The following is a 249,842-nucleotide window of genomic DNA, read 5'->3' as shown; positions in this document are numbered from 1 at the left end:
AGGTGTGAGAGGGTACAAGTGCTGTGACTGGCGATGTTTGTCTCTAGCAGAGGGGCTCTGGCCAAGTGGGACAGGGTGGGAGAAATCGTTAAAGGCTTCTGGTGTCGGAGGGAGCCCCTCGCCCCGGGCGCTGCGGCGCCCGGCCGCTGGCGGGGGCTCGGTGCCGTTGTCTCGGGGAGTTTTGTCCGGTTCCGTGGGAGTTGAGGCTTGCAGGTGTTGGGAGGACCGCGTGGGATGCAGGTGGAGACCCTGGCCGGTGTAGTGGTTGCTGTTGGTTTTTTTCCCCAATACGGCTGGGTTTTCGGTTTGGTTTCTCTCTCTCTCTCTCCCTCCCAGCGACGCCTTTTCCTTTGCTTCTCCTCGCTTGCACCTGCACGTCACCCGCTTCTCGGGCGAACAGGCTCGCGTCACCCCGCTGCACCCCACCGCCGGGCTTTGGAGGGGAATCTGAGGATGGAAGGAGCGTTGTTCTCGCTCCGAAGGGCGCGGAGCCGGGAGCTCTTGGCATCGGCTCCCAGCAGCGTCCGCAGCGGAGGCAACGCACGCCGCAGCCGCCGGCGCATGGGGCTCGCCTCTGCCACCGCCTTGGGGCGGCCAGGCTCTCGCTTTTTAATCATTTGGAGTGTATTGCATGCAAAAAGTTTAAAAAAATATATAAAAAAATAGCTTTGTGCCCTTCTGTGAAGAAGGTTTGGGGAGGAGGAAGCGTTTCGCCTCTCGCTTACCCTCCAGACAGGCGCCTCGGGGGAATAGCCCAGTGTGAGTTCCTTGTTGGGGTTTGGTTTGAAAGCTGATGTCCCCAGGCTGCGGTGGCTTTGGTGGTGCAGACGCAGGATGGGACTCCTTAGAAATCCCCCGAGGTGAGCGTGAGCCTTTCCGCAGAGCCGGCTCCTCCCGAGGGCTCCGGGCGCGGTCGCTGCCGTCCGCGCTTGCTGCGGCTTCGCCCCGCGCAGGGGGACGCCGGGCGCCCGCGGGGGTGCTGCGGCCGAGGTGCTCCCGAGGGATGGGGACAGCGACGTCGAAGCCGAGTACAGCTTTTTTCTTTTTCTCTTTTAATTATGATTTTTACTGTGACTGAACAGCCTGCTTTAATGATCTCCGCAGCTTGTCCCTTACCGAGCTGGGGCCTGAACGAGCGCGGCGCGCCAGGCGTCGCGGTGAAGGCTGCCGTGGCCGTGCTGCTTCTTCTTTCCCGCTTCGGTTCCCGAATCCAGCCGGCGCTTTGCTCAGGGTTTTCTTCCTTCTTTGTACTTCCGTTGGGAAAGGGGGAGCGGGGGAGAGGAGAACCCAACTTTTGGCCATTTGTTTTGTTTCCTTTGATACTTGAAGCAGTTTTTTGCATCCTAGTAACAGAGCTCTCCGGCGCTTAGCCTGTTCCACCGCTCCTTGCCCTGAGGAGAAAAAAAAAAAAATCGGTGGTGGGATGGTTTCTGCCTCCCGTCTTGCACAGCTCTCGTTTTTTGGCACGGCTTGGCCTGGGCGAACTGCGACGCCCCGGACCGGGTGCGTGGCTGCCGGCAGTGTGAGGGGCCGGCGCGGGTGGCGGCGCGATGAGCCGGTGCGGAGGCGCACGGTGCTTCGGGGGAGCGGGGACGAGCGCGGCCGGGGGCTCTATTTGCACTTTACCCACATCAGCAAAGAAATCCCGTGCTCTTGCCGAAGCCTGGAGCCGGTGCGGCTCGGCCCCTGCCCGGCGGTGCCGTGGGACGGGGCTCCTTCCACGCGGTGGTGCCCGGCGGTGCTCACCCGTGCCAGAGGACAAACGCGAGCAGGGGATGTCCCGGGGTCCACCGGGCTGAGCTTGGGGTGGGCTTCTTCCCAAACATCCCCGAGGAGATGGAGCGGCCCAGTTCCTTGGCCCTGGGATGGCCCCGGCCCCAGGAGCGGCTGCTGGGCCGGCTCCTGGGCGGCTCGGCCGCGTTGGCGGGGCTCGGGGGGCCGGGTTGGGCTGAGGGACCCTCTCGATTTCCCCCATCGCCTCCCCGAAAAGTTTGGGTTTGCCAAAAGTTTGAGGCAAGCTGGGAGCGGAGCCGGGTGTCGGAGCCGGGAAGTCGTCCCTTCTGTGTGTGTCTGTGCACGTGTAGATGTGTTTCAAAGATCCTGCAAGGGGTTCCTCCTCCTTTTTGGCACCGGTGGGGTTTGGTGAGCCTGGCCGTAGGTGTTGATTCTGGACCAAACCCGCGCCCGGAGAGACGGCCCGGCCGGCGGGGCCGCGCGGGGGGCAGCAGCAGAAGTACTTGAACGGCTTAGGACAGAGTCTGAAGAGAGTCAAGTTGCACAGTGAAAATATATATTTTTATACCTAGCACAACTTCCTGTATATTTTTGGGGTTTTTTTTCTTTTTTTTTTCTTTTCTTTTTTTTTCTTTTTTTTTTTTTTGTTTATTTTATTAATTATTACTATTAGGAAGGCGAACTTCTAAAATGTGAAGGGCGTTGGGTTTTTTCCTTATCTGGTAGATGAGGGCAAGCATTTTGCACTAATGTTTCCTGTGTGTGGAGGATTAATGATATGTTTGAAAATGTTATATGGTAATGATTGTATTCTTCCAAAAAAAAAGACAAAAAAAAAAAAGTAATCCCTTGAAAATATTGAATGTAAGGTGAGAACAGAGCAGTCCATCGATTGTATGCGGCTTTCCTGAGTGCCTTAGAATTTTTTGATCATTTTTTCCAAGGAGAACAGATTTAAGACGATCAGATCGTAACGACTCCTTCCTCCTCTTTGTTTACGACACTATTTTAAATTATAGAATTTGGGGCTGCTTTATAATGTGAATAGGAAACTGCATTCATCTAGGTCTGGTAGTGTAAAATCAGAGCATCAGTATTTATGGTATGTCTGCACCTTTATTCCTATGCTTGACTATTAGCAATACGGCGTGTATACGATATAGCTAAAGCTGTACCAAGCACCTTTCAAGGAAGCGGAGCGTAAGCGTACGAGTTACCTGCAGCTGCCATTTAGCGTAGAAGCCGGCCCCTCGCCTCCTCGTTCGCGCCGCCGGCCGTCGCCGTCCCCGCTTCGCAGAAGGGCTGCGTGGCCTTCTGCCGCGCCCCGCCGGCCCAGCTTTGGCGGGGGGTCGTGGCGAACCCTCCCACCGGCCCACGGGCCCGGGGCCTTCCCGCGCCGCTTTGGCGATGGTGACGCCGGCGCAGGCGGGAGGGACGGTGCCGGCGTTGCCGCGTCACCGATAGAAGATGGGGAGCGGGGTCCTTTTTGCCACCGTGATGGTTTCGTTCTTCTAACTGTGGTTTCACCCTAAAAATTCCCACAAGGGGTGCGGGGCCGGCGGCGGGGAGCCCGCCCGTGGGTGGCACGCACCGGGTCCTCCAGCCGGGCGAGGGGTTCAACCCAACCCGCCACCCAAAACTGGAATGGCCCGTGGCTTCTCCGGCGTCGGAGGGAGCGGAGCATCCCAGCCGCGGCGCCGTGCAGGGGGCCGCCGCCGCCCCTCGGCCCTTTCCCCCGGGGTTTTTGCTCGGATCGCTTGTTTTTTCTGGAAATAACTCGCCGCAAACGGGAAACCGGGACGAGCCCTCGGCTGCCTCCCCAGCGGTAAATCCCCCACGTTGCCGGTCCGCACCCAACCGCTGTTCGCAGAATTCCTGCTGCCGGGATCGCTTTGGCGGCGCGCGGGGCGGGAGCGGGGGGCAAGCGGGGAGCCCCTGGCCCCGCCAGCCCCGGGGGTCCGACCTTGCCCACGCTCGCATTGGAAACCCCTCGACTCCTCCCGTGAGTTTCTTCCACTGTTAAGCGTTTTGCACACACACACAAAAAGAAAAAAAAAAAAAAAAAAAATTGTGATTTTTATGTCAAGATAAAAGCCAAAACTTGCAATACTATTTTTAGCAGACAAAAAAAAAAAAAAAAAAGAGAGAGATAGATAATAAATAAATAAAAAACAACTGAGTATAAATGTATAAATATTTTTGACTTGAACATTTGGATGGCACTTGATTCAAATAGAACATTAATCCTTTGGACAGAATGTTTGGGAAAAAAGGACTTAAAGTACAAGGTTGTTTTTAAAGCGTCTTCGTAGGGTATTAAGTAGTACTGTAATTCATGACTGTTAAAAATCCTTTCTGTGCTGTAAGGAAATCTCACAGTACCACTGAATTATGTTCCTCAGCTGTCTCAGCCACGAACGATGCTAGCTTCTTTCTTTTTTCGTTGTGGTTTTTTTTTTTTTATCGTGCATTATTCACTAGTATTTATGTGCTCTTACCCTGTATAGTTACGACTGTTATTTTGTAGCCATGGCTGACACGATATAGCAGTAACTAAAAAAAAAAAAAAGAGAGACAAGATTCAGACCCCCCCGAGCTGGAACCGTGCTCATAGCTGTTTTCATATGATGAAAAATCCATTAAAAAAAAAAAAAAACCAACAAAAACAACGAACCCGATGTGATCATTAATTGTAAAACGCTTTGTAAAATTCACATTTACAAAATAATAAAGTAAATGACGATTAAAAGCGTTTCCTTGCTCCGCCTTTGTTCTTTCTGGGTGGCGGGTGCTGCTGGTAACGGGGGCTGCACCTCCCGCGGGGGCTGGGCCGTGGGCAACTGACTGGTTTTGCCCCAGTTTTGGGGGTTTCGGAGGGTCCTGCCCTGGGCTCTCCCCCCGCCTCAGCTGAGCGGCATTGGGCATCTTTTGGCTTTTTTTTCCTGGCCGCATCGCACGCTCCCTCCCTCCTGCTCTTGCTTTATTTATTATTATTTATTTTTTTAAATTGACTTTTCAGCCCCCAAAAACTGATGCTCGGCCGCTTCTGCCTGCGCGTCATGGGAACAACCTCAGCCGCGCTCTGAGAACGGGCAGGTAAATCGTTGCCGCGGGGGCAGCTCCGCTGGCCGGCTCCCCCCCCGGGCCCGGCACCCAGCCCGCGGGACACCTGCGACGAGTTTGCCAGGCCTCGGGCGGCGCGGGGTGAAGGACGCTCCGTGAGACGCAGCGTTGCGGCTGCGGTCGCCAGCCCTGCTGCTGGGCGGGGTGGTGGCCGGGGGGGCTGATGTTGCCTTTGGGATGGGGAGGGAGGAAAAAGGGTTGGAAAACCCCCCGGCAAAGCCCAGGGGGCCGAGGTGTGGGGACCCCTCGAGCTGGCCGAGGCTCCCCAGGGAGGGCTGGGGGTGACGCGGGTGGGCTGCGAGGGTGGCAATTCTGCTCTCTGTAATTTTTGTCTCTCTCTTTTTTTTTTTTTTTCCTAACCCAATTGGCCATAAAATTGCTGAGAAGCTGCATTTCCCCTGCTTAGCAAAAAAAAAAAAAAGAGCCCCAAACCACTTGCATTTGGGGTTTCATTTAATCTCATCTCGCTGAAAGGAAAAACACAGAAACTTGGATGCTCGTGTTCGGCACATTCCGCCGTGTTATATAAACCATTTCAAACTGATTTATTCTAAATGAGCTGTTATAATCAGAATTTTCCTTACGAGCAGCTTTCTTGCAAACGTCAGTATTTCAGAAAAAAAAAAAAACAAACCCCATCATACGACCGCTCCGATATTTCAAACTGATTACTTATAAACACCATTTCTAAAATTAGGTCTGTGGCGCGCGGCATTGTCGGAGCGGGTGCGTTATGATCTGCGCGGAGCATGAGAAGATAAATGAGTTATTTAACCGAGTCAACGGCGTTGCCGTAGAAATGGGCAGGGGGGACGGCGGCGGGGGGGTGGACGGGACGGGACGGCGGGGTAACGCGCCTCGCGCTTCGGCAGCCCGGGGAAACCGGCGGAGCGAACGCGGGGCGGATGGAGCGAGGTTTCCTCTTCGTGTTGGTGGTGGTATTTTTATCGCTGTTGTTACAAAGCGGCCGGTCTCCCTCGGCCCGGCGCGGGGCCGTGTTTTCGGCAGCGCCCGGAGGTGGAGGAGGCTGAGCCGCGGGGCGATGGGTGCACCCGTGGGCGCTCTTCCCCGGGGCGTGAAAAACGGCGATTTCTTGGTGCTGAGTTGGGTCACAGCTGGTTTCTGGGAGGCAGCTCTGGGCTGTAAAGGCTCCACTTGTCTCCATCTGCTCAGGATCTGCTCCAGAGGGAGGGACGCCGGAGTGCCGCGCCCGCTCCAGCTCTCAGTCTGGCTCTTCACCTCCGCCCCGATGGTTTTTTGTCCCCTGGGCGTTACAGGGCTGCCCGGGGGGCTGGCTGACCCCACCGTGGGCTCCCAGGGACACGGCCAGGTGGGCGCCGGGATCGGGGACCACCGGCCCGGGGACAGCAGGGACACGGGGACCACCAGCCCAGGGACAGCAGGACGCCGCACCACCCTGCGTGGCCGGGGGAAATGCAGGCAGGGCTCTCGCAGTGCCCTGTGGCTCCCTGCTCCTCCAGGGAAAAAGCCCAGACGGAGTGAAAGCTGTTCCGCTTGCTGCAGTGCCCACTGGGCTGCAGATTTAGGCTACTTCTTGATTATTATTTTTTTTTTGGTAGTTTATCTTTTCCAGCGCTGCTCTGCACCGGCTCCTGATGACGTACAACCCCAGGAGGGCGAAGGGGAGCTCGTCACCCACCGCAGCAGAGAAGGTGAGGATGCAACCAGACACGGCCCAGCTGAAAGGGCCGGGACCTTGCTCCCGCATGCCTGGAGGGGTCCTGAAATGTGAGCTGCAGGTAGGGGAAAGCAGCGGGCTCTGGAAGGCAGCTGGCCAGGACCGTGTCCACGAGGGCCAGGGAGTGGCACCGCCCTAGGCAGACATACCCGTGACGGCCTTTGCAGGTGGCGTTGGTGCATTGCAGGTGGCATTGGCGCATTGCAGGTGGCGTTGGTGCATTGCAGGTGGCGTTGGTGCATTGCAGGTGGCATTGGCGCATTGCAGGTGGCGTTGGTGCATTGCAGGTGGCGTTGGCGCATTGCAGGAGGCGTTGGCGATTGCAGACGGCGTTGGCCATTGCAGATGGCGTTGGCCATTGCAGGTAGCGTTGGTACATTGCAGGAGGCGTTGGCCATTGCAGATGGCGTTGGCCATTGCAGGTAGCGTTGGTACATTGCAGGAGGCGTTGGCCATTGCAGATGGCGTTGGCCATTGCAGGTAGCGTTGGTGCATTGCAGGAGGCGTTGGCCATTGCAGGAGGCGTTGGCCATTGCAGGAGGCGTTGGTGCATTGCAGGTGGCGTTGGTGCATTGCAGGAGGCGTTGGCGATTGCAGACGGCGTTGGCCATTGCAGGTGGCGTTGGTGCATTGCAGGTGGCATTGGCCATTGCAGGTGGCGTTGGTGCATTGCAGGTGGCGTTGGTGCATTGCAGGAGGCGTTGGTGCATTGCAGGTGGCGTTGGCCATTGCAGGTGGCGTTGGTGCATTGCAGGTGGCGTTGGTGCATTGCAGGAGGCGTTGGTGCATTGCAGGAGGCGTTGGTGCATTGCAGGAGGCGTTGGTGCGTTGCAGGAGGCGTTGGCCATTGCAGGTGACGTTGGCCATTGCAGAAGGCCTTGGCCATTGCAGACGGCATTGGTCCTTGCCTTCGCAGCCAGGGAAGCCAGCGGGGGGCCAGCAGACGTGGTACCCCAGCACTGCACTGCTCTGCCAGCACCGAGCTCCCATGTGAGCCCGGCGCCATCCCTGCTCTCAGCCCCATGGGAAAGAGAAGGGCGCAAGAGCTGCGCCCAGCCAAAGCCCAGACACCGAGTACGGCTGCATCCGTCCCGGCTCGCGGCCCTTTCCCTGAGGTTACTGCCCAGGAGGGTGGCGCGGGGGGAGTAGCAGGGAGCCTGCCCGCCCGTGGGTGCCGGGGGTGCCGCCGCTCCCTCTCCCTAACTCCATACGTCGGCACGAAGTGCGAGATTTATGCCGGAGAGGCCCACCAAGCAGATGCCATAAATCACGGCCGCGAGTGCTCCCTGCTCCAGCGGCTGAGGAACACTTCACGGCGTCTCTTATTTATATGCATCTTTTGCACCGAGCCATTTTATAATAGACTGCGGAGCGGCACTCCAGCGCCGGCGACGGCTGATATATATCGTGCCGGACAGAAAATACAAATAAAGGGTGAAGGGTAGGAACTGCATCATTCCCAACGCGCGCCGCCGCGCCCGCCTCGCTCCGCGGTGCTGACTCGGGTGCGCCGGCGCTGAATGGAGATTGCCACCGGCGCGTAAATCAGCGCCGGCAAGCAGGGCTGCGGGCAGGGCGTTGGGCGTGGTGGTGGAGGGCAGTTTAAGAGTAATACAAACAGTAATGGGGGTGCCCTGGGTTTGGGGAGGGGGTGGCACGGATGGGCCGGAGGGTGAACGTGGCAGCAGGGTGGCACCAGGACGGCGACCGGCAGCGACGGTGGCAGCGGTACGGTGGCAATTATGGCGTTCCTGCCGCCGGCGTGCAGGTAATTAATGTGCGGCCGCTCCCCGAGCAGCCAATGGGGGATGCGCTGCGGGAGGGCTGAAGCGAGCCGGGCGCTTGATTTTTGGACCCGGCTGATGCCGGGGCTGGGACGGAGGCGACGACAGCGGGGCGGTACCCCAAATCCCCAGCCGTGGGGTGCTGCGGGGCCGGCAGCCCTCGCCCAGCCCTCGTCCCCCCCGGGGCTCTGCTCCCTCTGGGACAGGAATTAGATCAGTCTGATTCAATGCGAGGGCAAAAAGAGAGGAAAAAATGGAAGAAATGCCGAGTCACAAACCGAGACGACGGGTAAATTCAGGAGGGGAATGTAATCTCACTCGCTGGGCCCAGCCAGAAGTTACACCACATAAATTATCGTGCCTAAAAGCTTCTGTAATTCTGCTTCTATTTGATTCCCCATAAAGTGCCGCGATGCCCTCCGCATCTCCCCGTTAGATTATACATTTGTACCACGCCACAGCTTCTGCTTAAAATAACATTACTGGAATGGAGATGGACAAGAGAATTCATTTGAATGGAAATCAATTTGATTAGAAAAGTAAATTACCCAGAGTATATGAGCAGCGTATTGCGGTTCTGAATAATAACAATAAAAAAAATAACTCAGTGGCAGCACCGTGCACGGCCGAAGGGGACGCGCGTGGGTTTGCGTGGCTTTGTGGTTTTATGCACCCGGGGTGATGCTGGTCGGAACCAGCCATCGGCCGCCGGACTGGGAGTCATCGCTGCGACGCGGGCGTCACTCGGGAGAGCCAGCGCGCCGGCCTGGCTGGGGCGGGGGTGGCAGCGTCCCTCCGGAAAAAGATGCCAAGGAGGTGGAGAAGGTGGCAAGGAGCCGGGGAGGCCAGTGGCCGTGGGGGCCCGGTGGGAGCCCCAGTCGCTCCCCAAAGGTGCGCTTCCCCTGCGCCAGCTGCGCTGCGCTGGGGCGGCTGAGTCGCCGGCTTTGCTGAGCTGTGATATTTTACAAATAATCAATTGGTATTTAATTCCCGTGTGATAACTGTCTTATTAAATCTAAATTTAATGTGTATTTGGGAAACCCTGATTCAAAGCGTTACGGCACGCACCATCTGGTGTGCTCTCTAAATACAAATGCAATAACATAATTCAGAATTACATCATAAAAGTAAGTTATAAGAGATTAAAATGCACAACTCTGTTCTCCAGTCAAGGCAGCTTTTATGCTTTTCCTCCTGATTTAGACACAAATCACAGCCCAGCCGTCCCTACCCTGAGGAAGTGACTTTCTGCAGGGGTTTAGGGTTTGGGGAGGAAGGCTGGAGTGGATCAGGAGCCGGGCTCTGCTCCCATCAAAGGTGCTGGAGCTTTGGAAACCCTCTGCTCACTGGTGCCAGGGGTTTCGGGGCCCTGAGCGCGCCCCAGGGCAGGGGCGAGGGCTGGGGTCACCTCAGGCTCTGGGGTTTAATGGTGATGCCCTCAGAGCATCCCCGCGCAGTCCCCCACCAGCCAGGGCTGAGCGGGGCGCGGGAGGGATCTGGGGACCCACCCGGCTGCGTTTTGTTGGAAAACTGGGCCCAACACAACCCAGCGAGAGGCAGTAAATCTGATATCCTCACCGAGCCCCCTACTTTCTCTCTACGTTGAATGAATCATGAGATTCCTTAATAGAGAGGGAAATTAAAATCGAGTTTTATTGCAGTTCCTGTAACTGGTATCTAAGCTATTAATAATCAATCCATTCTTGCTTAAAAGCGAACATTTATCACACCGGTGCGACGCGCTGACGGGCACTGGGGGGCAAGCACAATTGACTGCAATTACACTTTGAAAAATATTATCTGTGACACTGACCATGGGGATAAATGATGAGGTTTCCTTTGGTTCTTCATGCTCCAGATTCTTTTTCCCAACTTTTTGGGGGTTGTTGGTTTTTTTTTTCCCCTCCCCTTTTGCCTACAGGTCGCCTCAACGCTGAGCTGCGCGAGGCAGTCGCGGTGCCAGAGCCGTGGGGATCCTCCCCACTGCGCCCCGGTCCCTCCGCTCCTGTCCGACCTGGGGCCAGCGCACCTTCCTCACCCTCACCTGGGGCCAGCGCACCTTCCTCACCCTCACCTGGGGACACTACACCTTCCTCATCCTCACCCGGGGACACCGCGCTGAGGGTGAGCAGTGGTTTCTGCGCAGGGGGGCCGGTGCTCACCCCGAAGGGCACCCATGGGTGCCCGCCGAGGCTGGGTGGCCCAGCTGGCCGGCGGCTGTCACGTCGCTGAGGTCCCTTCCCCTGATTCATCCCCCCGGCATTTTATCCCGTGGGAGAGAGGGGCTGCAAACTTCGGATCCGGCCCAAGCAGGGCGGTTGGGAGAGGGACTCTCGACCCGCCGTGCCCTGGGGCCACCAGATCTCTGTTAACGAAGAACGCCAGCACAAAAGTTTATCAGTTTTAGTTTTATCAGTTTTATTCCTGCGTTTTGCAGCGGGGAGGAAGAGGCTGGGGGAGGAATTGATTTGCCTGATTTACCGGTATTAACGAGAGAGCGGACCGCAGATCTCCTGCAGCAATGTTACACTCCCCGCGATAATTCTCCAGACTCCAAACTTTTCAAATGAGTTTTTGCAATTTAAAATTAATAATTGTTCCGTCTAGAACAAGGATAATTAAATGCCTGTTCATCCTCATTATTGTCAGCCTTGTGATTTGTTGTTTTCTCTGTAATAAAATTAACCGGTTTAACTAATGGGTGCCAAAACTTGATAATTAAAGCTGAGCAAATAATTTGCAACAAATAATTCACCCACTGGATTTGGCTGGTCTGCGGCTGACGGCGAGGGGCTGGGAGCCGGCGGCGATGCCCAGCCCCACGCGGGGCACCCAGGCAACCTCCTTTTTCTTACAATGGCCATTTTTAACATGAAAATTATTTCAATTTTTTTTTTTCTTTCTAAGAAAAGGAGTTCCCGTCACGGGCTTCGTCACGCGGCTGGAGCACGAGGCGGACGGTCCATCCGAGTTTTGTAGGGCCCTGCGTCGCTGAGGAGGTCCGTAAGAAGGAGCAGCTGCTCTGGGAAATCCCAGCGATGGGTAGGTGGTCGAAAAAACGGCAGCTCTCGGGGGGAGGAGATAAATTAAAATAATGAGCCAACAAAAGAAATTTGGTCAGAACTCGCAAGAACGGACTTTGAAATTACGGTTATTAGCAAGGCTTCGTTCCAGCAGCAGTTAAAGGAGCTTTAGAAGGTATCGCAATTAATTTGTAAGTTTATATTGCACATTACAACACGAGGGGCCGTTAACGAGGCGCTGACATTAAATTTCATGTACTTGGCCAAGGGGACAGTTTGTCTCTCCCTCCCGGGCGGATTCGCGGGTGGAGGTGGGGGTCCGGCCCTGCCGTGGTTCTCCCGGGGGGGCAGCGGTGCCGGGGACCCCGACGCTCCAGAGGGCACGGCCGGAGCTGGTGACACAGGGGCGTTTATCGCGGCCATGCCCCGCTGCGCCGCGGCCGTGCCGGATCCGGGCGGCACTGATGGGAAGGTTTGGCCCCGGCTCCGCGGAGCGGCCGAGGAGGCTCAGACGAACATAAGGAGAATAGGAAACGTCTCATACCTATAACTTTAAATTAAAAAAGCAATGCAGCGTTTATTGGTTCTTGCGCGCGTCTCCGGAGCGGCAGGCTCATAAAGATCATATTACAGTACAAGCCATTATGCAAAGAGTTTACTATATATACATTTCTAAATGCTTCAGCAAACAGCGGCCTCCTTACGAGCAGAGAAGGATAACTGGTTCGTTTGGGGTAACAAACGATCCTTGATTTGATTTTAAATGCAATGACAGCAAAATTTATTTCTTATTTAATCACTTGCCAGAGCTGTTGAGGACGGGATGGTATTAAACCGCACAATGCAGCATATGACTACTGAATCAGTTGAAATAGGCGTAGGAATATTTTATGTTTATAGGATAGAAAAAGATTGTACAGCAATGCATATAACTAGAATGGGTATTTTTGTCATTTATACAGTAGCTTATATCATTATTTCTTCCCGCTTCCAATTTTTCAGTAATAAAAATACAGGGGATGTGATTCTCTCTGCATTACAGATAAACCATCTTCATTCTTTATTAAATATTTTTATTAATCTGAAGTACTACAAAGCATTTGAGCAGATAAATCAGGCTCCGAATAGTCATTTCCTCTCTGCTATGGCTCTATAAAGTGGATTCATTTATGAGCGCGCAATGCCAGAAAAGAAGGTTTCCGTGTTCATTAATATGCTCCCTGACGGCCCTGGGTTTATACCCCGCCGCACCGCGCAGCAGGGCAGGCGCGAACCCGGTCCCCGAAACGGAACGGCTCAGGATAACCCGCCCTGGGACCCCCGCCCGGCTCTGCGTCCGATTTCGTCCGGTCTCACGGCTCGGGTGCCACCCGCCAGCCCCGGCGGGGAGGATGCCGGGGGTCACCAGCACCTTTGGGGTGATTCGGGGAGGGATCCAGCCCCACACGCCCTCGCTGCCAGGCCCAGCTGGGCGCCTTCGCCCATCGCCCCGGCTGCTCTGCCTCGAGGCAGCGGGGATCCCGCTATTCAGCGGAGCGACCGATGGGGGATTTGGGTCCCTCCCGCCCCTCGCTGCCCCTTGAACCCCACCACCCCACCCTCCCACCCCATGGAAAGCAGCCCTTTGGGGCCAGCCCCGCGCTTTCGGCCAAGGCCCCCTGCGCCCGGGGAAGCTCCCGGGGGAACCGGCGCGGGGGCGAGTTGCCGCCGGCGGCAGCGCTCGGCCTGCGACAGCTGACGAGGCGTTTACTCATCGGAGGGAGCTGCGAGAGGCGCGCAGGAATTCAACCTCTCTACAACGCAGCCAGGTGCGCAAACAAGTTTATCCTGTTGTAGCAGCTCGGGCGTGAATCGGGAGGGCTCCTGAAAGGTTACGGCAGCCGCGCGGTTATTTAGGGCTCCCTGGGAGATGTGACATTTAGCGCCCGCGTTTGCCGGGGCCGGGGGACTCGTCGGGACCCCCGGAGCCGTGGCCTTCGCCCCACGGAGCCCAGGGCGGCGTTTCCCTGCCCCGCGCCGCGGTCGGCCTCATCTTCCGCCTCGCGCCCGCCGCTGCCGGCACCCCGGGGGACTTGGCTTTGATTTCAAATTTTACTGCAGCAGCTGGCTAACATTTGTTTGCTGTTTGGAAACAGGAATTACGACGCTCAGTGAAAGGCGGGTTCCCTCCGGGGCCGCTGCCGGCAGCCGGCACAGCCCCAGCCCGGCGCCCCGGGGCTCCATCGCTCCAAAATGTTGCTCCTGCTACGGGTGGCCTTTCGCAGCCCAGCTGCGATCGCACGCCGGGAAGCGGGAGCCCGGCTGCGGGGGCGTTTATCCGCGCTTCCGCCCAGACCGCTGCTTCTTCCCGCTTTCGACCATCCCCACTCTTCCCAGGGCACCCTCACGCCCCACCGCCCGCCCGGTCCAGCTCACCCATCCAACCCCACCAGCACCGCAGGACGTGGATGAGGCTTTTTCCCACCTTCCCTGTTGATTTCGCCGGGCTAAGGCGACACAGGGGTTTGTCCCCACGGGGAAGGGCGGCGGGATGGCTGATTTCCTGGGTTTCATCCACAGGGCCGGAGCCGGTTCGGGGGCTGAGGAGCGGGGCTGTCACACCTCTCCAGACGCGCCGGGCTCCTTTCCTTGCTGGGAGCCACTGGGGCTGCACATAAATCCGCCGTCAGCCGCAACTGTGTCACAGATGTCCCAGGACATGAATTTTTTTCTCCGGTTTTAGTGCTGGCGTAAAGCTAAATTATGGTGGCTGTCAGCATTAGCAAAAACCATAATCTCCATCCTGCCCATAAACAGCCCGGCGGTGGGGCCCGGGGGCTGGAAGAGGCGGAGGAGAGGTGGGTCAGCTCCTGTTTTCTGGAAATTACATGGACCAGATTCCTGTGCTGGGGAGCTGGGAGCGGTGTTGGTGGGCCGGCTGTGGCCGAGGTCACCAGCGCCACGGCAAAAACCACAGCAGGGTGGCAGCGCGGGCGCCTCGGCCCCGGGAAGCTCTTCTCCATCCCACCACCTCCCTCCGCAACGCCGGCCAGGACCGGCAGCACGCTCAGAGCCCGCCGGCGGCCGGTCCGTCCCACGGCGAGGATGGCGGACGCTGCGCTCGCGCTAAATCCAACCCAGAAACCCTTACGGCCCGAGCAGGCCCACCTTGGGACGCGCTGGAGCTCCGCACCTCCGCTCGAAGTGCGGCACCGGCCCCTCGCTCCCGGGACGCAGGGATGCTGTTAAGTGGGTACGGTGGGAGCGGAAGAGTTTGACACCCTCGCAAACAATGCTCGAGAAGGAAACGAGCAGCCAGCAATTGTAATTGAGATGGATGAAAGGGTGGCCGGCTTCCCCCAGAGCCTTGCAGGCAACATACTTGAGAAGAATATGAAGTGCTGCTGCTCTCTAAAGATCGCCACGCTGCGGCTAAATTATTAATGACTAGGAATGATTTCATATTTAATCTAAAGACTATTAATTACACTGCAGAAGAGCAACACACCATCCTGAGAGCCCCTCTCACCAGCTGAATAATTTAGCGATGCCCCATATTTTACCTCAATGTCAAGGCGGGCGGCGACGTGCCTCCTGCGCGGGCGGCCCGGCGGCGTTTGGGGCAGACGTCGATGTCCCGAGGGGTGCGCGGGGCTGAGGACTAACCGCAGCCCCCCGGCCCGATGAAGGGCAGAGGGACGGGGTGTGGGGTTCCCGTGGGGCTGGGGGCACGGCCGTCCCCGCACCCCGGCCGGGCTCGGAGCCCAGCGGCAGCCCCAGATGTGGAAAGGCTGAAGACAGATGTTTATTTGTCCAGGATTATTTGCTGATCACCGTTACGGTGATCCAAGATGATCATTAAAAAGTGAAATGGGCTGTTTAATAATAATGCTCAGAGCACGCAGTGTGCCTCGCGTTATGAGGGTGTTTAAGCACGAGCCCAATTAAGTCCCTCGCATCCCTACAGAATTACCCCAGTTGTGCAAACTATTAGGCAAACTCCAGGCTCCTCGCGCTCGCAGGCGATCCTGGAGCCTGGCACTCTGCTAGAGACTCGTTTCTACCCTGAAGCTAAATTAAAATCCTATTGTGCTGGTGCTGCTAATATTTCCTGCTCTCGTTTCCAACAATTAAATTGTGACATTCTGCCAAAACGTACGAGGAGACTAGAAAATGCGATGCTCGTGATCAGCTGGGAAGAGGCGGCAAATCCTCCCACTGCCTCCTGCCACCCAGACGCAGCGGTGACGGCCGCGGGTACAACAGCACCTGACGGACGAGGCAGCGGTGGCAGACGTGGGTATTCAGCGTTCTCCGCCGACGTGCGCGGGAAGCGGGGACTTTAAATACGAAGTTGAAAAGATTTTCTTCTCCTTTTAGGAAAAAGAGATCTGTGGCCTGCATCCAGGCGGCACCAAAAAGCAAAACGCTGATTATGAGGAAGAACTCAAAGGACCATTGCCACCACTGCTGCTCCAGCACCGCCACTGGCCTGATTCTGCCGCCCTTCCCACAGGTACTGCCGCGTCCTTTTAAATACGTCCCCAGTTTCTAATTCTCTTTCCCGCCTTGTCTGGGCTGCTGCCCACCCCAGTGCTCCCCGGGGACAGCACGGGGGCTCCTCCGCCCCACACCACCTGCAAGCCCCCCAAGTGACCCCACCGTGGAGATGCTCCCGGGACAGCTGGGCTGGTCCTTGCGTGGGCTCACTGGGCGCCCCGACGGGCTGCTCAGTGCTGCAGCCACTCCTGGGGAAAACAGAGCTCGTGGGGAGCGGGAGGGTGGCGGGGGTCCCGCAGTGGGACGGGCTGGGATTGGCATCTGAGAGCTGCGGGTCCTGCGAAGCTGGAGAGAACTGCGAGGGAGGGAGAGGGGAAGGCTGTTTAAGAAAGAAATGACTATTCGGTCATGGCTTAGAAGTTGGTACTTAGAAATTCCATGAATTTTAAAATAAAGACATGGTGAGATTTGAACTTTCTTTCAAATACTCACAAACTGCGGTGCCTAATACCTTCCCCGGCCATAAAGGAGCTGCGCTGGAGAGCAGCGAGCGCCAAGCACGAGCTGATAGCGCAGTCAAACACCGTAATCGAATTGTGTTTGGAGAGGCTGCAGAGCCCGTACAGCGCCCATACATAAACAGGGCCATTACCAGCCGGCGTAAGCGGTGATAGAATTTCATGACTATCCCCGCAAAAAAAGCTTTGTATATTTATAACAACCTACAGAGTCGTTTGGAGCACAGTCAGGGGCCTTTCAGAGCGATTGCGGAGTTAAATTGTACAACGGATCTGCGCGCCGCCGCACTGGGGTAGCGGCCGCAGCGGCTGCTGGTGAAGCTGGACGGGGCAGAGGTGTCCACCACGGCCCCACGGCGCTGCAGGTCCTGAGCCAGCGCTGGCAATTACAGCCTTACCAATATTCCCTACAGGTGTTTCCAGTTTCCAGCTTAAGATGTTATTTTTGGAAGGTTTTTTTTTAAGATTATAAGGAAGAAATTCTTCCCTGTGAGGGCGGTGAGGCGCTGGCCCAGGTTGTCCAGAGGAGCTGTGCGTGCCCCATCCCTGGCAGTGCCCGAGGCCAGGTTGGACAGGGCTGTGAGTGACCTGGGCTGGTGGAAGGGGTCCCTGCCCAGGGCAGGGGGGTTGGAACAGGATGGTCTTTAAGCTCCCTTCCAACCCAAACCATTCCGTGATTCTGTGATCCTCTGTTTGCAGGGAAGGGGAAGCAGAGGGTGCTGCCTCCCCAGCTGGGGTGGAGAGAGGAGCAGGAGAAGTGCTTGCTCCTCCTCCATCTTGCTAAAGGGCAAGAGATGGAAGTTCCCATGTGTCAGAAAAAGAAAAAGAAATCTGGGATCCATTGGCCTCAAAGCATCAGGACGGGGCTCCCATCCTGGTCAGGACACGAGCCAGCACCCCAAGAAGCCTCTGCAAGAAATCTGCACTCTGAACCTCTGCAGCTTACTAACAGGAAAGCAACCTCTTGAGCATATTTATTGCTTTAATTTAAACCAACAGGGACTTCAAACTTACAAAAACTTCACTCTGCAACTCCAGCAAAACCTGAACCCGAGCGATAGGTACGCGGCTCGAGCACGAGCCGCAACAAAATGCTAATTGCAATTCATAAATTATATGGAGATGCCTGGGACTATTGAAGACCCTGGATGAAGTGTAGTGTTCAATTTATCCTGTGCACGTTGCCGACAGTGCTGCCAGCCTCCTTCTTGTCCCCCTGTGTTGTTTTGTCATCTCTGCACTATCACCAATTCATCACAAAGGCAAGAGAACTCTCCGATGTCCACCCACCGGGTGACTTTGTCTTCACTACTCTATGACTTCTAAATTAAATTGTCAAAACACATTACTGAGAAAAATATCGCGGAGGGAAAGTTCTTTACCCTTTTATCCCATCTTAAGAGAGAATCAGTTTGATTTGAAGAAAACATGTCGGCTTCATTATCCATCCCGCTATCATATTTCTTCTCTCAGCAGCGGCAGGAAAAGAGAGTCGATACCCAAGTCCTGGGTGACACGATGGAGCGTCCCACAGGACTTGTCTCAATAAATTCTGAGATTGCCCAGGAAAAGCTGGGAGGGGGGGGTCTGTGTCTGTGTAATTTTCACCCTCTTTTATTCCTCCCACTCTCAGATAATTTAAAAGAGATGTTGGGTTTGCCGGTGTGGATTTCTCTGAGCTGGATGTCCGCGTCCCTCCAGCACTGGTTGGTCTGGAACGAGCTCCTTGGGGTCCAGAAGAAACCAGCCCGGGAGAGGCACAGCCATAACGCGGGGCAGCCCCCAGGCCAACGCCCGCGATCAGCACATCGAGGGAGGTTTGCATCCCTCTTCCCTGGGGCTCGTATCACCCTGCGTAACGCGGGAGGTTCCTGCTGCTGGATGCGATCATGGAAAACGACTCACCCGGCGAGGAAAAACCAAAAGAGCCATTTCTCAAAGGAAAGGAGCCGATGATTTCCCCCTTTTCTCATTCACACACTGGTCTCCGGCCATAATGGATCAGTCATAAAAAGCAAGTAACACACTGTGCACTCATTCTTCTGGCTTTGGACAATATTAACATAAAACACACATATTGTTTATTTATTCTGCTACAGAGCGAGTAAAGGAGGCAGTGCCCGGCGTTTAAATGGGGTATTTTTAAATGCTCACATTTCCTTAGCCGTTATGATGCATTAGCCATCAGTAGTCAAATTGCCTTCTATTTGCAATTTTATGGGTACATTTTATCAAGCACACAGGAGCTGCATTCAAAGCACGAAAATAAAGTATTCCACTTGTGTTAGGCAAGAACCGTTTTGACGCAAGATACGGCCAGAAAGCAGAAATCTCCTTCTTTTTTTTTTTTCCTGCCTCAGTTCCAGATTGATCTCCAAATATCGCTTCTGCTTGCAGCAGCGACTGCTAAGAGCCCCCTTTATGGCTGCGTAACATCCACGCACCCGCCCCACGCTAAGAGCTCACAACTGAATTTAGCCTGCTGTGAAATCACCCGATGTTTCTCCGCCGGTTTAAAATATCTCCTAGCAAAACGTTATCGCTGCTTTGCCCCAGAAAGAGAGCGGCCGCCGGGGTCACCAACAGTCGCCTTCCCTAGTCAGCGTCCAGACTTTCAGCTCCCGTCTTGGAGCAGGAAAAGTTGCAGCGTGCAAATGACGCCGGTAATCAGCAGACAAGATGGGCCCACGCAGGGTGGCTTCGGAGGCCAGCGGCTGGCGGCCAGCGCTTGGCCTCCAGCAGCGGCCGGCTGGGGCCAGGGCTGGGGGTCACCCCACTGCTGCACCCTCCCCTCGTGTCAGGACACCTCCACGCCCGAGGAGAGGGGGGAATGCTCCCCAAAAGGAGCTGCTGGTGGCAGGGAATCTGCTGCGGGGGAATTTGCTCCCTCTCGTGGGCTGTGGGAGCTGGTGTCTGAGCCCCGGCACGCCAGCAACGGTTGCAGAAAGGGATGAGATGCCTTCGCATTTTGGAAAACGGGAAAGAAAAATCCCGCGTGCCCTAGGAGCTGCCGGCCCCGCGCGATATAAGGGGAACGACCCCCAGAGACGCGGGGTCAGGGCTCCGGCAGCACCAACTGCTTTTGTCGACACAAAACTACATCTGCTTTTGGATGGGATCAAGTTTTGGCTCCCCGGAGCTCTCAGCTCCTTCTCACATAACACTTTATTGCCTTTATTGCCTCTCAGACTGCTAATTCTGTCTGGATTTATTTCTTCCAGAAAGCTTTAGCTGCTGTTAAACCAACTCCAGACCGAGCGCGTAACGGGAATATTACAGCCCTCACTCTCGGAGATGAAACGATGACACATTCCTCATATCTTCTAGACAAGTACAGCTCCATTTAATGCATACATAAAACCCCAGCCGCTCTAGCTGCAGTGCCTTTTTTCCATTTCAAGCTCCCTTTAACAGTGTATTTAACGCCAAAAAAAAAAAACCAACCCATAGCCCGTCAGGCTGCAGCAATAATCCGGGAAGGGAAACCAAGCCAAAGCACAGCGTGTGCGCGGAAAGAGTGCGCCCAGCGTCCTGCTACGGATTGGTATGAAATTCCTCACTTGTTCCCTGGGAAATGAAGGCGGAGACGGGCGGCTAACTGCGGAGCTGGGCAGGCTGGGCCAGGACGGGCTCAGGACAGACAGACCAGGCCTGGACAGACAGACAGGCCGCGGTGCAGCCGCCGTTCTCTGCTCGGCTGGCAGCAGCAGCTCGTTCCGATCCTGCGGGCGCCTTTGGCCTCTCCCTCTCCCCCGGCACTGTCACCCCTCTGCCCGCCGGGGCTGGGCCCGGGCCCCCGCCGGCAGCCGGGACACGGCCCCTCCAGCAGCTCGCGGCCCCCCTCTAATGGCGGAAAGGAGAACGCCGTGTCTGCCGTGTCCTCCCCGCCCGGCCCGTCCCGCTGGGGCGCGGCGGGCAGGCTCCCGCCGGGGCGTCCCGGGGTGTCCCGGGGGCAGCCCGCAGCCTCAGCGCTCCCGGTCCGGCCGCAGCGGCCCTGGTCAGAGGCGAGGCCTCAGCGCCGAGGACTACAGCTCCCAGCATGCAGCGGGAGGGGAGGACTACACTTCCCACAGTGCTCCGGGGCGGCAGCGGGGGGGGCGATTCCCACAATGCACTGGGAAAAAGCCTTTTTTTTTAAAAAAAAATCTATTTCTTAAGCCGTGCTGCCTCAGAGCCGTTAATAAACTCAGAAAAACGTCCCCTGCGCACCAGGGGCAGAGGGTTCTATTCCCGTCCAGGGCCGTCGCGGCCTTCCCTTCCGGCGTAGCCATGGCGGCCTCCTCCGCACAAAACTACGACTCCCAGCATGCAGCGCGGTGCCTCGCACTTCCGGTTCCGGCCGCTGCGGGAGCGCCCCCGTCCCCTCGGAGGGACCGGCGGGCCCAGGCGGTGACAGGGGCGGCGGCGGGGCCGGGGCAGCGGCAGCGCTGTGGGCGGGCGGAGCGGCGCTGCCGGGCACCCACCGAGCTCCCCTTCTCCCAGCGCGGCCCGGTCGGGCTCGCCGCTCCCCTCGGGCCTGGCGAGGTCACCTTCATGGGCGGGCGGTAGCGCGGGGGCCCGGTGCACGGCGGTGCCCGGGGCCTGGTGAAGCGTCTCCGGGGCAGAACCGGGGACGGCGACGGGGCCCGGGGCGATGTTCGTGCAGGAGGAGAAGATCTTCGCGGGGAAGGTGCTGAGGCTCCATGTGTGCACCATGGAGGGCGCGGAGTGGCTGGAGGAGGTCCCCGAGGACACCACGGTGGAGAAGCTGAAGGAGCGGTGCCTGAAACACGTAAGGAGCGGGGGTCCCGTCCGGTCCCGCGGGGCCGCTGGCTCCCCCCGGCGGGGCCCGGTGTCCCCGGGAAACCCTGGGGTGCGCTGGCAGGGAGCGGCGGGCCCCGGGCGGGTGTGAGGCGTCGATAGCGCCGAAATCTCTGCTGTCTGCCATACGCGCCCGTGGGCTGGGCTGGGGCTGAAAATCACGGCAGGGAGGGAGGGCCGGGAAGTCTGTGTGAAGAAAACAGATTTTTCTGGCTCTCTGTAAACGTCCTTTTTTTTTTTTTTATTTTAATTAAAATACAAGCAGCTCGAGTAAACATGTTTCTGTGTTCTGGTTTGCCGAGTTTGAAACACCCCCCCAGATTATGTGAAACTCTTCCATCTGGGAAGAAAATGCCTGTTTTGAGAGTTCTGTAGGTTGGAAAAGGAGCATTTGGAGGGAAATTACTTTGTGACCTTTATGGTGTTCGGCGTGTGTTTTGCAGTAGCGTTAGAAATCACCAGCTCCAGCCTGCGCTTTATGAACCGGTGACTGTGCGTTGCAAGGGTCTGGTGAGCTGGCTTCTGATGTTTTCCCCTCAGAAATCATGGCCTGGTTTGTTTCTTGTTTATATTTCAGGACAGACGAGGAAAGTAGTGACTCTGGGGGAGAACTTCTCTTTTTTGAGGTCTTAGGAGAGCCTGGCCCGGCGTTGGCGCAGCAGCTGGTGGGATGTTCGCTGGGGAGGTGATAGGCTCTTCTGAAGCTTTCACTGGGCTCTGAGCTTTTCATGGCTGTGTCCAAAGGATGAATTGCTAATCGCTCTCCGGAAGAGAAAACGCGTAAAAACACACAGGCACCGTCTGTAGAAGTTGAGCTGGAGAAGGCAGGCGCTTTGTACACGCGCGCTCGGTTACCACCGGTGCGTTTGTGGGTGTGAAATGTTAAAACCGGCGGTTTCAAAACTGCTGGGCTGAATGTCAAAGATCTGCCATGGCAGGGTTTTACTTTAAAGCAAAAACATGATTGACAACGGCAGCGTGTAAGGTTGTGACCCGTGACCAGGGCTGTCCTAAAGTCTGTGTGGTTCTGGAACCAGCACGACGTGCGCTGGCAGCTGGAGCCGTAACCTGCTGGATTTCTCGCCGGGAGCTTTGCTGAGCCGTGTGACTTGTGAGCGGCAAAAGCAGGAGCCTCTGCTCCCGCCTCTGGCAGTGCAGTTCACTACACCGCATTTAATAGTGGCTTTTTGTCTTCAAAGTCTTGCAAAGACTTTTTTTTTTCACAGAACACAGCTGAATAGGAGCACACACCTGTAATATGTAATTATTGAACCCCCATTTGAAGGATAAATGGTTTTATTTTCTGAATGAGCACGCTGGGAAGGGCAGCCAGCAGCCCAGGGGCCCTCTGCCTCGAGCCTGCTAGCCGTTTGCTCTCAGCTCGAGCCCCTGGAAACCGCAGGGCACAGCACACGCTGGTTTTCTCGTCCCCTAGTCTCTGTAAGTGCTTTGGGATTTAGGGCCGAGAAGAGCCGTGTTTGGGTTTGCTCCGCCTGAGGTAGGTGTGGTTGTTCTCAGGGGAAAATGGGGGTGCCTTGCTGCAACGGGGGTGCAGGGCTCCCCACGCTGACACCTTCCTGGAAGAGGTCTAGTGCTCCCCGCTTGTCCCCCTTCAGCGCAGCTGAGTGGTGTGAAGACTTGCAAAACAGGGTGGGGTGATGATTATGTGCATAGCTGAAAGGCCTTTAATTATCAGGAAGCTTAATTGAATAGATGCTTGCATTGCAGTGGGGCCGGGGCAGAAGACAGTTGGTAACTTGGCCTGATGTTTGATTTCGCTCTCTCCGCTGCTTTGCAGTAATGGTGTGGATTTGCCTAGCTGTTATGGATAATGTATCGGTTTATGCGGGGAAAAACAGAAGTGGAAAAAAATCACGACTCCTCATCGTGGGAGTGAATCTTGATAGCACCTTGAGATAATTTATGCAGCTGTCTCTTGTAAGATGCTGATTATTATGTTCTGTCAAGTCTCTGAAATAATTATTTCAGAGGAAAATAGTATTTGTAAGAGATCTGGACTGGGAAGGTGACCACTTTTCCCTCTATAACATTAAAATGGATCTGATCTATGAAGTGTCACTCTTGATGTCTTTTTTTTTTTTTTTTTTTTTTTTTCCCCCCTGAATTTTATGTTGTGTGGTTTGGTTTGGGTTTTTTTGTGGTTTTTTTTTTTTTTTCTGTTACAGATAAAGCAAAAAAAACCCTCGCACCATTTTTCTCTTGACTTGTAATAGCTTAGTGGTGATAGTTGTTGAAGGGCTGCCTTTAGTAATGCTGCCTGTGTAGTCTGTGAACAAATATTTGATAATAAGTTGTTTCCCTTCCTCGTTTTTTTAACTCAAGTTTGATAAAGTGTTCTCTCGGAACAGTCACTTGGCCCTGTGCAAGGCCCCACGACCTCAAGGGGAGCAGGCTCTGAGCTCTCCTGTGGTTTCCTTAAAACACAACTGTTCGTTTCAGAACTGGAATTGAGAAGGGTCAGCTTAGCCGCAGAACCTCAAGCTTAACTTTTACGATCCCAGCGTTGACGGTCCCAAGTGCAGCGCTGAGTTGGCCAGCAGTGCTGTGGGGCAGCCCAGGTTCTGATCCTCTCATCACAAGAGACCATCACTGCTTCACTGAGGCTGAAATGCTGATGTCGACCTGTTATCATGCACCTGGGACGCACAAACGCGGGCTCTACGTGTACGTAAGCTCTGCCTGTGATTGTCCTGGCAGCGTGGGGCAGGCTTTTAGTGCTTCTGTGCGTCTGTTCCCCTTTTTCTTAAGCTGCCTCAGTGATACCCGCCTGGGTTGCAAGGTACGATAAGGAGTATCTGTGGAACAGAGGTGCAAGGTGCTGGTTCTCAAGAGTACCAAGATAAGGTAGGTTCATGCCCCTGGGCGTCTTTTGGATACTTTGAGGGATGCAGATGGTTTAAGCCACCCAAGCTTGGTAGTAGGGAGCGTCAGCACTGTTTTCAAATGTTTATGTTAATGAAAGCAAACAAAAAAAAAATGCTTTTTCTTATTCTAAAAACAGAAAGCCTTGTGCTTTATCAGGATTCCAGGCTCTGCAAATGGCATTTAGGATCACCAGGGCTTACAGTTTCAGCAGCTGCTCAGGCACCTGTGAACAAAGGTTTCTCTCCTGCCCGGCAAAGCAGCCTGCCGGAAGCTCCAGTGTTAAAAAGCAATGCAGGTATTTGTGCTGGAAGCGAAATCATGAAGCAGCAGATCCCCTCCTTACAATCCTTTTGTTACAAAAGGTGTGAGAGCTCCTCTTCCCCAGCGTGCTGCCCCTCTGCCGGGGGAGCCCAGCCCTGCATCGGAGTGCCCCGGGACAACAAGGTGCACTCCGATTTCTCCGCTTCCTTTCACCTGTGTGACAGAACTTGCTCTGCACTGCACAGGGAATTCCTCTTCCTGCGCATTACCAGTGCCCATCTCTCTCTGGGCAGCAAGGTGATTCCAGTTATGCTTTAAAGCATTGTAATTAATATAAAAACACTGTATTTGGGCAAACACTGGTTCTCATGAAGCAGGATTCCACAGTGAGCTCTGATGTTTAGTGGTGGTTGAGAGCTGGTGGAGGCATTGCCTGTAAGATGGCCTTTCTCTGTCCAGGGCGTGTTAAAATGTTAAGATAGCTAAGTATTTCACTGAGCAGTCTCTTTGATGCATGTCCTGTCTGTGTACGCCTTTTTGTTCTATGCAGATGTTAACAAAGTGGTTAGAGGAACAGGAAGAATAGGTGCCCACAGGACTTTTCTTTTAAAACAGCAACTTTCATTTTTTTCAACGTACGCTTTCACCTGGTTAGTAAATACTATGATTGCGCACACGCACACTCACCCCTTTGTGTGTGCTAGGGAAAAAATGGATAATAGATTTGTGTCGTGCCCCATCCCCTCCCCTCCATACGCACACCTCCCAGCTCTCCTTTTCCAGTTCTTCCTTGTGGGATCTGACTCTCGGGATCCCTAACAGTCATATTTTGAGCTCGTTCGGAGAGGAGATGTTCCACTGGTGTACTCTTATGCATTTTGGGTAACTTATTAGATCAGTTACAGGAGGCACTCCCAGCTGCTTCTGGGCTTTAATGCGTTCTTTGGCTGTTTTTCAGCGGTTAATATGCTGAAGGATTAGTGAGCAGCTACTGTTATGCAAAGCAGGAGTCAAACATTCTCGCCTCAGCCTTGTTGAGGCATCAGAGCCCTGCAGAGGTTCAGATGAGGAACTGAAGATCCGTGTTGAAAACAAGGGCGTGATGTTTGGGAAAAGAGCAAGCGGCTGAGTTTTCCAGCGGTTGCAGTCACAACAGAAAAGGTGGTGGTGGGCTGAAAGGATTCCTTTGGAGGAGGCTGGTGGTACGTATTATGACGAATGGGACTAAAGGCTGCACCAAAGTGAAGCACTGGTTTGAGTGGGGTTTCTGGAAATGGCTCCGTTCCGTGCAAGGTGAATGCACTCTTCTGCGGGCACGGCAGAAGTGGTTTGGTAGAAACGTGTGTTGAAAGAACTGTCAGTAAAAGCTGTTTTCTTTGAGCAGAGCAGGTGAGGTCAGTATTAAGTGTCCTGTGTTGTGGCCAGAACAGCAGCATCAATTTTGTGGGTTTGGTAGGTTATTTTTAATTTTGGCTTTCTGGAATTGCAACTTCTGTGCTTTCTTTTTCCACTCAAACACATTAGAAGCCTCTAGATGCTCTGATGTAATGCTCTTGAAATCCATCCCTGTGGATCTGGGAGGCACTCTGGTGTGAAGATGAGTCAGTTCAAAGCCTGTGTGTGGGCACGCTCTTTTTTTCAGGATTTGAGCTTTATTAGCTGGTGAAATAATTGACGTACAATTTAGAATTGTAATAAGGAATTGAGCACAACATTCTTGTATGAAAAAAAATCTCCTGTATGCTGATTATTTGTGGTTGGGAAGAAAGCTTGTGAGAGTAACTTTCGTTCAACGCTTTCAGCAGGAACCCAGGTTAGGGCTGCAGCAGCCAAGTCTGATGATTTCACCTGAAACAAGGTGCAGAAACTGCTATTTCCTTCCCAGTGTGAGGGCAGGTATACCAAAATCACTGCTGGCAGTGCTTGTTTAGTCTGACAGTGTGTGCAAATAATAGCTATTAGATGAAGCGGAGTGTCTTTCATCTGTTTTAACACTAGTTGCAAATGAGAAACATCCTGCGTTATTGTAGCCTTCCCTTCTGTAAAAACACTGGATGGTCGTTGCAGATTTGTGTTCTTAGTTCGTGACACTAATTGTTCCCCCCAGACTTCTCACGAAGAGCAAGTGACCTTAGCGATCTGTTGCAGAATTAACGTACTGGTGGGTCCTAGAGCATCCTTGCTTTGCTCCAAATCTCTGTAGGCCTGAGTACAGGACCAAGCACTCAGAATTAAGTGGGCTTATACATCACAGTATAAATCCATTGATATAGGCTGGTGCCCTTGAAGGGCTCATTTGGGATGATAGGGCTGTAATGTTAGGTCTCTGAAACTGGCTGTTTAAAGAAGAATTTTTTGAGCATCACAGCAAGTTAGAACTTAAATGTAGCTATTAATTTAACAGCATTGAAGTACAAAGAGTGGAATCCTTCCTTTTCTTGATTGTTCTTCCCAGCCAGGAGCTTGGATATGCAGGTGGAAACCTACCACAGTCAGTATCGTTACAGCGCGATTCAACCCTTGGTTTCTTTAACAAAATCCATTCTGTGCACTGGCCTCTAGCATGTTGCGCTGTTACTCAAGCTGTTAAGAAGCCAGTAAACAATGGCACAGTTTGTATGTGGAGAATCTGAAGTGCAAAGTGCAGTGATTCATGTGGTGGGCTTATTTCTGTCTTCTGATCTTCAATATTTATTATCTTCTGCAGTGTGTAGCTGGGAGCTTGGAGGACCCAAAAACCGTGACACATCATAAGCTGATACACGCTACCTCTGAGAAGGTGCTGACAGACACCAAAACAGTGCTGGAGGAAAACATTCAAGATAGAGGTAAGATTGTCTGGTTTTTAATCCTGTCAGCCTGGAAACATGTGATTGTGTTTAACTACTTGGCAAGTTCCAAACAGTAACCTTTTCAGTATCTACTCTCTGCTTTGACATAGGAAGCTAATAAGGTGACAAAAAAGGAGGAGGAAAACAGACTTGACTTCCCCCCCCTCGGAGAAAGCACCTTGAGCAGTTTGCTTTTCTCCATTCTTCCTTTTAAGACTTGAAAAGGAATTAGTGTTCATTAAGTCAATAAGTTAACCAGATTATTTTTATCTCCTTTTAAAGGAGTTTTTTTAACCTCTAGGGCAGCATTTATCCTTCAAAATGATTCAAAAATAGTTATCAAGGCTGAGTATTTCAAGACAGACAACGCAGTGCTTTGGGGGGCTTTCTTGAGGTCTCCAAGCAGAAGGATGGTTGCTGACGTGTATCTGAGTGTCTGCAGTTAGATTTCGTTCTGTTCTCTGCAAGCGTAACTCAGAATCCGTCACACTACAGTATCACTGACTACAGTAGAGTATGTGAGGTGTGTATTTGCTCCTGAACTTTAAAGATGTAAAGGATTAATGTGAAACAAAAGATCTAAAGATGAGAGCTGTTGGGATAGCTGGACTCAGTTTTTACTCGACTAATGGCCCCTTCTGGAGATAAAGGGCAGTGGTGCAGAAAGTGGGAGAAGCAGGGCGGCTGTAGGCTGAAATATTGTCTGAACCAGAAGCTCTGCAGGACTGGGGTTCTGGGTTTTTGCCCGAGTTCATGCAGGCTGGAGAACTGCTGCAGTGAACACGAGCAGTTTGGTCTCTGCTCCAAGGCAGTGTCACCTATCACCTTTAGAGCGGAGCAGGAGCTGAGCAGTGCCCTCCTGGGCAGAGGTGAAGGACAGCAGTTTTGCTGATGGGTGGTGTATTATTTCTAGGCGAGGCGCCGGCTCCTACGGAGTTTGGAATGGCAGTTTGCACCAGCTAAGCAGTATTAACTGTGCAATCATAGTAAGCTGTCATGCGAAAGCCTCCGCGCTCCTTTTCCCTCTGCAGCGTGCTCTACCTTTCCTGTGCCTGGCTTGTCAGGGAGACAAGATCGCAGCCAACAGCTGATGGCCACCGGCCGACTGCACAGGGCAGCCAAGAGTCAGCACGCGGGTCCTCTCGCGTTCTGGTCAGCTGGACAAACGAGGGTGAACAGCCTTCACCAGCTGTTGCTCTTGGCTGTTATGTGCTGAGCCAGACCAGGGAACTTGTTGTGCAAAGCACGCTTTGTTTGCTTTTTACCTGCTTAAACGAAAGGGACTGAAAACTACGCATTGGGCCATACCTGGCTGCTCTGCAGATGCTGCGCCGGCCCGTTTTGGGCTCTGAGCAGCGTATCTGCATCTCTCAGAATGCATGTGGTAGTAACAGATGGTAGAAACCTGTAAAGCTTCACGTGGTCTCTAGAAAAAGGTGCCTTGTAAGGGCAAAGTCTTAAAAGCCTGGAGCAAGCTCGTGCCAGGTGATGTGGGACGTAACAAGACTGAAGACTTGTTTGCCCTCGAGACTTGCCCTGGGCTACCGGTCATGCATCTCTGCTGCACGCCGTGAGTCGCTCTACTGCCATTCGCACACAGAGGTGAGCTTCAGCCTGCTACTGGAAGTTCTCTTTGAAGCTTGGTGCTTGCCTTGCTGCAGTTGGAGGAAGGCCCCACCTTAGACCCAGGACCATCCGTGGCCTCTTTCTACTGCTTTCTTCTCAGTAGAAGCAATGAAAGTGCTGATGCTTTCTTATTGATGTACTATTAACGTACAAGATAAATGGAGCCTGTAATATGCTTTCTTTAATGGTGGTGTGTGAGGAGAAGAAACTAGTAACAGCCAAAGTGTAGCTAATAGTGGACTGTGTTTTGAATTCACTGTGCGTAAGGAATTACAAACATTGTAGGGGAGTGTGTAAAGCCGTACAAGTTTTAAAGTGTGAAAAAGGCCTGATGCTACAGTGGAATTAATACAAAATTAATCTCCAGGAAAATTAGAATTTGTGACGTGTCTTACAAGAACTGTTTTCACGTTACTTTCTAACGTATTTCTGTATCGTTCTCTTTCTAGATGTTTTGCTTTTAATAAAGAAGCGTGCGCCACCTCCGCTCCCCAAAATGGCAGACGTGTCAGCAGAGGAGAAAGTGAGTTTGAAAGACTTCTTGATTTGCCTGCTTTGATTAACTGCTTTATTAATGAGGTGCAGAAGGATTACTGTGGTGTACTCTTTTTGTTTGTAGAGGCAAATGCTGCCAGTTAAATTCCAGGGAAATTATTTCATGTTTCTTCCAAACTTTGAGGAAGGTGATTTTCCGTTTTGAACTTGGATTGTGAGAACATTTACCTTAGTCTAAGACATGCAGAGGCACTCTGTGGAAGTGGTAGAGATTTGATCTTTCAACAAATGTCCAATAACTGTATAAGCACAGTTCAGCAAGTGCCTTGCTTTGTCTCTGTTTGAAAACCCAATAGAAATATGTTGATTTTCTGTCAGACTGTCCTCTGTCTTTATCTGTGTGTGGCTTGTCACCCTCTAACCAGATCTCTAGAGCTGAAGAGTTGGCCCCCTGCTAGTCTTTCTTTTATTTTATTGGAATGTGATTGTTGCTGAGGGCCAGTGATGCCCAGGATGGTGCTTATGCAGGAGCGTTACTGCAGCTGATGTTGTTGCATAAACACTTGGAGCAATGTTTGTACTTGACACTGTGAATTTCTAGGTCTCTCTACTTCGTCCTTGCACAGTTTTGTTTCTTCTTGCTTCCTGTAGGTATTGGTGTGTGTCTCTGTATCCCTTCCTGTAGGTATTGGTGTGTGTCTCTCTCTTCAATGCAGTCTTGCTGTGCAGAATGTCACTGTAAGAGCATAAGTTACAAGACTGGGAGATATTTATAGTCTGTACCCTGCTATGTTTTGTCCTGGACTATAAGCATGCACTGAAAATCCGAGGCACTGTATATCTCTGCATGATACTTGCAAGCAGCGAAGCACTTCCACTGCTAAGCAGTTAAGTGTTAGTCCTTGCACAGTGTTGGCGCGTCTCTCGACAAACCACGTGTCTGAAGAGAGTGTGCTGTGACAGACCACGTGGAGCAGAGTATGGTCCTGGGCACTGAGGCCTCTGAGTTCTCTGTTTGATGTATCACTTGCCCTCTTTACGCTGGAATTTCCCTGCGAGTTTAGATCACAGAAATAGGTATAAGGACTGAAAGTGGGGCAACCCAACAGGTCCAGTTTTGCTCTCTAATCACGAAAAATATCCCGGTGCTGCTAATCCATTGTGTTGCTAGACTGCTCTTTCTCTTAGTTGCAAGTTACAGAGCACTGCTTGATGCCTTGGGGAAGAATATGAAACTGCTCTCCGCTGTGCTGTGTTCTCTGTTCTGTGGATAATGGCTTATGAAACCTGATCATCTTTCCTATCCTTCAGAGGAAACAAGAGCAGAAAGCTCCTGATAAGGATGCTATTCTCAAAGCCACTGCAAATCTGCCCTCTCGCAATGCAGATCGCACTGTGGCCCATCACAACATGAGGGATGTAAGTATTACTTGACTTTACCTCCCACACTAACATCCCAATAGGCTTTTATCCACTATAACCTCTTCTCTTACATGTGAATGTGATTGTTTTCTCTAGAATAGAAATTCAGATGTATATAATGTGTGTTAAAGTAGATAGCTTCAGATTTACTCACAGGTCATGCTATTTAGTGTTAATAAAACACTCTGGGCTAAATTATTATTTTAAATGTCTTATTTGTCCATGGGAAAGCCTCAGTGAACATATTCAAGATCTGGAAAATGTGAAACTGGGATTTATATTTCTTCAGTCTTAAATAGTTCAGATGTTTGCAGTGGGGTGGGGGTTTTTTTTTGTTTGGTTTTTTTTTGTTGTTGTTTTTTTATGTTTTGTTTTTTTTTTTCCTCTTCCATGGTCTTGAAAAGAGAAATTAAGCATAAATTTTGACTTCAGTAATTGAATGCTCATAGTCTGTAATGCTTCTAACTCTGTCTTCAGCAGTGTGGGGACTACTTCTACCTTTGTGTAACAGCAGGGGTATGAAGCAGCAGATTTGCCTACATATTGCGTGCTGTCAGTGCCCTGGTAACCTGAAGGGGACAGCTGGCATTTAAGCTGTTTAATGGCCAACAGGACCTACTGAGCACGGCATTTTTAAAAACAAACGTCCGGCTGAAAGGAATTTGTGATGCTTCAGTTTAGAGAATAGCTTTGATCTATGTTGTTAAAATTTAGATTATTAGAAAACAAATGGTAGGCCGGGAAGGCTCGTTGGTTCACAGAAGCAGGTAGCGCTGGTACGGAGCTACTGTGACTGTCTTCTGACAACACTTGTGCAAGGTGGGAGAAAGTGTTTCTGTGAAGATTTACGTGTAGCTCTTCACAGGAAAGGCCCAGTGCTTCTCGAGAGACTAAACAATGAAAATAAAGCCTTAATAAAGCAACTTCCCATGCAGGGAGCCAGACTCCTGAGATACTAACAATAGATCTATTAAGATTTAATGATGCCTGCTAACTTCCTGTCTAAATGTTTTGACAGTTTCCTTTCTTGCAGTTCCAGACAGAGCTCCGGAAGATCTTAGTGTCTCTCATAGAAGTTGCACAGAAGTTGCTAGCACTGAACCCAGATGCGGTTGAACTGTTTAAGAAGGCAAATGGTATGAACGTATCTTCATGCTGATTCAGTTCTGGGAACTTGTTTGCTTCCATAACCGAAGAGTGGACTCGCAGAGTGAAGTCCAGACCTTGATGTAATAGTAAAGCTACTAGAAAACTTTATAGCAAAGATTTCACCTTGTGGGTGCAGTTTATATAAAACCCTTGAATTTATAAGGTCCCTTTGGGATGGATGAGAAGTTCCATTTGAAAAGAAAATCATTAGTAGTGAAAAAACTGGAAAACTTCACAGGAGTTGTGCTTTAGGGATGATAAAGAATAGTTGAAAATATACAAAGAGATAGTAAAATGAGGAGAAGTGGTAGCTGTAGAGTCAGTTTGTGGGAAATGCTTGCCCTTGAGATCTGCCACGACCAGATCCAACTTACGTTCTAGATAAATGATAAATAGATCTTCAGTGAATCTCCTGTATATTTACTTCTGTGGAAATACCATGGTCATGTGAGAGTTAGCTGTCTTTTTTTTGAGATCTTGAACACATCTGGACAAAGTCTTTGTCCTGGAAAAATCTATCTGAGCTGGACCAAGCTGAGTGCAGCAAATTAAATGATGAGATAGCAAATTCGGGGCAGAAACAAAAGAAGGGATGGAAGAGAAGAATGGGTTTGAACTTAACACATGCCATTCCATTGAGAAAGGGGTTTATTTTAGCTTGAAGTCAATCTGAACATTGTTTTGTTTGTGTATGTGTAGCCATGCTGGATGAGGATGAGGAAGACAGAGTGGATGAGATAGCTCTGCGACAGCTTACAGAAATGGGGTTTCCAGAAAGCAGAGCTGTCAAAGCCCTTCGATTAAATCAGTAAGTGTACTCAGCACACTGCCTGTAAATTACTTGGTATGGTTAAAAAAAAAAAATCGCATTTTTTTTTAAACTTTCCTTATGTGGGTCATCTAAAACTAGGTTGGAAAAAGCATTAGCTCAAAGAACAGTGCCGCCTCAGGCAGCACGCAGGTGCAGATGGCACAGGGAAGGGGAAATGGTGCTGTACTTGCTCTGGAAGGAATAGCTGGTCTGTGGTTCACAAGGCTGCCAGGCTGGCACTGTTTCCAAGTATTAATATCACATTTTCTTCTGCTTTAGAATTCAGATTTTACACAGAAAAATGCAAACCTAGCCCATCCATGTTGGTCTTTCAGCTGTAGAAAAATACTTTGTGCTGATCTCTTAAAAACATTCCAAGAATATTGTGAAGTCCAGATAGCAACTGTAGGAAAATAGGAGGTAATCTAGTTCTTCTCATGCCCTAAGAAAAATCAGCTGTACTGCCTCTCTCCTGAGAAGGGTTTGTTAGGCCATTCTCAAAGATTTGTAATGACAGAGAATCTGCAACATACTCCAGTCACTCTTTTCCAGTATCTCTCCAGTGTGGCTCAGGAAGACTTTCTCCCCCGATGTCCTCCATCTTTCATGTCATAACTGAAAAGCCAAGTAGGCAAAGGCTTTCCTGTTTATGAACACATAATAATTCCTGTATGTCAAATGAAATTTAATGTTCAGTTGCCCAACCGTTACCTTTGCTTCCTCTGTGTTCATTGAGAACCCTCAAGATCCCTTAGTGTGAGCGCTTACACTGCGTAGCAAGTGGCTGTGTTATGACGTGATGTTCTGTTCCCTTGGGCTGGCCTCTCGTTTGAGGGACCACAGATTTCCTCTTAAGCCAGAGTGGAGGAAGAACAGAATGGTACATGTCCAAGTGCAGATGCCTGTGTTGAATTTTGCTCCTGCTCAACATGTAATGTTTTTCACCCTCTTTTGTTTCTTGTGTTGTTAATGGCATTCCTTGATCACTGGATGGATGTCTGAGAGAGAGCTCCTTAAGGAGCAACAAAGCAGCTTGCATCTGAGATGTGGTTCCATGTAAATTTGGAACATGCTTTGTTTGCAGTTTTGTCAACAGTGCAAATAGTCGATGTTTCTCAGTTGTGAAATAAAGCAGATGATCTGGAGAATAAGGTGACTCCCTCAGAAATGCCTTTTAAAATCTGGGTTGCAGCTCCTCTGGCTTCAGAGAAGATTGTGGTGCCCTGAATGCACAGAGAATTAAGGTGCTCTGAGATTTCCTCCAAAACTTTGTTATTTACAATGTTTCTGATACTAACTAACCAGCAAGTCAGTATACCATGGGAATAAATGCAGAGACCAGTGTGAGTGGAACGCTACTGCACATCTGGAGTGTCTCTCACCCCTGTGTTTTGGCTTGCTTTGCAGTATGTCAGTGACGCAGGCCATGGAGTGGTTGATAGAACACGCGGATGACCCGACAGTGGATGCTCCGCTTCCAGGTCAGACTCCATCAGAAGCCACGACTGAAGCCGGTGCATCCTCTGCTGAAGCAACTGCGGGTCCCAGTTCAGAAGCAGGTGGAGAAGAGGCCAAGGATGAGCTGACAGAAATATTCAAGAAGATCCGGAGGAAAAGAGAGTTTCGTCCAGACCCACGAGTACGTGCTGTTTATCTCGCTGTGTAACTGTTAGGATTGGAAGGAACTGCGTGGGCACCATGGAATCCAAATCAATGTTGAGTTAATAAATGGGATGTCTAGGTAGATGTGTGTTATGCTGGCTTGACAGTATTGTAGTGGAAGTCTTTAGGGACTGTTTGAATTCGGGTTACTGAAAGGGATATTACCTAATGAACGCATTGCTGTCTCAAATAGCAGTACCTAAATTACTGACACTGTTATTTCTGCACCTGAAAATTAGCTGATGTGACTGAAATGAGCTGCTAGACTCTTGGCATTGCTTTTCATGACTGCTGTCTAGGAAGGAAGGGTTGCAGGACAGGAGTAGGTCCTTTTGCTGTAGAAAAGGACAAAAAAGCATTATTGTATTTAGGGGGGCAAGGAAAAGCATCCCCAGCAGATTTAAGTCTTGCAGCAAATGTGCAAGTTAACTTTTTTTAAGATCATAGTATTAACTGAAGTGAAAATATTTGTTCCTGCACTGTAAACTCACCAGGAGGTGCTCTTTATAATCTAGCACTTTGTTTTTACAACTAGCTGTTTCTTGAGATCTGGGTTAACAGCTGCAAATGTATTTGATGACCTGGGTACGATTTCTAAATGATTAAACATTCTCTTAACAATATCTAGGTACGCTTGTCTAAATACATAACACTCACTAGGAATGTAATAAATCCAGGAAGTGAAAATAAATTTAGTGACTAGAACTACAAATGCATGTGAAGCTTGATTTGTCAGTGAGATGTGAACAAAAGCTTCGTGACATGGGAGAAGTTCTAAAAAGGTGTTTGTGTCCTACTTTTCTCATTTCTACCCCAGGTACGCTTGCTCTTTGCCTTGCATTCAGCTTTCAGTGTTCAGGGTAGGAACTACCTTCACTCTTAAGATTTATTCTTCTTCCATAATAAAGCCACTTTTGATCTAGGGTGTTTGAAAACTTTGTACATAAGGTTACGTGGTGGTCTACAAATGGAAACAATGGGGGTTTTACCTCACAAAAAGCTCCTGCACGGAAGGTGAAAGGGTAGGATTGTTCTCATTTCTGTTTTAAATGTTGCATTTATTAAGCTGTGCAAATCTGATCTAGGCTGTCATTGCCCTAATGGAGATGGGATTTGATGAAAAAGAAGTGGTAGATGCACTCAGAGTGAACAACAACCAGCAAAATGCAGCCGTGAGTACAATGTCACTTCTGTTCCTTACTGCTGTAATAGTGTGTTCCACTGATGCTTTTCATCGTCGGCTTGGTTGGAGTTTTGATCTGTCATAAAGCCCGACTGTTACTGGAGATGACATGAGCCCTCTATATTCTGTGCCTCTTTTTCAAATTAGATACGCAACTCAAATACAAAGGTTTTAGACTTCTTAGAGGATCTCAGCATGCATGCAGTTGAGGCTAATCTGGTTGGGATAGCTTACGTAGATTTTTAAAAAGCTTTTGAGAAAGTCCCTTGCCAGAGTCTGCAAAAGAGATTGTGCTATTGTGGGAAAGGAAAAGGTATTCTCAATAATTAAGAACTGATTAAAGGACAGGAATAAACGATAAGACAAGAGATTCAAGCCATACAGTACGTAAATTGCCATTCCACAGTTTATAGAATCTAAAAATATGAAGATTTTCGAAGATTGTTTACTCCCCTGCTAGTGGATGGTATGTTAAGGAAAATGATGTGGACACAGCTGACAGCCAAGGAATCTTCTCTTCTTAAGCATCCAGTGCTGGCTGCTGTTAGAGAGAGGATACTGGGCTGCATGGTATTTCAGGCTGCTGCTTTGTAACCGTGATGCTGGGGTTCCTTTGAGGCAGGGTGTATGTAGGATAACACACGTCTTCCCTGGGCTTTGAAACATCCAGAGTTGGTGTAACTTGATTACCGTCCGAGGCACTGCTGCTGTTCCCATTGAAATAAAGGTTGATTTCTGTAGGAGCAACACACAAATGAATAGCAGTCTAGCCTGAAAAGAGGTGTATAGACCGATCTTTAGCTGTGAGAGGCAAAAAATCTTTTTAACGTCTGACATTGCTAAGGCTCTTGAGATGCTTTCATTCTAAGGGAACCGATCATGAAATCTTTGTGCCTGGTGATTTCTTTCAGTGTGAATGGCTGCTGGGAGACAGAAAGCCTTCTCCGGAGGACTTAGATAAGGGCATTGACACAAATAGCCCTCTCTTCCAAGCCATCTTAGAGAACCCAGTGGTACAGTTAGGGCTAACCAACCCTAAAACTCTACTAGGTAAGTCCTGCTTCCATTCCTGATACGTGTATACTGACTCTGTAGTTGCTTTCAAGTAAGAGTAGAGCCTGGATGATGACAGCACACTTTGTGGGATAGGTGCAGCTCTGTACCCCTTTCCTCCCTTTCAGCAGTTGTATTGTTTGTTTGCTTCATACTGCAACTCAGCTAAACCCAGAACAGAACTTGGGGCTGTCCCAGGAGTGATACTAATTCCCCAGGCTACTGGATTACACTTGCTGAACTCAGAACTTTAACAGCTGCTGGCTGCAATGCTTTTGTGGATTTAGGAGACCTTTTGTGTGCTCCCTTTGGCCAGGAGGGGAAAAATCAGGAATGTCTGTCTAGAACTCTGATTATTTCACAGAAAAAAACTGAGGCTGTCTGCTGCTGTACAACTTGCTGTGTGCTGAGGCCTGATCATTGAGACAGAAGATAACTTACAGAAGAGTAAGCAAACAAGAAGTCTGAGCTAAGGCCTTGCCTATCAAAGTTGAGATAACGTTTGTGAAAATACACTTCCCCTTGCTTGGGTTTCAGCTCCGTGGTAAAGTCTGTGGTCATGGTCAGAAAGGCTGTGAGCACAGCAAGTACCCAGCTGATGAGCCGGACAGTGAAACAAAAATCTCTGATTAATTGGTCTTTCTGACGCTGGAGGACAATACAGAAGAATGACACTGGCTCTGTGATGTATATAAAAAGTTTTGCACTTAGTCTGACTTCAAAATTTATTTGAAGCAATGCTTTTAAATAAAGCATGTATGTGCAGCTCTTCCAAGAAAGCTTTTTAAAAAAATGCCACTTTAAATGTAATTAGGAGAGTTTGCAAGCCTTTAAATAATTCAAGAGCAGAACATTCCCACCATGATTTCTGAACAAATGGTCTCTTCATTTCCAATGAGGGTTCCACACTGCAGCTCAGAACATAAATAGAAAATGAAATGCCATTATATGCGCTTGTAAAGCTTGGGTGATCATCAGAGAATATATTCCGAATGATACATCTGCAAATTGCTCGTGTCACAGATTTTAATAGTGAATGTTTGCATTTAATTAGATACCGACAGAATGTTGATAAGTCTTTTGTTATAAGCTTTTTGAGCCTGTGTAAAAGAATATAGTTGAAGTGGTGAAAGGTGAGCTCTGGACTTTATTCCAGGCTTTTCTGTAGGCATGCTGCATGACCTTGAGCAAGGTATTAACGATGAGCCTTTCGGAGGTGCTGGGTACTTACAGCTCCCACTAATGTCAGGTGGAGCTTTGTACACTAACACTCCTGGAAAAATAGACACATCGACCTTGGTGCTGGTCTGCCAGGCTCTTACAACACTGACGTTTTGTTGACTTCTGAATAGGTCAGATGTGCAACTACTTCTTTTTTTTGTTCTGTTCCATAATGACTGCTCCAAATGTCCAGTGGTCCAGCTCAGTGTCTGTCATGAGGCTTATAAATTATTACCTTGACCATTCTTCTGTCAAATTAGCAGCTTAGCTCTTGCAGTAGCTGTCTGGTCCCTTCAACTTAATAGGGGAGTGAAAACTAGTGTATTTTAAAAACAAACAAACAACAAAGCTTATTGTAAAGACAGCTGCTTATAGAAAGAAAAAGCTGCTCTTAAATATTTGGATTGCAGTCACTGTTCAGAAATGGAGGTGTTAGTTCTGCACAGACAGCCTTTGCCCTTCTGCCTGTGTCTAGGCAGGTGGAACTCGCTGCCTCCCTGACATCCTCTACTCTCCAGACATCAGGGAGGAGAAAGCACGTGCTGCTCAGAGGGAAGGTGCTGCTTCCCTTCTGGCTTCAGGGACCTCTCTGGAAAGATGAGAGCTCTGAGACTTAACAGGCTCAAGGGCCTGCACTCGTGCTGGCTCTGCTGCTCATTCCTGGGTAGCTTTTGGCATACCTGCTGCTTATTTTGCTGGTTTAGTTTTCTCTTCAGAGGTGTTATGAGAGAGCAGCTGTAGGACAACCAAAGTGCAGCACAGGAGAGCAAAGGTAACAGAGGCAAGGAGGTGACAGTGCCTTCTGTGAACTGCCTTGGTGATGTACCAGGGAGGAAAAGGGTAGTTGTACAAGAACTAGCCATTAAGAAATCTAGGCTGGGATGTGGAAAATCTTTGATCAGAAGAGAAGAGTTGCAGAAGAGTCTTCCCGTAGGACTATTGGCAGCCAATGGCCCAGTTCTAAGGTGGGCTTTCATAAATGGATGAATTGCACAGCATGTTTCCTGCTACTGCACGTAGACACTTGCTAAGGCTTTAGTGCTGCGAACCCATGTCCTTGAGGTTTTGTAAGATGGACTGTAATCCAGGCTGAGTATTTAATCACCCTCTCTCTGCAGTGAATTTATTGCTGAGGAGTGGGGCAAGTGTAGCAGCCTGTGGCATCCCAGTCTGTGGAGACTTAGGAGTGCAGATGGTAAATGTGTGATGTGTATTCCCACCATTTTTGGGCGATGCTTGCCCAGTGCCTTTGAGCTGTAGCTATTTCTAACTGTCCTGTTGTTGAAGCATCCTAAACTGGATGGAAGCCTTTGCTGACGTTGCAATTTCCATCTCTTGGCAGCCTTCGAGGATATGCTTGAAAACCCCTTGAACAGCACTCAGTGGATGAACGATCCGGAAACTGGGCCTGTCATGCTACAGATCTCTCGAATCTTCCAGACGCTGAATCGCACGTAGAGGGGAATGCCAGTCCACTGTGCCACTTTCTCCTGTCCCTCGCTTCACCTCCGCCTCGACGGGAGAGTGCATGGATTGTTTGGGGAGCGGGGCGGATGGAAGGGGAGGGGGGAGATCCTGTCTGAACGGGTCTCTCACGCGAGAGCTTATGTAGTTATGGCCAACTGAAGTTAATTGCCTTGTGGATCTAGTGTTAGTGGAAGAGGTTTGAAGACTTGTTTATGTTTTCAGGTATTAGATTTAAAAATAAAGTATATCCAAAAATAGGAAAAGGTTTTGTGAAAAAAATTCAGAATCTGATTGTTGGAAAGAAATATGATAAAGCTTGTTAAACAGGCCTGTGACAGTAGTTTTCTAGCCAGCTTTGCTAGCATCTGGCTAGTGTTTACAAAAGGTCACTGACCACTAGCATAGGATGTTAATCATCTCCATACAGTATTAATTTATGGCTATATCAAATTATAAAATGCTTTTTAAAATTGATTCTTAGGAAATGGTTTTTTTTAAAAGTCCAAATATTGGGAGAGCAAGCACATTTCTATCCAAACTTGTTTATCTTGCATTATAATTTAAACAGAATAACTCAGAGATGGAATTCTTTTAATAAATAGCATTACTTTTTCCTATTTATTTTCTGCGTTAGTGTTGTTGCAGTCCCACGGTGGTTATACTTGCAGGAGATTCTCTGTTGGCTACGTTAAAGGTGCAGTATCTCTTTCACGACAGAACTCGCTCCACCAAGATTTGGCTGCAGTTTGTGAGTTTGTGCTCTGCCATATCCTAGTGCAAGGAGGGATCTCTTCACGTTATAGGTTTTTTTCCATTTTTATGTGCACAGTTTTGGAAAGGGAGACTTGTGGGTTTTGACTTTGTTTCAAACTGTTTACAAAAAAGCCACTGATTTGCATGGGTTTTTCATTGGTGAGCTGTAAAGAAGCAGAACTGCTTAGGTTTTTATCTTGTTTAACATATTTAAAAGCACACTTGAAATTATTATCTTTTTTTGAGATAGAAGTGGTTTTTCTTTATGCTTATTTTTACCTTGGAAATACCAAGAATGTCAGGCTGTATCTTTCCTGTTTTGTTAGAAGACTGAGTTGAGATTTCAGACAGGAGTTGTGAGCTTTAAGAACAGAACTCACTGACCATCCAGCCAGGTTTTGTTATGATTGGGCTCTGCAGGTGTTACTTGTTTAACAGTCTGAAGAAAAATGGCTTTTATTTTCAAATTAGTGAAACACGATTGACATTTGTCCTGATCCCTGCTGTGTCTTGTGCTTCACAGCCCTTTTTTGGAAAGGTGGGCTAGGCAAGACTTGCCTCTCCAAAATGCAGAGTAACCAGACGGAGGCCCTGTCCTTAAGTAGCACAAAGGTGTCCTGTCAAACAGAGATCCTGAACAGCTCTGCAAGTCACCTTTTTAGGTGTGGGGTTTTTAAACAAAAACGCAGTAAGATGCAACCCGAAACCCTACAACAAGTTTTGGCCTGAACTTGGCATCTCATCTGTGCTGTAATGCAGTCAAGGCAGTGAAGTTGCCAATTTCACATAATTAATATGAAGGGTGGGGAAATCAAAGCAGCATGAGATTTTGTCATGGCTTACTATCCCAGGATTCTTTTGTGTTATTTGTGAGTTCATATTAAGCTTTACAGTTCACAACTGCTGAAATATTTACTTCTACATTTAGAAATTCCAAGCTTTATAGAGGTGATGCTTCTGTTCAAATTGGACAGTAAAACAGTTTTCCTGGATTCTTGCTAAGAACAGATTGACAATGTGATATTAAATTGTAACCTTGTCCTAGGACTGTAACAGCTGGGAACCTGATCCCGCAACCCAGTGAGCTAGAGCACAACTACTCCTAAGTAGTTGTTACTGAATGTTGAAGTGCTGTGAAAGGTTTTGATTATTTTGTCCATCTTTTTTCCTTACTCACTGAAGCTCTTTGCCTCTAATACTACCAGAAGACACTATTGAAGTTTGTTACAGGCATGTGTCCTCTGCCAATCAGGATTCTTGTAAATACTCATTTTAATGAGAGTTTTTAGAAGACAAAGCTGGGAAAAAACTACCCAGCAGTTTGGGTGCAGGGTGTTGGCTTCTGAATGACTAGCTACAGGTTCAGCCTTATCAGACGGATAGTTCGGTAGCAGTCGTGGTCTTTGAGAAAGGTAAAGGCATGCTGAAGTGCTTCTTTTGATTTCAGTAATGCACAGTCAGACTCTGGAGTGGCTGTACAGCTTCCAGACAGAGCAGGCAAGGATCATCTGTCAGCTTTAGAGTCACCTAAAAGCTTGGCGTCTGGTTTGCTGGCAGAACCTATGTTAGCAGCCGTACGGCGAGAGTGAGTAACCCATCTTGTCTGCACTGGCACAGGAGTAGCTCCTCCAGGACTGTCCGTTGCTCCTGCCAGGGCAATGTGGACGAAGAACTTCAACCAGCTCCTCAGTTTTTAGGAGGTTGAAGCTGGGGCATCCCTGACCTGCTTTGGAGGAGCAGAGGTGCACGCTTCAATGGGTAAAGGTTCTGCTGCTTGTGCATCTCTGCATCAACCCTACCGCAACGGGATCAGAGTGTGGTACTGCCAGGACCTGGTAGTGAACTGTGCCTGTTCTTCAGGTCGGTTTGATCAGGGTGACAGAAGTTACCAGAGCTGCCTCCCTTGGTGTGCCAGAACAGAATCGGTGCCACTCAACCTTTTATAAAGTGAGGGGGGAAAGCACCAGTTAAACAAATCCTGCTTATGTAATAGATGGAAGTAAGAATGCCGAGGTTCAACAGCATAACCTAACGTTGCAGCGGCATTTAGAGACCTTAGGGATAAAGGAATACTGCGTCTTTACAATGCTTGAAGGCTTGAGAATGTGGTTGTCTCTGGGTTTTGTTATTTCAGAGCTCAGCACTTACTGAAGTGTTAGAGGGTGTGTTCCTCCTGCTCTGCCAAACAGTCTTCTTGCTTGGTAGGCCTTTAACGTGGTCCTGCTTCTCTCTTGAGAACTTACGTTTCCAGTGGCCAATAGCTGAAGGAGGCCAGGATTTAGGAGGTGTGATGTTTGCGGTGAGGCATAGGAGTTGGTTTAAAGCAAACAAAAACTACCCTTGAGGTTAAACAAACACGTGAGGAATTGATGGAGGTATCAGTGGTGTTAGGGTGTGAGTTAGTAGCAGGCTGGGGAGCTGCGGGTCCCCGCGCGCCTGGGTGTATTGCTGCTTCATCGCAGTACACAGAGGGAGGAGTGAAGTCCTGCGCTTGCAAAGGCATCGATGATCCCAGTTTTTACAAAATCTGCGAAAAAAACTGATAGATTGCTGCTGTGTTGAGTCAGGATGTGCAGATGGGCCTCCAGGCAGGAGGAGTGTGTGTGGTAAGAGCTCTGCCTGGGGATCAGCTGTGGTGGCTGAAGGGTAGAGGACTGCTGGGTCTGGTCTGTAGGCCAGTGAGAGGTCCCTAAGCAGAGGGGAACAGAAGTTTTTGTGAGGATGGACTACTCACAGGAGTAAGGATTTGCAAGTTCAAGGCCTGTGCTTGTACCTCTGGTGGTCAAGTTGTAACTAGCGAAGACGTGTCCTGTTTCGGTGTCTCTTGACGTGGTCAAGGGGATCTTGGGAAGCCTGTGAAATCGAGGAGAAGTAATGAAATGGGGCGGTAGGTGGCTCATACAACGCGGTGACTGTTCCCTACGGCTCTAGCTCTATACCCCATCAGTTGATACAGACAATCTTCTCCCTTTTGATATTACATGAGTCTTGAAAGCTAGCTATTTATTTAAATATGTGACTTAGAAATTTGTCATCAAAACACTGATTTTTAAATGGAAATGTACTATATGGAAGTTTGTTCTCAGGGCTTCGTATTTATATTCTCTTTATAGGGGATGCATTTAAAGGGATGTATTTGGCAAAATTGTCGGTGGCCACTTTACAGCTTGGACCTTGATTGTCTTGAACCATGAGCCTGAGCTAGCGTAACTCTCCTGATGAACCTCTAGTGTCTGGTTCAGTCCAAAGAATCTGCCAGTCTTTCTCTCCTGGTGAGCAGTGACATGAGTCTTCCTTTAAGGCTGCTGCATCACCTGGTGGAAATGGTCACACAAGATTACCCAGCGGCTTCGCGGGTCGCTGATCTTTACGCCGTTTCAAGGACGCTTCTGTGCTCCATGCGGCTGGAAAATTAACTTGCACAGTTTCTAAAGCAGTCATCAGTGCACTCCCACTCTTCTGGGACGGTGCAAGGCTTGCGCCTGCAAGAACTCCGGTGAATTGCTTCTTTGGGGCTGCTTGCAGCCTCTGCCCAGATGTGCCCCAGAACCTTGACCCCGTTTCTTTCCTCACTCTCCTGGAACCAAACTTGTCTTTTGGAGATTGATCTTCATATCCAAGAAACACTTAAGTGGTTATTTAAATCCTTTTCAGTTAGGACTGTTACATTTTATTTTTGGTGTCGTGATTCATGGGCTGAGGGTCTTTTAATGTATTTTGGAAGTTGTTTGAACAAGCATTGCACCAAACGAATGTATAGTAACGCTGTCAGCAAATCCTGCCTGCAGAGGAGGTACAGAGGTTACTGTGATCTCTGCTTCAGTGGCAGTTTTACAGAAGCAGTGTGCGCAGGATGGCGAGTGCTTCATCCAAACTAAATGCCCTGGTTTTCTACTTTTAATAAATAACATTTTTATTAACGAGCAGAATAGTGGCACCTGCAGCCGGGTGTTTCCATCTGATCATAAGTCCTTGTGCGTTGGGGTGGGAGCAAACCGCTGGCTGTATCCTCCTCTCGGGGCCGGTGATTCTTCTGCAGGATTTGTCTTGGCTGCTGGCGGAGGTCGGACACTCGGTGAGCTCGGCCGGGCTGGCAGTCCCCGCGTTCCTGCAGAGGAGGCAGCAAGCAGCGTATGTTACGTCTCCGTGAATGTACTGTCGTGGTGGTGGTTCTCACCTGCATCCTGACGTCCAGGTATAATAGAAGGGGGTTTTTGAGGACCTCTTGCCCTAGATTTGAAGATCTTCAGTGCAGATCCTGTTTGCAGCGTGTGAATTCCGATAAATGCAAATGCGTTAAATTCTTACTGAATTTGGGTCTGGTTTTATATCGTGCTCTGGGGAGAGGGGAGAAATTGGATCACGTTTTAAACTAAGCCCCGCAAAACAAAGTGTCTTTGTTGCAGCAGGTAACAGAGGCCCGTAGAGATTTTTAATTTGCATATTTTTATCATAGTTTAATGAACTGTACAGGAATGTGATTTGCTACCCAGCACTTACCACAAGGCAGCACCGGTAAAATTATATCGCGAGGTACTGACTTAACATTTTTCATTTCACCTGTGTATAAAATAATTAGGTACAGTGTATGATGATTTTTATATGGCACTGACACTGACGTGTGGCATGCACAGCTGTTTGAGATGCAACGTTACTTTTATGAAGCTTAACTAGGGCGGACGTCGCTGATCCTGGGGAACTCGGGGTTCATTCTGGACGCGTTCGCGTGGGTTGCTGACCTCTCCCTGCGCGGGGAAACCAGCAGGCTTTGCTCCCGTACAGGTCAAAAAGCAAGAAATGCTAATAATTTGTTATCCGTGTGAGCAGTCACTGTTGTCTACTGAAATATATTCCCGGAAGTTCCCGAGGTTGCAAGCAAAGCCAGACCTGTTCAAATAGAAACAGTTGCGCACCTTTATTGTGCGGAGAAGTCGTGCCCACGAGCGAGACTAGAATGAATGCTGAGTCTTTAAACCTGCTCACACATACACACTGAAGAAACTGATGTTATGTGTGCTGTAAATTTATAATATATCTTAAAAATAAAGTTTTTTGATTTATTACAAGGTGTTCTGAAACCTCATTTCAGGAGCAGCAAAGGTTTATGAATGCACATCCTTCAGTCTTCCTTGTGACTGCGGACTGCTAGAAGTGTTTCTCAGAAAATGAGGTACTTCGATAGCTGGTCAAGAAACAAGATTTTGGCAGAAAATCCTGGTTCGATAGCTGGTTTTGCTCCTTGAGGTTATTTCTCTGTTTTCCAGGAAAAGTTGCATTGGTAAGATTGCAAGGGCTGCGTGAAACAAGATTTGGTGATCCCCTGGGATGGACTGATGCTGTTTAAGAGGGATTTATCTTGACAGTGGCTGACTGGTACCTTGGAAGCCTCTTCTTCCACGAGGGAACCCTCGGAAAGGAGAACAGCTCCAGCAAACAGCAGCTGGCGGTGCGGTGGGACGCAGCAGCTTGCACGTGAGGAAACCAAACGCCCTTCTCACCTCTGTGGTGCCAGGGCTGCCGCCGGTGGTGAGGCAATGAGCTGGGAAGCGCCTCCAAGCCTTGCCCACGTGTGTGTGGGTGCCCTGGAGGCAGCTGGTTAAGAGTGTAAATGCACGAGGCTCTTCCTCTGAAGAGCAGATCGGGTTATGAGCGTTTTCACACAGCGTTCAGGGCAAGGCAGGGCGCCTGCCCGCAGCCTGGTTATTTAGCGCACGTTACGGCAACTGGTGAGGAGTTCGGAGTAATTTTAATTGCGTCCCGTGAAAGATGGAGGATTAGTGTGAGAGACGTCTGAACGCTTGCTGTTCAGTGCAGGCTTTTCGATGTGGTGGTGTTAAATGCAGGGATCCTCTTGGTGCCAGGTGGCCCCTAGCTCAGATCTCCTTTAGTGCACGGATTGGCAGAAGGCTGCAGGACAGTCCAGAGGTCCAGCTCTCCACTAATTTAAAATGATGATAAAGCAAAAAAAACCCAAACAAACCCTAATCTTAAAGGAGCTTGTGGTGTGTCACTAGATAATGGTACTTCTGAACTGAAACTGGTACGGCAGGTCCAGGCAGAAATCCACACCTTAAAAACGAAAGAGCGCTGCTATCTGAGTGACAGGATGGGCTGCAATGGGTGCAGTGTTTGTCAGCTCCCGAGATGAGAGGTGCGCTTTCAGCACGGAGACGCCTTGCTGGCGTTCTCCAGCAGCAATGAGAGGCTCGCTGCTGCTTCGGCCCGAGAGCAGCCTCCCGCGGAGCCGAGCCCGTACTACGAAGGGCAGGGAGGGCGAGCGCGGGTTGCGCTTGGCTGTGAAAACGCAGCTTGGTGCTGGCAAGGTAAGACATCGCCAACAACACAAGCGGTGTGGCGGCGGAGGCGTTCCTGTTCCCTCAGTGCGTGGTTTGCTGTAGCCTCTCCCGGGACGCTGTGCAGTGGCCGGATTTTCTCCTTCCACGCGCTCACTCCTCTCGCGTGAATCGGAGGTCACTAGCTGCACCAACGCGTAAAAAGGAGCAGAATATTGTACGATCACCGGGCCGGCTCCTCTGACACATCTGCCTGGAGCTGGTTCCAGCAGAAACAGAAGGAAACGCAGGAGCTCCCAGGGGCAGCATCCGCCACCCTGGCAGCACGATGCGCCCGGGTCAAGGCTGCAGCCTCCGCTGTGACGATCCGATCACTTGCTCTGTGCTTGCTCATGCTATTTTATTTTTTAATAGTGATTTTACTGTAAGAGGAATCGGCCAAAAGAAGCAGCAGCTCCGGCAGCTGCTGGAGATGCTTTGCTATAGGGGAAGTGGCTTTGGGGCAGAATTATTGGAGCAAATTCTTTTCTCTCCCTACTCAGAAGCCTTCACGTCAAACGTGAGGCTTGCGTTTCTGAGCTGGACCATCACTCCAGGGGTTTGGTCCTGGAAAATGGCTTGAAAGTGGGCAGGTCTGTAGCGTACGTGTGTGAACAGCGTTGGTATGACTGCTGGTGAACGTGACCTGAGGAGGGACGGCAGCGCCCGAGCCCCCTGTATCCGGTGTCACCAGGAATCCCATCACTGGTGGAGCTGGGGGAGGAACATCAGTAACTCGAGATGTGCTGGACCAAAATAAACCTGGAGAGGTGACTAGGGTGTAAAGGAGATGCCTGGCCGAGGAGCTGGTGCCCAAATAAAAGGCCTGAGTTCAGAGCCTGCGAGTGCCTGGAGCCCCGGGGTGTCGCTGGCGGCTCTGGGTGCCGGGCTGCGGGCGGCTGATGCGGCAGCTGGGCAGACGCAAACCCGGCGTCTCGGGGTCCCGCACAGATCCCGCACCCCAGGCTGCAGAAGTGCCGGGGTTCTGTCACAGGGCAGAGGTGCAGCTCTCAAATAGGTTTCGTTAAGGATGCCATCAGTGCTTGCGTAACGAGCTCTCCCACTCCGGGCAGCGGCGTGTGCGGAGCCGTGAGCTGGTCGAGCTGGTTCCGCACCAGGACTGCGTGCGTGGCGCAAGCGGTGGCTGCGGAGGCTTCGTGCTTCATTCCTGGTGAGAGCTGCCGAACGTCTCGGTGCCATGCAGCTGTGAGTGGCTGCTGCTGCACCCTGGAAAAAAAAATTCATGGAAGACTTGTAGCACTTAGGCACGATGTGGTTACTTGGCTTTTATGAGCTGTAGCCTGGGCACAAACCACATTTATGTGGAAGTGAACCTCTATTTGTCCTCTGAGGAAGGGCTGCTCTGCAGGGAATCTGCGCCCCGGAGTCCTGCTCCCACGGCAGCTCCCACGCGCCAGGAGTTTGGTGGAATTATTCGGCTCCCCTGTGCCGTGCTGAGCCTGCTGCCTCCAGCCACGCACCTGCCTCGACCCCTTCCCTCTGTGTGAGGGCTGGGGGACTGGGACATCCCTCTGGGCTTCTTGGCACACAAGGCTGGAATTTTTGCTGTATTCCCGCGTGGTTCCGGCAGCCGGGCAGCAGCACGGCCCCAGCTGGGACGAGCCAGGCGCTGTGGGCTGCTGGACCCCCACGCCCTGCACAGCTCCTCCGTAAAGCACCAAGAAAAGGGAAATAGTTTGGGTCCTTCTAAATCATCCCTAAAAGGACACCAGCCCCCTGTTTCCGTGCTGTTGGCTTGGCATGGCAGCAGCCCGCTTCCGTCTGCGTTTTCCCACACACAGGAGCTCGTTGCCAGGCTGCGTGCGATGAATCACGGGGTGCTCGCTGCATTTACCCCCGTGCGCCTGCCTTCCTCCCCGCTCCCACATGCGGACGCTCGCTGAGGAAAGAAAGAAACGCACGATCCTCCGCGAAACCTGCGCTCCGGCCCGAGTCATCCTTCCCCGTCCGTCCTCTCCCCGCTCGCCCCAGCGCAGGAGGGAGACGCAGCAGCCCGCTCCTCCTGCAGCCCCGTCTTCCCGGAGCTTCATCGTGCCTGGCTCAGCCGAGCCCGTAAGCCTTGTATTTTCATCCAGCCCGGGTGTCCGGAAGCAGAACGGTGCCTTTCCCACCGGCGACGCGGCACCGGCTGGGCAGCTCTGGCTGCCGCGGGCTTCCCCGGTGCCATCACTTCCCGGGCTGAGCAGTCGCTCAGATTTCCACGGGTTACCGTGGGCTGTATTTATAGCTTGCTGTGCTAAAAATAAAAGCCCGGAGTGTTGGGTTCCCCGATCCCAGCCTCACGTAGGGAACGATGCCCAGAAGCCCCCAGGAGAGCGGGTTGCGTGATGCCCCCGTGGCTGCTCCCACGGCTGGCAGAGAAAAGTTTATTTCTTGGAGGTCGCGTAGCTGCTGCGTCACCGTCTGACCTGGGGCTGCTCTTGCTCAGCACAGAGCCTCGTGCACGTCTTTCACCCTGCTAAAAATATTTCATTTTGTCTCACTGGGCTCGACCTAGCAACCTGTGAGCAAGAGGGGACGCAGCGTCGGCACTGCTGGCTGCGGCGATCCGATGGGGCGTAACTGAGCCCAGCACGGCCATGAGCAAAGGTGCTACCAAAATTCCCTGACAAATGTCCAGAGTTTGCGCGTGATGGTGCCTAAACCCCCTCTGCTTGTGCCCTGTTTTTCTTCTTCTCCCTCTTCTTGCCTGGTTTCCAAGCAAGGCCGCTTTCCAGCTCCCCGGGCGTGAGCGTGCCGGGCCGCCGGCGCTGGGGAGCTGCGGGTGCCTCTGGGGTGCGGGCAGGGTCCTGTGGGGACGACGCGCGGGTGCAGCGTTGGTGAAGATGAGGAGCCCAACGCACCCTGCTGAAGGTGGCCTCACCTCTGCTCACGTGCCCGGCACGAAGCCGGTCAAGGCAAGTGATTTCTAAACCGGTTTGCTTAATCTGGTTGTGTTCTGAACAGAATCGAAGCCCAAGGGTGGCACAGGGGCGTGGGGCCCCGTCTGTCCGGGGTGTCTGTCCCGCTCGGTCCCACCCCGCTGCCGGGCAGAGAGCAGAGCTGGCCCATGGAGGGGCTCCGGCATCCCCTCCCCTCCCAACACCGCGGGTCTCCCGCGCCTTAACACCAGGACCCAGCGAGACGCTGCCCGGGGTGGGCGGCAGGGCTGGCTCTGGATGTTTTCCCCCCGCAAAACCTTCCAGCTCCGAGCAGCAAAGCTGAACCAGGAATATCTGCTGCCCCTCCAGCTCCCTCCTCTGCGTCTCTGATGTCACTCATAAACGAGTGTGAGTCATTCGGCAGTTGCCATGGCGATGCCAGTGATGCTGGGGAGTGCGGTGCTGCCCCGCTCTCCTCAACCCTTCCCGGGGAGCAGAGGGGACCGAGCCCCCCGGCGCTGAGCCCCTGGGACGTGCCATGGGCTCCCGTGCCCCGGGCTGCTGCCCACAGCCCCCTGCGACCCCCGAGGCTGCGAGGATGTCGACGGCTGCCACCGGTAAGTCAGCGCTGTCGGGGATTTACCCATCCGGGGGGCTTCTGCAGGGGGTCTTATAGCGTCTGTGTGTTGAGGCAGCGGCACCCAGGGCCCCTGCCCCACGGATATGGGTGTCCTTTGCATCCCCTTTTCCGTGTGCTCCTGGAAGCCCCCAGGGTCTCGTTATCCCTGTTCCCAGGGCCAGCCCGGGGGGGTATGGGCTGCTGTGAACCCCAGGGAGTGAGGGGCAGAGCAGTGCCGTGCCGGTGTGGGGACCAGGGCCGTACAGCCCTGAATGCGTGGGTAGCACCCATGGCCGGTGCCCTGAGACACCAGCACCGGGACAGCGGGGTCACCCCTATCTCAGCAGGACGGGACCCCCAGGAGCCACCTTTGCATTTCAGCCCCGTTTCTCTCCTCGCTCAGACCCGTCCCGGCTCGCGGCTGCGTCCTGCCCGCGCCGCGGGCCCCTGCCAACCTTGGCCTGCGCCGGAGCCTTTGGCAGGGACTACAGGCGATGCCTTGCTCTGGTTTCCTGCTCGGTGTCTTGAGTTTTACAGCCAAATTCTCGCCGTGAACAGCACCTGGGCAAGCAGGACTGAGGTGTTTCAATTACTCTAATCTGTACGTTAACACATTTCTCTGGAGCAGATTTAAGAGCCCTCAAGCGCAGCGCGTGCCAGCGGGCAGGGCCCCGAGCGGGTGAGGAAGGCAGAGTTTTTTGGCCCCGCTCTCGCGGCCGGGCGAGAGGGCACAGGGCTGCCAGGCGAAGGGCTCGGGCGCGGAGCCATCAGCGTGCTGAACCAGGAGTCGCGTCCCAGCAGAGCAGCAGGAGCTAAAAACATTGACTGGGAATGACTCAAAATGGGGTGGGGAGGCACTGCCCCCGGCCAGACCCTGCTGTGAGGAATTAGCCAGCTTTAATTTGCTTTTGAGGCCGTTTCTGCTCTTTAGAAGCTCTGTGGGCCGAAGCCTTGCGCGTTGAGGTCACCTGAGGTGCCTTGCAGTGCTGTCCCCTCAGCCCAGGGCCGCGTGCTTTACGTTTGTGGAGGAGGAAGCCCTAAAATCCAGAAGCGTCAGCCCTTTCCTCAAAATCCCTCCTGTATCTCGAGACCCTAACGCACACCTGCCACAGGGAAAGGGAAACCCCTGGCTGGGTCCTTCCCTCCCATGTCCGGGGTGGAAGAGGCGACTTTCCAGGAGCTGGCAGGCGGCTTTTGCCCTCTGCATCCCCCCGGAACGGACGGCCCTGGTTTTGTTCCCACGCAAACGCCTCCCTCCGTGCAATGGGCATGGAACGTTTCGGTGAAATAACGGTGTTGTAATGCCTGTTTGGGAAAGGTTGGCGGGGATCCGCTGTGAATTCCCAAAAGTGGTGCTTAGCGGTGGTTCAGGACGTTGTTTTTAAGAATAACCGCGCACCGGCTCACGGGGAGAGAGGAGGGTTAGGTGTGGTTTTGCTGGAAGTCGCGTTATCGAGGCGCCGAGGCTTTGTACTGCTCCGGCCGCAAACCCGACGGCGTTTATCGGGATGAGGACGCTGAGTACGCCCAGTCTTGCTCTCAGCTGTCGCACCTCGAAAATCGCAGCCTGGAGCAGGGGGCAGACGTTGAATTTTGGAGTTAAATGAGATTTTTTTCTTATTAATTTCTTCTGCCTTTTAATTTTCCATTGGTTTCCAATAATGGTGGTGGTGAAAAAGTTGGAGATAAGTCAGTCTCTCTTTGCATAGTTGTACATTTGTGGCAAACACCGATTTACTTGCCAAAGCGTCCTTAGGAAAAAGAAGTGCATTTTAACAAGAAATCATCTGGGTAAAGCAAACCAAGAGTTCCCAGCAAAATTGATTTCTGTCTGAACGCTACCCGAATATGACTGCTCAAAAGGGTTTAATGAGTATAAAGATACATGGAAATACAGAAAGATCTCATTTGCTCATTAATTAGATCATGGCAATGCTCAAAACCCTTTCAGCACTCACCAGCTGGTCCCTGGGGTCTCCCTGGCCGGGGATCTCAAGGAAGGACGAGGCACAGGGCAGGCACGCCGGGACCCAACCTCTTGGTGTGAAAGTCTCTCTGGAAAACCTGGTGGGCTGTAAATCCTATTGACCCGTCATGCTGCTAAACATAGTCCAGGGACTTTAAAAATAAATAACCTTAGAGATAAAAATACCTTGTGCGCTAAAAGCCCTCCTGTTATTAACGCAGGCACTTAAAACCCACCGCCAGCGCCTCCAGAGCCGTGACTGCCGCGGGGAACCGCAAGCCTGGAAAGCGAGCGTCCCGCTCCTCGCAGCCGGCGAAGGAGGGTCCGGCGTCCAGCGATCCAGGCAGGGCGAGCTGTCACCCTCTGTGCCAGCTCTTCCCCCCAGCCATAACCAAGTCATTAATTAATTTTCGTACAGCGCTTTGAAGATAAGCACTGACTAGGATATTATTTTAAACGGGGATCGCCCTCACACCGTGCACGCCAGCCAGGGGAAGCCCCTCTCTGCAGGGACGGGAGGTCCTGGCCCGTTTGCCCCCCGAGCAGCGCGGTCCCGGGGGCCGGAGCGGCAGGAGCAGCCCTGGAGCCAGAGGAAGCCCAGGCAAGGCCCAGACGGCAGGCGGGGGTGTGAAGCGGTCCCTCCCCTGCCGCCGTTTGATACCCGCCAAACGTTAGAAGCAAGGGGAAAAGAAGTAAAGCTGAATAACTTGTTGCACTCATCAGCATAATAGCCGAAATGCATGCACGTTACCTTTAAATAATACGAATGCGTGAGTGAGACAGAGTCCTACTAGCTGCATTTAATTTGTTTTCTTTATTTACATGGAAAATATTGCTTGTTGCGTGCGGTTCCCCAACGCGTGAGGCCGTGCCGCTGCATATCCCTCACGAGTTACAGAACTGGCTGTAAGTGATTACCCACAGCGGCATTACGCCGTCGAAACCGTTCCCGCGCCGAAGGGACTGTTCTGTTACCAAGAATAATATTGTGCTCCCTCCTCCTTAAGGCTGGCTGTATGATGAACTGTCACGGGAGACTATTTTGTACAAGGGAGAAAAAGACATTTTGAAGCTGTCCAGAGCAGCGACGGCATGAGGAGTCCGCCAGCCCCACCTTCCACCCCCACGTCACCGTGCCCCGGCTCCATTCATTCAGGCGAGATTTTAAATGTCTTTCTGACCACGTCTCTTCTTCCCTGGTGAAATGTAACTTCTTTTGGACTTCGTAGCATGCGCTGTGGAGGATGCTCAAGCCTAGCGGCACGGGGAAAACAGAGCTCTCCTCCTCCCCGTCAGCCCCGCGCAGTGACCTCCAGAAGCGGCCAGGCTCTAAGTCGATCCCAGCTGGGGATATTAAGTGCTCAGCACCGGGGCAAACGAGGCCCTGCAGGAATAAGCACCGTGAAGCAGATACAGCGGGGTTCAAAATTAGTCCAGGGTGGAGAATAGAGCCATAAGGCTGCGGCTGCAGGCAGCCTGGGCTGCAAGCATGCACGAGCTGCTCCTCACAGCTCTGCTGGGACCACCCATCATGGAAATTTTGCAAGGATAAGAGGAAAAAAATCCTGTTGATTCCTTTGAATCTTCTCTCGCTGCTTCTGAGAGCGCAGGCAGGAGCTGTTGAGCAAGACTGAAGGTGAAGCACATCTTCCCAGACGGAGCCACCCACCTTCACGCGCTGCCGGAGAGGAGGGGTGGATCAGCAAGCGCTCCCCCGGCAACGCCTGGCAGCGGGCAGCTCGCTCCCCCGGGACGTGGGGTACACACCAGCCGGAGCGAAGAGGAGCGCAGCGCGCACCGCAGCGGGATGGTTTCTCCTTGTTCACTCCACGGCGGCGCTGTCCCGAGCCAGCCCGTCCGCGCGGCATTTGCGCCGCGGGAGCGGGATATGGTGAAGCCCACCTGGCTGCGGGCAGCGTCTGAGGAGTCGGAGGAGGGAAAGGTGCGCTCTCCTGCTAAGAAATGCTCTTCTCCCGGGGAAAGGAACAAAGGAGGTGAAAGATGGGAAATCACCACTTTGGAAAGTGTGGTGAGTCCTAATGGAGGAAAGCAAGCGAAGCAGAAATCAGGCTACCCAGCACACCAAAATTCCCAAGTCATAGCCCCTCGCCCTGCCTTTTTTGATTATTTTCACATGAAAAGCATATATGATGGGTAGAGACATCACATGGCGTCCTTCCTCTCCATGAACAGCTACAGGGAGACAGCAAAGCACGGGCTTTCATGGAGTGTCTGTCAAATACGCGTTTTCCTTCATCTGAAGGTGCTCTTTGCAAGGCTGAGGGAGAACCCCGATTCCCTGCGGGCCTTTCTAACTGAAAGGTGCCATCTCTCACTTTCTCCACATACCGAGGAGCTATCTCCACCCTATACGGTCCCAGCGCCCAGCATTTCTACAGACTATACAATTTTTACAACATAAATCTAGATCAGATGTCCTTGGGATGACGAGGGACTGATGTTCTTATTCTGCATGTTGTCTCCCACACCGATAAATGAAACGTGGTGGAAGAAACTGAAATCCCAAGCATTTTTGCGGCAGAGCAGAAAACAAGCGCGTGGGTTTAGCTTTGTTACAGGTAATAGGTGTCGTGTTTGAATATGGTAATTTCTGACAGGTATCTCCTCCTAGTCATTAATCTCAGAGTTCAGCTGGAAGACAAGTTGCGCAGTATTTGTCGGTGCACAGGTACACCCACTCCGAATGGGAAAGGAATCCAGGAGACTGACAGGAAAATTATTTCATACAGAAAAGCAATGTATTAACGTTTTCCAGAAGAAAAGCCTTGGAGCATGTTTAGTAGTGGAGTCCAGGGAAGAAACAAGTGGTACACAAATTAAAGATGAATTTGCTGCTGCTGAATAAGGGAGAGTCATTCATTTTCTCATGGAAAAAGCAAACACGTTTAGCAATCCACTGGTGACCCTCCCATTTTAAAGGCAGGCTTTTTATCTCTGGGACAATTTTGAGGACGCTGGTGTGGGATGGTGCCAAGTTCTTGACAAACCACTTCAGCAGCAGCCACAAAGTTTCCCAAAACATTCATTTCAGCTTCCACTTATGGACACGCGAATGCCCTCAGTAGCAGAGTTTCGGGGCATTACCGTAGAGGAAGAAGCGGCAGCTCATTTCACGTTGGACTGGAAGACAGCGATACGCAAAGGCAGATCAGGAGGAGAGAGCGCTGTACGAGTGAAGGGGGTAGAACACGAGCTGATTCTAAGGCCAGGATCCTAAGTGCAGCAGAAGCTTGTTAGAGGAGAGCATTCTCCTTGCTGCTAGACTCCCCCCATGGCTTTTTCCCCACAATATTCATTTTCTTGAGCCAAACTTTTCCACTTTTTTATTCCTGGATCTTCACAGGTCCAGGTAATAGTGGCTTGGCTTTGCAGGGGTATTCTGCCACCCTCTTAAACCATACTTGTAAGCAATTCTGGTAAGTTTAACAACTGGTTCCGCTCTTCACCTCTAGCGACAATACGTCAGAGGAAAAAGCAGGTCAGTTCTCTCCTGGTTGCACCTTTGGCCTCGCATACAGGTCACCTGCTGGAAGAGTCAAAGGGCCATTCTCTTTCCGCCGTCCATTTAATGCCTGACCCACCGCAAAAATATAAACATTCTTCTTGAGTTTAAGGGGATTTGGATTGGGCCTTAATGCTTAATCTAAAAACAAGAGCAGCTTGTTACAATGATAACGTCACGGAACGGCAGCCTGGCAAACCTGTACCGAAAACTGAACTCTTGGAATGGAGATTATAAAACAACTAGCAAGCTGTTTGCAAAGGACATCTACTTTAATTGTGTACAGCCTTGCAATACGGAAGAGAGAGAGTCTGGAATAACCTTTGAGCGCCAGATCGTATTTCCTGATGACACAAAGCAGAGTGCCCTCCACTTGCACTTTGAAAAGACACGAGGAAGTAAACGTCGAATCTTAAGACAGACCCAAATCAATCTTAAAGGGTTTTGAAACATTTATTTAATCTACTAGTTACATGCAGCAAAAAATAATTTATGAGAATCATAACAAAATTAGGTAGAATAAGGTCAGTCTGCTGTCACTGTTGTGCAGCTAAACTTATAATCACATTTTGAGTAGATGGATATTGAGATAATTCAGCTATCCAGCTTGAACCCCTACTCCCTTAATCCCGTCGCTTCACTTTTCAGATGAGCCCTGAAACTCCCTTGTCCAGGGAGTTAATCTGCAGGATCGAGGTCTGACCACAACCGCAGGGCGCAGCACTGGGTGGGATGAGCTGGCAGGACACTGGCCTCTCCACAGTGGAGAGAACCCAGCAAAGAACAAAAATCAGCATATGATACCTGTCAAACGTTTCCTGCTGTTATCGATGGATCAGGACAGAAAACAGGTGAAGAGATTCTCTATTTGCCTTGAAAAACACAAGACGCAGAAGCTGGGCTTCTGCCTGCAAACCATCTTTGACATCCTTCCATCACGAGCTGATACTAACACATCAAGTCCTGGGGGAAATTATTTTTAATAACCTGAAGAAAAGTATTGCTGATTATCAACCGATATTTTATGAAGTGTGGCTGGCAGTAGAGAGAGATCTCAATCCTTCATGTGATTAAGCAAACATCTGATTTTACTGCAGCGGATTTCATCACGTACCTAAAGGTTTCCACAGTCACAGAATCACAGAACAGTTTGGGTGGGAAGGGACCTTCAAGCCCACCCAGTCCAGCCCCACTGCAGGGAGCAGGGACATCTCCAACCAGATCAGGTTGCTCAGAGCCCCGGCCAACCTGGCCTGGAATGTTTCCAGGGACGGGGCATCCACCACCTCTCTGGGCAACCTGGGCCTGTGCTCCACCACCGTCAGAGTGATGAATTTCTTCCTTATATCCAGTCTGAATCTACCTCCTCCTATTTTAAAACCATTACGCCCTGTCCTATCACAACAGGTCCTGCTAAAGAGCTTCTCCTCATCTTCCTTATAAGCCCCTTCAGGCACAATCAAGAGACAAAGTTTCTTGGGTATTTCTGCACCTCCCTGCGCCCAGATGGAGTCCCGAGGGAGGATGACACCGGGCGGTGACACCGCTGCGAAGGCTGCCGGGGCCTGGCGGTGGCAGAGCTCCCGGTTCTGCCTGCGACCCGCTTCCCTAAACCCGTGCCCACCCACCCTGAGCCCCGGACCCGCCCGACAGAGCTGCTATGCAGTACGGACGGGGAGGCGGCCGGAGCACTTCACCCCGCTTTTAACCAGAACGGCTCCCTCACCGTCACGACCGGACCCCGGTGCTCAGAAACAGCAGCCGGGGCCGGCAAGCCGCGGCCACCAGCCGGCTGGAGCCCCTCCGTCACCCGGGGAAGGGCTCCGCGGCCCGAGCAGGCCCCGCAGGCCGCGGCCCGGCGGGGGCCGTTGGGGGGGAGCGGGGCTCCCCGCGCCGCGCGGGCCGGTCCCCGTTCCCCCGGCAACCGTTGCCAAGCGAGGGCGGCAGGCGGCCGAACCCCGCGCCTGCGCACTGCCGCCCCCCCCCCCTTCCCTCCCCACGCCCGCCCAGCCCGGGCCTGGCGGCGGGCGCGCGCGCGCGCGCGCGCAGCGGACCCCGCCTCCTTTCCCGCCGGAGCGCGCGCGGCCCCGGCCGGCCGGGAGAGGAGGAGAACGGGGGGAGGAGGAGGGGGGGGGGGGGGTGGTGGGAAGGAGAGGGCGCGCGCGCGCGAGGCGGGCGCATGCGCGCGCGCGCGCGCGGTCCCGAGCGTCGGCAGCCCCGGCCCGGCGGCCGTCAGCGGCGGCTCCGTTCCGCCCGCCCTCCTTGCACCGGCCCCGGCCCGCCCAGCTTCCCCCCGCCTCTCGGCGCGCCGCCGGGGCTCCGGGCGCCGCCGTCGCGGAGGCAGTAGCCCCCTCCTCGCCCCCCCCCCCGCCACCCCCGCCCAGCCCGCCCCGGGGATGAGGCAGCGGTAGCGCGGCAAGGTGAGGCGGCGGGGCCTGTAGGCCGCGCGGCGGGCGGGCGTGAGCGGCGGCGGGGGGGGGGCTCGGCGGCTCCCGTGTGCGGAGCAGCCTCCCGGCGGCGGGTGGGCTGCGCCCCTCTCCCTCCTCCTCCTCCTCCTCCCTCTCCTCCTCCTCCGGGGTGGGGGCGGGGATGCGGGCTGGGCCGCGGCGGGGAGGGGGCAGCCGCCGCCCCCCCCCCCCCCCCCGCGCCCTCCTCCAGCTCGGGGCGAGCGGCGCGGGGATGGGGGTGCGGGCCAGAAACCTCTGCTGCTTCTCCCGTCCGAGGCGAGGGAAGGAGCCTCAGGTGCTGCCCCGGGCCTGGCCCCGGCCCCGCGGGGCGGGGGTCGCGGTACCTGCCCGCATTGTTCGGCGGCGGAGGGGGGCAGCGCCCCTGCCTTTCTTTATGCCGGCGGTCGGGCAGGTGATGGGCCGCGCCTTTCTTCTGTCGCCAGCGCCAGCCGTGGCGAGGGGCTTCCTGCGAGCACATCCCTGTCTTTCGTAAAAAGGGATGCTCGCGCTGGGCTCGGATGTCTTTTGATTTCCGAGCGGATTTCCAATTGCTAAATAAGCCTTTCTAACGAAAACCCCGAAGGCTGTCGGGCCTGTGGTGCTCAGCACGCCGCATTATGCCTGGTATAATGCGCGCTGGCAATTCGTTCGGCCAACTCCTCTCCTGTGCGGATTTGAAAACGCGGTGGGAGCGATTTCTTGGGTAAAAGTCCGCTGCCTTTTGTTTCTGTTCTAGATGGTGGATGTTGATGTTTGTGCGGGTGGAGATAGTACCAGAAGAAAAATGGATGCCCTGACAGATAGTGCAGTTGAGATTGTCCCTTTGGAGCTCTATGATTCAGCCAGAGCAAAAATAGCTGCTAATCTACAATGGATCTGTGCTAAAGCCTACGGAATAGGTAAGATCACTTTTATCAGGAAGCCATTCTTGGTTTTGTTCTTGCTTTTTCGATCTCCCCTGCCGTTCCAGAGGTAATTAAATTGCACTTAAATCACCTTTGTTTTAAATACTAGTGATGTGACAGTCTGTTCTCTGGTACCTGCAAACATATAATGAGGTACCTTCAGCAGGAATAATGGGACTATGTGAGATGCCCTGAATCGGCAGCCCTAATGGCGAACGCTCACAGACGGTGCTTGTGAAGAATGCATACCTTGAAATGTTTAAATCCTCATTTTAGCTAAGTAGGCTTCCCTCCTCAGGACTGCATGGCACTGCTTGCAGGCCCTGGGGCCCTCCAGGCTGGGACGGCTTTAGCGTGCTTCCTCGTCTGGTCATCTTGGGCAGCAGATGCCACGACCTTGATGCCTTTTGTATACTCAGTTAGGATTTGTTGTTTGTTTGTTTGTTTTGGTCAGATTATTATTTTGGTTTCAATGCAAACTAAAAAGCAATCCCTTTGTGATCAGCAGTGTTCTTTTACACAAAAAAGAAATTTTGAATGAGCAGATATAATTTGTCTCTGTTCTGTGACGTTAAACAGCAAGTTGTAGGTGATTGAGGATTTTGTCTTTCCCTTGTGTTGTCCTAAACCTTTGCAGTCAGACACAGAAAAATAAAGGTTCTTGGATTATCGTTGGTACAATATTTTCCTGGCATCTCCTGAAATTTGCTTTTTTTGTTTTGAATCAGATCTATCTGTCTGTTCTGAATTATTGTTGCTAGATACATCTTGAGTTTAAGTAGCTTAATTGTGAAGAAGTATGATGGAATAATTGTGGGTTTTGTTTATCCAGAACAAAACATATAATAAAAACTTGTACAGAATCTTGTTTTGGAAAATGAGGTAGCCCTGTTAATCTAAGTCTAATTCGCCAAACTCGTAATATGCTTAATGGATTAGCACTAGCTTACTTTGTGACAAGGCTGAAGAAAAGCAGTCCATTCCTGCAGCTAAATATTAATCCTTGTTGGAATATTTTTTGAAGTAATTTCTTTTTTGATACTTCCAATTCTGCCAGTGTTCTCATCATCTTAATAATTATGAGGAAAACAGGAAATCATGGTCTTATAATGTTTAATATTAATGAAAGTATTTTGTAGCAAGCAACAAGAGGCAAAAAAACCCATTTATCTGATGACACTTAAAAAATGTGGGCACTTTAGGGGGTGTTGGTAAAACACTGATAACTTAAAAGAACATTTCCTCATGTAAATGTTTTTCAGTTGCTGGAATTGTTTGTAATGTTTTCTGAAGACTTTTTAGTGATCAGAGATAAAATGGGTATTCCAGACAGGGAGATGCACTATTTATATTATGACTTTGTTTCGAAAGAAAGCTAATCCTGAATTAGAATTGACTGGCATGGCTCCTACGCTGCAGAGGAGCTTTATGGCCTCCTGTTTCTTGGTAGTGTCTTCTGGGGCTCCAGAACTCAGGGTTGTGTCTGTACGTCTTGGACCAGTTAATGGGTTACCGGTAAGTCTGGACTTACGTTGAATAAGTTTTTTGCTTTCTTTTGACTAAAAATTTTGGAAAAGAAACCCACCTTTCATAATGGCAGTGATGTGATGTCTAGCGCAGAGAAGACTGTAGCAACGTTTGCCACTTTTTCTGAGTGTATTTAGGCTTGTTGAGATGACATTTTAAGTTAAATGCCATTAACAGTAGGAAAAAATATTTTTTGCTGGGGCTTTTGATGTTGCGTTGTTGGTTAGCTCTAGTGAGTAAGGTTTTGTGTGTGTGTGTGTCTTTGCAGGACCATGGCCCGTGGAAATGTAGTTTGATTTTTGAAATGGCTCCTGCAAGGCATGGTTGCATAGTAACCATTACTTCTGGAATAGCATTGCAAAATACTTAGAAATTTATAAGCCTCTTTAATTCATAGAGAGATGGGTTTAAAAAGGTTTCCTGTGTGATTACAGTTTTGAATAATATTTGAACTTAATACCTTACTTGTCATCTCTCAGGGTTTTCTTTTTGTGTTAAGATACTGGATGTTGATCAGTGGGTCTTGGGCAGCTACCAAGCAGTTGTGAAATTTTTTTATATCAAATCTCACCAGGCAAGTGAAAGTTTTTGGGGGGCTTTTTTTTTGTTATTTTAGACTTAGTTCTGGTCAATTTGATGGGGAAAAAAAAACCCAACAGCTTATTTGTTTATAATACTAAAACACTGTCTTATCTTCTGAAGTAATTCTTATCTTATAGGGCTTCCGTAACTGCCTTCAAATGGCCAAGTAAAGAGTGTTTGTCTCAAACTAGATTTGGAATTGACACAGAGGAATTGACATGATTTTGTGCCTTAATCTTTCAAATGCTGGTGCATATCCTGGATTTAATTTTCGTCTGAGTAAGGCTAAGCTCATGCTGAAGTGTGGGAATGGTCAAGAACAGAAATTCGATTCTAGTGTAGACTTACTAAAAGTCATTCATCGCTGCAGGTTTTACCTGAAACTGTATTTTCTTTTTACCGTTATAAGCTGTTTGAATTGTCCACATCTAAGCTCGCATCTAAGTAGAAAAATTCTTCATCCTTTCTTTTTTTTTCTCAAGGACAAATTACTGAGAACATGCATGACATGTGATTTGAAGTCCTGCTTTGGGCTTTGTTTCATTTGATGATGCATTCCTCCTTTTTTCACTTCTGGCCGTGAAAAGAGAGAATTTTGGTAGCCCAACAACTGAGCACAGCTACTTTCTTCAACAGAAATACAGCTAAAGAGACAATCCCTGGTTTTGCATAGGAATTGGGCGGAATGGTTGGTTTCTGGAAGCCCATAGCTCCTCCCATCCGTCTGTGGGGGCTGCCTGGCTGTCACGGGTGGACTCTGGAGGGAGGTCTCGCCGCTGCTTGTCCGAATTCCAGAAGACGGAGGGGAACGATGTTGTGAAGCAAGGTGTTTCCCCATTTGCTGTCGCCTGCCGTTGCTCTCCCCAGATAAATCTGGGAGTACTGTCATGGGTCACTGAAAGTGTGTACATGGACATCTGGAAACCCTCTATACACTTGAGATTATAAAGTCCCTTTAGCTGAGACGGTAGTTAGAGGGAATGGAATTGGATTAGAACAGAATTATCTTTTTCATCAGCAAACTTTGATTAAAGCCAAATGTGCACTTTAAGGAATTCTGCTGCCAGTGTGAAAATACAATTCATAACGTTTAAGTGGCCGAGGAGCGAGGGTGCCACCGAGTTTGTGGAACTTCAGTTCACAGGAGGCAAGCGTGGGAGGTTTGGAGAGGCTTGGCAAGCTCTCCGTGGGAGAGGTCCCTTTTTCGCAGTCAGTGGAATGAACCAGATTGCCAGGCAGTGACAGGGCCACGCGCTGCACAAAGCTGAGCAGAGGGAAATGGACCTGGTCCTTCAGCGCCGCTGTCCCCTCGGGCTCTGAGCAGCAGCAGTCAGCAGGAACAACACAACTAGTACGTTTGCATTCGATACAACCTGGGAGAATAGACAGTGACAGTGAAAAATTTTGGTTTCTCAGCAGATTTAGTTAGTACGACATCAATTTATGTGCAGAAATTGTTTTCTGTCATTGCAGTTACGATGTTAAAATTTAGAGACAGAAGGAGTATGTGGAAGTTTTTCAGTGTTGCAGCTTGCTGTGAGCTTTCCGTAACAAATGTTGTTGCTTCTTTTAAACAGTTTGTAAAATTTGGATTTTTTCAAAATGAACTTGTTGGGAGCTTTACGTAGTTTCCAGACTTAATGCTAACATCAGTGCAAGACATTTGGCAAGGTACAGGCAGGAAAGCCAAGCACTAATGCAATGCAGTGTAGGGGAAATGCAGGCTGTGGCTTTTTTTGAAGTACTTAACGCTTGCCTGTTAAATAAGGTTTTACAGGCCCGTAGTAGCTGCCCACAGGTACCGATCGGTAGAGCAGTGTGAGCATGTTTCCTGGGCTAAATTGCCTAAATCCTTGGGTTCCCTGCTTTTATTCTTTGTCAGCTTTCTTCTCAGGTCCAGAGTAAAAATATTTTTAAGCAAGCTGTTGTGTTTTGCAAATAAGCAATAGTTAAACATTTGTTTCTTTAATAATGCCCATTTCATAAACACTGACTGTTACTTGTGTGAAGTTTACAGAGGTGAAGAATTCCCTTATTATTATTTTGTCTCTTCTACTTCATCCACGTTTGTGGCTTTGTGCTTGATCAAAAGATATGATAATGAGAGCGCAGTCACTCTCACCAGCAGGATACAAAGTCTTTAGCTTGGTTTTTTTTTCCTGACTGTTGTTTGTAAATTTTCACGTGTAATGTTAAGGTCACTTACGGAGTTTATAATACGGTTCTGTATTGAGAACCAACAAAGGATGTTTTTGTTATAATGCAGGTGGTCTTAGTTGCCGAGCGCATGTAGCTTCTGCTCGTGATCTGTGGCTTAGAGGATATCCATACAGTGCTAAATAATTCTGCAAACAGATACTGATGAAATCCTACTCAGAATTTGAATAAGCTTTGTTCTGTTTACCGTGATGCTTTGGCTCTCTTTCCATGTGAAACCAGTTCTTCATGCTTCTGGAGGTTAAAATAAGAGCTGGGGTGTATCCACTTCTTCAGTTCAAAGGTTAGATCAAATTTGTTCAGATTGCTGTATTTCTCTTTATCAAATCATAATCAGGTAGTCGTCTTTCAACGGGTTTTTGTAGGGGAGATGATAAAGAAGTGGTCCCTACCCTAAAGCAAGGAGAGGAGAGTCTGACAATAACTGTTGTTACAAGTGAAGTTATTTTTGTAATCCTGTAAACCATGTTGTACACAGTGGTTTATTCTGGGAACTGACAGTTTTTTGAGAGATTAGAACTCATTGATATGATGGAACAGACCAAAGTAATTGCTTTGTGAGAAATTATGATGGTTTATTTTTGAGTCCTTCATCTCTTATAAAAATAGCTGGTGGAGGTGTCTCTGCAGTAGGCTCAGCGGGGCAAGAGCGCTTCAGAGTTTATGCTGCTGAAACTTGGAAAAACAATGTTAGTACTTTCTTTTTGTAAGGGTGGGAAACAGCGGAAATGAGCTTTTTTTTTTTTCTCTTTAATAAGTTGACTGCATGCAACTAAATAATGTGGTATAAAATTTACATAAAATCTATGTGTGAAAGAGGTACAGTCAACTCTGCTATTGAGTGTCCTGTGACAAATTCTTCAACAAATCCTGATAGAAAACTTAAGACAAACTGAATTAATGATGTGTGCCATCACAGATGTGATGATCAGGTTATATGCCATTGGTTTTAAGTTACTATAAAAACACTGGTAGGTTTTAAGCTTTCTGTCTTTTGAACACCCGAGTTTGTCTGAAACTGGCAGCTGTAAAGCTTACCTTGAAGGTAATGCTGACGTTTTCCTGGGGTAACAACTCAGCACATTAGGAAAAACAGAAGGTGTTTGCAAGCTTATTGATGACATGCAATAGTTACATAAAAGTGACTTCCTTTGGGAATTAAGATGGTATTAGAGACCTTTTTACGAGCAAAAAAAAAGGACAAGGTTTAACTGGTCTTGGTTTGCTTTGGTATACTTGTTAAATTACTTGAGCAGAAATTTTGTAGCTATAGTTCAGAAGTTAATTTCTCATGTTGATTTTTCCCAATTCCAAAGCATAGATGTATAAAAATACAAATTGTAATGAAAGGAATTTTTCTAACATCTGAAATTTTAATGAAAGGAATTTTTCTAACATCTGAAGTTCAGTTATAGGTCATGAAAGTAAGGTGTTGAAAAAGATGCTTATAGAAACTGGGACTTGGAAAGACTGGGACATTTTCTTCAAAAAGAGCATTGACACATTCTGTAGGGAGGCAAGCAAAAAGTGTGTGAAACGTTTGAAGATTGCCCGATCCATAAAAACTGGGGAGAAAAGCTGTCCGTAATACTGGTGGCTGCTTGTGTATCCATCGTGTGTTATTTAAATTAGCATTAGGTTAACTCTGGTGGTGTATAATTGTTCTAAAACTGACAACATGTTTCTACGATTTTCGGCACTGTAGGAATTTTGATATTTTTAAGAGGGCTTTGGAGAATGAGCAGACCTGGATGCTGCAAGTGGTTTATGTGGCGTTATACTACAGATAAGAATAATTAGCAGAGCTGTGAAAGGTAGGATAGGTCTCTTATGTTGCACTTTCAGGTGCAGATGTCAAATATTGAAGATGTCTCACGATTAGAGCACTTTTTTGATCTGTGGCTGTCTAGGAAGGCAGCATTACCCTGTTTGAGATAATTGCATTGTGTACAAAACGTCTACAATGATGCTATTTGGAAGTTTCTCAGTAAGTTTTATACTTACATAGCATCCTTTTTGCATTATTTGTGCCTGCCATGTGGATAGTACGATTATGTCCAGTATGAAATAAATTTGAGTTAAATAGTAAAGTTATATCGAAGCTCAAGAGCTGTAATATCAGGTTTTAGATCTTAAAATTTCTGTGGATCTTTAGTTACCAAACTGTTTCTTTCTGTCACAGGCAAATTTAGCTGACAGAAGTGTTGTATATACTGATGTAGAAAATAAGACTGGGCAAGGGTTTTACGGTAAAATAAGTTGCAACTATGGGAGGATTCGTGTTTGTGAATAACTTCTTACGATAGTATTCAAATTATTAATCCTGGTGCTAGAAGTTAGTCCTCCTCCCCACATCTTTAATCCTGATCATTCCAAATCCATTCAGTCCTTAAGCAGTTATATGAAGGTCAGAAACATGAAGTTAGAGGGTTCTTCAGTATAGAAGAAAAAAAAATTTAGATCTTTTTGACTGGGTGTTCAGATGAAAGAACAGTAGCCAAGATATAAGGTGTATTTATTTATTTATTTACTATATTGATTTCTGTGACATGGAATCTCATCACTAAGACCTAGATCCATTTTTTTTTTTTTTGCTAGAAAAAGCTTTTAAAAATCGTTAAAATATTACTAGCTTAAATGAAAAGTCATGTTGGAGGTCTTACTGCTCCTGTCCCACAGGAAGCTGAGCATCATGTTGCAATAGTCTCTTCTATGTCAATAATTTGTGTAAAGACCCCGACGCAATAGGTTGTGTCCCTTGTGGGTGTGTTGGTGTTGAAGAGAACGCTTTTTGCTTTCTGTACTTACAGTCTACAAAATAATCACAGTCTGCTGTGTGGAAAAGGGACCTGAAGACAGTCTGAAGTGAGCTGCCTGTTAGCTGCTGCAGAGGTCTGCGTGGGTAGCTGCTGCGCTGGAGGAAGGTCAGGCTGCTTTGTCCAGCCGGTACTCTCAGACAGTCACCTCGGTCACCCTGCTCTGCGGGGTCTGTGAGCCGGTGGAGGGCAGATGTTCGTGCTAAACCCTCATCTCAGTACTTCAGATTTCAGACATTTTGCATTTGCATTTTGTAATGCTCTTACCAGAAACGTACTTCTTCACGCATATTTTATGAGCTAGTATTCTATTATTTCCTTTCACAAATAATTCTAGTATAAAGCAATACATCTTTGTTAAAGGTGTAGCTGCTTGTAATGAGGCTAAAACGTTGAATTCTGTGAGCTGCTTTGCGTTTGGATTTTTGGATCTTTCCCCGGTCTTTAGAAATGGAAGCTCTATTTCTCTTTCTGGAAGTGGCGGTGACCATTAAATGGAATTAGCTTTCAACAGACTTTGATTTTAGGTCAGGTTGACTAATGTTAAGAAGATTAAAAGTGTTTTTATTATCCATTCCACTAAAAATGGACACCCACGTTAACACGTACTACTTACATAGTGCCAGCGGGGTTTTATTGTGTCTCTTCCAACCATCTTCAGTACATAGTCCTTATATCGCAGCGTTCAATGTCACATAAAGGAAAAATGGTGATCTTAATTTTCAAAAGCTTCAGAGAGCTTTCCATTTTGAAAAACAGTGCTGGTACTGTATGACTAACTGAGTAGCTGTTAGAGCTGTTACAACAACACTGGTTTACTACATACTTTGTATTTACATGAGATGTACTTTTGGCTCAAGTAATTAATAACGTTCTGTCTCAGCTTCCCTTCTTTATGAACATTAGGGGCTCTGCAGTATACAGATTCTGTGTGGCTTATTTGCAGTTCAGAGATGTTCTATGGATACGAGTTATTTTGAATGGGGAAATATAATTATTCTGGAAATGAGCTGAATGAAAAGTAAATATGCTGCCAAATTAATAATTATTTTAACTGTAGTTGTACGTATTTAACATGAACTGTTGAAGTGACTTCAGGGGAAGATCTTCAGAGCGACTGGATAGCAAAAGACAGAATTTTATGTTTGAAAATTATGAAATGTTGGGCTTCTATTAAGACAACACACTTGAGGCTAGAAAGTCTTTTCCCTGGAGTTGAAGACTCTCGTTATTACTGCTGGGCTGTTATGAAGATCAATAGCCTCTAGTCTGATGACTGAGCATGAGTAGAAGTATTTATTTTGGGATATGTCTATTTTTAACTTGTTTTATGTCTTTTCAATAATATCAGGAAAGTATTGCTTACAACAGCATTTCCTTCCACTTTCAACTGTTGTAGTTGGTTGACCTTTGCCTTGTGTTGTATTGTTGAAACCGTTAACGCTGGCAGAACTGGTGGGGAAGAAGTGATGTGTGAGGATGAAGAATTCTGTGTTGTTAATTTTAACGTGTGTAAGTGACTACACTCAGGATCCACGCACAGCTTGGTGAAATCGTAAGACAACTTACAGAAATTGTGCCATTGCAAAAGAAGTTAATTTTAGACTTGGTTTAAAATTCATGTTGAATCCAAATCCAAGTGGAGTGGTTTTGCTTCATAGGCTTTAATTTTTATTTAAAGACTGAAAAGCTGCGATAGTTTGCTTCAATGCTCTTGTCATCAAAAAAAATAGAGAATCAGCTCACTGGAGACTCAATTATTTTGCAAACTATCTGCAAAGTGCTCAAGGTTTTAGTCAGATACTTTGTTCTATGAACTTTGGCAGTTTAGAACCAAGAAATAGGTGGCTTAGTTTTCTTTTTCAGTTTGAGAATGTTTGGCTGGCCCCTCTTAGTGGCTGAGCGCTGCAGTTATTTAATTGCTGTGGAGAGATGTTTTGGGAGATTGCTTGAAGGAGCTGTACATTTTGCTTTGAAGATAAATAAATTTGCCCGTCTGATAGAGAATTTTAGCCTGTGATCTAAATTAATGATTTATAATTCCAAATAAAAAAAGACTAAGAATACGCACAGATCACTAGAGGTGATAGTGTATAATTCTGTCTACGCTGGGTTTTATTCAAGGAAACAGCCAGAGCTGAGTAAAGGACAAGAGGGGCTTTTGTCCGTGTTGATGTCCTTTCTTGAACAGGACTCTGGTATCTTGAGAAAGCTGCCTGGTAATGTATAGGATTTTCACTGAAGTATGTATATGGCAGAAGTCAATTGTATATGCTGTACTTAATTACAATTTAAGCACAAAGACCTATTGCAATATGAAACTAAAGACTTAATTACATTCAGTATTTTTTTGTGCTTGATTTTTTTTTTTTCTACCTTTGAATTAAAGTAAAAATATTTACTTTTGTTTATAACAGATCACACTTCCTGGTACCACTTGTTGAAACATTACTTTGTTGTTTCAGATAACGTCCCAGAGGAGCTGAAGGACCCGTTTTACATAGATCAATATGAGCAAGAGCACATTAAACCACCCGTCATCAAGCTGCTGCTGTCCAGCGAGCTGTACTGCCGTGTCTGCAGCCTCATTCTGAAGGGGGATCAGGTGGCTGCTCTGCAGGGACACCAGTCAGTGATCCAGGCTCTGTCTCGAAAAGGGATTTACGTCATGGAGGGTGATGATACACCTGTGTCTGAATCTGATCTGGGCTGCGCACCAATCAAAATGGTTAGCTTAATTAAATCCACCTAATGATCTTCTCTTTATTTAACACTATTTAAAATAGTTAATGGAATGAAGAGCTCTTAATTTCTAGGTCACTAACCTCAGGAATTTTTCATTTTAAATACAGTTAGAATATATATATTTTTTCACGTAAAGGATTTTGTTTTTCAATACTCCTTGTTTTCTTCTTTTAGAGTTCTCATATGGCGATGATTGATGCTCTTATGATGGCTTACACTGTAGAAATGATCAGCATTGAAAAGGTGGTTGCTAGCGTCAAGCGTTTCTCTACATTCAGTGCCTCAAAAGAACTGCCCTATGATTTGGAGGATGCGATGGTTTTCTGGATTAACAAGGTAAAATTGACTTTAAGAAAAATGTGCCTGTTTCCTATTGCCACTTTTCAGATTTTTGAAAAGATTCTGATAAGTGTCTTCCTTCTGTCTTTCTTACCTGTGCGTTCCTATCATCTTTTCCACTTCAGGTGAAGAGAACTGCTTTAATTACTTGTTATCTTAAATGTAATGGTACTTTCGTATAACATCCTCCTAATCCAGATAATTATTAGTGGTATTTTATTGCCTTATTACTGCAGCATATTCCAATTTCATCTTCTTGCTTCCTGAGGTTTCCGTATGCGTTGGGAAAGAGTCAGACTAGCAGGGAAATGCAATTTCTGTTTTCTTAGGGATGCTGTAATAAAGCTGGTAAATTTTTCAAGGCAAATTTTAAAATAAAGAAGATAATGAAGAACTAAATTAGGAAAACTGTAGAAATTGGGTTCTTTATTTTCAGAAAAGCTGCTGTGAGAGTTGGGTGGGTTTTTTTTTTTAGGTGAAGCATTGTTTCATGTTAAATAACAGGATAGTCTTAATTCTGACTGGCTTGAATGTGGTTAACAGAAATACCGAAACCTTTCAAAGGGTAGAGGTTAAGTTACTGAAGCCCTTCTGAGTGACAACAGAGTGGTGTTCAAAGGAGAATATCTCCTTTGCAAACTCAGGATTCCCTTGTTGTGATTATAGCTAGTGCTAATAAGATAGTTGTTCTTGAAACACATTATTCTATGAACTTCTTATGTTTGTAGAATGGATTGACCATTAAGAAAGGGGAGGAAGAAGAAAACTCAACTTATAGAAAAAGATGTATTTTAGTATCTTTTCTATGCTATGTCCTTTTAGGTGAACCTTAAAATGAGAGAGATTACAGAGAAAGAGATTAAATTAAAACAGCAACTAATGGAAAGTCCAGGGCACCAAAAGGTAAAACAAATTTGTCTTCAGTTGTGATTTTGTGTATTGCCGATTAATGGATTTAAATATATCTCAGTATTTTCTTTGTCAGAGAAATGTGAGGCATCCTGTCCTCAAAACTCCTGAGATTTTGTGCATGCCATTTGTTTTGTGTCTGTCATCAGTGCCCTTCCTTACCTTTCAAGCCCACTGGTATCTTCTGAATTTCCTTTAAGTTTCATTTGGATTAAAACTACTTTTCTCAACTTAAAATAACTTCTGTCAACTTTACATGGGTAAATATGACTCAACTTTCACAGCACAAAATATATATTATATATTTTGAAAGCTCTTAGGGCATATTAATTTTGCATGGGTTAATTGTCTAATGTGTATTCAGAGGCTTATTCAAGTTCTGTTTAGTAAGTATATTCTTGGCATTCAAATGTTATATGTGTGTGTTTGTAGTTTTTTCCACCTTTTTCCCTTGAAATTAGATCACAATGCACTGCCATTGCAAAATATAGTACACTTTCATTTCTGGAGAATGTAAAATAGATCTTTCTGAGATACAACGTATCTCAGCTATGTGAGCTCCCAATTTATGATTCAGTGAAGCCTTAAGAAAAACTGCTATCTTCTTTCCTCAAATTGGCATTGCTGTGCAAAGGAGATAAGTGTGACATATGAACAAGGCACAATTATTTAACTTTCATGTTAGTGGCAAAAGTTTTTTTACGTGCTTTTTATGTAAAAGAATATCCTTCAACAATAAGGGGCTAAAGAGCTGTTTAGTTTACAAGTTGCTGCGTTGTCTGAAGAATCCCTTTAACTATTTGACACTCTATTGACTTTTATGTCTCATTTAAATATTTTTAAATCTAAATTTCTAGGCTACAGCCCCTCTGAAATATGAAAGTGTTTATTGCTGAAGTGCATTTAACTATTGCTGCTTTTAACTTGCATTGCTGATGTTCCTTTCCTATTCCTACGTTCCTTTCCTTGCTTCCTGAGCAGTCTCCTTCCAAATGGTATTGGAAATTAGTACCTGTAAGTGAACTACTTCTACACCAGTTGTCATCCACAAAATCATGGCTTTTAAAATTTCTTCAGAGTGTCTGCTTCCATTGCAATGCGTCTTAGACAGTCTTTAAAGTAAAACCTGTGTAAGCTTTTGGGTCATCAGGCTTCGTTTTCATAACATCATCTTTGCATACTGTACAGCATACAGCATAATCACTTTACAGCTTTTCAAAATGGTTTCCACAGTGCAGGAGTGAGGGATAAGGAGTAGCAGCAAAAAAAAACCCTAGAGAATTAACAACAGTTCAAATGGTTGTATTTACTATTTTTGTTGTAAGTAGGCCATTGATCACAGCACTAAGGTGATATAAATGCTGGTCGGTTTAAATGGTTGCTTAATCTTTGAATGCACAGTTAAGATGCCCAAATGTTTACAGTAGTTCGTTAAATAACGCTCTTGCACTGCTCGCGCACCTGCTCTTGCACAGGTTTGTAAATCTGTCAAAACCAGAACACTGTTATTCATTGAGATGGGGTTAGAAGATTTGAGAAACCGGTTTGGACTCATTGTGACAGTTGCTGGAATTGTATGCTAAATTAATGAGCCTGAAGCTGGGATAATGGAAGGAAAGGCAGTTTACATACCAGAGTAAAATACCTAAACAATGAAGTGTGACAATGGAATATACATTCCACAGAGAGCTCAGTCCCATTCCTCTGCCTCATAATCCTGCATTTGTTTGAACCAAATGTATGGACCACAGTAAAAACTTTAAATGTCTGAAATAAAGGAAATTTGAGTGGGGGCCTGCAGGCTAATGAAATCTGTGACAGAGCTCTGTCTTCCAGCCTCGTTGAACGACCTGCGCCAGTGTGTAACGAAGTATTGACCTGGTGCTTATCACTTGCATTCTAGCTTGCTTAAAGGTCGCACCTGTATTTGAGGCATATGTTTGATAGCCTTTCGAGGAAGCTGAGTAGGTTTATGTTTTGTTTGAAGAGACAACCTGGTGAGAGTAGAAGGAACTACAGGAATGGAATTGAGGAACTATCATTGAGGAAGTTGGTAATAAAGGAAGGAGTAAATAGAGATTATCTCACTGCTACTCATGTAGCACTTAGATTGTACTGGTTTACTGACAGATTTTGCAGTCTCCATAGTAGTTGTCACACCGTGTCACTTCTGTGTTTTCTTTTGTGATTGTTTTTTGTTGTTTTGTTTTGTTTTTTTTTTTTTAAATATAGACTAATCTCTTTCAGTAGCACCCATTTCTGCACTTTAATGCATACCAATGTCATTAATTGTATGCATTGGGGGGTAACAAGCCACAAACCTCGGCTTAGAATATAAGAAAGAATTCAAAATTTTCAGTAGAAAAGACTTGAATAGTTATCAGAATAATAGTTGAGAAAAAAAATAGTCCATAAAAAAAACCTGCTTGATGATAAATTTGTTTTTTCACCAAAGCTAAAATAAATGAGAAATTCTTACAGATTTTTAGTTCTCAGTGTGGAATGTAGCTGGCTTAAATTCCATTTAAAGCCTATTAGAAAGGAAAGATTTGTATCTTCTTTAAATACAGGAGGAATTAAAGTTTAAAAAGAAGGTTTTGAATTTTGTCTTTAGTGTGCTTAGTGTCGACTAAGTGGATAAATGATGAATCTTTTAAGCTAACCAGTTCACCTTAGTGTACATACTTATTTTATCAGACTTAATGACCACATTTCCAGTGCATAATGGATGTTGCTAATGCATTTGATTTGTTTCTTCTTTGAATAATCACCATCATATATCTCACTATTTCTTTTTGTGTAAGCCTGATCTGATGCATGCCATATCGCACTGCATGCTGGAACCAGTGGAATATGCTCGTGTGGTACAGTATGATTCACATTCCATTGCGTATTTGTGGAGTGCTCCAGGCTGGGGAAAAAATATAATTTGCACCTGGTAAAAGGACAGGAAAAATAGCATTAGCATGTAGAGATAGCTTTTAGTTACTTGCCTTTGCCGAGGAAGCTTAACATAACATGTTTATATTTGTGCCAAATAAATAAATTAACAGGTTCTTTTTACTCTGATTATAAATGATCTTCATTCCTTTGAACAGATTTTTTTTCTCAGCCTGTGCCATCCTAAATTGACACATATGAGTATGTGTGTGTTTGTGTAGAGAGCTTTCCCAGATTGTCTTGGAAAGCATATGATTCCATTGGTAAAATCCAGCTTGCCTCTGACTATTAAATATATTCTCTGTGTATCTGCCTGTTAGGCCAGCACATCAGTCACGACAGTCAGCTGCTAAGTGATATTAGTGCGCTGAAGTGTGAAAGGAATCTGTTCCCAGCACTGAAAGATATTTCTGCTAGGCTCTGTAGCATACTGTTCTTTTGCTTGCCTGCTTACTTTGCTGCTCAGACTTAGATACAGCCTTCTAGGCTAGCTAGCATGTGAATGCTTAGTAAATATCAACACAAAAACTTTTCTTGCAAAAATTGCAAGAAGCAATGCCAAGAGTCGTTCTTTAGCTGACTGGCTTTAGCTACTCTTCAGCTATGCTCCGGATTGCGTGAGGCTGGGGGTTGTTCGCAGATGAGTGTTCTGTTGACCTGTACTGAAATCAAGGAGAGTTGATTGAAAAGGCCCGTTTGCTCCTCTTGCTGACCATTTTTAGAAAAGGCCATGTTTTTTCCTTTTGCACGACATTAGTATTGTATGCTGGCTTGCCAGACGTAGGATGTTCTGAATCTCTCTGAGAGAACTTTGCTGGCTGTGGACATGATGGCAGGTCTGTGGATGTAGGTAATGTACGAGAAATCACTAGCTCATCTGAATTATTTTTTGCTCTGTGTGGTTTTGGTTTTGGATTTTTTCCCCTCAAACTTTCAGTGTTTTCATGTAGTTATCTGTCTCTCTTTCTTTGGATCTGCTGCATTCATGCATCTGTGTGGAAGGATTTTGATTTAAATTGCTTGTAATAAGTTAATATGTCTAGATTAAACTAGGAAATTAGCAGCACAGGGAAGCACCGTATTCTTCAGAATTGGCTTCCATTGAGAGATGAAATTATAACTTTGTAAATTGTTTTTAACTTAGAGCAGAATGCTATAAAGGATCCACTGTAAAGAGTTTTCACAGCTTAACAAAAATTCCTTTTTTTTTTTTTTTTTTCTTCCTTACTTAGCTTCATATGAACACTTGTTTTCTTTTGTTTAGGTGCGTTACCGAAGAGACCATCTTTCAAGCAGGCAGTTACCTTACTTTCCTTTACTTGAAGATTTGATGAAGGATGGTAGTGATGGTGCTGCTCTTTTAGCTGTGATACACTATTATTGTCCAGAACACATGAAACTGGATGGTATGTAATAAAGGTTTCTAAAAAAAAAAAAAAATAGTCTTCAGTCTTTGAACGTTGAACTAGAAATACAGTATCACATAAAAATGCAACACATCTAATAGGTAGTGGACTACCGCAAGTTAGTCAGGTCACATATGGAATCCGCACCCGTGTATTTAAAAAGTAACCTTTTTTTAACTTACTGTATTTAGAAGGCTCTGCTCTGTGTATTACAAGCTACAAAATAATCCTTTCTTTTATAGATCTAGGTAATGTGGCTTTCTTTGTTCAAATAACTGAGCTTGGTTTCAGTAGACCATAAAAGAGGAGTATGTCTGCTACTGTTAGCTGATAATTCTCATGTTATTCAACAGGAGTACATAATTTGGCATTTTAAGATCTAGATTTTAAAATAGTTTCTCCCAGTCTTCAGCAATTGTCAGTCTTCAGCATTACAAACATGAGTTCTCTTTCCCAGAAAATGTTTTTCTTAAAAATTCAATGTCCTTGTTGCATTTAATTCTACAGATCAACATTTTGTATTGATTTTTAAATTCTCAGATATGTGGTACCTTGCAGAGCTCCTGAATGTTTTCAGAAGGAACCAACACTGTGAATCCTAGGAGTAACCTTTTATTGTTTGCAAATCAAGATGTCTGGGTTTAATTGCTTTTGTATTTTGTCATTATGTGTGTTCTCTGTAGCCTGCTTACCTTTTCTGTTGCTGTGATAGACAGAATCCTATATGGATTCCAAAATGAATGCAAAATTGATGTTGTTTTATCTCTGTGTTTTTTCCTCCTTTTCCTATCTCTCTGATATTTAACAGGTAGAGAAATGTCACTGGCAGCCAATAAATATTAAATGATGATGTATAAGTGGTCTGTGAAGTTCCTGTATGTAGTGTTTCTGTTAGTTGTGGATAGAAGGTTAATACATTGGAATAGTGTCGTAACTTCCTCATCTTTCTCACCTTTCTAGATATTTGTTTGAAGGAGGTAACATCAATTGCAGACAGCCTCTATAATATTCAGCTTTTGAGAGAATTCTCAAATGAATATCTAAACAAATGCTTTTACCTCACATTGGAGGACATGTTATATGCTCCTTTGGTTTTAAAGGTAAGAAACATAGTGAAGGATATATTTTTGTATAAAATGTGGGTAAATCAGAAGTGTTTTGTTATGAAGTGTGTTTTTTTTTCTTTTTTTCTATTTTAGCCTAACGTAATGGTGTTCATTGCGGAACTCTTCTGGTGGTTTGAGAATGTCAAACCAGACTTTGTACAACCAAGAGACATTCAGGAAATAAAAGATGGTAAGTTTTTAACTCCTGATAAATGTTAGCATGGTATATAAAAAATACTTATATTAGAATGAAACTGTTGCTCACTGATGTTTCCTTTGGAGTTTTATTTCTACTCCAAGTTTTTGCTTGCTCAGGATCTTTAAAAGCAGTAAGATTGAAAGGAAAGCTAGTCCTAGATTCACTCGAGTTCTGTCCCTAAAACTGTTGATTATTTACTTGTAACTTTCTTTCCGTTAAAGTCATCGAAAGCTACATATTTTAAATAAAGACCAGTACTTAAGGTTTCATTTTAGTGTTGTGTCGTGAAGTTTGCCTTCTAATGTACTGAAATCTGAAAACTCCCTGTTCTGTGTTGTTACTTTAATAGCCAGTATAAGTTGTATTAATGTCATAAATATATGCACAGTTAAAACAGTGTTGCAGCAGAAGAGCAGTCGTCCCCCTGTTCCGATTTCCAATGCGACTAAGCGAAGTTTCATGGCTAGCCCTGCTAGTGCAGGCCCAGCAGACGTGCAGCCCTCGGTTCAGACGGGCCCTGAAGCTTGCAGCAGGTACTACCTGCACCCTGAGGAGCCTGATTATCTGTAAGTCTGTTGTCATGTTGTTTAGACCAATCTTCAGTTTATGCTGCCGTTTGGATGTCCTAGGAATTTCTGCTGCTGAATGTTCTGATTTTGCTACAATCTAACTGCACACAACTCAAATTCACTCAGTCTCTGAAGTGTTCTTAATTCTCAAGTTCAAAGAGACACTTTGCAGTGCTATGTTTGATCTTTGGTTGGCAAATGTCAATAAGCCCCAGCAGTAAATGTCGCCGCTGCATGACAGGAGGAGTTAGTCTAACTTCTATTTGGAAAAAAAAAGGGGAACATGAAAACTGTTGAAGCAGCTCGTCTTTGCTAGCTGTATTCTGTAAATGGTGATATGAGAACCAGCTTAAATAGGATCTAATGTACAAGAAGGTTAATGACAAGTTTTTTCAGCTGACCCAAGTTTGACGACAAGCAATAAGTTTTCAGCCTTTACTTTGTCTGTAATGTGGTTTACACCAGCAACGTTTTAAGTCAGCTCTATTTAGAAACTGAAACGGTTTGATTTCAGGTGGTAGGTTTACTTCTGTATTGTTACATGGGAAAAACTTTTCTTCTCTAAGTAACTTCTAAAATTAATGATGTGTTACTGTGTTTTAAAGAGGATGGGGGTAACTATTACCAGTGTAACTTCACAACTTTGTAACTTCTGTCATTATAGACAAAAATTCTTGTAGTAATGATTTTTTGCTTTTCTGAATTAGTGTCAAAGGAGGAAGCCCTGCCTTTAGCCCTTCCCATCCGCTGCTCCCTTTGAGACAAAAGCAACAAAAATCTTTACAGGGAGAAGACAGCCCTGGTAAGTCTACTTTGAATTTGTATTTCAACTGGCAATGACTATCAATGTCAATACAGTAATGAATAAAAATGTAAGTTCATATACGCGAATGATTTAAAATGGAATTAAACTACAGTCAGCCAAACTACTCAAACTACTTGTCTGAGTAAATAATTTTTGCGTGAAAAGATTTTGAAGATCTTTTGAGGAAGTTACTGGATAGGTTTTTTTATCTCACAAATAAGCTTATTTCTCAGAATCTCAAGTGAAGAAATTAAGAATAATAATGTCAATTCTGTGAAAAGAAAGGAAAAAGTCAGTTGTCAAATGTTCATAAGACTAGCAAAAGTCTTAGGAAGTAAAATTGTCATCCAGAATTACAAACTCGCTTTATTATTGACATAATTTGCCTAAACATTTTTTTTTAATTTACTGAAAACCTAGGTTTTATACTTACACAGAGATGCTCAGAATTTCTTTTATCAGCTAAGGTACCAACTAAACATTCCAACTGCTTGGGCTCTAACGACATGCAAGCACAAGCAGGACTGGTTTTTTTAAATGGTTTCATGTTTGGAAATCCAAAAGTCAGATATGGATATGTGGTCACTTTCCATTGTCCACTTTCTCGGACTTGAACTATCAGTCTGTCCTTGGTTAATACTTGAGCAAATCTATTTTCTACTGCCATCTCTTGGTGAAAAATTTTATTATGTTTGCTGTTAAGTAAAGGAAAAGTGCTGGTTTAGAGACTCATTTCTAAACCATTAACAATTCAAAAAATATTTCAGGTCATCGGCATCGTTCTAATTCTCTGACCCGTGTTGATGGGCAGCCACGAGGTTCAGTTCTTGCATGGCCGGAGAGGAAACCCAGGTAACAGATGCATTTAAATATTAAAGTTCTGTTTAATGAAAGCATACTGCGACAATTTCATTGTAGTAATGTGGTATCACTTCCTTAGAACTAGACTGAGTCTTGCTTAATTTTGTTTTCTTTTAATGTACATTTTCAGAGGTGACTGATTTTAGGATTGCAATTGAAAATACTTTAAACACGATTTTCAGTAAGCACTGTTGAAAATTTAAGTATCTGAAGCTGCTGTGTAGTATTGCTGGTCACTTCTGATACAAGATACTTTTTTTCAAATGGAGCAAAAATTGTAGCTGTCTATGTCATGGTCCTTAGTTCAACAAGCTGTAACTCTTTGTGCTTAAGCATCAGTAGACCGTATCTTATCTTTTCTAGGCCTCTGTCTCAGCCAACACCATTTGCTCTTCATCATTCCGCCAGTAGTGATGTGGACCCTGGGTCTGGTGACAGCATTAGTCTGGCTAGATCAATCAGCAAAGACAGTCTTGCTTCAAATATTGTTAATGTAACTCCAAAAAATCAGCCTCATCCTCCGTTACTGAAAACTAATGGGAAGAGCTTGCTGAACAATGTTGAAATTGAGGATGAAGATGAAGAGCTGATTGCAATAATCAGATCTGAAGAAAGGCCAAACTGTGGTGATCTTGAATTGCAGAATGCGTCAGCCAGGGTGCCCAGTGTAATTGCAACTGCATGGTCTTCAAAAACAAATAGCGAGACTTCCGAAAGCAAACCGGACAGTTTTTACTTGGAGCCTTTAATGCCTGCCATTCTAAAACCAGCAAAGGAAAAGCAGATAATCAATAAAGAGGATGAATGTGGGGAGGGGAAGCAAAGGAGTTTTACTGCAAAGAGACTAAATGAAGGACACTTGCCTTTGATCCGCAAGAAAACGAACAGCACTCATGGTGAGCATGACCTCAATAGGACTTTTACTCCAATTTCTAGTTCTGATTTCACTCCAGTTGCAGGTCCTAGTACTGTAGATTCGGTGGCACTGGTGGAGACAGGTTTAGAACCTTCCAGACCTTTGGCTAGTAGCAGTTTAGATCCTTCTGCTCAGGAGCTATCCGCTGGAGGATTTTTTCTCCATGCTGCTAAATCTGATGATGACATAGCAAGTAAAGTCAACGTAAGTTATGTGAAAAGTCTCAATTCGCATCTTCCGGATACTACGTGGACTATGGTGAGACAGGACTCTGATTCAGATCTCTTAGACATAGAAGACACTGAACAGGATTTGGTAGTCATAGACGACCATCCTATAGTCACTAAATACATTGGTGAGGAAGAATCTGCAAAGTTGCAAGAAGATATGAAGGTAAAAGAACATGAAGATAAGGATGATGCTAGTGGGCGTTCCAGCCCATGTTTGAGTACAATTTCTCAAGTTAGCAGTGTGTCAATGGCTAGTGGCAGTGTCCGAATGACCAATTTCGCAGAACGAAAGCTTCAGAGGCTTAATAGCTATGAAACAAAGTCCAGCACAAGTAGTTCACAAAAGACCACGCCAGATGGATCAGAAAGCTTCCCAGCACCACTGACCACATGGAAACAAAAGCGAGAGCAAAGCCCCAACAGGCAAAATAAAGATAATGTTAATCTTTTAGCTTCTGAATTGGTGCAGCTTCATATGCAGTTGGAAGAGAAACGAAGGGCGATAGAAGCTCAGAAGAAGAAGATGGAAGCCTTATCAGCAAGGCAGCGACTAAAATTGGGCAAGGCAGCTTTCTTGCATGTTGTTAAAAAAGGGAAATCTCCTGATGTTCCACAGCCTCTTAAACCAGAACATTTTGCAAAAGAATATTCTCGGCACAATGGTGAAGACTTAGATGAAGTTTCTTTGGCTTCCAAATCTGAGGAGTTTCTTGTGAAGGAGGAGGAGAGAGAAGAAATGCTTAACGATTCTCAAGAAGTAGCAAAAGTAAAAATGCAAGAAAGCCTAGCTTTTGCTGAGCAACATAAACCAAAAGACACTGCTGCTATACATGATTTGGAAAAAAGTAAAATTATTTCTGTTGCCCTCCTAGAAGACAACGTTACTGAAGTGGATATAAATGAATGTGATCTTTCTATTGAAAAACTAAATGAAACAATCAGTACACTTCAGCAGGCTATATTAAAGATTTCTCAGCAACAGGAACTACTTATGAAATCTCCATCAGTGCCAACACCAGGAACCAGAAGTAACTCTCAGGACCAAAAGGTAAAACCGTCAATTCATTTTGTTGAGCCCTTGTCTCCAACTGGAATGAACAGTCTTCGTAAACCACCTCGATTTGGTCAAGGAAGGAGTCCTCGATCAGGAAGACCAGCTGATTTGAAAGTCACTAAAGACAGACAACAAAACTCAGCACGTGTTAAAACCCCAACACCAAGTCTAGAAACCTTACCACATTTAAGACCGTTCCCATCCAATAGCTTGTCAAAAACACCAACAGAAATCAGCTTGGAAAGTAGTCCTGACCATGGAAACGGTTCTCAAGAAAAGTGTTTCTTTGATACCTATAGACTTCATGATGAGAGTAATCAACGGGCACTTGTTCTCTCCACCTCCAAAGATGCAAATATTATTTCTGAAATGAGCAAAGAGGTGAATAACAGCTTCAAGGAAACAGGGTTGAATTCTTCTGATGGCTCAGGAAAAGAAAATGTTCCAGTGGATGAGCCACTCAGAAGCAAGGCTAATCTCATTGAAGTGGACTTGTCTGACTTAAAAGCTCCGGATGAAGGAGAACTCGAAAACCAGGATAGCTCTACGGATATAATTAGTGAAGGTGATCAGAAGTCTGGTGTGGGATTTTTCTTCAAGGTAAATATATTGCCTTTCTGTATCTGGTTATTGTTACACATTTGCCCAGCGTTAGAACTATTCTTGTCCACTTAATTCTTCAGTCTCCTGATGGAATGCGGTACGTTTTGGTTGCAATATTAGGATTTTTAAAAACTGTTTTGGAAAAGAATTGCTGATGGAGAAAAGAGTTTTTGACTCTTGTATGTCTTTGACTCAGTATGAAATCCTGGTTCTTGTTAACTTTACTAGGAACCAGGATTAATCTTTCTTTTCTTCTCTTTCCCTTGTTTTTTTTTTTTTGTCTGAGAAACAGACACATACAGTCATGTTGTAAAATACGTAGCACAAAAAAAATCACAGAATGCAAGGGAAGAATTTACCATTTTGAAATCCCAGCATTCTGTGAACCTCTATCAACTGAAAGAAACGGTTCTGACAGAAAACAGGTTATCTAGTAAAAGCCTGCTGAACAGGTTTTAAAACTTGTCAGCGAGCTGAGAGTCAGTGAAAAATTAGATACTTTAGTGCACTGTTGGAAGAAGTTACTGTTACAGCCTAGTTGAGCTGGACTGTCTCAGTCTCAGGGAATTTAGCTTCTGGTTTTAGATGGTGTGATTAATGTTGACTGACTCAAAGGTTATTGTTATGCTGGGGTTAATTGTGCTGGCCATCCTAGCCCACGTGGTAGTTGCATTGTACTTCGCAGTTCTAGAAGGTTTTATGATGATTGAGCATACTTAAAACAAATTAGAGTAAGATGAAACCCTCCTTTTTATTTTTTTTTTTCTGCACATGCTTAAGAGAACACTAAAACTGTATCTTACATTTTTTTTAGCAACAAAAAGTTCAATAGAGTTCTGATTTGCACTCGTAATAGCTTGTTTTCCTAGAATCTTCCTGGAATCCTCAGCAATCTTGTGATGTCCAGCTTTATATATTTTCTTCTATTCTTTAAAACTCTTCATCCCTATGAATTTTGCAGGACGAACAGAAAGCAGAGGATGAGCTTGCAAAAAAACGTGCAGCATTCCTTTTGAAACAGCAGCGCAAAGCTGAGGAGGCTCGGATTCGGAAACAGCAGTTGGAGGCCGAAGTTGAACAAAAAAGAGACGAAGCCCGGTAAGAACATGTGGAAAAGAATACTTCTTTTTATCTTTAAGATGAGGAAAATTATTCTATGTTGAATATAACACTGTGTTTGTTTTTCAGTCGCAAAGCTGAGGAGGACCGAATACGGAAAGAAGAAGAGAAGGCTCGAAGAGAACTTATCAAGCAAGAATATCTAAGGAAAAAACAGCAGCAGATTTTGGAGGAGCAAGGGCTTGGAAAGCCCAAATCAAAGCCCAAAAAACCCAGGCCAAAGTCAGTTCATCGTGAAGAATCTTACAGTGATTCAGGGACAAAGTGTTCTTCCACACGTAAGAATTTTTATTTGTTTGCCCTCACTGAGTCGGCAAATCTACGTTAACAAAAGGTGTTTCACATTTTCCGTTTTATTTTGTAGCTGATAATTTGAGCAGCGCTCAGTCTGGTTCCAGTCTGTCTTTGGCCTCAGCAGCGACAACTGAACCTGAAAGTATACACTCTGGTGGCACACCTTCTCAGAGGTAGAGACATAAGCTTCATGTAAATTTATTTTTGAAAATGTTATGAAATAGGTTTGGGATTCAGTGGTGTTTGCTTCAGTTCACTGGCATGGAGGCACAACAGTAATTCATGAACTCGTCTTCCATTTTATGTGGTTGCCAACTCCGATGTTCTGTACAAACTTGCAATTTTGTTTCGTTTTCTCCCAAAGGAATAATAGAATTTTGCTTTGATAATCTAGCAGGGAGAATGCCTGACTGCTTTTGGGGAAGGAAAAAGGACAATAGCCTGTTCCGTTCAGGGCCAGCAACTAGTGAATTTATTTGAGATTGGAGGGGGGGGAAACCCCAAATCTTGGCATGTCTTTTTATTTCCCCCAACAGAGTTGAATCTATGGAGTCCTTACCAATACTGAGCAGAAATCCTAGCAGAAACACAGAAAGAGACTGGGAGAACGCTTCAACAGCATCTTCTATTGCTTCAGTGGCAGAGTACACAGGTGACTTTTGTTTTAGTCTGAGCATTTGTTACGAATAACAGGTCATAAAGCTGTGGTATACTTATGTGACACATTATTTTTGAGAAGTTGTCAAGCGTATTCTGTTTCATATCGCTGAAAGCAAGTTATTGTAGAAAAGTATTTAAAGGTTTAATTCCAGTTTTGATGAATGAAAAACTTAATGTTCATAAATAGTAGAGTAAATAATTTTACTTATTTCTCTTCCTTAGGTCCAAAATTATTTAAGGAACCCAGCAGCAAATCAAACAAGCCCATCATTCACAATGCTATATCTCATTGCTGTCTTGCTGGAAAAGTGAATGAACCACATAAGAACTCGATACTAGAGGTAAACATTAATAATTTAGTAGTTTAATGCACTCACAATAAAATGTATCTGTAACGCTCAGTTCATAGTCCCACTGATGCCTTGTAGTGAATGCCGTTCCCTAAAATGTGCTTGTGTTGAAAATCCTTTACTCCCTTACAGAAAACATGGTCCTGTGTTAAGAGTTCAACTCAAAATTTATAGAAAGGACTGAAAATCATAGTTACTGATCTAGTGTTTCCAAAAACTTTAAATGCTTATTTATATGTGAAAGCGTAAAGCTTTTTGTAATACGAGAATTTTCAGTGTGAACAATCTACGTATATGTTGGTTTATTTCTGATGCAGGAACTGGAAAAATGTGATGCCAACCACTACATCATTCTGTTCCGTGATGCTGGCTGCCAGTTCAGAGCACTTTATTGCTACTATCCTGACACTGAAGAAATCTACAAGCTGACTGGAACAGGGCCAAAGAGCATCACCAAGAAAATGATTGACAAACTTTATAAGTACAGTTCGGACAGAAAACAATTTAATGTGATTCCAGCCAAAACCATGTCCGTCAGCGTGGATGCTCTCACTATTCACAACCACTTGTGGCAAGCCAAGCGACCTGCAGTGCCAAAGAAGACTCAGACTCGTAAATGACACTGAGTTCCCGGGGAGGAGATTGCTGAACGGGATTGCATCGAAAGAAGACATGTTTACCATTTTCCTCCGGTTTGGTATGAAATGTGCAGAACCATAAACGTTTTTTAAGAAGCTTCTAAACAGAAACCGTGGATGCAAGTCATTAAAGAATGAAGGAACATTGCCAGTGTTTTTTATGAATGATAAATCTGCTGTTACACCCAATGCTAACTACTGTGGCTTTCAACTGATGAGGGACTGTGCGCATAGCAAGATCTTTAACAAGTGGATCTTTTACTTGAAGCTTTTCATCGGTACAAATTGGGAATAATTTAGTTCTGTTTCCTCTCCACCTCATTCCCTCCTTTTCCCTGACGTTCTTAAAGTTGGCAAGCTCCGAACTTCAGTAGAAGGATTGAACAGATCTTGGGTGAAGTGTTTTGAGTTTGGTTTGGTTTGGTTTTTTAAACAGTCTTTAGGGAAATCTTCCTTTCAGACTTTTTTGAGGAACTGTTTAATACATCAAATTGTTGTACTGTATCTACTGCCAACCTAAGTCCAGCTCTCAGATTTCTGAAAAAAGCCCCAACTTGCGCTGCTCAGAACAGAGTTTACTTGCAGTATGTGTTTAGGATAAGCATTGCAAGGATTGCAAAAGCCAGTCTTTTTTTTAAAAAAAAAAAAGTTTGCAGATGTAAAGATTTCTGGAATACAATCATGAAGAGGCATACAGGTGCTACTAGCTGGAATATGCCTGACTGAAACTTAAGGCGAGCTGAAAGGAGCACAGTTATTACTGGTTTCAGTTTCAGGTAGTGTCCTAAAGATTTGTTTGCTTTAATAAAGATGGATCCTGGTAGGTATAGAACATTTCCACTCTGAGCACGCTACTCCTGTACGATGGTGCACTTAATGATCACAAATTTTAATGTTTTTATTACATCATGAAATGTAATTCTACTTTCTTTGTCCTGTCTTTATTCTGAATGAGCAGCATGCTCTAAAATGAAGAGTGTGTTATTTTTTTTTATTATTTTGGGTGATATATTAATATATATTGATTTGTTTTTCTCATGTAAAAGCGATTTTTAAACAGAGACATTTGCATTTGTTTCAAAAGCCCAGATAAGTCGAATGGCTTGGATTTCTTTTCATGTTGAAATATTAAATCTTGAGTTATGACCTTAAAAGTCGTTGTGTTTCAGCAGATTAAATTTTTGTCTGTGGTAACAGGGTATATTTGCAGTTCAGTTCCTTTTTTTTTTTTTTTTTTTTTTTTTTTTTTTAATAGTTCCATTTCTCATTTTTGGGCCTGGCTAGATTTCAAAATAGGTTTCTGTAGGTATTGCCTAATTTAATCTGCTAACGTGCGCCTGCTGCATCCAGTTTGACACTACTACCTGAGGGTCATGTAGGCTTATAACTTTGGTTTGCACATGTTTACTTTTATTTGAAGTGTTACTTGAATATATATCTCTTAGTGCAAAAGGCACTACACTATCCTAGAGATGATCTGAGCTCTAAAATACAATACAGTGTAATTATTAAACTTTGAGAATGATGGAAGTTACGACGAGTTGTGTACATAAGGGGAACGTAGGGTACGTAATAAAGTGCTGACTAGCTAGAGCAAAGTGAAGGTCTTCCATTGCGGTCTGTCCGTTTTTTCCCCTTCCAGTACTCCTTGACTAGGCTGCTGCAACTTTGTAAATTATGTTAGATAGTTTGCTGCTTGTAAATAATTAAAGGCTTTATGGTTTCTAAAGTGCTAAGTATTAAACACCGTCATGAGTGTAACTTTTGTTACCATGCTTTTCATGCTTGTGCTTTATTTCTCACTGTTTGATATTATATACCATATTTATTTTATGAAACACTGAAATTTAATAAAAATCATTAACTGATTTCCTTTTTATTTCATGTGTACTTTTGTTGTTGTGACACTTCATCCTCTCAAAGAACTAATATGCTTTAAAGATGTGCCATTCTGTGTTTAGGTGTGCTCTTAGAAAGCCTCACCTGTAAATAACTGTAATAACTTCATGACAAGAGCTTGGTTCTCCTGGCCCTGATTGCAATGTGCAAGAATTTGAGCAAAAGGCTTTCAGAAAGTTGGGAGGTGACTTAACAGTCTCCTTAAGGATTTTTTTAGTCTGCCTTCAGAGTCTTGAATCTGGCTGGTGGGTTTTTTTTGGGCTGTGCATTCAGTTAGTGATGGAATTTTGGAAGCACCAAGAGAATTCCTTTTGTTGGGCTCTTCAGTATTGTTTGTGATTTGTAAACACAAGTTGCCTCTAGAATTTAGAAATAAGCTGGTTGTTTAAGCTTCATAATGAATCCATATTTGTTGCACAGAAGTGAAACTTGCATTCTCAAAAATATAGACTTTTCCAATGCGGAAATAATTTTCTGTGACTGTGCAATAAGTTTTTCAAAGATGATGAATCTTTACTTGTTTGTAAAGATGAAAAAAAACCCCAAACCAAAAAAACCCAACAGTTATTCCAGTGATTTGTACTTTTCTTTATTTCATTCAGGCTGAAATATCGCTGCCCATAGAAAGAACTGGACTAAAAGTTCCTCTGAAAAGTTTCCTCTGAATCTCATTGCACAAGATCAGGTCCCTGTTTTTCCTGCTGTAGCATGGCTTCGTTTGCTACTGGAAGCAATCGGAGGGGACATCCATTTGGAGAGGGAAAGGAGGCTGGAGGTTCTTCATCTGTAGGCAGTGTGTAGTCCCAAGTCCCAAGCTGAAGATCATGAGGAAGTAGAGGAGTAAGTCATTTTCCAAGAGGTTAATTTTTTTCAGTAAGTAAGACTCAAGACTATTAGTTTTTCAGAGCCAGGGCTGTTCCCTCCTAGCCATGTAAAAGCAAGCAGAACTGGCTTTGGCTGAAAAAAACCTTCCAGCTGCTCACAAAGGTTCTCGTGCTTCCTGAGGGTTTGAATAGGAGGAGAGAGTTGACTGTAGAAGGGAAATAAACTCTAACAGCTGTCTAAAAGCAAGTGAATTTTTTTTTTCCACTGAATTTTCTGGAGATGTGCAGAAGCCAAACAATCTAAGCCTTCTGTAGCGCTCCTGGAAACGGACCGCAGCACTTCCGCTGCCTTAGCTTTTGAGCTAGAAAATCCCGTCTAGAGTAGTGTGAAACTAGATCTGTCTTTGACCTCTCTCAATTTCTTACAGTTTCTTACACATATTAAATACAAGAATGTACATCTTTAAAGTGCTTTTAAATGCAGTTTCTTTTTCTCACACTTTCATACATCACTCTGTTGTGTATTTACTCGTGCTGTTTGCATTTGTAGTTAATGTCTTTGTCTCATTTTCATCACGCGCTCTGGCAGAGTAAGAGTTAAAGCAAGAATAATCTGACTTTTGAAAATACTGCCTTGTTTTGAAAACCTCAACACAGTTCAGCACTACATGCTGGGCTGCTAGAACAGTTGAGTCTGGAAAAATAAATAAAAAAAATCTGACTCCTCCTGCTAGACTGGAGAGGTAAGAGCGTAGAAGCTGGTGATCTCTTTGAAGTTTTCACTTACTATGGCCAACGGTTTGGGGCTGTACTATAAAGTAAGAGTAACATGAATGAGTTCTCAGGACTTGAATTTTCCATTCATTTTTATTTTTTTCCCCGCAAGTCTTCAAAAATGATCGCTAGAGGCAGTGTCAGAACACTCGAACCCCCTTAACTTTTTTTTTTTAACACAGCAGTAAACAAGATAGGTCCCCATTGCTCTGAACCATCCTTGGACTTTGGTATCTGTTGTACTTTCTGACAGCAGGATCACCCTGGGGTTTTTCTTCCATTGTGCATTAGTATAGCCAGTCTTTATGGTTGTATGTTAAGCTATTATCCATGCTATGCTTATCCAATTAAATAGCTTTCCGTTAATTAGAAGTTTAAATCGAATTAACTTAATGCAGTTCAATGAGGTGCAGGTAGCAGATTGGTGTGGCTGAGGCTGGCAGTGGTGGGGACGAGGTTCTGTGGTTAGGGTGCCGCACAGGAGATGAAACCTCAGACTTCAGATGACTCTTATTTCTGTGACACTCCAAGGACACCACTCCAGAAAGTGACATGTTTTTGAGAGGTTGGTTTTGCACCCATTTTTACTGCGATGTTACGGATGCAGAACTGGAGAAACCTGTGCAGTATTTTGTGGGGGAGGTGTTATGTCTGTGCTTCTGATAAGTGAAAACTTTATATCATATTCTTCAGGACAGTTTGAGATATTCATGTGGTCGACCTGAGTATATTTTTCAGATGTCTAAAATACGTCTTTCAATACATTAAAGCCGAAAGATTTGAATTCTCGTCCTCGCATTGGTCAGATGTTCAATTGTTTATTATATATATGAAGACTGAGTATTAAAAATGGGAGAAAAACTTCACTTCATCTCATCTCTGTAACTTTTTGGTGGTGTTACGTGTATCTTATGATACACTTATGATATCTATTCCATAGATATTTTGACTTTAGCTTTAGTATATTGTTGCAGCAACCAAGGAGCACTGATGTGACTCATGGTAAGATTCTCGACAGGTAATCATGAGTGGTCACAGCAAAGAGGCACGTTTAATCTGCCTCTGTCGCAAACTTCAGAAACTGAGAAGAAAAGAGTGAATCTTGACTTGTTTTTTAACAAAAGGGCTTTGTTGTAGTCCTTTATCTCACACACATTGTCAGGACAAAAATACCAGAGTTCCAGGAAGAAATGTAAGTATACTGCCCACACTGAATTTGAAATTTTGCATTTGACTCATGATCGCTGTTCGGACAACGGACTCCTATTATCAGGTAGTAAGTAAAAGAATTATGGTTTTAGAAATTTTGCTTGGATCCATTATCAATATAAAATTCTTATATAAGCAAAATCTTTTCCTCATGGTTCTGAGCTTTTTTGTTTGCCGGTACATTCAGGCTTATTTTGGTTTTAGGGATTTTGAAGATCTCAAGATTCCAGGGTGCATATGAAAAGATGTATTTTTGCTCTTCTGTTCCAAGTGGTAAGTTAAATTCTTATTTTAAAAATTAAACCAAACTTTTATCAAAAATGCAATTCTTACCACTTAAACTTTCCTAAATAGGAATATGTTGGTTGCTTAATCTTGGTTTGGTCTGTTAGGGTGACCATTTGTCAGTAATGTGGGGTTTTTTTTGGTGTGTATGAAAAGAATTGAAGACTGTAACTACAGCGTTCTGTAGAGTTAAGTTTTTTGCAATAGACTGTATTAATCCATGTTAATACAACAGTATTTTAAAGACCTTTCTTATGATTCCAGTCTACATTTCACCATTTATTTAGTACTTATATCAGAATTGGCAAAATTTTACTATTAAAAAAATAAGCTTATATGTTAGTAACGAGCTTAATTTTTCACATTCCTGTTCACATTTCCCAGCTTGGCTAGAACATCTTTAATCTTTTGTGTCTAAAACCGTGAGGAAATTAAATCCTGATACAGGAAAAGAAACTATCTGCCTGTACTCACGCAAGCGTTGCTTTGCCTTTGTCCTGGTTTCAGCAGGGATGGAGTTAATTTTCTTCTCAGTAGCTGGTGTGTTTTGGATTTTGTGTGTGAAGAATGTTGATAAAAACATTCTGATGATACGAGTTGTTGTTAATGAGACCAAGGACACTGTCTGGCTTTCCAAGTCTCGTTAACGTGCAGATGCGGGAAGCTGGGCAAAAGACAGACAGAATAATTGATCCAAACTGGCCAAAGAGAGTATTCCATGCCATAAACGTCATGCTCAGTATATAAGTGGGGGTTGCCCATGGGAGGGGGCATCATTTTCAGTTATTCCTTTTCTTGTCGGGTATCCGTTCGGGCACCTTTGGCATCCTTTTCTTCTCTCTTGCTTGCTGGCATCGTTCCCTCTACCTTGCTAGCTTGCTCTCCCCCTTGCTTGCTGCTCGGTGTTGTTCCTGTGATCGCTGCTCAGGACGGGCTGCGTTGGTCATTCGGACATCGGGTGGTGAGAAATTGTACATTGTTCATTTTGTATATTTTGTATATATTAATATCCTTATATCCTGTTAGCTTTGTAGTTTTTAGTATTTTTAGTAAACTGTTTTTATCTCAACCCACGAGTTTTCCTTTCTTCCCAATTTCTCTCCCCTGTCCCACTAGGTAGGGGCAGGGTGAATAAGAAAACTGTGTGGTGATCCGGGCTAAACCACCACAGTCTTTTTGGCGCCCAACGTGGGGCTCGAAGGGGCCTCACTAGATCAGTCGTGAGATCATCGGACCGTAGTCGGAGGATCCAAGGTTCAAGCCCCGGTCAGTCCCGAAGGGTTGAGATAAGGACAGGTTTGAACACAGTGTGTTGAAAACAGATTTGTTACAAGTGTTCATTAAGTCGGTTTGGTCATCGCTGGGCACAATGTTATTTTATTTGTTCTCGCAGTTGTTTTTAGAGCTGTACTGGATAGCACCCTACTTGCCGTATTTTCTGTTTGTCGGTGTTTGTGCACGCTTTATCAATGATGTGTGTTGGATCAAAGGTATCGTTCTGCTGTGCTATGCGGCACTGATTTGTCTAGTGAGATTGCTGGTAACGGGACCATTTTCATATCTGTACTCAATGGCGGCGGGCAGTGTGCAGAGCGAGGAGGCAGAGGCAGCTCCACCCGGGTATTTCGGGAGCCATCTTGTGGGTGTTGTTTGGAACTATACCTGTTGTTTTGTTCCGGGAAGCCAGGCCGCGGGGGGAACATCTGTTTACAGCTTTCCCCACCTCACCAAGCTAATTTCAACAGCTTTTGAGAATTTTGAATACCCTTTTTATACCCCTACCACCATGTTCATGGTGACAAGTCTCTTGCAGCTATCTCAGATCTTGATATTGATGAAGTTTAAACAGTTTTTTAAAAGTATTATGGCTCCTCCAATCCCCGCAACAGACACTGTGGCTACTCAAACTGCTGCTACAAATACTGCAGCTACTTCGGCTGCTACAGCAGGCGCTGCAGCTACCCCAGCCCCTGCTACGGGCACTGCGATTGCTTCAGCCCCCACGCCAGACACTGTGGCTACTCAAACCTCAGCAAGCAGTACCAAAGAGAAACCGAAAAACCAATCATCTACACCAGTATCAGTTGCCCCTGTACATAAGAAATACACCAAAAAATCAGTTCGCATAGTGAAAGATGATGATGAACCAGGCCCATCACATGATCAGGGAGACACAGAAGGGGAGGTAGTCACCCGATCCCTATCCCTGAGTGAGCTGCGAGATATGCGAAAAGATTTCAGCCGTAATCAAGGTGAGCAACTTGTCACCTGGTTGCTCCGATGCTGGGACAGAGGGGCCAGTAGCCTGGAATTAGAAGGCAGGGAAGCCAGGCAGCTGGGATCTCTGTCTAGGGAAGCAGCCATTGACAGGGCAATTGGAAGAGAGTCAGCAGCCTGCAGCCTCTGGAGGCGACTCCTGTCAGGTGTGAGGGACAGGTATTTCTTTAAGGAAGATATTGTATGCCACCCAAGCAAGTGGACCACCATGGAGAGAGGTATCCAGTTTCTGAGAGAATTAGCTGTTCGGGAGCTGATTTATCATAACCTGGATGACCCACGGACATCCGTAGATCCAGATGAAATTGAATGTACCCGACCCATGTGGCGGAAATTTGTACAGAGTGCACCATCATCGTATGCCAACTCATTGGCAGCAATGAGTTGGAAAGATGATGAGATGCCACCAGTACGTGCAGTGGCTAACCAGCTCCGACAATATGAAGACAATCTCTCTTCCCCAATGCGGGCCTGTGTCTCAGCTATAGAAAGACTGACTGAGAAATCTGAAAGCCAGTTTGAAAAACTGTTAGAAAAACTATCTGAGGTGTGTGAGAAACTCGAAGATTCTTGCTCCCCACCTGCACGGACTAATATCTCAGCTATTAGAAGAAGACCTCATCCTCCTCCTGCTCAAGGGAGACGGTACACCCGACGAGATGACCTATGGTTTACCTTGCGTGACCAAGGAGAGGATATGAGGAAGTGGGATGGAAAGCCTACCTCGGCCCTAGAGGCACGTGTACGTGAGTTGCGAGGTAAAACAATCACAAAGGGAGGTTCTTCCAGGCAATCTGCTGCTCCAGTCTCCAGTGGGCAGTTCCCCAGACAGCGTAGAAGGGCTGATCTCACCTCTGATCCTATGGAAGGAACTTCTGATTCATATTCACAGAAAGTGAATAGAAAATATTACAAACAGGACTAGAGGGGCCCTGCCTCCAGCCAGGCGGAGGAGAGGGACAACAGAGTTTATTGGACTGTATGGATTAAATGGCCTGGCACATCAGACCCACAAAGGTATAAAGCTCTAGTAGACACTGGTGCACAGTGTACCCTAATGCCATCAAGCTATAAAGGGGCACAACCCATTTGTATTTCTGGAGTGACAGGAGGATCCCAAGAGCTGACTGTATTGGAGGCTGAAGTAAGTTTGACTGGGAATGAGTGGCAAAAGCACCCCATAGTGACTGGCCCAGATGCTCCATGCATTCTTGGTATAGATTACCTCAGGAGTGGGTATTTCAAAGACCCAAAAGGGCACCGGTGGGCTTTTGGTATAGCCACCGTGGAGACAGAGAAAAATAAACAGCTGTCCATCTTGCCCAGACTTTCAAAGGACCCTTCCATTGTGGGAAAGCTGAAGGTTGAAGAACAAAAGGTACCAATTGCTACTACCACGGTGCACCGGCGGCAATATCGCACCAACCGAGACTCCATAATCCCCATCCTCAAGCTGATTCGTCGACTGGAGAGCCAGGGAGTGATCAGCAAGTCCCGCTCACCCTTTAACAGTCCCATATGGCCAGTGCGAAAATCTAATGGAGAATGGAGACTAACAATGGACTATCGTGGCCTAAATGAGGTTACACCACCAATGAGTGCTGCCGTGCCAGACATGCTAGAACTTCAGTATGAACTGGAGTCAAAAGCAGCCAAGTGGTATGCCACCATCGATATTGCCAATGCGTTCTTCTCCATTCCTCTGGCACCAGAATGCAGGCCACAGTTTGCTTTCACTTGGAGGGGTGTCCAGTACACCTGGAATCGACTGCCCCAGGGGTGGAAACACAGCCCCACCATTTGCCATGGACTGATCCAGACTGTATTAGAAAAGGGTGGAGCTCCAGAACATCTGCAATACATTGATGACATCATCGTATGGGGCAACACAGCAGAAGAAGTTTTTGAGAAAGGGGAGAAAATAATCCAAATCCTTCTGAAAGCCGGTTTTGCAATAAAACAAAGCAAAGTCAAGGGGCCTGCACAAGAGATCCAGTTTTTAGGAGTAAAGTGGCAAGATGGACGTCGTCACATTCCAATGGATGTGGTCAACAAAATAACAGCTATGGCTCCACCAGCTAACAAAAAGGAAACACAAGCCTTTTTAGGTGTTGTGGGTTTTTGGAGAATGCATATTCCAAATTACAGTATGATTGTAAGCCCGCTCTATGAAGTGACTCGAAAGAAGAATGATTTTAAATGGGGCCCTGAACAACGACAAGCCTTTGAACAAATTAAACAGGAGATTGTTCATGCAGTAGCCCTTGGGCCAGTCCGAACAGGACAAGATGTGAAAAATATCCTCTACACCGCAGCCGGGGAGAATGGCCCTACCTGGAGTCTTTGGCAGAGAACATCAGGAGAGACTCGAGGTCGACCCCTAGGCTTTTGGAGCCGGGGATATAGAGGATCCGAGGACCGCTATACTCCAACTGAAAAAGAGATACTGGCAGCATACGAAGGAGTTCGAGCTGCTTCAGAAGTGATTGGTACTGAAGCACAGCTCCTCCTGGCACCACGATTGCCAGTGCTGGGCTGGATGTTCAAAGGGAAGGTCCCCTCTACACATCATGCAACTGATGCCACGTGGAGTAAATGGGTTGCACTGATCACACAGCGAGCCCGAATAGGAAACCCCAATCGCCCAGGAATCTTAGAAGTAATCACAGATTGGCCAGAAGGCAAAGATTTTGGAATGCCGCCAGAGGAAGAGGTGACACGTGCTGAAGAAGCCCCACCATACAACAACCTCCCAGAAAATGAGAGGCGATATGCTTTGTTCACTGATGGATCCTGTCGTATTGTAGGAAAACATCGAAAGTGGAAAGCTGCTGTGTGGAGTCCTACACGACGAGTGGCAGAAGCCACTGAAGGCCAAGGTGAATCAAGTCAGTTTGCAGAGGTGAAAGCCATCCAGCTGGCTTTAGACATTGCTGAACGGGAAAAATGGCCAAAGCTCTATCTCTACACTGACTCATGGATGGTGGCAAATGCCCTGTGGGGGTGGTTAAAGCAATGGAAACAGAGCAACTGGCAGCGCAGAGGCAAACCCATCTGGGCTGCCGCACTGTGGCAAGATATTGCTGCCCGGTTAGAGAAGCTTGTTGTAAAAGTACGTCACGTAGATGCTCACATACCCAAGAGTCGAGCCACTGAAGAACATCAAAACAACCAGCAAGTGGATCAGGCTGCTAAGATTAAAGTTTCCCAAGTGGACTTAGACTGGCAACACAGAGGTGAACTATTTTTAGCTCGGTGGGCCCATGACACCTCAGGTCATCAAGGGAGAGACGCAACATACAAATGGGCTCGTGATCGAGGGGTGGATTTAACCATGGACACTATTGCACAGGTTATCCACGACTGTGAGACATGCGCTGCAATTAAGCAAGCCAAGCGGCTAAAGCCTCTTTGGTATGGAGGACGATGGCTGAAATACAAATATGGAGAGGCCTGGCAGATTGATTACATCACACTCCCACAAACTCGCCAAGGCAAGCGCTATGTGCTTACAATGGTAGAAGCAACCACTGGGTGGCTAGAGACATATTCTGTACCCCATGCCACCGCCCGAAACACCATCTTGGGCCTTGAGAAGCAAGTTCTCTGGCGACATGGCACTCCAGACAGAATAGAGTCAGACAATGGGACTCATTTCCGAAACAACCTCATAGATACCTGGGCCAAAGAGCATGGCATTGAGTGGGTATATCACATCCCCTATCATGCACCAGCCTCTGGAAAGATTGAACGGTACAATGGACTGCTGAAAACTACACTGAAAGCAATGGGTGGTGGAACCTTCAAAAACTGGGACAAACACTTAGCAAAAGCCACTTGGTTAGTCAACACTCGGGGATCCATCAATCGAGCTGGCCCTGCCCAATCTGAACTTTTACATACTGTAGATGGTGATAAAGTTCCTGTGGTGCATGTAAGGAATATGTTGGGGAAAACAGTCTGGGTTATTCCTCCTCTGGGCAAAGGCAAACCCATCCGTGGGATTGCTTTCGCTCAAGGACCTGGATGTACTTGGTGGGTGATGCGGGAGGATGGGGAAGTCCGATGTGTACCTCAAGGAGATTTGATTCTAGGTGAAAACAGCCAATAATTTGAACTGTATATAATCATGTCTGTAGTTCTTTTATGCTCTATCAGAGGTAGTGCAGCAAGAATCACACTCAACAGTGAAGAACAAGCTTCGATGAAACCGAGCGATGTGCAGCAGTGATGGAGTCAGAACTGGTGACCAACAACTTCCTCGAGATCAACATCTTCAACTCGCAGACCATGGACGTGATACACCAGCCGCGCCAGAGGTACCAGCTACGAGTTCCAGATGCAGTATGTAACAACTTCACACTACATACCATCTCTCCTGCCCTGAGAGACTGCTATCACAGATGGGGCCCAAAGTCATGGACTAAATTAACTCAACAGACTTTGGAGGGATGGCTCATAGATTGAGATAGTGATATCTGTGTGTATATCTATAAGCATGACGTAAATGGTATGGAATAAGGGGTGGATACTGTCCTGGTTTCAGCAGGGATGGAGTTAATTTTCTTCTCAGTAGCTGGTGTGTTTTGGATTTTGTGTGTGAAGAAATGTTGATAAAAACATTCTGATGATACGAGTTGTTGTTAATGAGACCAAGGACACTGTCTGGCTTTCCAAGTCTCGTTAACGTGCAGATGCGGGAAGCTGGGCAAAAGACAGACAGAATAATTGATCCAAACTGGCCAAAGAGAGTATTCCATGCCATAAACGTCATGCTCAGTATATAAGTGGGGGTTGCCCATGGGAGGGGGCATCATTTTCAGTTATTCCTTTTCTTGTCGGGTATCCGTTCGGGCACCTTTGGCATCCTTTTCTTCTCTCTTGCTTGCTGGCATCGTTCCCTCTACCTTGCTAGCTTGCTCTCCCCCTTGCTTGCTGCTCGGTGTTGTTCCTGTGATCGCTGCTCAGGACGGGCTGCGTTGGTCATTCGGACATCGGGTGGTGAGAAATTGTACATTGTTCATTTTGTATATTTTGTATATATTAATATCCTTATATCCTGTTAGCTTTGTAGTTTTTAGTATTTTTAGTAAACTGTTTTTATCTCAACCCACGAGTTTTCCTTTCTTCCCAATTTCTCTCCCCTGTCCCACTAGGTAGGGGCAGGGTGAATAAGAAAACTGTGTGGTGATCCGGGCTAAACCACCACAGCCTTGTTCCCTAGGTTTCGCAGGAAGCCTGGCCTCGGCTGTACTTGTTGCAACCCAGACTGGAGTGACCGTTCTGCCGCCCTCGGCAGCCCCGGTGTGCAGCCTGTCGCAAGCCTCTGACAGCAGCATCGCAGGAGCCGAACCTGCAGCGTGCTCTCCCTGCAGCACCCAGCTAAAGGTCAGCCTGTACGAAAGCAACCTCAGCTACAACTGCTGCTTCCTGGCTTTCCAAACCTGCTCCTGGTCTGGTCAGAAAATTGTCCTGTGTCTCAGAATGTCGCTCAGGAAATGAGACCCAATATGTTACCCAGTTTCACTAACCTGACCACGCTGAATTCAGCAGGCAATAAAATTAAATAAGATTGCAGGTGAAAGGCTGAAACATTTATCAAAGCTAACTTTGATTTATCTGTCTGGTGATAGCAGCTTTGTCAAGAATTGTGTTCAGCGGGATATCCCCAACAGTGAAACTACAGTCCAAGGAACTTTTCATGTCCTCTTCAGCATCTGGGATTCTTTCTGCTAGATAATACATAATGCAAGTTCAGTTTTCTAAGATAAATAGGCAACACAAAGTAACCTCAGATAATGAAAATTCACAAAACAAGAGTTAAGCACTGCTATAAAATGTCCTGTATGGTCCGTGCAACAAAGACTTGGCGATTCTAGGGACTGTGACTTCACTTATGGTTTTATATGTTAATTCCTCATAATTTAAAGTGATTTCTGATAATGTTACTGTGTATAGTACTGAGCATTAAAGGTCACAATATTTTCGGGGAATAGCTACAAAAACTGGATTTACAGTAAAATAAAAAACCTTCCTGGTTTTGGTTTGCTTTTTGCTACCCAGCCACATCAATACCATTCTTTTTTTTTTTCTTTCTAATGTATATTTTAGTGCTCTGGATTTTTCTCTTCTAAAAGAAGTTTTTGGTTTTAGAAGCTGATTTTTCTCAACAAGGGCAAAGTTTTAAATGAATCTTGGTTCATTTTGCAGTATTATTTCCTCTTCTTGGTTTCTGCTGCCATGGAAGGTGAAGCAGGATAAAAAGCAGGTGCAACCAGGTAACCCACTTCTGCGAGCAGCAGTGAAGTCCTCTTGGTGTGGTGGCAAAGCAACCGAGAAACAGCATCTGGTGACAATGACACAAAGACTGGTGAAGGAAGACACAACCCTGGCAATCATAACACTGAATGGTTGGGTTTGTTGAGAAATGAAGGTAGGGAGGGGAGATCTCACAGCCAAGGAGCTGTAAGTGGAAACTGGAAGCAATCAAAACCAAGCCCACCTAAGAAATGAAGAGTGCTGCCACACTGTGGGCACCGGACGAGCTTTCACAACTTCTCTAGAAAGACCACTGTCAGTAATAACCATTTTTTTTTTTTTTTTAAAATCAACTACCCCAACCATCTCAGCAAGTGCAGAGGTGTTGAAAAAGAAACACTGAGGTTTTTGTTGTAGCCAATGAACCAGGTAACTGGGAACGCTTGTTCGGAATGAGCCGTTACCCGTGACTGCTTGGATGGAGAACAAAATCCTGTTCTGCAGTCTGGGTTTTCATTCTGGTGAGGGCTGCTATTGGTGGTGCTGAAATCAACTTCTTGTGGTTGTAATCATTATAACTCAGCTGTACTGGAAAATCGCAAAGAATTTGTTCTCCATGTATAGATTTGTCTCGTTTAAAGACAATAGGTAAAAAGTAATTTTAACAGGGACCTGGCTTCCTGCAGTCCTTGACTTGGGTAACTTTACAGCAAAATGACTTGATGGCTTCCAAACTTCTCACGTGTACATGTATGTTACTCCTAGGATTATCTTAACTATTTTCAGGTATATTGATTGTGCCTTTCTGTATGTTTTTAAATAAATGTATTATAATTTTTACAGTATTTTATTTAATTTTCTAATAAATTTTCTTATTCTTTTTCTTATAAATGTCTTAACTTTTCTAATAAAAACAATCTCTAATTGCCTGCTGTTTGTATTTGATTGCAAAGTTAAAATCTCTGTGTAGGTGTGTAGTATGCTCTAGAAATGGGTTCTTCTTCTGGAAATGGTGGGATGGAGACTTGAACCACAGAGTCAATGAAACATTTTGAAGTGTTTGGAGGTAGAAGAATATGCACTGCGTGGCTCATCATCACTAAAAAAAAGTTCTGTTAAATAGCCACAGACTTAAATGCATTCATTGACTCATAGAAAATAAGGATTAAATAAATCAAATTACCTTTAAATACAATGTAAGTGTAACTGTTACAACACAACAGCACATTTACATGCCCTGCCTACAGTCATGCTTAAAGAATTTTGAAAATGAAGGTTAAAAAGACATTTTCCTGTGCCCCCAACTTTGGAAGAGATGACTTGATGCACGGGCTCATAAGTGGTGGGACTTTGGTACTTTGAAGCCACATTTTGCTGTGGATTTTAAAATAAAAGGTTATTCTTGGGGGGGAAAAAAAAAGACAGCACGTTCTACTGTTGCTGCATGCAGCTCTTTTATTTTCATTTGTCTTTACAGAACTGTGAAGCATCTTCACAATAGTTGTACAAAAACATCTCCAGTTGGCTGTCGGCAGTGCATCCCAGCAGAACATCGCACAGAAGTAGGGCTGGGAGAGGAGAGGGGAGCTTTACCTGCTGTTGCTGACCAAAAATCCATGCACGAGCTGACCTTGGGAGACGGCAGGTCCCTCACCCAGGGGAAATAAAAATGCCGTGTTCTATACAGATTGAAGTGAAAAGGGGAGTAAGGGGAAATCAATCTACTCTAACACTGCTTTGGGTATTTGATTTTGCTTTAATGCACGGCATAGGGATTCAGTCCGGATGCAGCCTATGGACCCGGTAGTGGACAGGTAACATGCGCTGGAGCTGTCTGCCGACAAACCTGAAACTGTTACAGCTGTCCTCGACTGCCTTCTCCCAGGGCCTGGCGTGTCCCTGCAGTGAACCGCGACTGTTTCCTTCAGAAAATTGTATTTTTCTCAGTTTATTGTCAGGAATTGGAAGCAATTGATTTCCCCTGCCGCAGGCAGTGCAGGACAGGGGTTGTACCAGGCGGCTCCCTGGGGCACCCCCCCCCCCTCCAAGACAGCCCCTGCGGAAGCAGAAACAACTCCTTGATGCATCAGCCTTTCCAGGACCATTACAAAAATAAAATACTTTTGTTTTTTACATTAGTATTGTAACTGAGTCAGAAGAATTAGAAAAAAAAAAAAAAAAATTAAACATTTGTTCTTAGACTTGCATTGACCACAGGTAAGTATCTACAGAATTTATTTCAACATCCCGGTAGGATGCCCACTAGAAATGTACACCATAGAAAGAACGTATGCAAAACGCGTATGGTTTATACACAGAGCCTTCTTTTTACAGACAGAGGACAGAGCTTCACACATGAGACAGACAGAAGCAGTGTCAGAACACAGTAAGATGGAGGGCTGTTTTTCAGTAGTGGCACAAACAACCCCGAGGCTGCACGTCTTTTGGCGTGTGGGGTCCCTCGGATGTCAGTTATCGCCTCAAATTGAGAAGAGAGTGCGGCAGGAGAGGTGCCTAGAGCATTTCTGCAGTTAGCTGAGCATCTTGAGGCTTTGAGGTGACACAGCCCTGATGTGGGTTCATACTTCAACAGTGCTCACTTTTTTTTTTTTAGCCTGCAAGATCTTTCTTTTTTAATGATACTGTTTGGCATGCTACGTTACAAATGGAAATAAATAAAACCTGTATCTGCCTTAACTGAATAGATTAAAAATTAAAAATTAAAAAAATACCCCAGAACAAAAAAAAAAAAAAAAAAAAAATCAGAGATAGTTTTGGCTGTGCATAGCTGAAGGGCCGAGCACGTTCCTCTCTGAGCCCCTGATGTGTTGTCGGCTGCGGTGCCTGGTTGCCTCATGGCCAGCGCATCGGGGGGGGAAAAAAAAAAACCCAAAAAACCAAACCAACCACCAATAAAAATGAAGGGCCAATCCCAAAGCCCATCCAGGAACAGATGATCTTTCTCAACAACGTCTCGAGGTGACGCCAGCCTCAGCGTGGCCCCTCCCCAGGCACCCTCGCACCTCACACACATTTTGCACCCGTTGGCTTTTCCCCACACGACAGGCAGCGCATGCCCAAGCCATCTCATCAACTGCTTAAAATTGCAATTTTAAAGAGGTTTGGTTTGTGTGCGGGGGGGTTTTGTTTGGTTGGTTTTTTTTGTAAACAGCTTTTACGGGGCCGGGGGGGTGGTGTCACAGGGAAGAAATGGCAAATGTTAATGGCAATAACACGTCCAGCAAGACCAGGATGGCTGATGGGGGTCTCATTGTGCTTCACAGGCGTCACATTTAAAAAAAAAAAACCACAACAAAAACAAAACCCCACTGAAGTTTTAACATATGAATGCAAAAGTATATAGAGTTAACAACTCCGTTATTCACTCGGCAGTCAGCTAAACCCTTTCCACATCAATGTTGTGAAGTGTGCAAAAAAAATAGACGGAGAACACCTCTCGGGGTTCTGCTAGCAAAAGGTCTCCCCAGGTCGGCCGAAGCCGGATGAAATCTATTGGCCGACGTACGCAATGCCGCGCGGCCCGGCTTCACGCCGCGCTGGACGCTCGCGCACCTCTGCTGCAGGCGAAGCCGCGCAGACGCCAGCTCTTGTTGGGGGCTAAAGGCGAGCGAGGGCAGAGCCGGAGCTGCTGGAGGGCACAGGCTGGCCCCAACCTGCCCTGGGAGCAGGGGAAGGGGCTGAGCCGAAATGCTGACCCACAGCGTGTACCACACAAGCCTGCCCCATCCCACCTCCAGGTACGGGGACCTCCAGGGCCCTGTACAGTGGTGCGGGGGGGAAACGCAAACCTGGGGGGCACCATGCCCACAGCCGGGGCTCGGGCTAGAGCTGGGCACGTGTGATGACAGGCGTTGCTGCAGGGCAGGCCCGGCTTTCATTGGTGTGTTCCGGGTTTTGAGACGCGCAGATGGGCTGGAGGGGGCACAGCCCCTGCTCTGGCACTGGAGGGGGCTGCAGTGGCCCCTGCGATCCTGTCCCCTCTGTCCCATGGCCACCGGCGAGTCCTTCCCTGCCTCCCAGCGCAGCTCCGAGCGCTCGTCTCATCAACATCCGTCACAGACAAGCAGACCAAGAACATAAGATGGGTGAAAGAGCAGAAGTTTGGTATGCCAGGGGTTACCTGGTGGAGGAAGAGGAGGAGGAGGAGGGTTTCGGTGCAGTTTTGCTCTTGTATGGACAGCCCCATTCAATGCAAACAACCTGCATCATCTGGGGGCGATATTAAACGCAGTCCCCCTGTCACACAGGGTCAGCTGTCACCTGGCCTCGGCCACGTCCCACCAGCACCAGCGAAGACGTTCTCACTAGTTGCGGTATTTGTAGAAAAAGTTAAAAGCCATGGGGAACACAACCGCCCGCCGTCGGTCTGTCCGGCCGCCCCGTCCCTCTGAGGGGGGTCCGGGTATCCCTTCCGCAGCGCAAAGCCAGGCTGGGCATCGCCTTCCCCGGGCGACGGGCACCCGTGGCTGGCAGCCTTCCTCTTCTTCATCGCCTCCCCTCCGGAGCCCGCCGGCCCCTGGCAGGGCCGTGGGGTGTGCGGGGGGGCTGCTCAGAGCTGGGTCTCGTCCCGCGTTTCGGGGTTGCAGGGGCCCAGCTTGTTGCTGCAGCTGCTCTTGCGGCTGTGGCCATCGTTGGCCACGTGGGCCAGCGGGTCGGAACGGATCAGGTACCTGCGGGGCAGAGCACGGTTATGCCGCTGGGACCCCCACTTTGATTTCCCAATGGCAGGAGGGAGCTGGGAAAACCCTCAGTTGGGGTCTGGCCCGTCTTTGGGGATGGGATGTGTGAGGACGCCCCATGGCGCTGTGCTGGGAGCTGCTGCTCGCAACGGTGCGGCAGCTGTTAAAATAATTAGGAGTTATTTCTCCCGGCGTCGCAGAGCGGCAAACGCCAAGGGGAAAACTCCGCGCTGCCGATTGGAGCAGCGATGAGCAAAGCCGGGGCTGAGGTGCTTTGGGCCCTGCCCAAACATGGGGACGGGGAGGGGATGGCTTGGGAAGGAGGCAAAAACCACAGCTCTTCATGAGAAATCATGGCAAGCAGTGAGATGGGGGCAGCCCAGGCCAGTGGGGCAGGTCGGGGGGGCACAGGGAGCGCTCCTGCCCAGCCAAGCGGCTCCGCGCCCCGGGGCGGGCAGGGACAGCACCTACACGATGTCGTTGAGCTCCAGCCGCGTGTCCGGCGGGGGATTGATCAGCACGTAGGACAAGGTGTTCTGGTGGTCGTTCATCTCGTCTGCGGGAGAAGGGGGAAGCGCTGGTGAGGGACCCCCCCCGACAGATGCCCCCCGCTCCCACAGCCCCGCTGCAGCGTCCCCGAGCACCCAGCTCCGAGGGGTCACGGCTCATCCCCACGGACAGCAAACGGAGGGAGGCCACGGGCAACAGCGTTGCTGCCAGGAGAGCACCAAGAGCATCGCTGCTCCCCTCCTCCGCACCTCCCCAGCCGCTCCCCACCATGCCCCCGGGGACCGGGAGACACAACCCTTCAAAACACCCGCTCCCTCCCCAAAAAAAGAGAGAAAGATATCTTACCTTGGTTTAGTGCAAAAAAAAAAGGAAGAGGTTAGTCTCGCCGCGTTAGGTACAGCACAACGACTCCAACCACCGGGTCAGGGCAGCCAAACCCGCCCCCGTGCCGCTCGAGTGCTCTGCCCACCTCGCCCCTTCTTGAACGACTTAATTTAGCATCACCCAGCAACAGCATTTAGTGCAACGATTGCTTCTCTCTCCTGCCCAAGGGAAACCGCCCCGGTGGGGTTTTCAGCGCCGTCGATGCCGTTTTGGGACTGCTCTAAACCACGGTGACCTCCCGGGGGGGCTCAGGGCCCCCAAGAGCTGCACCCCTGTGTGCAGAGCGGGGCAAACAGGTGGCCTCGAGGCTGGGGGGGGGCCCTGTGCTTTCCGAAATAGCTGAGAACAAGATCATGGGTGAAATGAATGGGGGTGCAAGGCTGCAGGCGGCCAGGGAGGAGGTGGAAGCGGCGACAAACACCACCATTTACAGACGGAGCGAGCGGGCGTGGATGGACAGGGTGGCGGGGGAACAGACAGACGGACGCGGGGGCAGCGTGATGAGCGCGGCGGGACACCAGCTCACTGCAAGGCTTGTCACTGGGACGCCTCTCCGGGCTATCGCAACGGCTGTTTGCCGATCTCGGACAACTGGAGCTCAGTTTGGTGGGACCGGCATTAACCGGGGGCTGCTCCCTGCGACCTGTCCTGCGGCTTTCACCGCCCCATCCCTGCGGTTCCCCCTGTCCCGGCTGCGATGCGGAGCGGGTCTGGGGTCAAAGGCTGCCCTGCCACCCCTCTGCCATAAAAGCACCCTCGGGTGTGCGATCAGCCCAGGCGTGGGGGGGATGGACGAGCCAGCCCACGGGTGAGGAGCACCACTGCCCTTCGGCCTCAGGACTGGGGCAAAACCTCCGAAGCTGGGCTTTTCTCCAGCTGTGAGATGAGCCACAGCGGCTCAGCCACCGCAGCCGCCTGGCCTGGCACCCTGGACGGGAATGCACACAGGTCCCCTTCCCCCCGGGCTGCCTTCGCCGTGCATTTGGCCAACACACATCCAGATAGGCTCCAGGGCATCCCTGTGGCTGGACCACGCCGGTACTGCGTGCAGGGACACCAGACCCTTGTTTTGCTGCTCATACACCTCCCTGACACCACAGAGGGTGCCGCCGCCAGCGGAGGACAGGGAGATGCTGTGCGGGACCCCCCCCCAGTCCCAGGCACCGGCCGGTCCCTCGAGCCGCCGCGGAGCTTTGGCCATCCCAGTGCTGAGCCTTACAGCGAGGAGGGGACAGGGGGTGGCAACGCTGGGGCGCGGGTGGCACACGGACGCAGGGACCTGACAGGAGACGCGGGGTTTGCCATGACGGGGAGGCGGGGAAGGGCCCTGGCAGGTGTCCCTGCTCCATGGAAGCACCTTTTCCTGACCCCCATGCAGAGCCAGGCACTGCTGAACCCACCAGGTATATTGCCACGTCGGCCCCTGCGGCGCAGCGCCGGGGCTCAGCCCAGACCCACGCTCTGGAATATTTTGTTTGGGTTTTTTTTTTTTTGGGAGGTGAGCACTGAGCTCCAGCTCCCGTCCCCACGCAGCCCCCGGCAGCGCCGCCGCCGCGTCGGCCGTTCCCCCGCGGGCTCTCCCGGCCCGGCAGGCGGCTGGGGCACGCTGACGGCGCCGGGCCCCTCTGCGGCAGGACGCGGGCTCTCGGGACGGCGAGACACCAGCGGGGCCGGGCTCTGCCCCACTGGCAATATACTCTGCTGGCGTGGGGCTTCCATGAGCCCCAGCTGGGGCTGCTGCTGGGATGGAGGACGCAGGCCGTAGGGAAATGCCGACTTTTCACCTTACGCGTGGGCTAGTGAAGCCTAAAATACAGCTGGGGTGGGCTATCGCTGACCTCCAGGCTCATCCAGGGGCCCCGGGAAGCTGCTCCCACCGCCTCGTGCTGAGCCTGGCACCTCTCCAGTTGGAAACTGGGGCCGCTCCCGCGAGAGTTCTCCGGTAACGCAAACCGAGGACTGCGAGGGGCTCTCCAAGCGCTGCCCGTCCCCACGCTGTGCCTGACCCCACGGGCGGCCAAGAGGCGAAGGGGCCGGCGCAGGCGCTCCAGCGTCTCATCACGGCACGCTCCGCTGCGCTCCTGTCCCCCCCCAGTCCCCTCCTCCAGTTCCCACTGGCCTTACAGACCAAACCCAACTCGCAGAGCAATGGAGGGAGGGTTCCTCTCACAGCCGGGGGCTGCGATTGCCCTGTACGGATTCAATTGGAAAAGGGTCCCTGAGGGTTTTAATCTCCACGGCTGTGCGGAGCCCTGCGCTCGCACCGTCGTCGCAGGACGGTCTTTAGTTTTCCACCGCCACCCAACAAATCAGCGCTGGAAAGGGTCGGGTATCTAAGGTGAAAACCGGCAAGGGTGTGGATTGGGCTCAGCCGCCATGATCTTGTTGTACGCTGCACGCCGTGAGTCACGCGGGACTCCCAGGGAAAGGGAATTACCTTGCAAATATCCCAGGTTTACCCGATTCATCACATCACTGGCTGTTAAATTTGCTACATCCTCTACAGAACATACAGGGAAAGGCACAGACATAAACAGAGAGAGAGAGAGAGGTCAGCAAGCCATGATTCGGCAAATATCAGAGACGAGCTCCTGCGCTGCGGCAATAAAATGAGCAAAAGAAAAAAGGAAAGGGGGAGAAGGCAGAGCAACGTGTTCTTCCAAAACGCCATGGGTGTCCAGACACTGACGGTGACACACGGTGACAACGCACACTCCGGGCACAGCCGGCCGCAGACAGGGGCCAGGGAGCCGCCGGTCCCCTCGCCGTGCACAACGCCCCGGGCCCGGCCAGGCGTCGCCCTCCCGCCCCGACGGGAGATGAGTCCTGCACCCCCCGCTGCCTCTCCGCTCGCTGGAGCTCCCCCGGTTTGCCCCAGCCAAAATCTGCTGGATTGGCTGGAAGAAGGATGCAAACTCTGGCGCTAAGCCACCCAACGGTGCCCGAGCATCCCAGTGGGACCGGGACACAGGGCGGCCCCTCGGCATCTCCTCCGAGGCCGCAAAGGACGGGAAGGTGCCTCTGCCATCACCTCTGCCTGCGCTTGCGGGGGGTGGCATGCCACGGCCCGCCCTGGGCGCCGCACGCTTGTCCTCCGGTTCCAAACCCCCCTGCACTGCATCTCTTTGCATTTCCTTCTCCTCTTCCTCACGCCTGAAGGGCTGTGAGGGGGAAGCCAAGGTGGGACAGGAGGAATCCCCCCTCCCCAGACTCCCAAAATCGGTCCCTGTCCCGGCCAGGGCGCGGTGCCAGCCCGCGTGCGGGGCAGACGGACGCTCTTTGAGGATGGAGCAAACAGGCAGCAGCACAGGATGGTGTAAAAGAAAGAAAGGAAAAAAAAAAAACCTAACAACAAAAAAAACCAAACAAACCAAGGAAGCTGTGGGCTACAGACATTTTCATAACCAAAGGGCGGGGAATCGCCCACAGACGCCAGCACCAACGGGTGGGTGAGAAGCTTCACGAGAAATGGGGCTGCACGAAGGGACCCTGGGGACGTCCCGGGGCCGCGCGGGCTCCTCAGCCAGAAACCGGTTTCACACGCAATGAAGCAAACCACTCAACCCTGCAGCTACCGAAATCTTCTCCACGGAAGAGTTCTAGGAAGGATTGAAGCCGATAACCAAAGGGGTTTGCGCCAGCTGACGGGGCTTCACCTCTCCCTGCCGCGCTACGGGGGCTGGTGGGCAGAAGGGTTTTGCTGACTCAGCGTCAGCGCGTCCTGATCCACCGCTCCTGCGCGGCCAGAAAGCGGGGGGCACGCAGGGCATCGCGGCCCAAGGCTGCGTGGTGGCACCCGCCCCGCTGCAGGCAGAAGGGCGAGAGTTACTCTGCCGCTGCAAACTCCTGCCTGGACCCGTCCCAGAGCCCCGAAACGGGGTGGGGGGGAACAAGAGGGTGAGGGGGTTCTGCGCTGCGGGACCCCAGCATCGAACGCGCTCGTCTGCAGAAGCACAAGCAAGCCGAGGGATGATGCGCTGCTCGGAGCTGGGCCCGGCAGCCCCTGCAGGGTTAGGCTTGGCTCGGGGTTAGGCTCGGCTCGGGGTTAGGTGAGGCTCAGCACAGGGTTACCTGAGGAGCCCGCGAGCGGGATTGCACCACCGCAGAGAAGCGCAGCCGAACGGCACTTACCGTACCCGGTGGTGGGCAAGCCCAGGTGCTTCATACGGTTTTTGACGAGCTCGGAAAGCTCCTGCCTCTCGGAGCGGCGGTACAGGCTGAGGCGCTGCTGGCTGATCCACTCGGCCGTCTTGCTGGAGTGCTTGTTGCCCTTCCTGCTCAGCCGGCGCGCCCACTGCATGCTCTTGCGCCGCAGCAGCGGGTGCTCGGACTGGTCGCTGGAGCAGGAGTTCCTGTGGTGGCCGGTCTTGATGCCCCAGTGCTCCTTGACGTCCCTCGTGTCCTCGCAGTCCTCCACGTTGATTGAGATCTGTGACTGGAAGCCCAGCAGGTCACGAGGTGGGGGGTGCCAAAAAGAGTCTGTCCTGTGTCTGACGGGGTGGGAGCTCTCCCGTGGGACGGGATTCTTCCTCCGACCCCCACGCGCTCTCCCAGCACATCACCTCTGTGCCGCTAAAACGACCCGCTCGGCAGATTTGGGATAAGTGCTGCCGAGCGGAGCCTAACGCCATCTCGAACGTGATTCATCCCTGGGCTGCCCAAGGGACAGCCGTGCCCTTGTCCCCTCTCTTCCATCTTACGGCAGGCGTGCTGCCACGTCCCCGATACGGCAATCCCCACCGGTGAGCAGGAATTTATTAATGAAGTGGTTTAGAGCATCTCTAAGAAAGAGGTGGGCTGCATTTAATTAAACCTCAACTTCTGGCTCCCTGTAGCTAAACTAAAGGCATTTAGAACGGGGCCTGGCTCGCTCCCCTGCTCGTTATCCCAGTTAATTACACTGCCGAGGACTTTTCCCAGCCTGCCGAGGCTCAGCCGGCATCGCCCTTCCGTAGGGACAGGCACAAGGCAGCCGGTGGCCCTCGGTGGCCGGTGGAGCCGTTGGCACGAGCCAGCCCAGCCTCCGGGTCGGGGGGACCGGGAGGCAGCGCTGGCAGCCGGCGCGATGCCCGGCACCGCGACGTGAGCGGCACTCACCTGCGCTCTGATGTCGTGGGGCTGCAGCGGGGGAAAAGGAAGGAAAAAAGAAAGCGTCAGCCCAGCAAACGGGCAGCCCTGCTGTGCCACATCCCCCCCCGCGCCCCGGGGACACGGTGCCACACGGCACCTCCGTGAAAACCCCTCCGCCGGCCCGCAGCTGGGAGAGACGGGCATTGGCACCCACCCCGCTTACCGGGCTGGGCAACCAGGACACCACCACCGTAACACGGACACGGGGCCGCTAACGAAGTGAAGACAGAGCCCCCCCTCCCCTCGCTCCTCCCCACCGTGGCTGCACCCAGGTCCGAGGGGCCTCACGGACCCGGCCAGCCTCATGGGCTGCATCTCTGCCGGGTAGCGATGCTCAGCTGGGACGTGCCACCGCCGTGCCCCTACCTCAGAGGTTGCGAACATGTGCGACTCTGTCCTATAAATCCCGATGGGAATCTCCGCACTGGAGGAGCAGAGCTTCTGGAAGAGGCGGCCGTATGTCCGGATCCACAGGTCGTCCTCAGTGATCTTCATCTGAGTGACAGAGGACAAACAAACATCAACCGCTCTGTGCCGTGCAGAACCCACTGAGCAACATCTTGAGGCTGCTCCTCAGCATCCCCGCAGCTCATCCATCTCAATTCCAAAAGTCAGATGGACTCCACAAAAACACCAGAGGCAATTTCCAACCTTTCCAGCCTTCAGAACAGGGACTTTGGTCCTTGGTAGCTCTTAGGCTCTTGGTAGCACTAAGGTTCCTCACACACAATGCAGGGGAGCAATGACCTGGCATGCTCTGCCCAATGTAGCCCCTGCTCCGATTCCCCAGAAGAGGGGAACATTCCACCCCCATGCACAGGGTGACGTGACAGGTCCCACCAGATCCACAATGATGGTTTCTACCCGCAGGGACTGGGCACCTACCGCACAGAGGTAGCCGGAGCCCGGCGTGGTGTCGAGACCCAGCAGCAACCGAGTGATGGTGATCATGTAGTCCTTCACAAACGACTTGGGGGAGATGTTTGAGCAGAAAGTCAGAGGAAAGGTTTGCTCGGTTATTGACTGGGAGATGCAAAGGTGCTCCAGCCCACGCCAGCAGCTGCGGCCACAGTGGGGGCTCCCCACGGCCCCTCGCCGAGGGCCCTCACCTGGTAGAGCAGCGTGTCCAGCATGCTGATGCTGAAGACCCTCCCGGCCGCGAAGGGCAGTCGGAACATGAACGCCAGATTGGAACCATTCTCTCTTTCTCTCTGGAAGAGGAAGGAGAGATGTCAGCGCTCACGGGGTCTCGTCCACATCCTTGCAGGGTGCGTTCCCACGCCCCAGTGTCTGATTTGGGGGTATTTTCTCCCTTGCCTCAGCACAGTGACCCCACCGCCCCCCAGCCACAGCATTAAGCCAGATCCAGAGGACCAGCGTGCCCAGCACAGCAGCAGGCAAAGCAGCACAAACTGCAGCCACCACACAGACAGGTAAATACGTAGGAGGAGGCAGTTACTCCAAAGGTCAACTGCACACGTATTTGTTTGCCACAGGTTCTCTCAGGTAGACACACTATGACAGCTGCAGCAGGCAGGAGAGCTCAGGACCTTGAGGAGCTCAAACGCAGTCACTCTCAGCACTGACTTTCCAAGGGAAGACCTTCTCTTACCTTCTCCAGCTTGGAAAGGGCAAGAGAGTAACTGTCCTTCGCTCTGAACTGCATGAACCTCATGTTGGAGGGGTGGGTCAGCTCGGTGATGATGCTGAGGCTGGGGAAGAGCCTGCAATGGGAAGAGACCTGCTGTCCTGCAGCTCACTCAGAAGTGAGAGCACTCCCTGCGTTTAAAGCCTGAGGAAGACCAAAACCATCCCTGTGCCTGTCCGAGGTCAGAAATAGCTGGATAGATGCCGTTTCCTAGAGTGAGCCCAAGCGCAGAGGTGTCCCATTGCCTGTGGCCACCACCCCAGCCACCTCCACCTTCCTGCCCTTGTCTCTGGCAGAGGCCAGTGGCCGTGACAGAGCCAGGGCAGTGGTCACCCCTCACCTGAACATGGTCTGGACATTGACAATCGTCTTTGCATCCGCCATGTAGTCCTCCTCGGCGCTCATCGTGCTCTCCTTGTCCACAACCACCAGGTTGTCGGCGTAGATGATGCCGCACTGCAGCAAGCTGTCCAGGCTGGGCAGTTCCCAAAGAGAAGAGCGCAGGGTCAGCCCTTGGAAACGACACAGGCAAGCAGCACGCTGCGACGCGCAGCGCTACAGCAAGCCCAGGCTGCTCCCAACCACCAGCTCTCCGCCTGCTCCCATCTACCAGGGCGGGGTCGACCACCCGAAAAGCCAAGAGCGGGCTCAGCTCCGTGGTACCAACCCTGGGGCTTCTCATGGGATGAAGCAAAAGTCGGGGCTGGGGTAAGTGCTACACATTTTAGGCATCGCTGTAAGTAGGAAACCGTGGAAACACCTACTTGTCGATCGTGCCCTCCATGTAGTAAACCATGGGGAAACAACAGATGGCTTCCAGAAAGTGATGCTCGGGCCTGGAGGAAGAGCAACGGAGAGCAAGGTGGTTCAGCAAGTCCAGGGGGCAAAGACAGACACAAACCCCACACAGGCATCCCCGGGGCCAACACCAGCCAGGGTTCCCAGCAGTGGCACCACCCCCCGCCCATGAAAACCCCGGGGAGGGCTCGGTGCGACACAAAACATCGGCGGAAAAGTACTTGCTTGTTGTCCAGCAGCAACACGATGGGGTTCAGCTCTTTGCGGGACCGATAGTAGGCACGAAGCGGGACGATGAAGTTATAGAGTCCGTTCCCAGCCGTCTCTGCCGAAACGATAATCAGTTTGTTCTTAAACCCGTAGGCTTTGGCGTCCTCAAAGCTGTTGTGCTTGCAGCCCTGTGCGGCGGAAGGCAGTGCAGGGACTCAGCGTGGCTCTCGGCTGCCCACCATGCACGGAGCCGTCCTGCTCCCGTGGGAACATGGCCCCGGGCAGCCGCCCGGGTCCCGTCGTACCTTGTCCAGCCTCAGGCAGCAGAAAGGGGCTTTCTCGGGTAAAAGGTGGCACAGAGTCGGGGAGCTCCCGATGTAGGGGGAGTTGGGGGGGTAGCCCTTCACGTACCTGCGGCAGAGAGAAAATCCAGCGGCGTGAGGACACGGGGAGAGCTTTCCACACGTACGACACTCAGGCACTGGGAAAAACATTTAAAAGCAGCACACCAGGGCCCAAGCACATCACGGGCAAAAGCTTTGCAAAACTCTCCCACAGCAGCTGGAAATTTTACAAGATACGCATATTTAGGAATCTCTTTTGCTACGCAACGGGTGATGAGACTGTAGGCACGCAGCATTCCCAGCACGGGTGGAGAAGGCAGCAGAAAGGACCACTGAGCACAGCTGAAGGGAGGGGAGGGCGACGCTGAGCCAGATAAAGGAGCAATAAACCGCATGGGCGTTTTTAGAGTATGTTTTTGTGAATAGGCGTTTTTTAAAAACCACCAATTGTATTTTTGATGGAACCAGAAGCAGAAATTTTCATTTAAGGAGCAGCTAAAAGTGGACGTGAGTTAAAAGGCAACTGGTGAGAGTTTGCAGATACTCAGCAAACTCCCCGCGTCGCTGCGGCAGCACCCAAACAGCTCACCAGCAAAGCAAGTGCTTGTCTGCCTGTCACAAACCAACGGCTTTACAGCTGCTGTAAACATTTCTTCTGCATTCTTTATTTATGTGCAAAGGAGAACAGGATCCTCTACATGCCGGCGAGCGAAGGGAGGCGAGAGGACTGGCGGACCCTGCCCACGCCCAGCGGCGTCTGGCTCTGCGCAATTTCGCCGATATCCAGAGGAGACTTCTCCAAAGCAGCAGGAAAGGCTTGCGGCCAAGCAGCGATTGCCCGTGTTACAGACGCTGGTGTGCTCAGAAAAAGCCGAGAGGGGCTCAGCCAGAGCGCCCCTCAGCCACCACTGAACACCCATCACGCGCGATGGTCACCATCTCTCCGACACAACGGATGGCTCGACCGAGGGCAGGCGACTCACTCCACAACCGCCGACCCCTCCTCGTCCGACTGCGTCATCTCGTCTTCCGACTGGTCGCTGAGCAGGTCGCAGGGCAGCAGGGACGAGGTGTCGGCCAGCTCGAGGACGGGCGCGATGCTGGGCCGGCGGTTGCCCGAGCCGTTCTCCGCCGGCAGCGTCAGCTTGCTGCTGTTAGCGGGGCGGCACTCCGTGTTCTGCAGGTCCATGGCTACTGTACCTGGACATGGTGGGGAGGGAAGCACAGCAAACCCGCTATAAGGAGGTGAAGAGAGCCACGACGGCAAAGCATCGCACCTTTGAGCCCTGTACGGGGACAAGGCGGAGCATGCAGGACCGTGCACCGTGCCTGTTAAACGCAACCCAGATAAATCATGGAACCATAGAATCTTAACGCTGGAAGAGACCTCCAAGATCATCAAGTCCAGCCGTCAGCCCAACACCACCATGCCCACTAAACCGTGTCCTGCAGTGCCACATCCACACGTTCTTTGAACACCTCCAGGGATGGCAACTCCACCACTGCCCTGGGCAGCCTGTTCCAGTGCCTGACCGCTCTTCCAGTAAAGAAGTGTTTCCCAATATCCAACCTAAACCTCTCCTGGCACAACTTCAGGCCATTTCCTCTTGTCCTATCACAAGTTATTTCGGAGAAGAGACCAACAGTCACCTCCCTACACCCTCCTTCCAGGTAGCTGTAGAGAGCAATGAGGTTTCCTCTCAGCCTCCTCTGCTCCAGACTGAACAATCCCAGTTCCCTCAGCTGCTCATCAGACTTGTTCTCCAGATCCCTCACCAGCTTCATTACCCCTTTTTTGGATGCGCTCCAGCCACTCAACGTCCTTCTTGTGCTGAGGGGCCCAAAAGTGCACACAGTACTCGAGGTGCAGCCTCACCAATGCCAAGCACAGGGGCAGGATCACTGCTCTACTCCTGCTGGCCACCTGCTCCTGACACCAGCCAGGATGCTGTTGGCTCTCTTGGCCACACTGCTGGCTCAAGTTCAGCCAGCTGTCAACCAGCACCCCCAGGTCCCTTCCCGCCAGGGAGCTTTCCAGCCGCTCTTCCCCAAGCCTGCAGCGTTGTGTGGGGTTCTTGTGACCCAAGTGCAGAACCCGGCACTTGGCCTTGTTGAACCTCATCCAGTTCACCTCAGCCCATCGGTCCAGCCTCTCCAGACCAGGACAGGCTAAACCAACAGGCACAGGGAGCGTTGGCACAGCACCCACCAGCAACCCCACCTGGGCGTCGCTGCGGGGAGCATCTCCCGGGGTCACAGCTCAGGGTGCTCCCACAATGGGCGCATCACCCTCCCTGGCCCCCAGCCATGGCCACCTCCTGCTGAGGCTCTCATCCAGTCCACGCCAAACAGTGATTTTTAGGTGGTCAGGAACGCGGGGAGCTTCACAGCAAGCAAAGCCCAGGCGTTGGGCTCATGCGTTCTCTCTCCCTCCCGTCGCCAAAAGTCCCCCCATGAACGAGCTGTGTAACGGGAACACTGACAAACGCTGTTCGGCAAAGTGCTCTGTGGCTTGCTGGGGGATAATCTATGCAAATTGCTGCTCATGAGTACAAATGTATAAATTATTTGCCTGGCATGTAATCTGCTTGTGCAGCACAGCCGCTCCAGGCAGCCCCAGCACTCGCTTTCCCCAGATACGCGCTGGAAGTAATGACTCATGGTATTTTCCATCTGTGAAAATGCACCACTCGCTGCAGAGCAAACTCGGCTCGCCGTCGGGCTGCGAATCATAAACGTGATTTAGGATGCGGCCAGCGGCATTTATTCCTCTAGCCAGGGCCTGGGGGGTTTATGCAAATACTGTTAATGATAACAGACGTCTACGTGAGCTTGCTGGGAGCAGCCGGGGTACGAGGAGCAGTCTGTTATTTTACTGGGGAGGCGACTGGGACAGGGAATGGGAAGGGATTTTTTTCAGTGGCTCCCAGCAACACCCAGGCGGGGGGCATGGCAAGGAGTCTGCGAAATAAAATCAAATCTGGGGAAAATGATGAAACTGAACCTGGGGAAGGAGCCGGAGCGGTGTGTGTGGGGTGCTGCCCTTCCCTCCCGCCGAGCCCCCCGACTCACCCATGCTGGCGATGATGCTGTGCACGGGCAGGCGGGACGGGCCGTCGTAGATGCCTCTCCCCGCAAAGCCCTTCTTCTTCTGCTTCTCCTCCTGCTTGAAGATGAAGGCGGAGTTCTCCTCCTTGGTGATGTTGATGTAGAAGCAGGTGTCGGACGCCGCCATGATGTGCCGCGGGCCGGGGTTCAGCAGGATGCTCTTATTGTCCTCCCTCCGGATGCCGATCAGGCAGACGCCGTACCTGTGCCGGGAGCACAACGTGGGCACTCGCAGCTGGAGAAAAGCCCCTATGGAGCTTTGTCCCTGCACAAGGGACCTCACGGCACCCTCCAGCCCCAGCCCCACGCCCTCAGGGGACACAGATCAGGAGATACGCCCTGCCCGCCACGGCCTGTTGCAGCCCTGCCCTCACTTCTTGTGTGCGTGGAAGGCAGCGTAGGTGAAGCTCTTCCCCTCGTACTCCATGAAGAACTTGCTGTCGCCCATTCGGATGTGGTAGACCTCGTTGCCCGAGCAGCGCCCGTACATCCGCTGCCACTGCTCCGGGGACTCCTGGCCCTCCCTGCAACAACAGCAGCAGCGTGCTGGGATGGGACCTCCCCCAGTGCTGGGATGGGACCCCTCCAGTGCCAGCATATGACCTTGGCACAGACCCCAGCACATCAGCCAGCTCCCGGAGCGGAACGGCACGGCGGGAGTGCTAGGACCCACACCACTGCTTCACCGGGCTGGCGGAGCTCCTTCCAGCTGTGCTTTATATAAACCCACCCAACAGCCTGCAGGGTCTGGGTCTGCACGGGCTGTCAATTCACCGTCCCTCCAGTGGGACCGTGCAGGTATAAAGACGACATTTTTATTCCCAGTCTCTGGAAAGGCGATATTGGCCAGCCCATTTGCACTGGTATTTTCACCCTACAATATCAGCTTTTGCTCCTAACCTGGTTAGGGGTCCCAGTGTGCTCCCCCAGACCCCTCACCCTTCCCTCTGAGCCCAGAGCCCCTGGTTCTGCCATCCCTCTGCGCTCAGGCTGGGCAGGGACGGGCAGGGACGGGCAGGACTCACTGGCCGCGGGAGGTGTGCACCAGCAGCGTGATGAGGGTGGAGGTGGCGGGGCAGACGCAGTTCAGCGCCAGCATGGCGTATTTGCACTCCTCTTCGCAGACGACATGATCTGAAAGGCAGAGGGGACCATCACGGCGGGGAGGGAGATGGATGGGTTCCTTGCACAGCGGTGCCCAGGGTTGAAGTAATTTTTGAAGTGGTGTTGGGTGCTGGGTGCTCCCTCCTCCTGCCAGTCCAGGAGGGCTTTCAGCCAGTCAACAGCCCACAGGAAACACCACAAATGGGATTAATGTGGGCAGGAAAACAGGGATGCAGGCTGAAATTCAACCACGTGGACATCAGCCCACGGCTGCCACATCCGCAGGGACGCATGCCCAAGCACACATGGGACTGGTGCCCCCATCCCGGAGCAGCCTGGAGCCAGCTCTCCCCTGGCCCCAGGTGTGTTGTCACAAAGGGGCTGGCAGCCCCAAAATCTCTTCCAGCAATCGAGAGGAGTCTCAGCACCAGGCCACGGACTCCTCCGAGATGGAAACACCGCTGGAAACACCTGTGATGGCAGGTAAGGCGGCCCAGACCGATGAAGTGAGCAGTGCCATGCAGCCCCTCCGACTCACCAGCAAACTTGACGTGAAACTTGTTCTCGGGCTTTAGGATCTGAACGTAGAGAGGACAGTTCGGAGCAAAATCTTTCACAGCCCAGGCTCTCAGGATGGTCTGGTGGTCCTAGCCAAGGAGAAGAGCAAGAGCTACTTGCCTGATGGCTTATTTTCCCCAATGTTTCTACACCCGGGATGAAATGCAAAGCACCCAGCCGCCGTGGAGACGAACAGCAAGGGCTCCTCCAACACCCACTGCTAACGGGGGACAATTGTCCTCTCCTGCTCCCCAAAACCCGGCACCAATGGGAAACTGGGACAGCAGATGAAAGGCGAGCTGCATGGGCAGCATCCCTGGCACCGGCCGGCAGCAAGAGCTGTCACCACTGCCACCCCCTCCCTCTCCCAGGGCCCCCAAAGTAAAATCTTCCCAGTAAAGTCCCTGCCTGGGCTGGGATAAGATTGAATGAGGCGAGGAGGTTTTGGGGTGAGCTCCCCGAAGGAGTGCGGGGCGCACTGCCTGTGCACGTGCCCAGGGGACAGAGCTCAGCACTCCAGCACCACGCTTTTGCCCTGCTGCCTCCTGGCACTGTCCTGTGCCGGGCAGACGGGAGATGCAGCGACCACCCCGGACCCAGCTGAGAAATGAATAACCTACCACCGTGCCACCCCCCAGGCCTGGCTTACCGCCGCGGTGCGGTCCACCTCGTTTCGGCTGCTGAGAATGAAGCAGGCTTCTCCGTTGTCCATCCTGCAAACAGAGAGCAGCCACCCCGTGAACTGCATGGGGCCAGCAAAGCTGAGCACCCGCCCGGACCAGCCAGGGCACTGCCAGCCCCCACTGGGACCCCAGCGAAGCCATGCAGGGATGCCCATCATCACATCTGGGCATTACTGGGGACCCTCCTCTGCGGCTCCGAGGCCCGCGGGCAGCACGGCAGGACCGGCCTCGCCACGGATGTGCAGCGTGTCCCTCTGCTCACTTGGCTCTCATCAGGTCCTGGTCCTTCAGCGCCGAGCCCTGGAGGTAGATCACTCGCTGCGACCACAGAGGGATCTGCAGCACCCGCCGCACCTGGATATCCATCTCCGTCGGGCAAAGTATCACCACGTAGTAATCCTGAAAGAGAGGGGCTCGTGTGGGTCGGCGGTCCCCCGAGACATTGGGTTTTGTATGACACCCCCTGCCCCTGCTCCAGGGTCCTGCAAGGGTTTTGGGAAACCCTGCAAGGGTCATCAGCAGCTTCTCTGCATTGCTGCTTCAATAAAGCCGACGCAGGCACAGCTGACTACAGAACCAGGAAAGAGCCGCACGCTCACAGCAAAGCAGAGCCTCTTATGGATTTTAAAGCCTGAACGTAGGGAGTCAAGGCTGGGTGACGGGAACGAAGTGCATGTGAGTGTCGGAATGAAACGGAAACCTGCAACGTGTCTGTGATGCTCTCATCCTGGGGAGCAGGAAAGGCACAGGCATTTGCAAGAAGATGACTTATTATGTGGAGATACTCCAGTAAGAGCCGGGTAAATCCCATCGAGGTTTAGCAATTACACCTTCTGTTTCTGTCTGAGCTTCTTCATTCACCAAAGGCATCCTTGCATTTAGAAAAGCCCCTCTGGTCCCTTTCCATGTGCTTACACGGTGTTCTAACAGGCCTGGCCAGAAAACGGGGTGGATCAGGCAGAGAGAGACCCATCATGGAGATGGCAAAGCAAGGTGGCCCTACCACTTCTCACCTCTCCTTAGCCAGCGCAGCACGTGCTTCCCGGTGCTGGGCTGGATGGTTTTTACCTTACCCTCACCAGCAGCAGCGACCCAGCCGTGCCCAGCAAGGCTGCGAGCCTGGCAAGGGCAAGCGTTGCCCAAGCACAGTGTGGCAACACGCCTGGTCCTCACCTGCAGGCGCGGGTGGGCGTAAAACTCATTGAGGAAGTCCATGAGGAGATCAATCTTGAGGGAGCTGACGCAAAGGACGACGTGTTTCTCTGTCTGTGCACGGTGACGGCTGTAATTGCCTCCCGACTTCTGCCGCTCCATCCACAGGTAGACGAGCTCCTCGAACTGCAGAGGAAGGCGGAGGGCTGATGTCCCCCTCGGCAGGGCTGCCCGGGTGCAGGCTCCGCATCCCTCTCCGCCCTCGGCTGCGCAAGTCTAACCTGGAGTGGCAGCACGACCAGGGCGACACAAATCATTATCACGACGAGGAGCTGGGAAGGCCAGATCTTTGGTGTCACGTCTCCATAGCCCACGGTGGAAAAGGTGACGATGCAGAAGTAGAAGGACTTGAAGAGGGAAAGCTTCTCACCTGCTCGTTCTAAATGCTGGATGCCACAGGTCCTGAAGGGAGAGAGCAGACATCACAGCGAGTGCTTCCCCAGTTGGGCGACGGGCAGTGCCCATAGCGCCTGCTGAAGCCAGTGGGCAACCCTAGAAGGTGACTTACACCATGTCCATGGAGGAAATTTGTCTGTAAGACGCTGTCAGCATCAGCACTGGGTTTATGTCCCCAACAGAAATTATTCAGCTAACAGCGTCTACAGGAGGAGTTTGTTTGATGTGCTTGCTCACCAAAGCAGCACAGGGGTCCAGGTCCCGGGCCATGGACACAGTGTTGAGCATCACCCAGGGGCTGCCCTTGCGTTGCAAAAACGCAAAATGTGGAAGCGATCAGCTGTCCCAGTCAGGCTCTGGGGGGACTCAGCCCGTGGGAAGGGCTCTCAGTTACAGGGGCACACGCTCCGGCAGATCCCGTTGCCCAACCTTGGCCCTTGCAAAGCCGTGCCACAGAGCCACCTGGCTCCCCACGGACAGGCAGGCAGCACAACTCCACCAACCCGCAGTTTCAAAGTCACTTTTCTAAACGCAAGCATCACGTAAATTGTTCTGGACCCCAATTGTAGCCCGGCGGCATCCGCCAAGCAACACGTCCACGGTCCCAGCGGGCAGGAGGTGCCCCGGGTGGGGAGCACTGATGAGCTCCAAAATTGCATTAGTCATTCAGATCAGAGGACTGTCTTTATTGCCAAAGACTCACGAGCCTAAAAGCTTCATTTCCTGTCTGTTCAGCAACTTAAGGGTATTACATGTCTCAAATCCTCTCGCTCCTCACGAGCCAGAGGGAAGATTCAAGCAGCCTAATTCAAAGCTAAGTACCAGTGACGGGAGCTGACTCCTTCATAAAAAGACGCCCTTGCTGTTGGCAACGCGTGGGGTAAAAGGCCCGGTTAATTAGCTGGAGCCCCAGTGGCCTGTTACACAAACGAGCTCAGCAGCCACGGTGACTTGGTGAGGAGGAAGAGCATGGTGGGAGCCAGCCGGTCCAGCGGGACCCGGTGAATGAGCCGTCACACACGTCTGAGCCCACGTCCCCGCGGGAAGCTGCTGTCCCTGCCCTTGACCCTGCAGCACTACTCCTGTGTCCGCATCGCCCATCCCTCTCCGACAACGCCCTCATCCTCACACACATCAGTTAAAAACCATAGAATTAGGGAGGATAATTGTCTTCTAAAATAGGAATTGATCTTCCCAGCGTTCAGTGCTGGGAGGAGCCCAGCGCCGAGGGCATGAGGGTCCAGGGTTTTCCCCCGAAGCTCCAGCAGACGTGGCCGTGCCCAAGCCAAAGCCCAGGGATGCATGTGGAAACCTGGGGCACGCTCCTCACCACGGCTCCCCCGATCCCGAAGCTCAGCCCGAGGAGCTGAGATCTGTCCCGTTAGCAAAGACGGGATGGCAAAGACTTGGGCGTTCAATCCGACCAGCAGCCCTAAGCAGTTACGCTTTCTTCAATGCCCACAAAGCTCTCAGGCTGAAAAATCAAGCTAGAAGACACCACTTAAAGGCAGAACCTCCTCCAGCTTCCCAAATCACCACGTGATGTCCTGGCCATACCACCCCACCACAGCTGGGCAGGTCCCATCCCACCTCCCTGCCCTGCAAGCCCTGTGAGAGCCCGGCTCCACCTGGGACCATCAAAGCCGATTCCCTGGATGAAGAGGGTGGCTTAGCGAAACGGAGAGCAGCACTCACCCCGTGAAAACGAGACACAGGAGGGTGCAGATGAGAATGAGCACCTGGTTAAACATCGCAGACTGGGTCCTCTGTATGGCTCGGTGCAGGTCGTTCTGGGAAGAGAGAAGAGGACCCACCAGCTTGAGCAGCCCCACGGCAGAGTGACCAGGGGCGGAGGGGTGGGATGCGTCCCATCACTCACAATCATGTTCTCCAGGGCGTACTTGGCAAGCCAGCAGTTCAGAAACACAGGAATGAACAAATTCCGCAGAGGAGGCCAGAATATCTAGGAGAGCAAGAGTTACTCTCAGAAAAATCCATGTTCGCTATCAGAAAAAGCTGTAAACAGCCAGCTGGAGTCCTGTTGGGAAGGATCCATCTCCAAACCAAGCACCAGCCCCTGCGAGGCTGCCTCCCAACGCTGCCCCACTCCCCTTGGCTGCAGCGGAGCAGCCGCAAAGGGAGGGTGGTTTGCGGGATAACACTCCAGAGAAAGTCATCATATTGAAAAATATTGAAGGAAAAATATCCTGCCAGCTTTAACTACGACTTGGCCAGACATCCATTTTTCTTTATTTCACCACCAGAACTCCAGTACTTATCAAACTTAAAGCTGCTTTAAAATGTCACTGGGAAACACTCACCGTGATAATGAATGGCACCGTGTTGATCATCTCAAGGATGAATGAGATGCGGAAAATCTGTTCCCAGATGTTCCCCTGAGGAATTAAAACCAAATAATAATTAAATAAGCTTAAAAATGTGCCAAATGCTAATTAAAAAGCTCCCACTCCACCACAGAGCCTGCTAAGTAAGGGAAGCACGCCAGAGCAGGCAGAGATGCTCGGGTTTGCCTACGGCAGAGTAACGCCTTCCCAAACCATTCCGGCCGTTCCGTAGGCACTGCATCCCTCTGTCCATCACCGCCACTGCCCAGCGCCTGGGGACACCGGCACTGCACGTGAGGACGGAGGAGGAGAGTGACTGATGCAGACCACCCACGCCCAAACCAGGGGGTGACACGGGGTCTGCCAACTGTCCCAGGGACCCCAAGAAGGTGCCATTTAAGGTCACTTTTTTGGGTGCCTGCTAACTCCGGAGGCGGCAGATCCCAGCAGGAGCAGGGATCACGCTGCCGAGCTCAGCTCCGGGTCCTTGCGAGTCAGTCTGCCCTCCCATAAAAACCAGTGAGCATTTGCAAAACACCACTGCGGTCTGAATTTAAAGGAAAACGGAAAAAGAACGGATCCGCCAGCTCCGCTCTGCCAAACGCTCATCCACAGCCTGAGGGGGAACGAGAAAAGAAAACAGTCCCAGCCAGCTGAGACGTCGCCGAGACAAACGCCCTCTCGGGATGCTGCAGGCTTCAGACAGCTCGAAGGCGGAGAAACAAATTAATGGCGGGGGGGTCAGGCCCATCACTGCCCTCCGCCCGCCCCGGGGCTCTCACCTTGTAGCTGAGATAGATGAGCAGCATGGTCTCCAGGAAGCTGATTAAAGCGATGCTGACCTGCGGAGACAGACAGGCAGAGGCTGCGGAGGGCTCGCGCCACGCCTCGGCAGTTGATCCGAGCTGTGCCGAGCCCTCCCCGCCCCGCGCGATGACGAGCCCGGGGCTGTCGCAGACGAGGGCCCGTTCGTTTGCCCTTGCCCCTCGCTGTCGCGGGCAGAGGACGCCCGGAGCGGCGCTGGCGGCAGAGCTCAAGCCCCAGCTCCTGCCGTGCTCCCGCACCACCCTGCCCGAGGTCTGGGCACTCACCTGCACGGCCCACAGCGGCATTTTTCTGTCCACCCAGAAGATGTGTGACCTGCAAAGAAAATTCAAACTGGATCTAAACCGTACCCTAACGGCAGCGCCTTTACTCCCCACCGAATGCTAGAGGCAATGGTTTCAAGCTGCGCCAGGGGAGATTCAGGCTGGACATTAGGAAATATTACTTCTCGGAAAGGGTAGTCAGGCACTGGAATGCACTGCCCAGGGAGGTGGTGGAGTCACCGACCATGGGGGTGTTCAAGAAACGTTTGGATGTTGTGTTGAGGGATATGATTTAGCTGAGAAGTATTGGTGATGGTTGGACTGGATGATCTTTTAGGTCTTTTCCAATCTTGATAATTCTGTGATTCTGTGATTCTGTGAATGCAAATCCAAGGCCATTGCTGACCAGGATCCAGCACAGGACTGGTACTGGTGTTCCTTACAGCTTGTTCAAGCAGCCTCGGCACTGGGAATGAGCCATTCCCAAGGGTGCAGCCACAGGCACTTGCCAATTTATTTGATCGTGGATGCTGCTCCGCATCCCTCCAGCAGCACCATCACCAAGAAACGGTCACGGGCAGCTGCCAGCACCGGCCCTGCCCATCCCAGCATCCCAGCAGAGCCAGACCCCAGCCCTGGGAGCGACTCTTGACTCACCAGTTTATTTTTGTGGACTGGTTGAACGCCGTGTAATTCTGCTTTTCGCATTCCCAGCTGGGAGAAGAAGAAGACAAAGCAGGGGAAAACGGTCAGCGAGGGGGGAGGAAGGAAAAGGGGCACTGGGCTCACAGGGTGCCCTCGCCGCTGTGATGCTGGGAAGGCCCCTGGACAATGTTCCCTGGGGCCAAACACACACTGGTCCCCGTGGCCAGGGCTTTCCACAGGAACCTGTCTCATCCAGGCGGTTTTTAACATCTTACTCCTGGAGAATGTGCTAAACCTGTACAGGATGTGCATCTGCTTAATTCTTACAGGTACGAAACCACTTTTGGACCACACTGACGTATCTGGTCGTTCGCAGCCTTTACAAAGAGAAAATCAAATTGCTAATTCTCCTAGCTCTTGGGAAAAAAAAAAAAAAAAAACCCACACTGTACGTGGGCTAAACAAAGCAAGGACATATTCAAAATAGGCTTACACTGAGACCCAGAGCGGAGCTGATGGATGTAATCATCTGCCACCTCAGGGATCTAAATGGCAAAACATATTTCCTTCCCAAATGCCCAAATGAGATTTAGCACAAGTGTCTTCAAGGGTGTCAGCGCTCAGAAAACACTTGCAGGGCGATGCACTAAGGTCACGAGCTCCTGCCTGTGTCTGGAGGCCACGTTGCACCCTTGATCGTTAGAGCCAGCCGGCATTTGGCAACGAACGTGACCCTGAATTTTTCTACCACCTTCTCCCCATGCACCTGTCCACGGGGTCTGAGCAGGGAGCCAAGCCCGCCAGGATTCAAACAGCCGGAGCGAGAAAACCCATCCGTTGTCCACCTTCACACCCACCATGAGCAGCTGCCACCGCGCCGCACTCCCCATGGCCCGGGGCGGCGCGGGGAGGCGGCGGCGGCACTCACCAGCCGATGCCCTCCTCCGGATTGTCGAGCAGGACGCGGACAATGTACAGCAGGCAGGTGAGCAGCTTCAGCGAGAAGTTGAAGAGCCGGATCCTCAGGCCTGTGGCAGAGGGGACCACGGCGTGGGCCGGGCAGCACGACCCCGGCACCCACGCACCCCACAGCACAGCCTCTCTATTTTCCCACAAGCTTTGCAGGGCTCCTTGCACCCCAGGACCCCACTGAGCCCCAGGGCAGCACGAAAGCGTTCCTCACACTTTGCCCAGGGCTCCACGTGCCCTACCCACAGTGTCAGACACATGGGAGAACAATACAGAAATAAATAACGATGAGTCAGCTCCTCGCTGGCCCAAATAGATGTGAGCTGCCGGAGTGTATCCCCCTCGTTAGCAGGCATCCGTTAAAAAGCATCAGACAGGCAGGGCCGGGGCCCCGCTCTGCTCGCCATGCTGCAAACAGTTCGCAGGAGGAGGGATGGTGAGCGAAAGTGGCCGCTTCATCCGCCCTCCCCAGCCAGTTCATTGGGTTATTACTCAAATTACAAGCGAGAAATTCATCACATTTTCATTAAAAACTTCCCCGTGGGCACCCTGCTGTGCTGCGCTCCAGCTTTTTAACAAGCCGACAGGATGCAGGGAGGAAAAGAAAATGTGAATTTATAAATTAAGGAGCGGACTCCCTCCAGACAGCTAATGACATCTCGGAGAAAGAAAATAAAAACACCATTAGTCAAGGGGAGGCTAATCCAGATGGCTGAAGGGGGAGTGGGTAACTCGCAGCCTGCCTGAGCTATCCCCACAGCCACTGCCGTCCCTGCGGGCACGGGGAGCATTGCCGGCGCCGTGGTGGGGACGTTGGCTCCCCAATCCCCCCAGGCAGCATCCTCCCTCCTCCCTGTGCAACCGCGTCCCCCCAGACCAAGTTGGTCAACACCCAACAGAAAAGCCAAGGGGCAGCCGCAGCCCTGTCTGCTGGGGACACGCGGGGAAACAGCCACCGGCAGATGGCAATGGCTTCTCGTCCCGCAAGGACAGAGCGTGGCTCTCGAGCCTGGGCAGGGTTTGGTTTCTCAGCCGCTCGGGCTCCACGCATGGAGCACTCACTCGATCGCTGGTTTTTGATGAAGAAGAGCTTCAGCCGCTCCTTGAAGGTGTTTTCGTTCACGTAGAACTCGACCTGCACCCTGCGGGGAAAGCGCCCAGAGGAGCTGGTCAGCGGGGCAGGAGGTCCCCAGAGCGCCCAGGAGCCCCATGCCCCCATCCTGGCTGGGTGACCCCCCCGGAGCAGCCCACAGCAGACCCCAGGCTCAGCCCTGGGCTCTCAGCTGCTCCACCATACCAAATCCCCAGTTCCACCACCCAAGACGCACACATCGACACTACCAAAGCAGCCAATGCGACGCACGGGGCCAGGTCTGCTTTGGGTTGAGGGCTTTGCCTTCATCCACATGCAACCAGCTGACATCAGACTTGCAAACTTTTCTTTTCCCACACGCTTTATAATGCTCAACACCTCTCAGAGCAGCGGTGGCCTTGGAGCAGTCTCCCCAGCAATGTTGTCTCTGCTCCGACCTCCCGCAGCTGCAGCAGAGCAGGAACAGGCGAGGGCGATGTTCTCCGCACGCCCATGCCCTGGGCAGGAGCAACATTCAGCATCGCAGTTGTTAAAAACCAAATCTGCTTTAAAAGGAGAAAAATTCCCTTTGTTGCTAAGATACCACACTTGGCCATTCCAGAAAAACCCAGGAGCTGCCAACCAACTCTGAACATCACTTGGCACTGGCGGCTTGAGGCACTGGGACAAGGCACCCCAGCAGAGCCGTCTGCCGGGCACTCCACCGGAATTGGCAGGTGAAACTCAAAATGGCCCAGCCACCGCTGTGACCACCATGGTTCTCAGCTGCTCCGGTCCCCACCACCGACCCCCAGGTGCAGCTGTCCTGCCCATCCCCACATCCCAGCTGGGTGCCCACAACCACATGGCCAGGACAAAGCCTTGCCGAGGCGGGGGGTTCCTCACTGAGGCTGGGGGTTCCTCCTCACGGATGCCGGCAGGGTCTGGGATCGAGCACACCCAGATGAAGGGTGTGCAGGCAAAATGGGTCCCTGCTCAGCCCACCCGCCCCCCGCCTCTCCTATGGCTTTTCCAACGCCCGCAGCCCTTTGCAAACTGACTTGTTGACAGCGGGCAGGGTTATAAATGACACTCCAGCCTGCTAAGGGGATTGCTTTCTGACGCTTCGGCTTTAGACTGAGCAAGACAAAGTCTGTTCATTACCGTTACAGCTGATAACAGAGTTAGGCGCGATGAATTAGCCATCGCTCCTACTTCACCGGATTCAACAAGTCTCTTAAGTAAGTGCTACTCTAATTACTGTTTTTTTAAACTGCTTGGAAGAGGTCACCAAGACCTCATTAATCAGGCACGTTACCGAGCCAAGGCACAGACCGAGGTGAGCAAATTCACGCGACGCTCACTAAAGCGACCACCCCGTTTCATTCCGCCTGCGCGCACGCGGTGCCGGCTCCAGCCGAGCGTGCCGCCTGGCACACGCCACCGAATCGTGATGGATTGGAAAGCAGCTGCTGCTCGCTGCGACAACAGAGGGGTAAACAAATAGTCACTGTGCCTTAACGCCAAGCTGATTGGGCAGCAAATTGGGAAGGGGTTTTACGAGATCCTCCTTGCTCAGGAGTCCCTTGTCTTGGTACCCACCAGTACACACTGGTGCCCGCCGGCATTTCACAGCCAGTCTGACCACTCGTGGGGAAACCGTATAAGGAGCGTGGCACGCCCGTGAGAGCTCCTCGGGGCTGCTCCTGGACTCCCTTATCAGATTGAAAAGCCCAATTTTTAATTTACAAGACCCTTAGGTACAAAAAGTAAATGCATGGAGATAAAGTCATCACCTCATGGTGATGCAGGGCATGAGAGCTGGGATAAAACGTTATCTGGGCTATCCAACTTTGTGTGCCTCTGCCATAAGCCATAACTGCTCTCTGGCTAAACCTCCCTTGGAGCGGCACAGCGGGAGCCCAGCAGCAGCTGCCCGGCTGGCAGGGACGGGGTGACGGGCGCGGGGCGGCTGATCCGCTGCAAGAGCCTCACCGCCGGCACCTCCCTGACGCTGCTGGAGCGGCACAGCCCGGAGCAGAGGCAGCAGCCGGGAGTGGGGTGAGAGGCGCCCATTTGAGCCCTGCAGCCCCGTCCCTGGGGGGACGTCATGCACTGAGCAGCTCCGTAACGGAGGGGGCAATAACCAGCAGTCACCGGTCTCTGCTAAGACACTTGGCACTTGTGCTGGTTACAGTGCCAAGGGGAAGGATGCCCAGGTACGGCTGGCAGCACTCCGCAAACCCAGCAGCAGTGACACGAGCGCGTCACTCCTCACCAGGACGCTGAGCAGCATCACGTGAGGAAAACGCTAAAACACAAACGCACCTGAGGTGGCAACTCCGGGTTCCACCAAGAACGTACCTCACCCCAAACGGCCCATCCCCAGCAGGGACGGGAGCTGAGCCTGCATCTCCCCTGGCGCCCCAATGCTCATGGGGACCGCGCAGGCTCCGGGGCAGGGAGGGCGGCTGGGGGGCTTTGCAGCGACTCCGCTGTGTGTTCACCAGCCGCGCTCGCTGGCAGAAGGGAGCGGGCAGGCGGCTGGGCGACCACCAACCCACCAGGGACCACAAGCACTGGGGAGAGAGTGGGAGAATTTATGACACCGGCTCAGCCAGCACAATGCCTACGGAGCGAGCAGCCATAAACGCAGAGCTCCGTACACACGGCTTTAACACGCGTTAAAATTAATTGTTTCCAAAGCCAGACTTGGCAAATAATTTATCTGTGTCGGGGCATAAATCAGCCAGCCACAGCCTCTCACAACACTCTCCACACAAGCTAATTGCTCCTTCTCCTTATTAAAAATGCCCAGGAAATTCTAGGAACTGGCCGTCAGCTCAGTCATGAGCGCTGGGCACCCCATTCATCAGGGTCCCTGAGGATTCCACGCATGGAGGAGAGCGAGACGTCAGGGAGCACGATTCCTCCCCCAGACATTCGCCTCCGTACCGAAGAAACAAACAGCAATATAAATCTCTGTCACCAGACAGATGGTTCCCTGATCTATAGCACTGCAGCCCACCCCGAGACTACGAACATCAGCGGTGACGGATAAGAGAGCTGAGCGATTAGCAGAGATCTAACTTTTAATGAAAAAGTAACCCCTGTATTCATCCATCACAATGGCCGCAGGAAGAAACAACACTTGGAAATCAACTGAAGCGGCTCTCGGGGAGGAAGGCGGGTGTTTATCACTGCAAAGAGATGAAGAAATAAAAGCATGTAGGGAAGAACATGTTCCTGAGGAGACAACCTGCCCTCGCAGCTTCCTGCGCTGTGCTCCTGGAGCCGTACAGGAACCCACAGCCACGGACCTGCCAGTGCCCTGGCTAAGCCCTGGCAGCGCCCGTGGGGTGATCATCCCGTGGGGTGACTGTCCCACGGGGTAACCGTCCCACAAGGCGACCGTCCCATGGGGTGACCATCCCACGGGGCTTCTGTCTGGAGGAGGAGGGAGGGCAGCGCGAGCGCTCAGCATGATGGGGACCAGGGTGCTGCCGTGGTCCAACAGCACCCGCTGGGCGGGCACCAGGTTAACCCAGCAGCCCAGGGCTCACCCGCGGCTGAGCGGGTGATGGCTTTCACCAGGCAGCAGCAACCACCAGAAAGCATCACGGCTCCTACTGCATTTCCAGCTGAGGGAGGGAGACGGTATCATCTAAAACGTACCCTTTAATTTTGTTGTCAAGAAGTTAACTTCAACTAAAAATCAAGCTCAACTCCAACTGCATTAACCGCCCCAAAACACACATCCTGACAGGCTCTGCCTCCGCAGCGGCTCAGCCAAGCTGGTCCATTCAAAGCATCCCCCCCCATCCCTCCGGCCGGCCGAGCATCCCTCCAGCCGCCGGGCAGCGGCACGCTCTGCGGGCAGGCCGCAGGCAGCACGCCGCTCCCCCAGCCTCGCCAGCTGAGCCTCCCCGGGCGCGCAGATCACCGTCGCAGTACAAGTTTAGTTACAAGCCCTCTGCCTTGGAAGTGCAATTACCGCTATTATGCATTTCATAATGCCTGAGCAATTTCATTTTCTTTGCTTGGTTATTTATTGTACTTACTAGAGGCAATTTGTTCTAAGATGAATGATGAGCTCCCAAAAAAGACACAATAGTTTGTTTGGAAAAGTGCAGGATCCAAGACCAGGATGAGCACAGCCCAGCTCACTAGCATTAAAATAGCAACCGAGGAGCACAGCCCCAGCTCCACGCTTGTACCTTCCCCAGAGAGCTGGGGATAAACACGCTCCCCTTAAAGACAAGGAAATCACAAAAACCAGCAACCCACGCACAGCCCCACGCTGGGGCAAACCCGCGCGGGCAGGGAGGGGGGCTGGAGACGTACCCCCGTGCTCTGCCTCCCCGGGAGTCCCCCATGGGCAGTCGGGCGCAGGCAGCTCCCTCTGGTCCCTGCGGCGTGTGACAGCCACCGCGCATGGCCCGAAAACTGAGACGGCTCCCAGAGCCCTGGGACGTGGCCAGGAGCTCCCTGCTGCCCTGCTGCTTTCCAAAGAAGGGCTTGGGCGCCCAGGGCGCTTTTGCTCTACTGTATAATAGAGACTTCTTGCCCTGAGAAGTGCATCTTCAAATAAATATGGCTCTTGAAAGACAAGAAAAAAAAATCTCAGCATCTCTCCGCAGCTGCAAACCTTGCCCTCGCGCTCCGGCTGGGCGGGAAATGTCATTGCTCCAGGAAAATTCTCAAGAAACTTCTCCCATCACGTAGCGGGATGCAAATGAGACTCTACAGAGATTTGAGGGGAAAAAAAAAACAAAAAAAAACCACAAACAAACAAACAAAACCAAACCAATATCTCTGCAATCTAGTGGCTGCCAACACCCACCCTGCCAGGACAGCGTAGTCTCAAATGAGACCCCACTTCATCAGCTCTGCGTCCTCCATGCAAAACCACACCGGGCAAAGAGACAAGAAATGTGCCTGTGGTGAAGCCTGGAATTACAGAAATGTGCTGGTGGCCCGGGTGGGCTCACCGGGGATGGGCGGTGGGTACCAGACGCAGCCGTGGGCGGAGGAAGGTGAGGATGTGCAGGTCTGCGCCACCTCATCTCTCGGCACCCTGCAGCGAGGGAACAGCAGAGGATATCGTACCCCCAGCTACAGCCCTTGGCCCCCGAGCTCCCGGCTCCCCGGCGCGACCGGCCGCTCCCAGCGCATGGCTTTGAGATGGAAAGGGGAAACAGCTGTACGGCTGCACTCGAACGGGAAACCTGGGCGCCTGCCAAAGCGAGAAACAGGGAACAGGCTGCCCCCACGCTCAATAGGTGATTATTGAACAATTACTCAAAGGAGGAAGGTTGCGGGTTTCAACAAGGCTGTACCGGCTCAGCGCCAGCGAGCGTGCAAGAGAACGGCTTCAAAAGTGCACGGGGCTGCACGGCTCCGGGCGGGCATCTCCCCTGCATCCCCGCTGTCCCCTGCATCCCCGCTGTCCCCGGCATCCCTCCTGTGCTCCCGCAGCCGTGCGGGGACCAGCTCGCAACAGGGGCTCTGCAAAATCCACCACTCGGTTTTGCCTCTCCGCCTCTTCTGCACACTCCCGGCTCGGCCGGCCGCCCAAGAGGGACTTGGAGCTGGTCCCCGGCCTGCCTCTCCCTGCTCTGGGGGGCAGAGTCCCCCAGCCAACACTGCCGACCCACAGAAGAAGGAGGAGACCTGTCTCAGGGCGAGAGGCTGGGACCAGGAGGGCAGGGATTCTCGCCTGGGAGGTCTGTGAGAGCACCTGCGAGACCGGCGGAAGAGTCTGCACGGTCCAAAAAGCCATAAATCAGGGAACTTTGCCCATTTTCCACAAATTGCTCTTGCCCCCCCATCCCTTTGTAGCTACAACACTGAAACCATTTTCCCCCTCGTTCTGCAGAGCCTTGGACAGTCCCCATGGATGGTGGCAGCACCCAGCCCCGAGGCGCCCAGCATGTCCCGCAGCAGCCTCTTGCGGGCACTGTTGCAGCCACCACCGCAGCCCTCATCACAGCCACCGTCACAGCCTCCACGCACCCTCACAGTCACCATGGCATTGTCACATCCCCCATCGCAGCCAGCGTCGCAGCCCCCACGGCACCATCGCAGCCCCGCGGGAAGGCGACGGCTCCCGCCGGCTCCGGCCCCTCGGCGAGGCTGCCCAGCTGGCTCGATGGAGAACTCCGAGCCGCGGCTCACGCAGCGCCCGGCAGGAGCTCGCTGAGCTGCTCGGGCTGCGGGCAGAGCACATGCCGAGGCGCATCACAAACGACGACTAGCAAAATCGAGTCCCACTCCAACAGACACGCTGCACTGAGAACCAGGATGCTGTGTCACGCATTGCCCCACGATCAGCTCTAAAACTTGTTTCTTCAAGGTTTCATGCATTTTCCATGAGAAGAAATCAGAAAACGACCATCTCCTGGTTTACTACGGAGCGCGATTTTTGCCCAAAGAGAGGAGCGATATTGCCAACCAATCTGCAGCAAATTAAACACAGCTGGATGCAGGTAATGTCATCCTGGCTCCAGCAGTAACACTGCAATTTTATCTTTGGGGGATGAAAAGCAGGCTCAAAGCAGCTGCTTCCGGAAAAACTCTGCCCAAGGCCAAAGCTGGCTTCAAAGGCCAGTCCTCACAGCCACTCGTCTCTGCGCTGCGGGACAAACAACGCCCTGGCCTCATCCGCACAAGCGCTCCTGCTCGGGTTGGCGGGACAAGGGCCGGGCAGGAGGCACCGCTCCGAGGGCACAAAGGCTCCGCCGAGCCGGGGCTTGGCCAGCCCTGACACACGCCGATGGAAAGGCTTCATGAATTTCCAGTGACAAAAAAAAGAAATCTGCTGCTGGGGTTCTTTTTCCTGTTGGTTTTTTTTTTTTTTTTTTTTTCCATTAGGGAAGACACTGCAATGGAAATGGGATTTTTATCAATTCCTCATTCCCCGAAGGCAGCTACAAGCACTCTCCATTTGTATTCAGAAGCTCACAGCTCATTTTCAGGCCCCAAACAAAGCACTGGAGGCAGCAGCTTGGGGGTTGAAGATCTCTCCATGCAAGTGCCCTCAGCACCAAAGAGCCAGGGGCACTGACCCAGCAGCACCCCAATCCAGATCCTCCCCACGGAGGCGCAGGGGCTCTTGCTCGGCACCCTCTGAGGACACACGTCCCCAGCCAAGGACGCACTCATCCCCCAAAACATCTTCCCGCAGCATCTCCCGTCCAAGGTCTCAGCAGCCCCGCAGACGCAGGGAGCAGCCCCAGCCCTGGCCCCAGGCTGCTCGCGGCTGGGCAGCGGCACCACTCACTCTTAATGAAATAATAAAACCCAGAAAGAGAAGAAATAACAGCATAACACGCTGTGATTCGTTTGGCTTATTTGTTTTGCAACATTGGAGATTGACGCTCATGAGCTTGCTCCTGTAATTGCTTCTGCTGATGAATCCGGATTGTTTAATTAGGGTCTGCGCATGGAGCTCATCGCTAATGGGTAATCACCAATTTGCTGCCAAGGCTATCACTTCTTGCCCAAGAAACTTGTCTGTCTCTGAGCACAGATAGCCCTCTGTTCCCGTGGTGGGAACATTGCCCTCACAGAAGGGTTTGCTGGTCCCATACTCATCTCCTCGGTGCCAAGAGCTGTACCGGACGAACCGCCTGCTTCTCGGCTCCCTTAAAAGCAGAGCAATGGAGCACTAATTTAAAGCCAAGGCTGGCCACCACTCTTGGCAGGAGGTTCTGCCCCAAACGCTTGGCTCATGAGACACCGCGCACAGACGCACCAAATGGCAAAGGGTTTTTGCTCTCTTGGTTTCTCCGCGGTGCCTGGGCAATGGTCCCCGGGGCCGGCAGCGCCGCGGCAGCCCTCGTCCCCTCCCCGCGGGGAATCGCGTGCGGTGCACTTACTGCGAGAAGGAGGAATCCACGCTGAAGTCCTCGGCGTGAGGCCTATGGAGCGAGAGCATCACAGGAGGTGAGGGAAACGTGCAGCTGTGGGGCAGGAACCAGCACGACAGCCGGAGCTGGGCCACCGGGAACGCCGACGCCAGAGGGACAAACGGCCACCCAAGCGCTCGGACGGGGGTTGCACGGTGTCCCTGCTGAGGTCCCCAGGGTGGGGACGCTGCGAACCTGGTGATGCTCCAGTGGCTTTAACAGCGTACGGCCCCTTTAAGGACTCGGCTCCACAGATAAAAACCTTTATTAACACTTTTGTTTTTGGTTTTTTTTTTCTTCTCAAATGAGTGTCACAAACTGCATCACTGCTCTGTCTCAAATCAGTGTCACACAGCTAGACTTTGAAAGACGCCAGTTGGGGTGGTTTGAGGAACCCAGCACTGCATTTCACCTACGCACACCCTCACAGCGCTGATTTTACACACACAGGTGATGACCAGAGAAGGAAAACCAACAAGAAAAAGAAAAAAAGAAGAGACAGGAATGATGAGGGTGACATGGAGGGCCATGGCAGGGGGAGAAAGGAGAACACAGGGATGTCCGGGAGCGGGCGAGGGGCGAAGGGACCAGCTCTGCAAGCAGCACCTGCAGCGCCTGTGTTTGTGCACTGTACATCCCGCAGCCAGCCCGTCACACAGAAAAAAAAAACTGCCTTTGCAAAAACGACGCTCTTTTCAAGACATATCCATCCCCGTGGATGGCCGTGGGTCCCCATTACCACGGGTGTTAGCCAGAAGCGAGCCAGAGCCCTGCCCTGCCTCGCAGTGCCCGGCAGAGCCTGCTTTCCTCTCCTTACTCAACGCGAATTTGGACAACCCAGCGATACAACCCAAGCAAAGGGGGCAGCTGCGGCTCATAAAGGTTTTTTTTCTTTCCTTTTGCTTCGTGGTTTACGAGTCCACGGCACTCCAGCATAATTCAAACTAAATAAAAGCAATAAATTCACATTGCAATTAAAATGTGAGTCCAAAGGAAAGCTAATTCATCCCAAAGCTAAGAGACACACAGAGCAGCCTCCCTGTGACACGATTTAGTTTGCTACCGTTCCTCTTTTATTATCGTGTGAGGGCTGCAGGGACGAGCTCATCGCCCCGGAGCCGAAATGCCTGCAGAGCGCAGGCTGTGCCGGTCGCAGCCACCGCCCCAGGTGACACGGACAGTGACGTCCCCTCACGTCAGACCCAGGAGACCCATGGGAGATGCTGATCCTGGGAGAGATGCTCAGTTTGGGAGAGATGCTGGGGCCCTGGAGTGGAGGGAGCCAGGGGCTGAGGAGAGGCTCTGCCTGGACGGGAGGCTCCCGCACCCAGACTTTCTCCGGCTGCGGCCCCGGGAAGGAGCCCACCGGCGCAGCCAAATTGGATTGTCCCGCGTTAGCGGCAAGGGCTGCTCCAGCCCCGCCACTCTGGTTGGTTTTGCACCAGAGCCTTTTACGCCTCGCAGAGAGATTTATGGGAACAAAACAGCAAATAATTTGGTTTTCTCTTAATACACTGCCAGCTGGCAACTGGGAAGAATGTACGAACAGGGGTTACTTCAGACGCAGCTCCCCAGGGCACAAGAACGTTCCTGAAAACCAGCGGCACATTTAATCACACAGCTCGGAGGGGTCCTGCAGACCCCGAAGGCCTGGTGTCACCGTGGGTCCCGGAGCCCCGGGACGAGCCAGTACAATTCCCAGGACTCCTTCCCCAAACAGGTGAGCCACGGGCTCACTCACAGAAAGAAAACTAAAAATCCCCCCAGTTCTCATCTGAAAAGGTCTGTTTTCCAGAGCTCAAAAACTTTTTAAAAGTTTCAACCTGGAGGGTTTGGTTTACTGCAGAAAGGTCACGTTTTCCGCAGGGAGAAGGATGGACAGACCCATGGAACGCCCAGCACTGCCCCGCGGCCGAGCCAGCCCCGCTCCCCATCCCAAACCCAGGTCTGGCGCCTGGCTCCGGTGACCAGCCCCGCACGGGCCCCACAGCCCAGCCCGAGCGGAGTGGCTGACCCAGCACCAGGGGGGCTGCACGAGCATCCTCCCTCCGCGGCTCCTCGCAAACCCCACCCCAGCCCTTACGGACTGGTCTGCCCTGTCACTCACCCGACAATTAATCCAGGCTAAGTGCTAGAGGGGATTAGCGGAACGGCACACACTCTTCAGCACAGTCTCACTTGAGAGGAAAGAGAGGAGTTACAACATACGGAATTAAAGCCATTGAACTGAGCCACAAAGGTTACGCCAGCTTTTAATGTCTTTTAGATAACCTACTCCAAATTCACTTTTTGAATTCTATCCAGATCTGCCTCCCTGAGCATCCCTGTGCAGACAAACCTCAACTCATCTCACTCCTACCACAGAGGTAACTACGACCCCGGCAGCGAGCCCAACCTTCACTCCCTTCCGGAGTCCCGGGTCCAGGAGAGAGGTCCCGTACCTGGACGGGGAATGCCGTGGCCCCTCATCCTGGCACTGCCAACCACTAAACCCCAGCACCGAGCTCCTGGCTGGCACAAGCAGCATCACCCAGGGAGAGGGGCAGAGCAGGGCAGGACGGGAGAGAGGAGCAGAGGGGGAAGAAACTTCACTGCTACAGGTCTGCCATCGCGTTTCAAGATGCAGCCAGCCCCTTACGAAATGGAAAGGGTTTATTAAAAGGTGAAGAGACAATGGCTTATCTAATATTAGAACAAAAGCCAGTAATAAACCTTGCTTATGTACAGGAGAGAGCAATCACCTGCCCGGCCACGCTGCGCAGCAGCTCCTGGGCTGAGCAGCCACCTTTCCGCCCCATCCTCCTCGCCGCAGCAACCGCGGCTCTCCTCCCCCGCGTGGGGCACGGATGCGGGCAGCACCCCGACCCCGCTCCCCCAAGGACATGGGCTGCAGACCAGGGCTCCTTCGCTCCGAAGGGACGAAGGCAGCCGATCCCGAGCCCCAGCTCTGCTCCCAGCTCTGCCAGGGCGCTGCAGGATCTGGGCAGCATTTAGCTCATCCGCCTCGTGTGGATAACTGGAGGCAAAATACTTTCCCTGAGTTTCAAGTGCTCAAAGATGCTCAGATGGAGGAGAGAGCAGCAAAGCACGGCAGCAGCTCAGCTGAGCTGGCACAGAGATCTGCTCCCTCCCAGCAAACTCACTGCCAGCTCCGTGCCTTCGCCGCCGTCTCCTGATTTTTCCGGGCAGTACTTTGGTAAATGAAGGACATGAAAAATTCACTTCTGGACCTGCAGTTCCTGTAACTTTCAAGTAAAAAAAATAAATAAATAAAATAAAATCCTGCCTTGACTAAAAGCCCCTGGAAGTTACGAAGACACAAGTAATGACCTGCCAAAACCACACTCAGCTTCAGGCTGCTTAATAAGCACTTGCAAGGCTCGGAGGCGTTTTGAGACCGGAGGCTAAAGGGCACTAAATGTGAGACTCTGTCTCGAAGCTGGAGACAAGAGCTGTCCGATTTAGTGCCCCTTAGCCCCCAGCCTCGAAACGCCTCCCAGACAGGGGCAAGGTAGGGGGTTAGGATGAACCAAACAAGGTAACTGCTTGGGAAGTCTTCCCGAAGCAGCGCTCATCCTCTAAGACATACGATGCACCACGGTTCCTACCATATTGACAGTGAGAAACTCATCCCCAAATATAGCCTGATGTGAGAAGGACAGATGGGAGTAGACAAAAAAAGAAAGCAAAGATGGGGAGAGGAACGAGCGAGAGGAAGGGGAAAGGGAGAGGAGGATGCACGCATCCTGCTCGCAAACGCGTGCAAGAGGGGAGGGCGTGAGCAGGAATGGCCCTGGGGAAGGGACTCGAGCCCCCAGCACCCCTAGTGCAGAGGAAGCCCAGCAAGCCATGCTGGTAGGCACTGGGCAAAGCCACTGGCTGCTCCAGGAGCACGCTGGCAGCTGAAGTGCCACGGGCACACAGCCTCCCATCGCAGGCAGCACAGCAGCACGAGAGCAGCCGCCGCCTCCCCATTGAGCGGCACCTCAGGGGGCTCTTGTCTAATCACACAGGTAGGGTTTTTCCTTGGCATTCCTCTGCAAAACCTACACTTCAACTAAAGTTTAGAAACAAGAAAGGCGCGGTGCCAAGAACGCAGCATTGCCTGTTGCAGCCAGCCACGCCACTCCCAGCCGGAAGCCCGGCGGCTCCCGGCGCTGCCTGCCATCACTGTCCAGAACATTTTGGCTCTGCCAGAGCGGCAGGTGCTGCCACACCTGGGAACTGGGCTCTGCCCGCTGGGCAGAAAGGCCCTACGGATGCTGAGCTGCCCTAACACACACCTCCATAACGAGCTAAACGAGCCCCCGCGGTCCCGTCAAGTGGCTCAGCCTTGCAGAGGGAGGACTGCGCGCGAGTCTGGAGGTGGGCAGTGAGACCTCACTCCACCACTGTCCCGCACAACGCCGACGGCCGGGCTGGCAGCCGGTGCCCACTCAGAGGGACAGCCGTGCCCGGCATCCTGCTCTCATCGCAAGCAGGAAAGCCTCCACTGGAGGAGGAAGAGGAGGGGGTGCGTTTTGGAAGCGCTGAGCCGCTCCTCCCACGGCTGCTGGTGAGATGCCAGCACCGCTGAAAATCTCGGTGCCCTATATAGGTGCTGACATGTAGACAAGGCGCCTAACCTAAGGATGCCTACACTCAAAACAAGCCCTCTGTTTATTTTAGGTCCCTCATTCCCAACCAGGTCCCATCAGGGCGTGGGGATTAGCACATTCCTCCTCTTCCTCCCTCCAGAGGGAGGACCACTAACATTGGACCGGCCACCAAAACACATCTAAAACCCAGAGGAGGGAGCTCAGAGCTGAGCCCTGGCTGGGACGCGGTGACGTGGGTCTTGTCCCCACGCAGAGGAGCGGGTACAAAGCAGGGGGGATGAGCAGAGCTCGGGGGCCATTCCAGCGCAGCTCTGGGCAGAGCACAAGACACAGCCGGGCTCAAGTCCCAGGATGAAATCCCCGGCTGCGTTTGAGAACGGCTCTGGTTAGTGCGAAGGATGGCAGCTGTCAGCTCGCTGTGCCAAGAGCTAGGATCATTTCCTGCTCCTTGGGATCAAGCAGTACGTTTGCATCTTGCCCCGATAACAGAGTTCAGCAACCGAGCACCCTGCCCTTTTCTGCACCAAGAGCGGGCTCAGCATCACACAGCAGCACCCACCGCTACGCCGGGAAGAAATGCCCAGGTTAAACGGTGCACGAGCAGTGCCACCGCCGCAGAGCCATATGACAGCGTCTGGAAGAACCCAAGGAAACTACACCCTAGGCCGCGAGGAGAAGCGACACCCAGCAGGCACTTTCCCACCGGGACACCGGGCATGGAGCCGCGGGTAGGCTGGGTGCTTGGACCCCAGCCTGGAGCCCAGCCCGTGGTTTGGTTACTGCAGAGATGCCACACCCCAGCCTGGGCAACCATCACAGAGCACCCACAACCCTGCCAGCAAACAGCCCCTCGGCACAGCGAACCCCGACGTGGGCCCAGCCACGCTCCGTACTGAAATACACACCAGCAGAAATACTTCCCCGCGAGGGGCTGCCCAGCCCAGCCAGAGGGACAGTGGAGCAAGGCCAAAGCACTTGGTGAGTGAAGCCCTCTGGTCTTCTTTCAGACCTTCCCCACGAAGGCAGCGGGGACCCTGCCCACCCTGGGGACACGCGGCAGTAACGCCATTGTGAAGCAGCACAGATGGTCCCAGCTCAGGGAGGAGAAGTGCTGGAGCTGGGTCTGGCACAGACACAGAAATCCTCCCAGCACCCAACCATTCCACACCCTCAGCCTCAGCATTGCTCCACTTCTGGTACAAACCCTCCACCGGCAGCCAAGAGAGCAGTGGCAGAAGAACCAAGGCTGGACCGTGTGTTGGCAGGGGCAAGGGGAGCAAACCCCACTCCAGGGGAAGCCCCTGCCCGCCCTGCCCACCCTTTCTCCTGCACAAAAACACCCCACCGAAAGCTGAAGTGGCAAATCGGCCTATGCTATTCAATGGAGACAGAGATACGTCTCCAAAGACTCTTTGTCAGAAAAGTTTTTGTTAAAAAAAAAAAAAATTAGCTGTTGACTTATTGTACCCCCAGGAGGGGATTCAGCAACATGGCAGGGCAACGGTTCGACAGCTGGGGAGTCGCACCCAGGCACTTGCTGCTGCGACCATCACTGGGAAATCTGGCTGCTAGGACAGAGTGGTTGTAATGGTTTCAATGGCCAGACTGGACCTTTCCACTCATCTGCTTGTGTGCAAGCGTCAGGTGATGAAAACTCATTTAGCGAGACCTGGTTTTTAATGCCTGGCTGCCCTTTGGGGGAACAAACATCGATCGGTCAGAAATTACATTTTCAGACAAGTTTGGGTGGCTTCCTCGCTCGCCTAAGTGCTTTACCGCCAAGAAACACCGCATTAAGCTCGTCCTGGCAGAGTGCTGCTCTTTCTCACTGAGTAGACTCCAGCCACCTTGTTGACTGGAACACAGCTGAAGCGCAGCCCCATTTATTCCTGCCAAAAATATCTCAAACCGAGAGACGAGGCGAGGCGGCGGGAGGTGGGACCGCACAGCCTGGACGAGAGGAAGGGAGGGGAGGATCTAAATGCTGCCCTCGGCTACCTGAGGGTGAGGTGGAGTCAGCATCCTCTCGGCTACATGCAGTGAAAGGACGAGGGGAGCAGGTACAAGATACAGCAGGGAAGAATTATTCACCCTGAGAGCGATCAAGCCCTGAACCAGGCGCTCAGAGAAGCTGAGAAAACTCCAGCTTGGGAGATGCTCAAAACTCAGGAGGACTGCTCCTGAGCCAGCTGAGTCAACTTTAAAGTTAGTCCAGCTTTGAGACAGGGTGGGACCAGAGCCCCTGGAGGTCCCTTCCAACCTCAACTCTTCTGCAATGCTTTCTCCTGCAAACCTCAGCTGTTCAGATGTCGGCTGTTGGCAGCTCCGCAAAGGCGACTCAAAAGGGGAGGGTGGAAAAGCGGGGCAGGGAGGGAACACGCTGCACTGCCAGCCCCTGGCCCTCGCAGGGCAGAGCTTCAAAGCCAGGTCCCTTGGGCATGTCTGCAAGCCCCTAAGAGCACCAGTGCGCCCCAGGATGGGTACTGGTCAGTTTCCCCTACTTCCAGCAGAGCTGCATAAACGGGACACGATTATCTTGTAAAAATGTTTGTTCATGGTTTTAAACCCACATCTCTGGTATCACAGAGAGATCACCAGCCCATGAAATGGGATCCCAACACAGATATTTACACGTCCTCGCACCTGCCAGCAGCTTCCGCCCAAACACGGAGCCCTCGCCCCGCAACAATGCAGCACTTTATGGAGAGCACAGCACACAAGTTGGCTTCTACGTGACCCTGTCCCTGTCACGCTTTCCCTCTGAAAGACCCCCAACACTCGCCATACGGGACCAACCTGCCTCACGAAAAGCCCGGCTCGTAGGGGAAAGACTCAACCTCTCACGGCTTGCTCCATCCTCACGACTGCTGCGCACCGGGACAGACGCAGCGCGCAGGCAGCAGGTCCGGCGGCAGAGCCTGCCCTCCCCAGTACGGCTGGGAGGCTGCCCTGGTTGTGTCCCCTTCTCAGAGCATCCCCTGATGCACAGAAGAAGCTCCAAGCATCTGCAGTGGGAGCTGCTTCCACATCCACATCCCTTAGTTTTGCTTCCAGGTGTGGAATATTACACGGCTGTGGAGTGTTCTCTCTCCAGATGAACTGAAATCCTTCCCTCCTGTTTTGACTGAGAACCCTAAAAGGCTTGAGTCACTGCAACATCTAACAGACAGAGTGAAGAGGTAAGTAAAGTCAATGGGAATAAACTTCACTGGCTTCAGTCATCTAGAGAATTCATTTGCATCCCTGAGAAAAATCCTGTAACGGCATCTTCTTCCACTATCACCTGGTAACTTCACTCCCAACTCCCAGTGACAATTGGCGCTGCTAACTTGACAATGCTGCTTGTGTCTGGCTTGGGAAGAGACGAAGCATCTCAAACACGCTATTCACCACTTCCGAAGCAATCTTCCTGCCTTTGTTGCTTGCACACGCAGTGAAAGAGAAGTGCACAAATCTCAACCTCAATTGCCAACCCAGTTGTCAAGGAGCAGCGAACAGAGGAGGAAAGCCCAGCAGTCAGGAATTCAGACACTGCAAGCAGCACCTCCTGGGTGTTTAACCACAGCTGGCTAGCAGCGCTTGGGGTGAGTTTGTAAGAGTGCCCCAGTTGCACAGAGGAGTCTTTTTCTATCCCCAGTGCATCTGCATGTGAACGTCCTGGCACCGTTATGGGGGGTACATCAACAGCGCCTGAAAGGGCACAGGGGAGGAAGCAAGCTCACTCCAACGGCTTCACCAACAGCGCTAGTCAGACCTTCAGAGCTGTAGGTGCCCCCAGAACAAGTCAATCTTTGGTGTCTTTTTGAAGCAACGAAAGCAAGACATGAAAACAGAGCGAAAGCAGTCTGAGCGACACTGGGAGCAGACACAGATTGCTTGTGAAAACAGGCTGAGACCACACAGGCTTCAGGGCTTTAGTTCCAGCACACCCACACAATGCCCATCTGCAGCCTTCCACATGTGCAAGCCCTTCCCTCACAAAGTCAGAAGGCAATGACCCACAAATCAGACCGAGACGTGCACTCCCAGTTCTGCAAGTGCACCAAGACTCTGCCTCCCAGACCTGGAGACTACAGCATGTGCCCGGAGCAGCTCAGCACCGGGGGAACAACCACGCCGCTGGCCCAGCCTTGCTTCCACGATGCACACCTCCCTCCTTCGCTTCCCCCATGGGGACCGCGTCTGCTAATCCCGGCTTAGTGCCATCTTCCCCCCAGCCCACCAGTGAGATATGCCAAGATACTGAAGCTGAGGCATTGCTTACTTCCACTCGAAAGCCAAACAAGTAAAATTCACCATGAGCAGAAGCTTTCCTGCAGCGTTAATTGGCACTGGAAACCAGAGCTAGAAACAGCACCAAATTGCATCCTAGAAGATATACAGTACACAAGCACAGGGGAGGCAATTTTTGCCAGGAAGGAAGACAGCATGGATAGGCTGAAAAGCTGAATATATGGGAAAAAGAAAGAAACAAAAAATGGGATGAACAGAACAAGAACTGAATTAGTGACATATGCATCCTCATCATAACTAGGGGACCTGGCTTCTTCTGAAACACTGTCATTCAAGTGCCATGCAAAGCATTTTTACCCTCCTGAAAAAACAGCTCGTTTCTTTCTGTACACATCAGCTGTGTGCTTGCAGAAAGAGGCTGCACCATTTCACATGGCAGCTTTTTTTTTTTTTTTTTTTTTCCAGTTGTAAATAAATTACTCCTCAGATGGGGGACTGAGCATCTCTTCTCCCATGCAAACACGGTGCTTATGTACAGTGCACACTGTGGCATTAGCAGCCTAAATAAGCTTCAGATACTGTACTGCACTGCACAGCTAAGGCACAATACAAGTTAGCAGTGCTGTGTGGCAGCCCCACAGTCTCGGGGCTGCCATTCAGACATGCTTTTGGTATATAAAAAAAAAAACGAGAAGCACTTATAAAAAATTTAAAAGAACTGGCTTTCTTCTGCTTCAGCCACCTATTTTGTAACAGAACTTTGGAGCGGGTGTGGTCCTTACCACAGCTATCGGAAGGATCTGACCCACCACCCCCACGGTGGCACTAATCTTTTCCCTCTCATTTCAAAGATACGAGGTGCCGCCTCCCCGACCCACCAAGCCCCACGCAGCACTGCAGTCCTGCAATACCTTTGTCCGACATCACTCCCCAAGGATGCCATCCTCCGAGCTGGTAACAAGGGGCTCACCCCATGGACATCTTCTGTCGTCGCTGGTGGGACAGTTTTTCCGTGGGAATTGCTCTCTGAAGGGGAATTCTTCAGCTTGGCTCTGGCCATCTTCCGAGCTTTGGCTGCCTCTCTGACTTCTTCCTCTTTTCCCCCTGAACTCTCTCATACATAGCAACCCTCACCGCATCCAGTTTAGAGCTGTCGGCACGTACCATCTCCTTCCTCCTTCTCTCTCCCCACTCACGGCTGCTCAGTGGAACAATCCTGCCCTGTGCATTTATTTTGGTAGTGAGGGGAGTCAAGGCAAACTCTCTGGCCTTGCTGCTGCAATGAATCTGGTGCAAAATGACTGAGAACACATCCCAATGCAGAAATCTCTGAAACGGCTTTGTTTAGTAAATAATGTAATTGCCTTGGCTGCCTCCTTGAAAAAAATGATTACGTTGCTCTTATCACCACAAGCAGGGCAGGGGCTGAGGGATTATTTTTTTGCCATCCCTGTTTTTCAGTAGCAGCGTGAGGAGGAGGAAGCTATTTTATCTTATTCCTCTGTGTAACGAGCAGCATGTGGACTGCATGCCAGGGAACAGACTCAGCGTGCTTGGCTCGCAGACACAAAGCAGCAGAGCAGGGCCCCCTCCGAAATGAAACGCACCTACTGTGAACCGAGCAGAGAAGAACTCGCTGCTGCTTCCCTCCAAGCTGCCCTCGGCCACGGGGGCTCAATCGCCGCTCTCCTGGCCAGGCAAAAACACTGCCCGGAGAGGTGCACACCACCAGTGCCAGCACAGTGCAGCTTTCCCTCTTCACGTGAGAACAAAAGCCTTGAACAGGCTTGGCAGTGATTTCTCAAGAAACAGAAAAGGGAATTCACTGTGGCAGGGGGAATCCCGGGCAGGAGCTAAACCCGTGAGTCCCCAGTGCACAGGTGGGGCTAGAAAGCGGGGAGTGACGCATCCCGGACGCTTTTTGGGGGCAGCACCAGTCCAGAGAGGCTCCTGCCCGCTCCCGGCGCGGGGATCAGCACCACGGACATCGCCAGCACCACGGACAGCGCCAGCCCGGTGCAGCCCCACGGCACGGCCACATCGCCCCACGGCAACACCGGCCTATGGCAACACCGCCCCACAGCATGACCACACTGCCCACAGCACGGCCACACCGCCCCACAGCAACACTACCCCACGGCATGGCCACACTGCCCCACAGCAACACTGCCCTATGGCATGCCAATATCGCCCCACAGCACGCCAACACCACGCACCAATGCTACCCCACAGCACACCGATGCCCCCCCCGTGGTGTGCCAATGCTGCTCCACTGCACGCCACTGTTGCATGGCAGTGCTGCCCCACCACATGTTTTAAATAAAGACTAAATTCACTGACTGATTGCCAGGGAGACATCGGGACATGAAAAGCCAACACAAACAACTAAGCTCCACACCAGGATTTCTTTAAAGTGAACGTTATATACCAAGACTCAACATACTGATACTGGCAAGGGTCTACAACTGTGTGAGGCCAGGGCAGAAGCTGCCCTGAAGTGGGAAGTCTGGGATCCAAAGTACTTAATTTCAGAATGAAAAGCTGACATCTGGCACCTACTGTGTGCCCTAACCTACTGCACACTCCCATACCCCCACGAGGCTATCAGAGCACCCAGCACCAGTGTCCTGTGCCAAACTCTGGGAAGAAGAGGCCAGTCCTTCTCTTCCTCTCTCTTATCAGTGAGCTGTCAGGCATGAGCTCGCTGTTCTTCCCCCTAAGATTAGCACCTAACGATGACACAAAGGCAGATCTGGGAAGAGAAACCAAGTCTCCATTTCCTGTTAACCAAATCCTTGTTTCCCTACTCAGAACATTATTTCTTAATGGGATTTCACTGTAAGACATACTTCATTTCAGCATTTTGAAATGTAAAATGGATAAAAACCCACAGCCCATTTACTAATGTGCCAGCTTTCAGCATACATTTAATTTCTCCTTTGGCCTCAAAATGATTCATTAGCTCAGTGCATTCCTTTTCTAACAGTCGTTTTTTTCCACTTCATGGTTTGCTTCAGCCTCATCTTCAACTTATTGCTCCAGACCTGTTTACTTCAGGGTGGTGTTCTCAAGCCCTCTGGATTGGACTGTGCCCAGCTCAGGGCCTAATGAATCCTCTTGGACAGCAGGAGTCACTGGGACTGGGGTGATCAGGTCTCTTTAGGGAGCTATTTGCTGATTCTACGTTGTATTGTATTCCTAATTTCAGAAGAACATTAATTTCAGGATTGAGGTTTGATGTGAAAAGTGGCTTATGTTTAAATTATCATCTCGGCACTAATGCCATCAAGCAGCAGCACTGAACAGAAGAGGTATTAGGGAAAGACCTGGGGAATTTTAACAGAAAAGGGAAACTCTCCTGTCATACTTCTGCTGTGTAGAAGGTAACAAAAAACACATCAAAGTACCTCTTGAGAAACTCAGTTGCCGCTTGCAGGAGCCTCTACATGAAGACATCCTTTCTGTTAACATTTAAACACAAACCAAGAAACGAAAACCAGAAGAGAGGGGAGCGATCCGACGCAGGGTCATGAGAAACCGTGAACAGGGCAGCTGGTTTGAACAGCCATTTCCCTTCTACTGGAGAAAAGAGGTCACCTGATGCTGAGGAGAACTTCTCCCCAGGCTGGGTAATCCCACAGAGCTACCCAGACGGCTCAGGTCTGTGTTGGGCTGCTGAAACAATTCTTTTGTTGTAGTTCTGTCAGAAAATAAAATATTCCTCTCTCAGGCAATGCAACGTGTGCCACAATTCACCTAAAGACCTACAGCCCCAGCAACGACTCTCCTCCCAAGCCACCTCCCAGACAGGCACCGGGCACTGTCGTGCCAGTAGCATCACAGAATCAGAGAATGGCTTGGGTGGGAAGGGACCATTAAAGCCCATCTAGTCCAGCCCCCCTGCAAGAAGCAGGGACATCTCCAACCAGATCAGGTTGCTCAGAGCCCTGTCCAACCTGGGATGGGGCATCAACCACCTCTCTGGGCAACCTGGGCCAGTGTTCCAGCACTCTCAGTGTAAAAAATTTTTTCCTGGTGTCTCAGAGACTGTAAGAGCAGTGGAAGGAGGAGGAGGAAGGCAGGAACTTGGAGCAAAGGTAACCCGAAGCTGCCTGGGTCACTGAGCCACCAGCGACAGAAGATGCAGGAAAAGCACCCCAGTCCTCTCGTGTGGGAGATGGGAAACCAGGACACTGATGAGAAAAAAAAGGACAAACAAAAGTACTCAAGGGCTGGGTTGGTGGTGGAGTGCGTCACTGTCTGCCAAAGGGTAAAGGATCACCCCAAACAGATAAAGCTGTGTTCCTGCAGCTCAGAAAGCGAAGGGCTGTTACTTAGGAAAAGACACCCAAGACCAATTGCAGGTCCCCTGCGCTGGTGATGCCCACTCATGGCTGCTATTTGCTTACTGAGCACCCAAATAATGCAACAGGTAAAACACATCACCCGGTGCATCCGGCATGCTCACTCTTGCTGGGAAGCTGCACGTTCCTAGAGAGAGCCACGGCTGTAAACGTAACCTGGAGCACAGCTCGGAGGGTCTGCTCTGCAGGGCACGGCGTCTGCATTTCCACCCACGATAGATGAGGGGAAGCTACACACAAACACTTTGTTTGTGCAGCGCGTTCTCCAAGGGAATCCAGGAGTGAAAATCAACAGCACACAACCTCGGTAACATCAAAGTCCGAGTAAGAATTCCTCTGATCCAGAAATATTTGCCGGCTAACTGAACGCCAACCATCTGACTGTAAGCCAGGAAATCGCTGTTTAACTTTAGTTTGAGAGGCCGTGACAAAGTGCTGACTTTTCATTTCAACATCTGCATTATGCAGAGACCACTTCCCTGCCGAGGGCTGGAGAGACGGCTGGGAATCGCAGAGCAGCTGCACTGGTAATAATACTGCTGAAAATAAGATTGAGAAAGAAGCAGATATTTCATTAGTCTTAATTGAATCCACAGCAACTGCTTTGTTAAATATTCTCCTTTTATCCAGGTAGCTTTCAGCCCCAACTGCCAAAACCTCTTTTATGCACCAATTCAATTTATTACTAATAAAGCATGACCTAGCCCGTCATAACTAGTTGATGAAACAGGCAGGGGCTGGGGTTTTTTCACATTCTTCTGGCAAAAAAAAAACCCTGTTATGTTGAGATACAACCCAAAAGTGTTGGTGTGCAGAGCTTTCTGTGAGAAAAGCCAGTTTAATACCTTTAAAAATCTTGAAAAGTCACCCTGACAGGCATCAGCTATGCAAAGATACTTCCAAAACCACAAAAGGCAACTTGTGTAGGACAGCACATTTTGCTAGAAAACATCCATGCTCACGACTGCTTCAGCATCTCACAAGAGATGCTGCGTTCATACAGACAGCGATAATTCGAGAGACCCCAAGCCGAAAGGTCATTAAGGCTTATTATTACCTGTCTAGCGAATCCCCAGTTCTATGGACCCACTGGTGGAAAATCACCTTTCCATTGGAGCTGTCGCCCGGCTCCTGACGAGCAGTGCCCAGCGCAGCCCCTCCAGCAGCATCATCGCAGAATCATCGAATGTCATGTTTGTGCTGCCTTTGCAGGGCAGTCTTGACTCCAATAACTCCAAGAAAAAGCAACATCCCACACAATTTTATTACAACCACAAACACTTCCTATATTTCAAGACCCCAACAAATGTAATCCCTTGACATTAATGGCTTAATAAACTTTAGAGCACCACTAACACTTTGACAAACATTGCGAACCTCTCTGGCCCAGCCGTTTGCTGAAGAAGTGTTTTTCAAGAATTGCAGACACGTCAGTTTTGCCCTTTACTCGCCAGGGAATGCCCTACATTGTCACCACGCGTTCTGCAAAACAGCTTTTCAAAAGCTGCCAACGTTTCGAGGTTGCCAAGGCTCACGCACAGCCCTGCAAAACCAACCCCACGCCCCCCCGCGAGGCTCCTGCAGCCAGGCTAGCAAACAGCCGCATAAAGCAGTGCTGTTAAGCACCAGCAGAAGTACCCATCTTCAACAGAATTGCCTGGAAATGTCAGTATTTTTTGAGAAATGTAAAGATATATTTTTTTTTTCCTGCTTACTAATTGTTCTCTTTTCCAACGGGAAGTTAAAATCACAGAAGATGGAGCTTCTGCTTCCTCACTAGAATATTTTTCTCCTCTGCACAAGAGCAGCCCAAGCAATGCTTTTCCTAACAGGATGGGTCCTCCTACCCAGATTTCTGACTATCGATCAGCAGGTGGAGTTCAGTTTACCAGAGGGTTGAACCCAAAGAATTTAAATTCCTTGTACAGTCCAAAAGAAGATACCAATACATTGATTACTTCAGACTGCAGAGATATTGGAGTACAGGAGAGATGCTTGGGAGTCCTCTCTGGACAGCAAGGATGTGCGTATTTATCCATAAAAGTGCTTAGCAAATACTGTTTGTATTGATCCAGAGTCAATTTTAAACCTTTGCTCCGTTTTCCCTCCATTAGCCTGGAGAGGAAGGTCCTCTCTGGCGCAGGGTCACCGGCACAGGAGCTGGCCCGCAGCGCTCAGCCAAAGCGGAGAGCCTGCCAATCCTTCTCGGAGACGAGCGTTCAATGAGAACTCGGGTTTAAAAGGCACAGATGAGCAAACGCTGAAGGGGCTGGAAGGAAACCAGGGATGGATGGTGACTCCCCACCATTCGCAGAGCGTGCAGCCGCGTGCCCCGGGGCACCCCAGAGGCTGCTCCCCACCACAGAGGGGGATCCCCACCAGACCTCGGCCGAGCACAGCTCCATGCCAGGTCAGGGCCAGGCAAGCCCACAGCAGCCCTTTGCAATTCAAAGCACTTGCAGACGCGGCTGCGTTTAAGCTGCTGTGGCGCTCTGTCTGCCGGATCGCGGCTCCTGCCTTCCCCCTCCTGCGGTGCCTGCGAGAGAGAGGAAGGCAGCAGACTGACAAAGACCGTGGGAGGATTTCCCAGCACTTCAGGTTTTTTTTGAGGCGAGTCCATCTCTAGGCATCTCCACAAAAAGAACCAGTGACGGGCTGTTAGCAGCAGGGCAGCGACACGAGAAAGCACCTCAGTGACTCTCCCGCCTGCGGCCGCGGTGCGCTGAGGCATCGTTATTCACCGCGTGCGTTACCATCCCACCACGAGTCCCCAGCCAAAACAAGCTTCTGTTTCCCTGGGCTCAGCACAAGAACCCAGCCCCTTTCCCCTGCAAGCCCACAGGCTTTGGGTGGCTGGAGAGGCGAAGCGCAGCGGGCGCAAGGCGCACCGGGACCAGGGCAACAGCAGCTCTCTGCTCACCAAGACCCGCGGACCAGCAAGTAAACCCTGTGCCCTATCTTGCATTTATTGCATTTATTTTCAGTGGTTTCTGTGCCCTCTGCACGCTGCCTCGGCAAGGTTAATGCCCCTGCGCCACACGCGCTGACGAGCTCCCCAAGAAGCTGTCAGATGGATCTACACAACTGTGAGTTCTCCTTTGTACCCAGGACTCTTTCCCGACATTTCTCTTTAAAAAGCAACGCCATTCATATGAAAAGCTGATTAATTCCACTTGTTAATAATCGTTCTTACAAATAAAATCCAGCTATTTCCACTCTGTGAACATGGGGGATAATGGTCCCTTACCCTTCTCCGTAAAGCAGTTCAGTTCCAGGGGCGAGGAGCTCTGTTCCAGGCGCTAAGTGTTATTATTAAACTGTCACTAAAAGCATTTCAGGAAAAGTTCACAAACTGCAGGGATTTCTGTCATCACAGCGACAGGCTGGAACGGCATTTGGGCTGAACTGTTACTGCCAAAACCACAACCTCACCGACTCCTGCCCCGTCTCCAGGCAGGAGTCTCCACTGGAGCGCGTTTACTGGGGACAACACCACCCCCATGGCCACGTCCACCTTTGGAAGGGGGTCACCTCCAAGATCTCCCTGCTGCACAGCCCCAGGGGACCAGGTCCCACCACAATGGGGCTTGGGGGGCTGCTCCATCCCCACTGCACTTCTGGAGGGTGCTTGGCACCAAGGCCAACCCAAGAAACCCAACCTGAGAGGACCCAGAGTAGAGGAACGCCAACATCCACCACTACACAGCTCGGAAATCTTTGGCCAACTGGCGCCGCACCAGATACCAAGCACTCGGAGGCTCCCGCACGATCTGCATGCCACAGGCAGACAGGAACAGGCCACGCTTCATCCCTTCGCTTCCCCCATTCAGTCTGGGCAGCTGCGGCAGGCAACGGCACCCGGCAGCGGCTCAGCGCCTCGCCCAGCGTCGCATCGGCAGCGCTTGGGAGACTCCTCTAACAAACCAGAGGGCTGGAGTTTCAGGGAAAAAAGAACATTTTAGAGAGCACAGAGGAGAGCATATTTAGCAGCAGCAAGAGAGCTGCAAACAGAAGGAAGCCTTTGAAGAGCTAGGCTGATGCAGAGAGATGGAAAAATTATGCAAAGTAAGAAAATACATCCAGAGCTCACAGGCAGGCTGCAAGCCCGGAGGGGCCAGTGTGTCTGACAGCAGCAGAGCCTTGGATTTCTCTCCTCTTCCCCAAGTTCTCCACATTAACATTTCAAATGTTAACTATTTCAAAACGTCAGTGTTTAGAAGAGGGGTGAGCATCTCCCTTACAGAGGCAGGACTTCAAAACCCCCCTGGTAACGGGCAGTCATGCTCGGCGGCCTCCTTCCCGGCGCATCCAGCAGCACCCGCGCCACTCCACCGCTCCCACTGCAGGGGGCCTCGCCCGGTCCCCCCGCCACTACGCCCCAGCCCCCACAGATGGATGTAGGGGACTCGTTGGCAAGTCCTGGCCAGCCCAGAGTAGGGACGGCGGGTCCCCTTCGCCATACAACTCCCCAGCGCCCCGGAGAGTTGGTGAGAGCCGTTATATAACCGCGACGCAAGAGCCGCGCGCGCCGAATCCCAGAACTGTCATCGCAGCCTTTGCAAACCCATTTTTACCTCTCTAAGTGTGGCTCATCAGCCACGAACATGAAAGCTGCAAACCCAGTATGCTCACTTGGGACTGCTTAGCAGGGAGAAGGAGAAATGGAGCAGACCCAAGCAGATGCTGAGCAAACATCCCCACGAAGCCACGAGACCTCCGACAACGGTTTCCTATTTCTATGGCGCGTTTTACGTGCTTACGGAGCACAGCAGTGAGACCCTGAAGCTTTCCAGCGACTCGTAATCTCTTCCTACTTCTTAACAGCTGAGGGCAGGTTAAAATGGCCAGAGGAAAAAGAGAAAGTATCTCTATACCTGTCACAGCTGCTCGAGCCAGTGAGGAAATTAAAATCCCTCGGGTAAAATCTAAATATATATCTGCAAGGGAAGCACGGAAAGTCTCTGGGCAGAGCACAGGAATCAGGCACGGCCGAGTCACTTTTCCGGGTGAGTACGTAACGGGGTCACCATCCGCTTCCCAAGACTGAACGGGACCAGAGCCGGGGCCCTTGCCCAGACAGAGCCGGCAGTGGGAACAGGAGCGTGAGGCAGAGCAAGGCGGGGAGCCAGGCTCAGGGAAGGTGGCAGGCAGGACCCAGACCCAGGCAGGAGGAGCAGGGGCTCCTCAGCTCCCCTGGCACAGGGTTGGGGATGACCCCGCTCTCCCAGGGACGAGGGGCTGGGCGCTGGCCCTCGGCTGCCATTTGCTGCAATTTGTTGCCTCCCAGCTGTACCAATCCTTGAATTACAAATATTTGTCACTCCAAGCATTTGTGCAGTGCTCTTCCCCGCGAATCTGAAGGGTCTGAGCCAGACACTTCTGCTTGCTGTCCTCCTGCCCTTAGCTGAGCCAAGACCTGGAGAAAGGAGAGGGATGCTCCCAGCATCCCCGCTCAGCGGCCAAGGGCAAGGACAGACAACAGCAGCACGCTCCCCGCCAGCTCCTGCAGCACCTTGTCTGGTAACGCTCTGCTCCAGGGGACACCCCGCTCCCAGGGGACTCGCCCCAGCTTTTCCCGGGGGATGCAGCAGGCAGCAAGGGCTGGCCAGGCACCTCGTGCCTCCCCACGCAGCCCCTGGCCGGCCCTCCGAGTGCCCGCCACCTCCAGCGCGGCAGCAAAGTGCCATCAGGAGCCGGCGATGCTCCAGAAGGAGACGCACGACGGCGTTTGACGAGCCGGAGCGCAGGCGGCTCACTCACCACCGCAAAGCTCCGTGCAGAGCTCGCCAGGAAGGAATTTCACAGAGACTTTCAAAATGACAAAGTGATTCCTACTCTGCAGTTTTAAAGGGCTCCTGGCCTTTTCTGCATGATGTTTTTGTGGCAACTTTGTTCCTCAAGTATTAAAATTCTAATGAAATGATCTGTTAAACTGCAAAGCAGTGTTTGCTTATTAAATGGCTCTAAGTTTCTGCTTAAAATATGGAGAATTTTAGCATCTAAAAATCTTCTTAAAACTTTTTTTTTCTTGGATTTTTTTTTTAAAGATAATCTTCAAAGGAGAAACTTAGCCTTTGGGGCTCTCCATCAGCTCTGCCAACTGCGCCTCACGGTAATAAAATTTTCTTCCCTCCCCGGGGTTGCTGGATCATGCTAGATACCATTTGCCATACATTTCCCATTCCTGTCACCATTTATTTTGTAATACGTTATATAAGACAGAGAAAACGGCAAGTCCGCATAAAGAGAAATTCACAATGCGCTGCAGAAATGAGGCATGAACTCCATGGAGTCTGTGACAGCCTCATCATGTGTGGGAAGGACTAGAACAAGGGGTTGTACCAGACCATTGATCTTCAAGTACGTTTCTTATTTTAACCTCAATGAGAAAAAAAATTCACTTATCAATCAACAGCGTGCTGTAGCTGAAAGTTCTGCCCTGAGACAGGAGCTGCCGCCAGCCAGGCGATGTGCAACACCCAAGTCAAAGCTCGTGCTGCGCCCCGATGCCATCGGGGATCTGACAAACAGGGTCTCTCTGCTTACACCTTCAGCCAAAAGCAGGGCTCAGAACCAAGCCGTTAAAAGGGAAAGAAAGATTTCTCTTGTGTACTGCCCGGCCACGAGAACCGCCACCATGTTCCTAACACAGCATTTACGCAATGGCAAAGGTCTTCTGCCATGTTGGGTACCTACCCACTTTGTGTACTCTGAAATAAGTGACTGAAGTGTGCAGACAACTGCGTAAAACATCATATCTTTGATGTAAGAGGACCCAGGGGCCTCTTCTGCACAAAAAAAACCGCCTGCAATTCTCCCCAAAGGGGACGAGCGCATGTGTACGCATGCAAGAGCTGCGCCGCCTTCTGCTGAGCACGCCCGCTCACGAGAAAAAGGTGAACTAAAGCCACAGAAAAGGATTTTTAAGTCAGGTTATTATACAACATTGGTCTTACCTGCTTGGCAGCTTCTAGTTCAACTCCCATGACCAAATCATCTGTTGGGAAGGGAATATCTGCTCCGGGAGTCGGTCTGACAGCAGATGCTATTTCACGGATGCCGGGTCTTGACTGCCTCATACATTTAAAGTAAAAAGCATACTTTAAAAAAAAAAAAGTCTTGGCCTGTTCTCATCTCTCATATAAAGACACTCAAAAATAAAAAGGAAGAGGCCCCAATTTTTTACAGCGTTTCCTTAAAGAACGAGCTGCAAACAACCATCCTCTCCATTTATATTCATTCTGGCCAGGCAGAAGCTTTTAGGAAGAAAGATTGTTTAATAAACAGACATTTATAACAAGAGTCTGATCCTGCAGCCTCATCATCTGGAAAAGAGTCCATTAAACCAAGTGAGAAACTCTCTGATCATTAAGGGTGTTTAATGGGATCAAGATTAAATTATATCATGATGGTGTTAATATCTGCACCAGCAGGTTCAGCTGTACTCCCTTCTCTCCCTAAGGTCTGGTACTGGGAAACAGGGCAGCCGAGAGGGGAAAAAAGGCCTTTAAAGGTGTGATAGCCGTTCCAGCTCTCAAAAGTTGCTCAAGAGGAGCAGCCGTCGGGCCCCAGAGGGGATCTTGGCACTCTCCCGCGCTGACAACACGCCAGATCGGCAGCGCCCGCTGTGCCTCTCGACTCATCCTCCTTCGAAAGGCAATGGGGATCGCAGCGGCACGAAAAAGCACCCACAACGCCGGGAAAGGGCACGGGACTCATCCAGCCACACGTTTTGTATCTGTCTTTCACAATTCCCTGCCACAGAGCTGAACATCCCTCCTTTGCCTTCTCCCTCCCGCTGGTCCCCACCCCTCTGCCTTGCTCTCCCCGAGCAGCGCAGTCCCGGCAGCTGGGTGATGCGCACAACCGGCCAGCAAAGCAATTCCCAGGGGCGCAAACGCTGCCTCCACTGAGCAGGGCAAGGCTGTGCCTGCCGCAGCGCCATCCGCCGCAGCCCGTTTACACGATGGACAAACTGGACACCTCCAAAGCTGGACGCCTTCCTGAGGCAAAGCACGTCACTGGCTTCTCTTAGAAAAACGTACACATCCCAGACAAAGCAGAAGATGCTGGCCCTTCCCTACATGCCAGCACAGGGCTCCCTCCAGCAGCACCACCTTGCCACGCAAACGATGGCTTTGGATTTACCTCATTAACCTCGTGGGCTTAACCTGAAGCTGTTTGACAGCTGGCCTTTGCTCTTTTTTCATAGTCATTCTTTTTTTTTTTTTCTAACTCGCACCGTTGGGAAGGCATCCGTCTTCCATACATGTGCAATGTGTTTTGCACATGTCCGTGAGCAGGAATATTTCTCCTGCTGAACCCTGGAAGGCTGAACATTTCTTAGCCACAGAGCACTGCATGTGGCATTAAAACGCATTTACAAGTTCTTAGCAAGAAAAAATATCTCCCATTAGAGACCATAACAACAGCTGACTAGAAATTGTTTTTCCTCTCAATTTTAGCACAATAGCTGCTGGCAATAAACCCCTCCATCAGCACTGGGCAGTTCTAAGTGCAGACACTGTGTGGGAAGAATCCAAAGTGACAATATCAAGCTTTAAATGCACTTTGGAGAAAGATGAAAAGGAACAATTGTGGAATGTCAGCTCTGGAAGAGGCTGATGAGATTTAATGGCTCTTTGTGTCACCATCTCTTCATCAAAAGACACCTTCAGTGACCCGACAGACTAACTCCTGCAGCAGAGCCCTCCAGCTCATGGCAATCCCCGTACAACAGCCCTGAGACGGCAACACGAGAGATCCCCACACCACAGTGGGACTATGAAGCCTTCCTCCACACGGGAAAACCTCACGGTGTCGATTTACCCGGCTGGAACTGATACCCCGCGTACACGTCTTAATAAACTTCAGACAAGCTGGGATGAACGGGCTCATGGAGCAGATGAGCAACCCTTTCTCGCTTGCACGCCAGCGCGTGGGCGAGCACACTCATGCACGTCTGCGTGCGAGCGCCTCAGGAAGGGGATGTCCCTGTGCCAGGGAGCTGGAGCTGCTCCGCTGACTGGAAAGACCAATCTCAAGTCATCCAAAGTGGGAGCTGAGGTGTCAGAGAAGGCCTTCACTCTCAGCAGCGTGGGTGTAATTGCATCAAGCTGTAATGAAGCAAATCCATCTTCAAAATCCCGGCTCAAGAACGGTGACTAAACAGCTTCCTCGAATGTCTTCCCAGAGACCAGCTCCACGCTGAGAAACCCACCCAATACCCATTTCCCTGTCCTTGATCAAACACTGCAACTCTGCGTTATAAATACCAGACCAAATTAGCACAATACTGTGCATGCCAATTATTTCAATTAAACTCTCTTCTAATAACCAATTACTGCCCGTTTTATTAAATTAGAAATTTTTCAAACAATACTCCCATATGGAGCTATTAGCCCAGATGTAATTACCCGCTTCACATGTTGACACGTGGACACCGGGCAAACGAGTTTCTTTCAGCCTCTGCAGCTCTCCCCACCCCAGCCGTGCAATCACATCCCGAGTTGCCTGAAAGGAGAAGTTTCAGACAGCATTTTAGCTTTCAAAGACTGCGTTTAGGATGGGTCTGCAGGCAACCTTTCTGTTTAAAGAAATAATGCAGCGTGGCTTGGCCAGACGCTGAAGTCCTAACGGTACTAGTTACACTACCAACTCAGCCAAACCAGCAGAAGACTTGAGGTGACCTCTAAACCAAGAGAGAGGGGCGCAAGCTGCCCGATCTCTCCGGTAAAAACAGAGACAGCACATCAGGGTCAGCAATGGACAGCAGCGCTGCTTGAGCCCCAGCTGCCCCAGCCCCGCGAAAAATCCAGTTACAGGAGTCGCAAGGCCAAGCCTCGCTCATCAGATGGAGGCGTCTGCGTCTCACCGGAGCTGCTCGTCTGGCGTCGCCCCTGCCCAGCACAGGAGGGGAAGGAGGCGAGATCCTCCCACTGCCCTCGCTGAGCCCGGCTCCAGGCTCCCAAGCAGAGGCAGGGGGAAGCTCAGAGGCTGCTGCTTCCTAAAACCCAGAGAGGAGCCAAGGAAGGCAAAAAAAAAAAAAAAAACCCAGGAGAGAAGGCAGGAGCCGTGGGTGTGGGGTCAGCAGAGGCTGGCATCCTCCGCCCAGAAGGGACGGCAATGTCTGATGGCAGCACTGGCAGTGCTGACGGCCCCTGCCTTCAGCCACCACGTGAGCAGGGTTCCCACCGCTCCCGGGAGCTCTCGCTCCATCAGGCTCAGGGGTGGAAAACACCCACTTTTGGCAAAGGCCTGCCTCGCTCGTAAACACTGAGCTGGTGGATCTTTCGCGGCTTTCTGACAGGATAACACATTTCTCAGCAATGTCACTTCTGCCCACAGGATGGCAAGGCCTCAAGCTGACATTTGCTAAACATCTCCACCACCTGCTCCCCAGAAACGCTCCTCTCTCCCAGACAGAGCAGGTCTTTTTCTTGACAGCTCCTGCCACCGGGGAGCTGGCGCCTACCCTGCCACCCAGCCACGGCACCCGTGCTGCGTGCTGTACCCGTCGCTCAGCATCCCGGCAACGGGCGCTGGATTCACTGGGGCGCCGACCCACGGCCAAGGATCTCAGAGGGCTGGCCAGGCCAAAGCAGCAGCGCGGCACTTGGAAAGCCCCAAATCAATCTGCTTGTATCGATCTGAAGTCAGAAAGCCATTGCAGCAAAGCTCAACCAAAGCAATGACTTCGCTAACAGTCACCACCGGCGTGCCGGGAACGGATACAAGAGACGCAGAAAAGCTCGATGACTCTACTCACAGCCCAAAAAGTCATCGCTCCCCGCCTAAAGGTAGCTGCTAAATTTGCAGAGCAACACTCCCTCTCCAGCAGGAGCCTGCGTGGGCTGCAGGAAGCGCGACAGAGTCACCAATCCAAACACAGCCATGCCGGTACCGGCACGCGCACCGCAGCCTCCGCACCGCACTCCCCCGCGGCTCCTTCCCGCAGACGCCGCGGAGCTGCAGCCGCGGCAATGCGCGGCGCTTGCGGATGGCAGCCGCACGCACCCGTCGGCTGGAGAGCGGGTCTGAGCGGTGCGGAGCCCCGGCAAGCTCCCCAAAGCGGAGAGCGTAGGTGGTCGCCACGCAGCAGAAATCCCCACCCAACCCTAACAAAACCCCGCAGAGCTCAATGACAAGCCAGTCACAGAAGATGCAGTGGGTTTCGCCCAACCTTAAACTTTTTTAAACATCGTACCAGACAGCAGAGGCTGACAAACACACAGCATCCGTGTCCATTCCCAGTGGTGCAGGAGAGCAATGAGCCCCAGCCGCAGTGAGACTCATCACAACCCTCACAAACCAGGAGCAGAAGACAGCCAGCACGTGAGGAAGAGCAAGCAGCACACGAGGAAGGGGGGACACAACCCACAGAGCCACATTTAACGCCAAGAGTTTCAGGACCTGCAGATGGGAGGATGGCAGCAGCTTCCTCAGGACCCTCACGCGTCCCCAGGCAGGACCAGGCTGGTGGTGGAGCTCAGCCTCCATCATCCCCAGCCACACTGCTGCTCCACGGGGAGCACAAGGACGCTGCCCAAACAGGGGGACAAACCCCCTCCACACCCCACAGACAGCATATCTGGCATCTCACATGCAATCACACCACACCAGTCACACCAGTCAGCTTTACGCAAAGCTGAAACCAAAAGCTAGAAGACAGGTGACAGCGAAGAGTCCTGGAGAGAACAATTTCACAATTTTGCCCTGGGTTTGGGGAGTTTTGCTGGGTAGGAGTTGTGTTTGTGCTGGCCTCAAGAGGGCTCTGCCACTGTACGATGAAAGAGCAGCAGCAAAAATAATCTGTGATAAAGAAACCGTTGACAACAGTAGACATGAAATCTGACTCAGTAAACCAGCCGCAGTGGGGCGCAGAGCGAGGGCCAGACATGGGGCAGCCTCACACGGGTCAGGGGAGCAATGCCACGTGGGAGAGAAAGCAGCTCATGTCAGAGATGGACTCCCCCAGGCAACAGAAGGAGGTTTGCATTGGCCACAACCAACACCTGCACCCTTCTCCATCAGCTCCTTCCAACACCCAACACCTCATCCGGGACCAAACTCCTCTCCAGGCAGCAGAAGGCTGCTCCACTGCTCCCCGAGGGAAGAGGCGAGGGCTCAGTGCTGCCGAGCCCCAGCTGGGAGCAGCTCCAAGACCGGGGAACAGGGGAGTTTTGGTCCCAGCCCGCCGGAGTGTGCCGAGGCACCCAGCAGCACACCACTGCGAGGCAGCCAGCACGCCGCTACCACCCGACTTTGCAAGCGGCAGTCGCACATTGAGCGGGTTATTGCTGAACCAACCCCATCAGGTAGGAGACCAACCCTCACGCTGGTTTTCAGCTCACATCAGGCAAGGCTTTAATACATCAAACCAGCAACCCTACAAAGGGAAGAGCGGATGAAGTTCTCAGCTTCAACAAAGCGACGTCGTGCTGCGCGTGTCTCTCCTCTCACCACACTTGTCTTTCACCCTTGAAGCAAATCACTTACCCATCCATTTAATTCACTGCCATTTCAGTATTTACATCACCCAGCTGACCCCACCAGCTACCCACCCCCGGCTAATGGACTCGCTCGGAGTATGCTGTTTTCCTCAGCCTTCAGACAATTCCTGCCTTCCTTCCTTCCTTCCTTCCCCCCGGCTGCGCCCACGTCCTGGCCCAGCTCTGAACTCTCGAAGGCTGTGGCTGTGGCTACTCGTACATCATGCTATGTGTATCTGCACACCCACACAACGGCTGCAAAAAAAAGCAGGCAGGGAAAAAACAACCATGGCATCAGATTGGAGAGAGCGTGAGCCAGCTGCACCCTCTCCATTGCAAGAGGATCCTACTCAATGGGGAAAATATCACAGTACAGGTACGCTCACACGCAGAGAATTTCATTCCCAAAATAGAGGGCTTGCTCCCAGCACGTTGGAACCGACCACAGAGCGATGGCTTTGGTGGACGTCAGATCCCAACGTGTTTCGCCTCTCTGCAGATTTCGCTCTACAGTTTCCACTCACAAAACGCTGCTCCTAGGTCCTGCCTGGCCGTCAGCAAACAGCACGGCCCCAGGCCACCTCTTGAAGAAAGTTGACCAGGAGACAACCAGATGGGCTATCTTTAGGAAGAAGGCTTAGGCAAGACCACGCGATTGTGGCCCCGGTGCAAGACCACAGAGGCAAAGCCAGCACCAAGCTCCTGGAGTTCCTCCACCCAACCCCGCAACCAACGCCAATGTAGTTGTAGAACAGAAAATAACTCTGTAAAATGCTTGCCAGCTAACATAACTGTTGCAAAGCATTGCTTCACCCACTACGACAGGCTTCCTGCTTGAAGGGACAAGTTTTCTGAGCTTGAGAGATTTGGAAAACATGGGGTTTTTTCACTTTTCTCTGCTAGCAAAGCGCTAATGTCCACAACCTGCCCCACCAAGACTTAAGCCCTGTATTTCAACTCTATCACCGTGAACTCTTGAATTATCTATTATTTCTTGTCTAGAACAACTGAAGGGGCCATGCTGAAGCCTACTCAGGGGACTGCAACCCTGGAAATCTCCTCCCAGCCCTCTGGGAGATTTTAAGACATGCACAATGCGGTTGTGGGGACAGGACAGGAGAGCAGAGATTACCACCTCCCCACAGACCTTCAACCCCAGGGATCCGCGTTCTCCAGCAGTTTGGATTTTGATCGTCGCCCTGCAGTAAAACAGCCAGCCCTTAATCTGCTAAAATGCAACTAAATGGTCCAGAAAGAAAGGAAGTAAGGTCATGATGGCAGATGAAATCCAACAGCATCATTTTATACCAAGTGTGATGTAGCAATGTAATCTAAACTCTGAACTCTGCGAAAGAGAGGAAAGAATGGAAGACAGAATTATCCTTCTTGCAGCAACGCAGAGAATGAATAGATCGATAACAGGAGAAATCTCCAGATTCGGGGGCTCAGAGGCTGGCACTGCTTGGCCGCCCGCTGCCCAGCAGCCTGCCCTGCCAACCCGCCGCAGGGTAGCGCGTAGCTGGCAGGAGATTTGGGCAGTGCCTGTACGAGCCATTATCTGAGCTGTCAGTCAGGAGGAATAAGAGGTGTTTTCTTTGCAAATTAAAACCTACATCTTAGCTATGGATCCAAGCCGGTGCCAGTGAAGTAGAGGCAAATGCAGCACGGCAAGGAAATCTGCGCTCGCTGCAGGGCTTCAGCAGGCAATGTGCTTGCGTCTCTCTTGATAAGCAGCGTTGAAAACAGTAGACAACAAAGAATTAATCCTCTCTATTGGTGGAACTTCTCAGAAACAGAGGTGTTTTGACTCAAATTTCAGGCCTTTTATTCCTCTCTAAACCCCTGTGCTGCATGGTCTACCACAAGACGAAGGCTCTGAGACACTGTGCTTTACCAAGAGAACGTATGGGGGCATTTACTAACCAATTTATTTAGGCTCTGCTTCTGATATCTTTTGCCGTGACCACAGAGGGGTCCGCGAGAGCAGCTCACGCCCAAGAGGAGCCAGCATCAGGACAGGGTTGGCTGCAGAAGGCAGCGACGGCGCGGCAGGAGCCGAGCCCCCGTCTCCCTCGAGGCAGCGAGCGGGGGAAGCCTGAGCTCCGACGCTCCCTACACAGTCAGTCACCGAACAGGTTGTGCAGAGGAAAGGAATGAGCACCACCTTCAGAATGGCAATAAATTATTTCCCTTGGGAACAAAGATGCAACTGTGAGAAGACAAAGCAGTGGGAAAACCCAGCAGAAAAATTTAATGCATTCTCTGGAATTACAGCTACAGCTGCCAAGTTGTTTCTCCTGCTGTCACTACAGCAGCGGTGACAGCTTTGCTCCCAGCCTGACCTTCCACTCTCACCCAAGCCAACGGCAACGCTCCCACCGATTTCTGCAGACACGGGGTTTTGCTGCAATGACAAATACCATCGCTTCTTCACCCCGTCTGTGGACACAGACTCACATTCATGACACGTCCCTGGTGCAAAAGGGACCCACATCCCTTGCAGATCCACGCCAAGATCTTACATGCAACCAAGCTTCTTCCAGTGGCTCATGTGGGATCTCTGTTCTTTGTCCCTTACCGGCAAGTTTAAGCAGCCATCCGTCTGAGCACAGGAGCTCCAAGAAGCCCCAGGCAGAAAAGTGCACCAGGCCCATGCACAGCTGGAGCAACCGGCGATGTCCCCACCACGGCTCATGCCAAGGACACGTGGAAGATTTGCCCTAGTTAACCATGGTAGGACCCAAGACTCCAGCATTTTTCATGCCACTGTGCACTCCGTTTCTTCAGTTTTACTACAGGAAACTTTTCAATTGGGATTTTCTGCATGTCCTGCACAACTGGTTGAGGGGAGTAAAAATGTTCGTTTTGCCAATATGTCTAATTTCCCTTCAGTGAGGCCAAGGTCTGCCACCCAGGTGCTCCCCTGACAGCGTGCCCACCTCACAGAGCGCCTGGAGAACGAGCGCTCACTTGGACGGGGACTTTCAGGTAATTTGAAATACTATGTTTTTCCCCTTCAAGCCCATCCTCCCAAAGAATCTAATAGAAACAAAAGTGAAAGTAAATAAACCGAGGAAATACACCAGGGAGGGATGGAAATTTGAGCCCATAGTGTTAAATTGTGCCAAATAACCGAAAAATCAATGTTGTTCTTCCTTTTCATCAGGGCACAGCTGTACATACTGCAGCGCCCCAGGGACACCTCCACTCATTCCACCAGCCTGCTACGTGCACTCTTATTACCAGCAAGGGGCTGCTCCTGACAGTAAAAGCAATATCCCTGAAAAGAGTAATGACTTTTTTTTTAATAAAATAATAGATACAATTATAAGAGAAGTGCATTTCTTCTCTTACTCTATCACTTTCATAACTTTCCTAATATTCCTGCTGACGTCCAGGCGTTCCTGCCTTAGGACAAATACTCAAAGGCACACCGACAGCTACGAGGAAACACCCATTTAGAAAACTCCAAACAGCACTTCCATTAAGACACTGCATTAGTAATCATGGCTGCATCCTTTCAGAACAACTGAAAAAGAAAATCACAATGAAGAATGCTATGTGTCATTAAAATTATTTAAAAAAATTAAAAATCTACAAACACAAGAGAACCCCTGCCCTTTTTATAAGGCTGCCCCAGGCTTCCAACCTGCTCTTACTCTGGTGTATCTCCTCTGGAGCCATGCTGAGGAACCCAGTGGCGATACACGTTGATTTTGCCTCTGTTAAGGGGGAGGACCTGCTGCAGCCATCCTCGCTGGAGAGGACCTGGCCACCTAGGACTGCAGACTTCTTGGTTCCTCTTCCATGCAAGGCAGTGAATGGGACTGGCAGCAGATTCCAGCAGACCAACACCACCCCCCAAGTGTTTTTTCCCTACATTACTACAAGCTCTGCTAGTCTAGACCTAAGGCATCGTGCTTTAGAGCTACGCCTGGTGCCTTGGGACGCCCCTGCCCCCTCATTCAGAGAGCAGGAGCAAACCACATCGCAGGAGCGTGGCGCGTCCACTTTCCCCACCCCAAGAAACCTCTGGCAGCTCCTCCGACAGCTTAGATGGCACCAGGGGATTGAATTTGGTCTTGACCACAGCCTTGGCTGACAGAGCAGAGCTGTAGGCATCTTCTTTGGAAAGAGCTACAGCAGGATGCATCACCAGCCCGACTTGTCGTGCTGCTTGGCTCGGGAGCAGAAGCCCACACAGAGCAGCAATCACTCCAACCGGGAGCAGGGCTACTGCCGCAGGCTGGCTGGGCCGTCAGGAGCAGACGCTTCCTTGTGTGCTGTCAGACAAACTTTGTGACCAAGTGTTGACTCAGGAAAACAGCCTAATTCAATTAATAAATGTTTTGATTTTGCTTTGCCAGGTGGCAAAAGCAGAGGAGAAGCAATTCAATTCAAGTGGTCACACAGGCTCTCCCAAGTCTCTGTCTGGGATCCCACCATCTTCACCAGCTTCATTTATTACTTGGTTGGGAGCTGGGCTCAGGCACTGCAGCTGAGACTGGGTCACCTCTTGAGAGATTCTGCACGCAGGGCTGGTGGGAGACAGGGTCTTAAGACCCTTACTGAGGGAACGGGTCTGAGAAATAAATACCTTCATCCTGCTTCCACAAGCAAGGGATCAAACTGCTGGGAGATGAAGAGCCTTCACTAGGGGAATTTTGTGGCATGTAGACATCAGAGTTGGATCTCCTAAATCCAGGTACAAGCCTTTGCAAGTGCAGATGGTACAGCCTGAATAGACATCGCAGTCTGGAACCTAGAAGATTGGCCATTATCTCACCATCACAGAAATAAGTGGCTCTAACTTCTGGATACAAACTCGAATTTTCAAATTAGCATCCGCATTTTCCAAATAAAATGAGAGAAATTGCCCATTAAATCAAATGGCAATAAAGTGAGGATTCAGCTGCAGACATATTCAAGGAACCCGACACAGGGACACAAAACTGCTCAGATCCATTAATGTAATGATGCCTTTGATGAGGAAGGCACATTAGCATGAAAACTGCAGGGAGAAGATCCTACACGCCTGACATTTCAGCACTGCAGTTTGCTTGCGCCAAGTATAACCCAGCCTATGATTGAGAGCCACCACCTAGTGACAAACTTCAGAGACAAAGACCAGATGCCAGTTAACAGATAAAGAACTTTTCAAAAACTACCTAACCTGGAAGCAGAAACTTAAAGGAATTCGCCCCAGTTCTTAAAAGTCTCTCTTGTCTTGCTTATGCAACATCTGAAAAAATCTTTGATTTCACATAGGAGATGTTAAAATTTTTATAGAGACGTTGCTGGATTCTTCTGCACAAGCAGCTTTTCCAAACATCCCCATCCATCAAAATGATTCTTCGCCGATAATTAGCCTCAGAAAAATGCACTTAATCAAAGTGACATCCATTACTTCTTGCTACTGTAAATAGAACTTTGGCTTCTGACGACAATTTTCCGCAAAGTATTCAGACTATTTAAATTAGGCAACAAATAAGCTCCTAATGGCACTTCTCTGAGATACAGTTTAATTTTATTTATGGGCTTTTTTTATACATGCCCCAACTCAGTTGTCAGTACTGCCCGTGAAAAGAGAACGCAGGAGATCAAAAACTGCCGTAGTCAGGACAGCAAAGATCAAAAGGATGCCACAGCTTGGGGTATAAAACAATATTTATCAATTCAGCAGATGTGCTTTCTCAGCTGCCTTTAATCAGCAGACATCAGCGTCACTTTAGAACAGAAGCCTTCCTAACAGAGCCCAAACTCGCGGCCCCACCGGCATGCTGCATTCCGCTCCTCCCTTCCAGCGGCACCCCTTGGCCTCACGCCCGCACGGACAGGTACCACTGCCCAGGGGATTCCGCGGCCGGAGGAGTGAAAGGGCAGCCAGGCACAGGCAGTATTCGTGCCCCAAGTTCTTCACCTTCTTTTTGTTACAGGCTCAACACCATAAACTCTGCCCTTACTGTTGTATTCCAGCGGCCCTGAATACTTTCATAACAACAAAACATCAGTGAGATAAGAAATGCAACATTGCCATAAGAGAGCAGAACAGATCTCTTTTTCTCCCAGTAATGACATTGACAGACCTTCCAAAAACAGGGAAAGAAACTTCTAAACCAGACAGGTCTTACGCCAGACAGCTGAGGTAACTTCAACGTTCCCAAAAAGAACCTTCTCTCCCCAAAGCAGAACTTGCCTCCCAGTCTGCATTAGTCAGATTTATGCCCTGAGACAGCAGTTTGCATCCTCTGGAAATTTAGAGCTGAATGACCATTAATCCTGTTTCTATAACCGAAAGGCCTGCCTTGCAAAAATGTCGAGCACGGTATTTAAATACGGTTGCACTGCATTCAAATACCCAAAGTCTTCCAGACGCCTCATTGTAGTGAGTTCCAAAGATGAATAAGAAGATGTTGGAAGGAGCACTCCCATTTGACAACTCTAGATTTGCCTGTCAGTAAGCTTTTCTGTCTCTGTTGCACAAATCCACTTACCTCCCCCATTCCCCTTCCAGCCGGTCTTTTCCCATTTGCTTCCTGGCCGATTTATTACCATCCTCCACACAACATTCAAAGTATTATTTTAATTCTCATGTCAATCAGTCTACCTGCCAAAGAGCAAGCTTTAGTTCGTTAGACTGACTGTCTTCACCTTTCACATTCTAAAAAGAAAAGTAAAATAGGAGTAGCCCATTCTACCTATTCCACTTCATATTCACTGATCCGTTCTTTCTGTTCCGTGGGTTATCTGGATGTGCTCTCCTCCTGCCATACCACAGCTTTCTAATTATCTACTTGTTCCAGTAAGCTCTCGTCTCCTCAAGCTCCAGCATTACCTCATTCTCTTGCCTCAGTCCAGTGCTGGTGTCTCCTCAGCATCCTCAGTGATGAGGACGGGTTAATACATCTCTAACAGCAGTGGTTCTCACTCCCCAGAAGCAGCGAAACCTGGATTCCCCTACGGCCTCCCATGCTTTCAGTCTTCCGCTGACCTCAGAAATCTCCCCGCTTTCATCAGCACACTATCATTCTAGGGGAGTTTTTCAAAAGTAGATATTTGAGATGCTAATGTTTTCAGTATTGCTTTTATAAAGAAATTAGATATTTAGTGCTATGGGTGTTTTCCTTCAGTGTTACATCTGTAAGTTCAATGAGCTCTATTTTATCATTCACAGCTCCCCATACTGTTTACGCGGGGGAATTTTCCTCAGCACATTCCTGTCAGTGCTGTAACACAGGACTTCAAAGGACCTCTCTGAGCTGCTTAGTATTTATAAGCTCAGCAAAGCCAAAAAGGCTTTCTGCTTTTCTTCTGCTAGCCTAAATCAGCTCCTTATTCACCTGGTTTGGACCAGACTAAGCTACTAGTCATAATTACTCCAGCAAGCTTGCTTCATCTCTAAGGTCCCAGTATCATTAACGACTCAGACTGAAACTGAGGCCTAGCAGCAACATTTCCAAAAGCCTTCAGCAACGGCTCACCTCGACTGCCGGTGAAGTGAGGAGGGTTACATGTGACTAGCAAATGTGTGCTCGCAGATCGGCACTGCCAAACACACAGTGAATTTTCAGTATTTTCGAGATGAAGGGGAAAGTCAAACAACTAAAGACAGCAGCACATAAAGCCAGTGGAACCAAGGTACCTTGAGAAACAAGGCTAATGAATTTAACAAAATATTCCAGAGTATCTCCACACTAAAATTAAAGAGAGATTCTTAATCAGAAACAGTCACATCTAGATGAAAATGAAGATTAAGTGGTACACCAGTGAAACACAGAAAAAACAATCTGCCATTGCCATCTTCTGCATTTCAGATCCATTCAAATACTGAAATAGGAATACTACTAAAAAACTCTAAACTTCAAACTTATCCAAATAAGCCATATCATAACCATTCTGAAATCCAGGCATTTTCTGTAGTAGGAATTTCCTATCAACCTCTCACCTTAGGCCATAAAACTATATTAATGTTCAAGTGCCTCTTAAGGAAATCTTGAGGATCACAGACACATTTTTGAGACAGACCAATTGCTACGCAGCTATAAAAGTTATGAACACTTACTTAGAACATTTCTAAATCCCACACTCTCAAACTCAAATTCTCTTTTTTTTTCACATAAACTTGTACACATAAAAAAAATGAAGTTATCCTTCAGATAACAGATGCACAAAAGCCTTGATGCAGGCGTACCACATATACAGCCGTTAGCCAAAGGCTAACTCACCAGCAACTGAACAACAAGAGCTGCGTCTCTCTCTGTTTACCTTACGCAACTGATTGGTGGGAGAAGACAACAATCTTACCGACTCCCCACTAGCACTGTAGCTCCTGCATTTTTATAATACAAACAGAGTTGAAGGGAGGGTTGTTCTTCATTTAACCACTCTGTTCATGGAATTCACTGGCTACTCATGCCATTCCTCCTTTTGCTTTAGCTCACTCAACCTGGCAATAAATCCCTGCCAGCGAGCCAGGAATAGCAGGCTTGGCGCTCAACCTCTAAAAGCCATTTCTCTAGATAGCCCAAGAAAGAGAGAGTTGTGCCACATCCACAGCAGCTCTTTAGAATTCCTCTGCTCCCGTCAGCATCCCCTGCTGCAAAGACAGCCTGGTTGAGCCTTACCTCCTAAATAAACGTACGCACTCAGCCCAAACTCTGCAGACAGCTTAACAGGGAGTTTCACCAGCCCCTCACCTCACCAACTGTATCCCATGCAACTCCCAGACGGTGGTTCATTTTCCTCCTTGCCAGCCGCTGACGGGACAGACACAGCAAGCTGCCCACCTGCCCTGGAACACCCACACCTTCCCGGTGCCCATTGTCCGAGGCATACGCACGCACATCCCCGGGGCCGACATCCTCAGAGTGCCCACACGCATCCCAGTGCCCCCTCGCCCAGCCATGCCCACTGCTTCCTGCGAACACATCCCAGCACCCGCGGACTCAGACGCACTCCCGCACCCTAAGGCCCGCCAGCCGCTCCCTATCCACCCCCGCCCGCCGAGGCCGTCAGCACCGCGGAGAGCTCCGCGTCCCCGCGGGAGGGGGGGGGATTCAGCACCGCGGAGAGCTCCGCGTCCCCGCGGGGGGGGGGGGGTTCAGCACCGCGGAGAGCTCCGCGTCCCCCTCCCCATCCCCGCTGCGTGGGTGTCCCACCTGGAGGGGGGGGGTGCGTGGGGCTGCGCGTGTCCCAAGTGTGTGTCCCCATCCCCGGGGCGCCTGCGTGCCCCCAGGTCCGTGTCCCCCTCCCGGGGGGGTGTGTGTCCCCGTGTCCCCTCCACCCCGCTGTCTCCCCCCCCACGCCGGTACGCCCCGAACCTGTCGTCGCTCTGGAAGGACTGGTCCCCCAGCAGCAGATCGCGGAAGCGGTACCGAGGCGGCAGGGGCAGCACCTCGGACTCCAGCTCCGTCATCTTCAGGGCGGCGATGTCCAGAATGACCCCGCTCTTGCAGCTCCCGCCGCCGTCCCCGCAGCCGCCGGGCGACGAGAGCCTGCGGGAGAGAAAGGGGTAGCGGCAATTGAGGAGGGGGGAGTGGGGTTGCCCTGCCTTGCCCTGCCCGCCCCCGCCTCCCGCCCCCGCCCCGGTACCTCCTCCGAGGCCGGCCCCGCGCAACCCGCACCCCGGCACAGCCCCGAACCGCGGCCCCCCGCGCCGGGAGGGGCTGGCGGCCCACCGGCTGCAATTACATTGCGGGGCAGGAGGCGGTGCCCCCCCTGCAGAGAGCTCCCCCCGGGGGCATGGGTGGCGAGGGGCTCGGGCGGCCTCAGCGTGAGCAGGGTCCCCGGGAGCGCCCCGCAGCCCCCTGCGCAGGGCAGAGCTGTGCACAGGACATTTGCTCCTCAGCAAGCAAACGACAGAGAGCGAGAGGAGCCAATGGAAAAGCCCAATCGCCAGGAGGAAATAAAACTGCTCGCAAGACAGATCTACAGCTGGCAACCAAACCCAGATCCACCCCCAGCCTCCCCCCGCAAAGCGAAGCACGGACAGGAGGCAGACAAGGCGATGGCTCGACAACCGTGCTGGAAGCAGAAGCCCAACCTCCTCCCTGGACTGCCGACACTTAAATCATCTGAACAGCCCTGGTATTAAACGAGAAACCGCGAACACTGATGAGTCAGTCATCTGTCCAGCTGCCAAGTGTCACGGCCGGCAGGATATATCACCCATCCCTTGGCGCACGGGTGTCTCTGATCAAGGTGCGGGGGAGGCTCGCAATGCCCGGGGGAGACCCAAGGTGAGTGCTCGGAGCGCTGTGTGCGGCCAGCTACACAGAGTCTGCCCTGCCACATAGGAAATAGATGAAACTCATCCAGGTCTTGAAGTAGAAGTTCAGGGGGTTAAGAGCTTGTCTTTGCTCTCCTTTTTTAAACTGCATTTACCAACCAGAACGTGGGTACGACACTGCTCCCCTGTCAGCTAGAGCTACTAATCACAGCAGATTTGGCTTAGGCTGAAACTCCCCTTCACAAGGCAACAAAGCCGTTCAACGCCATACAGCCAGTGCACAGACACACAAGGCACAATGACGGGTCCTGATCCTCTGGCTTCTGGCCTTATCAGTGAAATTCATCCATGCCATGACAACTCAAATTTCATAGACCCTTTGTGGAAAACGGGAAGGACAGAGAGGGTTTGGAAGAGGAGATGCAGTGCCTCCGCGGTGAGCTGATCCTTTGTCCCTCACATGTAACTTCGGAGAGTGAGGCAGGCAAAGAGCCAAAAGGCTCCAGCTCCTGTCAGATGCACTTGCAAGGGTCTCACCCAAAGCCTCTCCCACCCACGCCTGCCACCTTCCCACAGCTTTGCCTCCAGTACATACTGCACAAGCTAGGTACAGGCAAGAGAGCTTCAAAGAGCCAAATACTACATTGGCAATAAGCAGACATCTAGAGTTTTTGCTGCTGGCTGCAGCGCTGTGATCTGAGGCTCCTCAGATCATCTTCCACTCTTAACAACTCAAATCCCTGTAAATAAGTTCCCAGCTGACCAGGTTCCAAAGTCCTGATCAGCTGTTGTTCCCGAGTTTCTGGAAGAGCAACCAGCATGCAAAATTTCTGCTGAACACAGCCCCAGAAGACAAAGCTGCTCATTCTCAGCACTTCAGATGATTTTCACTGGTGTTATTTGCCACTTAATTCTCTGCCCCCAGAGCTTTTCAATTCCTTTTAGCTTTTTAGCTGCCATATGCCCACTGCAGCAGAGGCTCTGCACTGACTAACGCATCTGTGCAGGGCCGTGGGCACCAGGGAGGTTATCCTCCGATCTACATTGATTCAAAACCTGGTCTTTAAGAGAAATCCAGCCAAACTCCCGTCAACTCAAGGACTCCCTCTGGATCGACTGATATAAGCACAGAAGCTAGCTGACCATCTCTAGCTCACATTGCAAAGGAGGATCTGACATTAATCTAATCACAAAAAAGCCACAATTAAGTCTCTCCTCTTAGAGTTTAACCATGATAAATTATACCAAAAGTATACTTTCTCCAGGCCACCTCCAGCAAAGTTCTAGCCCCACTGAGATTTCTTATTGCTGTGAGGCCAGGAGAGAATCCTAAAATTGGACTTTCAGGGACAGAAAAAAAAAAAAAATTTAAAATCATCCACTCTCCCATTATAATGGCACTTAGAAGTGGGGAGCCAGGTGCCTACCTCCAAATGCGGGCACTTACAATCGCCGTTGAGGCGACTGTCACACACCGTAATCTCCATTTATTAAGTGGCTGTTTAAAGGAGCACGCCGGAGGAAAGGCCGAGTGCCGCGGCTGCAGCCACGGACACACCGACTGCCACCTGGAAAGGGCACCTTTACACAGAGCCCCACCCTGCCTCACACTCCCCATGGCTCTCTCCGCCCGCGGCCCAGGCAGGCCGGCCCACCGGTACCCTGCACCCACCAAAGCTGAGGATGCTCCTATCCATACACAGCCATCCTCTTCAGACGTCAAACACTTGTCTTTGGGGCTTGGGGTGTGTTTTGCTTTTAAACTCCACATGATTCTTTTCAAACCAAATTAACCCATCTCTCTTGGCCTCAGATCCTGTGTTAGATTCATGAAATAAAGCAAATATTTACCCTTGTCCTTCATTAGTGCTAAGAAAACATAGTAAAATGCAATTATATCAGTATCTCTGGAAACACAACTCCTGCTATGCATTTGCATCTGAGTTTCTTCTCCCATCTGCAGCAGCTACATTTGGAATATATCTTCTCTTATTCTCACATATGAAATCATTCGCAATTTTTAAAATTTGGCATATTTGGTTATTCTGGATGAAGGTTCAGTAAGACAAATATAGCATGCACCTATTTGATAAAGACGTCTCTATCAGTTACACAGTGATTTTAAGATAGGTTGCACATCAGTCTCTTAGAAAAAAGTGCACACAGATCTCCTGACATCGGCACAGAGAATTTGCAACCCTTCTCTCCGCCCGAACATCGGGATTCTGAGCTACAGAAATGCCACAGCAACCCAGCTACTTCTTCAAAGCAGTAGTGGTATAAAATAAAAAATTCATGAACAAGTTTGTTTATTGCACAGTCTTCAAATACTACTAAAAAAAAAAAAATCCCGAAGTGGTTTATAGCTAAATACAGAACTGCAGCTTTATTTTTATCTTCCCTTTCCTTCCTTCCTCCAGAACCATGCACCACTAAAAATGCACGCTGTAATCAGCATATGGAAACCTCAACACTGTTCCACGTTCTCGTACGACACCGTCTCTCCCCCAGCTTGGCCAGCTCCCCGACACGCTGGGAGGGGGACACCCTACTGCTCAGCCTCTTGGGAACGTGGGAACCGGGATCGAGCCGACTGTGATCCACACCAGATCTCCCCGTCGATCTCTCCTGTTGGTAAACTGCAGCCAGACACAACCACCGTCCCAGCCCAGCAAACACAGCTGGGGCAAACCTGGGGCTAATTCTTGCATACCCCACAGCCGAAACCCCTCCTTTCCCACTGCTCCGTGCTGTAAAAGGAGCCAGAGACATGAGGTCCTGCTGGCAACTGTCAGTCCCAGCTCCATCCTGTCCCCAGGAGGATGTCTGGGGAGCCTGGAAAAAGCAAGCACCTCATGTCCAATCTCAACGTCCCCTCCCCAGGCAAAGCTGCTTTTCCTCAAGCTTCAGTACCCAGCACACGCTGCAACACCGGGGCCGGCTGCTGCTGTGCCTCCCGTCACCTCTGCGGGATGGGAAGGACAACCCCTGGCTGAGAGCAACGGGGGAGCAGGGGTCCCACGCAGGGTCTGACCCTGCTCTTGCCCTCGGCAGAGACGCGGGGCTGCAGCACAAGCCAGCCCGGCCGCCGCCGTCGCTGGGCTAAACCCAGCCTTTCCGGCAGCAAAGGGGCACCGGCGGGGCCGCAGCCTCCAGCTGCTCTTTGCTGGCCCAGACCCATCACAGGGCAGCGGTGTCCAGACTGCGCTCATGGGACGGGGCGCTCCTCGGGAGGGCTTGCGGAGCCAGGCCGCCCCGGGACAGCAAGGACCCTGCCGTGTCACCTCCTCCCCACCACAGCGTTTCGCCAGCGCGGCTGCAGTCTGGCCCTGCAGCCCCGGTCCAGGGGCAAGCTCAGCGCTGCCCGGCAATGACAGCCTCTCCGATGAACAAAGCCACGAAGGAAACTCTGCCCTCTCTTTGTCTAGATTTATTAAAATATATACAATCATCTTCTATTTGCTTCTCCTCCCACAGCTCTTATGGTTACCGGGTTACAGTTGTTCCCCCCTCTCGTTTTGGTATTTTCTCCTGAGTGACATCCCTGTGGGGTCTCCTAATGGCCCCGCTGCGTGGGGAGACACGTGCGCGGTCTCCAGAGCCGGGCTGGAAGGCAGCAGCCCCTCCTGCGCTGGCATCGCTCTCCTGGCAACGAGGGCAGCGAGTCGGCACGGCAGCGCAGCACAGCCCAGACGGAGGAGAGGGCGAAGACCGGGCAGGGAAGGAGAGTGGCAGATCTGCCCACATGCCAGCAAACACACGTGCGGGCTAGGTCCCACGAGAGGCGCGCCTCACGCCCCTCCTCAGCATCGTCCTTCCCCGCGGGACACCAACCCCAGCTGCCTTCAGGGCATCCCCAGGGAAGAGCTGGGGTGCTCACTCCAGGCACAGAGCTGCGTTCCTGTAATGAGAGTGTTTTCCCTACTTCATAAACACTTCTGTGTCCACAAGTTATTTCCAGACACGCTGAGCAGCTCTAGCCCCGCTCATGTTTTGTGGGTACAGCAGCTGCAGAGCACACACACACACGTAACATGTGAAGCATCCAGCCTCCTACATTAAATTCCCGCATCCAAATCCGCATCACCACAGGCAGTCGGGCTGTCCACGTCAGGGGCTGCCGCCGCTCAAAACTTCTAGAGAACCGCTGAGCCCCGTGACAAATCCATCCATCGCCTCGCTCTCAACAAGCGGAGGCAATTTAGCACCGCAGGCCTCACGGAAAAATTAGCATTTTGTGTATTTCACATTGAAAATGAACAGGAAGCGTGAGTCAGTGCGAAGCGCCACAAGCCTTCCCCCCGCTGGCAACGCTATTTTCCAGCAGATAAAAGTAGAAATTGCACCTTCCAGGTCCAGAGCCGATTTTCTTATCAGACAACCCCCTGTCAGCAACTCAGCCCCGCGTCTCCCCGCTCCCTTCCCTACGCGCACGCTCTGTACGACGGGGCAAAACTCACGGAAGGCAAAGCCCCCTCGAGAAGCCTTTTCACTCTTCTTTGACCCCAACAGCAGCGCATCGAGCACACGAGAGGCACGGGCAGGCGGCGCGGCTCCTCGGCCCTGACGGCTGGGGGGACGATGAAGCCACCCATCGGTGGCCCTGCCAAGGGGCAGGTGAGGGGACCGGCTCCCTCCCCACAAGGCTGGGCCAGCGCAGCGAGATGGCAACGCATGGCCAGGTTCCATCTCTCGGCGTGCAGCGCGCTGGCTTGATCCCGGCGCCCTCCTGAGCACCCACCCCCAGTCCCTGCGCTCCCCGTGCCCCTGCCAGAGGCACAGGTATGTGCCGTGGTGGGGAGGTGACAGAAGGGACACCCGCAGCCCTGGGAGCCCTTTCCACACGTGCACCGAGTTCCCAGTTTGAGCCTTGCTATTTTCCTCTTGGCGTTGCACCCCCCAATCCTTCCCTTTTGCGGAGGTTTGAGAGACAGCTGCAACCGCGTGGGACAACGCACAGGCTGGAGGTGGCCGGGGAGGGCTGATGGGGAGGGAGGTGGGGGGCACAGGAGAAGGCACAGCAACCCCGAACCCCATCCTTTAGCCATTGCAGACATTGCAAAAAACATCCCCCAACTTCGGGCAGCAGACAGGCTCCAGCCTCTCTCAAAAAGCCTCCTGGAAGGAAAAGGCACTTATCTCCTCTTCGTGCCTGGCAACATTAAGCGGTACCAAAAGAAAAAGCTGGAGAAGAGGAGGCTCCGGGGAGACCTTAGAGTGGTCTCCCAGTGCCTAAAGGGGGCTGATTGGAAAGATGGGGAGAAACTCTTCAGCAGGGCCTGTTGTGGTAGGACAAGGGGTAATGGTTTTAAAACAGAGGGAGGTAGGTTCAGACTGGATAGAAGGAAGAAGTTTTTTACCCTGATGGTGGTGGAGCACTGGCCCAGGTTGCCCAGAGAGGCGGTGGATGCCCCATCCCTGGAAACATCCCAGGCCAGGTTGGACGGGGCTCTGAGCAACCTGACCTGGTTGGAGATGTCCCTGCTTCTTGCAGGGGGGTTGGACTGGGTGGGCTTTAATGGTCCCTTCCCACCCAAACCCTTCTGTGATTCTGTGATTCTAAGAAAGTGTTTGCAGTGGGTAGTGCGGGGAACCAGCCTGGGCTTTCCTACGGCCACAATTCTGCTCCCCACCCCAGCGCCCTTGGGCCGGGGTCTCCAAGGGTCTCGCTCCCGCAGCCAGGAGGGCTCCTGTTGCAGGAGGACCGGCAGGACCCCATTTGCTCACCTTCCTCCAGAGGTGAGGATTCAGCTCCGCACTGGAAGCAAACCACTCCACCAGCAACCTGCACCCAGGACGGGCACGGCGCTGCGGCCAAGCTCTGCCAGCAGCCACCCATCCAGCCCAACACTTCGCACCGCGGACAGACCCAGGAGCACCCACAGCACCCTTCCCAGCACCTCAGTCCTGAACAACCGTGGAAGGAGGGGCAAATCCAAAACACACTCCGCCTGCGGAGCCAAGGTCACTAACCCTGCCGGGAAATTCCCGACCCAGCGATCCCCAGGGCTATTTATGGATTACAACATTAAACAATGTCTTCCCTGAAGGAGCCCTATGCTGAAGAGCAGGTTTCCTGGAGCATCCAGCCCAGTCCCAGCGAGGACACGACCCTTTTTATCCTTATCACGGTGTTGGGTTTGCAAGGTGGCCTGGGAGCGCATGCAAGTTCATTTAAAAGCAGAATCATTCCCGATGCTCAGGAAATCAAGCAACAAGGGCTCACGCTGCTGGAACGGGAACTGATCCCTCACTGCGAGGCCCCACCAGTCCCACTGGGGATTTCGGAGGCTGCGCACACTGGGCTGCCCCGGGAAATCACCTGGCCTTTAGCACCAGGGTGCTGTCACACACAGGGATAACTCCAGGCTCCTGCTTCATGCCGACCAACTGCAAAAAATCTCAAGCCTAAAGGGATTGTTAAACTAAAAAGAAAGCAATTCACTTGTTGCAGCCTCCAGCTCTGCTCCTGGAGCCAGCAGCCAGCCCTCTGCTATCACCTGCTTCAGAAGGGGAACAGAATTCCTACCAACACCGCTCCCCTCTTCACAGCTGTCCGGCATCGCTTCTCCCAGCGCAGCCGCGCTCACGCCCAGACTCACCCCTCAACGGCGTCGCAGGTCTCCGCTCCGCCAGCCGGCATCGTGAGGAAGGCCAGAAAGCCAAGGGGGTCTTGGCCAGTTATAATTCTCCCACGAGGACTCTTCCTAGCCCCCGCAGACCCTAACGCTTCATCACAGTCTCGCTCCTGCCCGTGCACCCTTCTGCAGGCAGCGGCTGCCCTCATTCCCCCAGCCTGGGAGACAGAGAAGCTCAGCTCCAGCAAAAGCCAGCCTTAAGAGTCCTTTGCTCTCTTGCTGTGCCCAGTCTGTTGGGTTTTTTTGTTTGTTTGTTTGTTTGTTTTTTTCCTGGGACTTCCCCTCCCACACGGAGCTCACCTGGGACCAATGTCACCCTCTCCACCTTGGGAACCAGCCCAAAACTCCCGTCTTGGTAGATAAGTGCTTGCAAGCGGGACAATGCACTCTGTCTCCAGCTCTCACCAGGGTGAGCGAGGAGATGCTCCCAAGGCAGAGCTCGTACTCTCCAGGATCACTGGAACAGGTTGCCCAGAGAGGCGGTGGATGCCCCGTCCCTGGAAACATTCCAGGCCAGGTTGGATGAGGCTCTGAGCAACCTGATCTGGTTGGAGATGTCCCTGCTCCTGGCAGGGGGTTGGACTGGGTGGGCTTTAAAGGTCCCTTCCCACCCAAACCCTTCTGTGATTCTAGGCTTATTATTCACAGGAGGGTATCAGGTATCCACGGCAGTGTCTCACTCCCCCTCACCCCCAGCTGTTACACCCTCCACCAAATTTGCCAGTGCCCAGTATTTTTCAGGCTCACATCCAAAAAAAAAAAAAAAACCAAAATACAAACAAAAAAAAATGCTGCAAGATCAGGGAAGAGCTAATTCTTGCTAATGATCCACAGGGAAAATTCAATTCTCCCTGCTGCAGAGCCCCAGGCTGCTCTAAGGAGCCAGGGATGAAGCCTGGAGAAGAAACTTCCCCGCGCTCCAGACCCCTGCAGAACACTCCCTGCTATTGAAAGCAGAAAATAATAGACGTGGGAGGAGGAAAAGTCTTTTCACGCTGTTCAGGGATACAAAGACTCACAGAGATAAACCCCAAGAGGCAGGCTTGTCAACCCACCTGCCAGACCGGGATGCGACAGGACGGAGGGAGGGATGTCTCCTGGATTAGAAGACAGGAGACAAACAGAAGGGGAACACTGCAGCAAACGCCTTCTGCGGGGTCCCCCGAGGCTCACTGCTGCTCTGTGGATTTATAAGTGGTAGTGATGACTGCAAATTACCCGGTACGCTCAAACCTAGACCCGACTGCAAGGAGCTGCAGAAGGACTTGCAGCACAGCGCAACCCGATGATGAAATGCCAGACAAAAATGAACATCAATAAGTGACAACTAATCCAAAAGGGAGAGGAAAAAAAAATAACTTTCCCACACAGGCAGCAGAAGGTCTGCAAATTAGGGCTCGGAAAAGAGCCAGAGTCACAGTAGATAATACAATAAGGCCAATAGCTGACCGTCAGTGGTTGTCAAAACCCAAAGCGTCGGGAGCGGCTGCTACGCCACAGCCGAAGGCACCGCGCAGCCACGCACAGCACTGGTTCCCCTCAGAGGCGGCACGGCACGGAGAAGGGCAACCAAGACAACTATGGGGATACAGAGCATCCCATTCAAGGGGAGACTGAACAGGTCAGGAGGAGCCCTCAGCCTGGTAAGAGACGCGACGGAAGGCCGGTGGCAGCAGAGCGGCACACAAGCACGCTGCAAGAGCTGCAGGGAAATTGCAGGGCAGCGGGCTCGGAGGAATAGCAGCGTGTTTTCCCACAGAGCAGCCAAATCAGAGAATTCACATCCTGCAGCAGAGGCAGAAAGCACCAATGGGTTCAAGAGGGACCAGGCAAATCCCAGGGGAGGTGTCCATCCACGTTTCGGAGCACAATCGCTGGGTACAACCAGTTTGGGATCCGACCCTCCAGGCATCAGTACGGCCCGGGAAGGGTTGCTCTGCCCCGTCAAAGGACACCAGGCTCACCTCTGGTGTGGCTCTTTGCCTGGTTTTATTCCTAAGAAGGATGAATGAGATGTTCCACACTCCGGCATGGTTTGGCAGGGATGCAAGAGAAACACTAATGGGCTCCAAAACAAATTGCGTGCAGCACTTGGGAACCAGGCGCGGAGGTCAGGAAGGGGTCGCTGATGGAGAATTGGGAGGATTCAAATAGATGCTGTGAATGTTTTTGCAGAGCAGAAGAGAGCCCTGAGCACAGGCAATGACCTACTTTGCCATTCTCCAGCGAAGGGTGACACAGCAGTGCCAGAACCCGACGGCAGTTTCAAAGGAGGGCATTCAGCACGACAGGGGTCCTTCATTGAACAGAAGAGCCCGGGGGGTCCCAAAACCTCCTCCCAGTGACCCCAATGTGCTGGTGGGAACTCTCCTGCCATGGTTTTAGCAGCACGACCCGCTGACAGCCCTGCGGAGCCCCGAATTTCAGACTCCTGCCAGAGCCGCATGCTTCCCTCTCCTCATCAGCTGAGGAAAACAAGAGCAGGATTCCTTCTTATCTCTGCTACACAAATACTCTGAAGCACAGGGCATTTGGCCCTGTAGGTTTATGGCTCCCTATTGCAATTTCTCCTGGAACAGCGAGGCCAAGATCCCCAGGGACAGCCAGAGCAGCAGTTGCTGCACTCCCCAGAGCTGACTTTTGGAAGCTGATAAACGCCTAAGCCAGCCATCTCGCCTGCCTGCAGGAACTGGTTATTAATTAGCGACAGAGTCTGGTTCAGCGCAAGCTCTGCCAGGGAAGCATCTTCCCATTCATTTCCAGAAAACTGAAAACCGAAGAGACAGCAACAGGCTCCCAGCTGCAGGGGCCATCCTTGTGCTGAGCTGAGACAGTTCTCTGACACACTTGAAGCGCAGCAGGAGAAGCCACGGGAGAGTCAACCCAAGTCTGGGTGAGAGTCTTCACACTGGGCAAGAATCCAGTTTAATCCATGCTTTTTTTATTTCTATTCTTTTAAATTTTTGCATTCATATCCTTCATGGATTCAGACCAACTTTCCCAAGCTCTCGGACACAGCCCTAGGATCACCCCAGGTCCAGCAAGGGCAGCAGGCAACCACCTGGCTTCAGACTCCAGCACAGGCTTAGACCGGAGCAGCAGAAGGTGCCTACAGGCATTTTCTACCTTGCTGCCACGGCTCCAGATCTTGCTGTGATTTCTAGGACCAGAAAGTACGATCTGCCCTGGCTGCCCAGTCGGGTGGGACTGGGACAGAGCCCGCCAGAGCAGGTCCCGCTCCCAAACTCACGGCAAGGCACCCCCTTCCCACCCGCCTTGGCGCAGGACGTCTGCTGTTTACTCCAAGCATAAACAGCGGCACTGAACCAAAGCAGAGCGGTGCGGTCGAGCAGACAGACAGCTCTCCTGCAAAAGGCATTAAAAAGAGGCATGAGAAAAGCTACGTACGTCTAACGCAAAGAGGCGATCTTCCTAAGCCGCTTCTCCAGGTACCATCGCGCACGCCGCCTTCTTTCACCTTTTTCTTCTTAGATAAGGCACAGCAGCGGGAGGCAGCAGATGGAAAAACCAAGGCTCCTCTCGCACATCCCTGCTTCTCCCGCAGGCCCCCTTACTCGTGCAGGATATTTTTGCGTGAGCCCTTCCATACGGCCGCTCGCCCATCACCGCTTCTCACCAGAGTGCCCTTACATGGGCAAGGCGGAGGAAGCAGAGCTGCTGGCCGCAGGAAATCCTGGATTCCCCTAAATGACAGACCAGCTCCTTGTACAAACATTTACCCAGATTTCCCACGAGGCTGGAAAGTAAAATTTAGGCTATTTGTACCCTCTGGGTGCCAGAAATGTGTATTTGCTCTCCAAACATACTTTCAAGTGCTTTTACAGTTAACCCCTTGCTGTCTGACTGGGAGGGACGTTCAAGACCATCGTCCCCTTACGAAGAGGGCCAGGAGAAAGCACGCAGACATTTGCACTCACGTCTCCATGCTCCACACCTACAGCTACGAGTATTCGCCCGGAACACAGACGAGCCACGGAGTCTGCGTGGGACTCCCTGGTCTCCCCCGGGGACCGCGCACCCGCCAGACACAAACCCCACAGCAGACATGGGCAGGGCGCTGCCTTCACGGCCCCTTCCACCAAACAGAGCTAAAACCCACGGGAGGTGGGGGAGAAACTGGTACCAAGCAGAAGCTGAGTAGCAACTGGTTGTTAGGTGTGGACGATCCACTGAAAGGGGATGTGCACTCAGAGCAAGCTGCAGAAGAGGAAACCAAGCGGCAGATTAACTGGGATCATCTAACAGGGGAGATGGTGCTTGCTGCTCCGCCACGTTTCCCTTTAGCCTGCTCGCAACAACCATCTTCTGCTTCTTCAGCCAAACAGCACAAAAAGGGTGTGAGAGACCCAGGCTGCTCCCAGCTGGGGCTGGGGAAACAGGCAACTACGGGCAAAGCGGCCGCATCCTGAGGGCTCTGACCGGCTTGTTCGATGTCTCTGCAAGGGCAGAAAGGGGCTGAACGCAGAGACAGGCGAGACAAGCCAGGGAAAGCAACGGCATTTCAGCCTCCCCGGAGCCAGAGGCGGGTAGAAACACACTGAGCTGTAGAATAATAATTAGAAAAGAAAGCTCTTCTGTTCAGATTGGAAGAGACAGAGGGGAAGACCTTTGGACAAGGATTTTGTTGCTGTGCGTTAGATGAGGACAAACGACCCCAAGCCGTACTGCGCTGTCAGCAATAAGGAGCAATGACCGCTGTCCTGAGAAACTCATCGTTTCCCCGTAACATCGGGGTCCGAACCTGCCACAAACTGTTGTCTCCAGCCTGATCTCCCCTCACACCCCAAGCGCGTTCGGTGACATCCTCAAGGACATCGTTGCTGCAAACACACCAAGTACGGCTGCAAAATGAGGGTTTGGCAAAGGCCCTGCAGCTCCGCAGCCGCCCTGGCAGGCCCCAGGCCACCGAACAGTGCTCACAGGAGTTTGGTGGTCACCTGTTCATGGGTGCCTTGGCCGCATCAGTCACTGCGCCTCTGGCAGAGAGGACAGCAGGGGAAATGATGAGGGACTTAACCCCAAGAACCAGTACTTGAGGATTTTACCAATTACCCAGCCAGTGGCAATGTACTGAAAGTTAGAGAGTTCACGAAAACAGACTGTTCCTTCTTTTTCCATCTAGGCTTTTAGGAATAAAAGCTGCTCTCCCTAAATCACAGGGAGCAGACGTCAACATAGAAAAAAAAAAACCCAGCTGACCAGCCCAGGGTGCAAACCCAGCCAAGGTCCTCATCTGCCGAGAACGAACCGACACACGCAGTTCATTTGCCCATTTAAGCTGACATTCGGTGAGCACGACAGTCAGAAGAGCCACACCAGTAAATATCAATGGTAACGTACAGGAGTTAGCAGAAAAAGATGGGGTACTTCAGCAACAGGCACTCGTCCCCTCGTGAGCCCCGTCTGCCGCTGCCCAGGCACAAGGGGACAGTGGCACCGGGTCCCTGTGGCGTCCCAGCACCCCCTGCCCCCCGAGGGTCTCCCACTGCCCCACTCCCAAAGCAATGGTGCCCAGAGGGGCAACGGCCGAGGACCCCAGTCCTGGAAGCGCAACGGAAACTTTCTTCCAGGCTCGGAGCGTGGGGAGAGCGGTGGGAATGTGGGACACCCCCCCCAACCCCTCAACCTCACCCCGACGGACCCCCGCGCCCCACCGGCCGGTACCTGTGGGCGCTGCCATCGTCGTCGAGGAAGGAGCGGTTGGTGTAGCAGCGGGCACAGACGGCGCCGCCGGCCGCCCTGCCCTCCGCCGGGGTGTAGATGCCCTGCAAGCTCCGCTCTTCTCCCGAGAAAGGCATCGGCGAGGCGGCGCGGGTGCCCGGAGAGGCGAGGCGGAGCCGAGCATGGGAGCCCCGCGCTGCCGAGGGCACCGGCCGCGGGCAGAGCCACCGCCGCCGTCCCGCTGCCGCTCCCGGCCGCCCATCACGGCGCGCCCCGCCGCAGCAGCAGCCCGCGGGCCGGCCGGGAGCTCCGCATCCCGGGGGCGAGGCGGCCGCCGCGGGGCGCGGGCGGCAACAGGTGCGGGAAAGTTGCGGCGGAGGCGGGGCGGGGCGGGGGAGTGATGCAGCGGGAGGGGAGGGCCCGGCCCTACGCGCACCGGCGGAGCGGAGCGGAGCCTCCGCCCCCCGCGGAAGCCCCTGGCGCGGAGCGGGAGCCGCCGCTCGCTGCCGCCGGGCCCCCCCCCGCCACCGCCGCCCGCCCCCGGCCCCGCCGCTGCACCACGGCGCCCCCTGCCGACCGCGCCGGCACCTCCCGTCCTCCCCCGCTCCGCCCGGGCTGCGGGTACCGGTCGGTGAGCACGACCCCGGCCCCTCCCGCACCCCTCCCCGCGCGGGGCTGGGCTTGCCTTTTTTTTTTTTTTCCCCTCCCCCGCTCCGTTTTTTCTTCTTTTTTTCCCCCTTTTTTCCCCCATTTTCTTTTTTTCCCTTTTTTTCTTTCATCTTTCCCCCCTTTTTTTCTTTTCTCCTTTTTTTTGTTTTATTTTATTTCATTTTCTTTCCTACCAGCCCTATAAATATTTGTCTTGAGCACTGCTGCACCTTGGGGTTGAGCCGAAAGCAAACAGGCCAGCCCAGCCCTGGCCTGCTGCAGAATTCCTGTGCCGTGCTGTGCGGTCGGGCTGGGGGAGCATTGATCTTCCCGGGGGGCCCTGCTGCAATAACATGACCCCGCTGTAAGCATGTCCCTGCCCCACAGACAGCCTGAAAATGAGCCGGCCACCTCTGGGAAAGGGTTAACAGGCTCGAGTCCAAGCTGCCTTCTCTCCCCCCTCGAAGTTCAGCCCCACGGGTGCTGCGCACCAGGAGTCAGGAGGTGCTATCCCTAACGATGTGGCCAAGCCCAAAGGGCCCCAAAGCTGCTGCTGCGCACTCTGCGTCCCTCCTCGAAGGGCTGAGTGCGAGCTGCTGCAAAGAGAGCAGCTCTCGCAGGTTTCCACTGCGCGCCCACAGCCCACGCTGGCCCAGGGCCCGGCCAGCCCCACGGCGGGGGCAGCCGTGCAGCCCACGGGGCAGCAGAGCCCCAGGGGAGCAGTTCTGCCCCAGCTCTGGCATGCTCCTCTCCTTTTGCCACTTCTTTTTTTATTTCTTTTCCAGAGACCACACTGTTGCATGGGCACTGAGTAGTTCACCATGGGATGCCAGGGCTGCACAGGGGAGCTGAGCTCCCCAGCGAGGCCCTTTTATTCCAAAGGCAACGCTCCCACAGAAACACGGGGCCAGACAGCCTCCTTGCGCAATGCTCCCCTGCCACCTCAGTTATCCAAAACACCAAAGCCCCTTCAGCCAGGCCCCATGGGAGGGTGACGCCTTCCGGGCCAAGAGTGGTGGTTTCTCTCCGATGGCTCCACGGAGCCCCGGGCCCACCTCTGCCCCCCGCTCCCAGAAGCCCTGTCCCTCACGTGATGCGTGGTAGCCTCCAGCTCCAGAGGAAAGTCCCACTCGGATGCGCTGGGCTTTACGCCTCTCTCTAGGACCAGAGACTTCGTTTCTCCCACAGCATCTCTTCCTCCTCCTCTCTCTCCATATGGACTCTCCTACACTGGGAGTCATTTGAGAGAAAGGCAATTAATACTCCCCATGCAATCCGTCCGTGTGATGCTTCCCGACCCATCATGCTTTTAAGTAGGAAAGTTATTCTTCATTCACTAATTGCCTCGCATTATCGGGTGCAAAATGTGAACGTACAGCTCTGCGAGGAGAGGGGTGGGTGGCACAGCAGCGTACTGACACGCTGGGTGATAACACAGGCGTGGAGGAGGAATTATTTAAAACAGTTGGGGGGGTTGGGGATGTTGAGAAAAGAGAAATGAAGGAGAAAGAGCCAGAAGAGGAGAACATCGCCATCCAAATGCCACAGCTCAGGCGGCACGGTCCCACCCGCCGGCAATGGAGTGGCCGTGGAGCTGTGCCTGGTGGGGCGCGGCTGCCTCCCCCATCCCACCACGGAGCAGGGGGAACGCCGAGGCAGTGGCCCGGCCGCCGGGCACGGGGACAAGCACTTGGCGGGTTCCTACCTGAGAAAGGGGAGCCCCTGCCTGGGGGCCGCTCCCGGCTCCGGCACGGATCAGCCACGCTGGACCTGCAGCCTCTGCTTCCTCACCCACTGACTGGGTACGAGGGGATGCTCCGTAAGGAACCGCTCTACAACCTGTAGTTAACAGAACAAAATGTAAACTACTTTCATTCCTTCCCTACTGGTTATTTTTTTCCTTGCCCTGCTATTATTTAGCTCCAGAAGGTATCTCGGGCACAGCGCGCACTGTAAAACACAGCGTGACACGGGGATGGGGTTTATTCCCGCTCCGACATCGGCTGTCGAGGAGCAGTGTCAGCCCCCGGGGTTGAGCATCCTTGCTCTTCCTCTGCTGCTTGGCAAAGCAGTTGGATTTTATCCAGAACTCACGCTCAGAGACCATATGGTTGGAGGTATTTGGGAGCTGGGTGCTGTTGGGACAGGTGGACATTAAGGCCAGGGTCCCCGCTGGATTTCCGCTCCCTCATGGTGCCATGCGTGAGCAGTGTTGGGCAAGATGCTTTCACTCTCCCTGTCACAGCTTCGCCCCTGTCAGAGGACAACTGGCTGTGCCAGAGCCCAGAGGGGCCGATCCGATCTCCCGCCCTCTCCCCAGCACACAGAGGTGGTGGCATCGCACCCTGGGACCTCCTGACCTCCAGGAAAGCATTTGTGAATGCTGAGATCTCCACATGTCCCTCCCTTGGTCCTTCTTTCTCCTGGCTTTCCCACACACCGCCTTGCTCGTTAGTCAGCCGCACCCCCTCCTCCTAAGGAGGATTCGTCTGCCTGCAGCTTCCAGCCACAGCAAAGCCTGCCTCTCCCACTAGATCAAGGCTGCTTTCATCCTGTGTTTGCTCCCCATGAAAACACATTGCAACACAAAACACCTCTTCCTTTTCTTCATGAGAAGCTGAGGGCTCCCCCTCCTCCCCAAGGCATTGTTCCAGCCTTCGGGTAGTTCTGGGGGCTCTCTTCACACTCTCCCCTTTCCCCCTGCTCGTCTGAGCACCAACCAGAGACGCTGCGCTTCCCCTCTGCCCCTACCCTTCCAAAGCCAATAGTGGTAAAATTCACTTCTCTTTGGAAACTCTTGTAGGTCTTTCAGGTCCCAGCAACACTACCCTGTGATAGACTTTTTCTTCCCAGTTGTCATGATTTAACATCATCTTCAATCTTTAATATATTACAGGAGCTCGGCCCCTCAGCCCCAGAGATGCCACAGGGGTTGGGCAGGGTGCTGTGGGTCCCTGCCTTGGCGCTGTGACACCTGCCCTGCGCTCCCAAAGCCACGGGAGGAGGGCAGGGAGGAAGGCAGTGCTCTCAGCAAGGGCCCCATTTGGCATCGCAGGGGCATGGGTCTGGCTGAGCCTTCAGCTGCAGCGCTCGACCAAATGCCATCAATCCTCCAAGTCCTTGTTTCCCAAAGGCCATCTTATTAACAAAAAGTCAAATTAACCAGGATTTCACGTACCTCCTGCCATACCGCGCCCCCTCCTCTCAACTCCCTCAGCCCCCGCGGCTCTGCTGTGGAGCCCCTTCACATCCCGGCATTCCCCCCACATCCCTGGAGCAAGGGAGCATGTGTCCCGCGGGCTCTCACCTGCCTGAGCAGGGAGCGCTCCATGGCAGGAGCAGGGCCATCCAGGGATGCTGAGTGTCCTTTTGCATGGCCACGGCCACGTGCTGCAGATGCGTGCATCGCACGAGTCCCAGGACCCCCGCTCAGCTCCCGTGCCCCTCCAAGACCTTGGGCAAGCTTTGCACTTTTGGGTACAGCACAGACACACGTACACAGGGGGCTCTGAGCAACCTGATCCGGTTGGAGATGTTCCTGCTCCTTCCAGGGAGGTTGGACTGGATGGGCTTTAACGGTCCCTTCCCACCCAAACCCTTCTGTGATTCTACATGCACGCCCACCAACCCCAGGGCAAGGACCCCCCCAGAAAACGGCAACGGCCCAGCTCGCTGCCCAGCGTCCCTGCAGCTACAGAGCAGCCGCGGAGTCAGGCACGGCAACGCCTGAGCTGCTCCCCATTGCAAATATTGTCAAAGCGTGGACGGAATTTAATCAAAGCAGAGCTTAATTCAAGACTCAGATCCTTTGGATGTTGTATTGAACAAATTTCACATGAAATCTAGATTTGCCAGACACAAATATAGCCCGTGTCTAACTTCAGGGCACGAAAGGGCAAGGCAAGGCAACCTGCATGGCATACTATGAAAATTAATAACGAGAGGGAAACTTCTGGTCGGCTGCAAAACGGAATTTTTCTGTCAAGTTGGCACCTTGGCAGGGAAACAACCTTTCGGGAACGGGCTTGGCCCAGGGGCTGGAGCCCTGCTGCCTCGCAACCCGACATTTTTCACAAGCTCGCGCTCTCCCCGCTCGGCTCAGACGCAGCTCGGTATTTCCGAGGCTGAACGCAGCACTGGCAGAACACACAGAGGGCTCGAGCCGTCTTCATCAAGAGACACAGTGGTAGCGAGCCGTCAAAGCTGCCGGTAAACTCAAGAAGCAATGATCAAACGTACCCATACAAAAAGATTGAGCTCTGTGACCCTGAGCCTGACGCACGCAAAGAAGAAAAATGAATGGTAGGAACTTGGCTACACAAACATGTTTTTAACCCAGTCAGCCGAGCCGTTAAACAGGAGGAACAGACACCCTCATTTATTACCAGGAGCAGCTCATCTATCCGCCTGGTACGTCAGCGCTCCGGTTTGGTGGTTTGTTTTTAAGTTTTCTACTTACGTTTAATACCCGAATGGGTGTTAAATATCCAAACCCAAATGAAACACACACTGTGTAGCTCTTACAAAACCTTCTCTGACATCATCTCCCAAGCCTCACAGAGAACTTAAGGTGAAGAATTGCCTGCGAGAGCTGAATCATATCTTCAAGCAAAAGCATTGCTATTAGGTGACTAAGACCAAAACAATTGTCTCCCTTTATTTATTGCAACTGATGCTGTTATTAAAAACCAGACAAGTCCCTTCCCGGCCCCTTGCGCTGTCGGGTCTCTGTGTGCTGGTGGAACGCTGCGAAAGGCAGGTGGGAAACAGAGGGGAGCCTTTGGGCAGGGTCCGAAAGACGGGGAAGGTGCTGGGTGCTCCCCAGGAGCATCCCGGTTGGGGATCGAGGTGGCCGACGGAGGTTGCCTTGTGACAGGAGTCAGCCCCGACCCTTAAAATGAGAGCAGTGCCGCACGAGGGCACGGGGAACGCCTCGAGGAAAGGGGCGGTTGTGTGAGGAAAGGGGCCTGCCTATGGACGGGCTGCGCGGACAGGATCCGGCAGGAGCAGGGGCAGCTGAGTGGTTTGAAAGCCTGCGGGAATCAACCTGGCTTTTGGGAAAAGCCCGGGAGCGAGGGGACCGTGGTGGGGATGGGGAGGTCCGCACGGCTCGGACCAACTGCACAGACACCTGGGACAGGCTGAGCTCAGGCCATTACATGGGAGCAAATTTATCTTGGAAAAACCAATTTTCACTGGTTTTCCCCAACAAACCCAGTCCGCCCGCACCATCGCCTGAGAACGGTACGTCATCCAAAGCCTTTGCATTTTCATGAAGCAGAGTTGAGCAGAACTGAAACAAGCTGAGCTCTGCTCCCCCCTTCCAAATGTTCACAGCGCTGGGAGGGAAGCCAGGAGACTTTAAGACTTTTTAAAAAGCTGCGGGTACGGTGGCTCCCCTGCAGCACATCGCACCGCAGCTGCCCACGCAGCACTCGTCCTGCTCAACAGCATCTCCCACCGCCCTCTGGCCAGCCCTGGCCTCTCCAAAAAAACCAAACCCAAGCTCCAAACACCCTTCAGTCTAAACAGGTGCTGTTCGTAGGGTAGGTCAGGTTGCCTACATCTCTGCTCCCGTAATGAGGTTTGCTTGGACATAAAGGTTAACGAAAATGTGCAAACATCTTACATAAAGCAAATTATAGCCCCATGGCTCAGGAAAACCTGTTTTCCTGATTGTTTCCTTAATTTACACCCACAAGATTTTTCAGGGCTTAAGTGAAGCTGTAGGAACAGCACTGCCATCCCCACACTGACCTGACTTCAGCCCCGCCACGCTCCTGAACTCGCTCTTCTTCGGGAAACTCTTGGATCTCATCAGGGGTGAGGTTCTCCCTGAACATGTTTGACTTCACCCATCTGAAAAGTGAGATAAGGTCACACACGAGCTCCTGGGTGTTATGCTTGCCTGAAGCCTGGGTTTTAAAGGCAACGGAGGGATCACTTCCAGGCAAACTCCCTGAAGCCAAGGAGGCTTGTGGCTCTCCCAGATCAGTTATTTCACCCTTCAGCTCTCATCCTGTGTCCATTCCTCCTCAGCTTTCCTCGGCAGGACTCAGCCAGGCCCCTCAGACAAACAAAACCCCGTGCCCGCCAGCTGCCCGCACCCCGGCCATGGCTGGACAGCGTTAACCTTACGTACGCGATGTCGGCGACCGTTTGAAGTTCCTGCTGCCACCGCAAAGCAGTGCTAAAGAAATGACTTCAGAAGTACAGCAAGCACCATGCTGCGCCTAATTGCAACGGGGATGATACACATGTGGGTTTTATTATTATGCTAAAAACGCACAATGGGGAAAGCCAATATTTTTAATGGAAGTGGTTTCAAGTGCTAGTATTTATTTGCATCTTCAAAGGAGGAATTTTTTTCCCAGAATGGCTATCTGGGGCTATGGGGCTATATTATTATACATGAAAAATATTTCCTTATTAGCTTTTTATTTCAGGGAACGCATTTAACTCACACTTCCTGCGCTGACAGCTTGCCAAGCTTCAAAGCCCAACTTCTGCAAGGACCGCAGTGTCTGAAAGGCTGGTCCAGGCGAAGCTGCAGCCCAGCTGGCACACAAGCTCTGCGTAAGGACCTTTTCCCAGTTCTGGAGAGCCTAGAGCCGAGGTCCGCGTTGGGACACACACGCTGCACGTGTTTGGGCCGTCTGTCAGAGGGGCACGATGCACTTCCAACCTGCAACCACATTCTGGGGACGTGGTTTTGTCTGTAGTTCCAGCTGCTCCCTACATCGACGCAGGTCTCCCAACACACGTGGGAAAGATCTCACGCTGCCACAGAGCCAGGGGCGGGCATTGGGAGAGCCTAGGGGCTCAGCCAGAGCTGAGGGACTCACCCTTCATCACCTCAGGCCAGAAATCAAAGCTGTTCTCCACCCCCCTAGGACATTCGGCTGATGCAGGCTCCTCTAAGGACGCTGCAGGGAGGATTGCAATGGTCAGAGCACCGCACCCTTGCAAGGCACACAGCTAAGGCAACCACAGCAACGCCACATTCCCCTTGCACCCTTTCATCCAAGGATGCAGTAACAGAAACGCATCCTTACCTATGAGAAATCTTTTCAAAATTAATAAATGAGTAAGTAAATAAATCACTATCTCTGCTCTCACACAGAGGCTGGAATTCTCATGCTTGTGCTGATGAAGGCTGACACCTCCCGCCACAATTTGCCCATCCAACAGCATCGTTGTCATCATCCACCCCCTCCACCTGCTGTCCCTGGGGGGTTGCTGGAGACCCACAAGCCCCTCTCCCCCCTCGGTGCTCCGTGGGCCCCACAGCTCGCAGAACCGCTGCCAAACCCAACCCTCACCCCTGCTGATACCTCCATCCTGTTTGTGGTGTCTTGGGCACTTCCCCCTCCAGCGCTTCCAGTCCCCTGCGGCTCCCCAGCCCAGTCAGCTCCAGCACAGACCACGGCTCTGCCAACATTAACACGCGGAGGCTCCAGCGCGGCCGAGGCCACCACCGAAGGCAGGAGCCTGGCCAGGAGTGGATCACCGCAGCTCTTCACCAGGACACGCAACCACCACGAAAGCATAAATCTATACGGTCATTTAAAACCGCAGAATGACGTCATGTGGACAGAAAGCAAAGGACCATCCAACACAGCTCGTTAGGGTTCACATTCCCACTCCAGTAAATGGATGCTGGAGGGGCAAGAGGTGGGGGGACACCCCAAAACAGCCCCAGCCTGCTGGCCATGGGCTGAGCATAGTCAACTCCCCCTCCTCAGCCCCTTCTGCTCCGAGGGGCTCACTGAAAACATGGCTGGTACTAAACGATGCCCTGCACTTCCCCAGCACAAGAGAGCCAAGCGAGGCACCTCGCCTGCAGCGGGGTCACAGCTCCCACCCCAGCACAGGGAAAGCCTCTTCGTACCCCTCTCCCTGATCATTCTGCTCCCTGTGCACTGGAGACAGCCTGGCCCAGCGGTGCCCACAGCCTTAGGGTGCCCTCCGCGTCCATGCGGACCCCACACAAGGGAAACCCACAAGTTCACGCATCAAACCTCTGTCTCAGGAGATGCAGAGCGCTCAGCGCAGGGGTCAACTGCCCTGGACAGGGAACCAACACCAAAACAGTACAGTTGTAAAAAAATCAAGCTATCAGACCTAGCACAGCTTCACAGGGGTACCAGGGGACCCATTTTACCAGGTGAGCCCTAGCAGTTGCTTCATTTCTTTATTTCTCCGACACTCAACCCCAAGTCTCAGAAATTCATAAAGGGAAAGGCTAGAGTTTTGCTTGCTTTGTGTTCCACGCAGCTGCAACACAATCATCCCCCGGGATCATCTTTCCTCCCCGTAGGCAGGTGAGGTGGAAGCCATCGTCTCTGGGTACTGGGCAGTAACTCAATCCCGCAGACCCAGATACAGACGCTGCCCCGTAAGCCTCTGCCGGGGAGAAACTGCCTCCGCCGTGAACGCAGACCCTGCTGCAGGGAGAACTCCCGCCACCATGCAGGTAAGCACTTCAGCTTGTTGCTCAGCCACAGCACAGAGACTGGCACAAGGCTGTTCCCACTGGGACAGCCGGGATAACAGCTTTCCCTTCGGCTTCTCACCCTGCCAGCTTTCATACGGCGCTGTCAGGCCAAGGACCAAGGCTCTCCTTTGAGGACACACATTAACATTACAGGTCCTCATCAGCATCTCGGTTTTCACTAACAGCTTAAAAAACAGTCAGAAATTATTAATAGTGAATTATTCCTCAGTACTTTCACAGTATTTCTCCTAAACTACAGCATGCTAATGTCCTTTTCAGTTTGGGATCTCGCTGTGCTACAAGTAGGGTTGCTTGGGTTTCCAGGAGGAAAACAGCCTTACACAACTAATACAGAGACCATGGTCTAAAAGCTGTGATTCTGTTTTGCACTAATATATTCTAAAATGAAGGAAAGCATTTCTCTTCTAGTAGCAAGAGAATTCAGCATCTGTCTCCTCTTCCCCAGCAGACACTCTGCAGGCTGCGGACTCACCAGTGGTGCTTCATTCTCTTTAATGTCTTGCTTTTCCACGTGCTGCTTTTTGGAGCAGATTTACTGGAGGAATACTTCCTGCGGTCGTTACCTCTTTCTTACACTGACGCAAAGACTCTCGAAATCCGGGAGAGGGCCAGGAAGCTAGATATAGATCCTCTAAAGGCCAATCTCCCTTACACCATCAGCAGCTCAGCAACATGCTCTGATCAAGAGATATTTTTGCTCATTCTTGTCTGCAGTAGCCCAGAAAACAGGACAAGGCGCAACGTGATCAGGCAGACATGGGGCAACGTGACAGACACCAGAGGTTATGCTGTCCTTACTCTGTTTGCTTTAGGAAAGCCAGCTTCAGTAAGCAGCCAGCTGGAGATCAATGAGGAGTCTCAAAAGCACAGAGACATTATTGAAGGCAGTTTCATCGATTCTCCCGAGACGCAGACACAGAAGATGTTGATGGCCATGGAATGGACAGTGACTTTCTGTCCCCATGCAAGGTATATTCTTAAAACAGATGAAGACATGTTTGTCAGTATTTCAAGTCTGGCTGGGTATTTGCTTAGCTTAACACAGCTGGAGGACATTTACATTGGGAAGGTCATTCACCAAGGAGTGCCCGACAGAGACCCCAAAAGCCCTGGCTTTGTTCCCATCCATCAATACCCAGAAGAGTTTTACCCAGATTACTGTGACGGGAGCGCCTTCGTCATGTCCCAGGACGTCGCTCGCAAGGTGTACGTGGCCTTCAAGGAGGTGCCAGTGTCAGTGCCCCCCGATATTTTTGTTGGAATATGTGCTAAAAAAGCTGGCATCACTCCCATTCACAGCTCTCGGTTTTCTGGGGAGAAGCACATCAGCTACAATCGATGCTGCTATAAATTCATTTTCACCTCTTCCAACATGAAAGAGGACGAGTTATTTAAAGACTGGAAGGAAACAAGCGATGGGAAAGACTGCTCATTACTGGAAACTTACTATGGTCTGGTGTCCTGCAAGGTTTTAACCTATATTGATAAGTTCAAACAGTTTAACTTAGACAGAATTAAAAATGAAGTTCTTCATTTTGCCGATTAAGATTTAACTTGCGTGAAGAAAGTCTGAATTTTCTTTTACCAGCTGTTTTATCCTGTTAACATTCAGTAATAACGATCTCTCAAAGTTAGCTCTCTTCCCTTCAACAGTAACTGTGTTCTCAACACTATCTGTTACAGCGGCAGAACTGGATGTGCTCTAGCTATGTAAGTACCTACAGGTGAAGGCATACAAGGCAAAAGAAAAAGAAAAAAAGGTATTCCAAGAACCTTTGTTTGTATCCAGATATCTGAAGCCCTCTACCTTACACGAAAACTCCATCTGCGTTTTTTATGAGTAAGGCATCATCTACTGAAGTATTTTGTAACAAAGGGAGCTGCTTCTGAGCAGTCTGTTTTACAGCAGCAGAGAAACTACAGAGTGGCTTTGGGAACAGGCATTGAACCATCGCGATAATTGCTTAGGCAAACAGCCCAGGGAGATTCCAGACACGAAATCCGCCTTACCTGTTAGACACTCCTGTATTTCTGTCAGTCACGGCATCAGGAAAACACTGACACAAGCAGCTCAACACTGTAACATTACACTGGAGAGCAGCATCAGCAGTGAAGTCAGAACGAATTCATCAGCATGCTGGTAACACCAACCTTCTTCAAAAGGTAAAAATTCCCCAAAACAGGAACCAGCCACGGGACACAACCCCACCCACGCCTGCATCCCCCACATTAACTCCTCCATATCGGCTCCTTCAGCAGTAGAGACCCGCTGGGCAGATTTGCTCTGCAGCTGTGACAGACACATGTACGCTTGAGAGCTCCATCTCCTCTTCCCGCTGTCACTGAAGGAATGGGAGGTGTGCTCCGAAGGACCCACAACTCTTCAGTACCGAGTTAGGCTGCTTGTTAACCAGGGTCAAATGATGAGTTTTGATTTTCAGGGGTTTTGAGTGGTTGGTTTTAGTTGTTTGTTGGTGGTTTTGTTTTGTTTTTAAACCAAGTTCATCAAGTTTAGTATGTTACCTCAATTCTCATTCTCCATCATTCCACTTCTGGTTTTTCCTCAGTTATCTCCACTTGTTGCTTTACAGCAGGGGAAGGACAGGGACAACATGCTTAATTTTTTCCATTGCATGTAAGACACACCAGCAGCAACATGTAAACCATACGGCAATATGCAGGATGGGTAGGGAACAGCATGTCAATAAGAAGAAGTAAAAGTCCAATCAATTAATTGCAACACTGAGCCCAAAGCTCAACAAAATAAAGCATATGTGCATATATAAAAAAATCCCCTTGTTTGGCATCTCTGTGTATTCTAAAATATTGTATTTGGCAAATGTACCATGCAAAGCAGACGCTAAAGACTGAGCACACAGAGTAGCCTTCAAAAGCAACAGCTGAAAACACACAGAAGAGGCTCATGAATTGCTGAAAAGGTTGGTATGTTGATTTCTTTTACTGAGATTTTAGTATTTAGCTCATACAGAGCTATCAGCGCACAAAGCCACCTAAAATAACAAAGCTGAACAAGTGCAAACTAAGGACTTCTACACTCTTTTCATTTCCTTTTTAGTGCTTTTACGGTTTTTTCTGGATGCAGGATTCATGAAGCTTCTGTGCTCCCTCCGCTCACAAATGAGACACCGCGCACTGCGTTTCTCACTAGCAGATGTTTATTATGCACATCTAGGACGACAGCGTCAGCAGCATTGTGATGTTGGATGACAAGTTTTGTACATATTCGATCACAAGCAGTAAGGCAGACCACCTGCATTAAACATTAAAGGCTCTTCCCCAGCCACCCTGCGCCTCCAAGCCCACTCTGATGCCTTGCCAGCAATTTTTGGCAGGCGACACCGTCACCTGTTGTAGCTCAAAGCTACTACAAGCAAGAGAAGGGTTACTGCACGACTAGAACATCCTGCTTCACCTGGCAGAGGGGGGACACAGGGCAAGCGCTTTCCACAGAGGTACGCCTGACCTGCCACACTACTAAAATAAGCTCAAAAGTAGAAATTTCATGCTTTATTATGCTCCTCCCAGCTATTCCTCAGATTTGTTTTGTATGTCCTCAACAAAAATAATACAAACCTTCTGTATAAAGTACATTGCGGTCTGTTTCATGGACAAAGACAAGTCACACATCACTAGAGTGTCCAGCTGGTCTTGCATCTCATCCGCAGCTAGCTGACCTTCTCCAGAGGAAGATGCACAACGTTGTCAGGTACTACATTCCCCTCCTCCTAACTTAGTACCTGCCCTTAAAACATGAAAGCTTTGTCTTCTTGCTCTTTTTATCCTAACTCAGGCAACTAAAAATCAATTTTTTTTTTTTAAATAACCCTTAAAATCTAAAACATTTATCTCTGTTAAAAAATAGTGTAAACAATTTAAGATTTGGTTCTGAAGGAGACTTGTAGTGCTATAGCTCCTGCTCCTGTCGAGCAAGCTAACTGAGCTGCCATACCAAGTCGCAGTCAACAAGGGAGACAAAGCTCCCAATTTGGTTTTATACACTAGAGCTTGCATTCACTTGTTTCTAAAAGGGCTAAAAGCTTTTTTTTTCATCCTCAGCATACAATGTAAACAATATTTCAGACTATTTATTCAAGCAAGACTTACATCCAGCAAGTTGAAACTAGAACAAAATCCAGTTCGTACTCCCTCATGTGGACAGAATGTTACTACCTTATTCTTACCAGTCAAACTCTGTTTCTGACAGAATGTGACTGGCTAGAAGAGTACGTTCCATGCAAGTGCCAACTTTGGCAGATATTTAAAAAAAAAAAAAAAAAAAAAGAAAAAGAGAGAGAGAGAAACTATGGCAGCATTTGAGGGTACAAACCTCAAGGTGTTTTGGTGTTTGTTTTTTTTAATAGAACTGTGATCTACTGAGAAAACAGGACAGGAGTTCCAAATTCAAGAACAGTTTAACTGAACACTGATAATTTCTGAAAAATGAAACAGAGTCATCAGCTGACAGAGTGCTTACCGTGGTTTCTCATCTCACAAGATTACACAGAGAACTTCTGCACTGACATTCTATGGGAAATTACGCTGTGCCCTATCGGTTTTGATTTGCTCTCATGACTCTCGTTTCAAACGGAGTCAAAGTGCTTCATTTAAAGAGACAATCTAAAGAGACTCCAGTGTGGGGAAGTCTCCACACCTTGTATTTTAACACCTATTTCAGTAACATGGCTTGCAAGAAGAGGAACCAAGACACCGGTGAAATTATTCTGCTCCTTCCACGGCTGTAGTAGAAACTGCCTTGACATAATAAGGGCCTTCATGCAAGTAAGCCCTAAGCCTCAGGTAATACTGGTTTCCAAAGATTTCCGCGATTGTTTTGGAGTTTACAAGGGCCTTAACCAGTTCATATTTGGCATCCTTCGAAGCTTTGTCAGGCTCCACAGATCTGTCTACAACGTACTCCACAAATCCTGGAGTGTCGAGCATCAGCTTCTGGGCCCATGGTTGATTTGCAATGGCCTAAACGTGAAGACAAAGGGAGGGAGGGGGATACATCTTATTTTAAAAACCCAAAACACAAATAGTCAAGGAATATAAAAAATGAAATGGGATATTCATTCCACACAGTAGTTGCACAACCACCACTCAAATCAAACAGCAGGGTTTAACACCGGAAAACAAGTACAGCTCAGTGCTTTTCTTTAAAGTTTTAAGTGAATTATGACAGCAGTGCCTCTGATATTGAGCCAGTACTCTAGAGCATAGCTCTTGCTTTTTTTTTCCTCTCTCCAATTTATAAGAAAATAAGCAGTACAGACATGATATATCTGCTGCATTATTTAAACGGTGACTTCAAGTGGGGCACAGTGAAAGAGACCTTATTTCTGACCGCTTCTGGGCTTCACTTAAAAAAAGAGACTGAAAAGCAATACAATTCACTACCTGATCTTTAAAAACCAAAAAGCACTGACCGTAAACACGCGTAGAGCCCCACAGTGGAGATCAGGGAAGGGCTGAGTACTGATGCTCCTGAAGAGTTCCAACGGCTGGCTGGACAAGGACGCGAACCACGACTCAGTCATTCTTAAAAGGTCTTCTGTCTGCTGCTCTGGCTACGTGCATCAGAGAAATGCAGAGGAATGAAAGAGTTTGATTAGGACTATGCAAAGCTTTCAGGTTTTGAGTATATGTTCAATAGTTAAGGAAGTTATTTAAAAACCACTAGCAGATTAAACTGAAATTGTTTAAATTTTCAACTTATTTTCATGAATGAAGAAATGGCCCTCTATATTTCATTTAGCTTGGAGGACAGATTTAAATAAATTGATTTTGATACACAAGGTAAGTGCTGCAATGGAGTGCAGTCCTACAAAACAGATGAAAGTGGCTTACTCACTAATTTAGAGCTACACTATCAAAACCAGATCACTAAGAACATACACAGGGATTAGAGCAGTTTGCTACTACCCCTTTAAAGCACAAGACATTAAACTGTTTACTCTCACTCCCTTGCCAATGATGTCTTGACTTTGTGTTTTATAAACAGATTTCAAAACACCTGGCTTCTTACAAACAAACTCAAACTTTAAACAAACAAATATATCAGTGAATTTCAAAACAGTAAAGTTAATGACTCAGAATACTAGAAAGCTGCCACTTCCACCTAAGCAAGATGCTGCAGAAGGTCTTTACACAATCAGTCAGTTGCACAATAATTTCATTATTTTAGATTTTAAAAAAAGCAACAAACCAAACTACAAACTTACAGGCAAGTAAAGAAGAGATGAAACTGCATCCAAGCAGCGAAGTCGTAACTCTGTGGGGGCATTCTTTGCCTGGTGTCCTATTTTGTTTAGCAGATTTTGGAATCTACTTCCTTTGAAAATAAAAACAGAAGTATTTTTAATTAATTCAGATAAACCTCTACAGCAGTACAGTCATCTGTCACATTATACTACATTAACTGACAGAAAGCGTTGTACATTAAACCTGAGAAAGGTTAACTTCTTCATCTACTGTAATAAAAGCAGTGGAATATTCTCTTTGCCTCATACGCATCTAAGATAGACAAAGCTTTTATGTTAATTCTCCAGATTATCTAAGCATTTCCAAAAAGTAAGTTGTCCCACAGATAATTCAGTTATCCTGGGAAGTGTGGACCCTAGTACACTTGTAGTTCGAAATCTGCACTCCCATTCTACAATAGCTACCCGCCAGTACAGATATTCACTTAAAAAACAAAGTTTGGACTAGCAGCAAGAAGCCTAGCACCTACTCTGAATCCTCTGAACAGTTTTGTATGGAAAGAAACAATGCAGTCTTTACAAAAAGCATCATTACATGATAGTTCATGTTTTTCTAATCCTGTTAAGAAGGTCATGACATCAGTAGAAACAGAGGAAGCGAAAATAACACAACTACTGATGAATCGTACGATGCAGCTCACTAGAAAAGAATAATCTGAATCACACTTGCGATACCAGAATTCTAGATGCCAGGCATTTCCCACTGCCAAGCCTGGCAGGACAGTTACAAAAACACCTTATCTGCTATAGCACAGCCGTTCAGACACCTTTGATTATTAGATAAATAAATATGTTTTTCAATTCCTTCCTCTACTACATCAAACCAATTGACTCCTGTACATTATGACATACTGAGAAAGTTTCATTAAAGAAAAAAAACCAAACATATACTAACTAGTTTTCTCTAAAACCTGTTTGCCTTCCACATTTGATCCCAGGATTCCCAGTGTGTCAACAGCCACTCCAATCATGGTCGGATCATGACTTTCTGCCATCTCAAAGACTTTTTCGATAAAGACAGGGTATCGCTCACAGATCTGCTGCGGACTGTCTACAACAGCCAGATTTCCAAAGAATTTCACAAACCCTGAGAGACAGAATAGGACAAAAGAGAGTCAGAGTGGAGGAACAACAACTTTAGCAATGTCAAAATTAAACATACATTAACATAAGAATAATACTAGTTTAGAAGTGAAACAGTAAGTCTGAACACTGACAAAGGAATCAGAATAAGGGCAGAACTAAGGAACAAGCCAATATTTTGGAAGTCACTTAATTTATGATGCAACAGCAGTCTTGAATTCATTTAAAAAAAAACCCTACAAGAACACAAACTTGAGATCTATAGCACAGTCTCTCCAGATCTTTCCTGTTCTACCACTGCCAGTGAGTAATACTATTCGTGTGTTAGACTGCGCTTCAGCATCTTTTGTACACATCCAACATACACGTTCTAATACGAAAAAATTCACATGAGCTTTCAAAGCAGGGGCTTAATAGCCCTCTCTATCTAACTCATTAACAAAAGCAAGCAGTAAACACTGGAAACAAGAAATGCATGATGTAACCTGGTAAATAGAAGCCTGAGAAAGGATCAGACTCTGCACCAACGATGATGTTTGAGATTTTATCGATGACTCCTTGTTGAGCAAGATACTGACGCCCATGTGGAGTATGGGCCAGTGAGGTCACCATCTCGATACATGTAGCTCTGTAACAGACAGACAGTGGGTTTTTTAAGTACTCTGTGATTAACAACAAGTTTTATACCCTTAAGACAAAATCAAAACAAATAAAAATCTAAACTATCTGGTATCCCTACTGTCCAACACTCCAAGCTCACTCAGCTATCTTATTTTAGGTGTACAGAAAGAATTCTAAAGTTTTACTTTGCAGCCCAGCACTACAATTATCACAGCATACTGGGGAAACGTAAATTTGAGAACTAAGATGAAGTATACAGTACTTTACACTCAAGGCTGTTTAAGAAGAGGCAGATAACATGCTTTCCTGAAAAGGATTTCATGAGAACACACACAAATATGTTTAAAAACTGTTACAACTCTGATGTCCAGTCTTAAAGTAACAACAGGGGAAATCTCATTGGCAAACTCACTACCAACGTACCTGACCAGCACATCATCTCCCGTCAGCTCTCCAATTAACTCTGATATTAATCCACTGTTCACACAGTAATTTAGTGAATCTGCTGACACTGAAGAAATCTCAACAATTAACTAAATAAAAGCACAGGAAAAAAAAAAAAAAGATGGTTTATAAAAATATTACAATATTAGCAATTCAGAGTAATGGCCAAAGACATCTTACAATGTATTTCGTTTGCCATACATATCTAGCGACACACTTTGCATCTCCCGGTCTCTTCCCCCCTCCAGGAGTTTCAATAGCACTTCACATCCAAATGTCGAGAGACTACAGCAGCTATTCTACCTCTGCCTTCACAGGAGCAAACATTTCATTGTATCTTTAGTAACTGTGCAGCCCTCCCGATGCCCCAGCGACACAAGTTACAAAACACAAGAAGTAAACAGTAGTTCACACCTTTGTACCATAAGCTGAGAAGTTAATGATGTTATTTGAGGACAAAATGTTCAAATTTCAAAACACCTGGCTTCTTACAAACAAACTCAAACTTTAAACAAACAAATACATCCCTGAATTTCAAAACAGTAAAGTTAATGACTCAGAATACTAGAAAGCTGCCACTTCTACCTGAGCAGAATACTGCTGTACTCTTCCTGCTCCTTTCTTGTCTTGACCGCAGACATGAAGAAAATTGCGTAAAGCAGTGACAAAAACTCATTTAAAAACAAGCCATAAAATCCAGACTGCAATCCAGAACACAGGACAAGAGAGCTGTCGTGTTCGGTAGCAGTATCACATCATTCAAACGCTAACACCGATCGCATTCCTACCTCATACACTCTGTATCGAACCACATCACTTGTTGCCATGACATTTTTCAAGTCACTCAACAAACTGCTCACAAATAAAGCCTCTAAGCCATCTTGCGTCTGTGCTATCCTTGAGAGAGACTTGATGGCCTGCAAACAAAACCAGCAGCTTATTACAAGAAAAACACAAAGAGAAGAAAATCCAACACGATCTGACTTAGTCTCACTGTTCTTTACTAACATACTAAATCATGCCACATCCCTAAAATTTTAATTGCAATTCACTTTTCAACAAGAATTACCGTATTGTTGACAAGACCTAGTCACAGATACTGCGACCCGAGTTCACCTTAGCATCAACAACTACTGGAAGACAACAGTTCCAGGTAAATTTTCTATCACACTTAAGTAACTTCTGGGCTTAGGGCATCTCCAGGCTTATAACATCTTCCAAGCTCTTTACTACTGCGTCTGAGACAACAGCCTCTGCTCTTCTTTGAGGAAGAGGTGCTTTGTACAGTGTCTGTATCAGTTTATAGAGGAAGACAAAGCAAGCAATGCTTACCTCTTTAGCCACTGCTATTTTCTCTCCACCAATGCAATTGATTATTTGCCTTAATAGTTCAGGACTGTTGAGAATTTCTGTAACAGCATCTGAATTTTCAACAATCCTCCCAACCTAGAGACATTATTAAATAATTATAGAAAGTAACACTAAAGCAAACTTGTTCTCTATAAGGACATTCAGGCACTAGAACAGCTACCCAGACAGGCAGAATCCCCATTTCTGGGGATACTCAAAACTCCACTGGACAATACTCAGCCTGCTGCAAGCTGGACCTGCTTTTAGCTGAGGGCTGGACCTGAAACCTCTGGAATTTCATTCCAAACTACAACGTCCCCCCATTCTGTTATTTAAAATTAATGCAACAAGCGTCAAGTTCCTACAGCCTATTCCTCTTCAGCGTTACCACAATATTGTTCAAAGTATCCTGGATATCAAAATGTTGCTGCACTTAATTCCTATGGCATCTGCTGTCAGTGCTGGCTTACAAAGCTCCTACAACACGTGACAGATGATTCATTTTCAAGTTACTTCTGTCAAGACAGTGTTTTATACATTGTTTAACAGACACATCACAAAGCACTATATGCCAAAACATTGCACAGTATTTATCCAAAGTTGCAGGAGCACATAAGAGCACAATTCCTGCAGAAAACACTTGATGGCTTGGCTTTTGTCACAAATTAGGAGATGAACGGCAGTAACAGATTAGGACTAACCCAGCCTGGCTGAAGACTGAGCTCTGCTCCCTCCTCCCAGAGGAAAAATCCATACCTGAGATATGGTGAGGATCTTCACGGAGTCGTCCGGGTGGAAAAGCCCTTTCTGCAGCTCTTCCCTGAGGTTCTGGATCACATAGAGCGGGTCCAGGGCCTGCAGAAGCCTCTCCAGGATGGAAACACAGGTAGACACCTGCTCCCTGGGCGGGACAGAGACAAACCCAAGCCCTTCAGGAGGGGAACACCACCTGGTGCCCCCAGATCCTCCGCCGTGCCAGCCCCCCGCCCTGGAGGCGGGCAAGGAAAGCAGACGGGGCAGCAGCAGGAGCCCCCGCGCTCCGGGGGAAAGGCCGAGGGGAGGCGGCCGGGCCGCCGCTCACCGGTCATTGACGCTGAGGAGGGCGAAGAGCGCTCCCAGGTGATCGTCGCTGAGGCGGGCGCGGAGGGCGGCGGGCGGCACGGCCTGCACGGCGAGCCGCAGGGCCCGCAGCTCCTCCAGCGCTGCCTCCCGCCGGGCAGCCCGCTCCAGCAGCTCCACCACCGCCTCCGCCATCTTGGCGCCGCCGGGAAGTGTCGCGAGAGCCCGCCGCCCCTAGCAACCGTCGCGCCGTCGCCACGGGCCCCTTTCGCGTCCGCCGCGCCGGTAACAAAATGGCGGCTGCGCCACGCCCCGTATTGGCTCCGCCCTCCTCGCGCTCTGATTGGACAGGGCCGCGACGGGCGGTGCTAGAGCGGGGTGGGGCCGGTCGGGGCGTGGCCTCGGTTGAAGGGGCGTGGTCTCTGCTGATGGGGCGTGGTCTCTGTTGAGGGGGCGTGGCCTCGGAGCGGTTTTGAGGGGAAATGGGGTGAAATTGGGGTCGTGTGGGAGTCAGACACCTCCTGATGGGCACCCGCGGCGGGCCAGGGCAGCAGTGGCGGGCGGCAGTGCTCCCCAGGGTCCGGGGAACATCGGGTGTCGCATGTGTGACGCGGGGACACGGATGTTCCTCCTGGAGAGCCTGAGGTGGCCGAGCTGCACCCCGGGCAGGTCCCACTGGCTGGAGGGGGGCTGCAGTGCCGGGACCCCCCTGCCCTGTGCTGCCTCTTGTACCTGCTCGCGTCGACGGGGACAGCTTGGCCGCCTCACGGTGGGACACGGGGTTGGCTTCACGCCAGCAGAGAAAAAACGTCATTTTTCCAGCCCATTAACAACGAGGGAGGCAATTGAGTGTAGTGAATGCATGGCTGTTATCTCTCGGGGTATCCCGAGGCCTCCGGGCTGGCAGCGCATCCTCGGCTCCGTCCAGTGCCCGCCCACCGGGATGGTGCGGCCATCAGGCTCCCGCCCAAACCCGGGCTCGGGCTGCTGCACCAGAGCTGCGTGCTCCGCGGGCTGACAGTGAACGTATCTTCCTACTAGTTTATGAGAATGGGCAGTAACCTAATAAAGTTATAGTGTAAGACAGAGTGGAGCTCTGCGTTTTAGGCCCAAACAACACAACAGGACTTACCAGCTTTCTAGCAGTTTTGACCCAAAGAGTGCAGAGCCCAAGAAAAGAAAAAGAAAAAGAAAAAGAAAAAGAAAAGAAAAGAACTATTTTATGGATAGGAAAATTAAAGCAAAAGTGCCAAATGTCACCGATAAGTGTCTCAGAGCGCCTGAGATGTCACTGGGAAGACCCCATTGCTTGCACTGGAGGGAGAGATTTCTCCTGGAGATGTGGGTGCAGATGATTTTGATCGAAGCATCGATGCTATGGGGAGTGTCTGTCCCTGCTACGGCCTTGACCTCGCTTCCGGGGGTGCCAGACCCCAGCATCTGTGCCCCCCAGCTCTTCAGGGTGGGCGGCAGGCTGGATGCGGGGGTCGGGGTGGCAGGGCAGGGCAGGGAAGGGTCTGTGGGGAGGCAAGGGTGCCACGGGGACACCGTGCTGGCCCACGGGCCCACGCCTCAGCCCTGCGGCAGGCAGGCGGGTACCAGCCTGCAGGCAGCCGGCGAGGAAGAGGAGGAGGAGTTAGTGCTCATTGTGGGCAGCCTTCCCAGGCAGCCTGCCCAGCTCAGGGCAGAGCAGGTGGCGGGACGGAGGGGACGCAGCCTCTGGTCCGGCCGGGGAGATGGAGTGGCTGAGCCAGCGCTGCCCGCTGCCGCCCGCTGCCCAGGGCTGCCCTCGGCCGGGCCGTGGCACCTTGCTGCTGGTAAGTGGGAGCTCCGTGCTTGGGATGGGGGGACGCGGGTGACGCGCTGGGAAGCGTGGCGGATGCGCGCCCGGGCAGCCGTGGAAATGCCTCTGTCCATACCTTTATAAGGGAACCTCTGAAAGAAAAAAAAAAAAAAGAGAGAGACAAAAAAGATCATGCAGGGGGAACGCATTCTCAGTCTCTGCAGAGAGCAAAGTAAATTTGTTAGGAGTCTTTTTTCCGCTTGCGCTGAGGAAGCTCACAGCGTGCTCAAAATTGCCACAAGTCGTGTTCGGGTTTGGCTTTTTTGTACGGAACCTCATCAGGACTAGGGGAAAAGTCCTAACCTGGTAATTTTAAACCCTAAAACTGTTATTAATTCACCAAAGCCAAAACAAATCTTGCAGAAATCTTAGTCTCTCTGAACTCAGCTATCATGTTGGTGGTCAGTGCTTTTCAGTGAAATACTTAAAATCTCACAGCGGGTTTTTAAATTCTGTTCACTTTAACATTTTGGCAGTCATTAGTTTATTTGCTTTATCAGGTAGGAATCCTGAAGTTTCACTCCTTTACTTCTGCACCATCCCTTGCCAAATTATTCTGGGTAAAAAAAAAAGGGGGGGGGGTTGTCTTTCTTTTCAGAAAAAAAAAAGAAAGAGGAAAACACCACAAAAAAAAACAAGAGAGCGGTCACTCTTGTACTAATATTCAGTCGCAAATGTTCGTGGGGATTTCCTCATCATATGCACATACATCTTCCAAGAAGATTAATGATCGCTGTGCTGAACAGGTTGGATTTTCTTTTTCCTGAGCAGGGAGCATGATTACATTCTAATCTGGAAAAATAGATACACCAGCGTATCTCTGTTTGGCTCGTAGCTATCTCAGTAGGTGCTGGGATTTGTTGCGTAATATTTGTTAAATGGCTTAGTGGAAAAAAAAGAGCACAAAAGAAGCTCTAAAAATTATTATGAGAAACCTTGTGATAACAAAGAATATTTCCTCAAATGGATTGGAAAAGAGGAGACAACCAATACAGCACATCAGTCATTTTCCAAACGGAAAGGAGCTCCTGTCTGTGTGGTCACAAAAGAGATATTTTTTTTAATTCAATCTTTAAAAAAAAAAACAGCTCTGACATTGGCCCTGTAACAGGAGACTTTTCAGAGGACAAAGGAGGGTGGAAATAAGGGAGAAAAGGAATATATTCTTAGTCTTATGAGCATTTTTGTATCACTGTAGTTGAACAGGGGCCAGATGCTGTTTATTTCAAAAACAAGACAAAAGACAAAGAGAAGAGCAGCTGTGCCGAGACGGCGAGCGCCGCAGCCCGGGTAGCGACACCATCCTTCAGCTATTACTCAGCACACCGAATTAACCCTCCCCAGCCAGCAGCGTCCCTGCTGAGATCATTACGTATTTTGCTGTGGCTCTGTTTGTGGCACGTGTGTACAAAGAGCAGCTAAGGGGCTTGCCAGGAATAGCATCTTTGTACAGCAAAACCAACTTGTTGCCGCCGCGCTGCCAGCCCGCAGAGAGCGCGTTACTGTTTTCTGCAGCCCTACGGACGGAGACAGCCCTACAGACCTGGGCTGTGTCCGTTCGGGTTCCTTTGCCCAAAAGGATCCAATTTCACTGTCCTGTTAGTATCAGATAATGAAGATTATACGAACTCAAAACCTGCATTTGTCTTATCTCCCCTTGCCTGCTCTGTGAGTCTGTATCACAGCCCAGGCGGGCTGCAAAACCTCTGTCAGCAGAAGAGAGTAATCGTCCCGGGGTGGCCGGGCAGGCCGAAACCTCTCCGGGTCCCAGTGCAGACGGTATTACCCCAGGCTCCAGTCCCACATCAGACTGCAGCCCAAATATGTTTCCCATGGCCAGATCCCTACCCCTACCTGACACATCGCTCTCCTCCTTTCCACACCCCCGGGGAGGCAGAGCGTCCCGTCCCCGTTTCCCAGAGAGGTGGACGTGTCCCAGCCTGGGCACACAGCCAGAGGATGGCTGCAGGATGGTCCTCAGATGGAAAGAAGATGTGCTTGGTGGTTCCCTTCTTGCTCCTTTTTGCAGTAAAAATGTATTTTACCAGAGGCAGCCGGTGACTTACCTCCTTTCTCTTCATCAGAAAACCAGTCCTGGCTGCTGAGGCCAAGCAGGGGGGTCTGTGACCCCGCCCTTAGTCTGGGATGTGCCCTCCAGCAGCAGAGGTCTGGGCACATGTGGGCTGGTAAAGCCTCAAAAACTGGCCCTCTCCTGGCACAGTGCTGGACTGGCCCCACTGGAGAGGAGTGAATCTCCCTCTGAGCATGTTTTCACTTAAATCACAACTCGTGCTGTTGTAGTGTTGGAAAAAAGGAGGCTGGAGGCTTCCCCTGAGCCACAGTTAATGTAAATGCTTAGTTTTTCACCTGAGATCGCCACTCATGCGTTTCAGGTGGTGACTCTGTCCTTGCTGATGTACCCCGTGCTGAGGAGCCTCGCGCTTCAGCTGCACTCTGCCGTCACCGGCAGCTACGTCTCCGGGACCCACTCCATCGCCTTCATCAACTGTCTCAACGAGCAGATCGCCAAGGATATCGCAAGGTACAGAGGCGCTTGCCCTGCTTGTCGGCTTGAGTTGTTCAAAAGCGGCTCGCTGTGGAAGAAAGCCTTGCCCTGTCCCTCGAGAGCAGCTGCACTCTTTGTACCTCGCACTTCTCCCCGCAGGATGCTCCTTTCCCCTTCCGCTCTCTCTCCTTCTCTCTGTACCACACGACCACTTACCAAGAGCTGTGCTTTTAAATGAAAGCTGACAATTGCCTCTGAAGTCAACACCAGAGTAACATCAGCCCAATTCTCGGTTTATTCCACTGCCTTTCATTTTCAAGACCCATTTTAAAGCCATGGTCCTAAATCTCTGGCTCCTCAGATGCCTTAAGCCCTGGGCTCATGTTCCCTGATCCGCCACAGCCTGTCTTCTCTAGAACAACACAGATAAATTCTGGGAGAGGTGTGTACGGGAAGGGACAGAGCACAGCACACCGCCATGAAAATAAATAAAAGATGGAAGTGGTCCCCAGCCAACGCAGAGCGGGCACTTGTGAGGTACCACCTGGACGCCTGCTCTCTGCTCACCAAACTTCGGGAACCAGGGCTTTACCTTGAATTTTTTTTTTCTCTCTTTTAATGTATGAGATATTTTGCATGCAGAGGTTTTTTTTTCGCATATCCCTCAGTCCCTGACTCAATAGCTGGTTTGTTCAAAGCACTGAACCCGTGTTGACTGGGGAAATGTTTATGATGGACCGTTACGTTTCCGGCAACACCTCCTGCGCTGTTTTCCCTGCTGCTTGCCAAAAACTCTCCATCTTCTGTAAAGTGTTCAGGAACTGACAGGCTACTGAAAGGGATTTTGTGTCACCTTAAATACTGCAACTGTATTAAGAAATTCAAATAGAATAATATCTGTACCGCTTGATGTCATCTGAAAAAAAAGGAGTAACTGTACGTGGCTGGTGAAAAGAGCCTCAGTTTCTGAAAGTGCTTCATCTTAACAGCTTTGCAAGTGTTTTCCACTCTTTGTTTCTTATCTTTTGAGGGAGGGAGGGGAAATAACTGACTCCCCATTGCTGAGATGTAGGTACTTCGGTTGCATTTTTACTGGTGGAATAATTATTCCTTTGTTCTGGAATTTGGATGAATGAGCCATGGTTGTAAAGGGGATGACACAGGGCTTCCACACTTCTTTTCCCACCCACCGTTTTCCTGATGCTGTCATGTTTATTCTTCCTTTCCGTTGCTGCGTGGCGCTCCCACTTTGACGGATCAGACCGCAAGGAAATTTTCTGTTGGTTTTAAGGAAGAGCAGTTCAGGGGTTGTGAAAGCAGATTACCTGCAGGTAGAATTCAGTTCTAACCCAGTTTATCTGGATTACTATTCACTGAAAATCCTCAGAGGAAACCCCAGGCCCACACAGGAGCTCTGGCCTCTCCCCTGTGCCTGCTGGGACGAGGTGACCCCGTCGGGCTGGACGGCGCTGCCATTGCCCCTCACATCCCCGAGCTAACCCCCGAGCGGCCTGTCAGCCCCCGCCCCTGCCGCAGATGTGCGCGTATCGCTTTATTTGCTTTTCTGCTTATTAATATTTCATCTGTCTCAGTTCAGATCCTATTGTGAGGCAGCGACAAAGAAATACACGTGAAGTACCCAACTCACGGATATCATGTATTATGCAGACGTTTTTCCACAGATCACATTCAGCTTCTTGTAACTTTTCCCGTTCCCGTGGTGGCTGCTTGTTTCCGCTCGGCTTGCTGGAACAAAGTTCAGGATCTCGGCCGGGATCACGGTTTGTTGGGACAGGGCAATTAGAGGGGACTCACCCAAATCAAAAGCTTCCTGCACTGAAGTGATTCAGAAGTTGCAGGCAGCGAAAACAAAACGATTTGTGCCATGTGTTTGACATGATAGACACAGCGGGGATATCTCCGCTCACGCTGCTGCAGTTTGTTGCTCTACGGATTAACTCAAGATGCTCCACAAGCATCAAACGCCTCGAACCGGCTGCACACGGGGAGAGCAAACAACCCAGACGGCTGTCCTCTCGGGCCACGGTTCTGCCAGGGGCGGAGAGAAGTCCATCTCCATCTCCTTGCTGTGTTCAAACATTAAACCCCATCCCGTGCGTGAGCTGGGTCCAGGCGCTCATTCTCCAGCGCGCTGCTGGCGTGGCCAGACGCCGTAGGATGGTGGGGAAGGGCGGCTTTGCCTCCGGCTCCCGGAGAGCGTTTCGGCTTGGAGTAGAAGTTCATTGGAATGGTTTTAATTCTTTAGCTCACCAAGGGTTAATTTCTACTGGTTGTTGAATCGAGCCTTCCAGTGTTTAATAACTCCTGCGTTCTCTGCAGTTCAAGGTCAGCTAGAAGTTAAATGTTCGCATTGTCAAAGCACTCGGTACAACGCACTGCCTGGCCACGCCAGCGTTAAAGAAAACGTGAAAAAGTCAAAAAGCAGAAGCCAGTCGTGCAGCGCCTTTCACAGAGCTGCCCGCAGGAGGGACGGGGCTGCCTTCCCGGGAGAAGGGCCCAGGCATGGCTGTGGTCAGAAAACACAACATTTGACCTAGTTCTTCTAAAAATCCACCCTCAGATTGCTTCAGGGCTCTTTAATCACTTAAATATCACTTCTGCGCGCAGGCCCAAGCAGCCCTGCAAAAACAAAACAGCCCACAGCGAAAGGAGGCAGCCGGAGGGAAGGAATTTATTTGAGCTTCAGATTTCTAGGACGTTTTTGGGTAGAAAAACCTTGATGTTGTTAATTTAACAAGATCCACATTTAGCCTCTGTGTGTGGAAGCAGCACAGTTTGACAGCGTAAATACAAGGCCGGGAGACAAACCCCTCGGTGTCCATCCCAGCCCCGGGTCTGGCGGCCCCGCGGCTCAGCCCCCGCCCTGGTGTCCCCGCGGAAGATGGGGCGCAGGGCTGGCGCTGGGCGGGATCCTTGCACCGGGCGAGGCACAGGTCCCGCGTGCTGCTCCGAGCCAACCGTCCTGGGATGACGGGGACGGTCTCAGAACTGAGCCAGGAGAACCCGAGCTGAAGCAGCTCCAGCTGGAGGCCACCTACCTTTGCCTCTTTGGTAATAATTAACGTCTCCGCTGTCGAAGCTGGTGCTGGCGGTCAGGGGCAGCACGAGGGGATGTCCCCGTGGCTGGGGGCAAGTGGGGGACAGGCACTAACTCCCCCTCCTCTCTCACCCAGGGCCATCATGGATAAGAAGCTGGCTGCCTGCGTGAACATCCTGCCGAAGAGCTCGGCCTTGTAAGTTGGGCTGAATATTCCCGGACGGAGGAGGCAAACCCAGGGCTCCTGGGGTGGGAGGAGGAGATGGACGCCCCGCGGCCCTGGGGAGAGGAGGCAGTTTGCTGAAGGCGGTTGGGTCCATGTGTTGTCGCAGATGGTAGAGAGGATCCTCACCCGTGCAAAGTGCGCTGAGCTTGTTACGCAGCGCAGACGCTCCAACTGCCGGGGAGGCCATTTATTTACCCGTTACTTAGCTACACGGAGATCCAGCAACGAATGAGGTGATTTATGGTCCTGAGGACATGACACCTGTTTTTAGAGGATCTAAAAAGAAGCTAAGACAGGGACCAGAAGAGGCCTTTACAATGTTAAGCAGTGATGTCCGGAAGGAAGAACAGTCCCTTTGACCTTGAAATATGACCAGCCATGCTCTGCAGGTATCCTCAGCCATCCACAAAGGAATTGCCCTTCTTAGGGAGGTTAAAGAGCAGAGCCCCCAAACAGCCGTTTCCTCGTAGGAGCGCCGATGGACAAGGGGAGCGGGTCCCCACATCACAGCCTCTGCACAGGAGGGTCTCCTCCCAGCACCTCCCCAGGCTCTCCACAGCCCAGCTGGGGCTGCTGAAGTAGGGCAAACCCCGTCACATCCTTCTTCCCCTTACGCTTCGTCCCTACGAGCCGCAACGGCCAGAGCCGAGCTGCGCACGCACAGCCCCGATTTCTCCTCCGTGCCCAGCTCAGGAGACACTGCGGTGCCTCCGCATGCCTCCTCGCGCAGGAACCCAGCACGCAGCTGAAATCACGATGGCCTTCTGTCAACAGAAGTGTTTGGAAAGGTCATGTCTGACTCACCACAAGTACATCTCCTCTCCCGCAGGGAGAGAGGAAAAAAGCGTGATGCCACCTCGCTCAGCCTCCCGGCTGCAGCCGTGCTGCAGTCCCTGCGGGCACCGTCCCCCAGCCGCTGCCTGGGGCGGGACCACCAGCACACAGCCCCCCACAGCCACCCCGGTCCCAGCCCCTTTACCCTGCCACCCCCCCAGGCAGCTCTCTCGAGGCTGGCACAGCCAAGGAGGCTCTGGTCTGTAAATCTGGGGTGCTCACTTGCGTGCACAGCAGATTCTTGGGGCCAGCGATGCTTCTTGAGCACCGCTTCGTAAAGGAACAGCGGCGTCCAGAAAGCACCAAGCAGGGAAACTGAACCCCCCAGGGGAATCGGCACGGCTGCAGCCAGAGCTGTGTTTGCTGAGGCTGTTTTTCTTTTAAATCGAGGTATTTCTGGAAAGGGGAACTGGAAGAATCCACTGAAATACTGCTGGTAAGCGACAATTCCCCGCATCCAAATATTCCTGTCCCAGAGAGCCCCAGCCAAAAGGGGTTGGGGGTGGTTTGGGGAGGGTGGCACCAACCTGCCCAAGATTCGGGACAGTACCCATGGACCCCGAGCACCCACCTGCGGGCGTGGCAGTGGCAGCTGGGGGTGGCAGCCTGGCTCAGCCCTTCATCCCGCCACCGCAGGGGACATCCCCCAGGGAAAAGCCCGGGAAGGGCTCCTCTCGTACCGCTGGCCGTGCTGGATGGGTGCAGCGGAGCTGCGTGTGCAGGATTGCTCCAGCCCCTTTACTTCTCCCTTGGTTTTGTTTTGGTTTTTTACCTCTCCACAGTTAGTGAAAACAAGGACATCCAAAATAAGTGAATTGTCCAGCTACGTCAGGTGAGGCTCTGGCTCCGCGGGAGCACTGGGTTCCCAATCCAAGGTAGGGTGCCATCTCCTGCTCGGGCTTTGGGAGTCAGCAAAAAAAGAAAAGGTTGACGGGAATATCAACTGCTGGGCTTCAACCAGCCCTTCCGTACTGGGCACAAGGAGGGATTCGCCTTCCCCTAACCCAGGTTATTCCCTGGCTGCCTCCTGGCAGGATTTCCTGCTTTTCCCAAGCGCTGAGGGGGGAGCACAGCCAGCTCTGGGCCAGGGCCCCTGGCAGTCAGCTGCTGGCTGTGGTAAACCCCAAACTCAAAGCAAAATTCTCACATGGCAAAAAGAAGATGCGGGCGCTTTGAAGTCAGCGGAGAGCGTGGGGCAGGGCTGGAGCGCAGGGCTGGGAGCGGGGACCTCTGCTTCCTGCGCCTGCGGGCGGGAGCGGCTCTGTTCCGCTGCGGGGCTGTCGCTGACACTGTTCTTCTGCGTCTGTTTCCACTTTAGATCCATCCACCCCTTTGAAATTCCTGAAATCATCAGCCTGCCTATCGACCAAGGAAACCCTCTCTACCTCAAATGGATAGAGGAGAGCGTCCCGCGGGACTGAGAAGCGCAGAAAGCACCTCGCTGTTGCGGGGAGCGAGTGAAAGGTGCTGAGCCGCGCTGGTCTCCCTGTGCGGGCAGAGGTTACGCACACGCAGGGAGGCAGCTCATATCCTCACGGGTTTGCTACGACACAGAAACTTGGGATTGGGAATTCTGTTTGCACTCCAAACACCCCCTCCTCGGCCTGCCGCTCTGCGCCAGGGAGCATCCAGCAGCCCGGAGGCCAAAGTGGGGACGGGCTACGTGCACCAACTCTTGTTGCAGCATTGCAGATGAGGATGCACAGAGATTCTCCTGTCGGGACACTGCAGCGTTTGGGGGCTGTCTCAGGCCCCCAGCCACAAGTGCCAGCTGGTAGCCATGGCCCGGCAGCCCCCAGCAGCCCCTCCAGCGCCGTGCGTCCCCACAGCCAGCGCCTGAAGCCCTGCCTGGCCCCCTGCTCCCCCGCAGCGGCTGTGGCAGCATCCTGCCCCGCTCTGCCTCCAGCTTCCCCAGCCCGGAGGCAGCAGGATGTGGCCGGGCACTCCGCGACGCGCTGGCTCACGCCCTCTTCTGCTGTCGTGCCACATGCTGGCTCCAGACGTACAAAATCCAAGGAAACAGCAAACTTGAGCGGGCGCTGCAAGCCTTTACCAGGAGCTGCAAGCAGCACATGGACTGGTCCTGCCCCGCCTGCCAAGCTGGGCTGAGCTGGGCGACATCCGCTGCCGGTTCAGGGAAACCACGCGCCAGCAGGACCAGCGCATCGCCCGGCCTGAACGGTGGCTTTCTACCTGGGCCAAGCTTAACCTTGAAAAAAGACGCTCACATTAATATTTTAACGGGCCATAACTTGCAGAAAAATATGGAGTTATTTATCTGACTGGGAAGGGAATAAACAGGAGCGTTTCTTACCCGGGCCGGCTTGCGTGTTGTCGCGGTTTGCGCCCGCAGCGAGCCGGGCAGGAGGAAGGGCCCGTCGCGGGTCTGCAGCAACTCTCTCCAGCCCGATGCTGAGCGCCGCTCCGCTGGCTCCCACTCGCTCGTCTCGGGCTCGCGGAGAAGCGGTACAGGGCGTTTGCAGGCACGGAGAGCTGTGCCCGCGGGCTCGCGCGGCCCCGTCAGAGGTAGCGCGGGGCAGGCTCGCAGGCGCGGGAAAGAGAAGACAAGAGGGATCACAGCCTGAGCTCTGAGAGCAGGAAACGTCTCAGCGCTAAATCCAAAGAAGCAGAGTACCAGCTGGGCGCTCTGTCCGGCAAAAAGGAACAAAGCACGTGAAGCGAGCACCAGCACCCCCAGGCCAGGTCTGCACCGCACCCAAAGCTCAGCTTGGTTTAGCCCTGCCAGGGCTATGTTGTGCCACGTGCAAGTTTTAGGCTAAGATTAATCGGATGGGGGCCATTTGAGACCTCACCAGTCAGTAGGTCAGGGGCACACACCGACCCCCAGCATCCAGACTCAATAATCCTGAGACTACAAAGAACCAGTGATGTTAAAAAAAAAAAAAAAAAAAAAGACTTTTTAATTGTACATCAGACACATTAATTACAACTTGAGTATAACAAGAGTTGGTTATTACAAGCAGCAACCTGAACTCGTAAATCTTTAGAAGGTGCACAGAGTCATTATAAGATCTATCACAGCTAACGCAAAATATACTCTGCAACAAAAAATATTTTTAAAGGCTCCACATTCAATTCTCTGCAAGAGGCCAGGAAGAGAGGGGAGGGAGAGGGGAGGAAGAGGAGGGGAACCAGGGCCAGGCGTCGTGGGTGCTCCCGCGAGTGCAATGTCTGTCGCGCATCCCGCAGGAATAACCCTGCTCGGCCCCGGCACGGCTCTTGGCAGCTCCCGCCGCCCCCCGGCAGCGACTCCGACAGTAACAAGGGCTTCGTAGGCACGCGTGAAAGGAAAAGACTTTGAGTGATCCTCTGGGGACAGGCCAAGGCAGGGTGGGAGTGACCTGGCCGGCTGCACCCATCCTGCCAGGGATGGAGCCCCAGCGGGACACCTCCCAAACAGACAGGGCCCCTCTGGAGATGCTCCCCTCCGGATGAGCCGAGACGCAGACCCCGAGGGTGCCAAGCGCCTCTCCCCAAAGCACCTCTGACCCCGCGCGGCTCAAACCACCTCCTGGTTGGAGCTGGACGGAGCCTCCTCTCCCAGACCTCGCACCGCGCAAGCGGCCAACAGCTTCTCCAGCGAGCACCGCACCGGCCGCGCGACCCCGGGCCAGATAGTCACGCTCCTACTACGGGCACCGAAGCAGCTCCCGCCTGCCCCAAGCCACACGGGCACATCCCGGGGCTGCAGAGAAGCTGCTGCTCTGCACCACGGCCCCGCGAGAGGCATCGCCACCGGCATCGTCACCTCGCAGCCGCGCAAAGGCCCGGTGCCCGCCAGACGAATTAAAACAACTGGCACCCCCCCTTCACGGGTGTCCCATACATTACTTTAGCAGCTGAAGCAGGAGTTTGTTTTTAAGGACCACGCTTTGGCCTCCGGTTTGCAAACATCACCTGCTCCCTCGTGCCAATCAATCACGTCGACTGAAGTACTTTTTCAATAAAACAAACTTTTCAGTTCAGCCCCCGGCTGGCAGATCCCGCAAGCGCACGTACGAACGATGGGGCTGTGGGGACGGGGTGCGCCGAGAGCAGGGCCACGCGGCCCCCCCGGCATCGCCCACCCTCCGTCCCCGCCGGACAGCCACGGCAGTGATGGGGAGAGACAAGGAAGACAACATTACAAATATATATATATCTCTTAGAAAAAATATCTAACAAATGTCTGATGATATTAGATTGGTTTTTTAGAAAAAGACAGCTGCTTTGCTCCTGAACAACCTGGCAGTATTGCTTCAGCTAAAGAAGGGGGCTGCCCTTCTCTTCCGCAGACAAACCGACCCCGCGCGCTCACAAAAATCAGCGTTACCCCAGCAACAGAAAGCGTGGCTGCCCTCCAGCGAGGCCCAGCCACGAGGCCACGGGGATGGCCGCGGGGAACCCAGTACAACCCCCTCCCCGTGTCCCCGCTGTCCTCTTCTGCCTTTTTGGTTTGTCTGCTTGTTTGGCACGTTCGGGACGAGGGTTCCTGTGGGAATAAAGGCCTCGGGCTCCAGTCTGTGAAACGCCCGCGGTGGTTTTAAGGCAAGCGCGTATCTTTTGGCTGATCTCTTCCAAGACCGTGATTGTCAGAAGAACGGGGAAATGAAGCTGGTGCATCATCACACGCCGGGACGGGAGCAACCACACACGTCTGCCCCGCGGCCGTGAAAGCTGGCCGCACGTGGGCTCTTTTCGGGGCATTTCCCCCTCATTTAAAACAAACCACATTCCTTTAGCGAACGGATTTCTGAGGAGGAAAACCCCGCACGCCGGCTCTGGCGAGCGTTGCCCAGCGTTTCCTGCGGGCACAGGGACGGGCTGTGGAGGCGCGGGTGAGGGAGCCGCTTTTTGCCTTAGCGGCGGGACCCCCTCGAGTCTCAGGGTGCGCCAGGCACCGGCATGGCGTCGGTCCGCGCGAGCAGGTTGTGGGGTGCCGGGGGGACCCCTCCGAAAAGGCCAGACTGGCTCTCTGCCCTTCCCACCGCCGTGATGGAGCCTCAGGCTCGGCCACAGGCTCCACCAGGAAAGCACAGCCGAGCCACGCTCTTTGCATATAACACGGCCAATAAAATAACTGTTAAAATAAAAAAAAATCCAGCGGCCAGGCCGTGGGTTTCACCCAGCTGACGGCGCTGGGGACCCATGGTGGTTCCCGGGGAGCCGGTCCCAGCCGGGACCCCTGAGCAAGGAGGGGTCCCAGCCCTCCCCGTCGCCCAGCGCCCCTCCTCTGCTTCGCGGCGAGGGTTGCCCTGTCATCCCCATCTCCTCTGGTTTGGCTCCGGGAGAGGTTTGGGGGCTGGCGGGGCTCAGTAGGGGGTCGTGCCTTCCCACTCCACCAGGTACTGCACCTTCCCCTCCAGCGTCACCCGCCGCGCCAGCACCTGGTACTTCTCGCCGCAGACCAGCCTGCCTGCCGCCCCGAAGTAGCTGCTGATGGAGGACTTGAGGTGGGAGAGCGAGGAGTCGTCCTCGCTGATGCTCTCGAAGGTGTGGCTGTCGATGCCGTCGTCCGGGCGGTCGGGGCCGCACGCTGCCTCGCTGCCCTCGGGGGTGCCCCCGGCCGGGCGCCCGCCTGGCTCCCCACCTCTCCTCTTCGCCCCGGCCGAGGAGTAGGCTGGCGCTGCCAGCTTGCGCTTGCGGCTGCCCACCGTCCTCCGGCTGCGAGGGACGGGAGAGAGGAGGGGTGAGGGCAGCACCCAAAAGGTGCCCTCCATCCGGCCAGCTTGCGCCCGCCACCCTGTGAGCCTGGAGGGGGCACGCTGGGAGTTCGGGCGAGCCCAACAAGGACCGATAGCTCCAACCCTGCATGCCCAGCTCTGGGACCACCAGCCCGTTCTGGGAGGCAGGGAGGAAAGGCTCCCTGATGCGGGACATCCCTGTGCCAGGAGACGAGGGTGCTGCAGGGGGAGAGGGGCAGCCCTCGCCCCCCTGGCTGTGCCACCGGGACCCCTCTGGAAGGGGGGCGGGGGGCACAGCCCTCACCTGGATTCATAGGAGAGGCTCGTGGTGGCCGAGCCCGAGGTGCTGGCAGCATCCGTGGAGTCCACGTCCGACAGGAAAGTCTGTCCCGAGCTGGCACTGGGGACGGGAGGCAGCGTCGGCTCCAGCCGGGCGCAAGGGGCACCGCAGCCCCCCACCTCCCCAGCCCTGCCTTCGCGCTTTGGCGTTCAAACCACGGCTCCTTGCTGCCCACACCCCCGGGGCCCGGCCGCACGCACCTTTTCAGGCTCTGAATCTCATCCAGTGTGAAGTCGAAGATGCTGGCCAGGTGGTGGTTGGTGCTCCAGGCGGAGGTGAAGTCACTCTGCCCCGCGAAAACAAGGGCGCTCGTCACTGCCGAGCGGAGCGGTGCTGCCCGCGGCCTCGGCATCGGCCCCGGCACCACCGCGCTCCCTCTCTGAGCAGCAGGCTTGGCACAGAACATTTGCAAACCCCAGGGCGAGGGACGGGGGCTCTCCCTGCCTGCAGAAGCCGGGAAACCTCGCGGGGAGCCCCAGGGACGGGGCCAGGGGGTCCCACCCGGCTGTCAGAGCCCAGGATGGTCGCGCAGAGGAGAAGGGGAAGGACTCACGCTGGGAATGGCGTCCTCCAGCAAGAACTTGGCCCTCTTGCGCCGTGCCGCTCGCCGCTTCTGCTGCTGGAGCTGCCGCGGCAGCAGGCTGCAAAGCAAGGGGGGGTGAAGTTGCCAGGCCACCCCAGGGGCGCGCGGCAGCGGGGGGCGCCAGGGTGAATTTGGCCACTCACCTGTCTTTATGGACGTATTTGTTTTTTCCCCTCTTCTTCAGCTCGCAGGAGCCGCCCTCGCCCACGCCCACGCCAGGGGCCTTCTCTGGCAGCACCTTGCTGGGGGGGTTGGGTGGGACGCGGATCCGCAGGCGAAAGATGCATTTCTTCTTTTTGATTTCCTTCCCGCACAGAAACCTGGGTGGCAGAGGGGAGGAAACAACCCTCAGCCGGGGACCCGCAGGAGCATCCTGCATCCCGTCCCGTCCCTGTCCCGCGCCGGGGGCTCACCTGCTTTTGTAGCTGTTGAGCGCATTAAGGAGGTGGGGGCCCCGCTCGGAGATGGGGGTGCCCGTCAGCTGCGGAGAGACGGCAGAGATCAGGCAGGGCTTGGCCTCCGCAGCCGTTATGCAAGAACCAAACAGACGGGGGAACCCGAACTCCGGGCTTCGGCTCCTGCCCAAGATCAGGGAGCCAGGGCTGCCAAAGCCCAGAGCCGCCCGGGTTTGGCACCGGTCACCCTCGGGGCAGGGGACGAAGGCGTCTGAAGGGAACCGAGCCATCCCGCCACGGTGACAGGTTTCCAACACGCCTTGGTTTTAGCGTTTCTCCCAGCTGCAGCTCCGACTGGGAAACATGTCGGGTGTGACACCCAAACAACGGGCAATCCCAGCGCGGAGGAAGATGATGAAGCCAATTTTGAGCAGGAGCCGCCTGTGCCAAGTGCGGCACGAACCGGGGTTTTGCAGAGATGCTCAAGGTCATTGGCGTGGGGCGACATGCAGGCACGTCCCTTTCCACCAGTCATGCCCCGCCGTCCCAGGAGAGGCCCCTTGGCTCTGCCCAGGGCCCGTGCCCGGGGGTCGGCACAATTCCTGGGTCAGGGAGCAGAATCTCCACCGCTGACACCGCCCACTGGGCACACCCTGCTCTGACACCAGCCCCGGGGTGAGCAGCACATGGGAGATGCCGTGTGTGTTCCCAACGGGTGCAGACACCCCGGGCCGGGTGCTCCTGCCCACCCAGAGATACCAGGCAGGTCTTCAAAGCTCCTTCCCCGCGGGGGACCGGCCAAGGAGCAGCCTGCTTGGGCCACAGTGAGTGTGCACTCCCAAAGCTCCGAGCCTTTCCCAACAAGCAACCCACAACCACACCGCGGGGTCCGTGGCCGCGGAGAGGGGAAGCCAGCCCAGCCACGGGGCAGAGCTCGCTGCCCCACCACGAGCACCGCTCTTCCCCAGCCAACCTGCCCCAGCCTCAGCAGCTCGGCTGCTGCGGGAAGGAGGATCCGTTCCCCCCGAGCCGAGGCTTCGGGGACAGCCGTCCGTGACTCACATCCCTGGCAGCACCTCTCCCGCCCCACAGCTGCTCTCCAGCCCACGCCCGGACCGCACGTTTTTACCTTCCCGAGCTGCAGCGGGTCCCAGTGGTGGTTCACAAAGGCCAAGATCTCCTCGAAGTCGAAGTATTTCTTCTTGCTCTGCACGCCCAGGTTGTAGAGGGCGAGATGGACCACATCCACCCTGCGGGAGCAAAGAGGGTGGGAGGTCAGCAGCGCACCCAGCAGCAGGATGGTACCCACCAAGATGTTCAAGCACAGCCCAGCACAACCCTCCCAAAACCTTCTCGATGGAAGCCGGGACCATTCCCACACCCCACAGGGGAAGCAACCCTGGCCTGGACACACATCCCAGGGGATGTACCACGGCCAGGATGGCATCCCCTGAGCGCTGGGGAGGGGTGGGATGCTGTTGCAGACAGGGGAAGCCCAAACGCTCAGTGCCCCGAGCCCTGGAGCTGGAGGACATGTCACTTCCAGGATGAGTGCCCAGTTTTCCAGCTTTTTAATAAGCCTCAGGCGCAGTCAGGTACGGGAGCTGGACAGCTCTTACCCCCGCGAAAATACACTGTTCTAACAGCCCCCTCTCTCCTGCGGGATTTCACACTTGCGTCTCCAAAAACAAAAGCCAAGCAACACATCCTGCAGGATTTCCCTCTTTTTCCTTCCAGCCTGCTGCACGGCACTGCTCAGCGCAACGTCCCCGGCGCAGCCGTGTCCCAGCAGCCCGTTAGCACTGGTAACGCGTCCGACATGGCCAGGCACAAGGGGAACAGCAGTAAATGCGGGGCTGCTGGCACCGTTAATATAAAGTGCTTTCAGACCCTCAAGGTACGCTAGAAGGCACCACTTGCAAACTTGTCTTTAATGACAGAATGTGATGTCCCATCCCCGATGGCTTCCCCCAGTTATCTTCTGGCAAACGTGCACCTCGGCTCCCGGACAAGCAGCAGGTCTGGGGTGCATGGAGAAATAGCTTCCCCGGGAAACAGCCCCAGCTCAGAGCTGGGCTGGGATGAGCAGGAGACGCTCTGTGAACTCACACCACCAAAACCTGGCCTCGTGCCCCAGGGCCACCCCAGCACATCCCAAAGGAGCTGGGGCCATTTCTTACCATCTCAAGGGCAGGCGCTTGATGTATTCTGGTCCCTGGTTGCATACGGAGCAGAAAAACACATAGAACCTGGAAAACAGCGGAGAGCAGAGCGCTGAGGGTGGGGGCCATCCCCGCGGCCATGCAGGGCCTGGGGACGGGTCGGGGCGAGGACAGTGCTCCGGGTGCCGAGGGTGACAGCACGGCCGGGAGGAGTGGGGTTGGGTCAGGGAGATACAGACTGGGGACGTGCCCGTGCACGAGCCCCACCGGGGAGCCAGCTCCGACATCCCAGCAAAGTCTGGAAGGGACATACCGGTCTCCGAACATCATGGGGTCGCTGAGGCACTGGGTGCAGGCTTCGTGGAACCACTGCCGGCAGTGGTAGCACTGCAGCATCTTCAGGTACCACCTGGCGAGGGAGAGGAGGTGGGTGACAGCGAGGGCAGCGGGCAGCAGCCACCACCTCGGCCCCCTCCGAGGCATGGACCCCCCCAGTCTGGCCCTAACTCGTATCTTCCGCAGCCACAGAGGTGGGTGCAAACGGTGCCTCCGGGAGCGAGCGAAGACCCGGGCGACAGAGGCAGAATGGGCAGCAAAGCTGCTGGCCCCGGGGCAACGACCTGCAAGCTGAGGACTTCTCTCCTGGGGGAAAAGCTCCCTACCCTGATCCCGTCTGCCTTTGCAAATGCTTTTCCCCACAAAACCAAACGCCACAACCCTCCCAGCAGGCAGGCAGGCGGGGGCTTACTCGCCGGGGCCCCCGCAGTAGCAGTAGCACTGCTGCTGGTTGGTCCGGTGTGGGGAGTCCCACTCGAGCAGGTCGGGGTTGTAGGACAGCACCATCTTGACGGCTTGCAGCGTCTTGGCGATGGCTCCCTTCTTCAGGGCACCCCCTTTCTGCGGGACCAAGTGGGATGGGGGTCAGCAGAGCTGCACAGGGGGCCGCATCCTGCATGGCCGCATCGAGGATGGGTGGCACACAGAGCCGGCGATCCCGGGCAGCCCCACTCACCCGCACGGCCAGGGCAAATATGCAGCGGCGGCAGAACCACGGTGTCCCCAGTGGGCCCTCGCCGCCACTTGCCACCGGGACATGGCACTGCTGGTGATAACCTGCGGGAGGGCTCACGTCAGTGTCACCGCGCTGGCCAGACCCTCAGCACCAGGACAATGCACCCACACTCACCGAGTCCGCACTTCCCACAGATGAGGATTTCGTTCATGGGGCCCGACGTCTTTCCCAGGCAGATGTTGCACTTGGGCTCCTCCCCGGGGACGCCGGCTGCGGGACAGGAATGGCAGAGTTGGAGACACGCAAGGCACAGCCACGTCTCTGCGGCACCAGCAAGGACCCCCAGCACAGCGATGGGAGGGGAGGATGGGGCGGCACTCACCATGCTGGATATCCTTCCAGAGGACCCAGTACTTGGAGTTGTCCTCAAACGTGACAAGGCAGCTCTGCTTGGAGCCGCTCACCTGCGGGGAGAGAGCGGGAAGAATCGCCGAGCATCAGCTCCCATTCCCAGCGCTTCCCTGTTTTCTCTGCTGACCGGCCCTGGCTCTTGGGGCTGCGGGAAGTTGGGTTTGGGGTGTGATACCTGGGCGCAGGACATCAACCCCAAATGCCCCAAAGACCAAAGATACATTGGCCAGCACCGCCCCAAGCTGCGAACGAACCCAGGGAACAGCGCTAGCTACACTTCGGGTGCCCACCTTACCCTTTTGGGTGCCCACCTTACCCTTTTGATCTTCCCGAGGTAATAGAGCCCATCGGTCCAGCGGCACAGCACGTACTGCCCCTCCGTCAGCTTGACCATGAGCTCTCGGCAGCCGCTGCCCCTCCGTGCCGAGGCAGCGGCCGGTGCTTGTTGGACCCGGCCAGCAGCTGCGTAGACATCCCGGATGATGGGGTTGAGCTTGGCGGTCTCCATCAGCAGAGCCTGGAGGGGACACACATGCTCGTCACTGTGCCCTGGTGCCACGACACAACGTGCCCGTCGGCCGGGTGTGGCATCCCGGAGGGTTTTGCCCAGGAGCGCCGAGCCCGGGGCTGGTTCAGCCCCACCAGCACGTGCTCAGGACCCACAAAATGAGCTGGGTTCATCCACGGGTGATTGACCCGAAATCAGAGGGAGCAGCCGCAATCTTTGCTACTCCCGATCAAGAGCGAGTTAACCCCCCGACTGCCTCAGCTCCCGCAACACGGAGCCCCCCGGCCGCAGGGCACGGGGAGACGCCGCAGGCCTGCGCGGCTCAGCCTGGGGACGCGGCGTCCGAGGGATAACAGCGTTAAGTTTGCCGTGGTGGTTAATTCACCGTTTCCGAGCAGTTTCACGAGCTCCCGAGCCGACGGGGAAACGGGCGGCAGCGGGCAGAGCGAGCGAAACGGAGCGGCTGAGACCCAGGGCCGCAGGCGGGGGGGGGAACCCGCTCAGCCCGGGCGCCGAGCCGCGTTCCCGGGCAGGCACCGCTCACGCCGGCTCCCGAAGTTCCCTTCTCCCCCGCTTCGCCCGCCCGTCGCGGCCACGCGAAACCTCACCGCGCCGAAAGCCGCAGCGGCCGCCCTCGCCCCGCGCCGCGCTGGGAATAACGCTCCCGTTCCCGAGCCCGCCCTGCCTGCGCCGGGGCAGGGGAAAACTTACGGTAAAGCGGGTGCGACGGAAAACGAATAAATAAATGAGGAATAAATAAACCAATAAAACTTAAACCCAGCTCCCCCGGGCCCGGGGGCCGGCCGGAGCGGCGGCGGCAGCCTGTGACATGTCACCCACCCGCCAGCCCGCATTTGGGGGGCGATTATGAAAGCGGAGGCAGCTTCGTGCCCACGGGGGAGCGAGCCCGGCGCGGGGTGGGGGACGCAGACACACACACACGAACGGGGACAGCTCCCGCCGTCCCGCGTGGGAGCTCCCACGCCGCTCCCGTGGCGGGCGAGCGGGGGCCACGCAGCATCCCCCCAGCCCCGCGGCCGGTCCGGCGGCACCTGCCGGGCGGCAGCACCGGGGGGGGCCCCGGGAGCGGCGGCCGCGGGCCCCGCCGCCATTGGCTCATTCAAAGGCGCTGGCGGCGCCGTCCCGCCCGCCCCCGTTCCCGGGCCCCGGTCCCGCCGCCCCCGCGCCCCCCCCCCCCGACCCCCCCGCCCCGGCGCTGCCCTTACCGCTGGGCCCCGCGCAGCCCCCTCCGCCGCCCGGCTCTCAGCGCCCGCCCGCCCGGGGCCCGCGGCGGGGAGCGGCGGCGTGCGGCGGGGGCAGGGCGCGGGGCGCCATCTTCCCGCGCTTCCCCCCGCGCCTCCCGCGGGCATTGACGTCCCCGCTTATGCAATTAGCGCGGGGCCGCCTCCCTCCGCCGCCTCCCACGGCTCCCATCGCGGCGGCCCCGGGCACGGCCCCGCGGCGCCGACCCGGCCTCCGGGGCTCCCGCAATGCGAGGGCAAGGCACACGCAGGGGCGTGGGGTGCCTGCCACCCACTCCCCCCCCGCGTGGGTACCTGCTGCTCGCCCTCCCCCGTGGGGTACCTGCTAACCCCCCCACCGCGGGTTACCTGGTACCCACCCTCGTGGGGTACTTGCTACCCCCTTACGTGGGGTACTTGCGAACCCTCTGTGGGGTACCGGCCACCCCTCGCTCTCTGTGGGGTACCTGCAGCTTCCCCCCGTGGGGTACCTGCTACTGCCCCACACGGGTGCCATCACACCCCACATCCCCACACACAGCGTCACCCCACCCACCCAGCGTCGCTCCGCCTGCAGTCACGCACCTTGGGGTCCCCAGGGGCACCCAGGGCTGGCCCTGCACCCACCGCCCGTGGGGTGAGCACCGTCACCCTGTCCCACTCGCTGGGGACCTCCCTGCCTGCAGCCAGGTTGGGGCATCCCCGGCTGGGGGTGCAGGCAGGGGCGCAGCATCGTCCCGCGCGAGGGAACAACCTGTGCTCCTCGGGATTCCTAGAAACGGGGGCAGCCTTTCTGCGAATCCTGACAGTGAAAATCAATCCCTGCAAAAAATGCTTCGGTCGGTGCCAAGAAGAAATCTGAAGGATTTGCTGTTTGTCGAGAAGCGCTGCCAAAAAAAGAAATGTTTTCAGGCCTGCTCGGGCAGTAGAGAAGCTGACTCCTGGTGCAGGGCCTGGGCCAAGCGCAAGCGGAGTTGATTCCGATTTTTTCTGGGGTGAGCGCTGCGCTGGGTCTCCCAGCACCTGCCAAAGGCCTGAGCTGCGAGTGAGCAGCTCCCTGGGCATCCAGAGAGAACGGCACAGTGCTGGAACACCCTGTCGACACCTCTGTCTAATTCTGCCATCTTAGAAATATTTTTTTTTTCATCAGCCTTTCCCATAAAACATTGGCATCTGAGCATTCCCCGCGCTGCACCTGGCCCTCGGCGGCGGGGAAGCAATGTTGTGCGTGTGAACCCGAGGGGAGACGCGCTTCCCCGAGCGATGGGCACCGTAAGGTTTTGGCGTGTGAGGCAAAGCCCAGCAAAAGGCGAAGACGGCGGCAGGCGGGTGCCCAACGCGCCGTGCCGTGCCGTGCCAGGCCGCGCCGCGCCTATGCCCAACCGCTGAGCCCGCGTTTGCAGAGGTTCAAAAAAATGGCAGCTTGCTCCCCGGCGTGAAACACCGTCCTTCGCCTGCACGGGGAACCTGACGCATCTTCAAAACAGCCGAGCGACCAAACTCTGCGGTGAGTCACGATGTGTTCGCCCTGAGTCACTGCAGGATTAAAATAACTCCTGCACCGTAACTCTCCCCCTGGACAAACGCCGCTGCTCGCTTCACTGCAGCTGCTGGTGCTGAGCTTGGCCGATGGCAAGTTGTTTGCCGCGCTTGCGGGGCGCAGCGCTCCGTCCCGGCACTCCCATCCCAGCCCGTCCCCGCGCAGTGCCGGCGGAGCACCACACAGAGATGTTCTTACAACCCCTCCCCAGCCACCCTGGTTTGCGTTTGCAGCATCTTGGCCATTTGCCACGGGAACGCAGAGGGTGTGACACGAAAATCAAACACAAGATGGAGTTCACGGCGGGTGTAAGCGGGGGGGACCTTACCGAAAAGCCTACGGCACGGAGAGGGCACCCCAAACCCAGCACCCGCCGATGGCACTGTAACGTTGCCCTGGAACAAAAACCCCAAACAAAAAGGAAAAAAAAAAGGAATTTTAGATGCATCCTCTGTTTCCTAACAGGAATGAAGCTGCGCAATCGCGTTTAACTCTGATTTCTTTGCGGGTGCTCCTGGCACATCATCCTCACCGAGCCTGGCCTCAGCTCCTGCTGCTGTGAGCTACTAGGTGCTTCCCTCCTCCTCCTGCTTCTCTTCCTCCTCCTCCTCTTTTTCCTCCTCCTCCTCCTCTGTGCACCCGCCGGCTTTTCCCGCACACCCCTGGGGAGCTGGGGGAGCCGCTGGAGATCCCGTTTTTTGGCAGCATGCGAAGGCTCGCGGCTGCTGGCAGGCGCTGGAGCGGGCGCAGCGGTCGGACACAGCTGAGTGACTGGTTTCGCACCGATGGGGCTCCAGGGACCTCGGTGGGACGACGCCTGACACACTCCATGGGGGAAGGAGCACTCACCCAGCCCCAAATTTGTTTGAATTTCCAAACAAAACTGGCGTTTAGAAAATTATTCGAATGATGCCCCCATTTTGTCCATAAAAGCTTTTTGTTGCTCCTCCGCACCCGGCACTTGCGAAGGTGGGGAAGGGGCTTTCCGTCTCGCACGATGAGGGAGCACCCGGGGAACCGCGGCCCAGCCCGGCCGCGAGCCAGCGGCAGCCCCAGCCGGAGCAGAGCCCGCGCCGTGCGCGGGGCGAGCAGCTCCCGGCGCTGCCTTTCTTTCTGCTTTGAAAACTGCCCAGAAATCGGGGAGCTCCTTTTCACAGTGTTTTTCTTTCTTTGAAAACAGGCGTGGGAGGAGGGGTTGTATGTTGGCTTGTAGTCTTGGAAACCGAAGCCGAGGAATATTGAATGGAAACCCAAACACGAAGCTGCCTGTGAGCTATGGGCCTGATGCGGGGATAGGATCTGCAGGAAGGACTCGCGCTGGCCGACGGCCGCTCCGGAGCCTCCTGCGGCCGAGCCACGCGGGGCTGCGGCACAGAGACCAGGACACCTGGCACGGCTCTCGTAGGCTGTTCAGAGCAATTCGCAATTCGCAATTCGCAATTTGCAAGGGCCCTTTGCTTCTGGAGATTCAGCTGGTAAAGTACGGCACATCCGCGCCAACGAAAGCAGCCAGAACCAGAGTAGCATGAGGCTGTTGACATCGTTCTCTCTCTCGGCCAACGCTTCCCTCTGCTCCAGGGGTCTCAACCACCCGACTGACCAACGTGACCAGATTAATCTCAAAGCGACTGTGTGCAGCTATGGGTTCTTTTTCTGGCCTGAAGAAGGGCTTATGAGCCTGAAACTTGACTGGTTTTTTCAGCTGTACTAGTCAATTCAGAAACATGTTCTCTTTCCCTATGAACCTTGTCCTTCATTATTTAAACCATCGTAGCTACAGAGGCACTGTTACTCTTTGCCATGAAACACGGAGCAACCAGTTCTGATTTAGCTCACTAAAACTTTTTTTTTATTATTTTTCTGCATCATTTAATTTGGTCCAAACCAAAAAAAAAAAAAAAAAATCACTTTGGCTGTTCATTTCCGCAACATAAGTGATTTGCTGGGTTAGTGAAGCCTTGATGTCGCTCCAATTTCAGTTTCTTTCGGTGAGCATCATCCGCTTCCTCATCAAGACGTTTTTGTGGCTGGAGGTCTCGGAGATGAAAATGGGGAGCCTGTTCCAGGAACACCAGAGGCCGGAGCGGAGCCTCGTGTCTGGGAAGCGCGGCGGCTCAGCGCATTCCTCGTGGGCGCGGTAACGCTCCGGCGGTGCCCCGCGCGCTGCGGCACAGGGGGACACAGCTCTTCCTCGAGCCCGTTCAGGGAGAAGTGACACAGCAAAGGGCGTATTCGCACAGAGGTACGCTTGCAATTGGAATCGGACATTAAATCTGACGTTCAGCTGGTTTATGCCAGCTGTGCCTTTAAAAGGAAGAGCATTTAGGCCTTGGGTTTCATGTCTTTTTATTGGTTATTTAGCACGAATTTAATCCATACCCTTTTCTTTTTTTAACTTAACTTTCTTTGCATGCTTCTGTGCAATTGCATAAGACATGAAGAGCTTGTAAGTGTTCTTACAGCTGTGCAAGGTTTGTGTTCGTGGAGCCCTTACATAATTTTGACACAGATACGATATGTACACGTCTGCAGCTCCCGAGCACTGCTCTGGAAAGACATCCTTCCCAAAAAAGAGAGAGAGAAAGAAAGAAAAGAAAGGAAAAGCCCATTTTGTTCCTAGGGAAAAGTAAAAAATGGAGAGTGAAGATCTGTATTTACTGGGGCACGTTTGCACTGCTGACCCCCCTACAGAACTGCAGTGACGGACAGGCTTCGACTGCTCCTGGGGAGCCGGCTGAGCGCGGAGCCAGCCCTGCTCGTCCAGCCCCCCGCGCCCCTTCGTGGGCTCCGTCCCCTGGCTCGGGCCCGTGGCTGCAGGGTGCCTCGCCACTGATCTGGGCCTTGAGTAATCTCGAGACTCTTCCACCAGCCATGCACGCGCCGAGCCCACGGTGGATGTGCCGCCTTCACGAGTCTCAGGGCGGCTCGGCTTGCCTCTGCTTCCTGCGCGGCTGGCTCTCACCTGCTGTAAGCAAGCAACGCTTCATCTGCGTCCTGTCCCAGGGACGGTTTTACACCAACGAGCTGTCGGCCCCACGAGCAGAGCCAGTAACGAATTTCCTCCCTTTGCAGACATTTGCCATCCTGGCCTGAGTCATCCCAGAAGCTGGCGCCGTGCGATGCTCCTTTGGTGATTTCGTAGCCAGGCAGGCAGAGGCACCTCCGCCCCAGCCTTGCGCTGCGGGACGATGAGCACGGGGTCCCGCAAACTGGGCAGCCTTGCAGCTTTCCTCCTCTTTTACTTCAGGGATTTCCCCGTTGGGAATCCATGGCTAGGAGGAAAACTGGAACGAAAGGGCTTCCAATAAACTTTTAAAATTGATTTTCACCAAGCAGGTCCCTTCTTCCATCGTCCCCCCTGGACTCCCTGCAGAAGGGAGGTGTCAAGCGAGGTCTTCAGCCCACCCTGTCCTGCCCTGCTCTCGCGTCTGGTATCGGTTGCGCCGGGACAGACGGAGCCCTGGTGCATCATGTCCTTTCTCCAGGGTATTTATTCGGCCAGCATGGATGCTTCTGCTTCCCTGCAGCTTGTGCTGCTTCTGTGTGATTTGCCCTCCACCTGCAGCAACGCTGGGGTCCTGCCGTCAGTGAAATCCTGGCTGTGCACAGGATTTGAAAAAACGTGGTGTAATTATTGCTGGTAGAATCACACCAGAGACCAGCACGGAGGCGTCGGGTCCTCCACTCTCCGCTGGATGTATCTCTCCACCTGCACATGCACGTATGCACACACACACATTTTTTGCTTCCCTCGACGCAGACACGTACACATAAATATTCTCTCTCACACGCAAGTGTTCACATCTTCTTTCCCACACACTTTCTCTCCTTCCCCAGCTCTCACCCACACACGGTTTTAGTCATTTCCCCCCACCTTCTCTCTCTGTCTCTCACATACAAGGAAAACCCTCCTGATTATTTTTAAGACATAACAGCTCTACATGGAAAAGGATTTTGCACAAAAAAGTAATAGTGGAGCAAAGAGGCAGCCAAGCCGCCCTGGGAAGTCAATGCCCGCTATCATAAGAGCAGCTAATTAAAAATCCCCGGTGGAAAAGCAGCTCCACGGGCAGCGAGGGCCAGGGAAATCTCACACAGGTGCGGAGCAGCCCCGACTCCCCTGGCAACCAGGCAGAGCCGACCGCTATCTTAATCTGCAATAATTCTCCCAAGATCAGCTGCCGCCTGCCTCCCGCTCTGCTCCAGCTGCAGTAGCCAGAAGAGGCTCTGGAAACCAGCTTGCTGTGTCGGATCACGCCATCACGGCCCACGCTCACCTGCCTGTGCCCGCATCCCCCAGCTAGCCGGGCGTAGCACCACGGGAGCCAGCGTCGGACAACACTTTATTCGATTTTCCAGGTCAAAGCCCTACGTACTGGGTGCTACATCTTCCACACAAACACACCAGCTTCCAGAGGCAACGAAAAGGCGACCCTATGCTTATGGCACTGACATAAGAGATGCTTTAGGGTTCATTCCCAGAGTTTCCACCGATTTCCCGCAGGACCACAGGCCAGGCGCTTCATCCTGAGCACTTTGGGTGACTGTTGGCATGACCAGCTCTCTGGGACAAGGGGTGGTTATTTCTGGGTCACCGGGCAGGGCAACAGCGCAGCTGGGCCCCACGCTGAGTAAACCTGCTCGGTGCTGCCGGAGAAATAAGCGAGTGCTGCAGCACTGCCCAGCTGTGCCTGTAGCAAACCGCTGCCATCGTATCTCCTAGTTGCTCAGTTCTCTATTTTACAGTGAAAATAACACACAAACCTTTTAAAGTTAGCGAGCTTTATTTAGGAAATAAATAAAATTGTAAGAAAATATGAATGATTGTAATAAATACAGCACATGTCAAAATCACACAGCCATGAAAAGCGTAGTATTTTTAGGCATATTACTCCAGTGTGGTTACAGGGTCTGGCACATTACTGGAAAAATAACTTTCTGCCCCTGAAAGAACATTTTAAACATGGAAGAGAGAAAAAGACAGACAGAGAGAGACACTCTATGTGTGTGTCCGATGGCAAAGAATATCCAGTTCCTTCCCAAACAAGCTTTGATAGATATTTGTTTATGGAGCGGGTCTTTTTGAAATTTGATGCTTCATCACAACTAATTACTTTAAAGGACGCTGTCAAGATAGAAATGAGAGATTTGCAAAATCTCCTCATGTGCCAGCAGTCAGCCTGGAGGTTAGTCACGGCACATGACACTTCACCAGCTCTGCTAGATGGCTGCGGTTTCCATGGTTTGCAAAATTTAAGCGGACAAACAGTTTTTCCTTTCCCTTCTCACACAGCAGGCACAATATTGTCTGTCAGCTGTGTGTTTTCTGTTGAGACATGGGAAGTATTGCAGAGGAAAAATGAATAAAGTAATTGCATAAAGGCCTTTCACTTACACACACGCACCTGCCTCTGCCTGCAAGATCAGGCCTCGGGTTTGCACGCTGCAGTCCTCCCTGTCCCGCGGAATGGCTCGCGGTCCTGGACAAGCAAGCTGTACAGCACAGCATGAGTTTGCTGGAAATTCAGAAACTGCTCATCAAAACGCAACTCAACTCCCCTGATTCTGTCAAACAGCTGTTAAGCGTGGAATGATGAGGGTGAGGATTGCTGCTTTTGGGGATAAGGTACAGCATCTGAACTTTGCACACATCCAGACATTTCCAAGCTTGACTTGCTTACAAAAACAATAATTAATTCCTTGCCTCTGTTTAAAAAGACAAAACAATCTCTAGTAGTTACTTCCACTTTAGCATGTGAAAAGACTCAAAAATCAGAGCACATAAAAAGAGTTAAGCAAAAAAAGAAAGATCAATACTTTCTAATAAGTCACTTGCCTGGAAGGTTCAGGAAGTGACTGAACGCTTTAAGCCACAGCTACTGAGGGGTCCTTACCACCGCTTGGACTGGCAGCTCTGGACTTCCCAGTGGTTAACAACCCTTAGAGCTCCGTGTCTGAGACGGGAAAGTCAAATGACTCCTTTGGAAATACAAGAGGTAATTTCCCCGAGGCACAGTGTAAGCTGGTCACCGATTGCTGACGCAACAGAACATCTCTTTACGGAGCACATAAATAGAAGTCTAAAATAAATAGCAAGAAATAAATCATCCAGTATAAAGAATTCAAGCTACAAATTCTATCCACAACTCACTGCTTTCAAGGTCATCAGTAAGCACAGGGACACCCGATGGGTGCTGCCGGGGAAGGAACCTGCCCTCGTCCCTGGTGGGGGAAGAGCCAAGATCCCCCATCAGGGCTGCCAGCCAGCACAGTTGGACAGGTGGTCACTCCGGATCTCCTGGGAAAGGGAGCAACACACGCACTGCCAGAAGACGGGAAAGCTCAGCTTCAGCCCTGGCATCCCAGGAACCTGGTGACCCAAGGGTGCTAGAAGGGACCTCAGGCTGCACCCCGTGCCAGACACCTAGGCAGAAGGACACCCGCACCTGGGCTGGGGGAGAGAAAGAACAGCGCCTTTTTCCACAATGCATCTGCAGCGGGGTGACTGCAATCTACATCTAAACCAGGAGCATCGTCTGTTTTGATGAAATAATCACAGACCTCATTTGCGACAGCACGCTCTGCGGGGCACGGGGCAAAGTACTCGGCACGCTCAGCGGTAGCTAACTCTAGCGGGAAGATCCTCAGCCGACGGGAACTGATCCAGCAGAGCACAGGCTCAGGCTCTCTGGATTCTGTGTGCATGTGAAAACTAATACAAGGACTTGAGTTGATGGGTTTTTCTTGTAAACTACTGAAATTCAGTGGGTGATTTACCAGACACCCATATTTCCAGATTTACTAATTTGTTTCTATAATGCATTTGAGGAAAAGCGTGTCTTCTTTCACATAGGCGTATTTAGGTGACTGCAGTTTGGACAAAGGGAGGAACATGGGACAGCCACTGGCAACATTCATATCATTCACTGGTCTCTGAAATGAAGCAGAAGTCAAGTCCGGGCGAAACGCATCAATAATATGTTCCCTGTTATTTTGGTCAAGCAACATAAACGTAACCTGAAAAACAGAAAGCAACAATTGTTAGTTATTGAACTGAAAAATAAACCAGAAAATATCAGAGACAGAAGTGCAAATATGCTGCAAAAGCAGCTGGATGCTCTATCGATAATTAAATACAAATTATAATGAACGTTTCGCAAAGTGCAAGGTCAGTTAATGGGAACAAGGGAGATTGTAACAGTTCCCAGATGAAGTATTTAAAACTTTGCCACCTGTAAAATAAAATTAAATAAAATAAAGCTAGGAATTATTTCTTAGTAGAGCACTGCACAGTCCAAAGCCTTTTTTCCTCTCTCTCTTGACAACTTAAACAAGCCCCAGGTTTGGTTACAGTCATTACATTCATTCTGCTATTGTGGTTTGGAATCAAAAGAAACAGGTCAGTTGCCCCTATGCAAATATGTAAAAGACACAACCTAAATATCAGTGTAGGATCTCCCCATCCCGTTCCCACTTTTAGTAACTCACTGTTCTTTAGGGTTAAGGGGGAAATGTAGGTAATAATTTTTTAATACAGTGACCACCGGGAACTTAGATTTCTATTATTTTTTGGCTGCTAAATGGGAGTAAGGCTATTTATATGAAAGGTTTATAGAATTATTACCACACAAAGGTAAGAGCTAGAACAGAGATCAGACATCTGGGCACATTTTCACTGCTTTTCTAACCATTGTAGCCATTGCACTTACAAAATGAGAAAAAATAATGTCAGGACCACATAAGACATCTGTGGCACATTTGTAAGGAGAACTCTAACCTCACATTTCTGACACCTGTGCTTCAGGCAGCAAATCATAATTCCCTCATAAATTGATATTATCTCTGTACAGCAAGAGCCAGGAAAAAATGTGTCTCTGGCTTTCGCCCAGGTGGGCACAGGTTGGGCTCTATCAAACACCAGTATTCTGGTGTCTGCAAATCCCGCAAGGCCGGAGCAGCTTTCCCTGTGTGTAAGTCACTCCATTCAGAGACAAATCATTACCCAAGATTCCAGTTTGGCTAGTAGCCATCAGACAGAAAAATGGGAAAGCACTCTAAGTTCCACGGAACTCCAGAGAAAAAGTCCCCTTGCGTTCACTGGGAGAAGCAGCGGGTTTATGCCAGAATCAGATACAAGAAGGCTGCTCTTCTTACCTTGTGTCTGAAAGGCCACGGGAGCAGGGCATCGTAGTCTCCTTTCATGACAACAAAGAACAGGGACATGTGCGTTCCTTTTCCTGTGCCATCCCCATTCAGGTAAACCCTCAGACAGACCTTGTAGCCATACTTTGCAGTGTAAAAAGCTGAAATCAGAACTGTTCATTAGTAAAGCCTCTTTTGAAAAAAAGACACGAGTGTTCCAGCACATGGGGAAAGATGGTGTATGAAGTGTTTTGCTATCACAGAGATGAGACCAGACAAATCGTCACACTCTGGAGGCTATAAGCAATGAAAATCCAATGGTTGGAATCCTTTTAGTGTAGTGCTTCATGCCTCGGTGAAAATTACCTGTTATTAGCCACACAAGCATATTTTACTCAATCAAATCCTTCTCACATGGGAGATAACTGCTGCAAAAGCCATTCGGTACCAGAGGCACCAAGCTGTGGTGCTGTGTGGTGCTGTGGTTAGATGAGATGGACCCAGCAGATGTCACTGCAAGTAGCAGCAGCAAAGGGCAAATTGCAGAATGAAAGCCCAGAAAAAAACACAATTCTGTGGAAGACCACATCACTGCTGCCCTGAATGGCAGGCAGGAGAGCATGAGGTCTTTGCATAAAAAGCTTCTTAGTGTAAGGAGCTATTTTAAAGCTATTTTAAAGGAGCTATTTTAAAGTCCACATGAGCAGAAAGAAGCACCGTGCTAGAGAAATCAGTGGGTTTTCTAAGGACTGGGTTTTGTTAACACATATATATGTAATGTGTTTTACCTGGCGAATACAAACTGATTGTTCTTCCAGTCACAGAGTCTTGTAACTTCCTGCCAACATCTGTTATTTTCCACAGAAAGACCCCATCATAGGAAGCTTGCTCAGAGAACAGAAGACTCTTATGAAGGCTGCTCAGGCCTGCATCCTTCTGCGTCAGGCACCGGTGCAACTCCGCAATCTGGAAAAAACAAATCGGTTCTCAACCAACTCCCCTCTCCAGGCTGTTGTACTGCAGAAGTAGCAGCATTGTTCTGGAGTCCTCATTTTCTGGAGGGTCTCCTTTGATTTCTTTTTATACGATACTTATGTGTCAACATGTAAGGCAAACAACTGGACTGACGGTTGTTTGCTCTTCCAGGCATAATGCTGTTCTAAGAAGATCAGCCAATTGTGCTTGCTCACAGTCTGATCATTGCAAATTCTGAACATTCAAAACAAAAATATCTAGGTACCTCAACATGGGTTTAAATAACAGATATTAGAGATCCTCATTGGAAAATTTATCCAAAACAGCAAAAGGTTCCTGCAGATGTATCCAGAACTCAACACTTCATAGCTCAAATTCCTGTGCCTGTCCCTGTCCTGATGCCTACACCACCTCTCACTGAAATATGTAAATATTTTGTTATCTATAGAACAAGACAGTGCTTATCACAACAATTTACCTTCAGTTCAAGGCCTCGTATTATGTTTTGATCAAGTTCACTCTGTCTCCGAAAGGCTGTGATTTCCAAGTTAGAGGTCTCCACCTCTTTATTGAGCACTGCCACAATATTCTCAAACACATGTAGCTTGTGTTCTAGCTCAGAAATCACTTTCTCCCTCACAAGTTGTTGCAGAACAGAATCATCTTCAGAAACAGAAGATCCAGGAAAACAGTCTACTTCCAGATCTCCATTGATTTCCAGCCTCCCTGGGATCTGCAGATCTGAGACGCTTTTTCCTGCACCATTCACGCTCAGCTCTGACTCTGGGATGAAACCACTTCCAGCTTTGGCAGCAGTGCACAGGCTTGCCTTCAGTTGCTTTATGTGCTGCAGCAGAAGCAGCATGTGGGCTCCAACTGCAGTTTTTTCATGCTCCTTTGTCTTCTCTTTGCTTCCCTGTAAGAAGAAGACCCTGTCAATACACTCTCCGTACAACTACCATCGCTGACCTGGGGCCACCTCAAGCAGTGTTCCCTTTAACTTCTTGGGAGAGACAGAGATGGAAAAACGGCAGGACACAGGTCCAGCTACACAGCAGCTGACTCTCAGAGGAGACATGGAGAGAGGAAAACCAACAAGCCCTCTAACGACCAGTTTAGTCTATGTGTTCATATGTGTATACAAGCTACATAAAAAGAAAACACTTGGTTACAATTTCTGTGTTAACAAGATGCCAGGCAGAGTCCCAGCAGGATTCTCAAAAAAGCCAATATTTAACGCATATCCTGTGCACAAAAGATGAGACAAGGCAACAGATGCCAACTACAATGCAAAGAAGACCTGTTAGTGTTTTAAGAGGAATCACCCAAAGGGAATATCCAAAACAGGGTATGTCTGATAAACCAGCAGAATTGTAATAAACATCTGTTTTCACCTGAAGTGAATGCGCAGTGCAGGATATGGAGCAACACAGGCTGAACTGCACCCTACACACACTGTGTAACCACAGCAGTTCCAGCATCACCTCTGCTGTGTACCAAAAGTGGGCAGACTTTCTCTCTTTTCTTAAATATATATTTAAATCAAGTCCTACCACTTTGAACACAAAGGCTGGCTAGCCTAAGGCACAGCGGTGCTGAGTTATACACCATCCGAGACCTTCCTGAAGGCAGCCACTTCACTCACCGTAAATGAACAGCCAACTTCAGAAAAACGACATCCATCCTTGTTGATTAAGGGTGCAGAGTGGTTCTGTGGAAAAAAAGAAGAAAGGACATAACAAAATACCAATTGAAAGGGATTATTTTATTTACCTACAAACAACTAGGCCACAATCCTAGGAGCTATAAATCAGATTAATTCAAGTCAAGGCATTACCACAGCTTACAGTGCCCAACCAGCTTTGAAAACTCATGGGTACATCAATCAAGAGCGTGGCTGTGAGTTTCTTGCACACAGCCTGGCAGTTAAGTGTCCATCTGACAGATCCCACAGTGATATCACACAGTTTAACAAACCACAGTGATCTCCTGGTAACAACTTCTCGTAAATAAGATGCCAATAAGCAAAGTGGACCACCACAGTGGGTAACACCACGCACACAGCCACTCCAGCCCTCTTCTGCTCTTAGAGAATGCACAGAAGAGCTGTGGCATGCAGCATGTCCTGGGAATGAATGGATCTATCACATCAGAAGTTCTGACTGACACTCAAATTTAGTCCCCTTCACACCAAAAGCATGTCTCTTTAAAAATGCTGTTATACAGCACACTCTTCTTTTGCTCATGTAGCTCTTCCTGAATATTTGAAAGGAAACAAGCGTTTCCCCATTTTTGTAAGATGGAGAAGATAATTTAATAAAGTTAATTGTGGGAGCAGGGAAGAGAAGGCAGTCAGCAGAGCTCTACTGGGATGTAAAAAGCGCCCTGATACAACAGCCGTATCTGAAGATGTTCTCAGACGTTCATTTAATCTAAATGAAAAAGTGATACTTTTATGGATTGAATAAAGCTGTACTGCATTCTTTCACCTTCTACCTACCTTCTCCTTTGATGGTGTTTCTGTTTCCACACATTTTTGCTCCTTACATAAATTGCCTTCACATGAATGTTCCTGCATTAAAACAAGAAGAAAATAACTCAGTATATTATTAAAATCATTGAGCATCTTTATTTAGGAGTCTTGGAAACAAAGCTTGTGTTTGGGAATGCTGTTCCCATTTTACAGAAACTTAGGGATTTGGGAAGCTTTTTTACAAGAAATTCTGTGTTACAGAAGAAAAAAAATTACACTAAGCTTATCGCTTTCTTCCTGGAAGGTGTGGATTTAAGGAGGAGTAAAGGAGGGAAGGGTAACTTCCCCAGAAGCAATATGAGCTCCACAGCACATAGTGCAAAATCCCGTACCCCCGTCCAGAGAGTGCTCGCTCCGGGCCTCACTACACAACAGGCTGCAGAGTCCTCTGAACTTTTTTCAGAAGAAATAAGGTTCAGAAATTTGGGACTAAAGCACATCTGCTAAAAGCGGGTGCTGCTGTCCCCCGTACAAGGAATAGCAGACTGTGATCTTCTGCTTACGGTGCCCAGAGCTTTTGGAAACGACTTACAGATGCTTTGAAACATCAGCCTGGGAAATCTGACAGAAGATTGGCAGTGCACAGGCCTTGCCCAGTTCAAACCATAGTTACGTGCATACACACACACATGTATGTATACACACATATATATGCAATGACATGCAGGTAGATTGCAGAACAGAAAGCAAATATACAGGAAACCCAAACATAATATAATATAAACTCTTCTTGCATTCACTTCATATAGTTTGCTTAACATGCAGACCCTTCTTGTATCCTGCTTATTAACATTTTGAAGGCTGGAAGCCAAATTTTCCATCATGATGTGCTAATGCAAAATGCATTACAGCGAGCATGAGACTTCCTGCCATTTCTGGCTCCACGAAGGGTAAAGTAATCCTCCTGCCTTTGGTTCATACCACTGGAATACGTGTATTTCACACAGCAACTGTCAGCTTTCAATTCATACTGTTTAGGGAGGCTGTCTTTAATCTTTATAAATGCTTTTGCATGCCAATACATTTCCTATAGCAGTCTAGAATTATAAAGCCATTCCAGCAACCTTCAAGTCTCCCCTGCAAAAAGTCCTGAGGTTTCTCTTTCGACTCCCAGAAATACACCCATAGATTATTCTCACTCTCTAACTCATTTTTCAGTACTCTGTATCTTAGCTCTTGCACAAAGAATGCCTTTACTTTCTTTCTTTCTGCTATTTCACTTCTTCGGATCGCTCGTTTCTTGAGAGGGAGAGGGGCTGGAGAGAAGTTTATTTAAAATATGGAAATGCAAAAGTCACAAGACCAGTAACTGATTGGCTAAGATGGAAAGAGCGAGAGCAGTGCCCAAAACTTACTGTTTGCTCCCAGGGGATTGTGGATATATGGAATACATCCAAATAATCAAAATTCATATGCCACGTAACTGCAAATTTAATAAAGCAGATCATGTAACAGCAAAATTCCAATTTCACAAATACTAACTAAGGCAGGCAGAGAAAAATCAACATCTCAAGGCCAATCCCCTGCTTGGTTGCCAAGGTTTCCTAACCAAAAAATTAATTAGATGATAGCTAGCCGGAATGAGTGGGAGGAAAACAGCTCTTCATTGCAGGAAAATTAAGCCTGCTGAGGTGGATCTGCAGTATCGAAGACCTCTGAAAAGAGAAAGGTGCTGAGGGAACACTCAGGCAGCTCAGGTTTCCTCCTCCAGCCTGCCCACGGCACTTAGAGAAGGCTGAAAGGGATTTAAGTGTTGCCACCTTCTGGTATTTACTGTCTCTCTGAAACATACACTGGATTTAGCACTGGTAAAACGTGCCTGTGTCCAGATATTCTTCTCTCTCTGTAGGAGTTAGCAATACATGAAGAGCACACGCAAAAGCTTCCCAAGAAGCACGGTTTAGCAAGAGTGCCTTATTCTTACCCCAGAGGGACTGTTACCCCCACAGTGAGTAAATCTTATGGCTCAGTATTTGGAAAGGCATAAATCTGTGACAGTTACGACACGCAAAGCTATCCACTACTATTTACATCAGGCTACGTTTTTGAGATATTCACAGCCCTCCTGCCTTCAAAGTCTTATGTCAGTGTGCCCCTATTCCAGGACAAAACCCCAAGGCCGGCAATTCTTCTCTTTAAGTCATCTGGAGGGAACAATATTCATCGTGCTACACCCCAAAAGAGTGTTGCCCCAGCAACATTTTCTGTGGTAATAGAGCCCACAGGGTCAAAAGTTAGGTGGGTTGGGATGAGAACCCCTGATGTTTTCAGAGCTTTCAAATCAAAACACACACAGCAGCGTTAGCAGGCGTGGGGCATCTCTCATTCATGCTGCTATTGCTTTGCTCCAGTTTTTAATCACAAAACTTCCTAAACTACAGATGATGCACTTCCATCATGAGGCTGAGAAGTGTGCCACTGAAGCTATATCTTCGGCAATCTCTTCGTATAAGAACAGATAATTTTCTATCACTTTTGATGTGCCCCACCACACCATTTCCTCCTTCAGCAACACAGGAGAGTTTCTATGAACTCACTTTATGCCTCAGACCACTTCCAGAATCTGTACTGTGCTGCATCTACAAAAATGCGTAAAAATAAAGAGCACCTTTTACTGAAGTTAAAATGAATGTATAAAGGTACTTAAAATCTGCAAGTCCGTAACACATAATGCTGCCTTGCTATCATAACTTTGAGCATTAACTGAGACAGTCACTACTTTTAAGAAAGAATGGAATAGGTGTAGTAATATAAACTTAAAAGTTTGATGATCAACTACATTCCCGTGTAAAAAAAAAAAAGGTGGTTTTAAAAAGGATTTTGAGCAAATGCTGGGGACGGACATACAGGGTGTATACACATGCATTTTGAAAGTCCCTGCCACAACAGTGGGAAATACAACTTAAACATAAAAAATAAGAATTAAATATGTTTAAATAGTCACTGAGAAATTTCTAGCAGATTCTGAGTAAGCCTTCCTGCTCTATATGGACACTGCTGCTAATTTGGACAGTTGTATCTGATCATATCTAACAGCAATACTCTCTGACAAAACCCTGCCTTACAAATTTGTGGGCAGCTTTAGTTCGAATAAAACTCCAGCCACTCTCAAGATCTCTTCCCTGCCACTGTCTGTGTTCTGCTTCTTACCTGCCTCCTACTGGGACACATGCTCTGAGGCAGGAGCTAAAACACGGGCTGCCCGAGCCCTGATATTTCCCTTTCTGTTGTAGCATCACAAGGAAACTATCAAATACAGCTCATTTTTCCCTCCCACACACGCATGGAAAAACTAGCAAACTCAGGAAAATTAAATATTCTCCAAGTGCACTAGCATTCGTGATATCAGGATGAAAAATGTCATGATAGATTATTTAAGTCATTAATATAAAGCCCTCATTTGAAACAGAGAAATGTTCTTACTTGGTATTCACTACTGGATAAGCTCTGCTTACACTTCTGACACGTTGTCACGTTATTAACACATCCATTTTCCAAATGATCTGCAAGTTTCTTTCTCATCACCATGAGTCCACAACCAGTGTGACAAGGGATTAAAGCATATTCACATAAGCTTTGATGCTCCTGGAAGTAAAAAGTTAAAAACCAAAATATAGACTGCAGATACACATTCATCGGTAAATAGTCTCCAGACTAGATCTTTGCTTTGCACTTCTTCTAAGCTTGGGTAAAGTCCCAGTCTACAATGTTACCAAGATTACTCGTGAAAAATTCACCTACTGCAGCTTTTTTGTTAATTCTTAACTTAAAAAAAACGCGAACAACAAACAACTTATGATAAATTCAAACGTGACGTTCCCCTTGAACTGTCTCTCTCTAGTGCTTTTGTTTGAAAATAATGATCCTGGTCCCAGCTTTTTTCATTGCCTTACGTGATCCCTAACTTTTAGCCTAGGTTTCTCAGGGTGGGTTTTTTTTCGGCTTTTTTGTGAGGTTTGGGTGGGTTTTTCTGAGCACTGAGCCCATCCTGCTCTGGCTGGTAGGATGAATGTGGTTAGTCTGCTGACATCCCTGCATAGCATAGAAGAACGGACATCTGACTCCTTCTGTGCAACAATTAGGACACAACCCTTACCTATATTCAAAATAACTTTAAAAACATTTCCTTTTCACTATTTGTGTCCTCTCATCTCAGGAAGGAGAAATATCAGCATTACTTCTTTCACAACTACATCCAATAGGTCTACTTTCAGATTCTTAAAAACACAATATTTCAATAAAAACTATTGACTCTGACCTCTTTTACTGAAGCTTCTGTAGGGACTGTGTCACAACTGATTTTGTCTATAAAAGGAGATGGCTGTCCTCTACAGAACAGGCTCAGAAATGCCAATTTCAATCACACGCCCAACTCTCAAATTAATTTTGCCATGTGTTCACGCTGAGAGGGGCTCCAGTTCTCAAAACTATGAAGCTAAGCAAACTGGGTACATTTTTCCTTAAAGAGGAATACACTCAAACAGAAAATCTGTGCAAAATTAGCAAAGAAAAGGCAAGAGCACCTCAGATGCTTATCAGGCACACAGTCATACAAGGTACACAGCAGACTCCCTCTTACAAATGCAGAAAGACACCAGGGGACCAAAATAGAGCTGCGTGAGTATCAGAATTATCTCCACTTTTTCATTATTCTCATTTACACGGCAGATTCACAAATCTTGCCCATTTAAATATTTTACCTGGAGAACTTCACATCAGTCTGAAAATAATGATGAACACATTCAATCAACAGGAGTAATTTACGCAGGAGGAAATTATTTCTCTTACAAAAACAATTACAGGTTATTGCACATAGCAATGTCCTCATGACGGAAGTATTCTGGTCTGTCAAAACCTGCTTGTAGCATCTTTGCACTTAAATAATACGTAAACCCACTGGAAAAAAAAATCATAGTTTAATGTAAATTTGTGCAACATTAATTTCACAATCATTTAGGATGTTCTGGATTTGGTCAAAGCCCTACTAAAGTTAATGGCATGTTTTTAAATACTCTGTTGGTATAAATCAGGATACCTTCGCCTATTCTAATAATATGTTAATTTGTGTCTGCTGAGAACCAGTTTCATTGTCTTTCTGTGTCCATTCAAGTAAGAGTGCACGTTAATTTAAATAATTTAAATAATTTAAATAAACTGCCTTTAAACGTACTTCAAAATTTTTCATGATACCAGACCAACTGCATCCAGGGGTCACACAGCGTACTTTGAGTTCAGAAATCTCTTTATTAATGGCAGCATCACCAAAAGCCTGGAAAGTAAACACAGCAAGGAAAAAAAAAAGACGGTCAGGAAGTACTCCAACATGCATTTTTGACATAGAAATAAATTGACTGTGTCAAAATTTCAGATCTTGATAAATCTCTTTTTTTTTTCTTAAATTTACTGTACTGCTATAAGGCTCTTTAACCTAGCAAGTTAATCTTAGTGTAGTAGAAGCCCACATAATTATTAAATAATTTCTCTCTTACAGTTCAAAAGTGAACTACTTGATGTGATATAAATTTACTGAAAATATGGGTCGCCAACTACAGCTATTATTTTAAGTTTCTTTTCACAGAAGCCTGAAATATGTCACACGCAATGAATGTGCTGACAGGACCCTAACTCTAGGGTGCTGCCATGTGCCACTCTTAATGAATGCATTTCATTATTGGGGTCATTAACATCTCCTAAATGTGCTGCAGAGAGGACTTGAGACTGTTCTGCAGTGAGAGTACATTTCTCAGACCATGGCTGTTTCCACTTAGTACAGCACTGCGTATTAAAGAAATGCAAACCATATGTGAGTGGGGTTTTTTTTGCACTACGTGAATTTTTTTTATTATGTTAACCATGAAAAATTGTACAACTATTATGTAAATTATAAAACATTACACGCTTTTAATATCACATCTTGCACAATCAAGATAGGTACACTGGCATAAGAACAAGCTCAACTAATTACCAGAGTCAACATTCCCGAGTGTTTTTTTTAAATCTAGACACGAGATTTTTATACTTACCTACATTTGTCATAGCAAATCACACAAAAGCAGCACAGCCCATTCTACGATTGGTAACAATGAGATACATTTCTACATGCAGAGTCTCATTAAAAACTCATTTCCTAATCTCAACCTGCAAGCAAAGTCCAGAACTTTGCACATAAATTGCAAACAATTCCACAAATAAGGAATTACAACAATAATCATGTAGCTTTTATGGCTCCATCTGCATATACGGAAGAGTTTATGTAATAAGCTAGCAATCAATGTACAACTAGTGAAAGCATAGCAGCTCCATCCTCTAAAACATTCCAGTCTAATTTTTGAGAAAAATCAAAGAAAAGAAATTCAAGTTATCACGCGCATGGTGGCTTTTTTTCCCCATGTCATAAGAGAACAACTCCAGGAATTTCCTGACATTACAAAATAGATCATTTAAAATACATTTAACTACAGGGACAGTCCCAGCAGTGCATGGGTTTCTTACTGCCACGTGCATGCCCCGTGCTTTTTGTTTCACACTTGCACTTGTTAAACCACTATGAACACTACTCAGGTAAAAAACAAGGCAGGAAATCCTCATCTCTTTTTTTATCTGCACAGGTCACTGCTTCAAAATATTCACCTGAACCTCTGTCCTCTTATCTGGGAACCTGAGTCTGCACAGAACTTCTTTAGGGACCTGAGTCAGACCCTCATACGGTAAATGAGATGACTCTCTCTGACATAAAAGTGCTCTGCGTCAAACAGGGGAAACAGAAAATATTTCTCTCTGATTTTATATATTGTAGTTGCACATCTCCCCTCTTTCAGTTTAGCTACTTCAAAGGAAAACGTCGGTGCAGGGGCTGCTGATGTTGATCATGGGTGGCTGTCGTGGCATAGCCCAGACCTGGCTGTCCCAGAGCTCGCTGTGACACAAGTGGATGTCCCCTGCCATGTCCCATCCAAAAACCGCTGCCAGGTGCACTCCTCCTTGGCACTCTGACCCACATGATGTGTATCTGACTTCTAGCTGAGGGAGGACTCTGGTCTACAGCTCATGTGGTCAGCAAGATCAGCGAGCAACAAGTTTAACAAATGGATCAATCTGATCAAAAGCTTTCCAGGATAATCTAGCGATATTTTCTCTCCAGCTAAGGTTGGCTCTCTGCAGTTGAACCAGGATCTTCATTTGCTCTGACACAGCCAGGGATAGGAGAGCCACAAAGCGGTTCGTGTTCAGCTCAGAGCAGAGAACTGTCCCATGAATGACTGCACACAGGGTGTGAGCAGGGGCTCAGGAGGATGCTCCCAGTCCCCTAACTGATTTCAGTGGCAGATGCAGATGCTCGGTGACTGATACTGATGAACAGCACCATGGTAAGACTTGAAGTATACGTTGTGTAGCAGGAGATCATAAATTAAAAGTATAACAGGGAAGGGATGGGAGTTACCACAGAAAGAGATCCTGGGATAAGCTAAGGCACACCCTGATAGGGCCTGTCTTTTCCTTGTGTAGGTATCTTATTTAAAACATAAACACATAAACAGATAGCGTAGGAAATAAACATTAAGCAAAACCACAGCAAAGGTATAGCAGAGATTATCAGGAACAGATATAAAATAAACCTGCTAAATGATCTTCATTATTCGTGGTGTTTACAAACTCATTTGTTGTAAGTCGATCTATACAGGCAGATCCTCGTGTCTTCGTGGCTTCATATGGACTCTCAACAAGCGTAAGAATCTGTCCAGGCAGCTCAACTTGCAAGAGTGGGGCTCTGTTTACGAGAACCCACCCACAAATTTTGTAGAAAGTCCCAGCAGACTTAGTGAGAATCCCACAGCAGAGAAATCTCAAAGTTATAAGAGAGCTTCAACATAGAATAAGAAGTTTGCAAGGGTTTAACTGTAGCTATTTGTGGTTACACGATGCACGAAATTCTGTTACTGGGAAATTTATTGCAGAATTGAGGATTTTTTCAGCGATATTACCAAGTTCAGCATTAACTGCAGATTTGTTCTTTTGTTGCAGCCGCTTCCTAAACTTTGCCTTTTACCTCACTGCCAGCTGCCTATCAGGTTTTGGTTTTCCCTAACAAATTTAGACAGAATGCGTGTATCTTGGTATTCCTGCATGTAATCAGAAAGGAGGGGAAAAGACAAGCTGCGACTGAGCCCTGTGGCCTAGTTTGTATTCAGTATATAGAATAGTGCAGCAGTCTGCCTGGAAAATCACACAACAGCAGAAGAGATCTGCACCGTTAAATTATAGATGAAATATTTGCCAGTGCACAGTTTTTATCAATTGTTATGCTCGGCTCTAAGTCTTCCACTATTTTCTTCAGATACTCTGGCTGTCAAAATACTCTCTAGGCAATTCAGCTGGCTAGCCTACACTCTAGGTTTTTTTCTTAGGGATGCTCCACCTGTAAGTTTGGTAAAATGTTTGAAGGGTACACAGCACCAGGAGCCTGGAAAATCCACTAGGATACTTACTAAGGATAGTAAGTAACAGCTAAGACATATTATTACAACTAGGAAAGTACTGGTTACTTTGAGACAATAAAAAGTTAATTATATGGAAGAGTGTGGGATTTCATGTCACAGAACCTGATAGACTGGGAAAGTCTACTTTTTAAAATCAAAAACTGTGGGAAATCCAAATGACTAAAGCTAAGTAAAAATGTGTAACTATCAGTTGCTATCACATTTTATATTATTCTCTCCAGTGATGGCTATAGAGTAGCCTCGGAATGTTTAATGATAAATTAATGAACTGTGAGCTACAACTTACCCTTTCTTCTGCCAACAGGCTTCCTTCACTTAAAGTGCTGGGATCTTCCTCTTTACATTTCTGGCAAATTGCATTTTTATTGTTTCTGGCAAAAAGAAAGAAGAATGAAATAACAATCAGTTGGGGTACTGTAGTTCAGGAGGTCTTTGTATAGACACTAACAAAAATAAAAACATGGAAATTGTAATTTCCACTCAGAATCCATAGTCCTTGTTCATTAAAAGGCCAATTCCTGAAGACACTGATGTCAAAAAAACCTTGCTGTTGTATTCCTCAAGATTAGGACTAGGCTGATAAATCTTACCTGTATTGCAGCAAAATAAGAGCACCTTGGATCATAAAAAAGAATAAAGCTGAGAACATAATGATGTCATGAATTATGCAAAAACACATGTAGGAAAGGTAACATGAAAACTACAGTCTTTTAAAACACAGCAAATGCCCATTTTCCCAAGATAAATAATAAAGATAATATATAATATAATATAATAAAGATAATCCCATACAGATTTCAAATTACAAAGATCTAGTAGGACCAGTGCAGAATTGAGTTCTAGAGAGCTAACATCCTACTGCACCTTAAAAAGGCTTTGATCTACTCTCAAAATACTTAGCAGAGAGTTTTATATAGGAAAAGCAAAAAATAAAACTTTACTAGGTTTATTTCACTGCCAGTGCTGTTAAGCATCCAGGCAAATAATGAACTAGCACAGACCAACAACCCATCAGACAAGCATCCATCCAACCAGAGCATAACTGATTTCAAAATCTAGTACGTAGCTTGTTTGAGCCAGTTTCCCATTTGTGCTATAAGAAGATATAACAATTCCAGTTACGTTCTGCTGACAGTTTTCTGAATTTTCATTAAGGGGCTTTGTTCTAGATGTACAGTAACGGATTTATGCAAGTTGGTCAAATCCATTAATTTCAATACATTTTTACATTATTATACTTTGATCTTCAGATCACAAGTGGCCAGTGCATTGACTCAGATTTTCAGGTGCCCCACGCTGCGATCAGAGTTGGGACTGCACAAACTGGCACGCACAAGCGAGCTCAGTAATAACATCCATGAAGAAGTAACAGGCTTTCAACTTCGCCAGTCTAAAGCCCAGTCACTGAATCTTGACAACTGCTATTTTCCAAAACATGGAATCTAAAGTCAGCTCATATCCTTGGAACTGTACTGCAATTTCACCTCTCACCTGCAGGGCAGACATACCCTTTTCCAAAGTCTCTGGATCAAGGTGTAATTGTTGAAAAAGAACGCAGGATAGAAGCAGCTGATCAATCAGAGTAAATCCCTACCCAGCTCGTGGCTTTCAGGTTCCCCAGGATAGCGGCTGTCATTGTTTGTCACTAATGGCAGCAGCACCTTAACATGTAGTGACCCAGCTGAGTTATTAAAAATAAAACTCCAAGATAATGTTTATTAAAGTCCCATAACATCACTTACCAAAGGACTGTGAAGGCCCACGCAAGCATTAAGTCAGCCTTCCACTAGTTCTTCAAGGTTAAATCAGTATGGTTACCTCACACTTACCCATTGAAAAACCGACACCTGCGAAGCCCAGCCTTCCCCACCCTGTAAACTTTCACACTGGAAACAAGGAGGAGGTAGAAAGCAGCCTGCAGTCTGCCGCAGGTAAGTACTTCCAGAGAGCAAAGTGACTGTGGGCCAGTGGGCCAGGTAGCCACAGACTCATCTACTGAGCCCAGCAGCAGGACGCAGCTCTCAGGAACGCTTGCAGCCACAGACTCGCCCACGGCGGTGCGACCCTCTGTAGCAAGGACCTACCGTACAATCCAGGAGAGGCAGGCTGAGCAATATCTATGCCCACAGAGCGTTTGCAGGGCTTTCTTCAGAATGTTATGGCAGCTGCTGCACAGGTACTTCTGATCAGGCACATCTTCGCAAATGTTAGTGGGATAGCCAAAAGGAAATTCATTTTCATCAGGAGAAGAGCCGGGGACATCCTGCAGGCTGCTGGTTGTTTTCTCAGCCATCTGAAGTAAACTACTGTCAGAGATAAGGAAAAAAAAAAATAGGTGTCAAACAAGCAGACACACGCTCACTTTAATGTGAGAGAACATATCAGGCATCAAAGCCCACGAGCAGCTCCGAACCTGTGCAGCAGTCTAGTGATGTTGCATTGAGTCTGTAGCTGACATGCGTGACTAAATGTCACAGCAAGGTTTGACTAGGTACCAGCAGGAAATTACTGTACAGATTTAAAATTCCCCTCAAACACAACATGAAAATGGACAATAAATTAAGATGAAGGGTTGGGGTTTTCTTTCCAGAGTTTTTTAGCTAGCAGAAAGATGAAGTAAACACTGCCATCATCTTAGCGCTACAATCCCATCGGTCCACATGACACAGAATTATTTCCTGTAGAGTAAATCCCCAACCACCTTCAATTCCCAGCAGCCGAAATTCATTATTACAATTTATAGATACTGAGCAACTGATGTGTTTACAGTGACTTTCCCGAAGTCATAAAACTAGTGGTCAAATGAAAAAGGAAATCTCAAGTCCACAAAAGGCCTTACGCTTGTGCTCCAGACATGGAGCCACACATGCCACGGTGCCACGCATGTTCAGTGTTGGGTTTGGTTCACAAGAGCAGTGCGGGTGAATATTTTCGGAAATGCAACCAAAAAAAACCCGATGTCCGGTTGCTTGGAAAGTTCAAGAAAGGTTTTCACCCTGGGACCTGGCGCAGTTTGATCATAGCAATGCCTTTACAAAGCTATTCTATCCCACAACAGCGCCGATGCACAATAACCTAGCTCAGTATTATAAAAAGTAACGATGACTAACAAGTCTCCAGCAAACAAAGCCAGGCTGCCTGGGCCAGGCCGTGACTGCCCTGCGGCGGGCAAGGCATCCGCCGGATTTAGCACACTCCTCTTCGAACAAACAGCGTTTTCTGTCACCCAGCTTCGGCAATTCCCTTGGCCTCTCCAGGTGTCTGCCGGGGAGTTTAGCCACAAACCCAATCCGACAAGAACCGTAAATGACTGGCGACACTGAACGTGCAGCCGCGGGTTAACGAAGCCGTGTCAGAGGAGTGGGTCGGTGCCCGGGTGGGTTCGGGGCAGAGCAGCAGCTCCGGAGCGGAGGCTGGAAGCCGCCCACGGAGCTGGCTGGGCTGTCAGGGCCCGTCGCGTCCGTACGGCTGGAAGCCCACCCCCGCGGGTCGTTTACACCGCCGCCCCGGGGGCAGGGAGCGGGTCCAGCGGGGCTGGCACCCTCCGTCCCGGGCTCGGCAGCTTCTTAGGAAGCAGCGAGGGCAGCCGGGATCCTGCGGGTGCTCCCGGGGGCGCGCTGCGGTGACCAGGCCGAGGGGCCGCGGCCGGTTTCCCCTCAGCGGGGCCGGGGTGCGGCGGGAGGCGGCCAGGCCGCGGGCGGCTGAGGCGGGGCCCGCTCCCCCTCTCTCCCTCCCTCCCGCTCCCCTTACCTGAGCCCGCCGCCCCCCGCAGGCGGCCCGAAGCGGGGAGGGAGGGAGGGAGGGCGGGGGAGCGGGCCGGCCGGCGGGGGCGGTGCCGGCCCCGGGGCGCGGTGCGGCCGTGCTGGTGCTCACCGCGCCGCGGGCAGAGGAAACGCAGCCGGGGCCGCTCGATTGAATTTCGGCGAATGCTGCCTCGCTCAGGCCGGGAGGAGCGGGAAAACCCGCACGGCGCCCGGGGGCTGGGGAGCAGCGGGCATCCCCCGGCCGGGGAAGCGGAGCGGGCCGTGTCCCGGGCCGCAGCGGGGCTCTCCCCAGCCCCCGGGAGGGCTGAGAGGCCCCGACCCGAGGGAATGGGGATGGGGAATTGACCAAGGAAAGGCCCGAGGGAGCAAATTCCCCCCAGGACAGCTGAAACGGAGAATCTGTTGGCGTAGCTAGTTCCTGAAACGGGTGTGATTATGGCAGGCTGACACGGTGACCCGGCCCTGTAACTCAGACAGAAACTCCTGCCTGCCCAGAGCAGGATTACAGTGAAAAATGCCCTCTCCATACCTCTGTCTGCCGGGGAAAACCCACCGCCCCGACTAAGGGAGCGGGGGGCTTGAATTTCCTTCTGAACCCCACCGGGAAACCTCCAGCTGCTCTAAACACAGACGATATTTACACCACCAGGCAAGTTAAGTAATGTATGCAAATCCTCTTAAGATGCTCGCAGGGCAGTGAAGATTTCTGCAAAGGAAAGTTTCGCTCTCAGAAGAAGGTTCTCTTTTCCCCTGACCAAGTTCACTATGAAATCACATGCTGCAACCCCCATCTACTAGGATTCGGTCAGAAGAGAGAAAGTTGCAGATGCAAATCTGTTAGCTCTTCCTTGCGAAAGAAACTTGGGGGATACCACTGTGGGTGAGTCCCAGCTGAAAATTAAAAATAAAAAGCCAAGATGCTTCTCTAGATGCTTCGCTTGGTTTGTTATTCCGCTGCATTTACAAGTGTGCACCTCCAGGGACCTTGTGACTGTGTGGAAGTTGACGAGGAGGTTGTTACTCACCAGTGAGTGTCTGCCTGAAGCCTGACACCTTCCTGTGTTGTGTGTGTGTGCACAGAGAACAGTTCCACACCTGGAACAGCTGCTCTGGGTGAGCGGCCTCCCAGCATGATTACAGATCAGCAAATACCATACCGAAAAGACTATAGCCGTATTGAATAACAGATGGGAAGGAGGGCAGCTTCTGAGCTCAAGACATAGCCCTTCTTCAAGTAAGTGAAGTATATGCTGTAGTGCTTTGTTGCATTGCTAAGAGAAATACTGGAATGAATTCCGGAACTTTTTTCTCCTCACACTGTTACAAACAGCTATGTTGATATTTTCCTGAAGAAGCAAATAATATTCACAAACCCTGCTCACACAGCTGTTGGTGTGACAGCCCTTATGGGTTGCCTGTATGATATAACATCATTATTTTTCATGCATTCCTCTGCTATACACGCTGTTTTTTGAAGATTTCCCAGGAAAAAAAAAAACAACCTTTAAACTTCTACCTTTTTGTCTTAAAAGGACAATGTCAAACAAAGCAACAACAAGCAAAACATTTTTCTAGACTTCAAAAGGGCAGTTTAGTTTAAAACCAAGTACACCTAAGGAAAAAACCTCTGAAAAGATAGCAGGTCCGTGGGTAGGATATATATTTATCCTTTACAGAGCTGAGATACTGGAAGTCTATGTACACACAGGAAGAATTCATCTCGTAAGTATACAGTACCGTGAGGACATCATAAGCACCAAGCCTGGCACTGTTTGCAGAAGAGAGGCTAGAGACACACATAATATTAGTAATAAATGGGATGAAAAATCTTTATACAAAATAATTGAGACTGCAAGTTTCCATCATCTTTGTGGAAAATTGAAAATAACAGGGAGTATTAAAAATCTACTCAGAACACAGTAAGAATGTACCTGGTCTCTTCAAGACACATCTGCTCTTTCCAGCTCTGCTGTCTGTAACAGGACACACTTCACTCATTGCTGCACGGGCAATGTCTTTTCACTGCTAGTGTGCTAGTTCACTCATGGGACTGGGAGACAAAGAATGACAATCCTCTGGTGGCTAGGATTTTTAATAATAAAAGTCACATTATTGCAGTTTATCCAAAACATTTCCTACATTTATGTCTACAGTTTCTGTAACTGGGGGGTTAAAGAAATGGGCCAAATGCTATTTTCAGTTCCACCTTGTAGTCCCATAGGAATCAGGATGCAAGACTGTTTCCAAAGGAACGATCTGATCCTTCACTTGGTCAGAAAAGCCTTTATTTACTTTTCCTTGAATTAGGCTTTTGACATATAACATGATTTTTTTTTTCTGAAGGTTTTAACAGTTCTAAAATGATGATGCAAAGGAAATTGTCATTATAGAGAGAAGTAAACATAAGCCTGATGGAGCCAACTGCATAGTCAGTTTTAGGGTATCTATCTGGCTTACTGCCATACCTCACTGGAGTGGTGTTGGAGAAACCACTAGCCTGGTAAAGGCTTCCACCTCCCTCTGTAAAGAGACTTCCTTTTGTAAAACACTTAGATCTCAGCAGATTAAAAACATCATGTGCAGTTCAGTAACGCCGTCACAGCACAAGCAGATGACTAATTTAGCAATGTGCGTGTGCAATTATCTGATCGTATACAGCCATGCTACCTGCATGTGTAACCTTTTTTGAGAGCCAGGACGTTAATAAGATTTGGTGAGGAAATTGTGGAAGAGGAAAGGGATGTCTGTTTTATTACAGTTACTTTTAAGGCTTTCTGTTTAAATGTCAACATCCACCTATGTGAGCGAGAAGACTTTCCCTACTAATACTTGCAGAATCACATGTAACGTCCCTTCATCTCCACTTCCTTCTCTCTGCTTCCCTGTGCTGTAAACTTATTTGTAGATGCTCTAAGTGCCGAGTCATCAGGGCCACGTATTAACTAAAGTTAAAAGTCTATGGGGAAAGTGTGATACAGTCTTAGTAGTCCTTATGGCTTGAAACATTTGCTTTAATTGTTTTATAATTAGGGCTGTTAAAATTCATGGCAAGTTAATCTGGCACAGGCAGTTTCTGCCAGGATGTGAGTTAGTTTCTGAAAAAATATTTCTGGATGTGGCTTTTTAAGCTTTCGGAATATAAAGAGGTGTAAGTTGATAATTTCAGAAAGATCAGTGTTACACCAAGGGGTCAGTTTCTGTTTCGGGATGAAGAGGCACCTATATGCCTCCTTTCTGTGCTGTTAGCTTGCTCCTTTTCTTTTGCCTTGAAGCTTCTCGAAAGTATTACACCTCTGTCTTAAAAGGTGCTGAATTACACAAAGAAACTAAAGATAAGTTTTTGGTACTTTCCAAACTAGAGATATTTCCTCTGGTAAATTTCCCCCATATGAGATCAGTTAACCGAAAACAGGATGTGGCTCAGAGAGAGATTAAAATTTGAAGCTTAGCTTTATTGTAGAGCCGTTCCA

At 50.7% G+C, this 249,842-nt stretch overlaps 8 protein-coding genes and 1 long non-coding RNA gene across 17 annotated transcripts; 4 read left to right on the top strand and 5 right to left on the bottom strand.

Annotated features, from left to right (window-relative positions):
- Positions 1-20,710: 20,710 nt before the first annotated feature.
- Positions 20,711-45,046, top strand: UBAC1 (UBA domain containing 1). 2 transcript variants are annotated; one of them, XM_086763638.1, is made up of 10 exons: positions 20,711-21,131; positions 27,015-27,135; positions 29,214-29,287; positions 30,571-30,678; positions 31,715-31,817; positions 32,530-32,638; positions 34,049-34,280; positions 35,389-35,475; positions 36,398-36,536; positions 39,103-45,046. In XM_086763638.1, the coding sequence occupies exons 1-10, from the start codon at positions 20,994-20,996 to the stop codon at positions 39,216-39,218; spliced, it is 1,227 nt and encodes a 408-aa protein (XP_086619764.1). In that variant the 5' UTR covers positions 20,711-20,993; the 3' UTR covers positions 39,219-45,046. The 2 variants fall into 2 exon arrangements, with proteins under 2 accessions (XP_086619764.1, XP_086619762.1); XM_086763636.1 differs by having other exon boundaries at positions 31,700-31,817.
- Positions 45,047-49,548: 4,502 nt separating this feature from the next.
- On the top strand, positions 49,549-85,418 carry CAMSAP1 (calmodulin regulated spectrin associated protein 1). Of its 3 annotated transcripts, none has more exons than XM_086763827.1 (19): positions 49,549-49,811; positions 58,486-58,648; positions 68,262-68,524; positions 68,716-68,877; positions 69,703-69,783; positions 70,771-70,803; positions 73,994-74,135; positions 75,096-75,235; positions 75,335-75,431; positions 75,829-76,006; positions 76,717-76,811; positions 77,582-77,666; positions 78,039-80,475; positions 81,440-81,576; positions 81,667-81,875; positions 81,962-82,064; positions 82,428-82,543; positions 82,774-82,892; positions 83,219-85,418. In XM_086763827.1, the coding sequence occupies exons 1-19, from the start codon at positions 49,584-49,586 to the stop codon at positions 83,519-83,521; spliced, it is 5,091 nt and encodes a 1,696-aa protein (XP_086619953.1). In that variant the 5' UTR covers positions 49,549-49,583; the 3' UTR covers positions 83,522-85,418. The 3 variants fall into 3 exon arrangements, with proteins under 3 accessions (XP_086619953.1, XP_086619954.1, XP_086619955.1); XM_086763829.1 differs by lacking the exon at positions 49,549-49,811 and adding an exon at positions 57,961-58,044; XM_086763828.1 differs by lacking the exon at positions 70,771-70,803.
- Positions 50,692-51,859, bottom strand: LOC147598219 (uncharacterized). The gene is made up of 2 exons (XR_015260751.1): positions 51,772-51,859; positions 50,692-51,564 (listed from the first exon to the last, which is right to left on the bottom strand). It is a non-coding gene; the product is annotated as an uncharacterized LOC147598219 (long non-coding RNA).
- Positions 85,419-100,384: 14,966 nt separating the features above from the next.
- Positions 100,385-180,250, bottom strand: KCNT1 (potassium sodium-activated channel subfamily T member 1). 5 transcript variants are annotated; one of them, XM_086763683.1, is made up of 32 exons: positions 180,117-180,250; positions 166,886-167,059; positions 123,960-124,039; positions 122,857-122,956; positions 121,941-121,997; positions 121,287-121,335; positions 120,978-121,037; positions 120,172-120,246; positions 119,730-119,813; positions 119,546-119,640; positions 117,676-117,856; positions 117,416-117,580; positions 116,505-116,641; positions 116,209-116,272; positions 115,540-115,648; positions 114,923-115,031; positions 114,272-114,421; positions 113,862-114,100; positions 111,773-111,989; positions 110,751-110,856; positions 110,461-110,633; positions 110,202-110,273; positions 109,778-109,912; positions 109,402-109,513; positions 108,899-109,000; positions 108,675-108,758; positions 108,156-108,284; positions 107,757-107,777; positions 106,791-107,094; positions 105,097-105,159; positions 102,237-102,321; positions 100,385-101,756 (listed from the first exon to the last, which is right to left on the bottom strand). In XM_086763683.1, the coding sequence occupies exons 1-32, from the start codon at positions 180,248-180,250 to the stop codon at positions 101,636-101,638; spliced, it is 3,786 nt and encodes a 1,261-aa protein (XP_086619809.1). In that variant the 3' UTR covers positions 100,385-101,635. The 5 variants fall into 5 exon arrangements, with proteins under 5 accessions (XP_086619809.1, XP_086619812.1, XP_086619811.1 ...); XM_086763686.1 differs by having other exon boundaries at positions 106,791-107,088; positions 180,117-180,143; XM_086763685.1 differs by having other exon boundaries at positions 111,773-111,983; positions 180,117-180,143.
- A 263-nt stretch (positions 180,251-180,513) lies between these two features.
- Positions 180,514-190,965, top strand: B3GALT9 (beta-1,3-galactosyltransferase 9). The gene is made up of 3 exons (XM_086764201.1): positions 180,514-180,744; positions 189,138-189,237; positions 189,669-190,965. The coding sequence occupies exons 1-3, from the start codon at positions 180,514-180,516 to the stop codon at positions 190,823-190,825; spliced, it is 1,488 nt and encodes a 495-aa protein (XP_086620327.1). The 3' UTR covers positions 190,826-190,965.
- Positions 190,966-192,437: 1,472 nt separating this feature from the next.
- PSMD5 (proteasome 26S subunit, non-ATPase 5) lies at positions 192,438-200,365 on the bottom strand. The gene is made up of 10 exons (XM_086764090.1): positions 200,140-200,365; positions 199,815-199,959; positions 199,041-199,154; positions 198,497-198,625; positions 197,688-197,797; positions 197,129-197,271; positions 196,456-196,647; positions 195,522-195,631; positions 194,727-194,867; positions 192,438-194,274 (listed from the first exon to the last, which is right to left on the bottom strand). The coding sequence occupies exons 1-10, from the start codon at positions 200,310-200,312 to the stop codon at positions 194,017-194,019; spliced, it is 1,515 nt and encodes a 504-aa protein (XP_086620216.1). The 5' UTR covers positions 200,313-200,365; the 3' UTR covers positions 192,438-194,016.
- Positions 200,366-201,824: 1,459 nt separating this feature from the next.
- Positions 201,825-210,612, top strand: CUTA (cutA divalent cation tolerance homolog). The gene is made up of 6 exons (XM_086763932.1): positions 201,825-201,934; positions 204,354-204,502; positions 207,661-207,720; positions 208,975-209,020; positions 209,367-209,416; positions 209,903-210,612. Exons 1-6 carry the CDS (start codon positions 201,854-201,856, stop codon positions 210,003-210,005), a joined length of 489 nt encoding a protein of 162 aa, XP_086620058.1. The 5' UTR covers positions 201,825-201,853; the 3' UTR covers positions 210,006-210,612.
- Positions 210,613-212,770: 2,158 nt separating this feature from the next.
- PHF19 (PHD finger protein 19) lies at positions 212,771-220,982 on the bottom strand. Its single transcript, XM_086764134.1, has 15 exons — positions 220,906-220,982; positions 219,488-219,688; positions 219,143-219,224; positions 218,935-219,030; positions 218,761-218,861; positions 218,497-218,645; positions 218,062-218,157; positions 217,767-217,835; positions 216,716-216,836; positions 215,605-215,672; positions 215,335-215,511; positions 215,162-215,249; positions 214,809-214,894; positions 214,573-214,668; positions 212,771-214,248 (listed from the first exon to the last, which is right to left on the bottom strand). Exons 2-15 carry the CDS (start codon positions 219,677-219,679, stop codon positions 213,897-213,899), a joined length of 1,773 nt encoding a protein of 590 aa, XP_086620260.1. The 5' UTR covers positions 219,680-219,688; positions 220,906-220,982; the 3' UTR covers positions 212,771-213,896.
- Positions 220,983-227,225: 6,243 nt separating this feature from the next.
- TRAF1 (TNF receptor associated factor 1) lies at positions 227,226-246,457 on the bottom strand. Of its 2 annotated transcripts, XM_086764195.1 has the most exons (12): positions 246,359-246,457; positions 244,693-244,914; positions 242,895-242,979; positions 239,281-239,379; positions 237,534-237,695; positions 236,648-236,689; positions 234,078-234,149; positions 233,223-233,288; positions 232,056-232,493; positions 231,391-231,568; positions 230,615-230,763; positions 227,226-229,477 (listed from the first exon to the last, which is right to left on the bottom strand). In XM_086764195.1, exons 2-12 carry the CDS (start codon positions 244,899-244,901, stop codon positions 229,262-229,264), a joined length of 1,716 nt encoding a protein of 571 aa, XP_086620321.1. In that variant the 5' UTR covers positions 244,902-244,914; positions 246,359-246,457; the 3' UTR covers positions 227,226-229,261. The 2 variants fall into 2 exon arrangements, with proteins under 2 accessions (XP_086620321.1, XP_086620323.1); XM_086764197.1 differs by lacking the exon at positions 236,648-236,689.
- Between the last annotated feature and the right edge of the window lie 3,385 nt (positions 246,458-249,842).

Source organism: Chlamydotis macqueenii, chromosome 20 (assembly GCF_036417535.1).
Source record: "Chlamydotis macqueenii isolate bChlMac1 chromosome 20, bChlMac1.mat, whole genome shotgun sequence".
Lineage (NCBI taxonomy): Eukaryota > Metazoa > Chordata > Aves > Otidiformes > Otididae > Chlamydotis > Chlamydotis macqueenii.
This window is presented reverse-complemented; position numbering and strand designations above follow the sequence as displayed.

Excerpts from the sequence above, each read along its gene's own strand:
- UBAC1 (XM_086763636.1), top strand. The coding sequence starts at position 20,994 with ATGTTCGTGCAGGAGGAGAAGATCTTCGCGGGGAAGGTGCTGAGGCTC. Across the intron at positions 29,288-30,570 it reads ACGTGTCAGCAGAGGAGAAA|AGGAAACAAGAGCAGAAAGC; the intron begins GTGAGTTTGAAA and ends CCTATCCTTCAG. Across the intron at positions 36,537-39,102 it reads CAACCCTAAAACTCTACTAG|CCTTCGAGGATATGCTTGAA; the intron begins GTAAGTCCTGCT and ends ATCTCTTGGCAG.
- CAMSAP1 (XM_086763827.1), top strand. The coding sequence starts at position 49,584 with ATGTCACTCATAAACGAGTGTGAGTCATTCGGCAGTTGCCATGGCGAT. Across the intron at positions 69,784-70,770 it reads AAAGTCCAGGGCACCAAAAG|TCTCCTTCCAAATGGTATTG; the intron begins GTAAAACAAATT and ends CTTCCTGAGCAG. Across the intron at positions 82,893-83,218 it reads ATAAGAACTCGATACTAGAG|GAACTGGAAAAATGTGATGC; the intron begins GTAAACATTAAT and ends TTTCTGATGCAG.
- KCNT1 (XM_086763683.1), bottom strand. The coding sequence starts at position 180,250 with ATGCCTTTCTCGGGAGAAGAGCGGAGCTTGCAGGGCATCTACACCCCG. Across the intron at positions 119,641-119,729 it reads ACGCCCTGGAGAACATGATT|AACGACCTGCACCGAGCCAT; the intron begins GTGAGTGATGGG and ends CTCTCTTCCCAG. Across the intron at positions 117,857-119,545 it reads CTGTGTCTCGTTTTCACGGG|GACCTGTGGCATCCAGCATT; the intron begins GTGAGTGCTGCT and ends CTCTCCCTTCAG.
- B3GALT9 (XM_086764201.1), top strand. The coding sequence starts at position 180,514 with ATGCAGCGGGAGGGGAGGGCCCGGCCCTACGCGCACCGGCGGAGCGGA. Across the intron at positions 180,745-189,137 it reads CGGGCTGCGGGTACCGGTCG|ACCCAGATACAGACGCTGCC; the intron begins GTGAGCACGACC and ends TCAATCCCGCAG. Across the intron at positions 189,238-189,668 it reads GAACTCCCGCCACCATGCAG|GAAAGCATTTCTCTTCTAGT; the intron begins GTAAGCACTTCA and ends TCTAAAATGAAG.
- PSMD5 (XM_086764090.1), bottom strand. The coding sequence starts at position 200,312 with ATGGCGGAGGCGGTGGTGGAGCTGCTGGAGCGGGCTGCCCGGCGGGAG. Across the intron at positions 197,798-198,496 it reads TTCGATACAGAGTGTATGAG|TTAATTGTTGAGATTTCTTC; the intron begins GTAGGAATGCGA and ends GCTTTTATTTAG. Across the intron at positions 195,632-196,455 it reads ACAGGTTTTAGAGAAAACTA|GAAGTAGATTCCAAAATCTG; the intron begins GTTAGTATATGT and ends TTATTTTCAAAG.
- CUTA (XM_086763932.1), top strand. The coding sequence starts at position 201,854 with ATGGAGTGGCTGAGCCAGCGCTGCCCGCTGCCGCCCGCTGCCCAGGGC. Across the intron at positions 204,503-207,660 it reads ATCGCCAAGGATATCGCAAG|GGCCATCATGGATAAGAAGC; the intron begins GTACAGAGGCGC and ends TCTCTCACCCAG. Across the intron at positions 209,021-209,366 it reads AATCCACTGAAATACTGCTG|TTAGTGAAAACAAGGACATC; the intron begins GTAAGCGACAAT and ends ACCTCTCCACAG.
- PHF19 (XM_086764134.1), bottom strand. The coding sequence starts at position 219,679 with ATGGAGACCGCCAAGCTCAACCCCATCATCCGGGATGTCTACGCAGCT. Across the intron at positions 219,031-219,142 it reads CTGGAAGGATATCCAGCATG|CCGGCGTCCCCGGGGAGGAG; the intron begins GTGAGTGCCGCC and ends CCTGTCCCGCAG. Across the intron at positions 215,512-215,604 it reads CTCAACAGCTACAAAAGCAG|GTTTCTGTGCGGGAAGGAAA; the intron begins GTGAGCCCCCGG and ends TCTGCCACCCAG.
- TRAF1 (XM_086764195.1), bottom strand. The coding sequence starts at position 244,901 with ATGGCTGAGAAAACAACCAGCAGCCTGCAGGATGTCCCCGGCTCTTCT. Across the intron at positions 234,150-236,647 it reads GAAGTGGTCTGAGGCATAAA|GAACATTCATGTGAAGGCAA; the intron begins GTGAGTTCATAG and ends GTTTTAATGCAG. Across the intron at positions 230,764-231,390 it reads AATCAGTTTGTATTCGCCAG|CTTTTTACACTGCAAAGTAT; the intron begins GTAAAACACATT and ends TTCTGATTTCAG.